The sequence below is a fragment of the Triturus cristatus genome, chromosome 4_1 (genome assembly GCF_964204655.1).
Source record: "Triturus cristatus chromosome 4_1, aTriCri1.1, whole genome shotgun sequence".
Taxonomy (NCBI): domain Eukaryota; kingdom Metazoa; phylum Chordata; class Amphibia; order Caudata; family Salamandridae; genus Triturus; species Triturus cristatus.
In genome coordinates this window covers 1,258,816,206-1,259,104,563 of record NC_140585.1, presented here as the reverse complement: position 1 = coordinate 1,259,104,563, position 288,358 = coordinate 1,258,816,206, and the positions used below count along the sequence as shown (strand labels likewise).

The following is a 288,358-nucleotide window of genomic DNA, read 5'->3' as shown; positions in this document are numbered from 1 at the left end:
TCGTATTCAGTACTTAAAAATGGGTCCGTCCCCAGATTTGGTCAGGAATTAGCACCTGGTTAGTGTGTTTATTATGTGCGCAATACCCTGAACGGCAACCAAGCTTCTCTTTCTTAGAGCTCGGGGGGGGGGTTCAATTACTCCACCTCCTCTCAATGGTTCCTGCTCTTTAAGTGCAGCGGTTCGCCTCAAAATCGTCCTCCTACTCGTTTCCTGTTTACCCGGTTGAGCATATAATTCCACAGGGATCGATACTCAATCTATCTAATATATATGTGCTTCTGCTGTCTCAGTTATTCTAGTCTTTTGGATACCAGTTTATGATGCACGTCAATGACACTCAGCTGGTCATACTATTGGATAGGGACAGTAAGCGCAACAGGTCCTCTTTTAAAGAGTGTCTTTCTGCTACTTCAGTTTGGATGCGTATCAGTGCCCTTAAACTTAACCGATAAAACAGATGTCTTAATTTTTGGCACAAACCCATTGGTTTGGGGCAGATAGTAAGTGGGCTAGTGGGCTTGGCACTCCTCTAGCCCACTGTACAGTGGTAAACAAATCTAGGGGTTACGCTGGATGAAAATTTGTACTCTAAAAGATCAAGTCAATAAATCTCTGTCCATTGGCTTCTTTTACCTAGAACTATTGAAGAAACTTTCTCCTTTCCTGTCCTTGAATGGGAAGATTATCGTGACTCGAGCCCTAATCCTATGAAGGTTAGACTACTGGAACAGCCTTTATTTAGCCAGCACTAAAGGCTATTTACCACAGCTTCAGCTTCTCTATAATGCTTCGGTCATGGGCTCATGAAATGGACATGTGTCAGCATATGGGAAGGAAATTCACTAGTTACTAGTGAAGAAGAGAATCGGGTACAAGGCTCTATGTATGGTCCATTTGGCTTTCGATGGGAAAGGCCTTTTGTACCAAAACAGACATTCCATACGTACATCGCCTTATGTTTACTTTGCTCTTCCTGAGTGACTTGATATTGCCTTTGGTTAGAAGGGCCCGTATGGTAGTTGGGCCTTTGGTTACTTAGCAGCTATGCTCTGGAATACAGTCCCATGCAGCATTTCAGAAATTGACACTTACTTCCCATTTCCATGGACTGGTTAACTTCAGCTCCAGGATGCCCATCCGGGTAACAGCTGCGCCCTGTAAGTTGATATAACATAATATACTGTTGATTGTCAGTGCTGCCTTGACACCCAGTTGTGACTGTCCTATGTAAAGTGTGCCTACAACCGTAGAGATTTGTACTTCTTAACGTATTTGCATTTCACATATTTACAACTGTTACAGTTCATACAGATTTACAATGTTAGGCCCGGAATAGAACTGTGGTCCTAATGTTCCGAAGTTGGCAGCTTAGCCACTGGATCACTTCTCATCCCAAATAAATTTAAAAAATGGACAAACAAGACCCATGAACAACAATCATTGGACAGTAACTGTCACCGTATGGAGAATCATGCTGAACTCTGACAAACAGAGATTGCCCAAGCTCACTGGTGCCCATCACCAGCCAATCACTGCCGTTCTAATGAGAATGCGTCCGCGAAACAAAACACGGACTAGGATCACCATGGGCCATCACTGGCCAGTCACAGCGGCTAAGTGAGGATTGCCCGTGATCATCAGTGACCATGCTTGACCAACAGTAGTCACCATAGGTGGCGCTCTTTCAAACCAGTGAAAACACACCTAACCTTAGTGTGCTCCAAGAAGACAAACCACATAAAGAAACCTTAGAACTAAGCGCCAGATCAGATCTTGAGCCGGCTGCGGGTCTGCTCCTCCTGTGGTGGTTATAGATGGGCGCGCCCCGGTGTAAGGCAGATGGATGAGTGTGCATGTGTGTACTAATGCAATGTTAAACCATTACTCTGTTCTCAGGGCACCTGGGAAGAGGGAGGGGCTAAGAGGGGAAAGCAGGAAGATTTATGGGCATCAGCCTGGCATGTGCAAGGATCATTGAGTTAATTAATAATCCCGCGCAAAGAAGAATGCCTCTCATTAGGAAGCCGCGCAGGTTCCCCTTACACCCAGCTTTAACTGAAGATCTGGAGAGGGTAGGAAACTGCAACTGAAGGGCAAGATGAGCAGGGAAGGCGGGGAGAGGGGCACAGAAACCCGTGGCGGAGAGCCAGAGGGCGGAAGAGGAAGTTAGCGAGGCGATTGGCAGGAATGGTTAGAAATATAAGCGAGGAAAAGAGAGATGTGGGAAATGCGAAGCAGAGGTGCGTGGGCAGGAAGAGAGAGGAAGGACCACCAGAGCTAGGCAAGCGAGGAAAAGGAGAAACGGGGAGGGGGGGGGGGGGGGGGAGCTGCCGACCGTTCACACCAGCTGTGTGTATGACAGGAGCTGCTCAGCCATTGCTATCTGCGCTGGCACTTCAGGCCTTCTGGATAATGAGGCGTGTGAGGAGAGCCCTGCAGGAGTAAAGCTAGGGGTCTCCTGCTGGAGGAGCCAGGGAGAGCTACCTACCGCACGGCACAGGCCATGCGCGCATGCGTGTTTGAAGGCTCGAGGCCTTGTCGGTGCCAGTCAGCTGCAAACAACATAGGCTGGCAAGGCAGGCTCATGATTATCTGCGAGCAGTGATGGCCCAACCCCAGCAAATATTACACATGGATAGCCAAACGAAGAACTCCGGTGTTTGATGGGAAAGCCGCAGCCACTTTAGTTTAAATGGATTATAAGTGTACAGATTTCAAAGTAAAACTCCCAGGAGGGTGAGATAATCCCCCAGGAGTGTATTGCACTATCCTTCCATCTCACAGCCCTTCGCACTACACCCCCTCATCTCTTCAGTGCCCTAGCCTTTCATCGTCGATCTGCCCTCCCTCTCACACTCTTTCCCTTCATTACTTCACAACCACACCTGCCTGTCCTTCTCCACAGCCCCTCGGATCCCCACAGCCCTTCGGATCCCCACAGCCCTTCGGATCCCCACAGCCCTAGGCGCACTCTACACCCCCTTCATATCTCCACATCCACAGTTGCTTCTGTACTGTCTGCTCATCCCTTAACAGACCCAATATATTTTCAAAAACCAAACCTCTCTTCACAGCCCTGACCTCTTCTCACACCCTAGTCCGTCTTCACAGCGCTACCCTCTCTGGGGCATTTTATACATCATTAGCTTTTCACAGCCACAGCACCGCACTGTCGACAGTCCTAAATCTGAATGCTTTCCAACTTTTCTCCAGGGCCTGATGTCATCAATGATTGTTTATTCAAACCCAGAGCTGTATTTTTCGGTTTGTTTTGGAAGAGGCCAGGATTGGATGACCATGGAGTTTGAGTGAGGAACAGTGCTTTAAACCCCTGCTCCAAGCTGAACAATGTGTCTTCAGAACAACAATGGGAGCCCTTCTCCAGCATACAGTAGAATCTTAATTAGCAATGGTTTGAGAAGTTGTGTTTTCTTGTGAGTTGCACTAAGGCCAACCCTAAGTGGATCGTATTGATTCTTAAGTTAAATGGTATCTTTGGAAGTCCCGACTCTGATGCTTAGATTACGTGACCATGACAACGCTTTCGCTGAGTGAGTCTTTTTTTAAACTACCTGTGGAGCCACACCTCCTTAACTGTGCGCCTTTGAGGTAGCTTGGCTTGTAGAACCTTCATACTTACCCAACAACTGTTTCTATCCCAACAATGTCTCCTTCTAGATGATATCTGATACTTCTAAAGGTGGATCATATAGCTTCTTAAATTACTTATATAAATCGGGTCTTCCGCAGGTTGTGCCTTTGCCGTTTCTCCGAGGGCTCCCATGGATTCTTTTTTTTTTTTTAAATTTTTATTGAGCAATAAATCAATTACAAGCATGGGCCTACAACCACCAGGGCCGGCCGCTAGATTCAGAAAGGATCATACAGATGTTAAGGCAGTAGTCGACTCCCGGGGTCCAGCCCCGTACATGACTCCGGATAGTCCTAGGGAAGCAGGATACATAGGTTTAACATAAATAACAAATAAAAACAAAAGGCGAGGCGTAAGGGCAAAAAAAAAATGTGGGTCAGGCTACATCCGGGGGACTCTACTTCTGACCTTCAAATAGCTATTAAGAGGAAGGAGTAATGATAGGTCGGGGGGGGGGGTCACGGGAGAGGAACGTCTATATTCGATTATCCCAAAAGTCGCAAGGAACCATCAAGGGTCAGGGGGACAAGGCAATATCGGTGTCCACTAGGGGGGGAATACAGATACCCCCACGATACGCGTTCCATTGCCCCCAGATTCTACCCCATGCCCCCGGTTTGCCACGAGCCACATACACAGTCTTCTCCCTGAACATGCACCAGTCCATGTTCTCCTTCCATACGGACACGGTGGGAGGCCGCTGGGAACCCCAAAGCTGCGCTATATCTCTCTTGGCAATCATGTTCCCCAGGGCCGCCCACCGAGTCTGAGCCGCGTTATAATCATTGGGCTCCCACACATTCAGGACACAGCGACGCACCTCCGGCAGCAGCACAACCCCGGTGACTTGTCCCATGACCACATGAACCCGGCGCCAGTATTCCGCCACCTCGCGACACTCCCAAAGGATATGGAGAAAGGTGGCTCTGAGTCCACATCCCCGCTTACAGAGCCCGTCTTCAGAAAATCCCATCGAGACCAAACGGGGACCCGTCACATACACCCGGTGGAGAATCTTAAGTTGGACCAGGCGGAGACGGGCTGGAATGGCCACTTCCTTGGGGGACGACAGTGCGGACTGCCAGTCCTCGTCGTCCAGTTCCACCCCATCCCCCGTCCACGCCTCCCGGAGGCGCACCAAGAGGTCAGCCCGATTATTGATAAGTTTTTTATAAATTAATGAAATAGTACTGTCGGGGACATGACCATCGAGTATGCGGTCCTCGAGGGGCGAAGAAGCCGGGATATTGGTCCCCTCCCCAAAAACAGAAAGCAGGGCGTGCCGAATCTGGGCGTAGCGGAAGAACTCCCTTTCCGTAAGTTCGTATTCGCTCTGGAGCGCCGCGAATGTTTTAACAGCACCCTTAATCCATAAGTCTCCCACTCTACTAATACCAATCGTGTCCCAACGTTCAAACCCCTTCGTTGTCCAGAGGCTTCCCAGGCGGTCGGAGGCAAACAGAGGAGTAGCACATGTTAATCGCTCACTCCAGCCCAAGGCTACATTGGCCGCCTTCCAGATCCGTACCGCAATCTTAGTAGGGCCCGTAAGGGTCCGTCCAGCCGAGCTGGAGTAAAGTGCCCTGTTATAGTTTCCGCCGGGAAGCAGGAATTTATCCATCTCATACGCCGGATTCAAGCCAGGCGCATACGTGGCATGGTTAATGGCCGACAGCTGTGAGGCCCAATAATACCTGCGAATGTCGGGAAGCGCGATGCCCCCGTCATACCAGGGGAGAGTAAGCTTTGCCAGAGCGATACGCGCCCGTCCGTCCCACACCAGTCTCCTCTGCAGGCTCTCCACCTCCCGAAAGTAGGACACAGGAATAACATCGAAGGAGTTCTGAAGTGCATAGAGAAATCTGGGAAGGGACATCATTTTAAACAGTGCTGCCCGACCCAGCGGGGACAAGGGCAGCTTACACCACCGAGCCGTGTCCTCCCTCAAACGCCGAAGTGGAAGCAGGAGATTCTGCTCATAGCGAGCCACCGGGTCCATCGAGACGTATATTCCCAGGTATTTAAAGCCGGACAGAGATAATTGGATCGGAAGCCGAGGCGGCAAGAGAGGAGGGTCACCGGAGAGAGGATAGACACAGGATTTAGACCAGTTGATCGTTAGACCCGAATTTCTCCCAAAGGAAGTCAGAACATCAAAGAGAACATTAAGCGACTGCCGCGGCGAGGTGAGATACAGGAGAATATCGTCCGCATACAACGAGACCCGATCCTCGAAGCCCGGGGCCCACCGGATCCCTCTGATCGAGGGCTCCCAGCGGAGCCAAGCAGCGAGCGGCTCCAAGGCAAGAGCAAAGAGCAGGGGGGACAACGGGCACCCCTGCCTCGTACCCCTACCGAGAGCGAAGGGCCGAGAGACCCGCCCATTAACTACCACCTGAGCCATGGGTCCCGTGTAAAGAAGCTTCACCCAGCCAAGAAATCCCTCCCCAAAGCCGAATTTGGTCAAGACAGCCCAGAGAAATGGCCACTCGATGGTGTCAAAGGCCATCGTGGCGTCTAAAGAAACCAGCACGGCTGGTTCGGAGAGGTACTCCGCCCTGGCGAGGGCGCCGTGAAGACGCCGCAAGTTAAGAGCGGTGTTACGGTGAGGGATGAAGCCGCATTGATCAGGATGAATCAAATCGCAGATGACGCTCAACAAACGATTGGCAAGGACTTTCGCCAGGATTTTAGGCTCTGCATTTAGCAGCGAAATAGGCCTGTAGGAGGCACAGCGATCTCGTGGCTTACCGTCCTTGGGGATCATGACTATCGTTGCCAGACGTTGGTCGGCAGGAAGGGAGCCTGCCTCAAGGGACTCCTGAAACATACGACGGAGGAAGGGCGCGAGTTTATCCGGGCGCAACTTATATAATTCAATAGGCAGCCCGTTGGGACCCATCGCCTTGCCCGAACGAAGGGACCGAATCGCTGTTGCAATTTCATCTACAGACAAGGGGGCGTCCAGCTGCTCACGGTCTTCGACAGACAGCCCGGCAAAGCAATATCCCTCAGCAGGAGGCAAGAGTCTTCTTCATCTCTATCAGTCACCGGGGAGTACACGGCCCGGAGGTGGTCAGCGAAACATTCCACAATCTCACCAGGCTCAGTCACACACACTCCATCCGAGACACACAGCTCCGGGACCACACGGTTCACTCTCTCCTTCCTATCCAGCCACGCAATCAACTTTCCCGCCTTGTCCCCGGCATCATACAATCGACCCTGCTGCTCCCTATACAACGTTTTGGCGGCGTCAGTGACAAGAGACCTGTATTCAAACTGTTTCAGGCTGAGGGCATGGAGCCCATCCGGAGTGACACCCGTCTCCAAGGCCGACTCCAGCCCCGAAATGTCAGTCTCCAGCTTCACCACTGCCTCACTCTTGAGCTTCTTAGCCACCACTATCTGGGAGAGGGCGTGTCCGCGGATTACGGTTTTAAAGGCTTCCCACAGGGACATTGCGGACGACACCGATCCCTCGTTTTCAAGGAAGTATTGGTCCATAGCCTTAGCCAGGCTGTCGCGAGTCATAGGGTCTCGCAGGTACCACGGGTTAATGGGAGCAATCCGCCCTGCAGACCGCGTCTCGGTGTCAAAGAGCAGCCACAGCGGGGAATGATCGGAAATACCCCTCGCCAGGTGCCTAACCTCCCGAATCCGACCAGTCTGTGCCGCGGGCATAAGGAAATAGTCTAACCTAGAAAGACTCCCATGCGCCCCAGAGTGAAAGGTGTACTGACATTGGGTCGGATGCATTAATCTCCAGCTATCTACCAGGCCGAAGGTCTCCAGCAGGCCACCAAGCCATGCCTGGGCAGCGGGGAGGGCCCTGGGTGGGTGACGATCCAGGTCACCCGAAACCACCGAATTAAAATCCCCGCCCATAAGCAAAAGACCATCCGGAAGTTCAAGCAGCATTCGACCCAAGTCCGCGAAGGTGGAGTTCTGGAGGCCCGGGGGGACGTAAACTGAGACCAGGGAAAGGGGCTGCCCCTCCCACCTCCCAGTCAGACACACATAGCGCCCTCTGTCATCCGAGATTACCCTAGTGATATCCAACGGAAGTGAGGATCGCAGGAGAATGCCCGCCCCCCTGGAACCAGTTGTGAAACCAGAATGGGCCACGAGGCGGTATCCCCCCCTGTTCATTGCATGACAGACATTGCCCACCAGATGCGTCTCCTGGATAAACACCACATCAGGAGTAAGACGACGCAAATACTGCAGTACTATACCCCGTTTGATACGATCCCCCAACCCATTGACGTTCCATGACATCAGTCTCAACCCGTCCCCCCCCATCCCCTCAAATAGATCAAAGGCCCCCCAGTCAGCAGCACAGTTCCCGTATCTGGACAAAAATCAATACCTCGCCCTGTGAACAAAAAACACACAGCAAAACAACCCCTCCCTCCCCCCAACCCCCCCCAAATCCAACTCCCCCCACCCTGCACCCCTGCGGGCCTGAAAACCCCCCCAACTTGCAGTGTGCCTGTCGCCCTACTAACCCCATTCTACGAAAAGACCCCGGAGGAGGAAAGGGACCCGTCCCCGCCCGCCCCCCACACAGGTCCTAGTGAGACAAAATGAACAAAAGAAGTAAAACCCAGCTGAACAATACAAAATGGCAAAATCAAGGACCAAAAGTCACTCCAAAGGGGACCCGTCACCTTCGGCGCCTGCAGAGGGCCCGGGACGGTCACCTCTGTCCGGCAGCGAGTCCAGCCAGTCACTCACGGCCACAGGAGAGTCAAAAAAGGCAGTCCGATCCTCATGTTCCACTCGGAGTTTTGCAGGGTAGAGCATAGAGTACTTTAGGCCCAGTTCACGGAGACGGCGCTTCACCCCCTGGAATCCCATCCGCTGTTTCTGGACAAGTTGGGTAAAGTCCGGATAAAAGTTAATGGATGAGTTCTCATGACGCACCGGGCCGTGGACCCGTGAGGCCTGCAGAATCGCATCTCGGTCTCTATAGTGGAACAGTTTGGCCACGATAGGCCTCGGGGGGGCCCCCGGCCGTGGCCGACCGCCCGGAACTCGATGTGCCCGCTCCACGGCAAAGAACTTACTTAGGCCTGCAGGGGCCAACTGTTGGAGGATGATTTCCTCAACCAGGAGGTCAACCGGGCGGCTGTCGGAGGACTCCGGTACGCCTATGACACGGATGTTGTTGCGTCGGGCCCGTCCCTCGAAGTCCTCCAGCCGCCGGGCCATCTGGTCGTTGACCGCCTTAATGTCACCAAGCGCGGCCTGCAGGTCCGACACATCCGTACCAAGGGTGGAGGTCCGCACATCGAGAGCCTGGACCCTCTCATTAGTTTTGGAAAGATCTGCCCGAATTAAGGTGACATCGATTGCCACCGTGTCGATTTTACGGGCCAGGGCCTCGTATTGCGTGGCGATGGTTTCCCTGATGCCATCAATGGCGCCCATGATGTCCTGCAGGGAGAGCTCCGGAGAGACGGTCATGCCACCACCGACGGCATCCGGGGGGGGGCCGGTCGCTCCAGGGGACCTTCTGCCCTGAGTGTAGCGGTCCATGTTGTTGGCCTGGACCGGTCCCCCGCGGAGGGAGGCCTTAGTCTTACGCCCCTCGGGGCCCCCCTTGCCCCCCATATGGTCACGGACACCGAAGGGGACCGCCGATCAAGAGTCGTAGGGGCACCGGCACCGCAGACCAGCGCCTCACCAGAGACCACAATATAACGGTGCGGGGGGACCCAAGGCGATGGGCACTCTAGTGGCAGGTGGAGACAAGGCCTCGCGCAGAGGCCAAGGAAACACCCCGCCACATCAATTGCATTCGCAGGCCAGCCCCCTGAAGTCCGAAAGTGAAACCGAAAGTGGTAGAGCGGCCACTGGCACCGCACTGCAGCCGCTGTTGTTCAATTACGACACGGCTCCACGGTTCACCTTCGCCCCGGGCACCTCCGTCGGGTGGGTCCCAAAAGTTCGAACAACGACAACTCAGGATTCCCAGGTCCGATTCGAGTTCAGAAAAGAGATACGTGCTCAGCCGGTCTTCATCTGTCAGATTCCACAAACCACATCAGGATATTCTCAGGATAAATTCCGAGGAGCAGCAAGGGTCCGGGGAGCCCTGTGCTCACGCGACCATCTTGGATGCGCGCTAGGCTCCACCCCCCTCCCATGGATTCTTAACTCAACTGATGGTTTGACTAGCTGAGCCTTCGAGGGGGTTGTACCTTCACTGTTGCTAATTAGGAACTATAAATTCAAAATCTTGGTTGCTAGTCCATGGAAATTGCACTTTCCAGTGGGTTATGCCTCCACTGCTCCTAGAAGGACCAGAGCAGTCTTATCTCAACTGGTGGTTTGGAATGCTGCGTCGTCCAGCAGCCTCCGCCCGATAAATCCTAAGATACTTTCCTAAGTTTCCTGTACTTTGGGAACCAGCATTGCCTATAGTTAACATCAACCTGCTAGTTTTTACAGAACATATGTTCCAGTTGGCTATATCTGTCACACCCATCGAATCCTAGAACCTGACCAATCACTGATAGTATCCAAAACTTACATACTGCCTTTGATTCCATCCACCATCACAGCCTTCTGCGAAGGCTAAGGGAACTTGACAGCCAAGAAACTATCCTAGCCTGGAACTCCTTTTACCAGCACTTTCAGAAACCTGGTGTACCTCAAGGCTTGATCAAACTGGAAATCTTGATGGGCTTAGACATCTCACAACTACACCCCTTTGTCCGGGTATCAATCAACTGATGCTGAGAAACTACCTGAAATATAACTCTTCCATACAGATTCGTACCTGCAGAGAATGGAAAAAGCACCGGATGAGAACCACTTGGTCCCTTAATCTCGACCCAGTAATGGAGGTAAGAGTATGTGATCATGGACTCCGGTCTATCTCTGGTTCCCCAAGTCAAACAAGTCACAAGAACTTCTTTCTCCACCATGTAAACTCTTCACATCAGCATTTACTTAGTGCCGTACAGAAGTTACAGGCCACCGCTATCCTTAGCTTCTCCTGCTTAGACAATTCTTTTAAAACCCTGATCAAGAACCCCTCTGTTCTGATACCAAAAGCGGCAAATAATTTAAAATGCTGCCACAGGACTGTGGCTACACCAGCCTTCACTGTTACGTGGGGTCCACCCAGAAGTTATGAAGGAACAACCATTAGGAGTAGGCACTAAGAGGCAGGTTTAGAATGTGCTCTGTGAAGAAACAGGGGACAAGCATTATATACACAGTCTTAGAAGAGTGTCAGAGGAGCACCCACCATACATCAGTCTTAATATCTGCCTGACGAATCCATCTTGGTGCTTCAGGTGGGTCTCTTAAGGGTAGTCATTATAGAAATCAGCCATAGTAAATGTCTCAGAACTCCACTAAGGAGTGGAGGAAACGTCAAATAGCAATAGATATTAGGCAACAGTATGTTGTTTGGGCAGTCGACTCGAGACCAGAAGTGGCACAGCCTTCTATGACCATACATTGTACATGCTCTGCAGAGTTGTCTCAGGAACTGCAACCATGTGTTTAATGCCTCTCATCATGGGTTCAGTGGTTATTTCTGGTTGGTGGGGCATCTACTTGTGGATAGCTAAGTCTTCACTACCATCCAGATTTTTAGATAGTTTTTGACATTTCTTATGTCCGCCAGAAGAGAGTTCTATAGTTTTGCCACTTGGATGGGTAGGGCGCCTCCATCAACACATTTCTTACTGTAACAAGTAATAGTCGCCTAGGGTGCCCGGTTAGAGTGGAGTGTTCTCTTTTCAGAATATCTTTTGAACTTTACTTGGATGAAGGAATGGGGCCTTAGCCATTGATGACCTTAAGAGGGATGCATAGTGTCCTAAAGGTTAAGCACTTAAGGATGGAAGGCCATTGAAGTTGTAGGGCCAGTGTGCTGTAGTTACATAGATGATCATGTAGCACCCATCTTGCTGCTGCATTCTGGTTTCATGTTAATCATCTTCGTAAGCGTAGTGAGACCTTGTGTTAGAATCTAGTTGCATAGTGAAGATGTGACTGTGTTAGATTTGAAATGTTATTTCCGTGATGTACATGATTAACATGCTCCCTTTGCTGTGCTCAAACCTCTATTCCATGTTAAGTTAGCATTCATGGGGCCATCTTTATTGACGCCATCTTGTTCTGTAACTAAGACTGAGCGTCTGTCTTATATTGCTTGTCTCAGCAGAAAGGCTGTCCTGCGCCTCCAGCTTGTACTTCTCAAGGTTGAAGCGTTATTTATTTATTTATGAAGTTTTATATAGCGCTTTGCTGCACTAATGAATGTACAATCCATTGTTTGATCCCTTTGCCGTTAGATACACTCGTTCCCACATCTCTGCATGGTAGACATCTGCCTAACGGCCTTGGTATCGAGATAGCATGTTCCCAGCCCAGCGGCACGACCCATCTTGTGTGCCTTCTTTGTTCACCATGGCCTGAGCTGGAAAATTCCAGTTTGGGCGGGACTCTAGAGGTGTTGGAATTGTATAATTTGTGTTACTGTGTAGAGCAGGGGTCTCCAACCAGTCGATCGCGAGCTACTGGTAGCTCACCGACAACCTGTGAGTAGCTCACGGCTCAATCATCCATTTTGGTGCTGTTTGATACCCAGCAGTAGAAGTAAATGTGGCCTGTCGTCATTATTTTGTTTAATTTAGGCCTCTTGCAGTCCTTGCCCGCCCTCACCCAAAAAGCTGCTCACAATTGGGTGAATTAAACGTAGCTGGAGCTTGCAGCGAGGTGACGTCAATGCCAAAAGCCCGGCAAGAGCAGTATTAGACTGGCCACTGGGAACCGATCGGTCGCTGCCCCACACTACACTCTAATATGCGCAGTCTGTGGCCAGAGCGACAGCTTTGCCACCGGCCTTGTAAGGCCCAGGAATCCGGTTGGGTTTGTTGTAGCTGCATACCGCATCGCAAGTGGTACAGTGCTTGACAATTTAAGCCGAAGAGCACAGCAACCAGTGTTAGGCCCGAGGCCGGCAGCATAAGTGTCCTGAAGCTGGTTTGTTGTCAACGTGAAAGAGGTACTTTATTTTAACACTGCTTTATTGATTAAAATAGTTGATACATGTACAATGAAGTACTTTATTTATTTGAAAGAAAAACAGGGAAACACTTTATTACATGAAAACGGCATTTCACAAGGATTTGTTTGAAAAAAGAATACCTCTCGCAACTTCATTTTAAATATCTTTACAGCTCAAAGAAACGTAAAATGAAGTTCCTGGCTCCGGTTTTATAAAGTATTAATTTATAGCTCTATAATAAAGATGGGCAAGGCAACACAAATGCTCCGGTCAAATCTTGCATACAATGGGACTTCGTAATCAAAGCACATGCCATTCCATCCTTAGGTTGCGAAGTGCTGGATATCTTCTGGTAAGCCCGATGGCGGAAATAGATATCTTTTTTGTGTTATTTAAGGAGTTTGTCCCTTTAATGACCCCAAGACGTTTCTAAAAAGCAAATCTGGCACACTAGCTGTTTGTCACTAAAAACACAAGGATCTTTTTAGGGGACTGGGGAAAATGGACTACAGTAGGATGTTTGCTGAAGTCCAGGTGGAGAAGTGGCAACTGTGTTACAATGTGCAGCAGCCCAGGCTTCGGACTGCTTTTTAAAGAGCTCTGCAATTCTGGCACTGTGTTCTAATGTGCACCACTGCTGTGGCAGTTGCAACACTATGGGTATTGTGTGTAATGCTCGGGTGGTGACGTTTACAACCTGCACCTGTCTGCTGTTTGCCTAGACCTTCTTCAAGGCAGGTCTGCACTAAGCTTTCTCTCTGGCCCTCCCAAGGGATCTGCTGCTAATCTCCGACTGCCAAAGCTTCATATATCCTCTCATTGAGAGCGGACTTAAACACACCAGTCTCACCCAGATCATACCTTACAATTTTTTCAAAATCCGAGCACCAGGAGCTTTTGAATGGCTTTACTTCACTGTGACAAAATGTCGACGTGGCTCCTGCTTTTTATATCACCAGTGCCAACGTGAACAGTAGCAAATGCATTTGGTCAACTCACCAAACTGACTGCATCAGCTGCCTGAATGACAGGTGTAATGGTTACAGGACAGAACTCATGTTATGGGTCTTGTATGGATGACAAGCAAAGTAGGCCCTGCTGGAATTTAAACCTGTTCCTGCATCTCTCCAGGCACCTCAACGCATTGGGGCATCCTACCAGCCTAGGGCACTCCACATTACACAGCATTGATTGCAACAGGAACATTTAAAACCTGGGATGGGTGTTGTACACATAACAAGTCAATGAAGCGGGGTGTTGGGGGGTCTCTTGGAACAATGCACTACTATCAGCTTGGCCTTCAGTAGCTCATCAGGATTTTCACTAAACTGAAGTAGCTCGCACTACACAAAAGGTTGGACACCCCTGGTGTAGAGGGAGACCAGAACCCTCAGCTGTCATCTAAGGAGACTGGTCAGACTGGGCTCCGCTACAGCGTATTAGCAATAAACTAACTGGTTTGTATTCTCTACTGCCTCATCGACTCTTCAGTAATCTCTACTGCCTCATCGACTCTTCAGTATTCTCTACTGCCTCATCGACTCTTCAGTATTCTCTACTGCCTCATCGACTGTTCAGTATTCTCTACTGCCTCATCGACTCTTCAGTATTCTCTACTGCCTCGTCGACTCTTCATTTTTTGGGAAGGCATAGGTGGTCGTGAGTGACCCGAATGACCCTAATCAGGCCACTTCTTTCAACTTATCTTGTGAGGTGTAGCCTGGAGATTTCTTGGGAATCTTAGGTGTGGGAAACTTTGTTGTAGAGAACGCATGGCGTTAAAGGCATTTCTTGAAACTTGGTGTGTTTGTGGTACCAGGGATAGGCTGAAGTCTGTGATCACACTCCCAGCCTTGGCCATTCCCCAATTTCTGTCCCAAACCTTGGAATTCATGCACTCACAAGTACTGCAAACTCTGCCCTTAGGTTCCAGTCCCATCCCTTGACCACTCTTAGGTCACCAGATTACCCCTTGGCCATCCTGTGTTTGGCATCAACCCTTTCTTAGGTCACACTCACCAACCTGGCCACCAGTGGGTAACCCCACTTCCCATCCTGTGGCCATTATTAGTAATCTGCCTTAGGTTAATGTCCCGTTGCCCACCCCAGACATTCATAGGTGGCCTCTCCTTCACCCAAGTCATCATCCCATTCCCTTACCATCCTTACGTCACCTTCAGCTACTTTTAAGTTATCCTCCTGATCCCTGGCCATCTTTGGGTCACTATTGCATCCTCTGGGCATTCTTAGATTACTCGCCGGTATTGTTAGGTCACCTTCCCTTCACACCCCTTAACCATTTTCGGGTCTCCATCACGTTCCCCATCACGTTCCCCATCACGTTCCCCCACTATCCATCAGTCACACTCCCATCCCTTGCTCGCGCTGGTTATCTGTTAGTCACACTCCCATGAATCGGCCGCCCTTAGGTCTCCTTTCCATCCCTGACCATTCTGCATTTGTAGGCTCCCTTCAGCTGTTCTTGGGTAGCCCGCACATCCCTCAGCCATTCTTGTGGTACTGTTCATCCCAATTGATCAGTGGATCACAGACCTTCCCACAGGTCGCCATCATCACGCGGTGTCTATAGGCACCCTCCCATCCGTTGGCCATTTTTAGACCAAACCTGCCTATCTCAAATCGCCCTATCTGCTCCATCTTGTAGGTCACCTTTGGGTCTCTGCGGGCCACTCCCGTTTATCTGTAGGTCACTTCCCCCCGCTTTTCCTCGGCCAGGGCCCCCACCTGCCTCTTTGCCTCATATGCTCAGCTAAGTGGCCTTACTCCTGTGAATCTGTGGAGTCTTCTCTGGAGCCCCCTTTACTTCCTGCGTAATGAAAAGGCCGAGTTAATGAATTGCCATCAACACTTTACATAAATCAGCCGAACCTGGCCCAGCCGCGAGGCACTGCCGCACTAGCGCAGGAGTCCCGGCGCGCGCCGACGAGGCCGGGTTATTATTATTGTTATTAAAGAGCTGGAGTGCTGACCTCGCACGCACTTCATTTTCTCATAATGCAGTCACCAGTGAGATCAGGAACGGAAGCGTCAACCTCTTCATCACTTGCTTTAACGGCATTGTAATAGCTGGACAGGGGCAGTTTGGGCTCTTCATTGGTCTCTCACCGTTGCACTCATTTTACTGTATCCTGCCGCGTGTGATGGGGTGCCGCGGTGCTGCTTGCAGTTGGAAATCCGTGAGGGCAATGACGTCACGTGGCAAAGAAAACGTGATCTGGAACAGCTTCTCTGTGCAGACCCCCGTTCTGCCCTACGGAGAACCAGAAATACCTTTACTTTGAATGCAAGTTGGTGAGTTTTAAAAGGGTAAATATTCTACAATAAGCACTTCATGATAATTAAAGAGCCGAAAAAACAGTTCTATATCAAGCCCCGGCCTTCGCAATGATTGTAAGGAAGGGGAAAGGAGGGTGTTTAGGTGGTCGTGTGTGAGACCATCGGAGTCTTCCTCAGGAGAGGGAGTATAAACTGATCCTTCTGGGCGCAGGAAGATACCACAAATGAGGGAGGCGGGACTTCAGTACTTTGCCAGTCGGCCATCCTTGTTGTAGAAGGGATGTTGGCTTTGTAGGATGTGTCTGTGAAGGAGTCAAGCTGGTTAAAAAAAATGTTGAGCGTGGGAGTGACGTGCTTGGGGGTGACGTGCTGAGCGTTGGAGTGACGTGCTGACCGTGGGAGTGATGTGCTGTTTGGGCACATTGTATTATGGCACTGGAGAGAAGTCTCTAGTTGTTTCTGTGTTTTCTACATGTGTTTTCTAAACCTAATTAGGAGTGGATGAAGTCGTGATCCACAATGTTGTGCAGTTTTTAGATCTGGCTAGACAACACAGCTCTCTTCTTACCTATTGTTATCAATGCTTTAAAATGTACATAAAGAAGGCTTTGGTCACGCCCTGAGGAGTATTTTGTTTCCCCCTGCTGCCAGTGTATGTTTGGCATATCATTCTGCCTCCTAGCAAACCATTCTTAATGCCACGAGGGCGGGGCTGTGAGAGTCAGTTGATGAAAGGGCACAATTTGGCATTCATTCAGTCTCAGATCCCTGGAATTTTGTGTGCCCACCTGACCGCAATCACTGTGCCTTGCTCAGCTAGGCCCCTTCTCTCTCCCCCTGCATATTTCCCTTATCGAGGCATCCCCTTAACTCTTTCCAGGGCATAGAATTGCACACCTCCACCCATCCGCCACTCCCCTGCCCCTTCCCTTGCCATAGCTTGGATTCTGTTTGCAGCTGCAGCTTCTCCTGCCTTTCAAGGACAGGACACATAGCAGCTAGAAAATGGAAAAGTGGGGATGCTGGTGAGAGCCTGAAACTTCGCCTTGCATGGCACACCGCCTGATTTATCCATGGTGAAGTTCCTAAATTTGCAAAAACAACAATTGATGGACAGAATGCAGAACAATGTCATACATTCACCCCAGTACAGAGATCTGGGCCTAAATCCATCGTTTTTTTGCTCACCATGCCATTCCAATTGAACTCAGCCATATGCAAATCAGTCTTGACCCTGTGCCTCATGGGAACAGTCCAGCCCAAACTGCCAAGCCAGGTCCTCCCTGGACTGGAAACAAGCATCCTAGGACCGGTTTCGGGGTTTCACCCCTCTTCAGCCAGGATAGCTTGATTCCAGTGGGCTAAAGAACGGTGATGGATCAAACCCAGATCTGTTGACTGGGTGTGAGTGTTTGATTGGTTCTGATGCTCCGTCCATCACCACCCCCTTTTGTACCGCTTTGTTCGCCATAAGTTGGCAGGGTATGCTCGGACGTGAGTCCCTTGCTCACTTTGCCACTGGATTCAAGCAAGCCTGGCTGAAGACGGCTGAAATGTCAGAAAACGGTCCTAGGAAGCTTGTTTCCGGTCCAGGGAAGGCATGGCTTGGCAGTTCGGGCTGGACTGTTCCCATGAGGCACAGGGTCAGACTGATTTGCATATGGCCATGTCTGAACTGGGGTGGCAGAGTGGGCTAAAGAACGGTGATGGATTAAACCCAGATCAGTTGACTGGGGGTGAGTGCTTGCAATGTTCAACACTCCGTCCATCATTTCCTTTGGTTTTTGCTTTGTTCGCCATAAGTTGGCAGGGTATGCTCAGACGTGAGTCCCTTGCTCACTTTGCCACTGGATTCAAGCAAGCCTGGCTGAAGACGGCTGAAATGTCAGAAAACGGTCCTAGGAAGCTTGTTTCCGGTCCAGGGAAGGCATGGCTTGGCAGTTCGGGCTGGACTGTTCCCATGAGGCACAGGGTCAGACTGATTTGCATATGGCCATGTCTGAACTGGAGTGGCAGAGTGGGCTAAAGAATGGTGATGGATCAAACCCAGATCTGTTGGCTGGGTGTGAGTGTTTGATTGGTTCTGATGCTCCGTCCATCACCACCCTCTTTTGTACCGCGAAGTTCCTAAATTTGCCAAACTTTGCGTTTGAAGGGGAAAAAATTCTATCCCCGATCCTGAAGGTGTTGCACTTGTCCACGATGTATTTTACATGATGTAGCATCAAGTTATTGAAGAGTTGTCTGATTCAGTTGGTGACTGACTGTGCTGATTGTGGAGGTGTAGATAGTGGCTTTTGCTTTAGTGGTGAGTTTTCTCCTGTCATTTTAGAAAAACTCACACTTCATACACACTCACTCTCCACTTGGACATACCAAACACTGTTCCATACACAGCGCCAACAGCCAAAAGGAATAACCTCAATAATTTCCTACACACCCTGGGTCATGTTACCTACAGCAAACTAAACAATTCCAGACTTCCACACACTGCCCTGTCTTCTGAGGGACACTTAACACTCACAGACGCACATCCACTCTCCTGACACCTTTTATATGTCATGTTATTAAACACTTCATTTTTGTATTTTTGAACAACAATAAGAGGATGGGCAAAAGGGAGATCAAGAAGGAAGGGTGGGAGGAGGGAAAAAGAAAACATCATAGTGAAAAGCTGAGTGCGCTCAGAAATGTTTGGTGCAATTGCGCTGTCCTGCGATGGTGCATGTTGTGGGACGTATCTAAGTAGTCTGGGGTGGGAGGACGTGTTGAGTGCCTACATGGACGATGAGTAACTCTTGCCAGAATCCATAATGTGTATCGGCTGTTCGAGGCAACCCCTGGTGCCCATCCATTTGCCCGGCACCACCTACCGGTCACGTTTCATAAAAGTTCGAAAGGGAAGCCATTTAGAGTTAAATGTGTCCATTCTGTTGTGCAGCAGCACAGTCAGACTTTCAAGTGCATGAATTGTCCTCAACTTTCCCCATTAAATGGACCGGGGGGGTGCAATGGGCTGTTTTCAGAATTGAGCGCATGCTACTCAGACCACCAGCCGGCAGATGAGTGCTAAGTTCCCCTTGGGGATGATGGGGTATAGGTTGTGGTCCCCAGAGTCGTCCAGCAAGAACGGCAAAGGGTTTAGGGACAGTGTGATCCCTAACATGTCTCTAATCTGGACGATTACAGCTTTCCAGGTACCCCGAGTGTATGCTGGACCACCACACGAGGAAGGAGGTACCCCACTCGCCACCGTTTTCCCAGCAAGCCTCTGAGCTTCCAAATCTCTCATGGAGTTACGTGGGCGAGAGGTGCCATCTGGTGAGAAGCTTATATGCATTCTCTATTCCCATTCATAGTTTACCCCAGGTGTTGTCTGGTATTTTTTGGCCTAGGTCCCTCTCTCAATATTGTGCTTAACAATGTTTAGATGAGGTCTAATATTGCGCACTGCTTCCGGAGTAGTTTCTCTGTGAAGATAGGGGGGTTTTGGTCCTGCCTGCGTTGCTTTTTGTTGCCCCCGAGCCAGCCCAGTGCATCAGTGGCATAATTTGGAAATTCCCCGCCCTGTCTAGGTGCCAGCTGTCCGGCATCTCACCTTGGTTGAACATTGCTCCGTCTGTGTAAAGATCACCCAGATTCGGGGGATTCCTCTCTTTCCAGTCCCTGAAGCGGCGGTCCGCAAGGCCTGTTGGGAAGTCTGTGTTGCATATTATAGGTGTAATTGGTGAGGATTACGTAGTGGCACCCTTTTTGGGGGTGATAACATGGTATTGTATTGTAATTAATTGCATTTATATAGCGCTTACTACCTCTGACGAGGCATCAAAGCGCTTTTTCGTCCAGTAGCACACTACTCCGGAACCCATACAGGACTATTGGTGAATTAGTATGGTGAAATATGATAGTAATTTGAGTGGTGGATATGTTAGTCAGCTGTTTGGATTGAGAAGGATAGTGGAGGGATAGAAGAGGGAAAAAGGTTTGCATTTATATAGCTCTTGCTACCCCTGATGAGGTGTTGAAGCACTTTTTCGGTAAGTAGCATGCTACTTCTGACCCCCTAAAGGATTAGTGGTGAATTAGTATAGTGAAATATGAAAGTAATTTGAGTGGTGGATATGTTATCTATTTGGATTGAGACGGATAGTGGAGGGATAGAAGAGGGAAAAAGTTTTGCATTTATATAGCGCTTGCTACCCCTGATGGGGTGTTGAAGCACTTTTTTGGCGAGTAGCATGCTACTCCAGAACCCATAAAGGATTAGTGGTAAATTAGTATAGTGAAATATGAAATTAATTTGAGTGATGGACATGCTCGTCTGTTATTTGGATTGAAAAGGATAGTAGAGGGAAGGATTTATAACTTTTTTTTTGTTTTGGAGATCATAGCAGTAGGAAGAGGCTTGGGATGACTAAAATGGAGGCGGAGGGGGAAAAATTAAAGGGAAGGGTTTAGAAAGGCTTGGTTTGAGAGATCGGATTAGTAAAAGAAGTATGAGATGATGCAAAGAGGGGTAGAGGAGAGAAGAGTCTAGAAAGGGTTATTTTGGGGATCATAGTAGTGGTATGGGGTTTGGGATGAATAAGAGTGTGGAGGTAGATGATATATTGATAGAGATATATGGTGAGAAATAGAGTAGTGCATTGGAAAGAGTAGTAGAAAGAGTTTTGAGATGAGTCAGAGAGTTGAGGTAGAGGATATATTAGGAGCGTTATAGGCTGAGAAATAGGGTAGTTTATTGGATATGCTGAATTAGAAGAACAGTAATGAATATATAGATCCATAAGTACATGGAAGGTATATAGATGCAGAAAGGTAGGTAGTATATATAGATTACAGATGCATTAAATAAACTCCTGCTTTCAAGTATTGTTGTATTTTAAATTTGTTTTACTTATTTATTTTTCTAATTCAATAGTGAAGCAATTCTAGATAAATAGTTATGATAAAAGATCTACTTATTTATGCAGTCACTTATATACATGTTAAAATCATGGAATAATGTAACTACCAGTAATGTGTACATTTGTTAAGCAAAACTTGTGAATATCTATATTTTTAAAAACATATTTATTCTACACGTTTATACAAAGCAAAACACATATATAGGTACATATATATAGTACAAATAAATGCTTATATACAATGGGATAGGCTGTATATTTCTGTTTGCATGTGGTGGTTATGTGGGGAAGAGCCAATTCTTGAGTAGTTTTCAGAAGATAAGATGGTTATCCATGTATCTCATGTTAGGGGTAAAAAGTTCCATAGTTTGGCTGCTTGAACAGAGAAGGATGTGCCACCCATGTTTTTTTTCTATATGCGTTGGGAATTTGAGGCGAGGTGCTAATCTAGAGCAGAGGTTTCTGTTGAATGTGTTTGGTGATTTTATTCCTGATGAAGAGTGGTTCTGTTCTGTGTATCGGTTTATGGAGGTTGCAAAGCATCTTGAACATGGATCTTCTGGCAACTGGTAACCAATGCAGGGCGTTCAATAAAGGGGAGATGTGGTCTTGCCGTTTTATATATAAGTAGTCTGGCAGTGGCACGTTAGACTGGACATGGGATGTGTGCATATTGGGGCTCTGCCATAGATCGAAGAAACATAAGGTAATGTCCAGATACATAGACCTAGGCCTAATAGTGGCTAAGCGATTGCTCACATGTCGCTGGAAAACCCCTGATCCCCCAACGGCGAAGGCCTGGTCTTACTCCCTCCTGTGCTGGGCGCAAGCGGAGAGCGTAACGCTCCACCGTGAGGATGCACTAGGGCTGCGCAAGCAGCCGCTGGCACCAGCATGGGATGAAATCCTGTCCGATTTCCGCATCGCGGAGCAGGGCATGGACTCGACAGTAGCCTTGACTCTGAGCGACGATGACCAAACAGCACCACAGCTGCCGCCGACTTAGACATTTTAGACCGCGCACACAACACGCTTGTCTGCGATAGTCCCCGACGCTTACTATTACGCACCAGTTCTGCAGTCATGAATGTTAGGAATAGCTAGGTGGCATGTCAATGAGTTAACAGTTCAGTTGATTGGGGAGATGCGTATCCACAGTCTGTGTGGCTGTAGTGGATGAAGTGTTTTTATTCAGCATAATGGTATATACATATTGGTGCCAGTGGTGACCTTCCCCTTGTTCTCACCCCTTTCCCCCAAATTCCCCCTTTTTTTTATATCTCCCCTTCTTTTCTTTTCTCGTTCACTGTCATACAAACAGAATGTTGAATCATCGCATGCTGGATTTGTTAAATCATGTAGAAAAATGTCACGCATACATTGTACTGTAAAGATACTATTCGAAGGGAGATGTATGGTATGCACATTGGCTGTCGTGTATGGTTTAAAAGTTAAAATCTCATAATAACAATAAAAACAAATTTAAACAAAAAAATGAGTAGTCTGGCAGTCGAGTTCTGAATCTGTTGTAGTCTTTTCAAGGTCGTTAAAGGTGATCCGTGGTAGAGGTTATTGGCGTAATCAAGTTTGGACAGAACAAGGGAGATGGTAGCCTGGACCTTGTGTGGAAATCCCAAATGGGGGAAGATTCATCACAGAGTTTTTATAGTAACAAAGCTTGATCTTATTAGTTTGTCCACTTGGGCATTCATTGATAGCTGGGAGTCCATGGTCATTTTGAGGTTTCTTCCTTCCTTCAATACTTTAGGTGGTGTTCCCAGATCATCAGGCCATGTGGCGAGCGGGTCATAATGTTTCCAATTGTCACATGTGAGTATTTCGGTTTTGGAAGCATTAAATTTGAGATGACTCCACATCATCCATTGATCCACGGCTCTGAGACAACTGAAAATTGGCGATTTTCCAATGTCTTTGGGGTATTCCAGTTAAAGGAGTATTTGCGTGTCATCTGTATAGTTATAGCACGTGAGCTGAAATTAATTGATCAGTGCTGGTAATGACTTCATGTAGATGTTGGAAACATGGGTAAGATGATAGAGCCTTGAGGGACCCCTGCTTTTGTGAATTACGGTTTGGACGAGAAAGGGGGGGTATGGATGACATTAGCTCTGTTTCGAAGGTAGGATGTGATACAGTCTAGAGCAGTCCCCTCTCTGACGGCTTCGTGGAGTCTTTGTATCAGAGTGTCAAGGTAAACCGTGTCAAAGGAAGCTGAGAGGTCCAAGAGAAGTAGCGCAGCAACCCCGTTGCAGTCAACTGTGTTCTTCAGGTCATCCCAGATTGCGAGGAGTGCAGATTCTCGGCAACTGAAAACCTAGAATCTGCTAGTCACAGTCTCCTTGTCAAACTAAAACCATTGTGTGTAAGCGACAAGTTTCTGTATCACATTTCTTTATTGAAATTTCTATTTGACAGTACACAATACAGTATAGCTTATCCATCCAACGATACCAATACATTTCTTCATGGTTGAGGTAAGTGAAGACGTTTATCATGAAAAACATGTAAAAAACCATACAGCAATGTGAAGTGTGAAACTCATGGCCTACAGGATAGGGGCTCTTGTAGCCAGAGGTAGAGGAAGGCAAGCCTACGTCATCATATGGTAATGATGATAATGAGTAAGAAAGGGGGACGGGGAGGAAAGTAGTGGGAAGGGAGATTATATGACTATCAGTTCCCAATCACGAAGGAAGCGTGTGTTGCACTGGGTCCCAGGCCTGATTTAGGAGAGAAATCTCCCCCAAACCCTTCCAGATTGTGGCATCCTATCACTGAGCATATATGTCAGTCTCTCAAAGGATGCTTCTTTGTGCATATCGGACAACCAAGTCTTCAGGGATGGGATCCTATCAGTCTTCCAGCTGCGCAAATCTCCCACTCCCATTGCAGTGGAGAACCATCTGTTCTCCAAGTGTGAGCGGCCCTCCAGGGATGACGTCTCATGCAGAAGCGCCATTCTGGATGCCAACGGTGTGCGGGCATGAATATCTGGTTGCATCTAATCCATACTTGACACCAGCAGGGGCGTATGGTCGGGCAGTCCTATAGAATGTGTACGATATCACTATCCCGATTCCCTCCTCTCCAGCATTTGGAATCTACAGTGACTTCTGAGCCACACAGTTTTATTGGTGACCAATGCCAGCAATAAAGAACCTTAAAATGGCTATATTTAATTTGGGATTCCTTCGCCCCCTTATTGCAGGTCATAAGTATGTCATCCTGTAGCGACAAGTTTCAATAGTTTTTCATCCTCTGCCCCTTCACCAGAAATCTCTATCTAACAGGCAGCTCTCTCTCTCCAGGGAGTCAAAAAAGCCCTGCAATGTCATCTGTTGCAACTAGAAAGATATGAGGGAATGTTGTTAATGTGCATCTGTCTCAGGCATACTATTGGCGTAATTAACCAACAGCATAACCGTCTCCTCTCGGCTTTATGTTAACCGCTTTACCCCTGTTGTTTTATGTACCATCATCGTTGTTTGGTAAAACGTTTCTGATTGAAATATGATTGATGCTGAATAAATAAATACATGCCCAACTGGGATGTAAAACAATTGAATGCACACTAACACCCCTGTAAATTCAAAGAGACAGCCATTTTAACATACTGACTTCACAATGAATGGAGCAAGGAGACAAGCAATGATTGTGTACTGTTTTCAATGATTCTATGCTTATCAATTTACATGTCGGCTGTGGAAGCTGCAGCCATTTCTACATTACAAATGCCCTTTTAGATGTGCCAGCACACCATACATGCCACTCCCCTTCCAGAATTAGTTTACAATGTGTAGGAGTACACTGTAAATGTTTAATCTCCTGTATTTTATTTTCTCACTACAGGTGCGTTCTAGCATCAGAAAATACCTGTAGTAAAAAAACAAATGTCACAAATCACATGTAATAGTTTATTGCACATGATTAGTAATCTCATCTTGCTCTCATTCTGATCTGATCCTTGTGCCAGCGGAGAGGGGGGGATGCAATCCCTCACTCTGAGATGGAATGTACTGCTTCCTGAGAATGCGTTGAAAGCATGGGCGCAAAAACATCTACCACTTAGGGCCAGATTACCAGTATGGGTGCTATTTTTCGAACCTCGTAAATAGTGATACCACGGGGTTTGTTATTTATCGGGTGTGATAAATAGTACCTATTACGAGTTTCTGCAGAATAACATGCAGAATGTAGTGTTTAATGCACTAAAACCCATGTGAAATGGTACTTACCTTATGGATTTCTCCTGTTAAATGTCGGCAGGTTTCACCTGCTGAAATTTACCAAAGGTTGAGTGTTATTTATCGCTGTCAATAATCAGATGTGTGAAAATAACACTCAACTTGTAATTCTGACCCATGCTTAAACAGAGGTTTACGCATGGGTCGGAATTAACCAACCTACTTGTAATCAGGCCTTTAGTGTTCAGAGATGCATTAACTGGATGTCACCACCATAAATCCTGAGGGAAGGTACCTACTGTCTGCTCTCACAGGGAAGCACAGTAACAGACCCAAACAGAAACTGACCCAAGCACCAGCAAGCCAGCCCATCTCCAAGGAACAGCAGTTTGATTTTAACTCTTGGTATGTGTCCTCAATATCGCTTACAAAAATATCACCCCATTGCAGTTATTAATAGAAAATCTACACACAATTGGACGAGATTTATGTAAAGGATGTTTAGGACAAGATATTTATGACAGGTGATATTTACAGAGCTTTATTCGCATTGTGCTCTGGACAATTTATAATTGTTTGTTGTGGTTTTAAAACTGTAATGTCCTAATGGTCCCATAGCATATAAGACACCTCCAGGCAGTCCAGGCTTTTAGCTTGAAACATGTTGCACTATGGGAATTTCAGTTTGCATTGTTAACAGCACATACTATGGCTAAAATTATACCATCATGCAAACTTCTCATGGCTCGGGCCAGAAGACTGCGGAAAATTTCAAACTTGACATAGGTGCGTAAGGGCTACTGTGAAAGGAGTAGACGACAACCATCTAATACAAGGAATAAAAAACCCCCAACAGTGGAATACAGGGAGATTTCACGACACTTCAGAGCTCTTAGCACTTCTAAAGGCACTTGCTTTATATGTGTCGGAATATCTCCATGACCTGCAATAATCGTATTATGCATGGTTGGATGTATTTTAAGCAGAATAGATGTCCAATGCCTAGAACACCAAATCTCAGGTGAAATTGTGGCTTTTAATTGTGAACAAATGGTCATCATCGATTATCATTTGCTGAAATCAATGCATGGCGAATAAAACAAGGAAAACCTGAATATCTCGTTTCATCTTTTTGAATTGGTTTAAACTTGGACCGAAAGTGGATAAAAAAGTTTTAAATAGAGAAAGAAAAGGTTAAAAATGTTTAATATAAGAGTGAAAGGATTCATAGTGGCCATTGGCCCAGTTAAGGGTCGTGCCCCTTCGGTTTGGTGTTCCAGGCATTGAACATCTATTCTGCTTCTAGTTTTCATGTGCTTTGGGCAGGAGCATACACCAAGGGTTGTTCGCCAGATAATATTGAGTAGAGCATTGTTTAAAAATGGGTAAAACACAGTAAAGTAGGGTGTGCATTCTGTCACATATCCTTTTATTATGGATGTATTTTAAGCCACAAATATATCGACATTGTACAAGTGCATCAGCTTCTGCTTCAAATCGGATTCACAGTAGTCTATTGAGGCCAAGCCCCTGCCCACTACCCTCTCAGCTAGGCTCTCACCAAAGCCATAGTACAGGCAAACCAAGTAACCTGTGTCAACAAAATAGGGGACAGGAGGGTAAGTTTAATGAGGTCCAGTGTACATACCCTAACAACTAGTAATGCAAAAAAGGTACAAAGTTCCTCTAGTCGAAGAAAGAAAAAGGGATTGGACTGTCGTGTGTCAGGGAGGGGGAAACCCTTGTTAGAACTAGGGCTCTCACACACCCAGCAAGCTAGGTGTCATGCTTCATCATTTGAGCCTGCCCCTCGTCAGGTCGGCGCTGCAATTCCTGACGGGCTCCCAATAATGGGGCTCTTTGGCGGGGATCTTTTGTTCCTGCCGAAGGGTGCTGTGGGGGTAAGGGGCCCTAGAGTGTGTAGATGCAGTGAAAATATTTAAAATAGGTACTGTTGGTCCACGGGTGAAATTTATTAAAGTGGTGAACAGCCTAATTAAAACCAATAGAAATTGAGGTGGGTAAAGCCACTAGTGTTTATGTAGCTAGTTATGTATGCCCTACGCTCAAGAAGATCTTCTTGGACCTGACGAGGGGCAGGCTCAAATGATGAAGCATGACACCTAGCTTGCTGGGTGTGTGAGAGCCCTAGTTCTAACAAGGGTTTCCCCCTCCCTCACACACGACAGTCCAATCCCTTTTTCTTTCTTCGACTAGAGGAACTTTGTACCTTTTTTGCAAACCAAGTAACCTGCCACTCAACTGAAGTCACATGAGCTTTTGACGGGTCTACGTGATTGGCCGTTCTTTAGAAAGTAGCCAGCCAATAAATGCCTGGTACTGTTGATCTGCCAGCTCTCTCGCATTCAGCTGGTTTCTGGAATAAAGTTGGTTGATTGTCGCCATCATAGTTCCGCTGCCTGCCAACTGCGAATAGCCCAGGATGCAGCGTAGGTCCAGGGAGGTGAGATCCATACCTGAGTTTCAGGATATCCACCAAAGATACATTTGCATGCCATGTATTAAATGAAATTCTTTTACATTGGCATTGGCTATCCTGAAAAAGTGGCATTGTTTCTGCCTTTTTGGGCCTAAGCTAGACACACCTCATTTTGCCGATCGATACACAAATAACCCCTCTTTCATATTGCATTGTATGTAAATTTAACACTTGAATATTAATTATAAAAATCCTGAAGGGGAGCCTAGACTCAGCTCCTAGGCATCTGCCATGAAAATCAAGGATTGTGGGCAACTTTTTGGTTCAGGATCACACAGTAGGTCAAGGCTCTGAACTGCTACTTGATGGCAAGCAGTGTTGTGCTGGGCCAAAAAATATGCCTGGGCATCAATATAAAAGTGGCCCACATTAAAAAAAATCTAATATATGGGAAATAAACTGTAAAAAAAAAACAACACGGCTCACTTGGTTATAAAACTGGCCCAGAACTGCTAAAAACACGCCAACACACTGATGTGTCACTGCCAGATTACCCTGCAGGCCAGTCCGACCCTGGTGGCAAGCATTCTTCTGTCTGTCAGTGTCAGACCGACGTCGACGAGCAGCCTGGGCTCTCCTCAGAAGAGCGTCGTGTCTTTATTTCAAGGCAGAGCTCAGCCGCGGTGGCTGGGCCCAATGGCCTGTGCTCCTATTTATATCCCACGCGCCGGGGATCACAGCGGCCCTATCACCGGTTGTATAAACAACTGAAGAAAAATTAGAAGGGTCTTGGAGAAGCGCTTCCCGCCAGATCCCCACCTGGAGTGGATAATGTCTTTTATGTTTCATTACAAAAAGGTCTCCTAACCGCCCCTCCCTTCCCACCTCCTACGCATTCCTGCTTCCGCCGAACCTAAATGTGTCTTTGAGTTTTATGAAGCAGAATAAGCTGCTGGAGCCGGGCCTCTGGAGGAAACCTCTTATTAGCTCGGTAATGTATTGGACGGGGAGCATCTGGGTTCTGGCAGCCTGTTGTCAGCAGATACAAGGTGGCTGCTCAGGGCAGGACCACAGCAAAGTGAGGGCCAGCACACACGAGAGCAAGGATATGCTGCATACAATAAGAAAACTATTGTATTTTCCTTTAAAACTAGAGACAAAGGGAGTTCATTCTTGTAGCTAAACAACAGACTGTTTGGTTTAACCCCTTCCCTGCTCATGACGGAACCGTTCCGTCATGAGCCACGGTTGGCGTGTGCTCATGACGGAACGGTTCCGTCATGACAATCCTGTTGGCGGCCGCTCCGCCTCCGCGGCGCTGTTTCCCCGCCTGTGCGAGGGGACAACGCAAATGAGCGGAGTCATGACGGAACCGTTCCGTCATGAGCACAGCTCAACTGTGGCTCATGACGGAGCGGCTCCGTCATGAGCACAGGCCCACCGCGCTGCCCCCCTGCCCCCCCTGCGCTGCAGCGGAATGTCCGCAGCAGCGAAGGGGTTAAAAAGCTGAGCTAAACTCAAGGCTTCCAAACCAGGCCAAAGTCGTGATCCTGGGCACAACATATTTAGGTACACATAACTGGTTGTCCTTAAAGGAAAAATTAGGCTGTACAAACAAGAGGACCAGCCTTCTTAGCTATATACAAAAAATGTCTTTTATGCTTAGTTTAATAGAGTGTAATGTTGTTCAATGTATAATAACATGTTTGACCCTCTATACAATTCATGCCAAAATTATAACTTTCTCTTGGCCCAGGCATTGCAAAGATGTCCTGATATGTCTTCTGATATTATTCTCAATTTGTTTCACAGCTATTAAATGTTTAATACAAATGTTTACTTTGCTATATCAAATTAAAGATGAAATATACATTTGTTTGTCATAGTTGTTACCTGCCATCTGTTGCGTGATCTACATCTGTGGAATGTTGATGGTTCTGTTCTTAATGCCAAGCAAGACTCTGCCCTCTATGTCTCCCATAGGTCTCCATAGACACACCTATCACCCAAATCATCTACTTTTTGGGATACTTCTAAAAACCAGAGTCTCAGCGAGCCGTAGACAGCACAGTGTACATCCCTTACCCGTGGCCTCAGATCTTTTGACCGTGTGTGTGACCATAAAATCTGTCTCTTGGGAAAGAAGCGTACCTGGTTCGAAGCACTCTGCTTTAATCACAAATCTATAACAGAGAATACCTGACCAGCTAATGGAAGCACCTGATGTCCAGGCCAGCCTTATTAAAGCTGCTGATTTTTTCTGAAATATGACATGAGAGCTCTGTGGATGAGGGGCTTGCACTGCAAAGGTCTCCACAATGCAGCTAGCCCCGGCTCTACATCTGCTTCAAACTGGACTAGATGAAATTCTGAAGAAAACCTATGCTGCCTGCTTTTGGGGTCATTACACTTTTTTCCTTCTCTACCCAGATGGTATAGGTACCTGGAAGCGGCAGTCAAGTGCCACTTGATGCTAAACCAAGCAAACAATTATAAAGCCTTTGACTGAAAAGCACCATAGCCGGCCTCTCTAACTTCTTCTGACGTAGACCCTACAGTGCAACTCCCCCAATACAACTCAAACTAACTGTGATCTTTCCTTCTCTCAGGATAAAATCATTGAAAGTACCTGGATATCACCTTCTGGCACTTCGAAGCTCTTTGGATTCTGATCATATATCTAAGGTTGTTGCCCGGCAAAGCAGTGAGTGGGTTCGGCTAACCTCTTCCATATAAACATGAGTCAATAATCATGCACCCTACGGTGGTTCTATACTGCACTGCGTCGCTCAAGCCGGCCTTGTGTCAGACTTCACCTCCGATAAGTATTTGTCCATATAACTCCCACTGTCCCGCACGCTTTCCTTCTTTGTAACTCTGTCAAGGTGTATCGGCTTCACCGGTCGCCCACTGTATCATATGTTTGCTCGTCCGGGGGAGTGGGTGACTTTCACAACATGGCTGTTCTCTATTTCAGTAAGACCAGCGGCAGAACTATGAACTTCATTAGACATTTGGTCTTCTCAAACCTGAGCATTATACAGAGGCGACACAGCATGGGATCCGGTTCTAGCGCCTCTTTGATGATCTGGGCCAGACCATCTCGTACCGCCTTCCAGAAATGCTCAGTCACAAGGCATTGGCACATCATTTGGAAAACAACCTGCATCCTCCACATGGTACCGTGGGGCCCTAGGGATGGCACTTGCAAACGTGTGTAATGCACTTTGGGGTCAAATATGTCAGAAGGAATTAATTAAATTTGGTATATTTTAATCTGGCATTCTGAGACCCATTGCATCGCCTCCAAAGCTGTTGACCAGTGCTATTATTGGTCTTCTGACACCTTCTTCCCACTTTTCTCGAGTAGCACTGAGCACGGGCGATTGCTGACCTAGCATTGTGGCATTTTTCTCCCTACACCATGAATCAGTAGCAGCCGCAACGTGTCTGAGGTATTCGGCTCTGTTTGATCCGGTAATCACAACTATCCCAATGTATGTGCCAATGCATTGTGTGTAAGAAAATGTCCAGGTCCTTTACTCATATGTATCTCGGATAGCTTGTCATTTACGTCGCGTACTCTGAATATATAGGTCACCCAGTGTCAGTGTGTCGGACTCGGTTTCTTATCATGCACTTTGGTAACCATAGGCATAGGAGATTTTGTTCACGTGAAATACAAAAGGAGGGATTGTCTTGATTTTTTTTATATAAAACGTTTCGTTTTTCTGACCAGAAAGAGCAGGACTGTTTTGGCGCCATCAGCATTCACTGTTCAGCCTTTCGCATTTTGGTTCAGACTACTTTCTACTCCATATTTTCAATTCACTTATTTCTACTGCCCACAGACTTTTCTCACGTTGATGTGTGAAAGTTAGTTCCTTTTAAACATTTTTATATCCTTCTCTGAGGCAACCATTCTACCATCTCTCTAATGACGCTCTATGTTTTTACTGATGTTTTGCGCTAAGCTTACCTCTCTTTCAGCCATTTATGTCTGTGTCTATTCCCTAGTTCTCCTTTCTCTCATCTCTCATGTGCTCCCTTCCCATTGTGCGTGCGCTCCCTTCCCATTTTGCAGTTTCGAGACCTTTTCAAGGATGCCTCTGTTCTACAGCTCATTGAAAAGTTTTGTTTAAGCCCTCCATTTCATTCACCCTCACACCATATTGCATACCCCATGTCCTTACAAACTACTTAAACGCCCTTCAGATTGCCTTCCATTGCCTGCCTTTAATTCTAAAAACGTTTTTCCCTGTAACAACATCCTTTCCAACTTGCCACCTCTATGGGTACTTCTTTGCTTTTTGTAAGGAAATATCTTACATGAGCTTGGCCTCTCCAAATTATTCTCTGTTCTTCTCCTCCATAACTTTCCTTGTCATTTTGACAGAATGGCTTACTTTAGTCTTCTTGCATCACATGCATCTTGTTTATATTTAGTACTTTCCTGTTTCACTGGTTGCTCCTATACTTAGTCTCGAAACATTCTATTCCCCGCTCTTTGCTTTTGAGGAGGATACATTCGTAGGATCCATTTTCTTTACAATCTTTTACACACACTCTTAATGTATATTTTCATATAGCATGTGTTCACATAGCCATGCTCATTTCAGAAAGATGAAAGTACATAAAAACATAAAAAATTTCAACATATATGTCTACCAAAGCAGGTGAAGGAAGGACTGATATTTTATTGGTGTTTGCCATTGGCTTGGCAAGTTGGGAGTGTTGATCTTCTTGATGTGTGTTGAAACATGGTACTAGGGTTTTTATAGGCGGGGTTGGTTTTTGAGTGTTGTTGTGTCATGGATTGTGTAGACTGTGGTTGTCATCCATGATGGCTTAGGCAGTATGGGTTGCAAATAGCGTAAACATGAGCAGAGGCCGTGAGAGCAAGGTGTGCTTGGTGTCCCGGTTTATAATTGTCGACTGGGAGGTCTTGCTGTGTTTAGAGATGCTTGCAGTGGATTGACCTTCATAGTATTGGCATCATATTAGGATGTTTATTTGTATCACGATTTATCATGACTTGGAGAACTTGTGTTCTGAGAAGAAGAGACTTAGATAAGGCCCTGGGTGCTAGCTTGTTTGTGCCAACAGCTTGGGCTGTGGTGTGCCTAAGGTTTTGGACAGTCCCTTGTTGACGTATATGACTTATGGTGCTGTGTTTGTTGTATGGGGTTGAGGTATCAAAGTGTCTACTGTGTTAGCAAAATAGCTGCAGTGTTCCTTGGAGAGGTGGTATGCTGACAGGCCCACGGAGCATGTGAAGACAAATTTGAGCTCCCCTAGAATCTAGAATTTAATACCGGACTGCTCCTTTCTAAAGAAAACAAAAGAGCTCTGGCATAACCTTCATACTTTTTAGGCCTTTCCTACTGACAGCTCACAGCTTTTAGTTGTGTTTTTGTGGATGACCTATTGAGGACAATACCAACTCTTTAAGTGCACGTTGGGTCTCAGATGGGAAAGTGCGGGGCCTCTTAGTACCTGAGCAGTGTCCAGGTGAGGTGAGGTCTATTGCCCTACCACAAAGGAATTCACAGTAACCATTGTGAATCGGAGGGTTAATGTCCATGGTTGTTACAGGTTGTACCGTTTCTAACCAGTTTTACTATAATTTGTTTTTGGTGATGGTGGTGGATTCTATATTTCACTATTAGGAGTGCAACTATTATACGAGCAGAGGCCCTGACGAATGCCAAGGGATTAAATACCCGTTAGGCAGAAACATGTTGGCCCTTATGTAGACAGATAATTGTTACTGTCTTCTTTTGCACTGTTCTATTTTTTAATTAGGAAGCGTGTCCAGTCCGTAGAATAAAGTATTTAGAAGGAGGACATTCCATCCTATTTTAAATCATTTTCTTGTTCGTTGCACTATTTCTTCTTACTTTACCATCAAAAGATCAGTCATCATGGACGGTTTGTGTATTTGGTGGACCAAATCCTGATACAACAATAAGGTGCGGAGCTGAGTGTCCCACTGATCAGGGGACCAGCCTCATTTGCACATGGGTTTGGCCAAATGATAGGACTGATCATTGAGTCTAATTTGATGGAAACCCTTTACAATCTCTTGTAAATACCCCCTATGTTTACTGTCTCACTTTGACTCATGCAGGCTTACTCTGTCTCACTTAATTCACTCACTCATTCTACTCTGACCCACTCTGTCTCACTCAGTCCCACTCCTTCTCACTCATTCTGAATTACTCAGTCTTACTGTGCCTCACACACAGTCACACTCAGTTACACTCAGTCATTCTCCCTCCCTCACTCACATTCATTCTCACACATACTCGTCCTTACTGTCACTCATTCTTACTACTCTTTCACTGACTCTCTCTAACTGTAACTCACACACATAGTCACACAGACATGCTCACAGTGCTGGAATGGCCCAGACACCTTCATGAACCTTTGTCAGCAATCAAACAATGTCCCTAGCTGCCTCAGTCTGTTGCTGGACCCGAAGTGGGTCTGCATTTTATTTTTATTATACCAAGATCATCCAGACATCCATTTACCCTTTCACTGATCCATTCATTGTTTTACTCATTCGTCTTTGCGTACATCCTTTCGCTCATCCATCCATATTTTCACTCCACCCATTCATCCTACTCCCTTTGGCTCATCCATCTATCCACCCTTTCAATCAGCCATTCATCCTTACACTCATCCATCCACCCTTCGCCCCACCCATCCATCGCTCCATCCATCCATCTATTCATACATCCCTGCATTTACCCTTTAACTCAGTCATCCATCCTTTCATCCAGACATCTATCTACCCTGCCTTTCACTCATCCATTCTTTTGGCTCATCCATCCATATTTTCACTCACTCCACTAATCCATCCTTTCACTCATTCTTCCATCCATCCATTCTTTGTCTCATCCTCCGTCATTTCACCCTTTCACTCCTCCATCCATTCACCTATCTGTCCATTCATCCATTTGTTTTGTAACTCCTTCCAGGGCCACTGTTCATGCGCCCCAAAAGCAATCGGATCCATGCCAATCTAATTTAGCTCTCCCTCTCATGTGATCTCACTGCCGTAGATTGTGCCTGCAGGTTGAAGAAAATCTCACATGCATGTGCAATAGGACATCTGCAAAGTTCACTAGAGTTTACCCAAGAGATTCAGCACACCGCCTCAGAGCAGTAATTTCTTTTCAGCTGCTGTGTGGTTATTTTCCCAGTCTTTCCTCTTCCCCAAGGGTGGCAGAGCAATGCCCTTTTTGCCTATGAACACCAGTCGCCCCTGATGCATGTGTTTTCTTGCTTTTTCCTTTACTCCCTCAGCTCATCCTTTGCTTCACCCACCCCAGCTTACTGTTTTATTTGATCTCAGTCCCTGCTCTGGTGTTGACTGCCTTCCTCTTCCCCCACCTTCCCCTTTGTTGTTCTTTTAAATAAATAAGATTGTTTTGAGGGCTTGGCAGCTGCAATTTGCTCTGGGGTAACAACTTTCTTAAACAAATGCTCTTTAGTACAATTTATATCTTTGTTTTCGTTTACTGTTCTAAGGTGTGTGTCTAAAAGCCAGGGCCAGACTGGGAACAGAAACAACCCTGGCAAAATACTCGGCCGGCCCCCCTAGGAGGGGAGGAGGGGTGGTCGAGCTGTTTGGTAGGGCCGGTTTCGGCCGATTTTGTTACAGAGGGCTGATTTTGCCGACCCCGGTAACAAAAACGTCCCACAGGGGCCGAAAACCGGCCCCCACCCTGGCGGCCCCCTGGGAAAATGCCCGGTGCCTGCTTCGGCCAGTCCGGCCCTGCTACCAGCAGGGACACAGTGACATTTTGGACTGGCCTAATGCGGCAGTATTCACCCTGGGCCCCCCTCCTAGCTTCCAGTGACCACCACCAACCCACAACCACCACTATAAAGTTGTGTATCTACCATTTCGGATTGATAAATGAGAGCAAAAAATTAAAATGGCTGCGGCATTGTTAAGCATGGATTAACAAGCATGTTGATGCTGAGGCTGCTGTAGCATCTTGATGAATCTACGAGATGTGAGATGATGCATCCGCACAGATGCATCACCACTTTTTTATGTTTGTTAGTGCTGTTCAGTAATAACCATCTGTTTTGTTTTTGCTGGTAGGTCTGCATGGGCCCCAAAAAAAGTTGATACCTATCGGATTTGCCAATGCTTGTTTGAGTAATAGATTCAAACTGGATGTCTGGCCTTTTAAAACAGCACATTAAATATAAGACACAGGATAGCCACAGTGACACGATTCATGTATTGAGACGCATGTGTGTGAGGTGATGGACGCACACACATGGCTTGTCATGTGTTTTTTTCATTTTGCTGATGCTGTTTTGCATCAGCCAATAAGCAACATGAAAGGTCCTGGTCCAATTGATGGGCACTAATCATAAATTACTGGTGAGGCCTAACTCCCAAAAGCACTTACAACTGGGCACCTAAGAAGGAGAGACACTCAAGAACTAATTTCCGCTTGTCTCCCGCTTTTAAAAACAAGCATTTACAATGCAATAGGTCTCACATTTATGAGAGTTTGTTATTGGCATTGTAAATGACAATAACTTAAACTCTTGCAAATGCGTAGCCTATAGCATTGCAAATACTTTTTATTGTAAAAGCGCCCCATGCCGCGCATTCACATTAATGGAGGTCGTACCCCTTTCTTTAGACGAGCCGCGTCTAAAGAAAGGCCCAAGGCCACCATCAAAGTGAAAGCGGCTTGTCTACAGAAAGGGGCGCGGCCTCCATTAACGTGAAAGTGCGGAATGGGGCGCTTCTAAAAAAAAAAAAAAAAAAAGTGATGTGATGTTGGTTTTCTAGGAATAGAATAAAACACGTGTGCACGTTACAACAAGAAAATAAATGGAAGGAAAAAAACCATGCCACCACATTTGGCGCCGCAAATAAAACAAAGGCGTGGCAGCCACTGTAGCGTGCCGTGCTATAAAAAAAATATAAAAAGCATTGGGAGAGATCGTGTCTTGCCTGCAACGGCAGGCCGGTGAAAACTGTTTAATGAAATAGTGCTCAGAGGCTGTAATTAAAGCCTACCGAGTTACAACACTTGTAAGAGGGCCAGTCCTTATGGGAGGTTACAAGATGAAAGAAGGCGGTACTAAGGAGGGACTACTAAGCCTATTGACTAATGAAAAGCCACAGTTTGCAAAGGATAATCACACAAGCCAATGAAAAATATGTGCAGAGAGTGGGCAGAGCTTCAAGTCCATACCTGAATACAGCATGCCTTGCAGAGCAGTGCATGCGCGGCCCAGGTGCGACCTAATAAGTGCAGAACGGAAAGCACGGTTTTTCCATGTCTGCATTTTTAGGTAAAATATTTTTTTAATGAAAACTCTGTTCTGTAAGTATTAACTGGTAGACTTTTGTTTGCAGTTTTATATAGCGCAGACTAGAACCAAAGGTATCAGAGCGCTTTACATGAGCACCAGTTGCATTACAGATGGACACATTATTTATTTAATTTGAGGCAGGGTGGAGATTGCGTGATTTGCCCCGAATCACAGGATTTTTTAGCCTCCCGGCAGACTCGAATCGGTTCCCCAGCTACAAAGTCAGACGCCTTGTTTCTTTACACAGAACACTGGTGTGCTGCATTATGGGCCATCAAGCTCGGGCCATCGTCTGGGTCTGGCCAGTGGTGCTCTTGGCTGTGCACAAGGACGTCTGGCTGCAAGAGGCGGGGGCGGCTCCAGGCCTGTGGATGCAGCATGGCCGCCCAGGGGATGTCATTACCTGGCCCTCCAGCAGGCTCATTAATTAAGGCTGCTGGAACCTATCCGCCGTTATTGCAGCCCGTCCTTCCCCCTCCCTTTCTGCTGCGTAATGAGATTTTCTTTTTTTCCCTTTTTATCTAGCAGCAGCAAGCAGCGGAGAAGCCTGTGCCTTGGAGGAAGAGGGAAAGATAATGGCGGGAAGAAGACGGAGGGTGATTGGGGGAGGGGAGAGTGAAAGAAATCCGTCAAATCGTTTTTGGAGAATGTATTTTATAGTGCTGAATGGGAGTCACCTACAATATACACTAAACTATTTTATTTATCTCAACACTAATTTAGAGCCACATTTTGGAAATGTTCAGTGATGGAGTAATAACGTTACTACTTATAGGCGGCGCTGTATTAACCCAGGACTTAAAATTCATAAACAAATATGTTGTAAAATGTAGGACCACAATTAAGCCCGGGCACTTCCCAAAAAACTGGCCCACATTCCCGGATCGTCACTTTCATGGATCACCATCTGGTTAGTCTCATTGGAACCTGGTTGGTTATGTTTTTGTTGTTGTAGTTTTATGCAGTATGAACTCAGGCCGAAGGCACTGGAGCAGTCTTCATGAACACAAGTTACATTACACAAGATTAAATTTATTTTTTGGTGAGATGTTATTTTAGGGAAGATTCAATGATTTGCCTAGAATCATTGGATGTTGAGCTGGTGCTGGGACTTGAACTCAGTTCCAGTGTTGGCAGCGCTTACCATACACTACATCCATTTTTTTTTCCTCTGGGAAAGCAGGCCTCCCCAAACAAAGCCTGAAAGACACTGGGGCTGAGGTGACAACACCTGGTTCCTTGGGAGGCCAATTCTCTTACCTCCTCCCCAGCCCACTATAGCCTCAGGGTGATGACCTGGGAGGAGAGGGGTCAAGATCAAGAACAGCAAGCAGCTACTGCTTCTCAAATGAGAATTGCCCAGCAGCCCAAAATCACCTGCCGCCCCAGCGAGGCCCCTTCATACTCCCACCCTCCCCACAACCACCATGGCCTAATCGTGATGGTGAAAATCCCTCAAAACCCAAAGCAACACCTTACCCCCCAGGCCCAATTTACAGCATGGCAGGAGAATGCCCATGATACTGGCACCACATTAAAGTGGTCTGGCGGGGACTGGGGAAGAAAGTAATTCTCTTGGACTGGTTTACAGAGGCCGTAAAAAAACGGCCCACTTGTGACCCTGATACACTGGCCTGTTGCCCAATGCCCGCCTTCCCACTCTGACCCTTGTAAAATGTGCAGAACAGCAACTACAAATATGGCAACTACTTTAGTGCATGTTTTATCACCCTTTTCAATTTTTTGTGTGCAGCGTTATGATCAACCTTCTACTGGTGATATTTACGTGTATTAATGATATTTACGCATTTCCTGAAATGAGCCGCAAACGTGCATGTGCGCAGTAATCAGAATGCTTCACAGTTCTACATGTGTAAAGGCTTTAAACGTATTTGTACATTTGTGCTGCTTCAATCACAAGTTGGCATTCATTAAAATTTTATTCAAGCTGCCATCCAGTGCAGAGAAAATACAGGTTTCCTTGCCCAGTCCTGTATTTTTAAAATCCCTAACGATAGGCATTCTAGAATGTTTCTTTGTTTGATAATGTCCGCTGAGGTTCTGAGACCTATTGTGACATCACTCACTGGTTTGCCCCTTTTACATATACACTGTGGAATTTAATTTAATTTAATTGTGGGTTTATATAGCGCTAGAATCGACTCCCGGAGGAGTATCTCCGCGCTTCGACCGCTGGGGAACCCGTCCTGGCTCACCCTGAGAGATGGTCCCTAATGGGTATCTCTAAGGTGCGACCAAGCATCCCCGGCGGTCTGGGGGGGCCGTTGTGAAGATGAGGCAAGCTAATGCCCAGAGTTGCCGAGTGTGGTCCCTGACTGGAGTAGGCACCGGGGCGAGAATTATCGAGCCCGCTGACCCTGGTCCACGACCCTGCCGCGTCGGGAATCGAACCCTGGTCCCAGGCCGTCCTCTGCTTACGGGTCTGCCGCCTCTAACCAGTGAGCCACACCTCTCCGATGAATTGGGTTCATCTTATGGTGAATTGACATATAAATCTGCATTATTCAGACCACACAGGCATCTCAAAGAGGAGCAAAAAATAAGAAATTAAGTCTGTGTTACAAATAACTAAAGGACAAGAGGTTAATGATAAATGAACCCTGAAACAGGATGAACAAACGAAAAAAGTTAATTGCCAACAAAGATACATTTTCGATACATAAGAGTGGCCGATTGCTTCAGCCATTTCATGTCCTGTAAAAGAGCGGATTAGAATCAAACATATGTCAAAAAGAAATCTTTCATTGTATTTTCCTGATGAGGACAGGCGGGTTGGGTGTTCTTGTATGCCCATGGACGACAAGTAGTGATGCTTGAAGTTGGGGAAGCTCAAACATTTACACAGTTGTAGCACTGGTTTAGCAACTGCCACTGTTGGAGCTACATTAACACAATATGTCTAAATTCCATAGTTAGGAAAGTTCCTGTTGCCCTACAGAGTCCACTTTTGCAGTTTTTTTTACTCTCATAAATATTTCTGCAGCTTCACCTTTTGGTGAAACTCATTTACTTTTATTGAAAGTTGATTTTTGGAAATTGATATTTGCAAAGCTGCAAGACGTTGTTGAGCTTTGAAACCTAGCAAAGCCCTAACCCTGCTCCATCCAACTACACACAAATATAAATTGTGAAGAAAAAACTATTTGTTAAATTTTCTGTCATATTCTCGTTCCATCACATCTTTACTCTATTCCCCTTCATTTTATGTCTCCCCATTTCTTCCAGTTCCTACTGTAGCTCTACTTCCTTGTCTTTCTTTCTTTACATCCGTGTCCCTGTGTCACCTCGACATTCTACTGTCATCTGTTTCACTCGTTTTTCTCCCCATTCTGCTAAGTTCTCTATTCCTGTAACTCTCCTTGTCTTTTGTTATGCATAGGTGAGGAGAGTTTTAGCTGTGTACAGAGAGAGCCAGTGCTGTAGATTAGAATTAATGTGTAATGTTGTGAAAGGGCATTGAGGGTGGGAGACGCCATTGAATAACTGGCTGCAGCATGCCGTTTTCTCTACATATTAGCTCCGCTTCCGCCCTTCTTCTAGATTGTCAGTGGTACGCTCATTTTGTATGACCCAAAATGGAATCCATTGAGGAAGCAATATTTAAAAGAACTTTGCTTACCGACAGGCTTTATCATTCTTGTGTACTCTGTGCTCTTGTAAATACAAACCTTTGTCTTATTCTTCTATCTGGTGAGGATTCCAAATTTCAACAACATATTTAAAGAAGTATTGAGCAAAGCAGGATGTAGCAAGATGCTACATGAAGCGAAAGGCCAGCCTTGGATCCGGTGAAATGACCACCCTGCAGGGACCTTGGTCTTTCCCAAATACACACCAGGAACCTTGGTTTTCCTAGAAGTCGGGCCTGTCAGGAATTGTGATCCAGAATCTCAATTTATGGAGATCATTTTCCTTGTAATATATTTACTTGGTTTTCTGCAGCGGTCAAGGCAATCAATCGGCAATTCTCCATTTTTCAGAGAATCCTTGAAAACCCTTATCTTGATCAGCAGGTAGAGTTAAGAAGTGTCCTGGTGATGATGACAAGACTGGGCTGTTACACTAAGAATGTTTGGACCTTCAAAAGGTTCATTATCGGGATATCAAGGGGCGAACCAGTGAAGAATACTCTGTGTGTGCTTTCAAGTAGCTCCTTTATCACTACCCTGGGCACCGGTGCTCACTCCCCCTTCTCCCACAGTAACTGTCACCCCAGATCCATACAGACAACTAGAGGACAAAATGTGAAACAATATATTGTGGAGCCTAAATATCGAGAACCACAATAGTGTGAGGGGAAGTATGTATAGATAAGAATACCTTTACTATTCTTATATATATAAATATATATATATATATATATATATTATCTACTGGCGGTCGCCAGTAGACAGTTATAGTTAGGACCGTGTTTCCATAGGAAATCTCAAAATTCTATTTTGAATAACTTTGGCGCAGGTTGACGAATCCTCGCGAAATTTTCAAAACTAATGGGGCGCTCCGCTCAGCTCCTACCCTGAAAGTCTCGGGGGGATTCGTCAAGCGGGGGCCGAGAAAAAAGGGGGGTCCCAAAACGCGTTTTCCCCATGCATTTTCCCATAGGACCTTTAGTCGAAGGTACAGCCCGAACGGCTGAACAGAATTACTTGAAATTTGGCAGAGAGGTAGTCCTCAGGTCAGGGATGTGCCTTTTGCATATATGGAGTCAATCTGTTCAGTAGTTCCTGAGAAAATTGCATTTAAAAGCACATACATATTTATAGCCGCGCACCCTAACGTGCGCGAGCGTAATTCTGATTGGTGGTTACATGTCAGTCAACGTTCGAATCGGTCGGAATCAGGAAGTGTCGACTGCCATTTTGTTTGTTTTCAGTGCGAGAGTGAAAAAGGAAGGTGGCGAACGTGAAAAGGGGGCAGGGTAGAGAGTTCCTGACCCCCTAGCCTTTGTCAGGGGATCCCTGAAGGACCCCGAAGGCAGAAAAAAACATTTTAATTTTTTTTTTTTTAAATCGCGGGGGTGCGCGCACCGTGCGTGCACGGTGAAAAACAATAAAAAAAACAATAAAAAAAAAATTAATACGTAGTTTATTGTTAAATAAATATATAAAAATAATAATAATACAAACATAACTTAGCATTTAAAAAACCGTACAAATTCACTGAAAAAACCATAGGTTTCACACACGTTATAGTTAGGAATTAGCATTTAAAAAACCTTGCAAATTCACTTAAAAAACCATAGGTTTCACACCTGTTACAGTTAGGTGGATATTTCACTCGTAAAAAACCAATGAAATTCCCCCGTTATAGTTATTTAAGATAACTATAACTCGCGCGACCGCCACTCTATCACAAGGATGATATCATCAGTGATGTCATGAGTGATGCCACTGACCTTGTCATGAGTGATGTAATATGTGACGTCATGAGCAGGATTGCGGGCGCGCGAGTTATAGTTATCTGAAGTAACTATAACGGGGGAATTTCATTGTTTTTTACGAGTGAAATATCCACCTAACTATAACATGTGTGAAACCTATGGTTTTTAAGTGAATATATATCCTGCTCCACTGCACCGGTACACGAGTCACTCTTCGGGCGGGTGCCGAAATGCGGCAGTGCTCCGTATAATATAAACGCTTCACAATTCCCCAAGATAGAAGGAAAGACAGCACTCACAGGACTTAATCACAGCAGTGATTTATTCGAAAGCAACGTTTAAAAGACGAACTCAAGCATCAACCCACTGGGGCTTTATTGTTAGAACATTATCGAGCACATTACAAGATGAACTCACTGGAGAAACACAGTTGCAGCACTACAAGGACCATAGGGCCATGCGGATGGCCCCGCCCACTGGGGCATGTCCTGGAAAGTTTAAATTAGTGCGCAAGGCTGTCTTGTGATGTGCAGGAAATGCCATTGAGAAAGGGGATTGACACCCGAAACTCGTCTGGCTGACAAGACAAGATGCAGTTTGTTTGCTTTTACCTGTGTGCAGCTGTTCATCAATAAATTGCCGATTATCACTGACCTGTGGGCTCTTGTATTGGGGCTACCCTTGGTTTTGGATTTATTGAAGCGGCTGAGCCCAGTCGCAGGAGAGTCCCACCGCAAGTGAGCGGGCCTGTGTTGGCGTCAACCGGCGTCATGTTTTCAACGGGAGGCAGTTTTTCGGGATGATCTGCGTGACAAATGCAACGTTTAAAAGACGAACTCAAGCATCAACCCACTGGGGCTTTATTATTAGAACATTATCGAGCACATTACAAGATGATCTCACTGGAGAAACACAGTTGCAGCACTACAAGGACCATAGGGCCATGCGGATGGCCCCGCCCACTGGGGCATGTCCTGGAAAGTTTAAATTAGTGCGCAAAGCTGTCTTGTGATGTGCAGGAAATGCCATTGAGAAAGGTGATTGACACCCGAAACGCGTCTGGCTGACAAGACAAGATGCAGTTTGTTTGCTTTTACCTGTGTGCAGCTGTTCATCAATTAATTGCCGATTATCACTGACCTGTGGGCTCTTCTATTGGGGCTACCCTTGGTTTGGAGATATATATATATATATATATATATATATATATATATATATATATTATTTATATATACCATGAAGATATATATAATCGTCAAATTAAATATATATGTTTAAGTATAGTAGACATATATATACCATAATAAAGTTACTTCATGATATTTTTGCTCTCAATATTCAGGCAATGATGCTTGGCCCCATATACTCTAGGAAAAAACTCTGGAAAGGTTCTCTAGTGCACTTGCTGCAGGCAAGTCAGACACTATGCACAGTAGCCAGACCCTACTGTAACTTAAAGAGGAATAACTCCACATAACCAGCACGACAAACTCTACACTGGTTCTCAGATCATATTTAAAGTACTCTATAGCACCCGCAAGGCCTACTGGGTCAAAGGAGCAAGATACCTACAACCACCATCACTCCAGTACATGCCTGGAAAAGGACCAAGATATCTACAAACACCATCACCTCAGCGCTTGCCTGGCAAAGGACCAAGATCTCCACAAACTCCATCACCCCAGCACTTGCCTGGCAAAGGACCAAGATACCCACAAACACCATCACCCCAGCACTTGCCTGGCAAAGGACCAAGATACCCACAACCACCATCCCCCCAGAGCATGCCTGGCAAAGGACCAATATATCTACAAACACCATCACCCCAGCGCCTGCCTGGCAAAGGACCAAGATACCCACAAACACCATCACCTCAGCGCTTGCCTGGCAAAGGACCAAGATCTCCACAAACACCATCACCCCAGCACCTGCCTGGCAAAGGACCAAGATACTCAAAAGCACCATCACCCCAGTACATGCCTGGCAAAGGACCAAGATACCCCAAACCACCATCTCCCCAGAACATGCCTAGCAAGATTCTGTGCTCTGCATCTGCACATCTAATAACCCACAGAAAATACTACTGAATGAAACATGGAGGCATGACCCTGGAGTTCAGGGCCCTAAACTGCCACACACTAAGCCCAAGTCTGAGGGAAGAACCCAGCAATGCCCTTTGTAGGAAGGGGTGTGAAAAGTTATCTGTCCTAGCTTGCTTTCAACAGTTTCCTGTATTTGGGAACTGTGTTGGATTAGGCTGTTGATGCTCACAAAAGGCCATGTATAAGTTAGCATTCGCTGCACTATTTTCTTTTTAGACTCCATTTTGTGTGATGTTCAAAACTAATCTTTTTCAGCTCCAAGAAATGTCCTTTGCTAAGTTTTGTTTCTGCAATAAAGAACTGTTAGTGCCAGTCCATAGCTTTCCCACTAGATAAAGGTCCTCTCCCACCTGTCTGGCAGTTTGATCGCAGCCCAGGGTTAAACGGCCTTGGACTGTGCTGAGTTGTGCAAGATGCAAGAGCGAAAACCTTTTTTTTTCGTCTTTCCCTGTCCAGCTACATCTGCTTGGAAATTTGCACTGTGGGCGTGTTCTTAACTAACCATGTAATGTATAGAATGTATCCTTTTGCTGACTTTCTTTCTTCCCTCTGTACCACTCTCTCAAGACTAGGTAGACGAAGCTCTGCTCTGAGCGAATATAATAAATAATTATTGGTGTATATTCTCCACTATCTCTCCGTCTCTTCATTTGGTATGGAAGGCTGAGAGGTGGTCCGAGGTGACCCTAAAAGGGTCATTTCCTTCAACTACAATTAAGAATATTGGGGTGGGGTCTGTGTCACCTCTCCGTGGACATTCAGGGGTGCCAGGAGGTGGGGACAGACCCGATGATCAATCACTCGAAGATTGAAATGTTATGGCAACTGCAACAACGTGACAGGAATCGGTAAGGAGTGGCTGTACATGGCGACGGCGTACGGGGGTAAGGCACGTCTGTATCTGGGAGAAGTAATTTGTTTAAAAAAACAATATATATATTTTTAAAGAATATTGGACTGGAACCCCTGTTACACATGGACTCTAGCTGCCCCACATAGAGACCCTGCTATTCCTAGTAATGTTCTGAAATAACCGAAAGGAGAGACAGAGTGCTGCACTAAGATCCTCAGTAAAATGAACTTGTAACAAACATCACTTCCGTGTAGGGTTGCCAGTGGGGGGGCAGTTGTACCTCATTTTGTTTTTGTAGTCAATTCTATTGTCTGAGACACACAGCTTTCAGATGACAGTCTATTGATTCTCTGGTATTGACAACCATTTAGACGCTGGAGGTTTTACGCTCCATTCTCTTCTTGCAAGAATCTACCTCAGTCCTTATTGCTGTCCTCTGCTTCCTATGTCTGGCTACAGAGCGCTATTGCTCTCTGGCCAGACCTCATGTCAACACACAACACAGAAATGAGATGCCAAAAAGGGCTTTAGAGACTCCCTTCTTCCAGTGACTTGTTTCAGTGAAACCTCTTCAGTCGTTGGCTCGGTGTGTTGCCCATAATGTATTTATGGCAGCCGCAGTATTTGCTAGATGTTTGCATTTTGGACTTTGAATGTATAAATAGTGATAAAGTAGCGCATGTTTGTAGTTTCAGCTGCATTCCTTCTTGCTGTCTACACAACACATATTTGCAACAGTTTCCTTGTACTATGGAAGCAGTGGGGGAGTGGGGTGCTGGAGGCAGCATGAAACCACTGGCAAAAAATGGTTGAGGAACAACACTGGTTGGACCGCCTTTCCAGGGTGGCAAGTGGCACGTCTTCCAAACCAGAAAATTGTTTCTTGTCACAGCACCGGCCTACTGCCCTAAGGTCACAGCACAGCATCTGGAACTCTGTGTCCCAGTAGCTCCGCCCCTTCCTTGGGCCGCCAACAGCTTCCCAACATGGCTATAAGCCCCTTGGCCTCTTCCCGAACTCCTGCAGCACCAAATCTGCAGAGATAAGCACACCCAACCACACACAACCAATCACAGATGGCCAGTTGGGTAGCCACTTACCAGATAGTAATAGACGGGGCGCTATACACCTTACTGTATAATTCTATTTGATGTCATCAGAAAGGCCTAGGAGTGTGTATCGGTACTACAACTACTCTCAGATTTGGTGGCATGAAGCCAGTATCAGTTCCACATTTCATCCACACAGGTGCATACCCTGGCAGCCCACTCACAGCATTAGGGTACAAAATGTGCTTCAAACAGATCCTTGCTTTCAGGAGGCGAGCCTATATCCTTATCTACTCACAGGCCATTCTGAGACACCGCCTGTCAGCTTCGGACGGCCATCAGCAGTGAGCTGCTAGACCCTTCATGCTCAGACCAAGTTTTAGTCTGTGGAATTTCATAGATCAGATGCTGCCCTTTTATTCTGTCCAGCGACAAAAGTGCTTCGAAGGTTGATAACAATAATAACTTGTTTTTATATTGCCCTTCATACCTCATTTCCGTAAGCACGGTAAATCTCAAGTTTTTCTACTACCCAGAGTAATGGTACTCAATTTACCAACCTCAAAAGGAGGGACGGGTGAGCTGTCCTCTGTGAAATTCAAACTACTGACAAATGCTTTTTCCTGCAAACTCAGCAGCGAGTGTTTCACTTACTGATCCAGCATTCCCCTGTTGAGTGTCAGCTGCTGGTTCAGGTGCTGACGGGGCTGATTTTGCCATTGATCCTTAAAGGGTGGATAATTGGAGTACTACTGACAGAGGTTGTGTTACTTCTTATCGTTGCGAGGAGGAAACTGCAAGAATACTACCAGAGCTGTATAAAAGTCACCTTCTATCTACTAGAATCAAAGTCCTATTTTCTTGGTGGCATTTTGGGGTAAACTTGGGGAGCATCTCGTTTGTGACAATCGAATGCTTTCTACTTGAAACCAGTCTTTCGAGAGATGAGTTCTCTTTTTCTTTCAGACGGATTCAGGAACTTGGGTGTTTGTTGTGTTTGCTTGTCGTGGGCAGTTGATTGTCAGAAACACTGTCACCTCCTCCTGTAAATGGTCTACGCTGACAATACAGCACTACTGTGGGATCCTGCCGCTACCTTCTTTTATGTTGTGTCTGCTTTAGGATGTATGTGGCAGGCAACCCTGTTTTAATGTGTTTCAAGGTTGAAACTGGATTTTATGTGTTATTAAAAATATTGCTCAATTGTTTATTCATTGCTGATTATATTTCTTTTTAGTGTCTTCTGCTACTTTTATGTTGAAACAATTTGTAGCTGCTGCTGGTGTCTAGTAGAAATGAGATTTGTAGTGTGTGCCTAAGAAACAGTTAAACATAAACTATGAACCTGAAAGCAATAAAATAAAACAAAACCAAGTACAACAGCACCCTCGAGTCTGATAATACACTATTTATTGTTTATTAATCGAGGCAGTTCATTTTGCTCTGTGTGCTACAAGAAGATTGGTCGTTGTTTTTATTATTATTATTATTGTTGTTAGCAGTAGTACTTGTTATTATTGTTCATAATGTTATTATTGGTTATTAGTTTTAATTATCATAATACCAAGAGTGAAATAATGACAATAGTGTTCATACAAAGCCTGCCTTGATATGAAACCCTAATGTACCCTAGCATATTGCTCAAAATCAGTGTTTATCCAGTTATTTTTCTCAAGGAAAAATAGTGCTTAGCTGCTATTCCCCTTATACTAAGCCCAAGTGTCACATTTGTGCTGTAGGAGAAATATCATCTGTTATTTTCTTTATATTTGTATTTAATATCACTACATAAACACTGAGAAATAAAGGATAAACCATGTTGGTAATTATTCCCAGTAACTACCTTGCTACAAGCAGTATTCTTTTAGCATTTCGCTACACCCCACTGTGCCGTGACACCCTACTGTACCCTGCTTTTGCATTATAAACCCAACATTGCAGGATGAAACCATGCAATTGCTTCACTCCTGCATCCAGATGGTCAAAATTGATTTTTTTTTACTTCTTGGTGGTAATGGCCATCGCTTTTGCTTCTTTTCAATTTAATTTATAATTGCTTTATAAAGCTTTACGGGGCAAGGGTTTCTGCAGCAAAATGGCATGCAACATTTTGCCAACACTTCCACCCACGAGATTGAGGGTAATATTTGCAGTGGTTGTTGGGGCACCAGTCCGACACCCTTCTGACGCCTCTTAGCTCTGCCTTGCCCTACCATCCCCGACATGGTCAGGAATAACTTGCTTGACAGAAAATGCCTAAATTAAATAAAATAAGGAAAAACACAAAACTCTTGCATAAATCTGTAGTGTGTTTGCATGAGGCAATTAATCAGGAAATACCACCCTGTACACATTGGTTTCAGCTACCATAACTGTGACTGACCACAGTGATGTTGGGGTTACGAAAGGTCTAACAAATTGGTGAGATGAAGGAGTGGCCTTTTGGAGATTCATTTTCTTCCTCTCTGTCCGTTCTCAATTACTCAGAATTGACCACATCCCCTTCAAATGTGTGATTAGCAGACCACATCATAACCTTTACCCAGAGGGTACTCATCTGAACATTCAACACGCCCACAGACTGGGCCCTGCGTCTGTTACAACTTCTTCCAGTGTGAGGAAACCGAGAGGGGTCAGCTTGTATTTCCTAGAATATACTGACTTGCTCAGGGTCTTGTCAGCAGTCAGGTCCATTAAACGAATTTCATGGTCAGGTAATTCTTTGTTCTTCTCACAAGATTATGCAAAGGCCACAGCCGATGGGCGTAGAGAGTTCCTGGCTATGAGACTGCACCTCTGTTCTATTGGTGCACACTTTGGCCTCTTTCAGCCATGCCTGTTTAACCCATTAACCGCGGCGTAAATGTTGCCGCGGTGCGGGTAATTTATTGCGCGGTCGGGCCGCGTCAGCCAACGGACATGCACAGCACTACCGAGGTAGTGCTCGTGACGGCCGTTGGCTGATTCGCGCACACGAGGGGTTAAAGTAACTTATAATTATAAGACTACTACTTATGAAGATTCCATCAGACCGAAAAGCTTTCTCAACTCTTGTTATGCAGAAACTATGAACACTTCCTCACCACATAATAAGTAGTTGTTTAGTTACATCTTCTGGTTCAAGACTTGCTAACTACTTCAAGGAATTTTCTCTGTAAAACAATAGCTGATGTTTCTGTTTATTAAGTTCCGCTAAACATTATTTAACCTCTTTTTTCTCCCTACAGGTTACATCTCCTTGTTGTATGATCCACCTGCTTTACCTGTCGTCTGTCTTGCGGCCCTCCCCGTCTTCCCTCATGGAGTACGGACGTGTTATTGTTCCATGTGGCCTCATCCCCTCCCATCCTTCATATGTTTTGGAATATATGTAGGTATGCTACTCTTTTTTTCTCTAGTACTTTCCACACTAACCTCACCTCTTTCTAAATTTTCATTGTTTCCCTCCTCTATTCCCTTTCACTATAATGATCTCCACTAGTTACGTTCGATCTCCCTCTCTTCTCTTTCTTCATATATTAATCTTCTGAGTTACAATGTTATTGTATTTGTACTACATGTTTCACATAATACTTTTTGCATTAATACTGGTTTATTCAAACATTTACTTTGTATTTATATTTTATGGCTTATTTTTTTACTTGGAATGTTAAAGGTTTAAACTCCCCCATCAGGAGACAATGTGTACTATCATACTTATCTAAACTAGATGCTAGCATTGTTCTGTTGCAAGAAACCCACCTTACGATCACTGAATCTTTAAAACTTAAGAAAAATTGGGTTGGCGAAGTTTTCTACTCACCCGGTGTCAGTAAAAGAAACAGAGTCAAAACTTTGTGTCATGAAGCTTTGCATGCTAAGCTTGTTTCGTAAGAAGAGGATGAGGAAGGTAGATGGCTGTTTACTCATTTAATGATCGGGAGGGCTCCAATTTCTTTATTTAATGTTTACGCCCCTACCAATGGTGACGCTCCCTTCTGGTCCCATATTTCCCGATTGATTGCACAGAATCCTTCAGAGAATATATTCTTGCTGGAGATTGTAACCAGATAGTTGATCCTTTCCTCGACTGAAATTCCAGGGTCTCTTTCATACCAAACAAAGCACACAAAGCTTTCATACAAACTATAAAACAACGAAACCTAACAGACACATGGAGACTGAGCAATCCCTCATCGCAGGAATATACCTTCTTTTCTTCACCTCATCAAACCCAATCAAGAATTGATTGCATTTTTATCTCGCACAATGTTTCCCAGTCTTTGCTTTCAGCTGATATAGACCCTATACTCATTTCTGACCACGCCTCGTCTCAATTCAGCCAGATATTTTGCCACAACCTGCATCTCCCAGAAGATGGAGTTTCAGTAACTCCCTGCTTTTAGACCCTAATTTTAATGCTTCCTTTATATCCTTTTTTCATGAATATTTTCAAATTAATAACACCGACAACATTACTTTTCATACAGTTGGGGATGCTTTCAAAGCTCCTGCATGGGATTTTATCATCAGATATACATCTAACAAGTGAAAGAAAGCTCGGTTACTTAATGCGTAACTTCTTTCTGAGATAAAGAGACTGAAGCATTCCTATTATACTTCTAAATCGAGAGATTGCCTTGCAGATCTTATAAAGGCTAAGATTAAATTCCATAAGGGTACTACTGAAAGTTCTTCTTTATATCTACTGAAGACCAGTGTGAAATTCTATGGAGGACAAAACAAATCAGGCAAATTGTTAGCTAATTACCTCAAGACCAAACAGAATAAATTCCAAATTAAATCTGTAATGGATGATAATCAAATACCAAAACACAAAGACTCCGACACTTTACAAGAATTTGTACAATTCTATAAACGGTTGTATACACCAGAGAACACACCCACAGGAACAGGCATTTCCCTTTATCTTTCTACTATTCAAAACCATACAAATCCCTCAACAAATGTAGAACCTTTGGACATTAATATCACACAGGCAGAAATGCTTAGTGCACTCAAAACCCCCAAGACGGATAAAGCCCCAAGCCCTGACGGTTTCACTGTTGAATTTTACTTACATTTTTCCAAATACTCCTCCCACACCTACATACTCTCATTTCCTCTTTCACTGACTAAGGCAATTCCTCAGGAACCTTTTTAGAGGCCCTCATATGTCTTATTCTGAAAGAAGGCAAAGATTTACGCTATTGCAAAAACTACAGACCCATTTCCCTAGTCAATGTAGATTACAAGTTTTTTTCTAAAGCATTAGCCCTCCGAATTGAGTCACATCTCCCTCACTTATTGGGCAAGGAACAAGGGCAAGGGATGCTGTATTGCTGATAATGCATGTTTGTTTTTTGATATTATATCCAAATCGTCAAAATACACAGAACCTCTTGCTGCGATTGCCTTAGACGCAGAAAAGGCTTTTGATAGAGTATATTGACCTTTTATTGTTCAAACACTGTCTTGGTTTGGTTTTGGCTCGAAAATTATTTCTTTGATTTGTGTGCTTTATTCAGACCCTAAAGCTGTGATTTTTTTTAATGGTCTTACAGCTCCTTATCTTACTCTTCATAGAGGAGTACGGCAAGGCTGCTCCTTATCCCCATTCCTCTTTAACCTAGCTTTAGAACCTTTCTTATACAGAACATGACAAAACCAATCTATTACTGGCTTTATTTCAAACACTCAACAAATTAAATTTGCAGCTAATGCAGATGATGTACTTATGTTCCTTTCTCACCCTCACCGCACCCTCCTGGCCTTCTTGAAAGAGGTTTATACCTATACAATGGTTTCTGGCTACAGATTAAACAAAGAGAAATGTGAAATATTACCACTAACTAAATATACTTTTAAGGAGGACTTTTCGACCTCTAACTTTACATGGAATCCACATCATATTAAATATCTTGGCCTGTGGTTTACTTCATCCAATAAATCGTCAATCTCTCAAAATGTTGACAAATGTATACAAAAGCTGACTACCCTTACAACTAAATGGCACCCCCTCTATTTTTCCTGGTGGGGTCGCCTTGACACCATCAACATTATGTTGACTCCTATTGTTCTTTATATTATTTCCAATATCCCAATGCCCATACCAATAAGGTTCTTTCATAAAATTAATTCCATCCTTATATCCTTTTTATGGCTTAACAAAAAATCTAGAATGGCATTACAAAAATTGTCACGCCCAAAATCGGAAGGTGGTGTAAACTTACCTGACTTCCCTAAATATCATAAAGCCTTTCTATTAAGACATCTATCCAAGTTAGTATCTTACTTATCTCTAGATTCTCCTTTATGGATTGATCTTGAGAGATCATTTCTTTCTCCCTTTTCTTTTCAGGAATAACTGTCGTTCACACGCAAACCACGTAAACTTTCCACACCAATTATTAAACATTTATGTAAAGTGTTGACTACTGTTCTCCACACCGCCCCACATGATATTGATACATTTCTCACTTCCGCCATATGGCATAATAAATACATACTATGAAACAATCTTTTTGTTTTGTTAACTTCACAGAAAGGAACCCCTGACGGAGGGCAGTAACGGCCCGAAATGCATTGGGTTAAACTTTTGACATTATTCACGGAGCTTGGGATTTTAACATGCTGTATTAAAAGGCGTTTGGACATTATACGGCACTTGAAAATTGGAATTACCTTGTTCTATAACTTCAATGAATGCATAATAAAATTAAATTATTTGACTAAATTTGGTGGACATTGAATACATTTGGTTTACGAGGATTCTACCACCTCAATCGGCGGGATGCATCCTGGGACGGATATCATTAGTATCAGCAACTTTTATAATAAATACATACGCATAAAAAATAAACTTATTTATTTGAAAACCTGGAGAGATAAGGGTATACTGTGGGTCCATCAACGGTTCGATAAAGATACCTTTCCTACATTCTCAAATGAATGCTCTCTTTCAACTGCCTCCCTCATTTCAACACACATTTTCACTCTTACGTCCCGCAATATTAGAGGCATGCACTCAGTTTAAATCTCTAACTTCTCTATCTCCTTTATCAGATTCTACATTGTATAATCTGCTCCGTATAATATCAAAAGCCTCTTCTATTTATTCTCGCCTTTCACAACCTCCCTTCGAGAGAGACAAAACAAAAACAGAGCTTTCCTGGGAAACTGACCTGGATACACAATGGTCTATTCCACTATGGAATACAATTTGGGTGAAAATCAGATAATTGTCTAGAGCAGCAAATGCTACACAAACTCTTTTCTTCATCTATAATAGACTTATCATAACACTGACTATCTTACTTAAAATGCATGTCCAAATTCCTGATAGTTGTTGATCATGTTCCCTTGCACACGCTGATTTAAAGCACCTACTATTCACATGTCCACATATAATTAACTTCTGGGAACAAGTCTGGACTTAGATTAATACCATATTTCACGTCAAAGTCCCCCTTTCACCTGCCAACATTTTTCTTGGTAGCTTGCTTACGGGCTGGAGTTTGAAGAAAGCTCAAATACAAATCGTTGACTTCTTACTAGCAGCTGCTTATCAACAGAATACGGAAAACTGGAAGGGTGCATCCAAACTCCCATATTTAGCTTGGTGGTACGCTTTTTGTCATAATCATAGACTGGACACAACCTTTGTATTTCCTATGTCTCTTGCCAAGAAACGTTTACAACTATGGTCTCCCATTACGCAAGTTTTAGATGATTGCGCTAAAAAATCTTTTGCTCCCATTCACTTTGTACAAGTTGCTCAGCCTCACTGAATTTTGTATATTGAGATTATCATTATCTGACATATTTTTTCTCTTTCTATTATCGTTTTATGTTTATGCCTTTTAATGCATTAAGTCTTTTTTTTATCTCTTGCCATAACTATTACTTTTTTGATCAGCCCATATGCATTATTTTTTTTTTGTTTTTTTTTTTTTATAAAAGTTTTTATTGAACAGTAAAAAGGATACAAGCATGGGCCTACAACCACCAGGGCCGGCCGCTAGAATCAAAAAGGATCACACAGTGTTAAAGTCATTAACCGGCCTATGGGGCCCAGCCCATTACAGAAGCTCCGGTTACATATAAAGGAATCAGGATACATACATTTAACATAAATAACAACTAAAAAAAAAAAAACCAAAGGCGAGGCGTAGTGACATGAAGTGGGCGTCAGACTACAGCAGGGGGACTTCACATCCGACCACCAGATGGCGGTCAAGGGGAAGGAGGACTAAGAGGTCAGTGGGGGTCCACGGGTGAGCCAGGTCTACACTCGGATATTCCAAATACGCAAGGAACCATCACGGGTCAGGGGGACAAGGCAACCTCGGAAGTGTCCACCAGGGGGGGAGCACAGATATTCCCCCGATACTCATTCCATTGCCCCCAGATTCTGCCCCATGCCCCCGGTTTACCACGAGCCACATACACAGTCTTCTCCCTGAACATGCACCAGTCCATGTTCTCCATCCATACAGACAGGGTGGGAGGCCGCTGGGAACCCCAAAGCTGCGCTATATCTCTCTTGGCAATCATGTTCCCCAGGGCCGCCCACCGAGTCTGGGCCGCGTTATAATCATTGGGCTCCCACACATTCAGAACACAGCGACGCACCTCCGGCAACAGAGCAACCCCGGTGACTCGTCCCATAACCTCATGCACCCGGCGCCAGTATTCCGCCACCTCGCGGCACTCCCATAGGATGTGGAGAAAGGTGGCACTAAGCCCACAACCCCGCTTACAGAGCCCGTCGTCAGAAAATCCCATCGAAACCAAACGGGGACCCGTCACGTAAACCCGGTGGAGAATCTTAAGCTGGACCAGACGGAGACGGGCCGGGATGGCCACCTCCTTAGGGGACGACAGTGCGGATTGCCAGTCCTCGTCGTCCAACTCCACCCCATCTCCCGTCCATGCCTCCCGAAGACGCACCAAGAGGTCAGCCCGATTATTAATCAGTTTTTTATAAATTAGAGAGATAGTACTGTCGGGCACGTGACCATCGAGTACGCGGTCCTCGAGGGGCGAAGAAGCCGGGACCGTGGTCCCTTCCCCAAAGACAGAGAGCAGGGCATGCCGAACCTGGGCATAACGGAAGAACTCCCTTTCAGTAAGCTCGTATTCGCTCTGGAGCGCCGCGAAGGTTTTAACCGCGCCCTTAACCCATAAGTCTCCCACTCTGCTAATACCGATCGTGTCCCAGTGCTCAAAGCCTTTCGTTGTCCAGAGGCTACCCAATCGGTCGGAGGCGAATAAAGGAGTAGCACACGTTAAACGCTCACTCCAGCCCATGGCTACATTAGCTGCCTTCCAGATCCTTACCGCAATCTTAGTAGGGCCCGTAAGGGTCCTTCCAGCCAAGCGGGAGTAAAGCGCCCTATTATAGTTACCGCCGGGAAGCAGAAATTTATCCATCTCATACGCCGGGTTCAAGCCGGGCGCATACGTGGCATGGTTAATGGCCGATAGTTGGGAGGCCCAATAGTACCTTCTAATGTCGGGAAGCGCGATGCCCCCGTCGTACCAGGGGAGAGTGAGCTTTGCCAGAGCGATACGCGCCCGCCCGTCCCACACCAGTCTCCTCTGCAGGCTCTCCACCTCCCGAAAGTAGGTAACCGGAATGACATCGAAGGAGTTCTGAAGTGCATAAAGGAATCTGGGAAGGGACATCATTTTAAACAGAGCTGCGTGACCAAGCGGGGACAAGGGCAGTTTACACCACCGAGCCGTATCCTCCCTCAAACGCCGAAGTGGAAGCAGGAGGTTCTGCTCATAGCGAACCGCCGGGTCCAACGAAACGTACACCCCCAGGTATTTAAAGCCGGACAGAGATAGTTGGATCGGAAGCCGAGGCGGCAAGAGAGGAGGGCCACCAGAGATAGGATACACGCAAGATTTAGACCAGTTAATCATCAGACCCGAATTTCTCCCAAAGGAAGTAAGGACATCAAAGAGAACATTAGGCGACTGCCGCGGCGAGGTGAGATACAAAAGAATGTCATCCGCGTACAACGAGACCCGGTCCTCGAAGCCCGGGGCCCACCGGATCCCTCTGATCGAGGGCTCCCAGCGGAGCCAGGCCGCGAGCGGTTCCAAGGCGAGAGCAAAGAGCAGAGGGGACAACGGGCACCCCTGCCTCGTACCCCTACCGAGAGCGAAAGGCTGAGAGACCCGCCCATTGACGACCACCTGAGCCATTGGTCCAGCGTAAAGAAGCTTCACCCAGCCAAGAAATCCCTCCCCAAAGCCGAATTTGGTCAGGACAGCCCAGAGGAATGGCCACTCGATGGTATCAAAGGCCATCGTGGCATCTAAAGAAACCAGTACGGCTGGTTCGGAGAGGTACTCCGCCCTAGCGAGGGCGCCGTGGAGACGCCGCAGGTTAAGAGCGGTATTACGATGAGGGATGAAGCCGCATTGATCCGGATGAATCAGATCACAGATAACGCTCAGCAAGCGAGTGGCGAGGACTTTAGCCAGTATCTTAGGCTCGGCATTTAATAGAGAAATAGGCCTGTAAGAGGCACAGCGGTCTCGTGGCTTACCATCCTTGGGGATCACGACTATAGTAGCCAGACGCTGGTCGGCGGGAAGGGAACCCGTTTCGAGGGACTCCTGGAACATACGACGGAGGAAAGGCGCGATTTTATCCGGGCGCAATTTATACAACTCAATAGGCAGGCCGTTGGGACCCATAGCCTTGCCAGAGCGAAGGGAGCGGATCGCAGTTGCAATTTCGTCAACAGACAAGGGGGCGTCCAGCTGTTCACGGTCCTCGACGGACAAGCCGGGCAGGGCAATATCCCGCAGCAGAAGGCGAGAGTCTTCCTCATCCCTATCAGTCACCGGGGAGTACACGGCCCGGAGGTGGTCAGCAAAACACTCCACAATCTCACCAGGCTCAGTCACACACGCTCCATCCGAGACCCGAAGCTCCGGGACCACACGATTCACTCTCTCCTTCCTGTCCAGCCAAGCAATCAATTTACCCGCCTTGTCTCCGGCGTCATACAATCTACCCTGCTGCTCCCTATACATAGTCTTGGCAGCATCGGTGACAAGAGACCTGTATTCAAACTGCTTCAAGCTGAGGGCATGGAGCCCATCCGGAGTGACACCCGCCTCCAAGGCCGACTCCAGCCCCGATATGTCAGTCTCCAGCTTCACCACTGCCTCATTCTTGAGCTTCTTAGCCACCACTATCTGGGAGAGGGCTTGTCCGCGGAGCACGGTTTTAAAGGCTTCCCACAGGGACATTGCGGACGACACCGACCCCTCGTTTTCAAGGAAATATTGGTCAATCGACTTGACCAAGCTGTCGCGAATCGTGGGGTCTCGCAGGTACCAAGGGTTAATGGGAGCGATCCGCCCTGCAGATCGCGACCCGGTGTCAAAGAGCAGCCACAGCGGGGAATGATCAGAGATACCCCGCGCCAGGTGCCTTACCTCTCGAATCCGGGCAGTCTGGGCCGCGGGCATAAGAAAATAGTCTAATCTGGAAAGACTCCCATGCGCCCCAGAGTGAAAGGTGTACTGACATTGTGTCGGATGCATTAATCTCCAACTATCTACCAGACCAAAGGTCTCCAAGAGTCCGCCAAGCCATGCCTGGGCAGCGGGGAGGGCCCTGGGCGGGTGACGATCCAGGTCACCCGAAACCACCGAATTGAAGTCCCCGCCCATAAGCAAAAGACTGTCCGGAAGTTCAAGCAGCATTCGACCCAAGTCCGAGAAGGTGGAGTTCTGGAGGCCCGGGGGAACGTAAACTGAGACCAAGGAAAGTGACTGCCCCTCCCATCTCCCAGTCAAAGCCACATAGCGCCCTCTATCATCCGGGACTACCCTGGTGATCTCTAACGGAAGTGAGGATCGCAGGAGAATGCCCACCCCTCTAGAACCAGTGGTGAAACCAGAATGGGCCACGAGGCGGTATCCCCCCCTGTTCATTGCATGACAAACATTACCAACCAGATGCGTCTCCTGTAAGAACACCACATCAGGAGCCAGACGACGCAAATACTGCAGCACAACACCCCGCTTGATACGGTCCCCCAACCCATTGACGTTCCATGACATCAATCTCAACCCGTCCCCCCCCATCCCCTCCAGTAGATCAAAGGTCCCCCAGCCAATAGCGCAGCACCCGAAACTGGACAAAAATCAGTACCTCGCCCTGAAAACAAAAAACACACATCAAAACAACCCCTCCCACCCCCCAACCCCCCCCCAACTCCAACTCCCCCCACCCTGCACCCCTGCGGGCCAAAAAACCACCCCAACTTGCAGTGTGCCTGTCGCCCTACAAACCCCATTCTACGAAAAGACCCCGGAGGAGGAAAGGGACCCGTCCCCACCCGCCCCCCACACAGGTCATAGTGAGACAAAATGAACAAAAGAAGTAAAACCCAGCCGAACAGTGCAAAATGGCAAAGTTAAGGACCAAAAGTCACTCCAAAGGGGACCCGTCACCCTCGGGACCGGCAGAGGGCCCCGGCCGGTCACCCCTGTCCGGCAGCGAGTCCAGCCAGTCACTCACAGTCGCGGGAGAGTCAAAAAAGACAGTCCGTTCCTCGTGTTCCACTCGGAGTTTTGCGGGATAGAGCATAGAGTACTTAAGGCCCAGGTCACGGAGACGACGCTTCACCCCCTGGAAACCCATCCGCTGTTTCTGGACAAGTTGGGTGAAGTCCGGATAAAAGTTAATTGACGAGTTCTCATGACGAACCGGGCCGTGGACCCGTGAGGCCTGCAGAATCGCATCTCGGTCTCTGTAGTAGAAAAGTTTGGCTACAATAGGCCTCGGGGGGGCCCCCGGCCGCGGCCGACCGCCCGGAACTCGATGGGCCCGCTCCACGGCAAAGAACTTACTTAGGCCAGCGGGGGCCAGCTGTTGGAGGATGAGTTCCTCGACCAGGAGGTCAACCGGGCGGTTGTCGGAGGACTCCGGTACGCCTATGACACGGATGTTCCATATGCATTATTGATATTCTTCATTATGTTATTTTTGATGACTAATTGTAAGTGTTGATGTATATCCATTTGTGCTCAATAAACCATCTTTTCAAACGGAATGACTATTTAAATTTTGTTTCTACGTGTTTTTTCTGATTTATACATTTTTAGTCTACTGAAAATCTTTTTTGGTTTATGGTGGTTAAAACACATTTATTTTGTGTTGTCTGATAAATAAAAGAATACCTCAAAGAGTACAGCATTCCTACTTTTTCAGCAGGACACCTCCCAAGTCCAAACTCCACTAAAGGTTGCTGACCACTCCACAAATATTAACAGCAAATATTAACAGCATGTCAGAAGTGTCCTTCAGATCCTTCTTGTTACCTGAAACTGTTTATGAAAACTGTTTTGAAATGTGTCACACCTGTTGCAACCTGTGCTTTTCTCTGCCCACACCTGGTAAGTGCATTCTGTAGGCTTGAAACTCCTAGGGTCTATTCTTAAAGAAAGTTCTAAATCTGCTCTGCACTCATGGATTTACATCTATCTGCGAGAGTAGATTATTTCTTGAATTCACAAGCAGTCTGAGATATATTGAAAGCTCTGGCTCCCTAAGCTGTCCTTGCTGGAATTTCTACGCACAGCCTGCTCACCTCTGTGCTCCGTCACCGTTGCTGCTCCTGCTGTGTCCCCCCCCCCCCTCCCGCCGCCGCGTTAGAGAACTCCGTGGCCGCAGTGTGGAGGGAGGGGGAGAGAGGACTACAACACCCAGGCTCCCCTGCTCCTACATCCCGGAAGCAGCGTCATCTTTCCAGCGGCCGGAGGCGCTTTAAAATCAGCCCCACACCCGGTGGAGCGGGTGCGATTGCTCTGGCTCCCTAAGCTGTCCTTGCTGGCATTTCTACGCACAGCCTGTCCCCCCCCCCCCTCCCGCCGCCGCGTTAGAGAACTCCGTGGCCGCAGTGTGGAGGGAGGGCGAGCGAGGACTACAACACCCAGGCTCCCCTGCTCCTACATCCCGGAAGCAGCGTCATCTTTCCAGCGGCCGGAGGCGCTTTAAAATCAGCCCCACACCCCGCGTCGCGGGCTCGCGCGCGGCCTGCGCCGGGCTAAGCCCGGGCAAAGGGCGGGCCGTCTGTGGCCGTCAGGGGCAGGAAGAGGCTGGGCTGGGCCTATTCCCTGAGATCCGGCACCGTAACGAAAGGTACTTGTAATACATTTCTGTACTGTGACTATCTTATCTCTTTGGTAAGTCCGGGACTGATCACTGTGCATAGCACTGTATGTCATTGACTGTATCATTTGCATTGATCATCTAGAGCTGACCAACTAAACAGACACAATGTCAACACGTATTTCGAAGAGTAGAGCCTCACTGTTGGGCGGTTCAGTGCGAGGCACCTTGGATAATTTTATTACCAGGGCTGCCTCAGTTCTCGAAAAGGAGATTGCCATAGTGGAGAGACGCCTATCGGCTGAACATGTACAAAACAAACGCTCCTCGCTTGGACCTATTCAACTGGCTGTATCTCCGAACCCTACAACACCTGTTCCGTGTGTAATACATGATTCTCCGAATGTTTCTAGAACTTCTTCACCCGCCCGTGACTCTACCCCCTTGACACAATCCCACATTCACTTAATTTCGCCTGCTTCCAAATCTCATTCTAATCCTTCCTCTGATTGTACAACATTGGTCCTATCGCCTTCTAGGGCCACTGTCACAGGCCCCCAAGGGAAGAAGGGTAGAAGGGTTACTACTACAAGCCCTCCTCCCCTGAAAAAAAGAAAGAGGGGAGCGAAGAATTACAATAAAATCAATACACCTGCTAATAATAAGCTTAATCAAGCGGGAAACACCGTTATTGACTGTCTTTCACCTGCTAAACAAATAAAAGGTCCTGACACTCAGTCAGGCCCTGACACTCAGCCACACCCTTGCAACTACGACCCAATAATGAACGAAATTACGGGTCGATTGGAATTATTAGTCAAATCACTCGTCCTCCCATTATTAGAAAGAATAAAGGGCTTGTCCAAACAATTAGAGTCAATAGAGAAGCTGACACTAAAAAACACTGACCAACTGAAAGACCTACTGGCTAATACATTGGTATCCTTAAACAGCTCTACTGATCCCAAACCATCTTCAGTGATTAATGACAGACAACCCAATTTAGAGGCAAATAAAAAATTACCATCTTTAATTAGCCCAATAAACCTGCCATCTAGCGGAAAAAGTAACAACGAACCAGAACAAGGTCAGATTACTGTCAATCCTCAAATTAGTGGACCAGAATATAAATCTCGTAACGTATCTGTTGATATCGCCCCTGGAAAAAATGAGGGTCTTAATTGTAATCACATAGACTTACCCCCAGAAGCGGTCCCTTCCGTCGTAGCTTTGACAGGAGTCCCGGTCCTAGAAACGGGGAAAAAAGAGGGCTATTATGATCTGAAAAACAAGGTGATGTACTGGCTGAGACAGAATAGGCCTTTACCTCCAAATATTAATGGAGACATTTTGAATGTACGCAGACTTGGCTGGGTCGGCTCACGGCCGAAGGAAACTCAAGGCGATGTGATTACTGTCAACTTTAGAGATCACAGGGCAACCAGGCACATAACTAACCGGTTCCAAGGTCAGGATCAAAGTTCTATTAGAACCTATGACCTGACCTATTTTTATCCACAGATAGTTGCCAGAAACTTAATACAGCCTAATACCTATTCATGGCCCCGAACAAGGTCCTCTAATTTTAATATTTTAACATCCAACCGTTTTTCACCCCTTAGAGGGTTGGAGGATGTCGATTGACTTTCCCCACGAGATTCGATCCCGGGCACTCTTTGTGGTCTAACGGAGATACAAGCAAACAGTGATCATGGCCATTCCTCTCTAACTTGCACCGCACCAGTTAATAAGAAGCCATTTTCTTTGATTTTAAATACCGATACTCAATCGATGGATGAATCGCTGGAATCTCTGACATCTACTTTAAATTTTAAAATTACATCTGACCAAGAGTCCAGCAAATTAAAAATTGCGGTTGCATTTTGGAACGTAGCTGGTCTACGCTCCAAATTAGGGAACGACGTTTAGACTAATTTTATTTCAGATTTTAATATTTTGTGTCTACAGGAGACATGGATGACAACAGTGACCCATCTGGATGGTTATAGAACATATTTCTCACCCGCCCAACACTCTAATTCTGGCAGGGCTAAGGGAGGATTAACTATCTATATATCAAATCTGATCAAGATGGAAAAGATAAAGGTCATAAAACTCGACCCCAATTTCCAGCTTCTTAGCCTCACATTAAATGCTAGGGACTCTTTCCTCTTGGTCAATTATTATAATAATCTCTCAGATTTAGACGCAATGGAAAAAATTCATTCCATCTTTTCTTTAATGCTATCTATCATTAAGAAATCAGCCAGAGAGGTGACCATCATATGGGGTGGCGATTTTAACCAGACTATTTGTGGTGTTTCCAATCCTTTTTTATGTGGTTTAAATGACGAGGACGATAATTCCATTCCACATTTCACCCACTCGACTCTTGGTAGCTCACTAAATGAAATAATTTTTAAGCTAGATTTGAGAATTGCGAACAAACTAGCTAATGGAAATACGATGCTGGCCCCCACCTATCATGGGAGGGGATGTGATTCCACTATCGATTTCATTTTGTTTTCAAATGGTTCGATAATGAGGGATACTATTTTTAACATTCACCAGACCGTATTGAGCGACCACTACCCTCTTAGTATTACTTTTTTCTTTCCATTAGGCCCGATACCAAATTCCCTAGCGTTCTTGACCAAAGCAATTTAGAACTAGCTAGACTTAATGGCTACTCTCTCAAGTGGGCTTTAGTTGACCCAATTGAAACTGTTAATACAGTGGTCACTGAAGCATACTTGTCTGTTATGAAATGTCTGGATTTGACTACTTCAGACGCAGACGTTATTATTAACTTTGGCACTGTGATACAGACCGTAAAAAAGCCCTATTGGCAAAAAAGAACTATTACACAAGGAACAGACAGGGATGGTTTAACCACACGTGCACAGTAGCCTATTCTAATCTAAAACTTGCTTTACACAAGAAAGTCAGGGACCACACAGAAATATCTAAACTAAGGAGGGCCTATAATGTTGCCATAAAGGAAAGGAAATTGGAATTAAAAAGACAACTCTGGGACCAACTACATGAGAGCTGTCTTAGTAATAACAGTGCCGCCTTCTGGAAGGTGGTAAAAACACCTTTTTTGATGGATAAGAGTAGTCTTCCAAGTGTAGAGGTCGCAATAGATGAAAGAGAGTGGGTAGAGCATTTTTCAAATTTTTTTATGACTAATCCGTTATCGATCGCACCTAGAGACAATGATTTTTCTCGCCAACAGCCTTCGACTTTCCCCATTGATTTGTCTATTACATGTGACCAGGTCGCACAGGCTTTAAACGCAAGTAAGAGAGGGAAGGCCCCGGGCCCTGATGGTGTCCCAGTAGACTTCTTCAAAATCTACTCCGAGCTCTGGATTCCCCTTTTGACCAGGGCCTTTAATGCGCTGTCTACTATTGGCATTCCGGAATCCTGGAAGCAATCTATACTAGTTCCTATCTTCAAGAAAGGAGATAGGAACTTACCCTCCTGCTACCGCCCGATCTCCCTATTAGATTCCACGGGAAAAATGATGGGCAGGATACTACTTGATCGTTTGCAGGAGTGGGCAGCGGAAAATAACATTCTATCCGACTTACAATATGGGTTCCGTGAAGGTCTGGGGACCATAGACCAAGCCTTGAATTTATCATTATTGATTGATAAATATGTCAACATCAAGGCTGGAGCTCTTTACATGGTTTACGTAGATTTGTCAGCCGCATTAGATTGTGTTAGCCATCCTATTAGATCTAGGGGTGGAACAGACTGTAGTAACTTTCATCAGGGAACTTTATGCTAACGCAACAGCCAGAGTAAGGTTTGGAATCACCGGAGAACTCACTGTGTCGTTTGGGGTGGAGAAGGGCGTGAGGCAAGGCTGTGTCCTGGCTCCATTTCTATTCACCCTCTACACTAATGGTCTGGAGAGGGAGATGTTGAGAGGAGCTCAGGACCTTCCTATGGTAGCAAATCCCCGCGTACCAGCTCTTTTGTACGCCGACGATGCGGTGATATTGGCTCGTACACCCAATGAACTTCAGAGGGCTCTAAGTAGCTACGCACTATTTATGGCCACCTTGGATCTTAAAGTCAACATCGGGAAAACTTTCGTTATGAAGGCTGGCGTTGGCAGGAAAAACAAAACTAGGCCCATTTACTTGAACAAAGAAAGATTATTAACCACTGACAAATATCCCTATCTCGGTGTCATGATCGATGAAAAACTAAGCTGGAAACCGGCAGTTGAAGTGAGAAAACTGCAATTTGCAAGAACCACTACCGCACTTGTAAATTTCTCTAGGAAACTAGGGAGAAAAACACCTGTGGAAATGGTTAAAATCTATAAAGCCAAATGCATCTCAGTGGCCTTATATGGAGCAGGTGTATGGGGACATGCAGCTGTGGGCCCCATTCAGACAGTAGAGAATGGCTTTTTGAAATATCTTCTCGCCTTACCTACTACAGCCGCTAACTATTCCTGCCATCTGGAACTGGGTCTTCCTTACGTGACAGACCTGGCGAGAATCCAGCCTCTGCTACTATGGCACCGAATTTGGTCGTCAGAACAAACAGTCTTCACCCAAAAAATTATTCAAGACTGTAAGGGCCTTGATAATGTCCATAGATCTAGGTGGCTAGTCTATGTCAAAAATTTTCTAACTGATTTAGGGTTGGCAAAATATTACCATAACCCTATCCAGATCCAGGAGTTAACAAGAAAGGTTTTCTATAAACTTTGTTTTAACCATCTTGAAGACCTAAGACTCAACTTAGAGGTTATGAAACAAACAGCTAGGAACAGCCTAACAGTCCAGACGGTCTTTGGGATTCAGCCTTACCTAACCTATACTATAACTTCTTACGAACTGTTTCTTTTAGTTAGGTTTAGACTGAATCTCTTTCATCGCTTGGTGGCCTTTCCGTTGAGGAATAATTGGGCTAAAATATTGCCGCCCTGCCCTTGTGATGAGAGCTGTTCCCAATCTACCATCCACACCATTTTCTTCTGTAAATATTACATGGACCAACGGAGAAATCTACTAATCCCCCTATTAAAACGTCTGGGCTTCCGCACCTGTCGCCCAGGTCTACTTTTCTTATAGTCACTCGAGGGGGAGGGGCTGGTTAACATTGTTTCTAACCTCCTACAGTACATTATGCGACATAGACCGAACTTGGGGTAATTTAATTTAGTTGACTTACTGTTAAACTGATTATAATTGATGCTCCTAACCATGATATCTTCCTTGCACTGCCACTTTAATTATGTAAATTGAAACCACTGTGATCATTCCTGTCTGTGATGAATTTTAAATTGATGGGATTTTATGAGGAATTTTATCATATATTTGTTTTAAATTGTATCTTTTATGGCCTTTTTTGAAAGGTCGAATAAAGACATTTTTGATTTGATTTGATTTGATTTATATTGAAAGCTATGCGAGGCCCATTTCACGTTCCTGTGACAATCATGTAACATTCCCAGCCAGGTCCCATTGCTGCTGTGAGGACTTCTCCATAGTGGAGAACTCCACACGGGGAAATAGGATCCCTTGTGCAAATGCACACATTTTGTTTGTCTTTTTTTCTAGAGAGAAAATATTTTTCCCATGAAGAAACAGCTTTCCCTATACCCCCAGCAAATCGGGGAGTGATCCGTTCTTCTAACCCTGGAAGGGTAGTTATGCCAGCCCTCAACTACATTCGATCCATACCAGGGTAGAAAACGGAAGGAGAGTCATTTTTGAGTGCCAACAATCGGCTATGTTTGTGGGCATTTACAAACTTTCAAAGCTAACCATGTAATGTAATGTAATGTAATGTAAAAAGAATTTATAAAGCGCAGCTAACACCAGACGGTTTCTTGGCGCTGGGGGCAAAGAGAAAGAAAACAAAACAGTCCAGGGGGCTAAGGAGATACTAGTTGTAAGCTATACAGAACAGATGGGTTTTCAAGAGAGACCTGAAATGGATTAAAGGGGAAGCCAGTCTCAGACTTAATGGAAGGGCGTTCCAGAAGGAGGGGGCAAGGAATGAGAACCTTAGTCCTCCATGTTTTTTACGTTTGAAAGTGGGGATTTGAAGTAGAGCCAGGTAAGAAGAACGAAGGTTGCGGGAAGGGACATATGGGTGCAGAAGTGAAGAAATAAACAAGGGTCCTGTACCAACAAGGGACTTAAAAATAACACAGCCCAGTTTAAATTTGCACCGCTCAGTGATAGGGAGCCAGTGGAGAGATTTCAGAAGAGGGCGTACATGCTGATTTTTGGGTTGGTGGTAAATAAGACGTGCTGCCTGGTTCTGGACCAGTTGGAGCCTCTTTAGTTGGTATACAGGTAGACCAACATAGAGAGAGTTGGCGTAATCCAACCTGGAGATAACAAGTGCCAGCAGAACCAGGGTGAGGGCCTCGGTGGTCAGGAAGCGGGCAATCTTACGGATTTTTCTCAGTTGAAAAAAGCTAGAGGACACCACCGCACTGATCTGTGATTTCATTGAGAGATCATCGCGGATGATAATCCCAAGGCTCTTCACTGAGCTGACGGGGTTAGGGGGGGTGCCCAGCCTGGAGGGCCAAAAGGTGGAATTCCAAGGGTTAGCTATACCCCCGACAAGCAGGAGTTCAGTCTTGTCGGGGTTGAGCTTCAAATGGTTCACCCCCATCCAGTCGCTGATGTGACAAAGAGTGGATTGAAAGTTATCGATAGACTGGGTCGTAGAGTTGATGTTGAAAACCAGCTGGATGTCATCTGCGTAATTAAATGCGGTGACGCCACTGCCTTGTAGCGAGCAGATAAGGGGGGTGAGATATAAATTAAAAAGGAGAGGGGATAAGGAAGATCCCTGCGGAACGCCACAGGTTAGCTTAACCATGCCATGAAACGCCCAATTCCCACCTCTGCAGTTGGATTTAAGGGATCAGAAAACTCTGAACTCATGCAGAGGTCTCCCCACACATAAATGGGCTTACACTTGCCAGGAACACCCTATGTGAATTCCTTGCAGGTGTAAGCAAGGTACATTTGATTTTAAACATATATTTACAACCAAATAGCCCTCTGTGAATTATAGCCCTCTAATTGTGAAATATTCAGTGACTGCTAAGGACTTCAGGTGCCTCTGCTCTCAGTCCGGCACCTTGCACTAGTACTCAGATTAGACTGCTAAACCACCCATGAGGACTGCAGAAGCAAGGATATGGAAAATAATGGAGGCTGAACTCTTTTTTTTTTGCTTTCAGAAATCAGCCACTTATTCTCTGTGTGAGGGAAGCTTGCACTTCTTCAACGTAGTAGTATGCGTGTGTACATACGAATGTGCATGTGTGTAACACTTGCAGTGATGCCACCTGCACTCTTATTGTCCTGTGTGCAAAGCTTGCATTGCTGCTGTGTAGGTTTAATATGCGCTGCAGGGGAGGGAAGCTTGCACTGCTGCTGTTGATGCTATATTGTGCTATGCGCTTGAGGATGATTGCATTGCTGCTACATGGGCTGAAAGTGCTGTGTGTGGGGGAACATTGCAGATTGCACTGCCTGCTGCTGACACTGTATCTACTGCGTGTGAGAGAAAGGGATTAGCTGCAGTGCTGCTGCCCATGCCGTACTTGTGCTGTATTTATGCATGCGATGACAGCGTGTATTGATGCTGCCTGAATTGTACATGTGTTTTGTGTGGTGGTGCCTGCAGTGCTGTTGCCTATGCTGGTGCCAGTGCTGTTGCCTAGCAGTGCTGTAATTGAGAGAAGCTTGCGCTGCTGCTGTATGTATGTGCATGGATGAGGATGACTGCACTGCTTCTGCCTGTGCTCTGATGGATTTACATGTAATACAAGCATGCGCTGTCACTACCTATGCGACAAACGAAGCTAAACTTGTTTGCTATGTTTTGGAATCTTCCACCAACGCCCCTTGCTTTGTACCCAGAGTTGTGTGTGTTGATCCTCCACTGCTGTTCTGTGTGCTATTCTTGGTTTTCATTCATCTGAAGGACCCCTATACTACATTCCTTTTATTTGTGCGTGGTAATCTTTCACTGGGATACCTCTGGTTTACTTGTTGGATAAGAGGCAAGGTTTGTCTCATGCCGTCTGTACTCTATTTTGCAGGAATAGAAAACTTGCTGTGATGCTGGCTGTTTGCGCTGCACATTCTCGGTGTGTGAGGGAAGCTTTCGCTGCTATTGAGCGTGCTGTACCTCTTCTGATAGAGGGGGAATGGGAACTTTGGCTGTAAGTGTGCTATACGTCGCTAGAGGTGGGTGAGTCACTGAAAGCTCAAGCCTGGCTCTGGCCGAGGTCCTGTTAGAATGTCGAACCCATGATTAATGCCCCGGTTACTTACCGGTAATCTTCATTACTCCGAGTCCTAGTCTTCCTCGCCACAGTAATACATATGAGCCTTCGGCTCCACACAGAACTCCAAGTAAAATAAAAGAGCAGCGCTCTAGTCTCCCCTCCCTCCTCCAATATGGCCCCCAGTGGCTTCAGCCAATCCCATAAAAGGATACATACCAACCAGCTCGATCTGATAATCAAAGCCGCAGACATGAAGCCACCACCAGGGCCGGGAGGGAAGGGAAACTATACTGTGGCGAGGAAGACTAGGACTCGGAGTAATGAAGATTACCGGTAAGTAACCGGGGCATTACCTCCTCGTCCAGTCTTCCTCGCCACAGTAATACATATGAGCCGATACCAAAGCAATCAGCTTCATGTAAGGAAATAGACCACACCAATAGTGCAGTGAAAAACATAATTTAATACACAGAGGTACAGCAATCAAAAGATAACCTCTCAAGTCACCCCCGCAGTCAGAACAGAAGATGCAAATGAAACAGAACCCCCACCCCCAATCTGGAGGCGGTAATGGGACATGAATGTATAAGGGGAAGACCAAGTAGCAGCCCTGCAAACATCCTCCATCGACACCCCTTTGAAGGAGGCCCAAGACACAGCAACGGATCGGGTGGAACGCCCCTGAACAGGAAGGGAAGGAATCTCAGAAACAGAATCATACGCCAACAAAATGGCCTCCTTAATCCAGCGACTGGTCGTCGAGAGGGAGGGTTTCAGGCCCTGACGTGATAAACCATAATTGACAAATAAGTTGTCCACTTTGCAAAAGGAAGACGTGCGTGACAAATAGATCAATAAGGCACGACGAACATCCAAGAGGTGCAACAGGGATTCCTCATCCGAGGAAGGATCAGGACAAAGACTCGGAAGAACCACCTCAGTAGACCTGTGAAAATAAGAATCCACCTTTGGAATAAACGTAGGATGAGGTCGCAATACCACACGGTCCGACAAAACCAACAAAAATGGGGCAGAACGAAGGAAGGCACCCAACTCACCCATACGTCTGGCAGAAGCAATCGCCACAAGAAACACCACCTTGAGTGTTAAAAACTTCAACCCCACCAACTCCAAAGGCTCGAAGGGAGCCAGCTGCAAGGAACGCAAAACCAAAGGCAGGTCCCAAGGTGGAGGACACATGATAGGACGGGGGCGTTGGAAAGAGAGAGACCTAAAAAGTCTAGCAACCAATGGCGAAACAGAAACCAAGGGGAGGACATGGAATGCCCGAATCGCAGCCCACTGAGCCCGAAGAGTCGAAATGGCCAAGCCCAACACAAAGCCATCATTCAAAAAATCCAAAATGCGAGCTGGGTCCAAAGAAGCCACCGACAGATCGTGACTCAGACACCAAGAAACAAAATTATCCCAGTGCTTCGCATAGGATTTAAGAGTAGAAGGTCTCCTGGATTGCTGAATGACCCCAGCCACAGCCATCGAACAACCATTCCGCATCAACGAATCCCTCTCAAGAGCCAGGCCCGCAGACCCAAGGAACGGAATACAGGCAGAGGAAGAAGAGGACCCATTAGAGGATAAGGAATGAATGGCAAGGCCCACCCCGGATACACAGCCAATTCCAATAGCAGGGGATACCAAGGTCGACGTATCCAACCCGGAGCAATTAGTAGCACAAACGACCCCTCCCTCTTGATCTTCTGCAAGACCGCTGGAATCAGGGGAACAGGGGGAAAGGCATACAACAGACCCTTCGGCCAAGTGAACGACAGGGCATCCACCCTCTAGGCCTCCCGGCAAGGCATAATCGTGCAAAAGCAACGGATCTTGTAATTGCCCTGGGAAGCAAATAGGTCGACAATCGGATAGCCAAACATCCTCCGCAACCTCCTGAACATCACATGCGTCAGGGACAAAGACCCCATGGAAGGAAACACCCGGCTCAGACAATCCGCCACAGTGTTCTCCGCGCCAGGAAGGTAAATGGCAGATAGGGACTCCAGATGAACCTCCGCCCAACAACATATCCGACGGCTGAGGCAACTGAGGGATCGAACCTTGCACCCTCCTTGATGGTTTACATAAGACATCACAACCTGATTGTCCGTACGGATCTGTACATGGTGACCCCGAACAAGATCCGAGAAATCCAACAGACCCAGAAGGACGGCCTTCATCTCCTTGTAGTTGGAGGAACATGACAACACCGACTGAGGCCAAACTCCCTGAGTCGTCGAATCCCCCAGAGTAGCACCCCACCCCAGCAGGCTGGCATCGGTAGTGACCACGCGGGTGGGAACAATCAGAAAGGGGCGGCCCCTGGACAGATGACCTTCGTCCAACCACCAACTCAGGACCACCCGAACGTCTTCCGACATAGGAACCAAAACACCCATATCTAGGGAACAGGGGTCCCAATGCGACAAAACGTGGGACACCACCGGGTACATGTGGAGGCGAGCCCACGGCACCGTCAACAACGACACCGACATCAGACCCTGAACCCTCAACCATAGGCTCACAGGATGAGAATGCCCCAACAACAGGGCACGAACTGCAGACACCAGGGACAGAATCCTGGGAGGGGGCAGGAACACCATCCCCAACTAAGTCCTGAACAGAGCCCCAATGAAAGTCAATTCCTGTGCAGGAACCAGGGAGGACTTCGGTACATTCACTAGGAACCCATGATGCTCCAGGACATGGCACACTCTCTGGACATGCAACTCCGCCTTAGGAAGAGAAGAAGCAGAAATTAAAATGTCGTCCAGATAAGGAAAAACACTAATGCCCTCCCCATGCAAATGTCCAATAAGAGGAGCCAGAACCTTAGTAAAGACCCTGGGAGCAGAGCAGAGTCCAAAGGGCAGTACCTGGAATTGGTAATGGCGACCCAGCACGCAAAACCGGAGAAATCGCTGAGAGTCTGGATGAACAGGGATATGCAGATAAGCATCTCTCAAGTCTATAGATGCAAGGAAATCGCCCTGAGATATCAGAGGAAGGATCAACTGAAGGGAAACCATTTTGAACTTCTGGTGAGGGATGTAAGCATTCAACCACTTTAGGTCCATCACTGGCCGAAGATCCCCAGTGCGCTTCGACACCAGGAATAGTATGGAATACACACCCAACCCCAATTGATCGACGGGAACAGGAATCACCGCACATTTGACCAACAGGGATTCGATGCCGTCCAAAAGCGCCAATCTCCTTACAGGGTCTCTGGGACAAAGAGTGGCCCTGAAACAGTCTGGGGGAGTCCGGATAAATCCAAGACGCAAGCCCTCTGAAACCACCTGTAGCACCCATCGGTCCGACACATTCATTCTCCAAGAATCCAGGAAGAAACTGAGGCGACCCCCAACCGGACCCAAACCAGGAGCGATCCAGTCATGACTTCGGTGCAGGATTGGAGGAGGAAGATGAACCGGAGGACCGGGTTTTACCAAAGGAAGGAGCACCCCGGCCACGCCCCCTTCCGCGAAAGTGCTGACCAGCCCGACCCCTCCTAGAAGGGCCAAAAGCCCGCTGAGAACCAAATGAACGGAAGTGACTCGCCCTCTCAGGAGCCAGGAGTTTACGGTCCTCCGCCGTTTTCTTTACCATGTCATCCAGAGGTGACCCAAAAAGTTTAACCCCAGAAAAAGGAATCTTCATCAGGAGATTTTTCTGCGCAGCATCAGCCTTCCAGGAACGAAGCCACAACTGGCGTCTTGCAGCCACCGAAGACCCAGCCGCAGAAGCCGCCGCTCCCAAAGAGTCAAAGGACACATCCGAAAGCAGCCGAACCTGTTGCTCCATCAAAGCCAGGGTATAAGAAACATCCTCCCCCTGGTCCAACAATTCTGACAGAGACTGAAAATCCTTAAGCAAGGATTGTATAGTGTAAGAAGCATAGGCAGCAGCCCTGGGAGAAAAATTTGCAGCCGCAAAAGTGTGCTTCACTGCACCATCCACTTTACGGTCAACCGGGTCAGCAGGAGAAGAATCTTCTGAAACCACAGTCCCATGAGACGACATGCTGGCCAACAAGGAATCAACCTTTACCGAGGAAGGGAATTTCACAGCAAAATCCTGCAGCGGGTACCGTTTATTCAAAAATCGTGGAAAGGAACCCTTGTCCACATCCTTCCATTAATTCTCCAAGACCCTCAAGACTGAAGAGTGTAGAGGCAAAGAATCAGGTTCAGGACGTTGATATTGTGCGAATAGATCATCCTCCAGAGGAACAACAGAAGCAGGAAATACCAAGTTCTCTCGAATGTGACCCAGCACCTCCTTCAGGTCGGCACCCTGCACAAAACGACCCCTGACATCAACCTCCTCCTCATTCTCAGAATCAGCAGCCGCAGCGCCATCAACCTTAGCCCGCTTTGCAGGAGGAATAGGCACCTGACCCTGCAGTGCAGCAGCCACAGCAGAATTAATCATCTGCTGCAATAATTCCATAGATGGTATCTGTACACCAGAACCAGAAGCCACAACCAAGGGATCAGGAGCAGAATCAGCCACAGAACCACTCTCCATCATAGCCAAACACAAGTGGACGAATGAATAAACACAGGCAAGGACGAAGACAACACGCCTGGCATAAAAGGCCCTGGGGTTGCTAGGTAACCACACAAGCCAGGCCATGCACGCTGAAAAAAACCAACATAAATGACGGAAGAAACAGCCGCGCGCATGCCCATAGACAGTGGAACAGGAATCACCGCACAACAGAGATCGTCACGTGAGGTCGGAGTCAGACCGAACACCGCCCCACCGCAGTCCGAAAAGTAAAGCGCACGGGAGTCTCCCGCCCCCACAGCAAGCTCACGCGGCCCCATCAGCAGGTAAGAATGCGACCGGGAGCCTCCGGCCCCAGAGCAAACGCACCCGGCCGCGCTACGTCCGCTTAGCAGGACGCGCGGTCGGGAAAGTAAACAAACCACCGTCAACAGGCAGGAAGCGGAATCCAGAGACATAGCAGGACTCCCTCTCCAAAAAGTGAGACGACATGCTGACCATAGTACAGACAAACGCCATGAAAGTCCGCTGAAGCAGGACCAGAGGCGCGAAGGCAGAAGAAGGGGGAAAAAAACATATAAATGAAAACCAATATAAACACACTACTTCCCCCAAACTAGATACCCTAGGGCAAAACGGGTCCGCTCAAGCAGGACCACTCACCTGACCATCAGGTAACACAGCACTCGGAGAAGTGCAGAAAAAAAGAACAGATCGAGCTGGTTGGTTTGTATCCTTTTATGGGATTGGCTGAAGCCACTGGGGGCCATATTGGAGGAGGGAGGGGAGACTAGAGCGCTGCTCTTTTATTTTACTTGGAGTTCTGTGTGGAGCCGGAGGCTCATATGTATTACTGTGGCGAGGAAGACTGGACGAGGAGGTAATGTTACATGTGCCTAACTCCCTGCTTGTGCCTGGGTGTTGCATGAGGGCCAGAGGGCAGACTTCAGAACTGGGAAGCCAGGTTCGAGTCTCGGAGTTGCCTCAACATCCAGTGATTCTGGGCAAATCACTTAACCTCCCCATCCCTATAAACAATGAATGGTGGCCTTGTGTAATGTAAGTGTTGCTAAAGAAGAGCTCCAATACCTGCGGGTCAGTTCTCGCTAAATAAAAAGTGCAGAAAATTCACAGAGGTAAAAACAAAGCCTTAGCATAAGGGAAGACAAATAGATAACCATTTACTGGCTGTTTGGTGCAAAGCGAAACCAGAAACCGTTGATAAATTGTGGCTTCTACTGTTAAATTGTGTGATCTTAGGCAAATATTTTCTTTCACCAAACTCTTTTTCCTTTGTTATCGCATATGAAAGCACTTTCAAATATGTGAGTTCAGAATGCCATTTGTACAAAAACTATTGTTTGAAAACTATCACTTCAATATCTACTTCTCAGTGCAGCGTTATGTGCCATATTAATGTCAAAGCTTCTACATATTTAAGAAATGCACTCTTTTGAAGACACTTCATCATCATTTACATGATGTTTTGTACAATTTACATCGCAAAAATGTTAAGGGCTCGAAGATGTGAGCCAGACCCTTGGCTCGGCTCTCCTTGTTAATTTGTTGGCTCGCACACCTCTGTATGTTTCATGTATGATGGATATTTGCAGTGTAGTTGCCTGTACTCTACGTTTCTATTTGCGAGAGTCACTGTGGACAGCTTTTTAATTTTTTTTGCAGATTTATATAGCGCAAACTCGACCCGAAGGTATCAGAGCGCTTTACATGAGACCACTTGTGTTACACAAGGACACATTAATTTTCTTTGGTAGGCACGGGGAGATTAAGTGATTTGCCCGGTATGGGAGCGCTTTACATGAGCACCATGTGTGTTACACAAGGACACTTTGGTAGGCACGGGAGATTAAGTGATTTGCCCAGAATCACAGGATGTTGAGCCAATCCTGAGGCTCGAACCTGGTTCTCCAGCTCGAAAGCCGGCAGCTCTAGCCGTAAGTCTACATTCTCTCCCAGCTTGTGTGCAGCACCTGTTCTGTAGGGAATGGCAGTTGGCTCCTCCTAGTTTGAACCTGTTATCTGCGTGAGAGCATTTGACGCCGCTGCTGCCACTCCTATGTGTGCTGTTCTGGAAGAGTGGGAGGTTTTTTACCGCTGCAGGCTGCTTCTTCTTTACGTCATCTGTGTGCGAGAGAAGCTTGCTCTGCTGCTTGCCTGTGACACACCTGCCCTGTAATTGTGGGAACCTGTTCTGTTTATGACTGAACTGCACGTGTAACAAGTTTCAGGACACGGGCAGTGCTGTGTAAGGCCTGTGGTGCGAGGATAGTTAAAAATTTGCGAACATTTGTGACAAGAATTTTCAATTCTATTAAGGACACGGAGGCGAGGATTATGCTTCTCATTTTCTTTACTGAAAATCTCAGCAGCCAATCAGAGAGAAGAAAAAACATAACAAGTACTACAATACCCATAAACCTAGAGGGTATCACGTCATAACCATAGAGAAGTCCCCTATAAATGCATCACAGGATAATACCACTTCCTCTTTCTTTGTGTGAAAAGTTAAGGCAAAAGATAGTCACAGTCTGGAATGCGAGGAACAGGAAAAGAGTCCATTCAACCAAAGGAGCCAAGGGCCAAATGCAGCAACGAAGTGAAGACAACTTCAAAGGAACAGCATGTTCTGGAAGACGACGAAAATCCTTCTTTTAGGAAGAAAAGGCAGCAGAGCTCACTTGAGGTCAGAACCTGGAAATAGAAATATGAAGCCGTAATACCATAGTCCCAAGAAGGAATATAGCAAAAAAGGGGGGGGGAAAAAACATGAGCATAAATATACATTGCATAATAAAACAGTGCAATCAAACAGTACAGTACTGAGAATGGGTGGGATAATCCTCGCCTCCGTGTCCTTAATAGAATTGAAAATTCTTGTCACAAATGTTCGCAAATTTTTAATTCTATGTCAGGACCGGAGGCTCCGATTATGCTTGTTCAAAGCTGCGCCACCACAACAGATGCAACATTTACAATAGGTTTGTAATAAAAAGTTTTAAATGTAGAATCAGAGGACCAATCAGCTGCATTCATAATGTCCAATAAACTGACTCCCATTGAAAAAGCCTTGGATGCCATGGCACCACGAGCAGAATGAGCTCCAAATTTGGAGACATCGATCCCTGCTTCACTCATGAGCCAACGCACCCATCGTGCCAGTGTGGCTGGAGTCACTGGACGAAAGGGCTTTTGCAGTGCAATCAACAATTGACCCGCTAGATCATGACGAAAACCTGCAGTGCTTACCTCATAGTCTCGAATGCATTGAACTACACACAATTTAGGGTTTTGAGGAAAAGCCGGATAAGTGACAGAAGAGGTGTTACATTTAGTGCGTCTAGAGATCAAAAAGGTAACACCCTCTGGAGAAAATCTGCGACCTGCGAGATCAAGGGCGCGAACATCAGAAACCCTCTTGCATGATACCAGACACAGCAACATAGTTAGCTTGGCAGAAAGCTGTTTACGAGACAAAGCCTGATTTTCAGGCCAGGAATCCAAAAAACGTAAGACAATGGAGACATCCCAAAGTTCAGAATATTTAGGACATGGCGGTTTCACCAATCGAATACCCCTGAGCAATTTACATATTAAAGGATGATCCCCAAGAGGTTTGCCATCAATAGCCCCGTGACCCGCCGAGATGGCTGATCTAAAATTGTTAACGGTACGATAAGCGAGGCCTGAAGCGGCTAAAGACGCAAGAAAATTCACTACCAAGGAGACATCTGCTGTAGCGGGATCCACCTCCCGTTGAGAGCACCAATCACACCATCGTTTCCATGCAGAAGCGTAACGTTTGTGTGTGTTGGGTGACCAAGCCTCATTGATAAATCTGGTAGCGTCTGTTGAAAGACCTGGGACTTGCCAACGACCCCCGAAATTCGCCAGGCCACCAGCCGGAGTTGACCTGATGTTATCAATGGATGAGGGGTTTGAACAGGATCCAACAGGAGGTTCCACCGTTGTGGAAGAAGGACCGGGACCGCACATAGCATGTCCAGAAGGACCGGAAACCACGCTTGAGCCCTCCAAAGAGGAGTGATCAGAATCAATTCCGAACGAAAGCGTTTGGTGCGTGCGAGGACTCTTGGAATCATCACAAAAGGAGGGAACGCGTAACAGAGAGTCGGAGGCCATACTTGCAGAAAAGCATCCGTGGCCAGGGCTTCCGGGTCCGGACGCCAACTGAAGAACTTCGAGATCTGTTTGTTGAGTCTGGAAGCGAACAGGTCTACTTGACAAGGACCCCAAATTGTGTTCAACATGCGGAACACACGAGGGTGAAGCCTCCAATCGCTGAAATCCCGAAGATGTCGGGAGTTCCAGTCGGCTATTCGATTGTTGCACCCCGGAAGGTATTCCGCTATCACAAACAGATTGTTCTGAAGGCAGAAGTGCCAAAAGTCTTTGGCAATCTCCGCCAGAAGACGAGACCGAGTCCCGCCCAACTTGTTGACATAACGGACTGCTGACACATTGTCCATGCGGAGAAGGATGCAGCAATTCGTCTGAGTGGGCGATAAGCATCGAATCGCAAAAGAACCCGCCAGAAGTTCTAAGCAATTGATGTGGAGACTCAACTCTTCCGGAGACCAACGGCCGCCCGTGGACACAGGACCGCACCGGGCTCCCCAACCCGATCGACTGGCATCGGACTCGATCACCACCTCCGGAGAGGTGCCGAATAGGGCACGACCGTTCCATGATTCCATATGTTCCAGCCACCACAACATCTCCCACCTCGCCTCTTTGGAGAGAGGAATCTGATCGGAATACTTGAGGCCGTTCTGGAGATGCCGTATCTTGAGCCTTTGAAGAGCTCGGTAATGAAGGGGACCCGGGAAAATCGCTTGAATAGAAGCAGCTAACAAACCTACGACCCGGGCTACAGACCTCAAGGACACAGTCTGCTTGCTCAAAATCAACCTCAACTCTCTCTTGATGGATCTGATCTTCTGATGCGGTAAGAGGAGTTGACAAGTGAGGGAGTTGACTAGGAAACCTAGAAATTCGAGAGACTGAGACGGAATCAACGCAGACTTCTGCGGGTTGATCAAGAAACCCAGATTCTGCAACAGATCCAAGGACCAAGCAAGATGCTGAGAGACAAGGTGAGGAGACTGACCCAGAATGAGGATGTCGTCCAGATAAATTATGAGCCGAACGCCCCGGGCACGCAGAGCTTCGACTACGGGCCTCAGAAGTTTCGTGAAGCACCAAGGTGCTGACGAGAGGCCGAAAGGAAGGACTTGGTATTCGTACCAGACTCCCTGCCATCGGAACTGCAGAAAACGGCGATGCGGTTTGTAAATGGGAACCGACAGATAGGCATCCTTCAGATCGAGACGGACCATCCAGTCCCCTTCCTGCAGAAGATCGCGCAGAAGATGGATCCCCTCCATCTTGAAGTGTCGATATACAACCCATCCATTGAAGTCCTAGAGATTTAAAACAAGCCGTGATCCACCCCCCTTCTTCTGAACGAGGAAGACGTTGCTGACAAACCCGCGGGGGTGACGAGAAGTCTGCACTATGGCACCTTTTTGAAGAAGAGACTCGATCTCGCTGGAAATGAACAGTCGGTCTTGAAGGGAGAAAAGCATGGGACGAGGGGACTGAGTTTGAGAGGGGGTCTGAAAGAATTCGATCTTGTAACCTAGTACTGTATCCAGGATCCAAGCATCCTGCGAGATTCCTTGCCAATTGGCGAGAAAAAACTGAATGCGGCCCCCCAACCGAACCCCTGAAAAGGGAATCAGGCTCACCTGAAGGCGTGGCATCACGGTGTCCTCCTTGGTTGCCTCCAAAGCGTCCTTTTCTATTGTTGTTGCGGGACCCACGGGTGGGGTAAAAGGAAGCTGAGGAACTGGAATCTTGAAATTTTCCCCGTTGGGAAGAGTATCCTCGTTGGGAGCCTTGCTGATATCCACGGCCGAACGACCGCCCCCGGTGTCGTCCGGCCCGGCCGAAAACCGGGCGAAAAGCCCGTCTCAAGGAGCCCTGTGCCTTATCAAGGCCACTGAAAGTAGCAACAAATTTGGTAAGTTCTTTCAAGAAAGGTTGACCAAATAGAAGGCCCTGCGCCAAGGGGCCGGACTCCGAGTTAGACAACTCCGCCAATTTGGGATCAAGTTTTAAAAGGATGGAACGACGACGTTCAGAGGACATGGCGCAATTGGCGTTGCCCAATAGACATACTGCGCGTTGAGCCCATCCAATGAGGTCATCAGGATTAATAATTTGGCCAGAGGCCTTAGATTTGTAACCCAAATCCAAAATTTTTGTTAAAGGACCGGACAAATCCAGGAGTTTGTCCTGACAAGATCGCCACGCACGATCCAGACCCTTTTTTGGATCCTTAGTATATTTTTTCAGATATGTCAACATAGATGGGTCCACTTCAGGAGTGTCCGCGACTTTGTCTGCCAAATCCGGCCTGGGACATTCTGAGCGCAAACGTGCTCTAACGTCTTTATCAAAGGCTTGACGTAGATGTGACTGCACATATTCTGCCACTTCTGAAGAGGGAATCCACGAAGAGGAATTAGGGTGGATAATGGCAGTGGGATCAAAGGTAAGTAAGGAAGGATGAGAAGGGGCATCGACAAAGCGCTCCTTGCGGAGCTTCTTAGCTGGTGGAGGAGAATCCTCCGGCTCCGACGCCGTATCAGGTGAGGAATTGCCATCATCCCTGAAAGGCGAACTGGAAGGAGTATCCCTGGAAGAGGTGCCATAAGAATGGTCTGCATGAAAGGTCTTGGCCAGTTTAGCAAAATCTGAAGAATGAGGGTTTTTTGAACTTTTACCTCTAGATGATGAACGAGAAGAAGAAGAACCTGAAAACCAGCCTTGCTGTCTGGCAAAATTACATAAGTGCCGTTTGAGGGGTTCAACAGCCCTGACCATAGCCTTATTGACGGAATGCTGGACTCCCACATCAAGAGCGTCAACAAGCTCATGCTCAAACGACCCAGAAGGGTCCTCCTCAAAGTAATCCTCCTCTTCATAATAATCAGACATCTTGGCACAGTAAAGTGACCAGATAAAAACCCACCAGAGGAACAAAGGAGGAGCAAATATGCACTGTACTGGTGAACAAAAAACACACAAGAGTAAAAAACTGTGTGAGAAGACAGTGATATTATAAAGGGGGAGTGGCAAAAACCCCTGGCAAGCCACAGCCACACAACCTCACTTGTGTGGAAAAAAAGGCAAATTCAAATGTGGAGGGAGGGCTTGCCTAATAAGCCACTCTAGGCAAAGCCTATGCCAAGTTTACAGCCCAAAGTAATATAATGTAGTCTCTGAGCGTCAGGAGAGGGTGGCAGTCACAGGTGGGAATTTTGAGCAAATAGCGCTGCTCCCGCGCTCTCTCAACCCGAGAAAACGGCAAAATCGGGAAATAAACATTCAAAATGGCCGCCGCGCATGCGCGGAACGGCCAGAAAGTGAAAGCCAAAAGAGGACTACGCGTCGGAACGACGCGCGTCCTCACCCTCGTCTCCCTCTCCACCAGGAAAAACACACGGGCGCAGAGCGCCCGGTGAAGGAGGCAGACGCGCTCCCAAAAGTAAACACACCGCAGTGAGAGAACAGGCAGACAGCGCGAAGCGGGCTGCAAGACAAAAACGTCCCCAACACGAAGAAAAACAGGAGCTGGCAGTAAGTAAACGCGCAACAGCGCGAGCGCGAACAGAGGATTAACAGCAAGGCGCGTACAGCGCTAAAGCATAACAATAAGCAAATGCAAATACCATGACATTGTTAACCATAAGAGAAAAAGTGATGTACTTAACTGGCTGCGGAGCAGCAAAGAAAGAGGAAGTGGTATTATCCTGTGATGCATTTATAGGGGACTTCTCTATGGTTATGACGTGATACCCTCTAGGTTTATGGGTATTGTAGTACTTGTTATGTTTTTTCTTCTCTCTGATTGGCTGCTGAGATTTTCAGTAAAGAAAATGAGAAGCATAATCGGAGCCTCCGGTCCTGACATAGAATTTCACAGCTGCCGCATGTGATTTGCCTCTTCGCTGTGTGAGCGACGCTTGCACTGCTGCCACGCGCCCTGTGCATGAGCGCACCAGATGATGCACCTCCTTGCGCGTGCTTGGTCAGTGTGTGAGGTGAGGGATACTAAAGACAACTCCCCGCCAATACCCTCTCTATGCACACAGGCATCACATGTGGTATATATTTTAGGTAAACGGAAGGGAACCATTTTAAGCCTGACCCGGGGCTGATGTTCTCTCTTCTCCTTTCGGAGCCCCAGAGCAGTCTTTTTCAGACATTTAACCATAACCACCTTTAAAAGGCTGCAAAGTGAGGGGCGCCATCTGCTCTCACCCTCTCCATCACCCTCGCCTACACCAAGGAAATGCGTCCACGGGCAGTGAGGGGTTGAGAGGCGCGAGGTCAGGTCATCAGCGGGTCATTCCCCGTAGGCTGCCCAGCTTTTATTGCTGCCCAATCAGCCGCCAATGCGAGCAACTCGCGTCTAATTGGCTTCAAGGGGTCACGTGAAGCCTTCTTCCCGCTTCTGCCTGCACGAGACTGATGAAGGCCTGTGGATACCTGTGTAGCATCGCCCGTGTTATGTGCCTGATTATCCGTGCCCCTGTCACCGTAGTCCAGCCCAGCAAGCCTTATCTGCTCCTGCATTTGTTTACCAAGCCTTCCAGTATGCATCGTTAGGCTGCATTATAGTCAAATTAAAAAAGTTATAATAGTGCCCTTTTAGAGATCTCCCATCCATCTGTCCCGCAAAAGGAGAACGCCTCACGCCTGCTTTCGTCTTCACCTGTTAGCAGGAATGTGGGGTGGGATGAGAATTTCTCAGTCTGGGGGAACCCCGAAACAAAAACAAGGAGTGAGAGGGTACCCCACTGAACTGCTGGCTAACCTACATACTTCCAGGGAACGGTAAGGCAGAAGAGGTCAGATGCTTTCTATACATTCTAAAGAGGGCTCTGTGTCTCCAGCACTTCCCACCCTGAGTCGGGCACACTCCAAAAGCTTCAGTAATGCATTTTGAGAGTTCTGCAATCTACATCTGCTCTCTGCAGACCCCCTCTAACCCTCCATTTTATGTTCAGCTTGCATACTGGAAAGCAAATGGATTCCAGTCGGCCAACAGTCAATCCACCACACACATGCTTACATTATCGGACTACATATGTGTCATGTATGCGCACATTCAACATCCATGTACCTCATGGCTGAAGCAAGGGACCCAGTTGCAGGGCACTGTACGACTACCTGAACAGGAGATGCCCACATGCCTTCTTCCTGTCCCATCACTATAATACTTCTGCTGCTACCCCGGTCATTCCTTCACTGTCTGCCAAAAGGATGGTAGTCACATTCAAAAGCGAAATGTACATGGTGTGGCCCCCAGACCTCAGAGCCCCCCCTCACATTCCATGTCCCAGGAGCGCCCTCAGTGCACATGCATGATTATCCTATGTTATAAGGCAAGAATTAAAAACCAACCGAAACTCCTAGGCCAATCCCATAGATCCCAAATTTGTTCCTGTGCTCATATAGTAAGTTGCAGACCTAGACAGATATATCATTGTTTGTGCTGTACAGTCTGTGGGTAATGCTCATTACCTTGGTTAGTTGCATCTGCCTAAAGATGGCCATACATTTGCTTCATAATACATTACGATTGTTTCAATAAATGTATTGTAAACTTCCTTTGTGTCTTTTGTATGTTTACTATCGGCATGCATGAGTCAGTAAGTGAGTAACGAAAGGGGAGGGTCTGTTTTGATGGTTCTCTTGGGGACTAGAGAGTCATCTTCGAGGTTGCCGAAATCACCAGTTACTCTGGGAAGGTTAGGAGTTCAGGTGAGGCACCCTGAGTTAGCCAGGATTGGGCAGACAGGTACTGACACTGTAGAGAGACTCAGTCCCTACTTTCTAACATCCTGTCGCCCTAACACACAGTTTTGCTTTACCAGCAACCGTGCAGCAATGTAATGTGCCATGGAACATGCTTACTGTCTCCCGCCTCATGCCACCAAATGCAGAAAATTAACTAAAATTTCAGACACATTTTGTGCACTTCTGCAAGGCAAAGCCCCTCCCCACCACTCAACAACTTCACTGCGGATCAAGAACGGAAGGTGGTGCACTGCCTGTAAGCAGAGTGCTTGTTAGTCTCTACGATCCTCCTCATCTGAAGTAGATCTACACAATTTAAAAAAATTAAACTTTGCAATCCTTGTTTCGTTAGACTGAATCTATGGAACACCCTTATCATGATTTTGCAGATGAAATTCTGTGAGCATGAATGTGCAGTTTAATTAAGCTTCCATAGTCTCCATACTTTATTATGGGTATGATTCAGAATTTGACGGATCATACTCCATCCATCACGATGGTGGAGGACTTCACATCCGCCATCCTGATGGACTACCATCTGTCATATTTAGAGATACTCACCCGCTCAATGGTCGTCTCTGCATATCAAAAGGAACCACCATCACGCAATTCACATTTTTACCTATGTCACTGAAGCAACCAGTTCTGATCTTCTGATAGGTAGTGCCCTTTCCACAGAACCTCGTGTCCATCAAGTGACCACAAATGTTTTCACTCAGCTCTGTGTCCGAAAGACACGGAATACGTGTTGGGAGCCTCTTTATGATCCTTCATCGAAACTTCTTATGGACTCGTCATCTGACACCTAAAAACATGACCCTTACTTTATCGCCAAGCCAACATCTTACGACTTCCAAATAAGCAGTGGTTTATCCATGAAACCTCAGCCACAATTCTTGATAAAAGTCCTACTCACTCAACTCTCCCTCGTAGAAGCTGAGATCCAACCAATAGGCTGCAGTAATGCTGACAACTGACATGTCACTCCAGCTGAAGTTCTACATCTCTCACAGCCCCACCTAAAGGCATCAGAAATAATGTTACTTTCTTGATAAGGGGTGCCAGGTTCTTCTAGTAATCCACCCCTCTCCTCTGCACTGGCTTTCTACTTTTCGCAGTAACCGAGGTGAGGTATTAAGAATGCCACTAGCCGGCACTAAGACATCGGTGCAGCTGGTTAGGCTTTAAGCGACTGGGGAATAACAGATTCCTCACCTGAGGTCGAAAAGGGTATGAGTAGTCAAGGAAAGTACAATATTAAATAGCAGATGCTTAGTACATGATTATAGTTTAGGGACAAATTACATTTTGAGCGTAAATAGGGCGTAAACTCCTGTTTGTACCGAATTCAGGAATACAAGCCAGGCACAGCGTGGAACGGGTGAATTTATGAAAAAATTGTGAGAGGTTTACAACTGGAGAACCTCAAAGGTAATTTTTGGGGCATAACATATACAAAGATCAGCTGCAACTCAGAACACAGTCCCACGGAGCATCCTTCTTAGATACCGTGGGTAACAGGAGTTACAGATACCGGCGCTCCACACACAGTGTACAAAAAGTGTAGAAACAACGAAAGGCCTCATGCTCAAACAATGAACGCATGTATAGAAGCAGTGCAAGCTTCCTCCAAGTTCAAGATCACCCCGAACGTCTGCAGAAAAGGTTGAAGTAATGAAAGTTTCCTTAACACAGGATTAAGTAAAGAACAGGTAGTGGCAGTGTAAGCTTCCTTCACGTACACCCACACACAGCATGTACTGAAAGGGTAAAAGCAGTGGAAGTTTCCTTCCCGCACAAAGCACAAGAGAAGTATGTGTAGCTACAGTGCAAACTCCCTTCACACAAACACTCTGAGCATGTATCGCTAGAAAGATGTAGTAAAAGCTTCTTTCACACTTAAAGAACAAGTAAAGCAGGGGTAGCAGCCGTGCAAGCTTCGTTCACACCCCCATAAACACACAGACCATGCACTATAAATGTAGAAGCAGTAAAAGCTGAATCCAGGTCTTTAAGAGGGATGAAAAAAACTGGAGGGGGGGACTCTCAAAGGGGAGTGGCCAATGTAATTAAGGGCGTGGCTTAAAACACCTTAGCTAAAAACCTGTGCTTGGCATAGTGTGCCACCCAACTGGTATTTTGCTGTTTCTATCATTGCATCCAGATACAACAAGTAACATTACACATACAAGAAGCCAGGACTATTGGCTTTGCGATGGTTGTTAGTTGCATAACATAAAATTAGCATCAACTATGGCTTTGTTGAATACAGTATTGAAAAAGCTTCCATTCTGAAATGATGAGACTGTAAAAGAACTAAAACGAGTCTCTTTGAAGTTACATCACAGCCAATGAAGGGTGGTACTGTTGCAGAGTTAATATGATTTGTTTCACCCTGAGAGTGATGGCACAAATAAAGAGCCAGATATGGACCTGTCCCGGCACCTGCTTTTTAGAACTGCCTGTGCTGAGCACAGGCAGGACCCAGCCCACTTAAAGTCATGGCGGCATCACATTCAAAGCACAAGTAAAGGTTGGGTAGCTGCAATGCAGGGCTCCTTCGCTCACACAGACCATCAACTCAAAGATTAGAAGCAGTAACAGTTTCTATACAGGCAAAAACCAAGCAAACATTGGGTAGATGCAATGCACGATTATCACGCACACACATGCACCCCCTGCCCCCACCCCCCCCCAGGAATATGCACTGAATTTACTGAATTTGTTAATTTCATGGGTGACTAAAAACAAAGGGATGTGGCACTCTGAAGAATTCTACACATTAGTTTATATATCCTGTAGTGCAATGTGATGCTATGAGGTAGGGAGACCACCCCACTCCCCAATATGTAAACAAAGTCACCTATACAATAGATTCTTACCCTCCAACACACGCTAGTATCACCATACAATAATTACAATAGTATATGAAGTTTCCATAGTTCTTTAATTCTTGCGTTTTTATATTTGATTCATTAGTCCTCAGCCAACACGTGTTTCGTCGCATAAGGGACTAAAACCCGCGACTTCCTCAGGGCTGTTAACTTGTCAAGGGCTGTCTTTATGCCGGTTATACTTCCGTCCCGGCCTGCATATATCCGATCTCTGGATAATGCTCTGGGGGATAAGGATCTATTCTATTGGTGTAATTGCTGAAGCTGTTAAACTTTGCTTCACATTCAAAGAACAAGCAAAGCACAGGTAGAGGCACAGTGCAAGCCCCCCCACCTACCCCGCCATGTACAGAAAGGGTAGAGAGCCTCCTTCACATATACACAGAACAAGATCAACCGCCCACAGCAATCTATGCATAGCAAGTTTGGTGCTGTCTGCTTAGGGTTTTTCACTAGTGAGTAGGAATGGAGAGAGTAGCATTTCCCAACACTCACTATATGATGACCGCCACCTCTGAGGTAAATTCACTGCAGTTCTTTTTCGGTGCCTTTACCCTAAGCAATATATTATTTGTGACGGGAGCAGAAGAAAGAATTAATATTCATACAAGTCAGAAATGCATTTTACAGCATCGTCTGCATCATTTTTATTGCCCAATTACCGTTGACGAAACATAAACAGGTTTATGGGTTAAATGGGTGTTTTTCAGTCGTTCTCCTGCTGTGCCTAAATTCTGCTCTGCCGCGGATGCCGAAGTGGCATCGATTTTGTTTCTGTGTCGGTTTTTATATTATGCAATGTGTATTATGGAATTATGGCGTCTCTCTCCCCCCTGCACGCGCGTGTTTGGCTATTGGTATTCCGAAGGCAGCGGTGGTTTTATAAGCTATAATTCATGCCAATAGCTTCATTCTGCGATTTAAAGGCTTTCAAGCAATGGGAAGCTTGACAGACAGCACTTTGGTCACATTTTCTGTGAGTATCTGAGCGTGACGATGCTTTTGAATATTCAAAACATGGAAACACACTGGCTCATTTAATCAAGCTTTTATTGTTCAAACAACAGCACAACAATGGAGTTTTTAAAAGCCCGGCGTTCTGTGTATTCACCTGCTCGGTCCTAAATGAATAATTCAAGGACCTACAAGTGTAAAAACTGGAACTAACATGTAGAGACGACCAAATTGTACTAATATTATCTTTACTGCTTATTTATACCATGGCAGTGAAAATAAATGTGGCTCAATGACACATTCTTGGGAGCAACTGGTATAATAAACAAACATTCACGCATTTATTACAACACCGCATAGGTCAAATTCACCTTTATTACCACAGTAATAAAAAAACATTGGGCCTTACAAATAGGATCTCTTATTCAAGTCGTCAAAAGATTTTTTCCCGTTGGTCTATGGACCTTTGTAGCCGTGAAGCATTGAAAGGGAGTAGACATCAACAATACATTTCTAACTTGTGAAGCCAATGTGACTCCACAATGAGAACCAGGAATCGCCAGATATGCTTAAAGGGTTTTACTTTCAGTTACTAAGCAATCCAGTATATATGCAAACCGAAAATAAGTTTAAACAAGCATTTACAATGCAATGGTCTCGGCATTGTTAAAGTTAGAGCTATTGGCATTGCTCATGACATTATTTTTGTTTATGTTTTTGTTTTTGAAACATTTTAAAGAAACTGCATTGTTATTTACAATGTCAATAGCTTAATCTGTCTCAAATGCGAGACCTATTGCATTTGCACCCACACAGAGCCACACACACAAAGCCACCCACACACACACAGAACCACCTACACAGCTATTCACATAGAGCAACCCACACACAGACAGAGCCACCCACGCATAGAGCCACCTTAAAAAAAAGCCACACACACACACACAGAGGCACACACACATAGGCACACACATACACACACACAGAGACCTCTGCAGCAAACACATTAACCCACTGAGCCGGGGTGCATAAACCGAGAGGGGGTGCATAAACCGAGAGGGGGTGCATAAACCGAGAGGGGGTGCATACACTCACAGGGGGTGCATAAACCGAGAAGGGGTGCATACACTCACAGGGGGTGCATAAACCGAGAGGGGGTACATAAACCGAGAGGGGGTGCATTCTTGCGTTCTCTCTACTGAGGGAGAAGTCCTGGCTCACGTAACCCATGTCTGCTTCCAGGAGGCACTGCGAACTTCTGGTGCATCGAGTAGAGTGGCCTGAAGGCGAGTGCAGTCTATACCAGGTAGTCACGGAGACAGCTGAAATGGGACCTTTGGGTATTTCCGGGTGGGTAGGAAGGACGCAGTACCCGAGCGTGCGCTTTGCCGAGTAAATTAATTTGAACACTTATGTGCAGAGAGATTAAGCCAGAGCAGGACTCGAGATGTCCTGGCTTGCTAGAGTAAACTCAATACTACCCATCGACCCCTCAAAGGGCTGGTGTCAGGGAGGGGCAGACATTGAAGTATTATTAGAATGCTAAGGCCTTATACAGGCGCAGCAGGGATACAGGTGAAAGAACATTCATTGTGCATTAGGGATGCGGGCCCTGGAATGGCGCGGTAGCTGGGGCACATAATGCCCTTTGACCCCCCCTTGTGATGTCCCTCCCCTGACACGGTGCTGAGGTGCACGGATGGGAAGCGGCTCGTGGGTGTGAAGGGCTGCTGTTGGTACAGCAGAGCACCCCAGCCATGGCGCAGAGGTGGAGAAGCCAGTCTGTGGTGGTACAGCTAGCTAGCACCAACCAGCGTGAGGATTACCTCACAAACCCACCAAAGGGAGCTCCCATGTGAAAGGGAAACAGGGGATCTATGATACTGGAAAAAAACGAACTGCAGGGTTTTTTTTAAAACCTGATGTCCTAGGAATGCCAGTAAATCAGGAAACATTGAGGAGTCAGCTTTGTGGAGGAAGTTTCTGCAGAGTCGGTGTCCTCAAGAGTTTTTTTTCCTCCAGAATCACACACAATCGTTGAAGTGGTATTCAAGGTGGAAGGACGTAAACTGCACACCGATGGATGTATTTACTAAGCATACATCCAAGAACACACTCCTGTACTGTGCTATTGTGCACACTACATCACTTTAAATAATGTTCAATTTGTGAAGCTTTTTTAGATTGAGACACAGCTGCGCACAATACGCGGGGTTTGGTAACAAGGCTTTGATTCTACAGACTAAACAAGTAGCTAACTTAAAGGGGAGCAAATGGTATGATCGAGAAATTCTGCTGCAGCTTCGGAACCAGGCACGTTGACAATTTCGTTTGTCTGATGACGCATAATCTATCAGTTAAGTAGAGCCGGCAGCCCGGAGCTGCTGAAATGCAGGAAGTACTTTTAGAAGAGGAGAGCTCTGGCATGCAGTCAGAAGAGGAACGTGGGACAGGAATGTACCTTTGAGCCGGAAATCAGGCGCTGTGCGGCGGGGAGTGGCTACGGGTCCCGGTGGGAGCACCTGAGGTACTGTGGAGGCCTGAAAGCGCTGAGAACCGACCATCCGTGCTCACCCACCGCGCAAGAACCCGAGTTGGCTCCGGGGATACAAGGTAAGTGCTGAACAGCTACGGGCTCGAGCCGCAGGGTGGGACTTCGAGCAATTAATCAGACTGTGTGGCGTCCGGTGCGGACACCACCGCCTTTCTCCGAGGCTGAGAAGAACTGCCTCGGAGAAACGCAGCGTCCTTTTCGGATTTGGGGGCGTGTTTTGCTGTTGTCTCCTCCCTGAGACTTCTCGCAAAAAACACGCCCCCCGATCCAAAAAGGACGGGGCATAATAGGAGTGACTGGACCTCTTCTCCAGTGGCTGGCCAGCATTTAAGAGGCCAGCCAATGGAGAACAGGAGAGAAGAGGGGCGGGTGCAAGCCCCTCTTCTCAAAGACATTAAATCTCCGGACTTCCGGTCTGCCGACCGGATGGTCCCGAGACCTAAAAAGCAACAGAAAGTAGTCCTCTTAAACATACAATGGGAAAAAGGGATTACAGTGTTTTACATGTTGGTCTATTGTGCTGACGTAATTGACCTAGTTCCTCTCTTGGTGGTCTTCAGGGGAAATTGTGATTACATGACAGGGGAGAATTTGGCCAGTAGATTGATCAGATCGATCAGAAGATTTTGATGGGACATCAGTGCAAACCGTCTCCTGCATAACTACCCATCCCACTGCAGCACAGAGACCTTAGCCATTGTTACGTGCATTTGTAAAGCACAATATCACCTGCAAGGGTTTCGTAGACTACGCCCTCCTGACCACAGACTGAGGTGACCTCTACTGCCTGATTTTGCTGGACCTCTCAGCTCCCTTTTTTTATCAGTCAACCATTCCACTAACCTCCGCACCCAGAAGGCTCAAATGGAATTCACTGCAAATATCCTCCACTGGTTCTCATTCTAAACTTAACACTGACACTAGTTACTTCACATTGCCACTTCCAGGACCAATTAGATCCCCATCACCTGCGGTAACGGTTTGGAACCTCATGGCTCCATACAGTTACCTATCATCCTCATCCTCTACATATAGCTCATTGAGGCTCTACTCATAGATAACAGCTTGAAGATTCACCAATATGTTGACATTAAACAACTTAATCGTAAAGTCCCCTCTGCCTCAGGCATACATACAAGGCCTCAAACATTTCCGGCACATCAGCCAGACCTGAATGTTCCAAGCCTACTTGAAGCTCAACCCAACCAAGACAGAACTCCTTATTTGCCAAGAAAAACAAGCAAGAAATAATACAAACCTGGTTCAATGACATGCACCTTAATGGCTTCAAACTCCCAACTTCCATGCCACAAAAAACCAAGATGACCCAGAAGCAGCTCTATCCTTAAGAAGTGTAACCATTTCTTGCAGAAAACAACTTTAAAAGCCCTTGAACTGTCCCATCTGGATTGTAATAAAGCCCTGCTCCATGACCTCCCAGGCTTCACAGAGGCCTGCCTTAAAGGCATCCTAGACAACACGTCTCATCTAGGTCCTGCAGGAATAAGATCACATCACCCCGATCCTTATGGAACATTAGCAACCCTTGCTGGCCCAAACCATCATCAAAACCAGCCGCATTATTAGAAAGCCAACAAGAGCAGCACCCTCCACTTACCTGGCAGACAAGCACACCATCTCTGTTGGCTCGTGGCACACCCAGCCAAGATACCATCAGATTGGAGACCAAAAACTGTAAAGAATGAAAAAACAGGCAGTAGACCTTCTCTATGCATCAAGGAATTGGAACAACATCTCCGTATCCAGCAGGACTGCCTCAACACTGCTCCAATTTAGGGCACCGTTATAGTGGCATCGCTTTAAAGACACGACAGCACAAAGCAGTAATATTATACGTCTCCTCCCAGAACCCAGGTACCTCTTTAATCACTCGTTGCCTGTATTCCTGCCTTTGACCCTGTGCAACGCTCCACTGCCTAGGTTTGTGCTATTAAAATAGCACAAACATAGACTCATCTTCCTTCACAGAAAATGCACTTCAGAGTACACTACATGCATAGGTGCAACAATGCACACATGTTGCTTAGTCATATATGGCGATTACTGGACTGTTATAAGCAGAGAAGCGATGGTAAATATAATAATCGAATAAAACGTTAGTGCAGTACTTTTTTTTAAAGATTACCACTTCAGATCTGGATAATAATGCTGAAGTTATTTTAATATAGTAATATATCGAATGATTGCACTATTATCAATGCACAACAAATGAAAAAGTTAAAGTGCTCTTTCGCCTTACGGAATGTCAGCTTCTCTACGAGCGAGAATCTGACAGACTACAGATACAACCTGAAACTACTGTCTGAATAAACAAATCTGGTATAGGCAAAGTGACAACCAGACTACTTACAGAGCCGCCCGTGAATTCAGCTTTAAGTCTATGGTCCATTGTTGATCTTTTCACGGATGTCATTTGCCTGTAAATCCAGCACTTCCGGGTCGCATACCAAACAGATCCCATTGCACAACATATTCAGGGAGTCTTGTGAGAGTGGGAGGTACTGGTAATATGCAATAAGGGCAATCATTGGAGCAATTGGCGGCACCTCGGCCAATCCTAGTGCTCCGCAAAGAATTTCAATGTGCTGATTGGTTACGGAGTCTACACGTGCCTCCTGTCCTACCTTTCTTCAGAGGGTAGATACTCGGCAGGATCGTTTTATTTGTGGTTTGGCTGGCGCTCTTGATGGGGAGTCAGCCTCTTTCGGCTTAGTCAAGGTTGCAGGCTGATCCATGGTGGTCTACAGTGGGCGATGCTTGAACTCTGTCACGACTCGAAGTCACCGCGGCAGTCGAAAGGACCTGTTCACAAGGACAGCCGGTCTCTCACATGACCGAGACTCGTGAGCAGTAGTGGTCGGTGACTCGTGCTTCACGCGAATCTTTCGGCAGTTTAATCTCTAATTTATTGAATTATGAGTTAATGGGAGTTACTGTGCATACTAAATTTGCATCGATCGTCGGAATTCTGCATAGTATTTCCCAGTTACGAAAGTACTCCTGTTTGTTGCTGGGCAGGGTTTGAGGGAGGGCGTTGAATACGTAACAGAGGAAAGAGGGAAAAAAGATGCCCCGGGAGCACCTGAGGTACTGTGGAGGCCTGAAAGCGCTGAGAACCGACCATCCGTGCTCACCCACCGTGCAAGAACCCGAGTTGGCTCCGGGGATACAAGGTAAGGGCTGAACAGCTACGGGCTCGAGCCGCAGGGACACCACCGCCTTTCTCCGAGGCTGAGAAGAACTGCCTCGGAGAAACGCAGCGTCCTTTTCGGATTCGGGGGCGTGTTTTGCTGTTGTCTCCTCCCTGAGACTTCTCGCAAAAAACACGCCCCCTGATCCGAAAAGGACGGGGCATAATAGGAGTGACTGGACCTCTTCTCCAGTGGCTGGCCAGCATTTAAGAGGCCAGCCAATGGAGAACAGGAGAGAAGAGGGGCGGGTGCAAGCCCCTCTTCTCAAAGACATTAAATCTCCGGACTTCCGGTCTGCGGACAGGATGGTCCCGAGACCTAAAAAGTACACCAATACAGCAGATAAGCTGAAATACCTCAGTAGCACTGTTCCCAATAAGCCGCGCGCGCACTGAAGTCCCCCCAAGCGCGCAGTGTGCTGAATTTAGCGCGCACACAACGACATCTAATCCTGCAAGACCGTATTCATGTTAATTGCGGCGCCCGTGTGCGCTGCAAGTAACATGAATACTACCTCAAAGGGTCACAATCAGCCCGCAGCTTGCACTGTTAAGAAAGGAAAAACAGTGTCTCCAACACGACGTGTGCTTTAGCACACACTGTGTCGGAGACTCTGCTTTTCTTTTCTTAATTGTGCACAGCTACGGGGCCAATTGTTACCCTTTGTGTTAGTATTCATATTTATTTCGGCGCCCCTGTGAGCTGCAATTAACATGAACGGTGCTTGACCCTGGATAAGGATGCACAGCCCGCCCTAGGCGAACTTCAGCGCTGCCCCTGGATGAATGCCCTCTCCCCGACTGAAGACTGATTGGCTAGTGTTGGGAGCCACACCGGCGGACCCTGGACTCGGACCTAACGCAGGCAGGTAGGGGCCATCTTTACTTGTTCCCAAGCCCCTCCCAGCCAGGGGTCTTTATCCTCGCACCAAGACCCATTTAGCTGATGTAATTGATAATGATGCCCCCAGGCTGGCCACCGGCAGAGTGCCCGCTCTGATGTTTGCGGATGACACTTTGTTGTTATCCAAAACATCATCGGGCATTCAGCGCACCCTGGACGGTTTTGTTGCATTTTGTACTGCTCGAGGATTGGAGATAAACTTGGATAAGACCAAGTTTATGATTTTCAATCCTCCGAAGCAGACCCGTCCAAACCCCACTCTTAACGGCTCTGCACTTGAGAGAGTTAGGACTTTTGTTTACCTTGGGATCAGCCTGACAGAGAATTTTGATTGGGATTCCCAAATTTCGAAATCAACGCTCAGGTTGTCCCAAGTTATGGGAGGGATTAGCAAGGTCCAGCGAACTTCGATCTTTAAACCGGCAGCTCCGGCTATAGAAATACATATCGATTACAAGCCAGAACGGCCTCATTGTATGGAGCTGAACTCTGGGGCCATAAAAACATATCTAAACTCATTAGGGCTGAGCAGGGTTTTATGAGAAGCCTCTTGGTTCTGCCGCTAAGCACATTACTTATTCCTTTGCGATTTGATCTGGGGTTGTAATCAATCGAAGACCTAGCAGCTCTACGGCCCATGCTCTACTGGAAAAGACTCTGGTCAGTGCCTGAATTGGCACCATACAGAGAGGAATTCCTAGAGGTTTGGACTCTCATAAAATATAAGAATATCGCGTGGTTACACCATATTAAGAATCTCAGTATAAGGATTGGCTGGATCGAGTTCTGGGAGTCCCCGGAGGTGTCCTGTTTAGGGATACCTAAATTGGAACTTATAAGTCAGCTGAGGCAGCAGAAATTACTTGCCCTACATGGATCAAGCTCTTTGGGAGACTTTCCAAAGAGTTTCTTTTAGTAAAAGCTGAAACGCGAGCAGAAGCCTTTTTAGACGTAATTTATCCACCCCTCGCGAGGAAGCTTTATATACAGCTAAGACATTGTAGCTTACCACTCAGGGCATTCACCCACAAATGGTCAAAATCAGAAAATTTTGCCTGCCCGGCTTGTAATTATAACTGTGAAGATGTATGCCATGTTATGTTCTTCTACCCTGCCTACCAAATGATAAGGAAACACTGGTTGATCCCTCTATGTAGGAACCTTGGGTTCAGACATTGTATTCAGGCATGTAGGGTTTTAACATATGATACTCATCCCCCTATTGTTTTTGCTGTTTCCCGTTTTTTACTTGGTATGTGGCGAAGAAGGAAAAGTTTTGGGTAAACATTGTCGTCTTTTATTGACCTTGTCCTCTGATAACCATATAGTTTAATTCGTTTTTAATAGTATATTAACTTGCTTTTATTTATTGTTTTAATGATGTGTGCACTCTTGTATGTATTTTTTCTTCTTGCACTTTTATGGTCTTTGACCGAAATAAAGTTATCAAATGGAAATGGTAATACTACTACCCCTGACTAGAGAACCTCGCATTGGCGCAGAACAAATTCAGATAAGTAATACATAAAACCCGGAGGCAAACCTCATGCGTCATCCTAGAGGTGAAGGTATCTAGGCACTATAAGACATCAGATCCCCCACACTGCGGGCAGGGAAATTAGTGATTTTATAGATGACTGTTTTTAGTCGTTTGAAGACTGCGGTTTAAAAATTAGCAAAATAAAAGGGCACCCTGGTGATTTACAGTACATGTAAGCATTATTGCCCTCTGTTCAGGGTATTAATTTCTATCAATTCCCCTCCCACAGCTGATGTCACATAAAAAAGAGGACGGCAAGGTAACAGTAGTTAACGTCAACTGCAAGTGGGCAATATGGCTTTTAGGAGCACATCGCCCCTAATCTCACCCAGCACAGGGCGCTAAGCACGTCCACACTCTATCGGATTCATGTCAGTGACAATAAACCTAGAACGCTGCACTTACCAGTGGTTACTGCCCACATTCGAACCCTCCCGATTGGCTGAGCGAAGACCTGCTTTATATACTGTGGGCCAGAGGCGTGGTTTAGTGTGTGCGCGCGCGCGTGTGTGTGGGGTGGGGTGGGGGGGAGAAGGGAGTTGGGGGGTCCTTTGGCTCCATGTCGGGCAGGCGTGTCTGCGTGGTGCTTCAGTTGGAAGGAACAATGCTGGTAGTTTTGAGGGGTGACTCCTTAAAATGTAATGCTTTTGGGTATCTGCCCCTCTCACACCGCACCAGGCAGGGGAAAACAATGAAGACATGGAAGCTGCATACCCATTATCTTGATATGAGCATGTACTGATGTAAAGTGCTCTGATACCCTCGGGTCTAGCCAGCGCTATATAAAACTCTTAAATAAATAAATACTACCTTAAAGGGTCACAATCAGCCCCGCAGCTTGCACTGTTAAGAAAAGCAAAACAGTGTCTCCAACACGACGTGTGCTTTAGCACACACTGTGTTGGAGACTCTACTTTTCTTTTCTTAATTGTACAGCTACAGGGCCGATTGTGACCCTTTGTGTTATTATTCATGTTAATTTCGGCGCCCCTGTGCACTGCAAATAACCTGAATACTACCTCAAAGGGTCACAATCAGCCCTGCAGCTTGCACTAAAGAAAAGAAAAACAAGCATTTGCAATGTAGTAGGTCTCGCATTGCTGAACGTTTGAGCTATTGGTGTTGCTAATAATAATGCAACGCCAAAAGCTCAAACCTTCAGCAATGCGAGAGCTATTGCATTGCAAATGCTTTTTTTTAAAGGTGGGCGTGGGCAGTGGAAGCACACGGGGAAGGATTGGGGGGGGCAACCGGCAAAGCAACACAGGAGGAGATATGAAAACAACAGGGGCTGGAGGGGAAACAAAAGCAACAGGAGAGGGGCAGAGCGAAGTGATCCTAGTGGGAATAGTAGCTGTCATATACCCTTTTACAGCCAGTCGACAGATCCCTTCGAACCCATGTCCTGTAGTGGCATGTGCTTATTAAGAAAGCACGAGCACGCCACACAAGCTCCACTGCCTGGGTTTAAGTGCCCTGTTATGTTATGTTATGTTAAGCAGTTTTATAGAGCGCAACAGCTGCCTCAGCTAAGAGGCGTCTCGGCGCTAAGCAACAACAGAGCAGTATGCAAAAAACGATCAAGGCCTACGAGGACGGAAACAGGAATGTCTTAATTGCTTTCCTGAAATTGAGATAGTTAGTAAGCTCCCGAATGTGAACCGGCACAGAGTTCCACAGCAGGGCCGCTCTATGACAGAAGGAGCGCCCGCCAGCGCAGGCTTTCCTTACCCAGGGAACCACTACTAAACATTGTCCCATAGAACGAAGTGGTCGTCTGGGAATATAAGGTAGAAGGAGTTCGGACAGAATATAGGGAGATGCCTGCTTCCGAATTTTAAAGGCAAAACAGAGTGCCTTAAACTCAATGCGCCTGGCTACCGGTAGCCAATGAAGGCGACGAAGAGCACTGGTCACTGAGCAGGTTCTACGCAAGCCCAGAAGAGATCTCACGGCCGCATTCTGGACTCTCTGTAGCCTCTGTATTTCAGATTTATTTATTCCTAAATACAGCGAGCAGGCATAATCGATCCTTGACAAAATCAGGGCCTAAATAATGGTCTGCCTGGTTGTAGCATCAAAAAAGGCCAGAATAGGTTTAAGCCCACGTAGCAGACCAAAACAAATGCCTGCCACCCTCTTTGTCTGGATCTGAAAGTTGAGTGAGCTGTCCATCCAAACCCCCAAGTTCTTTACTACCGGCTTGGGGGTAGGTGCTGTGCCCAGACTGGCAGGCCACCACAGGTCACTCCAGTGACCATGGTTCCCCCCCACCAACAACACCTCAGACTTGTTAGAACTCAGTTGTAAACAGTTGGCGGTCATCCACTCGGCGACTGCAGAGAGGTCGCCCTGGAATTTCCTGGCGTCCTGCTCGGGGTCACTAGAGAGGGCCACCACCAGCTGAATGTCGTCAGCATAGGAAACCATGGTCAACCCCCTGCTCCTGGCAACTTCCGCCAGAGGTTGAACATAAAGATTAAAGAGCAGGGGGCTCAAGGACGAGCCCTGTGGGACCCCCTGACCAATAGGAAAGGTACCAGAGGCAAAAGGGGGGGGCGACTACCTGAAACGTCCTGCTAGCCAGGAAGGAAGACAGCCATCTAAGAGCTAACCCAGAGACCCCAGCCTCAGATAGGCGTTTCAGCAGAATGACATGAGATACAGTGTCAAATGCGGCTCTAAGATCCAAAAGGATCAGTGCCGACGTCTGCCCTGCGTCTAAGGCCGCCCACAGGTGTTCAGTAACGGCCAAAAGTGCTGACTCGGTACTATGGCCGGGTCGAAAGCCATTTTGAGACGGGTCAAACCTCCGATGTACCGTAAAAAAATCAGTGAGGAGGGAAGTAATATAGGCCTCAGTGATATTAGTAACCCAAGGTAACAAGGAGATGGGGCGAAAGCTTTCTGGTTTCCGGGTCTAAAGAGGGTTTCTTGAGCAGCAGAAGAACCCTGGCCTTTTTCCAGGCCCTGGGCACAACTGCCTCACTCAAAGACCCATTGATCACCACTTCCAAAGGATGAGCAATAGTGGATAATATTCTTTTGAATTGATCAGGCTTCAGAGGGTCAGCAGGAGAGCCTTATTTAACCTTGGCGCAGAATGTCAATAACAGTTCTCGTGTTATAGGAGGAAAAGTTCCAAGAACCCCGTGGATAGATTTACCAGAGGTCATGGAAAGGCCTGTAGGAACCATAGGAAAGTTTTTATAAATATCCTCGACTTTCTTAATGAAATAATTGGCCAATTCTTCGCACTGCGAGTCAGAAGTAATCCCTGCACCTACAACATCCTTCTGAGTTTTGAGCCCCGTCACTATGGAACAGATCGTCTTAGCTGGGTTAGAGCTAACCCGAATCTGCTCGGCATAGAAGGCGGCACGCTCAACATGGAGAGCCCTATGATAGCGCTTTATAGCCGCGCGATAGAGAGCCTTAGAGGATGGATCAAAATCCCGTTGCCAAACTCTCTACAACTTCTTGCACAGCTTGCGCAGGTCAGCCAGGTTTGCATTGTACCATGGGTTGGGTTTATTAACCCGATTCCTGGACAACCTAGCAGGAATAAAAGCATTCAACGGCTTCAAAATCCAATCAGAAAAGATAGAGTAGGCCTCATTAGGGTCAGCCAGAATGACCGGAGAAGTGGCTGCAAGATGATTTTGAAAGTGTTCCCAGCTCAGTTTATGCCAAGGGCGCTTAACAGACGAAGTGCTGACTAATTTACATGTTGGCAAAATATCATATATCACCATAGTGACTAAATAGTGGTCCGACCCATCTATAGGATCTGGAATAAGGACCTCAGAAGACGGTATGTTAGTGAAAATGGGGTCAAGTAGGTGCCCAGCCGCATGAGTGGGGCCGGGGACCCGTTGCACGAGCTGACAAGCCATGAGGTCAGCCAGAAAAGATAATACAGAAGGGTCAGAATCATTTTCTAGGTGCAGATTGAGGTTGCCTATGACAGAAACATTAGAAGCATTGACTGCTAAAGTGCTAACTATCTCTGGTAGGGCAGCTCGTAACTCTGTGGACGGACCTGGAGGGCGGTTAATCAATAGTCCTGACATCGTATGGTTACAATTAAAGGTTATTTTGAAAGAAGCGCACTCACAATCAGCAACAGTCTGTTTAATAAAAGTGCAAGGAAACATAGTTTTAAAAATAACTGCCATGCCACCTCCTCTCCTAGGTCTATTAAGAGTATACATCGTATAGTCGTCAGGAAGAGCAAGTACCTGCTCGGTCACCGTATCCTCTGAGAGCCAGGTCTCAGTAAGAAACAAAACATCAGGAGACCTGTCCTCCAAGAGGCAGTGAACATCAGTAAAATGTTTAACAAGCGAGCGACAGTTAAGCGAGCAGACCAACACAGAGGAACGGGAAGTGGAGTTGCTAGGTTTACCCAAGGTTAAAGATGAAAAGCCGCAGCACATGCACTCAAACGGGCCTTCTAGACCGACAGGCCGAGGTTGGGAGCACTTTGCTGCATGCTTCCCAATTGCGAACAGCTCGGACTGGGAGTACGCATGCCTAGGTCTAGGCAAACTGGTAGCGTGTCCCGCATCCGGCGACAGACCGACGCGGATGGTCGCAGATGGGCTTGCCTTTGGCGCGCCGCCGACGCACCCGCTGCGCGCATACGCTGCGCGGCTGGGCACCTATGGCGAATTTGAAACAGCCCCCAGGAAGCGGTAGTGAGGAGAGGGGGAGGAGCCGCGTCCCTCTACCGGGATCGGCAACCCGCCGAACCCGGAACTGGAGTGCTGGGCAGAGGAGCAGCGCGATGTATGGGAAGAGTAATGAGTGCTGGTAAGCCTCTTTTCAATGGTGTGCAAATGCGCTGGGAGCAAACAAGCGAATACATAAAATAAAAGAATTTCCGTGGCAGCTACAATTAAAACCCTAACAATAGTTAAACAAGAAAAGTATCCTACGATTCAGTAGCCTGAAACGAAAGTAGAGCCTAGAGGCAACTGTGTCATTTTTTTGCAATGCCATATTGTGCTAACTCTAACCTGAATGTATTGAAACGCTTTACACTGGTACCAGTTACATTAAAGTAAGACATTGTTCATATTTTTTGGGGTAAGAACAGGGATTAGTGACATGCTCTAGAACATATTCTTGTAAGAGCGACAGCTCAAAACTCAGCAAGCAAATCTCAAAAGTGCTGTAAGACAGTCTGGAACCCAACGTTCATTAGGACTTGCACAGCACACAGTCTACCATTAGAAACGTCTAGTACCTTGAAAGCGCTACATGAACAGCTGGCCTATAGAGCTACCTTCCAATATGTTGTGCTAAGAGGGAAAATAGAAAGCACAAACAGTCTCTAGAACATTGTGTTTAAACACGTAGAACTTAGAGAATAAGAATGGTTCTAGGACATATTGTCTAAAGTTGTACAATTACCGCCCGGGAAGCGTCTATTGCAATTCGTAGGAAGAAATGTTCCAGACCCCCAGAGCAGGCCCTGCGATGTGTTGTACCATTAACTAGAACCCAGCGGTTAGACACAGGCGGTGGAACGCATTGGTTGAAGAAAAGAAAGTCTTCGATCGATAGGCAGCTGTGAAAAGTGGTGTTCAAAGGTATAGTGCCACAGTCTAAGAAGAAGGCGCTATGGAGATTCATGCAAAGAGCTGCAGCAGAACCACACGGCACTATCTATAAAGTGCTGTGCAAACTGCTGGAATCCGTAGCGTTGGTGCAAATTCTAAGCCATGTAAGACGCAGAGCAGGAACTTATAACTGTGGTGCAGACTCTAATGTACTTTACAGAGAGGTGAAACTGACATCTCGGGAGCTCAGTCTAGAACTCCATTCAAGCCACGGAACCCAGAGACCTGGAGGAGAATCTAGAACGTGCTGAACAGACAGCAGGATTCACAGCTCCGGCCCAGACACAGACAGAGTCAGCTGGACTCCCATTTGGCACCCGGAGCTGCGAGTCAGACGGGTTCACCCTCAGCATCTGGAGCCCAGAGCCCTGGAGCCATCTTCACAGAAAGGCACTTTCACAAGAACTATGTAGCCTTAGCTAAGGGGCACCCATCACCCAGCCCCGGAGGTTGTTACCGCCAGCACACGCTGCCTGCCCGCACCCGGCTCCCCTGCCTTCCTTCAAGGGGGTTACTGTGGCTTTAGATCACCAGGCGCTACGCTACGGAGGTTTGAGTCTGACCCGGAACGGCAGGATAATGATAATAAAAAAGCATCAAAGTCTAGAAAAAGTTGCGACTGAACTAATATATATAAAAGTGCAGCGTGTGTGCGAGGTGGATGCGCAGGAGTTTAGCAGCTCAGTGGTGAGTGATGTGCTAGTGAAGGAAGCAGAGGACGTCCCCAGTGTGCCTCACATCAGACTTGCGTTGGAAGTTGGGGTGGGGCAGGTGCTGCAGCATCAAAGGGCATAGAAGAGACTACATTTCTTAGGGGACACGGACAGCCTTGGGGAGAGCTGAACCTGGGTCTGGCCTAGCTCTAAGAGCCAGATCACGAGCAGAGCCATAAAAGATGTAACTCGGGTAACAAATGTGAGGAAAATGGTAGACTAGAAAATAGAAAAACATGGATGTTTCATCATATTAAAGTGTTTCAATGTGATTAAACGATTATTTCATGGAACTGAGTGATGTTTATTGAAAGTAATAATTTTTTTAACATGAAACATTCAAGAATACCGCCGTAGCTGTACGATTTTGCCACAAATTATCCAAAACTTGTCAGCTTCGGGTGAGGTCCTGCTATAAATTGAACCACAGCCTGGCCCAATTGCTTTGTACTAGTCATCTTCAAGTGAATCCAGTGATCCCACGCCCAGCAGCACTAATTTCTGGCGACTGTTACATATTTTTCCTCAACAAACTTTCATCCAGAGCCACAGACAGAAAACAATGCACATCTTCTGAGCTAAGCTTTGAGGACCGGCACTTATTGTTTTATAAATTAAGCACTGTTTTCCGCAGTATTTGGCAATTGTTGAAGTTGCCAAATGAAGAGGAACACTGCAGTCTACAGCAAGAAGATTCCATCTTTTCACAAAAATTAACTTTGAGAGGTTGACACAGCTGCACATAACCAGCTTTCGCGGGTGGCACCCGGGGCAACATTCTTTTTTTGGTGCCCTCCTCTCATAGCTCTCTTTTCTACAAGTTCACCCACTGCCACTCTCCAAGAGTGCCCCTCATCTCTCCATAGACCCTCTCTCATATATATTTTATTTATTTTATAGTGCTTCTCTTACCAGTTTAGGATGTCGGATCACTTTACATCACGCATATATTACACAGACATGAAGGCTTATAAGTGTGTAAATCAGAGTACAGGAAATGTTACATAAAACAATGGAGATTACAAGGTGTAGGACTACCATGTCATTCATGCTAGCAGAATGTATGTTTTTAGAGTGTTTTGTCTAGAGAAGCGCAAACTCAGGATTCTCAGTCAGTCATATTCACTTTATTCGGTTAATAAAAACCATATAACTATACTCCAAACATCTCCTACAACAATATTAAAACATATATAAGGTCATATTAGAGTAATCTTAGGTACCAAAAAATTCAGCAAGAAAAAGGTCCTCAGCCTTTTGGTTGTTTAAAAACTCAGGATTTTGAAAGCACACGTCGTATTTGAGACTCTGCATTTTTTTTGTTAATAGAACGCAGCTGCAGGGCTGATTGTGTGCCTTTCGAAAGTATTCATGTGCAGCGCCTTGTACATGCATAACTGCTGCAGCGAATAGCATAAATACTTTAAAAAAGGCTCACAATCTGCCCCGCAGCCATGCTCCTATTAACAGTGATGACACTTGACTTGTGTGAATGGCCCTCTTCCACACTACATGTTTTCCTGGATGTCACACATTTCACAAACTATCTCTGACGGGATATCCACACATTACTCCGTAGCTTGCACATCAAATTATAAATATGTTATGTAATTGTGTATATATGCAATCTTGTATAGGCTCCTAACATTTCCCCACCCTATGAACAGTGCTCGAGTTGAGGATCTTTAGTAAAATCGTATTACGGTACCACCATTGGAGTCATGTGCTTTTCTGAACCCGAAGTGTACTTGCCTGTGTAACCAATTAATGTCTTGGCATGTGTATCTAAATTGAAAACCTGCTTTAAGACCATTCATGTGGTGCTGCATGTGTGGAAATGCACTGTCTTTTCACTTTTTTAAGCAAACGTTTGGAATGATATTTGGTGCTGCACCCCCACGCGTGGTCTGGGACCTGTCGCACATAGTCTTGGTTGTAGCACACAGAGACCTTACACTGCCGCACACAGAGGAAAAAAATTTGAGGGAACATTGCTCAGTAGGTCGAGTCGCTATAAGATGAGATACAGAATTGTGATAGCCACAACAATCAAGAAAAAGATGAAAGCAAACAGGTATTCCATAAAGAAACTTCCCTTCTGTCTTCTAAACATAAGTCAAATATAGGATCATCTACCAATGGACTTCATATGGGGAGCATAGGAGGTGCCCGCATAATCAGACTTCAGCAGAAGACTTGGAAAAGGAAATAGATGTTTACCATAAGTTTCACACTTGCAACAATAAGGCAAGCAGAGAGGACTGACCTCGCTAAGTCTAAACGGAAACACGTCTTCTAACTGTGAGAACACAATTTCAAAGTCACAGGAGATTCAGAAATGTCCTTATCTCCTTTCACACCACCTGGAACCAACCAAATTGTTACTTGAGTGCATCTCCAACATCCCTTCAGTTTCACATCACACCAATACTTGGTCTGTAGTTCTCAACCTTCATGATCTCTCCATCCTGGTACATGATGAACAGAAGGCCTCTTCCGACTTAGTTATCCACGTTCGCTTGCCAAGTTCATCCCTCCAGGCCACACTATCGTCAGTCTAATACAAATAATAACCCTTTCTGTAACTAACAAAAATAATGATAATCTTTCTCTGCAAAGAATGAAACAACATGCTAGCAAACAAAATGCATTTCGTTTGAGGCTTGTAGTCAGGCTAAGTTAAGTTGGCAGTTAATATGACTCCGAGTACATGATTATACATATGCAAGTAAACATTGAAATATATGTGTAAAACGTAAATAAATAGTACATGTTTCAACTGAACAGTAGTGCACACGTATAAATCTCTAGTCTCTACAATGATTACATTTCATTAATACATTTAAATACTTAACACACATTAATGAAGTTAGGCACACAGTGAATATGTCAAACACAGGTATATAACTGTGACGTGTAAGGGTAAATTGCGCTGCTCAGTACAGCAACATTGACATGAGAAAAACACTTTCTTTCTTGCTTCACACATTACATATAACCATTATTTAACGCAGGGAAACAACTCCCCAGAGTGATTTCACCATAATGGCCAAAGTGGCTAAGTACATATGAAAAATTATCATGACATAAACCATATATATAGACGCACGTAATTATCTATCTATCTATCTATCTATCTATCTATCTATCTATCTATCTATCTATCTATCTATCTATCTATCTATCTATCTATCTATCTATCTATCTATCTATCTATCTTTCTTTTTGTCCGTCGGTCCGTCCGTCTGTCCATCCGTCTGTCTATCTATATATTACAAAACGTAGGCAGCACTCCCACATGTGATTAATGCAAGTTTTTAGTCAAAGTTGTGCAGCAAAAGGTTCAACAATGCAACACGAGTTTTGATTATGTATTCAATTAGTTCAATATAATCTATGTTTTTATGTAGTCTTTTGTTCATTGCTGTACCGGGTGTCTTGGGAATGTGGTTCATTATGCATGTGTGTGTTTGCATACAGCTTTTCATACAGCCTTGGCTCACCAGAGGCAACTGATTCCAGATTGAAACACAATTGATGCAGATTGCGATTGACTTTATTGTTTCTGAATATAATCAGTGAACAGCGTACTCTGATGGCCTTGTAATTATTTAGAATTATGCACACATATTGCTTTTTATAAATTATTGTTTGAGAAACGTTGATTGAGGTCATAAACCAACTCCTTAGATTGGACTATTTAGTCAATATGAGCTACATTTACTAGGTTATACTTTAGTGGAAAAAAATGAGAGATTACACAAATACATGTATATAATGAACTACAGATAATATATTAGACTTTTTAAAAAGTTCCGTATACCCACTACAATGTTTATATCACGAACCTAGTAAAGTGAAGTATTTTTCAAATCGCCTATGATTTTTTAACCACTTGAACAATATGCACCAAATTTGGCATGCACAAGCCCATCATTTGGTACCCCATATCATGATGTCACTAACATTGGTGCATATTGGTCAAGGTTGTGTTATTAAACCTATAAAGGGTCACAAAAGAGGACTTCCCTTATATTGACATTGCAATCTTAACCACATATGCATGACTGTGCCTCTATTAAATATATATTAGATGGACTGGACTAGCCAAAGAACTAAATGTATATTGCCACTACGTTTCAAGTGATAGAATCCCGTTGTGGTTGACTATCATCCATCAGCCCCTAACTACAAGATCATAATGCCAAAAACATTTCCCTTATTATCCACCTGTGAAAAATTACAAAATGTTTTTTCAAAATTGCCAGTCATTGCTTATTTCAGAGCTTCCAATTTACAAGCTCGTTTTGTAAGAGCTGAACTCAGGCAAACTGTAACAAATACAGGGTTTCATTGCTGTGATTCTAAAAGGCATGAATGCCTTTTACAAACATCATCAGTAACAAGTTCTGTTATAAGAAGAACCTATGGGGTTAGACAGCATCTTAAATGTCGCTCAATATGCATTATTTATGTGATTCAGTGCCAACACCAAAGCTGTGAAAAACAATATGTAGGCCAATTAGTGAATGACCTCCATACACGATTCAGGAATCACAAATCAGCAACAACTAGTAAGAAACCCGACAACGCTCATTTAACCTTGTGGACCATGTGCTATCAGATTTGAAGGATTTCCCCTCTGAAACATACCTTAAAAGACTCCAAAGAAAATGTCTGGATGTATCATTTAAAATAATTGTTTAAAATTGACTGAACATCACAGTAAACACCACCTGATTACTGCATCTCTCAAGACATCTCAGGGCTGCATTAATTCCACATTCCAAATGGAATACTCACTCATGATGCTTTTCGAAAATCCAGCAGTGAGCAAACAATCGTGTACTACCTGAGGAAGGCGGAAGGCGGAAGGCGGAAGCCGAAACATTGTATGGAAATATATTTTTTGTTCTTTGATGAGTCCATCTGTTTTTAGTTGCTTCTTTCTTTGATAATAAATTTCTTAGTGACTCATTGCATCCTTTTGGATCAGATTTTTGCCCTGGCTGGCTGTTGTGATTTTTGTGATCCTTCATCATCATATATATATATATATATATATGTAAAAATGTAATTATGGTCAAATGTGAATTGATCTATTTCAATTTATTATTAAATTAAAATTGCGAAAATATCACTACAACAAAAAGCCAGGCAATTGAGCTGCTAGAGACAACCTCCAGAGGGATGTAACAAATCTCCAAGTATCTGATATAAAGTTGATGATGGAACTGGACATGTTTGAAAGAGAGATTTCAGGAACATGTGAAGCGATATCCAAACAAGAAATAATTGACAATTATGGGTTGGATGTGTATGACAGCACACCAACACCCTTTAAACCAATTAACTCTTCTAGGGACTCAATTGACATTTTTTTAAGCTTATAGTGCAAGACTTGAAGAATTTGCAGAGCACTGTCAATCAAACAAACAAAGGCACTGCGAACAATCATGAGGTCAAATACTTTCAGTTGATGGACAAATTGAAGACCGGATGTAGTCATCCGACAGTCTGACAATGGAGGAAACATTGTCCTTTGGCCCCTATCCATGTACAAAACAGAAGCATTAAGGCAACTCAATGACACTGACTGTGTTTGCAAAAACAAGTAAATCTGATTTTGTTGATGCTCCGAGTAGCATATCATGTTTAATTATCGGAAATGGCGGGGGGGGGGTTGATAACTCAGGAAGAATATCAGTTTTTGAGAGCTGATGCCCCCACAATACGCATACTGTATCTCATATCTAAGATCAATAAGAAGGCCTCTAGGCAGGCTAATAATATCAGCTATTGGGAGCCTATTTGAAAATTCCTCCAGGTATACTGATTTTTCTTACAGGAATATATCCCAAATCTATCCTCATACATTCAGGACACTAGGGATTTTTTAATTAGGATATATGATGTGGCCTGGGAAGGGAGCTATGTACTCATTACTAAGGACATGACATCTATCTACACAAGAATATCCCATCAGGATGGCTTCAGAGCTGAAGAATACTTTTTGGGTGCCATACATGCATCCTTATACAAATGCACACAAATATTCCTGTTGATGGTACAGTGGTGCCTTCACAATAACTTCTTCCTGTATGGTTAAGAGGTTTACAGGCAGGTCAGGGGAACAGTGATGGGCCCCTGCTTCACCCCCAGCTATGCAAATCTCCATATGTCTGGTGGGAGGAGTAGATGTTCACACAGCAATTTGCGTTCAAATGGTCTGAGAAGGTAGTCCTTTGGACACGTTTTATTGACAATTTATTTGTCATATGGAGGGAGACAGAGGTTTCCGCAAAACTCTTCACTGAGAAGTTAAACAATAACAACTTAAATCTACACTTCACTACTTCCGTGAGCAAACAGGAAGAACATTTCTTAGACCTGACTGTGTTTGTCAATCAGGGCAGAATCCACACAAAAACATACAAGACACCCACAGCTGACAACACTACACTACATGCTCTGAACACCGACCCCACAAACTAAAATACAGTATTCCCTATGCTGAAAATCTGCATGTGCTTCAGAATTGTAGTGATCAGCAACAGCTGGTGGTGGTGCAGGATGAGCTAGCTAGCAGAATCCTAGCAAGAAGACACAGCCAGGATGTAGGTCAGTCAACCAGAAACAGGGCCAAGAAAGGAATCATGAGACATTCTTGTTTACCAAGAAAGTCTACCAGAAACAAAGTGAACAAGACTTAAGGATGAACATGGCACTGTGTAGAACATCCAAATGTCAGGGAGATACATACTAGGCACTGGCACCTCATTAAGAGTGATCCGACTATTCGACACACGATGCACAACAAGCCCCTAATGACCTTTAGATGGGCAAGGTCCATGTGTCAGGAAGTTGTTGTGAGCAGTCCAGAGATGCCAGCATCTGAAGGCTTGCTAACTGGTAGCCGGCCAGGAAGGTAAAAAACTTAGATTTCCTAATGGACAATAAGCTTGTCTTTGGGGATCAAGTGAATGCCACTATCTCTGCCTTCTTCTACACACTAAAGACAGTGAAGAAAATCTTCCCTTATATTCCACCAGCCTTGCAAAGAACAGTTGTGACAGCTCTAGTTTTGTCAAAATTAGATTACAGCAACAGGCTATATCTTAATTGCAATTGCAGTATGTAAACAAGCTCCAGTCCCTTCAAAATGCAGTTGCAAAGCTGCTGCTGGAAATTCGTACGTTTATTTCAGCAAAACCTGCCTTACGGAAGTTTCATTGGCTACCAATTAAACAAAGAGTTAGCTTTAAAGCTTTGTGCATCACATACAAGGCATTGCATGATGCAGGTCTGAAATTTCTCAAAGACCGCTTTAAGTGGTATTACCCAGACAGGATTTTACGATCTAGGGCCACCAAGAACATTGTCATCCCTAAATACAAACTCTCCTCTTGGGGTGGAAGGTGTTTTGTGGTAGGTGCCTCAAAACTTTGGAACACCCCGCCCCTGCATATTAAGTTCAAGCCAGATCTTCTGTCTTTTAGATAGTATCCTAAAACTTGGCTTTTTAATAATTAGTTTTGCTTCGTATCTCTGTATCAATGGTAGTGCCTAGAATCCTCCGGGTAATTGTGAGCTTTAGATATTTATTTAACATAACAAGGTGTCACAAGTGTAAAGCCTGTCATTATGGTGTCAATACAACAGGAGCTGTGTCATCTTTGTCGAACATCTCCTTTAAGATTCGCAAACCCTTTCATTGCAAAAGTGAGTTTGTTGTGTACGTACTAAGATGTACATGCCCCAAAATATATGTGGGGAGCACATGAGATTCCTCCAACATGTTAGGGCTATAAAAAGCAAAGGCCACAGTTACCCTGCGGCACAACTGTTTGAAGATGTGCACAAGAGCAATGGTACAGACCTCAGTTGACTCAGTGCCCAACAACATCAGGGCATGCAATAGTGACTAAGAAAGCTTGAATCCCGGTATATACTCAACCTGAATAGTAATATACCTATAAAGGGTTGAACACTGAAGATTAGCTAGAAGTGCATCTCTAAAAGTCTAGCTCTCTAATCTCTCCAGATATAACAAGACCAGGATACCATGTTAAATCATGTTGTTGTATTTTGTTTTTTCTTTGGTTTAATTTATGTTTAGTGGTGAAGAAACACAAGTGGAAGGACAAGGTTCTCTACTAGATGGTGTCTCGTGGGGCACAATCATGTCGCATTTGAAGATGATTATGTACAGTCATGCCAATTAATCATGCAAGTTGAGGTTCAGTTAATATAATCAATTTCCATAAGCACAAGGGATATATTGTTTCCACATAGGACATAGGATGGCTTATTCAATATTTCACATACATAATTTTGAATCTATATCAAATGAAATGATATATGACTTTTAAGGCTTAACAAGGTGGGGGACTGAACGTATTAACCCACTGGGTCTGAGATACAAATGACCTTCCCAGGACATAAAGTGCCATTAGAGCAATCTGGTATAACTCACTTGGGCTCCATACCAAATCACAAAACTGACCAAAACTTACAATAACGCCGAAAAAACTGTTGTGAAAATTGTTTTCATTATTGGTGTCTTGAATGTGAGCAGCTCACATGAATAGAGTATGCACTCACGCACTTTATTGAATATTGGTAATATTGACAGTTTGAATTGAGGTTAAGCCATTAGAGCCAATGTGATTTTCTGATTTATTTGGTATAGTAGTGCATATTAGCATGGATTAATTAACTTGAATTTGCTGCAATTCATAAAAATTAGAGGACTACTAATTTTATATCTACTTTTTGATTCCTAGTTTCTACTCTTAAATTGGGATTGAACATATTGTGCAATGAGCTGGCAGACATTAATTATTATGGCACGGAGATGGATTTCCAATGTGTTATTTCATTAAAAGTGTTTCTTCTATGTTTTCTTGAAAATCAGTTCTCTTTTGAAAACACATCATTGTATAAATGTTGTTCACAAGATGGCGTCCTGTGTGTGAGAAAAAACTTGGGGTTCCCCGGGGCTGAAATTAGCCGAGGAAGGGGGTGCTGCACGGCCCCTTCCCATAAAAGTATTTTTTTAAAAAGGTCGGGCCCCAGGGGAGGGCTTAAGTTTGGTACAGGTCTTCTGTGGAGCAAATGCTGCAGGCCCTAAGTATCTGGCTGTAGGGTATACTCCATTTGAGAGCTTTTGGGTGCCCGCTGTTTCCATGTAAAATAGAGTTACACGAGGTCTCCTTACGGAATATGGAGGTCTTAATTGAATCGTCTTGGACCTTCAGTTTAACATTTAGAAAATCCATTTCGTTAGCACTCCAATTTGCTCTTAATCTGATATCAAATGTATTTCTGTTCAAGACGTCAATGTATTCTCGTAAGACTGCTTCATCTCCGTCCCACAATAAAACAAGCACTGGCATAGCCAATAGGTCTCGCCTTTGGGACCTTATAAGTGTTTAGCCATGCAACAGTTGCATAACTAAATACTTATAAGGTCCCAAAAGTGAGACCTATTGGCTATGCAATGCGGCCGTGCTGCCGCGAAAGTGAAAGTAATTGCGGTAAAGCGCGGCGCGCGCGCCCATGCACTGTAGCTCTAGGCTGGCCTGGTAGCACTTTTTGGAGCCCTCTCAATAAGTCTCGCCAGACGAGCGCATGCGCTGGGTCAGGCGAGACCTAAAAAGGTCGTAGATGAAAAGTACCCATGATACAATGCTATTTATGTAATGCACGTTGGTGTCAGCCCATGCCACCTCATTCTTCTACCACCCCATATACAGGTTGGCATACATGGGGGCAAATGACGCCACCATAGCCATACCCTGTTTTTGAACATAGATTTTTTTTCTCAAATAAAAATGTGTTGTGGGTGAGGCAGAATGTTAACATGTAATGAGCATGGTGGCATGTTGTGCATATGCCAAAGAAAGTGCTCTCTAAAATACTGGCAGACCGCTGTACCATATCAGTGTATAATGGATGTGTATAATGAACTAACATCCATTGTTACCATGTTGTAGGTCTTAAGCCATGGGGTGTTGTTGATCTTGCATAGAAAGTAATTGGTGTCTTGAATATAAGAGGAATGACTGGTCATATATTGACACAAGAAGAGATCCAAAAATCTGGATGTGGTTTCAAGAAGCAAGCCCACCATACTCACTTTGGGTATTGCCTGTGGATTCTGTTGGTCTTTATGTATTTTTGGGAGAAAGTAGATCACCGGGTTCCTCGGCTGATATACTTTGAGTTATATATATTCTTCAGGTGATAAAAGCCCCTGATCCAGCCAGCTTTTTAACATTCATTGTTATGGAGTCTGAAATTCATTGGTTGGGTTCGTTTTTAACTCCTCATAATGATCTTTAACCCTCATTTGTTTGCCTCTTTGAGGTATTGGCTCCTATCCATGATGATGATATTGTCGCCCTTATCTGAAGGCTTAGTAATGATGGAATTATTTGCTTTAAGCGCATTCAGCTTGTGCCACTCATTTGCTGTAAAACATATTACGGCTCCTGTGTATGGAAGTTTTTCTGAATTCATTGATATCATCCACTGCTCGTTCATAAAATACATCAATGAGATTACCACTTGGAGTAAATTTGCTATGTCACTTTTGAAAGCATGTCATTTGTATATATATTGTTCACAAGATGGCATCCTCTGTGTGAGAAAGGCCGGTAACACGGCCAAACGTGTTACTGAGTGGTCACATTTCAATAAATATACTTTATGCATTTATATATGAATTCTACATAATTGGGCTAGGGCATGAATAACGTAAATTTTGAGTACACTTTAAACAGATTTGAGTCTAATTTTCCTATCTGCACAATATCAACAGTCTTCACACGTAGAGTGCACTTGAACCCCTCAATAGCACTATAATATCATAATGCCTAGTTGTTATATCTCCATTTGTATAGGTGCATCAATCTGTCACCTCAAGAAACAACAGTAACTAAAGTGCATATGTATGCCAAACCTTCTTTGAATCAGAGTTATGGGATGCACACCATGTAGGTCAAAGTTCATCCATGTTCGTCCTCGATAGTTTCAAGTTTGCGTGCTAACTAGGTGACTGCCTTGCCGGCACATGATACTAAAACAAAAGATATATCGGGCGTGAGTTACACCCCTGACCCAATTGCACAGCTTTAAGGTAGAAAAACCACTCTCTACATTTATTTTACCCCGTTTTTTTTGGCCATATACTCAAAGTTTATTTCCAATTTGTAGTCGTTTCTCATCCAATTCCATCCATACATGCGAGAAGTGTCACGCTATTTCCAAAGGTTTCCCATGTACTGATGTGCCCATCCAGACGTCTTGTCAAAAACACGAATAAATGTGTGATTCGTCCATTGCAGTGTTTATTAAAACTCAATGCATTTCGGGCTTCTTGAGCCCTTCTTCAGGGGTAACTGCAAAAACTGATTAACACCTCCGTCCCCATTGTCCGTTTCAAAGAAGTGTCTTCTTTGAGCCAGATGTCTGCAAGCAGCTCTTGGAATGCTGAGCTTCTCAGGGTTTCTGGTGCATTTCAGTCAGTGTGATCATTGGTGGACTCCCCTCTGCTTGTTATTCAATAAAGAGAAGCTTTGATCAGACATTTCAGGGAATCAAACCCCGGTCAAAAATGGCCCCGGTTCCAGATCCAGACACACTCTTCCTGTCTCCCAATTCAATACAATTCACCTCGCCTTTCCCATTTACCTATAGTGAATGAAATGGCACTCTAACCAGTTGATAATGCTTTTTACTGCCAACTGGCACACAAGACCCAGCTTTCAAAGATCGTTGTTGCTTCTCATTGTGACTGGGAGTTAGCCTACACCTTAGTCAATGCATAGTTTTGTCATAATATTTCCAAAAGGCATAGTATCTCCACCCCCTCCTCTTGCAGGCAGTCGAGCCTGCCATCCCTCAGCCACGCCACTAATTCTCATCCAGGATTTAAGGGCTATAAAACACGCACCATGGCTATAAAAATTGCTCAGCTGGGAGGGAACAGAACATGTAATTAGAATGTATCAGACAGGAATAGTTTGCTGTCTGTGATGGGCTCCTTCTCCATCAGCAAATGGAATTCCCGCCTCTGCGGTGACCAAAGATCTGCTTGTCGAGCAGGACCTATTAAGGCATATACATGCATCCACAAACACAAGTAAACTCAAGGTGGCCAAGCCAGCAACCATAGAAACTCAGAATTAGAGTGCATGGATTCAGAATTTGTCAACAAAAGAAGAGCACATGAAGAATTTGTTCAGTCCTATTTACAGATCATAGTACAAAGCTATCGCATTTCCTCTTCTGCTTTGTTCCATCTTCAAAACACTATGCGTTCCAAATTAGGTCTTTCAATGTAGGTCACCAGAAAATCCACTAACAGTGACATTTTTATTGGCACTGTCAATTGTGTGACTTTCATCTGCATAAGATTGAAATTGTATGGAGAACTGTGTACATTTCATGAAATTTGGGAAGTTGGTTTTACTATGAAGAAACGGTCTGCAAAATAAATTTTGCTTGAGAAAATATATGCAAACTGACTTTTGCTGACTCATTTTTCAGCAAATGGGGTATAATGTATTTCTTTAATCTATTTTTCTTAATGAACCTTGCGAATTTACCAATTTCCATCGAAAGGAAGCATTTTGCTAGAGAAGATAGTGGTAAAATTTAATTAAAAAACAGTTTCCATTATCTCTTTATAGATTTCATTTTTGGCCCGCCTATGTTTGCTAAATGTTAATTTGGAGGCATATACTCAAACATATTTGCACAGAGTTAAAAAAACAAATTGTGGTCCTGACGAATAGCTCTTTCTTGAAGGCCTTCAGTCCTGCCTTTTTAGTTGCTTATGAACATATGAACATTGGCCAGTCATGCTGAAGTCCTGCCTTTCTTGTCAAATGATCAGGTTGCATAAATTACTTACATTTTTTGAAATATTCTCTTCTAGCCATGTGATATTGAGACTGGAAAGTGGATGTCTGTGGCTGAACACAAAGGCCACTTCTTGTCTTCCACTCCAGGGCAGCAGAGGAAGGGACAATTTTTTCTAGAACCCTCAAGATTGTCAAAATTGTGGATTCAGAAAGTCAAGAAATGACAAAGAAAGACAGGTAGTACCTTACAGCAGTCCCAGGTGGGAGAAGAAGGTGTTACAAGACTGGAACAACAGGAAGGCAGGAACAACCTGCAACAAAATTCAGCGGGGATCAAGTTTTGGCAAAGCCAATCGGTCTCGCTCTTGAGGCCTACTGGCTTTGCCAAAGGTTTTTATTGATGCTTTTCACCATGGGTACTCGCAAACATTTTCCAAAGGGCCAAAAAAGTATGGTCTGTGGTGCATCCAAGGGCTGCATTGATGCTAGCAGGGAGGGGGTGAGGACTGTGAGCGGTGGGGTTATTTTGAGGGTTTTATTCCATAATGCCCTATAAAGTATGCCCACAGTCTCTATAAGAGACACAGATACTGTGCGTGCTATGCTGTACCTAAGTCACTTTCCATCTACCACACCCGAGGGTAAGCCTTCTCTGCTTGCTATTGTTAGCTTTTGCAAGTCCCATGTGCAAAGGAAGTAACTTGATTTGGTTATTAAACTGGAATGAAATAGAATCTTAGGCCTCAACATCTTCTCATTCCTTTAGTCTCTTATCTGTGAGCATTCGGAAGGCATAGAAACATGCTCAGTTAAGGTACCAACAGCCCTAAAAAAAACTTCTTTGTTGAGGCTTGCACCATAAGTGTTGTGGGTAAAAATAGCGTATTGCGTGCTTCTTCTATTTGTCATTTGTAATGTCCATGCATGCACTTCCTTTATTGCTTTTGATTGCACGTCTAAGTTAGATTCTTGTAAAAAGTCCTAAGAATGAGTCCCTGCACAGTTGTTGATGATTCCTTCGATCGTTTGTTAGAATGTTGTGGGATACAGATTATTTTTCAGGGTTTGTGTGTTAACACTCAGTACTGAAATAAAACCTGAAACATTTGAGCCAGATACTTTAGCAAATGCTATTTACAGTACAGTATGCTGCTTCCGTCAAGACCTGGGTAGAAACAGGATAGTTGATAAGAAGTGTACCAACAAGGGCTCATGCATTTCGCAATTGTCCTGCACCGGTGGTTCTGGAAAGATTTTTAAAGTTGGGGTGCTGCCTTTAATGTTACATCACTGAAGTCATAGAGATTGTGAAAAATCCATGTGTCACACAAAACAACAAGTTTCACAAATGTATTCAGCAGGAAAGTGGTGAGGATGGCTGATGGTACATCTTTATAGCACACTTTCCCAAATAAATTACTAACGCAGGGTGTGGTACCATACTGCCATTTACAGACAGCACAGTCATTTAAAAAAAAACAATTTTTCCATTGAAATGACCACAAAATTTCTACAGACTTACAGTTTTACATTGAAAAGTATGCACTGTACAAACGATAATCTGTAGAAATTGGGATCCACAAGTGTATTGATTTGTTTTGATTGTATAAGAATCTTTGTTTCCACTACACTTCAGGCTTTTAAAACAACGCTTTATTGCACTTTTCTAACTGCTGATGCATTCTGATATATTTGTACAGTTCATTTACAGGCATTCAAATGTTGTTCTCTGCTAGAAAACAGTGACATCCTACTGTCGTTCCTTTCTCACTCTTAGTACCAAGCAAGATTGTCACACAAATCCTCTTACTTTAAAGTCAGAGAAAGAAAAGTCAATACCAAGTTCCCTTTAAAAATAATAACAGAACTTTGTCAGAAGACAGAGCCTGACATGTGATAAGATAAAAAACAAAATTTAGAGTCTTCTTTATTGCTCATTTAACTTGCCACCAACCTAGTTCCAGTGCCTGTGGCATGGGTATGGAATTGAGGAAGAGGATCATTATGCTATTGGAAAAGAGCACTGACCAAAATAAACAAGCTTGTAGGCAGAAGATTGTTCCACACAGGCAAGTGTACTTGCTGAATTGGTAGTGCCTGAAATAAGTAGAATCAGTCACATAAAAAGATAGGAGGCAGGGAATCTTTTATAAAGAAATACAGCACATTTCCTGCTTCCTGATCTAGCATGCAAGGGAGACAGATGAAATACATGCATTCTCATGGAGAGCCTTCTGAGAAAGAAAAAGTTTTCGGAAAGCGAGCAGTCATGAAAGAATAAAAGGAGCTAGTCAGAGAGGTGGTAAACAGGCTATGCCCCACGGGAGGGACAAAGACATGCTGGATGGATTATGGACTAAAACAAAACAAACCAACAAATAGAAAGCATGCAATTGTGAGTTACAAAAAACAAAGCCAATGTTAAGCAATGGGTGGCATGCATTCCTAGGTAAGATTTTAGTATGTCCTCAATATATCATTGCAACCCGAAAGATGCATTGCCTGCAAGGCTTCAACCTAAATATGGACAAAAATATTAATGGTCAGTTAAAGTCATGAAAAATGGTATGAATGCATTGCGATGCACTGAACAGCCAATCTATCATATTTTTATACACCTCAGGATCACAGGACAGGGTAGAAGGGTCTTTACTACTTTTTAACATGATACATGGCATACAGCATGATGGAACGCTATAGTCTCCTCTACCATCGCGCTTTACAAATCTTTATTATTATTATTATTATTTACCATAAAATACGCTGCCGTTTGTAGCTTGGAAGAACACTGTAAAACAGTTCTCAGGAATGCTAAGCTCCTTTTCTGTTCCATCTTGTAAAGAGATGCCACAACTGCCACGAGTGTCCCACAAGACTAGTAAGAACACCATCAAACTTCTCTAGTGCTAAACAGTAGTGTGAGTAGTGGTTATGCTAACCCGGTGAAAAACGTTGTAACTGGTACGCAATCAGGGTGTTACCCTGTCTGGAGAAGGCGGGGGAGCAAAGAGAATTGAACGGTAGGGCCAGTGGCATATTAAGGGGCGGGCTGTGCAGCCCCGGTGGCATGAGTTTTGGGGGCGAGAGCCTCCCCTCCTCTTACCTGCGGCCGTGCTGGGTGGCAAACGCTGGATTTATTCACCAGCAACTCCCCTCCCTCCACCCCCCCCCGCTCTTACGGCCGCCACAAGGCAGCGAAGCCTGGAACCGCCATGGGCGGGAGAAGGCCTAGCCACGCCACTGGGTAGGGCCAGACTGTGGTGTCAACAAATAGGAGAGATGCTGTTTGATACATTGGTACTGACAACGGTTTGAATACTGCTCATGGTTGCACCATCCCCATATACATGGCCCATGCTTTCTTGCACAATAGCATTCCCACCAGTAGCTGATGTGAACCTTGGCTTCTATGGGAATTCACAAGGGCATATTATCAAGCCCATTATCGCCGCTTTAGCGGCAGTTTTCTGCCGCTAAAGCGGTGATAATGTTATCGCCGTTCCTTGATAATATGGCCCTTGGTCTTTTTAGACCATACTACTTACGTTTTGTAACAATATAAGCAATGGACATTAAAATGGGTCCCTTCCGGGCACTGTAGTCTTGTCCTTAACTTTTCAGGCAAAAGCACTCACTGATTTTTTAATAGTGAGTGTAAAAGGGTTAAGGAAACCATGTTGTTCCTGCGTACATTTCACATGCTTTACTTAATCTTGCATTCCCTATGCATGTTTGCTTTTTCCAGGATGTTGTTACTTTTCTTTTAGGCAGCATAATACTCTTGTTTAGAGCGTAATTTGAATTGAGTCGCATCCAGGTGTTTATAGCGGGGCACAATTGGGTGGTGACTGAAGGCAGAGCAAGTTTCTAACAGTGGGTCAGTATGGTGTTTAGTGTGGGAGAGGATGTGGCAATATGGTCGGAGCTGCCCAATTTGGGACTGGGGAACCAGGTTCAGCCTTCATGACCAGGACACCAGACCACTCTCCTGAGGGAGCACATTCCCATGCTAGACCTTAGAAGGCCTTGCAAGACTTTAAAAGCCCTGGTGTCTTAGCACCAGCAGGTGGACCCTAGCTGTGGCAAGTGTGGGTTAACCTTGAAGTGTTTTCCACCACAATCCATACTGAAGTTCACCTCCAGTCTTGCGGGCAGGTCTATGAAGCAGCACACCCTAGAGCGACAGCGACTCTGTCACTGCTGTCAAAGGAACCTTAAGAAGGGCCGGTTCTAGGGCAGTGCGACCGGTGTAACCACGCCGGGTGCTGACTTTGGGTGGGGGCGTCATGTTTGCAGCTTGCTGCCTCCTTCCTGGTCTCCAGCAATTTTCAGCAACAAAAAAAATGGCATGATAACTCCGTTGATTATTGTTCTTCCTAAAGAGAGATCAGAGTTTTGTCTAGTGGAAGTTTTGACTCATGGAAAGGTAACACAGAGGGTTAATAGGCTTGCTGCAAAGAACATGTACCATGCAGATCAAAAAAGTGCACATAATGTAAATAGGTCAGTGTGTTACTGCTTTTGTCAGAGAGATCCTTTTGTTACTTTTGCAGTTTATAAGTTAAAATCCTAACATAGAACATGAACTATTAACTGTCATTAAAGAGCTGCATGCAAACTGCAAGGTATAAATTAGAGCGTTATGGTTTTATCCCCAGTTTTTGATTATCCTAATGTTGCAAAAGGTGATCATTTGGATAGAAATCAATTCTGATTTTTAAAGAGAACCCCCAACCATGGTATTACGTCTTAAATTCTGAGTTTGTGTTTCTCCAGATCAATCACTATTAAACTATACTGCCTACTTGTATGGTTATCATGTGACTCCTACATCTTGTGGTCTTTAATCTTATGTAACATTTCCTATACGGTGAATTACATATGCATAATTGATTGTCTCTTTCTAATATGTGTGATGAAGAGTGCTCTGACACCCTACACTGGTATGAGTGAGTGGCACTGTAAATGAAATTGAATGCATCTGAGAGATAGTGTGGTTATGGAGACTAGAGGGGCACTGTTAAAGGGTGGTAGTGAGGGAATCCATGGTGGAGATGGTCATTGGGGGACACCAACAAATATTGTTGCACAGGGAGCCACCAGGGCTAAAGCCGGCCCTGCCCTTATGGCCAGTCCGCCTCATCCATTGGTACCTCCATTGGCCTTGTTTCAGCAGTAGTAGCTGCATCTCACCAGAGATCAGCAATGTAGGATTTGTACACACACCAGACTAAGTTCGCAAACTTCACAGTCTCTCTGCTTTATGTGCAAGCACTTTTAACATGTGCTGCCTGCTTTGAGGCCCCTGGAATTATGCAGCAAAGGAGGAAAAATGATGCTGCAGTGTTGACTAAATTATGCAGCAACAAAAAAGGTTGCAGTGTAATGCAGTATATTTTCTGATGCTTTATTTTTTTGGGACATTTTTACACATGCTAACAGTCTGTGGAAAGATTTTGCCTTATTACCAGTGTAGCGTACTAATGCAGCAGTGAGAAAGGTGATCAGTCAACCTTTACAATAGTGTTAGCTAGGCCCCACACCCCGGCTCCATACATAACAGAAGTAATGCATTTTGCTTTGTATATTTGTAGTAGCTCCCCCGGGGTTTCCTTCCTAATTTCTTTGAAAAAGTTGTGAGGGCGGTAGATGACCGAATGAACAAAAATTGTTTTATAGAAATGGTTTGAGCCCATGAGTCTTTGTGATTAAATTGTACTCTGAGATATGAGAAACTCTTAGTTGAAACTAGCTTCTGACCATCCACAAATATATCTTTTGGTCTCATGGTTCCTTGACCGCATCCCATTACGAAAGTCTTGCATATATTGGTACTAAGACCAAGGTCCTTCATAAAAACTGAGAAACAGTCAAGGACCCTTTGGAGACCAATTTGGGTTCTTGCCATTAAAACTGCTCATCTGCATAAAGAAGAACCGGAATTGATCGACCAGTAACTTAAAGGGAAATCTTGTGCACTACTTGCTAATGCTTCGCCCAATCCATTGATATACAAGTTAAAAAGGAATGGGGCCAGCACGCAACCCTGCCTGACCCTCCTCCTTACGGCGAAGGCAGCCGTGCGCTCACCCCCTACGCCAAAACGCACACTGGCTGATGCACCGTTAAAAAGGTTTCTTAAAAAGACAATAATGTGTAGGTCAACCCTCAAGGACCTCCCATACTCTATCGTGCCTAACTGACTCAAAAGCCGCAGCTAGGTCCATGAAGACCAGGAACAGTCTACCCTTTTTCGCCCCTGTGTATTTCCCTATTAGCATGGCCAAATGTAGACACTGCTTCGTTGTGCCCAACCCCTCACGTAAACCATATTGTAAATCTGATAAAACTTGAGTTTCTTTTGCCCAGTCTTGCAGACGCTCCAGAATCACACGTCCCATCACTTTAACCATAGAGTCAAGCAAGGAGATTGGCCTGTAACAACCCAGGTTTTGACGGTCCCCTTTTTTAACAAGCATTGGCATAGCCAATAGGTCTCGCCTTTGGGACATTATAAGTGTTTAGCCATGCAACAGTTGCATAACTAAACACTTATAAGTTCCCTAAAGCGAGACCTATTGGCTATGCAAAGCGGCCGTGAAAGTGATCGCTATCGCGATCAAACATCAAAGCTTGTTTTAACTGCTGCAATCTATTGAAGCCTCACGGAGAACATCAAAGCGGCAGCGAAAGTAATCGCGGTAAAATGCGACGCCCGTGCACATGCACTGTAGCTCTAGGCTGGCCTGGGAGCACTTTTTGGAGCCCTCACAAAATGTCTCGCCAGACCAGCGCATGCGCTGGGTCAGGCGAGACCTAAAAATGGGGTCAATTATTGACTTCCCCCAGGTCTTAGGAAGTCGAGTTTGGCAACTGGCATTAATAACCTGCGTTATAATCGTCCCTCATAGAATGGTATTAGATTTTAACAGGTCCACAGGAACGCCATCTGGACCAGGGGCTTTACCAGCCTGGCTTAGTGCTAGTGCTCTATTTACTTCCTGTAGAGTGAATTTGAGATCACCATTAACATGATTGCTCACTGTGCTAACACCGGTTGAGGGAGAGGAATTATCTGGACCATTGTATACCTGTGAGAAGTGCCTGATCCAGTCCTCTTCCGAGATAGCAATTTCGATCAATGGGCCATCTCTAGAAGTTAAAAACGGTGCCCTCCAAAATGCGGCACTGTCTTTCAACATTGCTGCAGAGTGATGGGATTCCCATGCTTCATCTCTCATGACGCTCTTTCTTTCCTTAATAGCCTGCCTATATTCCAGTCTTGCCATCCTGACATTATTCAAAATTCTAGGCTGCCTATGTAATTCAAGCTTCAAGTTGGAATACGCTTGTGTGCACCTTGTATTGAACCAGCCCGTATCCTTAGATTTATTACGATGTTGGGCTGACAATAATTTCCTGAGCTCATTGGATATTTCAATAGAAGATGCTACAATCCTATCATGAGAAGCCAGTTCACTCAGGCAAGTATCGATGGCAGATTTACAGTTAGTCACTAAACGTTTTGTCATTGCCAAAGGGTCCACCATCGACCATTTTATGGTATAGCCGTTAGTTTTATCAAGTTCAATTTCACCTATACCCTGTGCGGTATTCTTGCTTCTATTCGGTAGGTTTAGTGGCAAGCTAACCATTAAACATAAGACTAGTTGTAGGTAAATTGTTACTTGTTGTATCATATATCTGGATGCATTGACAGAAACAACAAAATACAGGTCGGGCGGCACAGTGTGCTAAGCACAGATTTTTAGTTTATGTGTTTTTAAGCCACGCCCTTAATTACATTGGCCAAGCCCACCTGTGAGACTCCCAGTTTTTTCATCCCACTTAGAGCCCTGACAGGAGTGTTTAACCAGAAAACACTCTTCCTGTGGAAATCTGAATTTGTAAGAGTTTCTTTCGGCGGCGCTTTTGCTTAAAGTTTCTGGAATTCGCATTCTAGTGGCTTGCCCTGGTTTGCCTGTAGTGACATCCGTGTTTGATCTGGGTGACTGAACAGCACTCGCCTCACTTCAGACGAGGGAATCCAAGTTCTGACCACTTTGCAGGAAAGATTTATGGGTCTGGGTCCAGGGCTCCATTTTAATGAAGTCAGAAAGTAGGTTAATAGCCTGGCGGTAGCTGATGAATGGATAGTGCTCATGTTACAGTGCAAAACTCGGCGGAGGGAGGGGGGGGGGGGGGGGGGGGGGTGGGAGCAGCAACATGGCCGAGTAGTCATATCAACCGAGGAAAGACAACAGTGAGCACAGAGGCAGGCACTCAGGGCAGAGGGGATAAAGAGCGGCACAGAAGAAAGGAAAAACAGAGCGAACTCAGAGATGAAGAGAGAACTGGGAAGAGGGAGATGGGGAAAAGCACTGAGTGCCGTAAGGAATGGGGAAAAAACACCAAGAGGAAAAAAAACTCTAATAGACAAAAGATACTACTTAATAAACCAAATTTTGCAAATTGCACACCTACTGGTTCACCAACAGTTCAACATGTTTCAATTCGACTAGAACCCAATTTAAGGTTGATCCTGAAGCCTCCTGTATCTTGAGTAAGGGTGAGGCATGCAGCCATTTGCAATCCTTGGCCTTTGACTGTGAATGCAGAGACGGTGGCCTGCAAGGGACAGCAGACTAGGACCCTTACTTTCTGATTCCTAACTTGCAAACGTTTTTAAAGCAGTTCGCACACTTTACAGGGAAAGGTGCTACTTTAAAAAGTTTTTTGTTTGGGGAGCACATATTGGTTTAATATATTGCAAATCACTTTCATACCCTGTGATGTTCTGAATTGCATAGTTTGCATGCACAGAATTCTTTCATACATCAAGCACATAGTCTATAAAATAAACAAGAGAAAACACATCAAATCCAGTATGTTAAAAAGCAAGAGAGAGAAGAGGAGGTATAGATTGTTACTTTAAGTACATAACTGTATAGGCGTGTCCGAGGCAATTTCAAGAAGGAAGGGATTTACAAAATAAAAAAAGGAATATATTTTGTTCAGTTTTAGGACTGATGCAAAGGGTGAGAACACAGATATGGTAGTTAGGACTAATGGCTTGTCCTCTTCTGGTGGTCGGCATGGTCAATGCGACAAGAGAACTTGCACTGGTCTGAATGTAAAAGGACCACATCAATTGATACAATGTTTGTTTTGGAGACCGGGGCCAACTTTTCTGCAGTTGAGCAAACACATATAATAATTGTTTCCCACACCTCCAACTGGCCTCCCACCAGTTCCATAACTTGAAAACTGCTACACTACCAGGGCAGTGACATCATACTGCAACGAGCTGCCACCAGCACCCCCTTTAGGGTCAAAAATTCAAATATACTTTTATTCCATTACTATATGCCTGTGCTTCAGGCTCAGAGGTGCTTGTTCCTAGAGCTGAGGAGAACTGTGAGGCCCCTGCAGATCTGCTACCTGCTGCTGTTTCAGGCCATGCTAGAAGTCATATAAGGGGACAGGACACACTTTTTAATGGACTTTGCTGCTGTCTGTGATTGGCTGGAGCCAAACAGGAAGCAACTGGCAACAGTTTCAAAGGGGCCCTAAACCCTGTAGGAAGCCTATGAGCCATGGAGGGAAACAGACCTCCCCCAAGCAAAATGTTGGCAGGCCAGGCTGCAGTAGGAGCAGTGGCCACAGCACTGAGAGCCACCAGAGCACCATTGGCGCTGCCGGCACCTCGTTTTATACTTGGCACCTAAACCGGCCTTCATGACTGTTTATTCATAGTGGCCATTAGGTTGTTTGAAATATTGTTGCCATATGGGGTTTGGATTCTTTGAGAAATAATTGCACAATAGGGAACAGCGCTGTGCAAGGGAAAGTGGAGGGTCATTGGTTATTTCTATGCTGAGCCGCGTCCCACTCTTGGCATCCTGCATTACTGTCCTACGCGTTGGGTTACCTGGCATAATGCAATCAGGGGGGGCTGCCGCACAGCATAAAACAGCATGAGCTTCAGGTGAGCATGGGGGCTGCAGTCCAGGGGAACAACATACTAGTACCCTGCTATTTGATCCAGCACTGTTGGGATTTTGGTGTTCCGCAATTCATAATTGAACGAGGTGTTGGGGTGCTGCATATATGTCAATGGACTCTATTCAAAAGACTCCCGACTTTTTAAGCCCAAAATGACTTTATTTTAGCTGTCACCCGCTTGAAATTGCCTCTGCTTCAATAGAAATCAATGGGGAAAATACACCCCAATTGTTTTTCAAAATTTCCCACTTTTGTGTTCTAAATGTTGGCATGAACGGTACAGGGACCTCGCGGAGAGAATTGGAGAATGTTAATGCTCAGTATGCCACAAAGGGGAAGAAAAAAGGGCACGAACACAAGGCCACAGTGAAACTGGGAAAATGCAAAAAATGGGCCTTCAATGCCATGCCTTCCCATACCATATTTAAAATGATAAAGTGGAATGTTTTCAGCACCATGACAACCTCCAAATGGCAAAACCTCAGCGTGAGGAGCAAGGGGGTGGGCACATTGCCTTGCTTCGGAAGACACATCTTTCCAAACCTGAAATCCCTAAATTGCAAACTAGATGGAAAGGAGAACTGTCTGCAACAGGACAAATCCTCATTTGCTCCAGAAGTACTAGTATGGGTCAGGCAAGGAACCCCTTTTGAAATTGGGAAAGAAATAATTGACAAAGAGGCGAAGTGTATGATAATTCTGGGTTTACTAAATGCTGATTTGTGTCCGCTCTAATGTCCTGCCACCTGGCCCTCTACATGAGGTAATGTGATATGTGAAAAGTGATTGGTCCTCAGAAGTGGATTGAGGGGAAACCCACAAATGGATAGGTCACACCCACCATTGGGAGCCAAACTAGCACTACAAGTACATCTGTCCTGAGGAACTGGAGCTTACTTGACGAATTGACTGCCCAAAAACCTTCTTTTTCATTACACATATTTAAATACCCCAATAGACACATTCCTAATGTGTACTGGAACACTGCATGGGGAGTTATCAACTGGAAACCTCTGCAAAATAAGTTCAGACCGTGATCCCCCTACTATGTCCATAGACTGGGGCAGATAAACCACTCCTATGTTTTTGAAGATAAGAAATACTTCGAAAAGCCCACTAAATCTTCACACATGTTTAAAGCAAAAATGTAGCTAGCGGCAAAAATAATTTAAGTGTGAATTCACAATTTTAGTGGACAAGCACTTTTCCGGCTGGGCCACCAGCGCATATAATGCTAAATTCACTTCTATTTGATCTTTTACATATTTTCTATAATGCAGCAAGTGGAGGATAGAACAAGTGGTCTAAACTTAAACACAACATTTTTTCAACATATTTCTATTGGCATTTAGGTCAAACAGCACCCAAAGGTGAACAGTGATCATAAAATATAACAATAGCAGACAGAGCATCACAAGAAAACAACGACTGTTAAGTATAAGCAATGAATCAACAATTAGTCAGTAATGACCTATATTTTAGTTGCACACATATCTCAACAGTGATCACATTACAAGGTTGACCATAACATGTTAGGATATAAGAGTATGTAATATACAGGCCGTCAAGAGGGAGTCAAACCCTCTAAAATATCATGTCTTCCAGTGAGAAGAGGAAATAAAAATGTTGGACAAAATATTAAACAAAAACTAAACAAATAGGAGGAGTGGAGGATCACATGCGATCATCACTGACTCGGACTGATGAGGCCCCTCCATTGCAAAAATGATTTGGCGTGGTCCACAGGAAGGGGAAGTAGTGAGACAGTGGCCAATCTAGAACACGGGAAGGCAGTGTCTCCAGTGGTCCCAGCCTCCATGCATATCAGTGTGTGTCCTCGACCCTAACTGCAGTCCTCAGGGTACCATGTCTGTCCTCATCAGGCAGGCTCTCCCAGCATTCTAACCCTTCTACAAAAGCACCCTCTGGATGTTTCCAGGTGGCTAAGATCTCAGTCCATAGCTCTGCTATTGGATGCCTCCAGACTCCCTGGGCCTCCTCCCAAACCAATGCCCTCTCCTCTTGTCGTGCCCATTGTGTGGCATCTTTCACCCATATTCCCACCTCCGGTCCCGCTCTGGATTTCCATGCAATCACAATTTGCCGTTTGGCCAACACCAAGGCAAGATCCAGGAACTGGGTACCAGCCTTTCATCTTAGGGGCCTATGAAACAGACCCAACAAACAGACTTCCAAAGACGGCACGAGGTAGCGGCTCAACGTGGCCTCCAGTCCATCTAGAAGGGGCAAGGTCCCAGAGTGGGAGAAGTCCAGGGCAACTCCAAGTCATGTGAACGAAATCTGCATCTCAGTGATTGCATCTGGGGCAGCCATGCTGATCTCTGCCATAAACAACTTGAGGTCTGTGTGGAATCATATACATCACGTGGGCATAGTTAAATTGCATGAATTGCAGCCTCGTGCTCCTCAAAACTCTTTTAGGGTAAGCTTGAATTTTGCTCCACTCAGAGTCTGCGACCTCACATTCGAGTGTCACCTCCCACCTCTGTTGCATTGCCAATAAAGGTTTCTGGGTCATCTCGGACAGCTCTCTATAGAACCATGTTACTAAGTGTCTAGTAGTGCCCAGTGAGAACAAAAGCTGTAGTACTGTGTGGGTTTTGGATTCCCCCCACCCACAGATCCTCAAAGGAGTGAAATATTGCTTTGTATTGGAGGAAATGTCCCGGGGGCAAGGCAAAACTGTCCACCTATTCCTCAAATGGATGTAAGATGACTTTTGATAGCAGTCACTTGTTGTCAATAACCCAGTGTCCGTCCAAGCCGACAGCTGACCGGCTATAAAAAAGGACAAAGGATCACCATGGGGGAGACCCACCAGTGGTAAAGCAGGAGCAGAAAGTGGTACATCCTCTGTCTTTGTTACACAGATTTTCCAACAATGGCGAGCCACTGACAGCAACACTCCAGGGCGCGGGATCCCAGCCTTTGGACAAAGTAGCCAAGTCAGCTAGGCACCCATGCGGGCGGGTGACCCCACCAGACCCAATTCCTCCTGGTGTGCCCCGTCGAGCCAGTGAATGATCCACTGGAGTTGTTAGGCCAAGAAGCACAGTTCAAATTTTGGGGCTCCAAAGCCTCCCTCATCCACCGGACTCCAGAGGGTAGCCAGAGACACCCTCTGATGACCGCCATCCCAACTAAAGTCTGTCAAGAGAGAGTTCAATTGTTGAAACCAAGCGAGCGGGATCAGGATACACACCAATGAGCAGGTACCCAGCTCTTTTCCTCTGAGAAGACCTTAGGAAAAATATACAATGTGGTACAGTAGAAAGGTGACTTCACTAAAGTACAGTTTCTGGCTTGTCTATGTCAACCTCAAAACGATGCGCCACTTGAGTAGTTAGGCTACAATGGGCAACGCAAGATGTTGGAGTAGAAGACAGCAGTACATTTCAAGTGTGTGTTAATGTGAAATGATGCAAAGGTATTGGTAGTACTTGAAGCAAGTATAAAAACAATGTTGTAACACCAACATGGAACTTGGAGATCAGGTCTCATGGTTAATTGAGGTACACCCCCCTTAGTCTTGTTATGAGCTGATGCCATGATTATTAAATCAAACTGTGACCTGCCTCCCTCGATCTGGGAACTCATAACCTTTAACATGGGATGCATGGGTATCCGGATATTTCATTCTGATGCTGACTTGCTGAGGGTGAATGTCTGCAGGGATCTGTGATTCTTCAGAAAATCAGTGCCATTTTGGCACACATTGCCTGTAGTGATGCTTGACGGGGTTGCAAGTCCAAAACGGTCATGTTTCCCCACTTGCTTTTCTTTTTCTGCAATCTTATCAATAATGGTGTCACACTACCTGTTCTGAGAGGTAGACTCCTTTCTTTTGGCACTGATATGGAATAAGGGGAGACCAAGGGGGATATTTACAACAAGATGTCAGAGCACGTTGTTACTCCAATATTGGTAATGCCGCGCTCCGACATTTTTTAAACGCAGGGATGTGCCATATTTAGAAAAAATACGGCGCACCCCTGCATTTCCCATAGCGCTGGTGCTAAAAAAAGCTGCCTAGTGCCAGTGCAGGCCCCCTTGTATCATGTTGCAAGAGTTTATGTGCTGCAGGGACGATTGTTTATGTGCAGGAAGGAGCACCTTCCTATGCATAAACAATCTTTAAAGGCGATTTGCTGAGAAAGAGCAAAAAACAAGAAGAAATTAATAATTTCTCCTCGTATCGCCATCCTAAGACCAGGTTTTACCTGGCCTTAGTTTTTGGCACTGCCCCATCTTTGTAAATATGGGGCAGCATCAAAAAGCAATGGGTGTTACGGCAGAACGCCTAATGCAACACCCATTGCACGCCCCTTTTACGCTAAGTGAAGCATGGAAAGGGGCTTTCTTTACAAGGCGGCGTTAAGCGACGTTAAGTAGCTTAACGCCACCTTGTAAATAAGGAGAAGGGGATATTACCACCAGAACGTCACTAAAACTGACGTTCTGGTGGCGATATACCCTTGTACATATGTCCCCAAGTTTGTTACAGCAGAAACTGTTCAAAATACTCTGTGCTGTTTGCTATTCACAAAATTTAACACAGAATCACCTACTCCCAAATTGATTACTCTCACCAGTTATTGCTTAACGAGGTTCCTCAAACTATGTTGGGGAGACAGAGCATACACCCCAGATATACCCCAGGCCTGCAGAATAGATGAGAAATCCCAACACACCTATTGATGTGTCCTTATGGGACACTCGGGGGAGATTTACAAAAAAGTTATGCTTTATGCGACAGGGAGGGAGTAGGCGAGTGCCATATCTTCAAAGATATGGCTATCTCCTCCCCTTTCCCTTGAGCCGGCGCTGATTACAGCTGCTGTGCGCCATGCACACACCTTCGCGCCGCAGCGCTGGGGTGTGCATGAGTCCAGCATAGGTTTTGTACAGGAAGGGTAACCTTCCTGTACAAAATACTATGCTCGAAACAAGGGAAAGCTTTTCCCAATGAGTGCTGCACAGTGCAACACGCATGGAAAGTCGGAAAAGGAAGGAGAAATGAAAGCATTTCTCCGTCCTTGCGTCTGGTTTAAAAAGGCTCCGTTTCCTCACGCTAAACCCAATCTACTGTTTTTAGTAAATTGCGATTAGTGTGAGAAACCTTGGGTCATTGCATGAGAACGCCCATGCTCCACCCTTGGTACGCCCCCATGGCGCAAAGTACCGCGAAACAGCACAATGCGCTGCTTCGCATTACTTTTATGTTATTTCCAGCGCTAAACAGGTTTAGCGCTGGAAAGTAAATTACAAAAAAAATATTTTGCGTAGTTTTCCGTCACGTTTGTGACACAAACACGGCGCAAAAGCTTAGTAAATCTCCCCCTTAGTCTTTGGTGAGGGTGGGCAACCTCTACTCAGATGGCACCATGAACCCGTTTGATAACGTACAAAATGATGATGGGATAACCCCAGGCCTAATCCTGAAACACAGCACAATGACGAATGCGGTCAGAAATGTATGGATCAACAGCAGCATTGTACCACCCAGGAAAGTCTGACTCCAGAACCTCTTGGCACAGATTAATATCTCGCGTGTACAGCCAGCTGAGAGATATCTTGGGGAGGCTCCGGCTAGGGTATGTACCCGAAGGGAGAACAGCATGGACAGGGAATTTGATGATGAGGACTCAGAAAGGGTTCTAGCCCAGGCAGCTCGGGTCTCTAGAAATAGTCAATTCAAGTTGATTTGCTTCATTTTAACTATCTTCATCGTACCTATCTGATCTGAGTTAGAATGTGCATATGTGGGATCCCTTCGGGTAACTGCCACAGAATCCGTACCCCAGAAGCCCCCTTTCCTATACTGTGTGGGAGTGCCTGGAACTGCCCAGATCCTGGGAGGAGCTGGTGACACAGAATTGAGAAAAACTGGATGGACGTTTAGCAGTTTCTTCCAACGTGTGTGTGTATGGTGACTATTTCTACATTCGGGAACCAACAAACACAAAAACAAATGTGTCATGGTCAAAATATAGAATTCTTATGGTCTGGAAATCTCTAAGTACAGCTTAGATGATGAGGTGGAGATCTGGTGTAAATAAGAGGGCTAAAGTGGAGGGAGCGGCATTATGTGCCATGGCACCGAGGATGACTAAACGCACAACGCTGGAGGCCAGGGATACTATTCACAACAAATGTATGGGAGACTGCAAGAGTAGGCCACCTTGCACCACTCTGCATCTGTGGCTCTGTAACCAGGGGTCCCTGGCACATACAAGTCGAATCACAAGGCCTGCACCCCGACCAGACATAGTTGGAGTAGGCATCCTCTGCCCAAAAGGCTCGATTTACAGACTGGAAAGGGCCCGCCAATACCACGTTTCTGTGAAGCTGTGGCAGTGAAACTCCGGAATAACACATATATGATTGAAGTGTCCTAATATTGCACTCATGCCCAAGTAGAAAACGAGAGGAGAAATGTCCCCACAAGTGATATGTCTTAAGAAGGGTTTACCTGGAAAGCGTTAATTACATATGTAGAATAATATAACATCTTTTTTTTTAAAGAACAGGCAATTGTACATGTAAATAGCAGAAAGACAACTTTCATATAATCCACTAAGAGCTTGACTGGATTGTTTGTGTTGTTTGTAGTCTTAGGCGCAAAAGAAATACCAGGTAGGACGAGGGCAGGAGATAGAGAGAACACTTTGAAGAATATTAAAAGAGGAGAGAAAACGAGACAAAAGCGAAGTAGGAGAGTGTGCACTCCCTAGCCTTTCTTCACCAGATCCCCTACGGTGTCCCAACCTTTCTCGCCCTCGCCATTCTATTAACTCTTATCTTCTTCTCTCACCTCACTCTGTTGATTCTCGCTACATGTCTTCAGCTTAACACCTCTTATCTACACCTCTAACATATGTCCCTCCCACCTTTCTCTTCGCATTCCATCCCTTCTGTTACTTCCTCCACATCTCTTCCTCCTCTCCCTCAAATCGTTTTAGCCTTATTTCTCCTCATACGATTTTACCACACACTTCCCTCCCCTATCACCTCTCTTTATTGCCCTACCTACTCTCATTCATTCTGCCACCTCTCACCTCTGCCCCATCTCCTCTGGCGCCTCCAACCTACCCATGTTCTCCAGCCATCCTCCCTCCTCGTGCCCTCTTGCTCTCCTCTTTCACACTCCCACTCATCTGTGTTTTCCTGCTATGGTCACTGTATCACCAATATCTACCATGTAACTCTACTCCCCAGAAGAATTCATCTCTCTCCACTCAACAATAGTCCTCACTCCCACCACTCACACACCTGACCATGCTCAAGATACCAGAAATTCCCTCAAAACATTTACCACAAACCAGCAGACTACAGATCAACATTGAGGATAAGAACGCTCAGTAGTGGATCTAGGTCTTCTCTCTCTCTCTCCCCCCCCTCCCTCCCCTTTCCTCCCAAATCACCCACTCATGCCTATGTTTCAAATGTCTTAAAATTGCTTATTTTACAAAATATTGAATTATACGTACCCCTCACAATCTGCACTCGTTTCTCTTCCTACTGCTCATAAAGACCCCTCCAGCCTTGCTTCCAGGCACGGCCTGTACAGGTAAGAGCAGTAGGGCGGGGGAAGTTGACATGCGACAGGATATGAAAAATAAATAAATAAATAAAACCGCTTGCCGTATCGCCCCAAGTGGTGTCTATCTTCAGTCCGGACTGCATCTTTTGCCATTCACAACAAGCCATAGATGGAGCCTTCACCACCGACTACAGGGCTCTCTGTTACCCTCGACCGAGCCGCCATCCCATCAGATGTAGTGCTGGCTTTCCCAGAGTCAACCCCTCTCCTCAGAGCAATGAGAGGTACCTATCACGGCTCAAAATGTGGAGGTGGCGATAACGGGGCTAGTGGCTGGTAAATCTCCCAAGACCGACGTTCTTCTGGCTGAATTTTACAAAACATTTGTGTGCTCTCTGGCTCCATAATTAACTAAGTTATATGAGATGACGAAGGAGGCCAGACCCTCCCGGTCAAGCATAGTGAGCCTTCACTAGTTTCTCTACAAAAATCCAGGAAGGACCCCATAGCTAAAATAAACATGGATTACAAAATCCTTAGCAAGACCCTGAGCAACCGCGCCTAGTACATGTGGACCAAAACGGGTTTGTCCAAGGCAGGAATACCTCCCTGAAGAGCTGGCCTTTTTACCACATCATGTAGGCTGTCCAGGGTAGTTGGCCATGTGCCTCTGCCATTAATGTTAGATGAGCAAAAACAATTTGACACCCTAAATTGAGATTACCTGTTTTGCATGCTGCCAAAATTTGGCTTTGGTGCAGATACTGTTAGATTAATCCATATACTTTTAATAGATGAAGCAGTCCGCATTCGCTATGGGGGACATTTCTCTGAATATCCAAGAGCGTATCCCATCCAGGATCGGGTCTCCCCAACAGCACTGCTTGTCTGGTACCTTGTTTGTAAATCATTGTTTTGAATCTTGTGACATGATATCTTATGACATTGAAGAGTAATCATTCGCCTCCACTTGTAATTATTGTAATCACGTGTTTTGTTTAATTCTGGGGCCCAATTTACATTCTTCAACTTGGTATATACATCCATGCCCCATATCCCCCACGCATTTTGAACCCCAATTGGTCCTTTGTCAGGAGTTGTCCCATTAAACAGAAAAATAAAGAAATGTACTCCTGCGAGTCATGGCGTTTACCCATTACAATCCATTTTTAAATTTGATGAATGCATTCTATAATATCACAAATTCTTTTTAACATTGATAAAGTGTGATTTACTTATAAAAGAATTTTCAACAAAGCCAAACTGTTTTATGATGTTTTCCGGTATCTGAACGTTTGAAACACTTTCTGAATATCAGGCCTTTAGCATTCACTGGAAAAAAGATTCACCCAAAGTCTTAAAACTGCCTAGGAATCGGAAACCAATTTCCCTGTGGTTCAATTAGAAACACAGCAAGCTGGTAGGTTTATGAGAATTTTTAAATTGTCACATCTTCAAGCCCGTTAATTGAAATCCGACACTGAGGTGTGCGGTAAGTGAACAACTCCACGCGTCCTTTTCAATTATTTGAACACACACGCGATAAGGGAACGGCTCCACGCGCCCCCTGAAATAATCTAAACACGTGCACAACCTTCAACGAGACCTGCGCGCGAGCACCTCAACGTGTTAAACAAAACGCGATAAGACATAGAAAAATATCTCAACCTTTTACTTTTATGATCCCAAATCCATTCTTTTAATAAATCTTAAACCCTGTGATTTTATACGTTTAGAACACCTAATACCTAAAATATAACTGAATGACAAAAAAATCTACACTTACCAAACCGCTTCTGAAAATTAGAAGCTAAACACAACACTTACATCAAACAATAGTTACAACTTAACACTCTAATCATCAATTATTGAAATCAAATAGATATATAAAGATTGTACTTATCTGTCCAGGAGCAGCATTTAAAAGAGGATGACGATTCAGTGCAGGAGGCATTTATTGGTATTGAAGATGTTCCAGTTCTGGATTGTTTGCAATAGAAGTTCTGTAAAGGAGCTGCTCAGGAGTGGCAAATACAAGAATGTATGCATAATGTTAGCCTCCGGTCTTGTAATGACATTTTTAAGTTGTATGGTGTGTGATCATCGAATGTTTTCTGATGTAATGGTGAGGCACTCGGTATTGTTGTAGATTACACAGCGCTATTAGACTTTTTAAAAGTTACACAGCGTGTAATGAACTCTATGAGAATGTAATGGTGAGACACTCACCGTTATCCCAAATGTTGCCACGCTGCTAATCAGCATTCCATGATCTGTGCTAACCATCTGCCCTAGTGTGGTAAACCTACTCTATCTAAATGTAATGGTGAGGCACTCATAGTGGGGCACAATATCGACACGCTCCTCCTCAGCATTCTGTGATCTTTGTAAAAATCTGCACTTGATAGCCATCATTAATAAACGTAGGAGTAATAGAAATGGGTCTTATAACCTGAAGTAAAGCCTACCTTACAATTCATGAATAAGATTGAAATTGTTACTATCCTTATTTTCGACCATGCCCCCGTTATTCTAGACATGGACTATCCCTCTTCTTCTCCCACATCTCGGCAGTGGCGCTTTAATAACTCCCTTCTTTTGGACTCTCAATTCTCTGAACAGTTCATCTTATTTGCTCAAGAGTTTTTTCTTCATAACCTTTCCTCCGTCTCTCAATTTCATCTTGTCTGGGATGCCTTCAAAGCATCTGCCAGGGGCTTCATTATAGATTTTGTATCCCAGAAAAATAAGAAAGCCCTCTCACACTCAACATTGTTTCTAAAACAAATCCAAACCTTAGAACATAAGTACTTCACTATCAATTGCCCTGACACACTACCCCTTCTCATTAAAGCAAAAATGCAATATAATAAGCTATCTTGGGACTCTGCTCAAATATTCTGTAATATTCTTCTCAAATTTAATGCAACAATGTATGGTGGATGTAACAAAGCAGGAAGATCCCTAGCAAATTATCTTAAAATTAAAAAACAAAAATTTAAAATTGTAGCCGTTTAAGGATAACTCTGGGACTCTTCATCTTTCAGATGCCAAGCTACTCAAATGCTTCACTGATTATTATTCCTCTCTTTACACTCCCGAAACCCATCCTTCTCCAGATCTCATTGATTCCTTTTTTCAAAATATTCCCAAACCCCCGATAGTTCTCTTGATCTTTTATCTCTGAATGTCTCTATTTCTGAGCGAGAACTTGTAAAGGCCATTGCTCTCCTGCCCAAAGATAAAACACCGGGACCAGACGGTTTTACTGTTCGATTCTTTATGCATTTCAAAGCTTTCCTGGTTCCCCACCTCATGTCACTGATTAATTATTTTCTGTCAGCCGGTGCTTCGCAGGGTTCCTTCACTCAAGCGATGCTTTAATTAATACCCAAGAAAGACAAGGATCCCTCACTGTGCAAGAATTATAGGCCCATTTCCTTAATAAACACTGATTATAAAATGTATGCTAAACTCCTCGCCCTTCGAATCAATAAAGTTATTCCCAATCTGATCAATATATACCAATCCGGCTTTAAGGGACGTTCTATCACAGATAACTCACGTACTTTTCTTAACATCATACACTTAGCCTCGAAGCTTGACTCTCCTGTGGCTGCTATCACCTTGGATGCTGAAAAAGCATTTGACAGGGTTAACTGGGATTGTACATTTGGTGCTTTAAGATGGCATGGTTTCAGTCCCCCTATTATTACATTTATTCAACTTTTATATTCTGCTCCCACTACCTCCGTCTGGGTAAATGGCTGTCACTCTCGATACTTTCCTCTTCTCAGGGGGGACTAGACAGGGCTGTCCTCTTTCCCTCCTTCTTTTCATTCTTGCCCTTGAAGCCTTCCTAGAAACTATTAGATGTTCACCACATTACACGGGGTTCAATTTCACAATCTTGATATCAAATTTAGTGCATATGCAGACGATATTCTGTTATTCATTTCTAATCCATCCGTTTCCTTGCCGGCCTTCTTTTCCCTCTTACATGATTACTCCAATGTTTTCGGTTATAAACTGAACATTGACAAATCTGAAATCCTCCCTTTAAACACATTTTGTCTCCCCTCTATGTTCCTTGATTCCAGTTTTGATTGGAATTCTTCACATATTAAATGTCTTGGTGTCCTTTACTCCAACAATATCAAAGAGACTATTACAATTAATCATGCTGATATTCTTAGGAAACTCTCTGCTCTCATTGATGGTTGGTCTCCTCTTTTCCTTCCTTGGTGGGGTAGACTAGCCACATTTAAGATGATGCTTCTCCCAATCATTAATTTTTATCTTTCCATGCTCCCTGTTTCTCTCCCTAATACTTTTTTTGTACCATTAATAGTTCCTTGGCCAAGTTTCTATGGAATAATCGTAAACCCAGGATTTCACTGGCTCATCTTCAACTTTCTAAGGGAATGGGTGGGGTTAATCTTCCCAAACTCAGACGATATAATTCGGCATTCACCCTGAAACAAATTTGGACTTTTTTGTCTGATTCCACTGTTCTGCCATGTACAGAATGGAGTTCCTTAGAACAGGCCCAATACTCTCCTTTTTCCTTTCTTTCAGCTACCCGTATTACTTTGCCCCCGAAACGTCATTCCTCTCCTACTTTCAATCATTCCAGGGCTCTCACTATCTCCTTGTGCGGCTTTAATCTTCCTTCGGCTGATCGCTCCCTATGCATCTCGATCTGGTATAATAAACATTTTAAGATCAATAATCGCGCTTTATTTTGGAAGGAATGGATTGATAAAGGCATTATCACCCCTCAACATTTGATGAAGGATGGGTCCTTTATGCAATTTTCTGAACTCCAAACCTTCTATGGTATCTCCTCTCTACACGCTTCTCACTATCTCCTACTTAAAGATGCTCTTACTTGTTTCGACTTTCAGGAAAGCCCTATTGTTACACCTGATCAACCTTCCCCTCTTTGTATTGATTTTTCCACCCAATTTAAAGCTGCCACCATTTATAAGATACTATCTCATCCCCCTACCATTAGAACCAAATCCAGTTTGGAACCCTTATGGGGAAAAAGAATTAGCCCTTGACCTCCCTCTTCATACCTGGGATTCCCTCTGGTCAAAAATTCATACCATTTCTTGTTCTGCCAGCACCACACAGAACCTATAATATTTTTACAACAGATTATTTTTTACTCCTAGTGACCTCTACAGATTTAAATTATTGGATTTTCCCAAATGTTGGTCATGTCCCAATGAAAATGGGGATTTTCTTCACATGTTTTTTCATTGTCCTTTTGTTAAATCCTTTAGGTCACGTATCTCTTTGAAATTAAATGATATTTTATCGTCTAATGTCCCCTTTCATATTACACATGTTTTTCTGGGTAGCTTTTCCCCTGCCTGGGAAACTCACAGTAATGCTGGTAATTTTATTAACTTACTTTTAGCCATCTCGCTTCAGATCATTACCACTAATTGGAAGGACACCTCAAAAATTTCGTACCAAGCCTGGTGGAATTTGTTATGTCACCACCACAGATTAGACTGAGTTTATGCTACCTCTACTGCTTTGTTGATTAAAAGAGATGTATTATGCTTGCCACTAACTACATTTCTCTCCAGAGTGCAGAACTGATTCCGCTTCACGTATACTAAAATGTTTTCACCACGTCCCTAATCTTTTTGAAAATTTATTTTGTCTGCATTACTTCAGGACTCTTCTTTTCTTTTCTCCTCTATCTCTTCCTCCTCTCTTCTTTTTCTTTCTTCTTCTCTCTTTCCCCCTTTTTCTTTTCTCTTTTCCTTAAAACCTTTTAAAAATGCATTTACTCTTAGTACAGTTTTTATTGATGAGGATATTGTTTTTCATATCATGCTTTGTTTTTACTCTTATCCTCTCGCTTCATGACTTTGTTTTGATGTTTTACATTGTTTACTATCTCAATAAAGCATTCTAAACTTAAAAATAAATAAATAATAACCTGAAGTAAAATCGACGCCATGTTGAGAAGGCTACTAGAAAAAGAAGCTAGGATAATCTGATGTAACAACTGATGAAGCCTACAGTAATGTCTAATTAATTGACCAAAATGGCTGAGTTACAATATTAAACAAGCACTGGCAATGCCAATAGGTCTCGCATTTGCGAGAGTTAGAGCTAGTGGCATTGTAAACGACAATGTCTTTTACCTATTAACTTGTGGAATTGGGTAGAGGGTATTGTGTGGTGTGAAGTCGAATGGTGTAGTGGAATCATGTGGCATGGAGTATAGATAGGGGTTGGAGCTGCACAGAATAGATAGACAGGAGGACAGAGATTGATAGGCAGTTTGTGCATGAAGTGCTGAATGAACTCTAGACAGAGGAGAAGAAAGAGCGTGTGAGAAAAAGGGGAGAGCAGGCGACAGGCACATAAAGAGGAAGCGCCTGTGTATGCAGAATACACCCCAAGAAGAGGAGGGGAGTGTGGGATTGAGAGATGGAAACCTTAAAAAGGCACAGAAAATAAACTGTGCTCGAAGACCTGAAGTCTACAACACAAAAGAGGGGGGAAGAGAGTGTGAGAGAGAGGGGTGAGAGAGAGTGCGAGAGAGAGAGAGGGACTGGTTGCTGTTCCCAAAGAAACCTTATTAACCTCAAAGTAAGGCAGGTTTTTAGAGAGGCAATGAGCACCCACCGGCTGACGGTGTGGCACGGAGGATGGGCACCGGAATGAGAGAGGCGTGTGAGCCGACAGAGCAAGGAAAGAGATTGGCTGTGCACATCTTCCAGTTTCGGAGTATAAATGAGAGCAGCACTGAGACAAGTTGGAGGGGCACCCAGAGAGGGGGGTGAGGAGTGTACGAGTGTACAGCGCGATGAGATATAGGAAGGCCGCATATGTGAACAGGCAGTACAAAGAGGAGACAGGGAGTGTGAGGGGAGGGATGAGGGGGGACAGTGGGAGTGTGAGATGGGAGGGGGCAAAGGGAGTGTGAGGGAGAGATGTGATGAGCAGTGGGGGCATGGGGGAGAGATGACAGGGTCAGTGGGGTGCGAGGGACAGATGAGAGGTGGCAGTGAGCATGTGAGGGAAAGGTGACAGGGTTGGTAGGAGTGTGAGGGAGAGATGAGCAGAGCTAACCAGACACATTACACCACCTATATTAAACATAGATACACGCACTTTTGGGGGAAAGATCCAAAAATCTTTATTGACAAGATGAAACAACATGATATAGTTATTTTCTCTTTGGAACTGATATTACCGCATTGTTTACAGTGGGTGTCTGGCTGCACTGAGCTCATGATACACTATTTACAGAGTGTGTTTTGTATATGGGGTGAGCACGTGATACCAATTGTGCAGGATTATGCCAATAAACTTTCCATAGGCTTACAGTCTGCTAAATCTAATGGTAGCAGCAATATGCCGTATCATCTAAGATACTAACACTCCTATTGAAAATACAAGTCATATAGACCACAACATGTGAATGGCAAATCTGAAGAGTCTGTTTTGCGAAGGCACATTATGACCATCCCCCAAACGGGAAGTGCTTACAGCATCTTCCACTGTTAAAACCTTTACCCAGATGAACACAGAAACACAAGAAGTCTCAGAAAAAGAGCAGTTTATAATTACATCTGTACAAGCTAATTGCCAACTAAAGGAAAAAAAATAATAATTACTGAATGCTAACTATCATTCTTTGTGTCAATCGCTGAAACCAAATACGGGTATGCATAGGCTTGCCCACTGATCTGACCGATGGGGAGCTGCAATAAAATACCAAAATGGCGTTTTAAGGATGTGTCCCTTGCACAACTCATGAGACTGTAAATTCAAATGAATGCCTTAAGGGCTCAAGCAGAAAGGGGGCGTCGTATTTCAAGGCTACCATAACAAGACAGCAGTGAAGAATTTCCCTGGAACCTTCCAAACCAAACATATTGTAGCGCTTCCCATGGCCCACAGTGCCATTGCAACACAGAAATACAGAGCATGAGGACGGCAAAAGGAAGGGTTTGTGGTGGCACTAAACTCATTTAAACCCCAGGCCACCTCCAGCAATTGGAAAAAAAAATGAATAAATAAAGTACATCAAACCACAGCTTAGCAATCATAGCAAAGACTAACTCTTCTACTGATTCGAGCACGTTCCAAAAAGGTATGGTGCTTTTGGGTCAAAAGATTACAAACAACATTAGTGCAAATCAGTCCATACCAAACAGTTGGAAATATAACCGAGGTCTTGTTTGTTTTAATTCACGTTTATTTGGACCATAGGTCCTCAAACAATACATATATTTGATAAAATACATCTAAAAATACACATGATAACTACACTAAAACACATTTTATAACGTATACAATTATAAAACCCTCCATTGCCTAAATTAGGATAAATATTTTGCTAAAACTCATTAAAAAAGGCTACAAAGCAGTTCCTTCACTGTTTGCATAAATTTCCCAATAGCAACGGCAATATCTAAATGGATCATTTCAGTCACCAAAGTTACAGCCTGGGCCCTAGTTTTAATCTCATATTTCTTAAATATCGGTCTTAAAAACATAATTCGAATATCAAGAAACTTCTGACAATCTATTAAAATATGTAACAGGTCACATGAAAGGCCCAAAGTGCAAGTGCATCTTCCCATCTTATCAATCATTGAGCTTTTTACCACCTTATTTACATAACACGGGTTCACCCCAATTCTTACCCTAAGAACCTCTCTTCGTATTTGACTATCGGGTAACCTGTCAACATAGGGAAAGCTTTGTTCATTTTTCCATGCCGCAGTCATAAAATGCACTGAGGGTTTATTCTCAAGGTAGTTTTGGTCCTGTACCTGAGATATTTCCTTCCCCAACATCCTAATCGAAATATAGCCGAGGTCTTCTCTTCCCAATACGGGGAAGTGACAAAAACACAACCTAAAGATGGTAATGAGAATGTGTAGAAAGGTTCTGAACTTCCTAATGCCAAGCAAACAGAAGCAAAACAATTGTGAACAAAGAGAATGGTCCGATTTAGGAAGGATGGAGGGAACGTGGTTGGTAGGTGTGAATCTGACCATTTTTCTGATTCAGTACATTCCAAATGCACCAAGCTTGCTGAGTTTACATAACTAACGTGGCCCTCCTCGGGCTGGTTCATTTAGAAGAAATACACACTTCCCACGCCAGATTGCAGAACACAGGATTCAAAAACATAATGTATATTTGGTAACATAGCAAGAATAGCAGACCAAAAAATTCTATTACATCAAACCACACTTTAAAATCAGAGTACAGTCTGCTAAGAGCACACACATTCGCCTTGTTAAATGCTGATTCAGCTGATTGTTTTTGCCCAAGTCTAAAAATAAAATGAATCCTCCTGTGACCATGTGACACCAATAAAAGTCTGCGGGTCGCTAGAACCATTGCAATGCATTTAGGTCTGTAGCCTTCTGTTCTTGTAGTAACACTGCTAATACACAGATTATATACTGATATGCTTATAGTAGTGTGCATTTACATATGGAAATGAAAAATAAACATTTTGTTTCTAACAAAAATGCATCCCTTTAAGTTTCATGCTATTTGTAGAGTCTTCTATCCATAGCAGGCAAACTGTATAGGTAACTGTCACTGGCTCACCACCGCATTGCAGGTCAAGAGGTGAGGGTGCCCACAAAGACATACCTGGCAAGGCCTGTCTGGGGCACCTCATGTGTCATAGATTTAGTTGGACCTTTATTGGGCTAAGTTGACAGCTTACAAAGACCACATCGGGCCCTATATTTGGTGGTCGCTTAGAGAATTATGTGGCCCAAAAGTAGGGCCCACAACATGTTAGCACCTATAACTGACAACTAAGAGCAAGCATATTTTTTCAAAGTTAAAAACGAATTGGAAACATACCAAAATACAAAAATTCATCTGGAAAAATACAGTGTGCAGTAAATTGCGTGGAATCAGCCATGAATGTTATCCTGGTGCAGTCCTGGATTGCCTGCCTTAACTGACCCTCAGATGTACTTTGAATTTACAAAAATCTATTTTAGCATTATATGTCTGTGCTATTGTTGGAAAATCTGAAGCTCCTCCCCCTCTCCCAATCTTACTGACCGAGCAAATACCCCTGCTCTTATGACTTAATGGAGTTTTTTGATAGCCAACAGGTCTCGTCTTTGGGACCTTATAAGTGCTTAGCCATGCAGCACATTATCGTGGGTGCTACAAGATGAACTGTTAAGAGTCTGCGTTATTGTGTAGTAGGTGGCAGTGTATACCTCACACATTGCTGGGCATTCCCACTTCATGCTGGTCAATAGACGTTGACTTGCCTGCTTACAGGTGTGTTAGTACACCCCCTACAAAGTTGTGTCTATTCAGAAAGTTTCCGAATTGAAAAAAGGAGTGGAGGCAGCTGTAATGCCAACATGCAAAACTCACAAGGAGTTAGTTCTCTGCAACGAATGCAGAACCCACTAAACTATCTCTTCTCCAACAAACACAATAAAAAATATTTTCGCATTTAAAAGAAAAGTACAAAAGGAAAATGTTTCCTAGAGATGCATCTGATAAAAACAACATATAAAATATCATCTGAGGTCTTCGAAACCACGTCTTTTGATAAAAGCTCAACTGAAAAGACAAACAACCCTAAAAAAAAAATGACAAATTAGAGTTCCTGAAAAAACGGAATTAGAAAAGTGCCCCAAATAAAAAACAAGAACAGACTGGAAACAGGGCGTGACTGGGAACCGAAACCAGCCCTGGCAAAGATCTCGGCTGGTCCCGGGGCAGGGGTTTTTGGGGGGGATGGTGCTAGCTGCAAAACCGGCCCCCCGGTAACAAAACGGCCACCCAGGGGTTAAAACCGTCCCCCACCCTGGCGGCCCATCGGGAAAACGCCCAGTGCCCGCTACGGCCAGCCTGGCCCTGACTGGAGTCATTAATGAAATGCACATTTAAATATAAAGATATAAAGAAATGCACGTTCAAAAAAAAGGGGAAAGCATGTAAAATAGACAGTAGTATTAAAAGATTAAACAGTGATTAGACAAAAATACATTTGTGTAATAAGCTTGAAACTCACAACAGCAGAGTGCAGACATTTTAAAAGAATTATAAAAATCGTGAAAAGGATATTATTTTGATTGCAGAATTCTCAAGGCTTGGGGACGACGCAATGCGACAGCTTCCTTCATTTGGAATTATTTTACACGAATGCTTAGGAGGCAACAATACATCCGCCCCCAATAGAGCACTTATCCCAGCAAAAACTGTTAGAACCCCTTAGCTAACAGCGTCTTAAGCACACAACTACTTAAACCAATACTTGAACATCATCCTCACCAGCACTACACCCGAGACCCAACAGAGCTCAGAGCCCTCAATAGAGCAAAAAACAACATGAACAGTTCCTACAATATACTCAAACATTTCTCTGAATGTTTCCCATCAGTCACTAACCAAGTCCACAAACACGATCCCAGACACTACTAAGACTGCAAGCAGTGCCTCAATTTAATTCCAACATCCCCACAACAGTGGCCAAATACTTCCCACAGTGCCAACCAAGCCACTCAAATACCACACTACGTGCTTTAATAGGATTTTAAAATGTATCCCCAACACCTAAACATGTTCTTACTAATGCCGCACCAGGGACACAATATCACTGCAACAGCGTCTAAGAGATCAAACACACCCTGTGCTTACTATACTGACACCACCCAAACAACGGCTGCACATTGGCAGGAAAATCCAGCAGCACCTTGAACATCTCCCCAGAAGCGACAAACCAGCTTAAAGCTCTCACCCAAACACCAGCAGAATACAGATACCACCAGTTGCCCAACAACTCGCTCAAGAGTACCCACGCAACATCAACAACCCCATCCTTGATGAAGAACCCAGCACCGTAAACACACTGCACGGCAGCAGAACACTAGCTCAAAACTTTCCACAATACCACCTCCCACAAGACACAGCTGAATAAAGGTGGTACAAGTGTAATATCAGACCTATTTATTCGCTCTGATATTGACATGAACTCATGAAACAACCTCCAAATATCCTACACAAAAACCAGGATGGCAACAAGAGTGAAGGAAGCAAATGTAAGGCTGGAGATATTGTAGGCAGTGTGAAAACCCATCCATGACACGAGCAGGAGCAGTGGTCGCTATCGGTCTTCAAACGCCATGTGTGCGTTTGCCTTTGCGAGAGCTCGCAGAGGAATTTTTCACCCAGTCTCCATGTTACAAAACCAAAGAAAGAGCTGCTTAGCGAACAGGTTTGCGCACTTCCACCAAAATGCCAAGAATATGAGTTACTTTGTACGGACAAAGAAGAAAACTATAAAACTGCAGACATTACGTTAATGCATGGCCTTGAAAGAGGGCATTTGCTCCTATTAGGAAGAATGGGCGTGGGGTTGCCAGAAACTGCCTTTTCTTATTACTAGTGAGTTTACAAAAGGGCACTCATGTTACTTCACCCACGCCTCTTAAGTAAACACTACCACCCAAAAATCTTCCCCCCATATAGGTGATGGGCCGCATTGCGATTTCCAAAATGGTATTTGATGTAAATGAAGTTGTCACAAACAAGCTGGAGCTTTCCTTTACTTCAGGTAAGCTTATTCGAGAGGAACAGATGAAGCATACACCACTCCAGCTGACTGAACACCAACTGCCTAGCTTAGAACACCGCTTGCCACCCGCACGTAATTAGAACCCCACAGATGTTCTACATAAAGAACCCCAGCAAAGCATAGAGAAAAGACTAGAACATGTGATAACTATTTACAACACATCTTCTTCCCTAAACATTGAACAGTTAAACTACCATACAGATGTTACACATACAAAAAGCATGAGCATAAATAATAAATCAAATACATCAACATAAATAATCATTCAGATAGACAGGAGGTCTGCGGGACCTAACATCTCTAATCACAACAGATTGTTGAGCAGATGGTTGAGAATCATGACTATGAGAAACCCCCACCTGTGAGTTATCAGCCATGGTAGCATCTCCACCACCCTTCTCCCTACAATGAATTACCTCTGAAGAAACCGAAGACTCAGAAGTAGCCAACAAGTACCCACTACTGGGTAGACCACGTTCCACTAACCTACTAGAGCCACTAGATGATGTTGACCTACAATAAAGTGCTACCCTGCGAAGATTCCACTTTTCACCATTATCCAGTACAACATAAAGTGGAAAAACTTCCTTGACAACATATGGCCCTCTAAATTTTGTAAGACCCCTTATTACTCTCCCAGGTTTCACCTTAACCAAATCACCAACAGAGATTGTTTTAGAGATACACCCCTTCAACTCAGAAACCGTGCCTTCAACAATATAATTTTTAATCCAAGAGGGAGTAAGCTTAGTACCTGGACGTCTTCCACGCATGAGCTCAAATGGAGATTTGCCATCCTCCTTATGAACCGTGGTTCGATAGGCCCACACCATATCTTTAACCATTTCATCAGCAAAACCACCTGAGGCACACGCCATTTGAATAATCCCTTTCACAACTCTGTTAGCCCTCTCACACACACCATTAGCCTGTGGATTATAGAGCGAAGTACGATGATGAGTCACTCCACACCCAGATAAAAACACCCGCATTTTCTGCGAGGTAAGCTGAGTTCCATTATCCGTGATCAACACTGAAGGATAACCTTCATTAAGAAATATATTCCTAAGAAATTGTATAGTACAGTCCGTGGTAATATCCTTAACAAATTCCACAGCAAGCCATTTGGAATACACATCAACAATAACAAAGCGTTGAGTGCACGGTAATTCATCCATAGGACCAATAAAATCCAAACATACACTATGCCATGGTAAATCCGGCGTGGTGATGTGGCTCCCTGAACTGGAGCCCACTCTGAGTCTCTTTTCACAATCCCTACAAGCTGAGCAATGTTCTACACAAGACGCTACCTGCGCATCCATGCCTGGCCACCAAAAATCTGCCTTTAATCTACGCTGTGTAAGTGTTTGCCCTAGATGGCCTTCATGAGCCAATAATAACAGCTTGCATCTTAAACTGAAAGGTGGAATATACTTGTCCCCTCTCATTAAAATACTGTCGCCACAAGTCGACAATTCATCCAATACTTTGAGAAATGGCCGTACAGAAGGCTGAACACAACTTTCTCTTCTGGATCCTAATTTTACTAACTCCATCACTTTGACGAGAACTACATCATTTCTCATTGCAGTAAGCCATTCATCTTTAGTAAAACTACCCCCACTCAACGTTACTACATCATGAATGACAGCTACATCCCCATCCACATGCACATCAGAAAACTCATTCTCAGAGCCCTCTACTTTGACTGAGAGCCTTGAAAGGCAATCAGCTTGTATGTTACGCCAACCTTGAATATATACAATATCATACTGATACTCTTGTAATTTTGAGGCCAGCCTTGCCAATCTTGGTGAACCCTTCCCGGCACCTCCTGGTGACAAAACTTTTACTAAGGGTTTGTGGTCAGTTTTGAGCTGAAATTTTGTACCCCACAAATATGTTCTAAAGTACTGTACTCCCCAAGCAGCAGCTAACGCCTCCTTCTCAATTACTGAGTAGTTCAGTTCAGAAGCAGACAACGTACGTGACGCAAAAGCAATGGTTTTCTCCCCTTCATGACATTTCTGTAACAAAACTGCCCCTAAGCCTGTAGCACTGGCATCCACCATCAATATAGACATGCGCTTGATATCAAAGGGAGTTAACACTCTGGCCTCACTCAATTCCTTTTTTATCATGTCAAAACACTCTTGGTGCTCAACATTCCAACAAAATTTTACTCCTTTTTTTAACAAAGACCTCAACACCAACGTCTTGTCCGAGAAATTCTTCACAAATCTAGCATAAAATTCAATAAGTCCCATGAATGACCTAAGTTGTTCTTTTTCAGTGGGAGGTGGAGCTAGATTAATGGCTTCTAAAAGATTCCTCTTTGGTTTAACACCTTGAGCTGAAATCTCGTAGCCCAAATACTCTATGTGTTGAACCAAGAAACAACATTTCTCTTTGCGTAACGTCAAACCAGCATCATCTATTCTTTGTAATACATTTCTGAGCACTGAATTATGTTCTGAAACAGTGTCCCCAAACACCAATATGTCATCTTGAAAAAACACTGCTTTCTTTATGCCAGTAAAAATCTCTGTGACTAACCGTTGGAACACACTGGCAGCTGATATTAACCCAAACGGAAGTCTGGTGAACTGAAATGTGCCCTCAGTGGTTATAAACGCTGTTAATTCTTTAGATTCATCGTGAAGTCTAATCTGATGATAAGCGCTCTTCAAATCTAGTTTTGTGAAGAACTTTGCCCCTTGTAGAGTAGACACTAACTCCCCTATATTAGGAAGAGGAAACGTGTCTGCTACCACATGCTTATTTAAGGACCTTAAGTCCACACAGAACCTAATTTTGCCATCCGCCTTCTGCGTGATAACCACCGGAGACACCCATGCAGATGCCTCCACAGGTTCAATGACACCCCCTTGCAACATTTCTTCAATTACTTTTCTAACTTCGTCTTTGACTGATATGGGTACTCTTCTTGCTTTATGCTGTACTGGAATTGTGCCCTTCTTAATCACAATCTTGTGAACATACCCCTTTAGTTCACCCAACTGCTCTCTAAAAACGTTCTTCGCACCATCAAGTATGTCACTAACAGTGTTATCATCTATAACCATTACCTGGTTGGGTGCTCTCGGATTCACTATGATGTGCAGATCATATTGATGAATCCATCCAAGAATTGGTGGACCATCTACAGCAACATATACTTTTCCTTTGATCGACCTGTTCTCAAAATGTATGTCTGCATCAAAATACCCCAACAAGTCTATTCTCTCACCCTGGTAGCCCGTTGGAGAAATATCACTTTCCTTCAATTTCGTTTCACCCCACTTGTCTTTGAATATATCCTGGGGAATAATTGTGTGTCTCGAACCAGTGTCGACCATCAAGGTTACCGGGCACCCATTAACTGTAAATTCAGCTTTAGGTCTTCTTTCCCTCTTCTCATTGTCAATACTACTAACATCATCACTCACACTCAAAATTTTATCTTTCTCACGTCTTATTTCAATAGGTTTATCCTCAATGACAGCTACATTAACGCTGCCTTTACTTCTGCACATCCTAGAGAAATGACCCAATCTTCCACACTTGAGACATTCCTTATTATTCGCAAAACAGAATTTTGCTTCTGAGCTGTGACTCATACTACCACATCTTGAGCAACATCTACTATTGGAATATTTCACTAAACTATTCTTTTTTAAAGGATTTTTCCCTTTAAACCTGACTACCCCAATAGCCTCTTCACTTTCTAACTCACACTCACTCTTAAGCTTTTCTGACACCACCGAAATCTGCTGTGAACTATATTTATCTAGTTCCTTCATACATTTCTCCGACTCTTCCACAACTTTCGCCAAATCAATAGCTAATTTCAAGGACGGATTCTTGGCCGCCCACAACCTCTCCTGAATTTTCCTATTGTTGCACTGTACTATGAGCTGATCACGTATCAACTCATCACTCATTGCCCCAAAATTACATTTCACAGAGAGTTCTCTGAGTCGTGCTACAAAGTCATCAATAGATTCCTCTGTACGTTGTTTGTGAGTGTAGAACTTGTATCTGTTCATGACAAGGTTTTCTTCCTTGCCAAACCTCACTTCTAGTCTGGTTATCGCCTCCTTATATTCATTTGGAATGGGTTGTCCACTTGCTTGTAAAGCTTGAGGAAGATATTGAAATTCACGTTGTCCCTCTTTTCCTAAGGCACTTAATAGTAACGCCTTTTTCCTCTTGGCAGAAAACTCTTGTCCATCTAGGGCATCTAGGTAGTTGTCAAACATGCGTATCCAGTCCTCCCAAGAAATTGACGGAGTGCCTGGTTCACTGAGGAATTGAGGAGGTAGTGTGACGGTGACCTGTTGATTGGACTGTTGCGCCATGGTACACCTAACTCACTGGAGCAAGATAAATTCCCTCTGAACCTTAATCCCAAATAAAAAAATAAATAAATAGTACAACTCCTTTTCCAATGAAACTGTTCAAAAACCAGATTTTCCTTTTTTTTTTTTTATTCACTGCTACTTGTTATTCTATTGATGATAGTTTCACCCAAGAAGCGTGCGAAAACTACTCCATTGGCATTAATTCGTAAATGCCGTCATTGCAGACTAGTCTCGTTGAATTTTGCTTCACTTTCGTTTCCCAATCCAAAATGGCGCTTTCTGGCGTGTGACGTCACGCCGTCACGGCTGCGCAGCACGTTGATGTGCGAGCATACAGGAACAGACGCTGAGTCAGGATTGTTGCTTAGCAACACGCGAACTCAACGCGCGCTGAGGAGCGAGCGCACTGCTGCCTAGCAACTCCTTCCCCGAAAATGCCGATAAACTCGCTTAACTCACAGTTCACTGCCCTGAGTCCTTTTATGCTCCGCCAGCCCTTACGCCGTTTCCAGGATTAGAGACCTTGTGAAGTCGTCATTGGTGTCTCCGCACCGCGTGAATTCTTGTGGAGGGTGTCGCTTTAAGGATCTGTTCGGTAGGAAGCTCTCGTCCAGTCAGCTACGATCGTCGCCAAAATGATGTAAATGAAGTTGTCACAAACAAGCTGGAGCTTTCCTTTACTTCAGGTAAGTTTATTCGAGAGGAACAGATGAAGCGTACACCACTCCAGCTGACTGAACACCAACTGCCTAGCTTAGAACACCGCTTGCCACCCGCACGTAATTAGAACCCCACAGATGTTCTACATAAAGAACCCCAGCAAAGCATAGAGAAAAGACTAGAACATGTGATAACTATTTACAACAGTATTGCTACCCACCTCCTCTATTACTTCGCAAACATTCCCATTGTTCTTCCTCAGAAGTTTTTCCAGGACTTACAAAGGCTCTCGGGGACCTGGAATGGCACAACTCTTGTAGACGGGTGGCCCACTCTAAACTGCAACTAACGCAAAACCAAGGAGGTCTTGGGGCCATGAGCTTTGAATATGATTATATGACAGCCCAATTAGAATGGCTCTCTCACTAAGTGGCGGATCGCTTTGTTGAAGAAACATGCACAACCGTGGCTTCGCTCATTAAGGCTGAACTACTGCTCCTCACTGCCCCAGGGATTTGGCATACACAGGGGTTTCCCCAACGTCTCAGAGTTGCACTTACCTGCCTTGCCAGGACGTTGAGGATCACTAAAACTTGTCTCCCTATGCACCCACAATACCCCTGCTCAGTCTCTGGCCCCGCGAGGCCACGTTACTAGGCAGGAGCTGCATGTCTGGGACCAGGCTCGGCTCTTCGCCTAAGAGGACCCTCTCCTTTCCCACCTTGATGGAGCAATACGGCCTTCAAGTGGGTCACTTTTTCCTATATGCCTCCTTAAAGGGGAGCTCTAAAGGATACTCGGGCTCATACAAGCCTTGCACACACTAGGTGAAGGTTGTAAACGGGTACTTTGGATCATCAGTGACCTATCGATCAAACACAAAACTCACTGCAGCTCTTGTAGGACACTTGGGAAGCAGATTTTGGCAGACTTCTCAACGATAAGCAGTGGACAAAAGCATTGGCATACCCGAGGATGGTCTCATGGAATGCCCCTCTAAAATGAATTCAGTTTTGTATACTAAATAGGGCCTATTTATCCTCTCAGCTAGAATTTTCCTTCGACCCCAGATTGTGCACCAGATGCAGCTACTCAGTGGCAGGTTTGAAACGCATGCAGTGGGATTGCTCCAGGCTCTGCCCTTTTTAGGAGGCAGTGCTGTTGAAATTTGAGGAGGTCGCAGGCATATGGGGGACAGGCTCCTGGATGGTAGGGGCTCTAGGCATCTACAAACAGTCCCATAGACAAAAAACGGCAGTACGCTTCTTTGATCTCGCCCTCATATTGGCCAAAACCATAACCATGAAGTGGGAACTCCCACTACCCCTGTCCATCGAAACCTGAATTCATGGCCTGTTTCGAAGGGAAAAAGTCGAGGCTACAGACCTACAAAGAGAGGAGGGCAGAAACGTATGCAGCCGCCTCAGTATCCCCGATTGGGAGACATTGCTCTCTACCACCCAGACCGTACCATCCAGCCTCTCACTCCTCCGATGGTAATACTAGCTCATCCTACCATGGCGTCATCAGCCCAGACAATGACTCAGGATCATCCATGCGTAACATGGATCACCCCTAACAATTGCCAGATTCATTTTCAATGGCTTCACCCCCCCACAGCACCTGGATACCACCCGGGGTGATTAGCGCGCCCTACAAATACTGATTGATTGATTGCTGGCCACCTATAAGCAATACACCTGGGCCTCGCTCCCTTTACCCCCCTCTCCACCAGTATCATCCCGCATACCAGTTCTAATAATAATTCTGTACTGTTCGAGCACCCCAAGGTCAATATAGATAGATCACCGGTATCCTCCAAGGACAAAACACCTTCTTAACTTTGATCCCCCTGGCCCACATTGCTCCACTGCCTAACACCTTGGAATGGTCCTTAATGGGCAGGTAGCTAAAAATTACCCAAAGGTAAATTTGCTATTCGACTTTATGAAATTGGGACCTAGCAGAACTTGGATTGATATGCTGTGCCCTCATATGGTTTACGTATTGCAAAATCCAATGCAAAAAAATATTTGAAAATAACAGTAAAGAAGAACTAACATAGTCAATGTGAATGACAACCACCAAGATAATGGAGAAAAAGAGGCACAGCCGTAAATCAATCATGGAGATTGTAGTAGGCTGTTTCATAACCTACAGACTAGAAGAAGGGAAATGAAGGCTTCTGAAAGAGAAACACAGATAAACTACTATTATTGGAATCTAGAAAACCAGTGAAGAGGAAACTTAGGTGACAACATTCGAGATTTTAAGAATGACCAAACCTATAGCACACAACTCCAGTGGAATGGTTAGAACCCTGACAAAAATGTCTTTCTCTTAATCAGAAGCACTGCATTCCCCCCTACTCGTATGCAATATCTACATACCATTTTATGCCTTTCCTCTACTGGCCTTCAACCCTTGCCTGAGCATTCTCTACTTCATCGCCGTTGACGCTGCTACCTTTCAGCACTGCCGACTCTCCACTGCTCGTTTAATTTAGTTCTTATTCAACCCTTAATGGTGAGAGTCTGTCCCAGCCAGGTATTGGGGATAACCTCTTAATACAATCAGCACCATCAATTCTGAACCAGGAGCAACAATACATTTTATCTTTCCAGACTACCTTGCAACGGCCCACAACAAACAAAATCCTCATCTTCTGATGATTGTCGTCGGAGATAGGCGTGATTCCCACATATTTAGGCATGATGAAAATGGTTTCGTTATATGTCTCCTACACCGGAGACAGGCTTCAGAAAATGACCCAAGGCATCTTTTGTTGGATTCCAAAATGGTGCTGAGTCACTATTATGTATGAACCCGAATTTTATGTTATCAAACCAACCTGTATCAACGCATTTCTCGATGAGTTTTCTAGATACTCTACAGATGAAAGAAACCCTCAGCATCCAAGAACGCCAAATTTCTGTTTTTCAATCTTCAAAGAGAAAAGGATATATTTCTCTCTTATGTGTCCACTTTTCTTTCTGTAATTTCTCCTCCATGTTGGTGTCTAAAACTAAATGCATACACAAGTAATTGTGAATTGGCTACTGTCAGTAGAACATGACTGGCAGGAGTCTGAAATGATACCTCTTTGAGACTGTACACTGATACTTTTTAGGTCTCGCCTGACCCAGCGCATGCGCTGGTCTGACGAGACTTATTGAGAGGGCTCCAAAAAGTGCTACCAGGCCAGCCTAGAGCTACAGTGCATGTGCGCGGGCACGCGTGCCGCGCTTTACCGCGATTACTTTCACTTTTGCGGCCGCTCGGCCGCTTTGATGTTTGATCGCGATCACTTTCGCCTGCCGCAGGGCCGCTTGGTATAGCCAATAGGTCTTGCTTTTGGGACCTTATAAGTATTTAGTTATGCAACTGTTGCATGACTAAATACTTATAAGGTACCAAAGGCGAGACCTATTGGCTATGCCAATGCTTGTTCTGTTTCTTGTCTGCCATGGTCATGTTGGATCCTTGTTAGGGGAAGGCATTGTTGAGCAAAGCTGTCAGCAGGTGGGCTCCTCTCTTGTAGACATGGTCACTGTGGCACCATCTCCTGCCCACAATGGTAGATTAAAAACATGTTTTGTGAATGTCCCGCTTTGCTACTGCCCCAATTACCACTGGAGCAGGGGTTGGCTAGATGGGTGAGGAGGTAGTGTGAACACTGCAGTCCTGTTGTTCTTAACCTGCGGGACTAACAGCTCCAGTGCCCACCTGCTGACCCTTTTTTCTGGTGCGAACTTCTCGCTGCATGTCCCATCACTGGAGCACTATGGAGGGGGTGGGGGTGAATTTGGACAAGCAGAAACGTCTGGAAGTACGCTAAGGGCCGCATTTACGAGGTTAGGGCCCAGGGCAGCGCAGCAAGGAATCTTGCGGTGCTGCTCTGTGTGAGAAGTTGGCCTGGCATATGCTGGTCACTAGTTATAGTGGCCACCTTGCACCAGTCCAATCCGACTCTTATGGTAGATAGGTTTAAGACAACCTTTTAAAGAAAGCTATCCTAGTGGTAGCTGTGCAGAGCAGCCTTCAGGCTATGTCTCTGAGGAATGTAAAGCAGCTTGTTTTACCTTATAATCTATTGAATTACCAAATGAAAAGGACACCACACAGGTATATATATCAAATATATATGTATTTATTTCTAGATACACTCTACTAATCTCTTTATGAGATTAGAAACCAGGTACACATTCAAATGTCAACAGTTCTCAATAAATTAAGGACAAATATGGCTGGAGCCCTAGGGGCGTACCAGACCATATACTAAGAAAATGGTTTAACAAAGTCGACTTGCAAAATGACAAAGCCTAGGGCCTTGGGAATCGCTGGGGCTTCACTACTGCAGTGTTAGCAGGTAAGTAACAAGCCCACGGGAGACGCGTGCAGTGTCTAAACACGGCCGCGAGTTTCCTATAGGTTACAATGGAGCGGTTTGGATTTTAAAGTTTTAGGGCACTTCGAAGAAGTCAACAAGCAAGCCACTTACAGGGTAAGTATTTCAAGGGCCAACCCACACTTGGGCACCGGGGTGCACGAGTTACCTCACCCAGGGAAGCCGGGTGCATAGGTGTGTTTTGGTGTCGGGTCGCGATGCTGTTTTCAATGGAGACCAATGAAGACTTGCTGCTTGAGACGACTGAAGAGGTGTCCGCTGGAATCCGAAGGTGGATTGAAGATGAAGAGGACCTGAAAATTGAGGGGACATTGTTCAAAGTCACTTGCCAGTGACCGGTGGCCAGCAGGATGGATGACCACAGATGTCATGTCGTCGATGGTGATTTGTCTCTTCGCTCACGAGGTCAGGAGGGATCGACGATAACCAGCAGCTGGATTCGGAGTGTCCCACGACGTCTGCAGCTGATTACGGTGGCGGCAACCGGATTGGAGCCAACAAGCCTTGGCAACTGCAAGTCTTGCGTGGACTGAAGATAGTCGATGGTGCAGACCAGCAAGGTCTGATGGACTTACCCAGTGAGGGTAAGTGAGGGCATGTCCGGAGCAACCAGGAAAGCCCTTGAAGTCAGTTAGAAAGTCTTCGGGTGAGTCACTAGCCAATGGGCAAGTAACCGCGAAGACGTCTTCACAGGAAAAGTTTCACAGGAGCCCACGGTCACTCAGGATGGGGTAGGCCGCTGATTTTCGGAACAAGACCTGCTAGGGACTTGGACTACAGATGGTCCAAAGCACAAGTTCGTAGAACCTTGTTTAGGGTTTGCATTCGAAATCAGTGCACGGTTCCCTGGTATTGCTGTTCCTCATCACTCGTGGGGTCCAGATGCCACAGCTTCTCTGGGGACTCAAAATGGCCGTCGAGAGGTCAGGAAATCTGCTTCAGGGGATGCAGGGACTTCGGACTCCGGCGGGAGCGGTGAAGTATGCAACCGTTGTTTGAAGTTATAGGTGCCTGCCAAGCAGGGAAGTCACTCCTTGACTCCAAGGGAGATTCTTCAGTCTTCTAGAGATAGTGGAATGTCAAAGGGCCAGGATTATTCTTTGTAGAGCGTCGTCCAGGGTAATCTGAATTGCGTTGGCAATGCTTGCTATCTTATAGTGAAGATATGGGAGGGACTAGCTCTATGACCACTCCTCTAGGAGGGTCAGGGTAGTGGGTGGTTACACCCACTTCCCTTTGTCCAGTTTCACGCCAGAGCAGGGGCAGGTAGCCCCTGAACCGGTTTGAGCTGGCATATGCACAGAGGAGCGTACTGCTCCCCCAGTGCAGGACTTCAAAGCACTCTAGGAGTGCACCCACCCAGCTCCAATACACTAAATCCTGTCTGGGAGGTGGTGACACCTCCCTGTGACAGGATACCTTTTGTTGGGCTTCCTCCACTGCGAGTTTCGGTCAGCAGCAGGAGGGCAGCCCAGTGTCTGTGCTGGTGGCATCCATTTTGTGATGCCAGGGCTCTAGAAGATTTCTACCGTTTAGTACAGTGGGTACATGTCATCCCCTCTAGAAGGGTGGAATCATACTCCCACACCAGTTACTGGTGTGGGGGTATGATTCCAAGTTGTTTGACACCAAACACGACATGTTTTGATGCAGTCATTCCAAAGTTAGCATTTACCGCGAGGTTATAATGCACTTAAGAGTATATGGTTTAACCGCATCCACAAACACAGCAGAGAATAGACTCTGCCAGCTGCAGAGGGGTCCTGCTCATGCAGAAGCACCCCCTCACATAGTAAACCAAGCACCCTGCCCTCAGGATTGTTAGGGCCTGCCATAGGGGTGGCTGATAGGTTTATATGTGTGTGTATGGTGAGATATAGGAACCTATACCTCAGTGAGGAGTGCTAACATTACCTCACAAAGGCTGCAGTAGCAGGCCTGTGGTGTCAGATTGTGAATGCTTCCCAGGGGTGGCATAATACATGCTGCAGCCCCTGGTAGGCCTGTGAAGTACGAATGCCCTAGGTACCTAAGGTACCATATGCTAGGGGCTCATAAGGTACCACAGTATCCAATCACTAGTGCATCTAATATGCACACCAAGTTGTTTAGAGAGATCAGTGAGACTGGGGCCCTGATTAGCAGGGACCCAGCCAGACTATAGCCAGAAACCAGTGTATACATCAGAAAAAAAGTGGGGGCAACATAAGTGCAGATCCTACTCTCCTACACTCTGCATCAAAAGAAAAGGGCAGGAATGTGCGGTATCTCTGAGATACTGCGCGTTCCTGTCCTTTTCCCCTGCGTTGGCGCACAATGGGTTGCCATGGCCCAACACAGGCACCCTTGGCCATGGTGCAAGCGTGTCTACGTTGTAGGGGGTGATTTGTTTTTGTGCAGGCAGGGACGTTCCTGCACAAAAACAATCACAAGAGGTGTTTTCCTCTTTCTATGTGTGCTGCAGCACACAAAGAGGAAACAAGCATTGGCATAGCCAATAGGTCTCGCCTTTGGGACCTTATAAGTGTTTAGCCATGCAACAGTTGCATAACTAAATACTTATAAGGTCCCAAAAGCGAGACCTATTGGCTATGCAAAGCGGCCGTGTGGCCGTGAAAGTGATCGCGATCACGATCAAACATCAAAGCGGCCGTGCGGCCGCGAAAGTGAAAGTAATCGCGGTAAAGCGCGGCGCGCGCGTCCGCGCACATGCACTGTAGCTCTAGGCTGGCCTGGTAGCCCTTTTTGGAGCCCTCTCAATAAGTCTCACCAGACCAGCGCATGCGCTGGGTCAGCCGAGACCTAAAAACAAGGAGAAATAAGGATATTTCTCTTCCTTGCGCCTCCCTAACGCCCTGTGTTAGAATCTGACGCATTCCCAGGTTTACGATTCCTCGTAAATCTGGGAATGCTTCAAATTCCATGTGTGTTTAATGCCGAACACCTACAGTAACACCTATGGAATCCCCCTCTCACCCAGTGTTCTGTGTGAAAAGGGCACATATTTACAAGCAATAAAAAGCCACGCAAAATGGCTTTGCGTGGCCTTGCAAATATACTGCGCCACATTGCACCACCGGAGCGTCAGAAATTGCCGCTTCGGTGTCCAGTGGCACAAAAGTGCCGCTAGGGGCCTCGTAAATGAGGCCCTTAGTGTTTAACCAAGCCAAGTTTGTCGCACTTACATACAGCCATTGCCCCCTGCATGAAAGTCTCACTGGACATCCCAAGGAACAGTGGAGGAGTGTCTTGCTGGCTGTCTCACCGAAGCACAAAGTCCTTGAGCCGAGAAGGAACCCCAGCCACGGTCGGTAGTAGGAGTAGCTGCAGGGCGGTGACGTGGGGAGGGGGAGGGGCAGGGTGGGGGGTAGTAAGCGATGGATTACGGAGGTTTACAGGTAAGTTAACATATAAATTAGTAAACCGAATTTCGTTGCGTGCACTGCATCCCCAAATGCAATGCAGTGCACGCAACGAAATTCGTTTTATTAATTTATATGTTAATTTACCTGTAAACCTCCGTAATCCAGCTACTCCCACTACCGACCGCGGCTGGCTGGAACCCTGTGGTTAAGGCCTGGACTGAAGAGGCCTCGCTTATCTCCCTGATGGTCACGGACAAAGCCGCGCACATGCGTCCTACCCTCAAGGTTTTAGGCCGGGAACAGTTGTCTTTACTTAGGTTCATGAACTCTTGCCTATTCAGCAGGTGCATGCTGGGAAAACGAATGACACAAAGGCCGTCATGGCTGACAATGTGAAAGGCGGCGGAGGAAGAAGGGTAAAGAGCCGCGGACGCTGCCTCTGGACCACCTCAACTCCCGGGATGGTTGCCTTGGTAACCAGCCTGGGAGATCCCTGAGAAAGGCAGCTTGACTTTCCAGCAGTCTGGCTGGGGAAGATCAAGTTTGAAGCATCGTGATTAATAACATTAAAAGAAGGTGGTGGTCTCTGCTCAGACACTTAGCTGCTGAAGTCAGCACCATTCACAGATGGGTTGGCAAAGCTAAGATGGCATGCAGGTTAAAAGACTGCGCTGAATAACAATATTAAGCGTTCGTATTGCATACAGTATAAACTACACATAACTTTTAATAATAGGTTTTAATAAATCTATGTAACAATAATTGCTTGATCGGTCTTAGAAGGATGAAATGCTGAGGTCAACCTGTGACCCACAGCTTAGCCACAGGTCTCGAGGGAGTAATAAACTAATCTATCTGATCAATATGTAAAACTTCAAGAAACAGAAAAGAAAGACATTGAAGATTGTAGGCTAAAATATTGTACCTGAGCAATAGTCAACTAGTAATGCCAAGATGTTGGTGCGCAACTCATAAAAAACAAGCATTTGCAGTGCAATCGGTCTCGCCTTTGGGACCTTATATGTATTTAGCTATGCAGCACATTAGCCTGGGTGCTGAAACATCTACTGTTCTTTAACATGGAGCAAAAGTAAGCACCATGCTGGGTGACACGCCAGGTATGGGAACACATGGAGAGAAATGTTGCTTTTCAGCGGGAAGCTCAGTTTTTTTAAATATAAAAGCAGGGCCTTCGGTGTTCATATCACTGAAAATACAAGATTTGGAAAAAATATTATTGTCTACGGGTGCTCATGGAAGACAATGTCTATGGACTGGAATCTAGAGAATGCTAAAGTGATTCTGGTATTGTACTGACCTTTGCTAGTCGTTTTCTATCAAGCAAGTTCAATAGACCCAGTCCCCAAAAAAATAAACAAGAGTGAGTGCTACGGGCAATAATGCAAGCAAGAAAGTGGGGTCTTATGCCACAGTTTGCAAAAAAAAAATTAAAAATGATAAATCCTTCAGACCACTGTGTCCAGGTGCTACTGTACCTGCGGCGCTATTGCAAGCTACACCCCTAAATACCCCACTCTAGAAAGGTTTGGTGTGGAGAAGCGTTGAGAAGGGAGAAATGAATGGAACTTGTGAGAAGAAGAAAAAGCAGGGAGAGAAAGCATGGGAACAGATGGAGTGCTGAATATAAAATAAAAGACTTATTGGCTATGCCAATGCTTAAGTGTTTTGCTAGAGCTCTTGGCCAGACAACCCGGAAACGGGTGGGGCGGCGGGGGTAAAGCCAAAACGGAAAACGGGTGGGGGCAAGAGTAAAGACAAATCAGAATATGGGTGTGGGTGGGAGTAAAGACAGCACGGCCAACAACAGGGGGGCGGGAGTAAAGAACACCCAGACAACGGGAGGGGGTGGGAGTAAAGACAACACAGAAAACAAGTGGGGGGTGGGAGTAAAGACAACACAGAAAACAGATGGGGGGGTGAGAACAACACAGAAAACGGGTGGGGAGTAAAGACAACACAGAAAACAGGTGGGGGTGGGAGTACAGACACGGGTGGGGGGTGGGAGTACAGATAACACAGAAAACGGGTGGGGGGTGGGAGTACAGACAGCACAGAAAATGGTTGGGGGGTAGGAGTACAGACAACACAGAAAACGGGTGGGGGGGTGGGAGTACAGACAGGACAGAAAGCGGGTGTGGGGTGGGAGTAAAGACAACAAAGAAAGCGGGTAGGGGTGGGAGTAAAGACAACACAGAAAGCGGGTGGGGGTGGAAGTAAAGACAACACAGAAAGCGGCTGGGGACAAAAGAAAACACGAAAAATGGGTGGGGACTAAAGACAACACGGACAACAGGAGGGGGGGCAGAAGTAAAGACAACCCGGACAACAAGTGGGGGGCAGTACTAAAGACAACACAGACAACGTTGTATGGAAAAAAAGACAACTGTCTAGCAGGGATTGCAGAGGAGAGTGATGTGAAGGGGGGAATAGAAGTGACAGACACTCCAAAGACCACTACCCCTTCCACAGACCTCAGTAATGTTGAATTTGCAATCTTATTTTTTCCGAATTCAAGTATGTTAAATCCATGTCCTTGGTCACATAGACCATGCCTTTTTGGAAAGATTCACAGTTATGAATCTTTGGGCATGGCCCTTTCAGAGAGGCCATCACCTTTTTTTACCACACTTAAAGCACCGACTGCATTCAGCGGCATGTTTCTAGAAGGCACTGTTGTGGTTATTTTGTTTTCTTGATTACAGTCTCCTCCTGACCGTGATAGCATGGTAATTCAAAATATGAATATTGTTGCAGGATGTAGTGTCATTTTGCAACAAATATAAATGAAAATAATGGTGTAAAAAGGCCAAATGTACCTATTTTTTAAAAAAAAATTCTTTAAGGGACAACCCTCACCTGAATCCCACTTTAAGGAAGGCAGGCTTGCTCGCTTCACTCATTTTCTGCACTTCACCTTTGGGCACTGTACATGCAGGCAGCAGGTGGTGAGAACTTTGGAAGTGTGAGGAGCCAGCATACCAGTGCGACAATACCAGTTGGGGCAGGCTCATAAATCAATTTTGAGCACCAGCATTTATATCTATAGATTTACAAAAGCATGTGATAATGGTGCTTCAGCGACTGACTCTCATGGGTACAGTTAATAACATGAAGGAAAGCCAGAAAAAGAGCCAGTGACATCAACATCTGACCTCCTGCGGTGTGGCGGGAGAGGCAGTGACATCCAGCTCTAGAGAGTGGACAAGATTTTGTTGGAGCACGGGACTGCTCACATCTGCTGCTTAATCGGCGGCCGCACACAATTTTAGCAGAGGCAGCAAGAGTGCTTAGAGAGAAGTGTTAGAAGCAGCTGCTTCTAACGTCAGAAACTTCAAGTCTGATAACCTGTCTCTAGCCTTATGATGTATAAAACGTTATCTAGGATCACCTTAACTTTCCATGAACTGCAAAGTCGACTCCGGGTGTATAATACTGGCCCCGAACTGCACCGCCTGAAAGTACGCAATCGATACATAATATGGTGGCAAAGTGATAGCATTTATACCCTGAAACACTGGCACCGATCACTGCCATTCCTTCCTTCCGGCGTCACTGGCAGGGAGCATACCCCAAGCTGAGCACGGGGAGAGTTCCCTTAGGATCTGTTCTTTATTTGCAGGTTGCATACAAATTCTTCATACAATAACATTCATGACGCACTGCACCATTAATATAGAATAAGAAACGCTTTGCAATATCACACTACTATTCAAAACAAGATGAAGGGAAAAACAATGAACACATCACGTTCCAACCTTTACAAAGTTACACGCACATCGTCTGTGCCTTTCTATATGGATTTATAATTTCGACTGGCATTCAGTTACAACAAATACTGGTTATACAAGGCATAGACAACGGGTGGGGGACGAGGGTAAACAAAGCCCATACAACGGGAGGGGGTAAACAAGGCACAGACAACGGGTGGGGAGGGCGGGGGTAAACAAGGCACAGACAACGGGTGGGGAGGGCGGGGGTAAACAAGGCACAGACAACGGGTGCGGGGAGGGGGTAAACAAGGCACAGACAACGGGAGGGGGTAAAGAAGGCACAGACAACGGGTGGGGGGAAGGGGGTAAAGAAGGCACAGACAACGGGTGGGGGGAAGGGGGTAAAGAAGGCACAGACAATGGGAGGGGGTAAACAAGGCACAGACAATGGGTGGGGGGGAGGGGGTAAACAAGGCACAGACTACGGGTTGGGGGGTGGGGGTACACAAGGCACAGACTACGGGTGGGGGGGTGGGGGTACACAGGGCACAGACTACGGGTGGGGGGGTGGGGGTACACAAGGCACAGACTAGGGGTGGGGGGGTGGGGGTACACAAGGCACAGACTACGGGTGGGGGGGTGGGGGTACACAAGGCACAAACAACGAGTGGGGGGGCGGGGGTAAACAAGGCACAGACAAACATGAGCAAGAACAGACGTTTTTTTGCCAAAGGAATGACAAGATGAGGGGAAAAACAATGAACACATCACGTTCCAACCTTTACAAAGTTACACGCACATCGTCTGTGCCTTTATATATGGATTTATAATTTCGACTGGCATTCAGTTGCAACAAATACTGTTTATACAAGGCACAGACAACGGGTGGGGGGAGGGGGTAAACAAGGCACAGACAACGAGTGGGGGGGCGGGGGTAAACAAGGCACAGACAAACATGAGCAAGAACAGACTTTTTTTTCCAAAGGAATGACAAGATGAGGGGAAAAACAATGAACACATCACGTTCCAACCTTTACAAAGTTACACGCACATCGTCTGTGCCTTTATATATGGATTTATAATTTCGACTGGCATTCAGTTACAACAAATACTGGTTATACAAGGCACAGACAACGGGTGGGGGACGAGGGTAAACAAAGCCCATACAACGGGAGGGGGTAAACAAGGCACAGACAACGGGTGGGGGGGCGGGGGTAAACAAGGCACAGACAACGGGTGCGGGGAGGGGGTAAACAAGGCACAGACAACGGGAGGGGGTAAACAAGGCACAGACAACGGGTGGGGGAAGGGGGTAAAGAAGGCACAGACAACGGGTGGGGGAGGGGGTAAACAAGGCACAGACAACGGGTGGGGGGGCGGGGGTACACAAGGCACAGACTACAGGTGGGGGGGTGGGGGTACTCAAGGCACAGACAACGGGTGGGGGTAAACAAGGCACAAACAACGAGTGGGGGGGGCGGGGGTAAACAAGGCACAGACAAACATGAGCAAGAACAGACGTATTTTTGCCAAAGGAATGACTGACATTCAGTCAAACATTTTAGATGACAACTCGGAAGTTTGTATTACCAATTATAAATGAAAACGATTCAAGTACTTAAACACAGCTTCACAGAGATGCACTCTGTAATAAAGTCCGAGTGACTTTTAGGGGTTGAATACACTCTGGAACAATGAGCAGTGCCAGCGCTGACGAAATGCATTGCTTTTTCATTTCGTTGCTGTAAACAAGGGTGTGAGGAGTTAAGATTCCCTCAGAATCCAACCCAGACAAGTTCTGACGAGGGCTCTTCCCAACATGGCGGCCGTTGTTTGTGACAATTCCCGCCGCTGTCCCGGGCGGGCTGAGTGTAGGGACTGGGGTGCAGAGCTGGGTTGTCCCCTGGCGTATCTGAACCCCGTCTGGGGAGTTAAGTCCCACAAGAAACGGGACAGCGCTGATGGGAAAGGTGCAGGGACGTGAAGCCTGGTGGCTACCATGGTGTGCGCATCCGATGTCTAACTACAGATAAGGCTCTGGGACACACCCCCTAATGTCCCTGATCCACTCTAGCCCCTGACCCTATCCCTGGGGAATGCCCGCCACCCCCGACCCGTACTCACAAGGGCCCCACGGTGCTCCTATTTAGGCAGGGACGCTGCATGGCCCAGATTCCCCTTTCTGTACCCCCTCTCCGGGGCTCCCTATTCGAGCATTCGCGGGCCCTCGGGACCCTCAGCCACGGACCTCGGGACCCGCTCTGCCCATCTCGGATCGCCCCTTGAATGTTCCCAGCAAAGCCTTCCACTACGGGCGACTCCTCGGCGCAACTCCGACTACGTCATCAACCTGCACGGTCCAAAAAGTGCCAAAGCATGAGCACCCCAAAACGGGCTTGGGAAGAGCAGGAGTCACTGAAAGAGTCGGGCAAAGTAATTCGGTATTTGCCCCAATAAAGCGTGCTTCAGAGGGTCACCTACTTCTCAGAGATTAACTTTGAAGCGTGTACCAGGCTATGTTAATGCACGCAAAAAGCCAAAGATTATGTACCAAAACACGCCATCCGTTATGGACAGGCCCGTGACAAATACTGGAGAACCATAGTCTGTTAAAGCATTTAATACCAACCTGTGGCATTTCAAAAACAGATAAAGTATTAGATAAAATCTCTTGAAGCACCAGTAACGGACAACCATCGTAGCAAGAGACATGAACAAGCGCAGCCTTCGCTAGCCGAGACCTAATAAACACGAGAACGTCCCTGTAAATTTATTTTTTTTTAAATCACGCACACCAGTGTAAAAGGGACAGGGCTTAAAAAAGAGAAAGAAGCAAAAAAACACGAATCCGAATCCGAAAAGACGGGGCTTGAATTGACAGACAAAGCTCTTCTCCAATGGCTGACCAGCCTTTAAGAGGCCAGCCAATGGAGAAGAGGGGCGGGTTCAAGCCCCACTACTAGAAAACATAAAATCTCGACAGCGAGACTGCGCAAGCGCAGCCTTCGCTAGCCGAGACCTAAAAAGGAACAGGAGTGAAGTAAAGAAGGAAGATGAGGTTAAATTTTGCCACCCGCTGATCTCTGAACCACTCAGGTACACGAGCACTGCGATAAAATTGCAGGTACCTGCTGCGTATGCGTTGATCTGGTGTGAAGGTTTGTTAATAGACATTTGGTAAAGTGGTTAAAGGCACTTTGTCCTGCTTCAAATTGTAAAATTAGGATTTTAGCAAAACAAAAAAGCAGTGTTGGACGTTGCTCAAGTCACCAATGGCCTGGCCATTGTTTTCCTGTTGTTATTTGACAAATATCTACAGCAGTTGACAGTGTCACTGCTTTTCAAAGGTTTCATGCCCATGACAGCCTCTGGATGATTGGGACTCTTGTGATTATAATCTTCATTTGCGAACACACAGTGCTCCGCTACTCCTCTGGGTAGGTTCCTATTATGTAGGTCAAAATATGCAGAAAACAAACAATCGCCTGCAACCAAACAGTGACGAATGCAATGACATGGGTGGCAACACACACATGTACACTCCCACCAAAACTCCACAAATAGAACTTCTTTCATACACCTCATGTTAAACAGAGGTTCAATATACTTGCCATTCACCATGCTCCCAACAACACTTCGCAGACTGATACCCCAAGCACTAAAATTAAATTAAACACATTAGACAGAACCCCTAGGAGACCTAAAACATGGCCCAGATATACTATATCGTTGGCGATCATAATTGTGCTCGCCCCCAAGAAACAACATACACAAACATCTCATTTTCCAGCCAATGAACATGTCTATTGACAGAGAAGATGCCTAAACAAGTGTCAAATGATTTGATGGACCACAGGAGGCCAGCCGATGCATGCGCACCTCCCGCTTGACCCACTTCCAGAGCAAGAGAGGCGCCGCAGCTAGCTGTCCACCCCTGTCTCCACTGTGAACATATGCATTCTCTCGTAGGGTGCTCGGCGCCTGCCTGAAACACCTCCCTCGAGCCAAAACATCCGTAAGCCCATTGTCCCGGGTGGACCACCAGTATCCCGTCATCAATCGCTTGTACGAGAGGGGTGATGGACCAATTAATCGGGATTATTTCTGGTGGCGCGATGGAGCTCATCTTTATGCAACTAGTCCAGTTGCTATCTTGGACACCCCCCCCCAAAAGTTGCCTACCTTAAGAGGCACTGGCAAAATTTGTGCGCCCAACACTTCATTAAAGATGCTGTTGCTGAAGTCTTTGACACTTTCTAGTGTGCAAAAACTGGAACCAAGCTTGCTTTTCAAACTGTAATTTTCATGCCCAAATTAACCCATTGTAACAGATTTTACTCTGGAAAACTTGTCTTAAATCGACATGTGCTTTCAGATGGAGATGGGGCAGTTTTCAGCGAGGGGCTGAACTTTCTGAGTGATCCTCCTGACCACAGCTGAGAGGGAGCTTGTGTTGTCCCCTGTACCCCCAAACAAGCATCAGGCCTCGCACCCTATTTCAAGGGTAGCGAGTGGTCCTCTCTGGATAAATCTAGATGTGTGACGTTCGCCCGTTATCTCTCTGATGTCAGAGCTGCTGTCCGCTTCCCAGCCCTTTCACTGCCTGCATAGAGCAGACATTTGTGTAGGAAGGGAGCCTCTCTCACATACTAGGACCTGGTAAAGGAAAGCAGGACCAGTCTGTGGCTTGGCTGCATTTACATTCCTCACTGTCCATCCTGGATGCTGGAAAAGCTGAGTGGTTACTACAGACATCACGATCCCTGAACATTTACTAATCCACTGCACAATTTGTAAGGAAGACCAGAGACGTGTACCTAACTAATAAATGTTCCCATCTTGAAAAGTATGCTAAACATAAACCTTCCTGGCCTTGGAAACGTGTTTGGACTGAGGTGTTTTTGCTGCAATTGGATCTGTGTTTATGAGGCTTTGATTTAGTCAGCACCTTATTGCTGTGCACAGTGGCGGCTGGCACGGATCGGGGGGGCTGGGCGGAGGGCAGGGGGTGGGGGAAAGGGGGTAAAGAAAATTAAAGCTTACCTCTTCTCTGTGTCTCTCCTCATTGTCCCTCGTCGTCGTCCCTCCACTCCGGCTGGAACAGGAAGCACCCAGGCTCTCCTAAGCCAATCACAATGCTTCAATACAGCATTGTGATTGGTCTGAGCACCGTGGTTGTTCGGTGCTCAGCCAGAGAACGGGAGCCTTGGCATGTTCTTTGCAGCCTGGGTGGAGAACATGCAAAATGCTCATGACTATTTGGCCGGCCCGAGACGACCGGCCAAACATTCATGCGCACTTTACAGAGTGCCCACCACTCCTACCCTGCTCTGAGAGCAGCCCGCCCGCCAAGCTGCAGCAGCAGGAACAAATAAAATGATAATAACAAGTTATTATCATTTTATTTTTCCTTTATTTCCACTGCTGAAAGCAGTGGGGTGACTCTCCTCTGCCTTAGCAGAGGAGCCGCCACTGGCAGTGCAGAAACTCTAGAATGACACAGAGTGGATCGGCCAAGCATGTATCGGAGACAACAAATCTGACTGTGTTCTCTCCCTACTTTATAGGTGGTTTAGTTATGTGCTCCACAAAAGTCACGCTCAAAAAAGCGAAGTCAGTTTTAATAGATTTTTGGATGCATGCGTCATTTTATAGGCGTGCACGTGTCAGCAAACATGTAAGGTACTACAAACAGGTGCCATTTTTTAGGTCTCGCCTGGCGAAAGCAGCGCGAAGCGCTGCTGTCGCCAGCGAGATCTATTGTTGCTGACTTGCCTCGGAAGAGGGACAGGAGATGGGCACGCGCAGGCTTTTGGCGGATTGGAGCCTGTGTACGCGCTTCAGGCACGCGGCGTGCACATCTCCTGTCCCTCTTCCCTCGCAAGCCAGCATGCAGTTTCACTTTCGCTTGTGTTTTTTTTTTTTATAAAATCGACATATGGAGAATCCCCCACTCACCCGGTCTGCGGGGGGAATCCTTCTGAACGGCGGCTTCCGGAGCACTCCAGCTCCACTACTGCCAGCACGACGCGGGGCTCTCTCCTTAGGCATGGGAGCCCCATACTGCTATCTTCCGCTCTTCACCCGGGCCCCCTCCTGGGACCCGGGACTTCAGCTCCCACACTTCCTCTCTGGCGGACAGGCGCTGTCTGCACCAGCTGCACGCGAAAGTGACAGGTACTGCGCATGCGCGGGCAGCCCTCGCCCTCCCAGGTCTCCTCCCCAGCCCGGAGCTGCTTTCTGTTTTGCTTGTTATCCATTGAGCTCGACTGCATGACCAGTGGGGAGATAAACCAATGCTTATTTGAGCTACAACTAAAACCGTCCAACCTGTACCAGCCAATGACAGCACCTGCTCATCAATGACAAATGTAACACAATGTTTCTCTAATCAATTAATGCGCTTTTGTCATCCTAGCCAGCCTTTCCAATCCCTGCACTCTACACACAACCCTTCCTGTAATAGCTGAGCCCCTCCTTTCACCTCTCCTCCATCCCAGATATAAGCAGGGAGGGTAGGCCGAACCTACAAAGGAACACAACGCGCTCACTGGGTATCTCGCGCACTCAGTGATACGACTGTAAATAGGGCGGCTTTGATGAATTCTCCCAAATGTTGCTACTTTATGAATCGAAAAGCATCTGCCTCCTGCTCATCGGATGGATTTACTGAATATTCTAAGGCTGAGAATCCTCCAAGCTCGCCCACAAGTGTGCATTAGTCATCACTTGTTTTACATTAGCATTGTATTGGAATCAATGAAGAGGAGAAAAGTGGTTGAAAAGAAGAAGTAACGTTTCCTCCCACGGATACACGTCACTCCCTGGGAGAGGGCATCATGCCGACGGATGTGCACGCAAGCAGTCGGAACACGGTGCATCGCACAGCTTAACTGTCATGAAAGGAATGTTCATACGGGTTGGTAAACTGGCGAGTGGGCGGCACCTTTTGCATATGGTTATGTACTAAATTGATAATTTACGTGACGACTCTTCAAGCAATTGCCGCAGACTTGTCTTATAAATAGGTTTCTAACAGCGCCTAGTTTTCTATCTTACGGGTAAAGTGGATTTGTTTTGCAATGTATTTCATAAAGAGCACACCAGACATGGACATCCGAGTGCTGAAGGGAAGGCCAAGAACTATAGAGAAACAAGCCTTTGCAATGCAATAGGTCTCGCATTTGCGAAATTTTAAGCTATTGGCATTGTAAATGACAATGCCTTTTATTTATCTGTTTTCAAAACCAACACATAGATAAAAGGTTTGTCATTTACAATGCCAGTAGCTCAGTCTCGCAAATGCGAGACCTATTGCATTGCAAATGCTTGTTCTTTTTATTCACCATCCAACATGGTTCGGTAAATAAAATAAAAATATGTAGTGCAGAAGCATTCTTTTCCTTAAAAGCAGGTGGGGAAGCAACATGGGAGCAGGCATGAAGAGGGAGCAAGGGTGGGAAATGGGTGGGTGAAGGGCAGATGCAACACTGGGGCATGGGAGGGGTAAGCACACAGGGAGACAGATAGGAAGATAGCAACATGGAGATGAGTTGGGGAGAAGCACATGGCAATTGAGAGCAACACATGGGTGGGTGAGGAGGGAAGTACGCAAGAGTGTCAGATGAAAAACACATGCATGGTTAAAGAGTACTTAAGCAGAAAGAAAAAAGTAGTCCATAAAAGTGAACAGTGAAAGACACAAGTAAAGAGGCAATGCTCCAGAGGACAAGACTTACTAGCTGGGACAAGAAAAGCCATTGAATAAGAAACAGGCAAATGAGAGTGACAGTAAAGCTAACCAATGGTAAGCAATGGGCGGACTATAAGTCCCTCTATGTTCTTCTAAGCCCCCAATATGTTTTTCACAACCAGGCAGCTAACACTGTCTGGTATGGTTGACCTAATTACATGTTCTTCAACCTGATTCTCCAATAAGCTCTGGCCCCGAAACATGCCCAATATTATTTATTTACATATAAACATTTGCAACTGAGACCGCACAGGAAAACCCATGGGGCATATTTACTAGGAGCTAGCGCCGCTGCAGTGCCGTTTGTTTTACGCAGCGGCAGCACAGTCAGTGCTCCACACTACTCCATATTTACAAACTGACGCATGGGGCCCAATGCGTCAGTTTGTAGAGGACTGCATCACTTTATACCTGCACCAGGTATAATATATGCAGTGTAGGTGTTCTCACTTAAAAAAACATATAGAACTGACAGTAAAATTTACAGGTTTTCACTGTCACTCTACGGCTTGATTGCGTAAAAATCCCTACGCCTTCTCATGATGTAAGGATTGACACAGGGCTATTAACATGGAACTCACCGCTGTGTTCTGACTCATTGCTGGAATTGCATCAGTTTTACAACCAACTCCAGCAATGCGTAACTTTAACGCCAAAAGAATTCAGAATTTCTGACTGATCTGTGAACCCTTGCGCCATGGAGCATTGTATTGTATATAGTGTGCGTCCATGGCGTCATTAGGGCATTTGCGACTGGCGCAAGAAATCTGACGCATCGATGCCGATGCGTCATTCTTGTAAATATGTCCCCAAGTTTGGCCACGGTCACATACTGCATCGGCGATGAGGGGAAGTGGAAAGGTGTGCTATGCATGTAATGTGTATTATTCTTGATAACTGGAACTTTAAGTGCATGGTTGCATGCAGAGCACGTCATGTCATCACTTCTTGACAGAGCGGTACAAAAGGGGGTGGTGATGGACAGAGCATCAGAACCAATCAAACACTCACACCCAGTCAACAGATCTGGGTTTGATCCATCACCATTCTTTAGCCCACTATGCCATCCCAGTTCAGACATGGCCATATGCAAATCAGTCTGACCCTGTGCCTCATGGGAACAGCCCAGCCCGAACTGCCAAGCCATGCCTTCCCTGGACCGGAAACAAGCTTCCTAGGACCGGTTTCTGGAATTTCAGCCGTCTTCAGCCAGGCTTGCTTGAATCCAGTGGCAAAGTGAGCAAGGGACTCACGAATGAGCATACCCTGCTAACTTATGGTGAATAAAGCAGTACAAAAGGGGGTGGTGATGGACAGAGCATCAGAACCAATCAAACACTCACACCCAGTCAACAGATCTGGGTTTGATCCATCACCGTTCTTTAGCCCACTATGCCACCCCAGTTCAGACATGGCCATATGCAAATCAGTCTGACCCTGTGCCTCATGGGAACAGTCCAGCCCGAACTGCCAAGCCATGCCTTCCCTGGACCGGAAACAAGCTTCCTAGGACCGGTTTCTGGCATTTCTTGACAGAGCAGGGGCACAACAGGAGACTTCAGGAAAATGAGGCGTGCCACTTAGACTTCTTACAGATACAAATGCCTAGGTTTGAGATGAACAGCCCACACTATGCATTTGCATAGCTTTTTTCCATTTAGTTATTACACTCATTTAAATTCAATACATGTTACGCTGCTCTCCCTTGGTATAGCAGCCACAAGAGGACAGTCCAACATACATTTAATAAAATTTTCTCTGATTACCTAAATGTATCATTATGTGCTATTGATCTGAATGTAACATGTGTGGTAGTTTTAATTTCAGGTCACATATAGGTATCACAGGAAGGCTAAATGTGGCTTTGAGACTAGTGCTGCTGTCTACGGAAGTAGGGTGCCCTGTGCAAATCCCAGCCTCAGCTCAACGTTGTACTATGCCTAAAGAAATAATCTAATATTTTCTGGTGCTCCTGGCGAGCGATTTAATGTCACTGTATAAAACTGTAATTGTATTTATATGGTGATTACTACCCCTGAAGAGCAGTCAAATCCTCCTCTGCCCATAAGCACATTTCTCATACTGGTATTTTCAAAGCCTGACACCTTTAGCTCCCCTGATTTATGTAGTTCGCCATAATCGTGTTGTCTGTTCTGATCTGCACCACCTGATGTCTTATTGATGGGGCAAAACCAAGCAGAGCAAGTTGTACCTCTTTGAGCTCCGTCCAGTTGTGCTGACCACTGGTCCTGAACTGAATTCTGCTCTAGGACAGCTTCTCAGCCTACCAGGCTCTTGCAGTCACTCGGGTTGGGCATATTCTGAAAGGGGATCCCTTCTACAAATTTTCCTCCTATACCTCATCTCCTGACAAACATGGGAATCCCTGGGGGCTTCATGATTGTAATTTTCTGACCATGTACCCAACATGATAGCAGATGATTTATTAGAGGGTAGGAGAGAATCATGTATGTTGTTGCCATGTGCCTCTGAACCCTCAACCATTCTCTAGGAGGAGGCAATTGATTTGACAATAGTTTTGTCAGGTCCAATCTTTCTCTTTGAATTCTGATCAAGGGATAAAAATCTTTCCTTCCTTGGTGTTAAATTGTCCTCCAAAGAACATCAGGTTCTGCGAAGGCTCTAGATGAGACTTTTCGTGATTCAAAAGCAAACATTGGTGCTTTTTCACTTTGCATAATGTCTTCCTTTGCCTTAGAAAGAGAAGAGGCACAAATGAGGCAATCATCGAGTTATCGGAACAGTTGAATGCCTTTATCATGGATGAACCTTCACTTTAGTGAAGACCTGTGAGAGGAGTGCAAGTCAAAAGGTAGTGCCTGAAATTAGTAATGACTGACCCACGCAAAATCACAGGTAACTTTGAGAGTATGAATGTACTAGTACATGAAGCGAAGTGTCCTAGAGATACTTAGATGCCAAAACATCGCCCACATTCACAAAAGGAACAATCAATTACAGAGATAGGATGTTTTATTTTATGTGTGGGACACAAGTGTTGACAGACTTGCCATCCAAGAACAGTCTGTATTCTCCTGTCTATTTTCTGACTAAAACCAAAATGGAATACCTTCCTTGTCCTTTTTGATGAAAGGGAACTTGTCCTATGGCTTTTTTGGCTAGTAGTTTTTGTGTTCCACTCTGTAAAGCCCCTGTCTTTTCTGTGTTGGCTGGAAGGGAGTAACACAGAAGTATTTGGGTGGAAGAGAATTTAAATATATTCTATACCCTTCTCGGAGCACCTGGAGGACCCATTTGTATCAACTTGTACACTCTCATTCCTTCAGATAATACTTCAGTTTTCCTCACGCTGGAAGATCCTGACGTACCCCATAATAATCCAGATATTGGGGATGCCTGACTCAATCTCCCTTTCCGGGTTGCTTGGGCTGATATTTGCTGATAGGAGGGACCTCTGGCCCTCCCTCAAAAGGGCTGACTTCCTCCTCTGAACTGAAAGGATGTCAAACATCTGTGCGGAAACCTAAATATCTTCCTTGAGGGGCCTGCTTTACTAGGGCTAAGAATTTCTTATTGTTAACAAATTATTTCCTCTCAAACTGGCGGACTGATCCCAAACAATTTTCACCAAGAAAAAGGAATTTTCATCAATACATTTTTCTGAGAGGCATCTGCCTTTCACTGTCTCATTTATTTGTAGCTGGGGGTTCCAATGATGAACCTACCAAGGATGAAGCAGCCCTAAGGGTGTGATAGGAAATGTCTGAGAAGAACCTCACTTGCTGCTCTGTAATTACTTCTGTCGTCTGATCCAAAATTTCAGCTAGGGTTTGAAAATCTTTCATGAGGAATTGAAAAGTATAACATGCATAAGTCGCTGCTCTTACAGCAAAATTTGAGACTTGGTAAACTCTCTTCAGAGACAGATTTAGTATCTTATCAAAAAGATCCGATAGTGGGGCATCCTTTGAAATAATGGCACCCTGAGTAGCCAACCATGACATTAGTGAGTACCCTTTTACCATGGAAGGGTATTCATCAGAAAGCCCATGAACTGGGGGCCTCATTTATGAAAACTGTTGCATCGCTGCGATAAAACAGCAATGCAACAGTTTTCACTGTGCCCTCCTTGCGACACGATGGATGCACCGTATTTAATGCACAACACTCCATGTTGCAAGGAATGACAGATACGCCAGGAATCCTGAAGTATCTGTCGGCACAAAAGTCATGCATTGCTGGAGTTGTGTCGCAAGCATGACGCAACGCCAGCAATGCATGCGGTAGGCCTTTCCCTATGGTACTGTGTCACCCATACGCCTGCCATGAGGCGACATTTCTACGACCTTGTTTTGTCGGAATGCCCACCCTGCATACATTACACCTGATGCAGGCATAATGTGGCACAGGGCTTTACAAGGTGATGCCGCAGCAGCTGGAAGTTCCACTGGACATCCAGAGGCAGCGATTCATATTTGCTCCTCTCACTCCCGGGCTGCTAGCCCTGAATAAGAATGTGGAAACCTTTTTCACTTTCCTCTCTCCCGGAAGTCCTTTTCTAGGACTTCTGACCCAGAGGAGGGGAAACAGACGGGTCTGATCAGGTCACACAGTAAACCTGCAGCTGTCTTGAATAGCAGAGGGAATATTCCCACTGGAACACAGGACCCTTCATTGCTCCATTCCTTTAAATCGTCAAATTTTCATTTTGTGAAGTCGACAATCTTCTTTTTTTAAAGACTGCAAAGTTGCAGTCATCAGGTTTCACAACTTTGCGTTGACCTAGTCTTGGTGGGACCCTTGCTCGCTGTGCTTACAGGCTCAGGGTTCTCCTTATCTGAGATTTTCTCATGCAATGGGGATATCGCCAATAAGTCAGGTCTGACAGATTCTTTTGCGACAGGGTTAGGCAAATTTGCACATAATCAGTACCCTTATGTAATGACACTAACTAGCTAAAAGAACAAGGCACATATCACTCTAAGATAATGTCAGACTCGGGGAGCTGTTTGCACAAGCTTTTCATCACATATTTTCTTCTCTGCACTATAGTCTTCCATCCATCGCTTCACTTTTGCTGGTGTAGTCGTTTACCCAGATTGAACTCTTAAAGGGGCATTTACACCTTTGTGATAGTCTAGGGCAGATGCAAATGTTGTTGCCTTCAGTTAGGACCAAGGTATTTTACCACCAGGTTTAAATTGGTGGTAAGTGGACATGTTAAATAAAAAAAACTAAAGTCTTAATGTGCACAAAGTTGATATGAAAACCTAAGCCCATATTACACCACCCAATGCAGATTGGCTCAGTGAGTTGAACACTCTATGTGCTGCCACATGTGATCTGTAATTACGAGTTTATTTATTTATGCAGGTTTATATGGCACAGGCATTACTGGACGGTGTTAGAGCACTTCACAATAGAAGTGGCATATTACAGAAGAATATTAAAGGTCACCAGCATTACATACTAGGTATGAAAACAGACACAAAGCTTTACAACGTAACATACAATAAAAAGGCAGAAGGCAAAGTAGTAAAATAAAGATCAGCGCGAAGTCTAAGTCTGAATTGACCTGGTAGCATGGTCCAATAGGTTGATGCGGTGAGCTATTATGTTGAGCAGTAGTGAGTAGGAAGAGTCCAATTAGTGAATGGTGCTGAAGAGCTATTAGTCGATCTATCTTTTTAAAGAGACGGGCTTTGAGTTGGGATTTGAAGAAAGGCAGTGAGGTAATGGTACGTAGACCCCCAGCAGAGTTCCACACTGTGGTGGCACTCACGGATAAGGATTGAGCCACATATGTGCCTTTTAGAAGCAGAAGGTTCTAGAAGCAATGTTTCTGCTCTATCTGACCATCTCCCCCACCATCTTGCTTTAGCTTGGACGCCAGGTGTTGTAGAGTGGCGGTGTGGTGCCTTGTGAGTGATGCAGGCCGTTTTATATACGGCTGTAGCTTCAATGGGATGTTTGAATACCTGCATGGGCTAACTCAGTCTTACATCCTTCTGTGGCAGCAAAATGGACACTGGTAAATGCGGTAGTTGCAGGAAACGCCGGATATGTGCAGCGCTTCTAATGTATGAAGCATCCGTTGAACGCGAGTTATTACTGTTTTCACCTCATGACTGATAACCTGACTGATCTGAATGCTATTTCCCTCAGGGTATTCTCAGCCCCCGCCCCCCACCAAAAAAAAAAAACTTGCAGAGATTTAAATGACGCCATCAGCAACAGTGTGCGCGGTTCCTTCCTTGAGAAGAGCCACGCGCCGCGTTGGTCCTCTGTAGACCGGGCTACTGTTTGAGAGCGGGTGGCGTGGCGGGCCGTGGGTGGGTGGGGCCTGGGGGGGTCTCTCCAGGTTTCTTGCAAGGCCTCCGTCGTTTCCTGGGTGCAGCTGGGCCTGCTGCGGCAAGTAACAGGTTAAGTTTTGAGTAAAAGCCATCTCGGCCTTTGAGTCCAGAACAAACCTTCCCACCGTAAGAATGATAAAGCGAGGCTGCAAACGGGCCGACAGGGGCAATTTCTCTTGCTGGCGCTGCGCTTCCACATAAAGGCCAGCCGAGACAATCCTGCTACAGCCGTGCCGGCTAAATTGGACGGCATTTCTGTGCATCCCCGTGAACAAACACTCTTTATAAATACATACAGAGTGACCCTGGCGATGGCTAGGCGCTGATAAGGCAGAGGCTGCTGTAAGTACCCCTTGAGGTGCACTGTCTGAGCTGTGGTTGCGTCCCAGCGCGCGCGCAGAAAGAGCGGCTGCTGCAGGTGAGAGTAGGCGCGCAACGGAAGGGGCTGCGCGCCGGTCCCATTGCTGGCGCGTGGCACGTCCGAGGACGCTGCAGGTCAGGAATGACGTAAGCCAGGAAGGCTCGCTTCCTGGTACTCATCAGTACCAGGGTGGGGGTGCAACTGCCTTCCTCAATTTGTGACAATGAATTGTAAATTGGGCAACACGTGGCTCGTTATTTCGATATGTTGACTTAAAAATAATAATAATAAACCTGATACAACAATAATAATAATAAACCCAAGTTAAATAAAAATAAATTAAAGCAAGTTTAGCAGCTTCTATTGCCATTGAATATTTTACAACCCCATCACTTTTATTTGCCAGAGTAAACTAGTTTGTGTAAAGAGATGTACTTCTTTTATTCTGTATATTCATCATATGTTTTAGATTTGGTCTTCAGTTTAACTTTAGGGTTTTCTCTTTGCTATGAGCCTCTGAAATCTATTCTTGCCATTAAGAAATCACCAGGCAGAACAGCATTAAACATTACGTATATGTATGATATAAGTGTCTCACTAAAAGTTCTTGTAGGATTCATGACATCACACCTCAAAAGTGAAGAAAATGTTTGGGATTTTTCTGCACTTTATGTGTGTTCCTGAAATATCTGTTGTTTTAAGAAAATGGTTGGTTTTGCAACATAAATGTACACAAATGAGCAAAACATGTTTAAAACTTAGAAGGCAGCAATATTTCAGCCATGAGTGAATTACATTTATGTATGAACGATTTTTCTTGCTAAAGACAAAAACCATTTCGTAGTCCACAAATTGGAGAAATTAATACTATCTGGGCAAAAGCTGTTACCCATTGATGCCTGTTTAATAGCCGAGTACAGCAATCAACAACTGAAAGGTGCCCAGTCATCTTTTGTAAAGTGTCTATCTCTAGTTTGATTTGTGTATACAACATTTATGGAATCGTTTGAACCATTTGAGCTACAAACATATTTTAGTTTAAAATCTGGATATTATGCAGCAGACACTGAAATTTGTGGCAAGTGTGGCTAATATATTATTGTACGGAACACACTGCAGATACAGAATTGCATAATTCCAATGGCCTTAAGTATATCCTATTAACTTTATAAACATAATTAAGAATATGTGTGATGTACATTTCTAAGAAGTTATAATTTTCGCTTGGAAGTGGCAAAGCAAAAACCACTGCAACCTGCCCAATGTTGCAAAGTTTTTCATGGCTCTTCCTGAAGAGTGCAGAGCATAAACCCCACATCTTCCCTCAACCTCATAACTTTTTAGATGTTCTGACCAAATTTGAGCATTGTGATGATGTTTTGGGCTAGAGACCGCCTTTTCAGTGCGTGTGGTATGGGTATGGTGTGCAGGGTGAACACTGAGAGGGTGGCAAAGATAAGTTTGGCTAGAGGAGTAACATTTTACATGGGACAGCTGGACAGGAGACTGTTCCAATGAAAGCGTTTGAATAGGTCATTGGATTTGGTAAAGTCCTTAGCCGCATGGAATGAGATGAGATGGTGGATTATCAATATGTTTAGGACATGGAAGTGGGTTTCTATTGTAGCTGATGTGACGAGGTAGATTGTTTTATTTGGGGGGGTCAAAGAACGACGTGATTACTTAGGAATCCCGGGGAGTTAAGTACATGAAGAAGGGCTGGGTTGCAGGAGTGATGGATGATGGTTAGAGTTGTGGCAGGCATCAGCTTGAAGGAGTATGACAGAGTAATGTAGTCCAGAATGTCTGGTAGCTGGTTAGAAAAGGTTGCAAAGGAGGAGAATAGCAGAATGATATCACTGGAAGAGTGAGAAGATAAGCTTAGCGATGAAATTAAGTTGTCACAAGAACAGGTCATGTAAACCAAAATAGAAATGGGCAAAGACAGATCCTTGGGGAAAGTGTGGTGCTGAGCGGCCTGCACATTAGAAGGCAGTCAAGATTAGAAGCATTCAAAGTGAAAAGCCATACCGCTTCACATGTTCAATGCTTTTTTTTTTAACTTTGCCTACTAGACTCAGAACAAAGCTGGTGAATTTTCAAAAAGTGCTGGTTGCGCCACTGAGGACTCCTAGTAGCCCATCACTCGCCTTTTCTTTATTGACCGATGTGCAGTTCACCATTCCCCGCCCTCAGGAATTCCTGCTGTGCAGGGTGGGACTACAAGTGGGTTGGCACTGCTGCAGCATTACTAAGGGTAGCCCTGCCTGATAGCAACAAAGTCTCGGAAGAAATTCTCTTGCATTCGTGTGTGGCTCAGCAGTGTGCACTAATCTGTGCAATTTTTTTCATATCTAAGTGAAGTAAAACATGCCCCCACTCCCTTTCTTTTCATATAACTTCGCCAACGCAGTGCTTTCCGGAAAGGCAATACACAAATGTGGGCCACTTTTTTTGGTGTGCCCGGGCCCATTTTTGATCCCAATCCAACCCTGGTGGCGGGGACAGGAGCAGTGTGGAGCTGTAGGTCAGGACTGAAGTGCATTGGCAGTGCAGCGTGTGCGGGTCGGTGAAGTTGTGCGGCCCAGTATCGGTGTGCTGGGGCTGCGCATGTGCAGGTCCGAGGTCTTGACCTGGTTTTGTTGCTGCACGTTACTGCCTGAGCCGTCTGCGGGATCACAGGTCTGGTGTAGAAGGTGTTGCTGCAGTAGGGTGACCAGATTCTCAAAACAAAAAACGGGGACAGGTCATAGACATAGAAGTAGGACTACGGTTTGCAGTAACCCTGGACATAAAAGGACTATTTGACAGCTGTCATAGACATAGAAAAGGGACTACAATGACAGCTCCCTCCACAGACGGAGATGAAGCATTACAGACAACAAATCCGCGGTCTTTTATTGGCACCGCTCTCCTTTACACAGCAGCATTAGCACTTTTTATGACATTTACACTTTTAAGGACTATAGCATATATTTGCCAAAAATCAGTAAAACATCACAGGCTAGTAAACGCCAGATTTACTAGCTTTATCAATGCTCGTTTCTATAGCTGTGCATCAGCACCACGTGAAGTACAACTCACCAATGTTGCTTAGTTGCTCATGACAGAAAAGCATGGGAGGTAAACTGCTGAATGCTGAATTGCCAAAGGGCAGCCATGGACCAATGTACAAAAAAAAACTTCTCTCCGGGTATTACTGCCTTAGGGTCTTAAGGGTGGCAAAGGTTGGCCGACCACACTGTTCTCCCACATTTGCGTGGTCACTGCTGAGATGTCATGTTACCTTACTGGGGTATGTATAGTGCACTCTAGCCATTGGTATCATCTCATAGTGCAATAGTGTGAAGACCTGAGCAAAAAGCTCGAGCAGCGCTGCTCGCCTCTCCCACAGGTGTTAACCCTGCTCCTTTAAGTCCTTTCCAGCTAAACAGTTTGCCGTGATCTGAAAGGTCAGTCAAAAGGTCAAGTCATAGCTTTGATATGGAGAACACAGAGCATGCATCAATTGGTTATGAATAAAACATGCAATGAGCAATGCATTAATCCTTGCACGGTATGCATAAGGGCTACTGAAAAGTTTGTATGACTATGAATACAAGCTACAGGATGAAGAAATATTGTTTTATCCAAAGTAGAAACTTTGGCTGGCACGATGACGTAGGTGGCGCTGCGTGTAAAATGTCTCTCTTCAAATGATTTCCCTTCTTGCTACAGCGCTCACCTCAGGGACGACACATGCCGTAAACAGTGCAAAGAGAGCATGCGCGCGCATGCTCAACCGGAACAATGAAAAACAGGGACATTTCTGTGTTTTACAGGGACACTGTTTGAAAACTGGGACATTTGAGTCACTTGGAGAAAAGTGTCGGGACACGGGGACACTTCTCCAAAAACGGGGACCGTCCTGGGAAAACAGGGACGTCTGGTCACCCTATGCTGCAGGTGCAGGTGGAGGTGATCTGGCAGAGCTGCCCAGTGGGCCTCAATGGTGGAGTAGCAAGTGGTTGTGCAAGTCAAGATTGTGGTGCTTTGAGCGAACAGGGCGTGTCCGGTAATGCTGCTTCTCGGAAATATGGCGCACTAGCAGAGCTGTGCATGTGTCCAGGGCTCGAGTCGGGGTACCACGCGGGTGGACGGCGTCCCCCCACTTATTTTACCAGGTTTTTCCGGGTGGACGCCGCCCCCCCTGCCCAAAAGCTGGACAGCATTGTGTGAGCAGAGAGCCCGGGTGGGAGGGAAGTTTCCCGTAAATTACCAAAGATATGCTAATATTTGCAATTGGAGACTTTAAGAGGCACCGGTGGTGTGTGCAGGCTGGAGTGATTGGGAGGCGGAGCGAGCAGGCGTTGGCGGTTAACGCTTGGAATGTGTGTCCTTCTGTATCTTGTGCACTTTTGAGCACTTCGTTGTGCAACTGGGGCACCCCCTCGGGGGAGTGGGGGGGGAGGGGGGGTTGCAAAGGACATCGAGGAACAGACCAGGGGTAGCAGTGCTGTGAAATGCCCCGTCATCTAAAGGCATATGAATACTCATGAGATTCCTGTTGTGACGTCACTTCCGGTGACAGCGTCCCCCCATTTCTTTTCATGAGATTCCTGTTGTGACGTCACTTCCGGTGACAGCGTCCCCCCACTTCTTTTTTTAGGACTTGTGCCCTGCATGTGTCCCTCGCACTGACTGGCAGGTGATGCTACAGGGCGGGGTCAGAGCCCCTGACAGGCAGGTGTGGCTACACATCAGAATTGAAGAGCTGCTCGTGTGGCGTCAGGTTCGGGGTACGGATTGAAGTGCACTCTCAGAGCTCAGGCCACCCGAGTAGCAGAATGCGCCATACGTCAGAATCACTCGAGTTCTGTGCTCCTGTGTTTTCATCACCCGCCCCGGCCCCCGGGGCCTGGTTTTGAATCATGAATGTAGTGAAACCTTCACATCTCTAATCCTTGATTCCTCATCTGGAAAGGAGACAGCGGGCATATTTCCAGCACCGGAAGAGGGAAACTCCTCTTGATTTAAGCCCCGCCTGACAGTTTTATGGTTCCACCCTCGAGTGCGCCGAGACAGCCTGGGTAACTTTTCTGCATCATTTGAGCGGATCCGGATAAGCTGCCACTGAATCCCTGGTCCCAGAGGCAGCCCGCTGAGAGCCTGTACATCATGCCTAGTGTACGTTCTTCTAAATAATGTGCACGCGGCGAGCTCGCGCCTGGCGGTGCCCGTCTGCTTCGAGTCATCTCCATCGTGGCGCTGTTAAATTGCTTCCAATGAATATTGCACACAGCTCCGTCACCACTGGTGGCAGGAGAAGAATACAGGCGTGAAACTAACTACACAAGAGGGCGAGGGCCACTGCTGAACTTTCAGACATGTGGGGAATAAATATACCTTTTGCAGTGTGCACTAGGGAGCGAACCCAGACCTCGTGCCCTCAAGGTGGCACTCCCCAGGGCACTTTTTAAGACAATTTATAATTACCAAAAAAATACACGAATTTTGTCCCCAAATATCAGATTATTTTAAGTAAGTAAACACACTATGCCCACAAATATAGTTCTTAATTTTTAGTCAGGACACATTTGTTAGTAATAGCCAACGTATATCATCCACGTGCACACAGTGTTCTGTGATAAAAGGCTTCATATGGCCGGTAAACCCAATTACGTTTCAGTTTACGCTGCCTTCCTGTTTCCAGGCCTCCTGTTATTTACCAGCCTTTGACATCACCTTCTTGCTTACTAAAATATGTTCAGTTAATGTGATACGTGTTTCCCTATCGCCACCAGGTGTCAGTTAATGTCGTCTTGTCCTCAAGTACCCCACCGTGTTCCCACCAATGCCATCCGGGGTTCAGGTGTCCCACATCATATGTTAGTTATTGCACCAAATGATAGGTGCCACCATCACCTACCAGCAGTCAATGACACTCTATGCCCAGGCATACCCTTTGAATGTCAGTGAATGGCATCTTGTACCCATATGTTCCCATCAGAGGTTAGTCATTGCAATTGTTTGCAAGGTATTTCCATCCTATGTCAATAAACGCCATCATAGGCCCAGGTATTCTCCCTCATGCACCATTTACCACCATCACGAGCCCTGGTAATCCCATCACATGCCAGTCAACATGATGTAATTGTTAGTGTACCCATTATATGTCACCACGTGTTCTAGTGCCCTCATGAAATGCTATTGAATACTAGCTTGTCTCCAGATATTCCTATTTTAAGCTGGAGTATGGGTTCATATATCAACATCATATATCAATTATTGCCCTTAAGAGTTTAATAAACGTCCATCACGTGTCATTGGTTGCCATAATATGCTGAAGTAACACTCATCATAGGCCAGTCTGCCCAGGTATTTGGATCCCATGTCAGTGAAAGTTATCTCATGCCTAGTTATCCTCCTCCATACTACACTTGTGTGTGGACAAGTTTTCCCCCATGATAACTCAGCGGACGCCAGCATGCGCTCGATATGCGTATCATCTTCAGTGAATACCCAGTGGCGTAACGCAAAATGATGACGCCCCCCTGCGGAATGTGATGAGGGGCCCCTGAGTTTCCCATATCTTACAAATATTATTTGATCTTGGGCTTAATGGGGCCCCCCACACCACAGGTGTTATGCTCACGCAAATGCCATCACATGTACCGGTATCCACACATACACAGGCCATTGCAACAATGCAATAGCTAGCTCATACAGATTAGCTTGACGCCCAGTCAAAAACTTTCTCTCTCCTTACTTGCCTCATTTGTGGGGTCTGCTGATCAATGCCAGATCATCATCCAACCTACCATTCTTTCCAGATTGGATTATTGCAACTCTCTGTATCTGGGCGCAAATACTTCTGGAATACAACGACTGCAGAGTGTTCAAAACGCTGCAGCTCGCACTCTTTTTCCACTCCCTTAACTCTGTTCAGTGTCAAAACTCATGACCAAATTACACTGGCTTCCAGTGGACAAGAGAATCCACTTCAAGACATTGTGTATCACCCACAAAATCCTTACCTCCCAAGCGCCCCCTAATCTGTCCAACCTACTATTGCCGTATGTTCCACGCTGTAAGTTGCATTCTTTGGACCTTCACCTGGCTTGCCCGAGTCAGAAGAGCAAGAGCTGGAGGGCGCTCGTTCCGGGCAATGACGTCGGCCCTTTGGAACACCCTCCCGGTGTCCATCAGGAACATTCAGAACCACAGGGCCTTTAGAAAGGTCGTAAAAACTTGGCTCTTTCTGGTTTAACCCCCAGCCCCCCTTTCTCTTCTGCAGTCTGTCTCTTGTACTAGCTCTGGGATGTCCCGTTGCTGTGGCAGCCATGCGCTTTACAAATCAAGTAACATAACATAACATAACATAACTGCTCTTTGGCCTCTTAGCCATGGTTTGGGTGATCCACATGTGGGGATAGACTGGCCTGTGCAAACCTATTTCCTGACCCCACTAAGACCAAAAATGCACCATACTGTATGAAATACTGGTGAGCACTGAACTGGCAGCAAGTGAGCAGTTGACCAGCTTAATTCTTAAGAGGCGTTGTCTATAAAACAAATACCAGAGGAGGCCACCAGTCAGCAAAAAGTCACACCAGTGAGTTTATTTTGGTCTTACCTCAGTGTTGTCTGCCTTTAGTGCACGAGGGCTTAAGAGGCATTTGAAAATTCCTGCAAGGCTGCCATGAGCCTATTTGAAGTCATAGCGTGTGCATCTCTGGAACATTCAGAGCTTTGTTGTGACATGCATGCATTGTCACATGCATGAAGGTAGTGACGTCTTACTGGAGAACTAGCATGTTGAACTGCAGGAAGCTTGTCTGCAGACCCATCATTATGACGTAGCGTGCCTTTCACTCAAGCCATGTTTCATGAGTCTGTGACCCTTAGCAACTCATGGGTGTGCCTGGGAACGCACAGTGGGCCTCTCTGAGCGACATGCATTATGCATTACAACTACTAATGGGCATTTAATCTTGAGGTCAACGCCAATTAGGAATTGGCATTAACAGCAGTATTTTAATGGAGTAACGTTAATCTGAGAAGCCAATCTACACCCTGGTTAGGAGAAGATTTCGGCACATTCTTTATTGGTATCACCAGCCTTATCTGGATTTGGGAGAGGGGTTTCTTGATGCTGTGATCGAAGATTTGATGATCTGCACTATGACTCTCTTCCAGGTCAGAGGTGAACTCACATCCCGGATCTGTGAATTTTGGTAGTGGACTCAGGTGAGAGGTCGCTTACCAGGAACTGTGACTGAGCTGGAAATTGTGCTGTATTCATCTTTGTACTTGTTTTTACCATGCCTGTTTATACCTTAGTACTCCTCTCAATGGCTGCTGTGTTTTGATGTGTGCATAGCATAAACATCTTCTAAAAGTATTTTGTTTATTGAGGTCATGTTTTGCTACATAAGTTTCCCTATGTATGGGAATGAGTTAGTGTGAGAAAGTGCCCTTTTTCTGCATGGTTGCTGCCACTTTTTGCTGAATTGCTGATGTGCTTTGACTGAGTGTGCCCTGGGCTCCTGCCAATCAGGTACCCATGGCCTATGTTCTTTCCCTAAAACTGCATTGAAAACAAAACCCAATTGGCATCTCTGGCCACAGGTCAGCCCCTGGTCAATGGTACTACAGGTACCCAGAGCACTGTAACCAGTGAAGACCTCTAAGGGCTGCAGAACTTATTGTGCCACCCTTAGAGGCCCTGTACCTTTACACACACACACTGCCTTTGCAGGCTGCATGTCTTGGTGCAGAAGAAAGTGAAGAGTCGACATGGCACACATCCCTGTGTGCCATGCCTACAACCCACTGCTCTGGCACAGATCAGTCACCCCTCTAGCTGGGTGCCCTATACCAGTGGTGAGGGTACAGGTGCATGGGCCCTGTACCCCTACAGTGTTTAAGTCCATTCTTAGACATTGGAAGTGCAGTGCTGCCATTAAGAGTTTATGGTGCAGGGAGTTGGTGCTTACGAAGTCCACAGCACCATAATGGCTACACTGAAAACTGAGAAGTTTGGTATCAAACTTCTCAGCACATTAAACCCACACTGATGCCAGTGTGGGATTTAATGAAAAATGCACACAGAGGGCATCTTAGAGATTCCCCCTGGAAAATGACCTACCACTAGTGTCCAGGCTGAGTGGCTGCTTTCAGCTGCCACCACCAGACATGTTTCTGTACCCCTGGATCGAGAGCCTGCTGCTCTCGGGGGCCTGAAACAATGCACATTCTGGGACGAGGTGCCAAGCCTCCTCCCCCAGGATGGGCAGGGTCCACGAAGGGGAAGCTTCAAACGCTTGCCGCCTTTGTGAGCTTCCCCAGGCCACTTCTTGCTTTCAGCAACTGGTCCCCACTGTTTCTGACCCCTACTTTGGGCGGGAGAACCGGCGGAAAAAACAAGTGAGGAAGAGAGGTGTGCCCACCTCTGCCAACTCCAAGTAAGGCATATGCCCCTTACCACTGGAGGATGGCATAATAGGAGGTGTACCCTCCCCAAGGAAGGGACCCATTGGTCCCAATCTTTATGTACCTGTAATGCCCCTAAATCTAGTATTTAGGAGGCACCCCGAACCTTGCTTCCTCAGACAAGAAACCAGAAGAATAAAAGAAGAAGAAGGACCAAACAGCTGTGCTGAAACTAACAAGAGGAGGGCGCCTACTGACTTGGCCCCAGCTCTACCGACCTGTCCCCACCTCGAACCTGTAGAAGCGAAACCCCGGTGTGTCCTGCAGCCAGCAACCTCAAGAACCCAGAGGACCTGCCCCGCCTTCGAAAGAAAGGACTCTATTTCCTGTGAACACTGGATTTGTTCACCAACAGACTCCAGCTCTGGCAGGATCCGCGAGTCTACACCACTCTGCACCCGACGCCCACGGCCTGAGCTTGAATGGCCCAACCCCAAGAGGAGGTCTCCCCGGCGATCCTGATCTGAGATCCGGTGACCCCTGACCTGCCTCATGCCTCAAGCTGACGCCTGCAGCCTCAACCCGGAAGTTCACCCCAACCGCGACCAGGAGCTGGTAAGAAGATCCAACCCTAAAAGGCACCCCTGCATCCAACGCCCCATGGCCTTGGGTGGCCCAACCGACGGTGCCTAACCAACCCCCAGCATCCCAACTTACCTCTCCAAGTGGTGGTCTCACCCAGCAGACCTTTGTCCTCGAGCCTGCAGTGTGTTTGCAAACCGTAAACTCCCCATTGAAAGCTACAGGGCTCCAGACGCCAAAACAGCACTCTGCACCCGGCTGCCCCAGTGTGGTATCCAGCTGTACTGCACTGTGTAAGAAAAGTAATCTGTAAAGTAATCTACTTCACATTCTACTAAAAAGCCTATACAAAGTATATGTACTGTATATCAAAACCATTGCATTACCAGTACCTCAACTGTAATCAAATCAAAGTGCACCTACAATTGTAATTCAAACTGTTTACAAACTGCATTACTACTGTAAAGTATGTATTGCTTACCTGTGCCAGGCTTGCTTGGTTTTAGAAAATAAAATAACCAAAAGAATATTTTTATACAAAACCAATTGGTCTGAAGTTCACCTGTTGTTATGCAGGAGGGGGAGGAGTGTGTAGATTCACATTGTTGTGTTAAATGGGTGTATAGTCACATTGTTGTGTGAAGTGTGACTACCCTTCCCAGGTCCTGTTTGTGAGGCAGGAGGAGGAGGAGTGGGTGTTTAAGTTACATTGTTGTGAAGTGTGATTTTAAGCCTTACGCTACCCGTCCTAGTGTTGTGTTATGAATGAAACAGGCTGGTCCTGTGTGTGTGTGGGGAACGGGTAGTTGTTCCAGTTTTTGTGTTACTTGCACCTTTTCATTTGTCCTTTTGATTTGTGGGACTTGTTGATTGTTTAAGTTGTATATTCTATTGTTTCCTTAACCCCTTCAGTGCCCGCCCCTTTCCCCGCCCAGTGCCGGCCGTTGCATTAGCGGGCGGGGTCTATGACGAGCTGGACTCGTCATGGGCACAGCGCCACCGCGGCCCATGACGAGTCCAGCTCGTCATGGGCACTGAAGGGGTTAAGAGGGGAAGATTTGTTGTGACTTGCTTTGGTTGCTATGCGTCCTCCCCAGAGCTCCATGCCCTTGCTGCTCAGCCAGAGTGTGAGGTGATCTGAAATGTCGAGTGTTGGTGGGATAGAATGTGAGTTGGTTATGGGCTGAGCAGCAGGATGCTGCTCCTGGTGGGGCTTAACCATCATCTTACTTACTAGGAACTATGATCCAATAAACCTTCTATAATATACTCTACGGCCTCCAGATATTGATTATTACACCATTTATCCCAGGTTTCACCCTCTCTGGTCACATGATGGCCTGAAGGGGCTTTCTGTAAGGCTTAATCAATGCTGAGTGAAAGCAATGACCTAGGCAATATCTGCTTGTGCTTGTAGTAAGGACATTTAGCACCCCTGTCACTGAAAAAAAGTGCAGTTTCGGGTGTTTTGAAAAGCGAGTAAATATTTATGGTGACTGGATCATTTTCAGGGCATGAATAACATTTGATAGTATGGCGTGTGAATGCCCTCAGATGCATTCAAATACACCATGATTTTTCCAATAAATGTTTTGAAATTATTTTGCTTTATAAAGAGATTCATGCATTGTTGTAATGACTAGGAGTGGAAGAAGCTGCACATTAATTCTGAATTATGCTTTGTTGGTTGTCTGCATGAAAAGTGTGTGCAATATATTTCTGTGCATACAAAAGTCATGCAAACATACCTGCTCAATGTATTGGGCAGTTCTCTGCTTGACGGCTGTACTTGAATGAATGAATGAATTGAATAATTTATTCAACTGAAAGTACAACCACAAAAGTATACATATATACACATAAAATATGTAAAAATACAGAGAGGCAAGATACGTCCACAGTTGACAATCATTAAAAGGTTATAAACACATGATAAAATCTAGATTAATCACAATTTAAATAAAGTGCATAGTGCCCCGTGATCACACAGCAGCATGAAGAAATCGGCTTACAACTATACAAGTCACTTTGTATGCTGAAGTAAATGATAGGCTGGAATACAATGCCTTTAAAGGGACCACAAATCCTTTAGTATACAGTTCAGCTGGTACCCTATGGGAAAACAGAGTAGATACTTTACCGTAAGCGCTCTAAACTGAAATCGAAGAGAGGAGTCCCAGTTCCTTCTTGGTTTCAACACGTAACTGTCTGGATTAACCCCAATGTTTATCATCAAGTAATTTGCAATATTTGTTTTCTGGGACTCACCCCAAACCTGCTTTTCATGCAATTGGGCTAACACCTGTTTTTATCAATAGCAATACATGATGCTGTGTAGGAAAATGCGCAATAAAGTCCGAACCCATCAAATGAATCTTTCACATACGCTAAGCAAGGAATTGAAAAGCCCTCATCACATGCCAGACAGTCAGTAATTATAGCTCTTGTTAAAAATGCTTCCTCGGTTTGCCACATAGAAAGCCACAATAAAGGGAGTCTAGTCCGAATAAATTTACTCAAATAAGTCAAGCCCAAATCACTGACAGATTAATTGTGAGTAGTTTATGGGAACAGCCAAAATTCTACTACAGAAGGTATTTTCCTCCCTCTGTATGGCCGTGCAGTCAGCGATTCCCCAAACACCCGCCTCATAGGAAGCAGTCGGGGCACATTGTACGACATAAATTTGTAGTAACAGGGCCAATGACCAAACACTACAGCATGGGTACTCACAAACATTTTCCCGGCGGGCCACAAAGTTTGGTCTTTGGTGTGACTGATGGCCGCACTGATGCCAGCGGGGCGGGAGGTTGAAAATTGCGTATAGGGGAAGCGAAGCATGTATATCTAATGGCTGAACTCAACTGCGCAATATGAAACCAGAAAACCTAGGCTGAATCCTGGCTTCTCCACTTGACCAATTTGTGTGACCCTGGGCAATTGTTTTTATTTCTATATCCCTCCTTTGTTTTCATTATCACATATAACAGGATCTCGAAAATACAGAACTTCAGGAAGTGTGCTGTACAAAACCATCTCCTGTGCTTGAATGTTATCACTGATGGCATTGTTGTCAGTGTTGGCGGAGGGGGGTAGGAAGCATGAACTTTTCTAAATTCATGTTTGAAAACCATCACTTTCCAAAAATACTTCTGTATGCATCGCTATAATTTGATTTACTAAGGTGAAATGGTTCTACAGGTCACTGAAATACACTTTATGAAAAGACTATTGTATTAATACATGTTTGCTGTCTTTAAAAATGAAGGTGTTCCTTAAGCGAAGAGCCTAGATACTGCAATTAACCTTAAATAAGTGCTTCCTGTATTTAAATATTAGTGCTGAGTAGAGTAAACAGTAGCCCAGTGCTACTGCTGCTCAGGGGACTGCATGTTAAGGTCAGGAGGGCCGCATACAGCCCCCGGTCAGTACTTTGAGTATCACTGCACTAGAGGGATGCGGAAGACTAAGAAGCAAACCAGTTGGCCTGTACAATTTTGCCCTGCTTTGTGAAATATGCAAGACCCAAGAACCTGTTGAGCTAAAAGTGACACCTAGAGAAGAAAAGGTTTTTGTACTTACTAAGATGTTTGAGCCGACTAGGATTTTGGGAACCTGGGATCTTTTTGGGCCACATGTCATTATAAATGACTTTAAAAAGTTAGTTGATAAATCAAGCTTGGCCATAAAATTCACAAAAATGTGAACTAACATATGCAGGGCCTTTGGTGTAAGGGAGGGCCATTAAAACTGTGCTATCCGCATACAACAGTACTAGAAGCGGGGTACCACTTATCTTTGGAATGTCCGGGGTGCTGGATGCCAAGGGGATGCTAAGATCATTAATATTTAAAATGAATAGTAATGGGGCGAGTACGCACCCTTGACGCACCTCCCGCTTAATCCAAATGACATCTGACAGTTCACCTCTTTGACTGTGCCGTTCCCTTGCTGTGGTGTTTGTGTGAATCAAGGCCAGTATAATCGAGGCCAGTCAAGTGCCATCTCATCAACAAGTTGCCATAACCTGTGTCGATTAACGCAGTCAAAGGCTTTATTTGACCTGGGCCCGCAGCCTAAAATGCGCATGAGATAGTCATTCAGTGTATTGTGACTGCGGCACACTTTCCTCTCAAATCAGGCTTTTGTTAAAAAAAAGTTAGGGAAAAGTGTAAAAGTAAAAAAAAAAAAAACCACACGAAATACACTAAATCCAAAAATGTGGATTTGTGTAAGATTATATTAGAGAAACAAAATGCCCTGGTTGTATAATAACACTCATTATTCAATTTAACTAGTGCCAAGCAATAACAATGCTGGATTATATTTTTGTCATAAAGTATACATTTTTATTTTAATATCAATAAACCATTTTTTTTCATGCAATAGAAATTCAGAACAGCGCGCAAAGCACTTTTGTAATAAAGAAAGACAGAGACAATTTAAAATTGGAACATGCAAAACAGAGACAACATTTATCAATTCCCAGGCCCAAATGAATTTGCAATTAGGTTAAATACGGAAAAATCTATTCACTACAAAATGCATTTGCACCACACTGCAGATTCAATGTTTCTTTAAAGAAAAACAATTTAGCCAGCTTGCACAGTTGGCCAATTCATTGTGCTTAACTGTTATTTGGTGATTGGATGCAGGCCATGCTGTTAGCAGCCTCTGCCGCTGCAGCAGTTTTTACAGTGTAGATTTGCGTAGAGGTGAGTCAGGGATATTGTTGTGTCTTGGTTCTAGATTGTTGGGGCACTATGCTGGGAGGGTTGAAATGTTATATATTTTGAAACAGTCGGCAGTTGTGGCTTCTGCTGTGCTGGTCGCATTGCAACGACTCAAATAAATCTGTGTGAAATTACCTTATGGAAGTGAGGCCCATCCTTTTAGTGGCGAAGAGCTAGTCCTTAGAACCTGTTTGTATTCAGAGTCCCTTTGACCAGCGATTTGCGGTGACCGGAAGACTTGCCCTCAGTAGCAACAAAATCTGAGTCCCTTTGGGCTACATGCTAAGCTGGCGACTGTGTCAGGATTCGGGTCATCTCATTGGTGCAGAGTGAAAGCATGTCTGATAACTGTGTCTTACAGGGCGCCATCTCAGGGGCAACGGTGAGTGGTCCTGTTTTGAGGGTTTTCTTCGGTGATGTTAGCATGTTTCTAGGGCCAGCATCTTGATAGTAGCTGATGCCACATGTGACCGGTCTAGTTTTCGACTATCCTCGGTGACAGCACGTTTTTACGGCCGCTATTTTAGTAGTAGCCTTGTCCACCTTCTCAGGAACATAGGGGAGCAGTCCTATTGTGGTATTCAGCGGTGACGTCACTACACATTTTGAGTGTTGAGCGACATGCTCCTGTTTGCGCATAATTATAGGTTTTTAGCCTCATACCTATCTTTTGAGCGTTCTATGTTTTCAGTGGTGATTAGCATAATTGTGTGCATCTACCCAACTAGGGGGACTTCCTACAAGCACCTTGTGTTCAAAGTGACTTGCACACCTGGTCTCAATTCAGTGAGTCTCTGTGTGCACGGTGATTCACACACCTGTACTGAACGGATGGTCCTCACTTCGAATTGGCAACTTCACAAAGATGTATTTGAATCCTTACAGTGCGACAGGCAGAGCGGAAGGACATCCACAACTGACTATTTAAAAAACTATAACATTCCAACATTTCCAGCACAATACCCCAACAATCTGGGACCAACACCCAACACATCCCCTTCACATGATCCCCAAAACAATATTTAAGCCCTTAGCATACACATGCACACACCTCCACAAACAAACCGATTATAACTGTGACAATGCCAAGCAAATGCATAGAGAAGAATTGAATAATGACTCCCTCACATACATAATCCCTCAGACTCTTAGGAGGGTTCCTTTCAGCTGTGGAACTCAAACATCTCCTCTCCATGTGTTCTCCATAATATTCTTCGTCAAAGGTACTCATGCTCTTTGGTACCAGTGCATGTTTTTGAACCAAGTTTCTCCACTATTTCCCACCCTGTAACTTCACCAAAGGTTATTTGACTTGCATCACTCTTTTGGGAACAGGAAACTTAGAATGCCCCTTGGCAACAAACCTTGATATTTTGTTCCTGACCCCAATTCCCACAATAACTTTCAACAAAACAAATATTATGTTTCTCCTCCATACCCGCATATTTCGTTTGTGCAACTTCCTGTTTACACTTGACCAGTGCCATTTTATCCCCCAAACCACATTTCTCACCCATACATGATCAAATCAATTTAGTGGAAGGCACATGTCCTTTCAGGAAACTAAATGAACACACATGTGTGAAAGCATTCGGAGTAGTACGAATGGCCCACAATAAATCATTCAATTCTTTCCTCCAATTCAAACTGGAAATTTGGAAACAGACAGTTGCACATTATCCTTGATCACACGGTTGCATCTCTCCACCAGTACATTTCTACAGGGATGGTACACTGATGTGGTCACATGCTTGATACCCCAATGTGCCACAAATTTACCAAAATCATGGGTGGTAAATTGTACTCCATTATCAGTCACCAATTCATCAGGAGCACCCTCCCTCAACACAGTTTTTGAAGAAATTCAATTATCTCAGTTGCACCAGCATTTCTCGCAAAACCAATTTCCAGCCACCTAGAATAGTAATCCACTGTGCCTATGCTGAACCTTCAACTCTCTGTCAAAACATTCATAGGACCAATACCATCCAAGCCCAACTTCATCCAAGGTTTCTCTGGAACAGCAACCACTTCAGCAGGGCTAGGAATAGTGATTTGTCACTTACCACACAAGCCACAGAATCTGTCACATAATTTTCAACATCCTTATCCAAACCCGGTGTTGGAAGGTGGTTTATTAGTAGGTGTGTACCTACAGCTTTTAACAACACCACAATCACAGATAAGGTCCAGTCAAGTCTCAATAAATTAATCCTTGCTAAACCCTTGGTAGCTTGGCTCATGAGTGGTCAGGCTTAACTTAGGAGACAGGTGTGTAAAGCATTTAAAAGCACCAATACATTACATAAGTAGGACAACACACAATAAAACCCCAACACCAATTATTTAAAATAGGAAATACTTTTATGATTAAAATGACACCAAAACGACAAAAATCCAATATAGAGAACCTGAGACATGAATTTCTAAAGATTAAAAGTAAAATTAGCGCTTAGAAGCAAATAGAGCACAAATGGTTAAAAAAAGGTCATGCTGGACAGTCAAAAAATCAGGCTGCCCGTGATGTAAAGCTTTACACTTACTTCTAAAAGTTTCTGTATGCAGGAAAGTGGTCCATAGCACCAGCCAAGGGCTCAGAAGCTCTGATTTGCCTCTTGGGGTCTGGAAATATAACTCCCACAATGCACCTGGTCAATCCAAGTAAAATCCAGGTGAATCGTGCCAGCTGGGGTTGTCCTTGTTGTTGATGTTGCAGGTAGCCCTTCCAGGAATTTTCTACCTGTTGCTGATCATGGAGTCCACTCTTTATCCTTTAAGACAGGGAAAGTCATTTTGTTGTGAATCCTTGTGAGTGCAGCAGGTGCAATCCTTATGACTGTAGTCCTCACTTGTGCAGTCCAAGGATCCAGCAGGGTAGTCCTTCTTCTCCAGATGTTTCTTTTGGGTCTTTGAGGGTCCACAGTACAAGCCAAGGGCCCAGAAGCTCTCATTTGCCTCTTGGAGGTTCGGAACTACAATTCCCGAAATGCAGCTGGTCAAATCGTTTAACGTCCAGGTGAAGCTGGTCAGCTGGGCTTGTCTTGACGGAGTTGATGCATGTGACTTGTTGAAGTTCTTTTGTACCTGTTCCTTTCAGGGAATCCACTCTTTAATCCTTTTGAAGCCAGGCAAATTCCTCTTTTGTGAAGCTAAAAGTGTGCAGCAGCTGCAGTCCTTATGAGTGTAATCCTCTTGTGGTGCAGACCAGGGGTTTAGCAGGGCAGTCCCTTTTCTCTTGGCATTTCCAGGCAGGGATCTGAGTTACTGGGCAGCTTTCATATATGTATTCCAATTTCTGAGTTGGCAAGAGGGTTGGCACCCCTGTTCAATGGAGTGGACGGTGCCACCCTCTGTAATGACAACTTCATTAGAAGTGTGGCATACTTTTGTCCCAGATAGCATTTCTCAACAAACATCAACATGGAGAAAATCTCTCCTGGAGGTTCAGGTCTGGCTAACCCAACCCACAGGTGTGGCTAACATTTCTCTCCACTCCCCTTGCAGCCCTTCGCCTAATCTAATTACAGGGGCTCTCACCTGGCTGGGTGTGCAGGAAGTGGGGGTGTGCCTGGTTCCAGTCCTTACTGTCTTTCTACCTTTGAAGACCATTTTGGCTACCCAGACCCCTTCCTGTCCTGGCATCTGCAGCTGCAGATCTTCTGCCACCAGATGCCTCTCTTGCCTTAGCCCAGGCCACTTCACACCTCATTAGAGCAGCTTGGCTCCGCCTGTCAAAGGCTGACCAATCAGAAGAGGCTGCTACAGGGCTGAGTTTAGGTAACTTTAGAAAAGCAGATCTAAAACTATTTTCCTGCAATAGTTATAATAAATCCTACATTGGCTAGTTGTTGAACATATTGTAACTATTATTTTTATACTTTTAATGTTTATTTTAGCTCACTCCTGTCAAAAGTTAGGCTTTATTAAAGTGTAATAAAGCCTTCCCATGTTAGCCTACTCAGCTAATGTACTACAATGGGGGAAAATAAAAGTGGCTGTTTTTCCCTCATCAGGGCATATAAAACATATGTTATAATGTCCCTGCTTATAACTACAATGCACACTACCCTTGGGGCAACTAGGGTAGACATTAGGGGTGACGTATATGTAAAAATAAGGTAGTTTAAGACTTTGGAAGTACTTTTAATTCCAAAGTCGAATTTGGACATCATTTTATTTAAATAGCAGCCTGCAAAGCAGGGCTCCCTTTAAAATGACAGCAGGCACCACAACAGCTGCACATTTAAGTGCATTAACTCCACTGGTCCTTTAAATCTACATGCCTTACCATATACTAAGGACTTGCAGGTAGGTTGTCAGTACCAATTGTAATTACACCTAATTACCATATAACTTTTACACAGAGTACTGGCCTGGGTCGGGTAAGCAGAGCCCAGGGCTCAGGCAGTCAGAATACCAGCATCTAGTAGTCCAAATGGGGGCCAAAGCGGGGACAACTGCAAAAAGTCCTATTTTCTCATACCCGGCCACCAAAAACTATCTCTGAATCTCCTTTTTCATTGCTCGCACACCAATGTGACCATCATGCCCACATTTAAAATCCTTTTACGTAACACATAAGTAGCCACCAACAAATCAGACCTTGTCAGAATGCCATCTACCTCATTCAACTAATCAAATACAAGTTTTTAAGTAGTCAACTGAAGATTCTTGCTTTCATCAGACTATCCTTTGCTGACAAGCCTCATAAGCTCTTGTAACACTGCATCACCTGACACAGCCGACTTCCATTCTGTTTCTGTGACCCTACACTTCCCTAAGTCACCTGTGAAACCAATCATACAATATTCCTTATCCTGCACCGCTTGCTCCTGTCTTGCTGTATCCAACGGGAACCTAGCCAAGCAATCCACCAAAACATTCTCCGTACCAGGAATATCATCCAGTTGATATTGAACTATATGCAGGTTAGATATCTTCAACCTACAAGCTACAGCCGGGACCTTGTATGGGGGTATTGTGACCTTTGGCAAACCTTCCTACTAGTACCCCATTCCTGCCATTGCGGTTGCATTTAGGCCACAGGCCCATTACCCATAAAGCAGCCCTTAGACCACTGCTCTACTGGAGATGGCTATGGGTTTCAGCGGACCTTACACTGTATCAGGCTAGTTTGGAGAAGCTGCTCAGGCAGCCTGGAGCTTCTAGGATTCCCTGGTTGGTGCACATTAAGACTTTTTTGGCAAAACTGGGATGCAAACATTTGTGGATCAACCCAGGAGCCATTTCCGGTGTGCCCAAGGCAGCACTCAAAGGGATTTACTGAAGTTACATGGATGGAGAATTGAGCAGGAACAGGAGTTCTGGTACCTTGACACTAGCTTTTCTGGAATTCAATGATTCTTAACTTATGGAGAAATACATGGATTCCATCAAACCCCCTTTGGCAAAAATGTTGTACATTAAATTTCGATTTGGGACCCTACCGTTGCCCCCCACTTTATTGCTAAATAGGGGCAACATGATACTAACCAAGACCTGTCCTGCCCTCAGATCAAGGAATGTATTAATCGCATATTGTTCTTCTGCAAGCGCTATTATAATCACTGGAAAAAGTGGATACTACTGCTCTCTCAGAGCATGTGGATTGGAAATTGTAGGGTTGTCTCCAGTATCCTCAGATCAAATACATCACCCTTAATTGTGTTTGCTCTGTCTCGCTATTTAGTGGGAGTATGGAGAATCAGACAGGGTAGTGTATGGACCTTGATACTTCATTTCACTGCCCATTGCTGCTGCTAGCAATGTGACCTAGACAAAAGCTCCAGTTATACCTTCAAACCTAATGGCCCTCCCTAATGAGGTGCTAATTTTTCATTGAATGCAGAAGTATAAGGCATACAGCAATAGCTTGTTTTATGTAATCCTAAGAAAAGCAATGTCTACTGATTAAGCACTGTTCAAAATTGCCTTACGATAGCTTTTACCTTTTTTATTGTATTGGTTTTATCATTTTTAAAGTTTCTTTTATGTCAATTGTATTTATGTAAACTTTTATGACGGCATTTCCAGAATAAAGAAGAAGATTTTGAAATACCTGCATTCTCTACTGCCATTTGACAATCCTAGGTGTAGCTTTTCCTCCCCCTTAGTAGTAAACAAACTGATCAAAAGCTTGTGATCCATACAGTTTTTAAACTCCATATCCCTCAAATAGTTCCTGAAGAGATCTACATCCCACCAACACGCCATTGCCTCTCGTTCAATGACAGAATACGTACCCTCAGCACCTATCAGGGTACAGGAAGCAAATGCAACCATTTCATCCTTTCCACCACGTGTTTGGAGCAGCAATGCCCCTGAACCATTCTGGCTGGCATCAGTAACTACCACACAAGGATTGTGCGTATCAAACAGCTTTAGCAGAATACAGTTGGCACTCTCCATCTTTATTAGGTAAAATTCCTCCTTAACTTCCTTGGACCACATACGTTTGACGTTCTTTTTAAGCAACTCACACAAATTATGAGTTTTCTCTGCACACTTTCGAAAAAACCAAGAATAAAACTCCAACATCCCAAAAAATGATGTTAACTGATCCGTATCCACAGGAGCTGGAAACCCTGCAATAGCTTCCACCAAACGTTTCTTGGGCTCCACTACCTTAGCAGACAACTTATATCCCAAATAGCTCACATGGTCCACTGTAAATTTACATTTGCTTGCTTCCAAGGTCACAACTCTCTTTCAAAATGCATAATACTCAAACCAAAAATCTATCATAAGCATCTGCATCTTTTCCAAACACCAGAAATCTTGAAAACATTTAACATATGGAACATCCTTGACTAAAGACTACATGACATGTTGAAATATAGAAGACGCTGAAGCCAATACAAACGGCACGCGTCTAAACTGTCCGCCCCTTCTGGAGTAACAAAAGACATCAAATGATGTATTTCGCTATACAAAACTATCTAGTGGTATGCTGACATCATGTCCAAGGTAGATAAAACCTTAGCACGCTTCAAAGAGGTAAGCATTTCACAAATGTTTGGCAAAGGATACCTGTCGACCCATATTTTCTTATTAAGATCCCTCAGATCGATGCACATCATCAGAGACTCAATCGTTTTCCTTACCAATATTACCGGGGATAACCATTCGGAGCTTGCAATGGATTTGTCAATCCCCAGTTTACACAAACTCTTCATTTCTTTCTTCAGCTCCCCACTCATTGATATGGGTACACAATGTACTTTAAGCACCACTGGATGTACATCTGACTGCAAAATTATTTGATGAGTTGAATTTGAATTTACCCAGTTTTTCTAGAAACACCTATAAACAATCTGGTGACTCGTGTGTGGCTCGATTTTCTTAAAACCTTTTCTGGGCTGTTTTATCCTCTCAACTTGACGACAGGTCTCTCCTAGAAGACTGCAGGTGTAGGTTACAGGTGTGCACAATTATTTTAGTTTTTCTACTCACAGGAGTGAATGAAAAAAACAGTTCTCTCTCTTTCGAACACTACATTCTCATAACTAATTTGTAGTAAATAGCATATGTCTCACTATTATGTTTTCATATTATAGGGTCTGGGATTCACGTTCCCCTAAATTGCACCCATTTTTGGTCTCGCCTGAGCCAGTGCATATGTACTGCTCTGCGAGACTTTAAGTAAGGGCTTTTAAACTCTAAACACACGCTTGTGCATGTGCTCCCCCCCCTATTGGCCTTTGCATGCGTCTTTCTAAGAAAGACAGCACGCAATTTGCCCAAGGCGGGTGCATGTCCCACCTTCTGTCTACTGTGGCCTGGGGTGCTTGGGAGCGAGCAGTAGCGCCATCAGTTTCCAATTATTGCAATTGAAAACAGATGGCGGTCAGCCTGGTCGTGCACCTGCTCGCGAGCGAGCGCGCAAATAGCACCGGTCATGGGCTTCTGAACAGAGCTGGGCACTGGCACTCATTACAAATTAAGCAATGCTAATACTCAAAATAAATATATTTTACCTTGAGGTGTTGACGGATCAATCAGTGGTCACACTGTCAGCTTTTAGATTCTTCTTTTCCCTTTGAGGTGAAATGTATCACTTTCTCTGTCTTCCGCTTCTCTTGTTTTATCTTTGCTTCTCCATCCCGCCCCTCTCCGTATTCCAGGTCTATTGTTGTCCAGCTGAGCCCTCCCGTGCTGGTGTTATGTGGTAGGTGCGCGCAGTCTCCATATCGTCAGATCCACTTAACAAGTGCGGAGTGAAGGAGGGATGTCCTACCCCGTGATCCAGTAGAAAATAGCAGAGAAGTGCACGTGCCTTTTCTCCTGCTGCAATGCCCTGTGCACCAGTACAATGGAGTACAACTATGCAAATGAACGCGCCCCTTCACCCACTGCAATGCCCCGTGACGCGCCCCTTCACCCACTGCTATGTCCATGTACCTTTAGATATATCACAAGTGCACGTGCCTCTTCGATCACTGTAATGCTCCTGCACCAGTAGAATATAGCAGAAGTACACGCGCCTCTTCGCCCACTGTAATGCCTTGTTTACCATTAGATATATCACAAGTGCACGCGCCTCTTCGATCACTGTAATGCCCCTGCACCAGTGGGATAAAACACAAGTGCACGAGCCCCTTCGTCCGCTGCAATGCTCAGTGCACCAGTAGGATATAACACAAGTGCACGCGCCCCTTCGTCTGCTGCAATGCTCAGTGCACCAGCAGAATATAACACAAGTGCACGCGCCCCTTTTTCACCCACTGCAATGATTCATGGACCAGTAGATATAACAAAAGCGCACGCGCCCTTCGCCCACTGCAATGACTTGTGCACCAGTAGATATAGTACAAGCGCACGCGCCCCTTCGCCCACTGCAATGCTCAGCACAACAGTAGAATGTATCACAAGTGCGTGCGCCCATTTGCTTACTGTAATGTCCCGTGCACCAGTAGATATAGTACAAGTGCACGTGCCCCTTCACAAATTACAGTGCCCACTGCACCAGAAGTAGTAATATCACAAGTCTAATTGGCCCATTGCAGTGCCCACTGCACCGGTAGATTTACACTCGTGCACGCTCCCCTTCTTACACTGCAATGCCTTGTGCACCAGTATATATGAAACAAGTACACGTGGCGCGCGCCCATTCACTTCAGTGCCACTGCAACCTCCCATGCACCTGTAGATATAATATAAGTGCACGCGCCACTTCACCCACTGCAGCGCCCCGTGCACCAATAGATATTGCGCAAGTGCACGCGCCCCTTCACCCACTGCAATGTTCTTGTGCACCGGTAGAATAAAGCACAAATGCATCCACCTCAGGATTGACCCACTGCAGTAGATACAACACAAGTGTGCGCACCCGTTCGTCCACTGCAGCACCCCTTGCACCAGTAGACTATAGTAGGCTATGGCACAAGTCCACGTGCCCCTTCACCCACTGCAGCCTCCCGTGCACCAGTGGATATAACACAAGTGAACGCACCCCTTCTCCCACTGCAGTGCGCTCATTCCCTGGCCCGCTTCTCAAGGCTCCTTGTTAGGCGCCAGTTAATCTTATGCAGTTAGCGCTGGAGAATGTGCGGGGGCCACAACGCAAGGGGAAGGCATTACTGCCTGTTGCCAAGTCAGGGCGTGGAGTAGAAGTAACTGATGGAGAGGAGGGGGGGGGGCACCATACCCGGGAAATCTCAGGCTGTCGTTCCGTCGTCGCATAAAGTTTGAGTCAAACCATTGGGTTTTAAGACAGTGAACTAACAAGGGTGCCTTCAGACAAGCAAGAAGCAATGTCCTCTTACAGTCGCGGATTGGAAGCAAAAGGAAGCCATACTTGGGGTGAGGTGGGTCTCTCAAGCTCCTGTACCCGGTGCAACTGCACCTGCTGCTCTATCAACAGCTCCACACTGCATTCAGTTCAGGAAATATTTTCTCAATGCCACCAACATTTCCTCACAATAGCTAAAATCATATTGTTTTCTGATTAAAAACTTTGCTGCTTTCTAAATTATTTTAAATGTGCCACATACATAAATACACTCCACATACCACTCAGTACCACATAATCACACTCTACTCAATGCAACATAAATACACTCCACATAATACCACTCAGTGCCACATAATTATATGCTACATAATTACACTGCACTCAATGCAACATACACTCCAAATAATTCCACTCAGTTCCACATAAATACACGCCACATAATTACACTCTACTGAATACAACCTACACTCCACATAATACCACTCAGTGCCACATAATTACATGACACATAATTACACTCTACTCAATGCAACATAAATACACTCCACATAATACCACTCAGTACCACATAATCACACGTCACAATTACACTCTATTCAATGAAACATAAATACACTCCACATAATACCACTCAGTGCCACATAATTACACGCCTCATAATTACCCTCTATTCAATGTAACGTAAATACACTCCACATAATACCACTGTGCCACATAATTACACGCCACATAATTACACTCTACTCAATGCAATATAAATACACTGCACAAAATACCACTCAGTGCGACATAGTTACACGCCACATAATTACACTTTACTCAATGCAACATAAATACACTCCACATACCACTCAGTACCACATAATTACACGCCACATAATTATACTCTACTCAATGCAACATAAATACACTACACATAAATGCACTCTATGCCACATACCACCAATCAACATAAATGCACTCCACACCATGACACAATTTCACTAAGCATATTTTCACTCAACACCACAGTTCCAGGCCACACAATTGAACTCCACACATTTCCAATACACACCACATAATTACACACCAAACAACATATTTTTACTCCACAATCCACAACATACCTCCAATCCACACCATATTGTGGCACCACCTGAGCACCAAACATCACTCACCACCACCATTTTGATTCAGCGCACCACCTAAGCATCACCTACGCATCACCTAAACATCACCGAAGCATCACGCCAGTCTGCCCTCGGAATCTGGCATCTGTTGATTCTCCCCTGGTGTCCATCCGCTGCTCGTGTTCTAATTAAATTACTGTTTTCCAACCTCCGCTCCCTCATAACAAAAAATTAAAACAAACAAGCATGAGAACAGGCAGGAAGAAGTTGCCAGCAGTGCAAGTACAAAAAACTAGAAGACATTTTTTATGTTAAAATCTTTTTTTAATCAGGTTGTTCAGTTGTATATAATGTCGTCTTGGTTTGTATAAAGGTAACAAAAATGCTTAACACTTTCTATTATAACTTTTCAACATGATGCACAGCAGCCACAATGCTCTACAACATAGCCAAAAGTTCTAGCTAAACACATAAGATCCCAAAGGCTAAACCTATTGGCTATGCCAATGCTTGTTCTACTAGTAGTGTTACAATTATCATTTACTATTTGTGAAAATGGAAATGTCCTCCTTAAAATGGCACCATGGGGTTCAGGGCTATAGATGAACTGAAGGAAAGGAGATCAAACATATAAAAAAGGCAGGACAGCTCAGCACAAAAAGGAAAATGTTAGTGCTTTCTACAAAGAAAAGTGATTCTGTATGGACCAAAATGATAAAGACTGGTCCTTCCAGGCACTGTGTCCTGAGTGAGGCGAAAACGGACACCTTGACTTCAAGTGGGTAAAACAGAGAATATGTAGAAGTAAGTGTGAACTGTAGCACAAGACTCTGCAAAATAGTTAAAGGTGCTAGGTACGCAATATTGAAGTCTGTTCTGACCACCAGAAAGGTTAAGGAACTTACTCTCTCAGTCCAGTGCCTTATTCGATTGAACCCAACCAATGTGTGGTACACTGCACAGAATATTACAATATGCTATACTAACACTGAATATGAAGTTAATATACTATAGAGAATGATGGTCTTGTTCCCTTAAGATGGATGCCCTGCATTTTGACACTCTTAGATTCGTTTTTCACTGGTATACAGTACTCTGCTCGACCTTCATCAGTACTTGCTTGAAGCCCTTGTTACAAGGGGCATACATGTGGATTAAGTTAAACTAAAATGCTAGGAAAGATCAGATGAGGTGAAATACAGATGAGGGACAACTTGATAACTTTGCAAACTATGCAAGGAGCAAAAATCAAAAACATTATGAAAATTAGAACATGCAACCATTTTTGTGTACCTTTACTTTTTATACATTTAATTACCAACTAGCTTTGAAACACCACTAAAGATGTTGCTGCTTCAGTGGGGAGTGGAAGCTTGAGAGCGGGAACGGGTATAGGATGCTGATTTGAAGACGTTGGCGAATGGCTCTAGGGTCTCAAGGAAGATTTTGATAAATGAAGAAGTCTTTACATCCTCCTTATTTTTCTTAAAACTCCCAATGTCTGATATGTAACGGAAACATCACTGAAATGATACAAATGTTGAAAATGGGCAAAATTGAACTTTTTGCTAAATCAGATTGACAACTCAAGAGCAGTGCTTAATTTGCAAAATAAATAGATAAATAAATAAAAAAATAATAATAAGTGCAAGTGCCCAAATGTATTCTTATTTGACTTATGTGTTGCCGAATCTCAGTGTACTGAAAACCGAGGCCACCTAGTCTTGATTCTACCGCATGCTGTTTTCTTCCATCACCATAGATACCTTGTCCCTTCATCTCACTTTGCCACTTATCACAGCTTTGCAATCTTCCAATATTTCTTTTCATTCTTCTGTCTCCCTTTCCTTTCTCTCAATCTCTGGGTAAAAGTTTGAAGATGCAAAATAAAGCCTGGTCCTCAAAAATGAGGACCACTGCCCTCCACCTGCAACAGCCAGAAGAAACCAAGAACTACATCAGAGACTTTGAGCTTTATGCTTTTAAAAACTTGCAGAATCTCTGCCAGAGGTCAATATTCCCATCCATCCTTTGTTTGCTCAGTTTGCTACTACATACGTGGGCCTACCATGTGCAAATCACCCCTGGTCCTGCTTCCATAGGAGCAGTCCACCAAGATCTGACAGGCCTCGGCCCCTGTAAACTAGAACACAAGCAACCAAAGAGCCTAAACTTGGTTACTTACAGATTCAAATGGTCCCAAGCTTCACACCAGCGATTACGTCATTGCCCATCATATCTGTTCAAACTACGCCTTCGATGAACCCCTTTGCTGTTTCCGGCACCAACACTACTGCTGGTGTTCGATGCTCAACCCATATGCTTCATTAAGAAATTGTTGACTGGCTTTAGTTCTGACCCTCTCTTTCTTCCGATCTCACCAAGATAAAAAATTGGGCAAACTTCACAGTTGTCACCACTCTTCAGTAATGAGGGATCTTTTCAGTGGTTCATGCCTAAGAGTGGTGGAGGGTGTTTTTTTCCACCCTGAAATGTTTAGAACATATCTTATTTGACATCTTACAAGGAAAGCTGATGCAATGGTCCTGGTTAGGTAGTGAATGCAGCTACTGACAGATCCAGTGGAATTATGCTATTCTGCAGCTGCAAAATCAAAGGGGATGATGGACGGAGTGTTGAACAATGCAAGCACTCACCCCCAGTCAACTGATCTGGGTTTAATACATCATCGTTCTTTAGCTCACGCCGCCACCCCAGTTCAGACATGGCCATATGCAAATCAGTCTGACCCTGTGCCTCATGGGAACAGTCCAGCCCGAACTGCCAAGCCATGTCTTCCCTGGACCGTAAACAAGCATCCTGGGACCGGTTTCTGGCTAATCAGCCGTCATCAGCCAGGCTAGCTTGAATCCAGTGGCAAAGTGAGCAAGGGACCCACATCTGGGCATACCCTGCCAACTTAGGGCGAACAAAGCAAAACCAAAGGGGATGATGGACGGAGTGTTGAACATTGCAAGCACTCACCCCCAGTCAACTGATCTGGGGTTAATCCATCATCATTCTTTAGCTCACTCCGCCACCCCAGTTCAGACATGGCCATATGCAAATCAGTCTGACCCTGTGCCTCATGGGAACAGTCCAGCCCGAACTGCCAAGCCATGTCTTCCCTGGACCGGAAACAAGCATCCTGGGACCGGTTTCTGGCTAATCAGCCGTCATCAGCCAGGCTAGCTTGAATCCAGTGGCAAAGTGAGCAAGGGACCCACGTCTGGGCATACCCTGCCAACTTAGGGCGAACAGAGCAAAACTTGTTGCTGTGCAGTGGAAGGCCGTTTGCAAATGTTGACTGGTCACCTTTCATTGCTTAATGATGTATTTGGGTGTCATACTGGTACTAATGAGTTAAAATCTTTGCCCAGATAATGTTAATATTTGTAAAAAGCATTGGCAAAGCCAATAGATCTCACTTTTGTGACCTAATAACTTGCCCAATCGTTATTAAGCACGCTGCTCAGCATCTGCAATTGTAGAGGCATGAATGTGTGGTGCACGTGCCTACCAAATGACTCGGGCACTTTTTTAGTTTCTTTTTAGTTTACCTTCTGATTTGGATAAGTAAGTAAAAATAAAATAAAACACGTAGACACGTTTGTTCTTTTAAAGAGGGTGGGGGCGGAAGCAACATGGGTGAGATTGGTGGAAATGGGAAAGAAACACAGAGTGACAGTCGCGGCCGGCATTAATTGCGGGTGGGGTGGCGTGGGTCGCGCAGAGAGGGTTGCGCGGGAAGGGGTTTAATTTAATAATTTTAAAAAAATACCTACCTGTCCGCAGGCCGGGTCCGCCGTTTTATCGGCGCCTGCTCCTGCTCTCTGGACTCCTTCTCCGGCAGGAACAGGAAGCAGACAGCCTCCCTCCCCCCCCCTAAGCCAATCACAACGCTGCAATGGCTATTACCATTTTATGTTTCTGCTTCTCGCACTGTGAGAAAGCAGTAGGGCGACGCTCCTCTGCCCTAGTGGAGGAGCCGCCCCTGAGTTCTCGGGTGACCGGCGAAGCAGCACAGGATAGAGTGAAGGGGAAGCACCAAAGCAACATGGGAGAGGGAAAGCAAGAAAAAATTAGTCCTTGAAAAGCAAACATTGAAAGCAGTGATATCAGCCAGTAAAGAGGGAAGACAAGACTCTCAAGCTGGGACACAAATAGGAAGCAGGCAAATAAGAGTGACAGGAAAGCCAACCAATGATAAGGAATGTGCCTGCTCTAAGCCCTTCTGTGTTCTTGCTAAACCACAATATGCCTCGCAACAGACAGTGCTTGCGCTAACTAGCAGACTTAACCTAAAAATGAAAAAATAATGGATTAATACTATCACAAAATGTACAACATCATTTGCCTTTTCTTGCAGCATAATTTGGTCCTACCAAGATGCATAATTCCAGTAGCCCTGGCTTCTGGATACAAAAGGATAGGTGTGCTCCATCACTTGTCTGCAGGGTTGGACAGGGATTAAAAATCGCCCCAGGCAAGCTAAAAAAAGTGGCCCACATTTGCACATTGTGATTCCCAAAACACTGCTTCTGTGAAATTTTATTTAAAAAAGGGGGGGGGGGGTAATAAAAATGCACAGATTTGTTTACACTGGTGAAATACACCTGAAAACAAGTGAGGCCACTTCTGCTCAGGCCCCCTCCCGCCGCTCAATATGCATATATTAATGGGCCGGCCCAGCGAGAGAAAGGGAGTGACACCTCTGCCCATTGATAAAAGGGAGGCAATGGACGCCCATCTGCCTCCAGAAAGACCACTGAGGCACCCACTGGGCCGTTGGTAGTATCCGAACAATGCAGAAACCACCCAAATCACCCCCCAGACTGCTCAAATAAGCAGGCCACATCTGGAACTGGACACCGTCCCCTCGGGCATTGCCCGAGTGCCTGCGTTACCAATACGACCATGCTTGTGTGATTCAAAAGCTTGCGAACAGTTACAGTCTCAATGTAAAAATGGCAACAAGGCCAATGGGGAGGAGGTGGACAGAGACTGGGGTGCATCCGAGGTGTATGAAGTTACGAAGTTCCTTACTTCTGTTTTGTGATTTATTTATTTTTTAAACCTTGCCAGCTCCGTGACCCGGCAGTGGAAGGGATTGGGGAGGATTCCAATAGCCACATCCAGGGAGGTTTTGGATGCTAACTAAGTTCCTGCTCAGGAACAGTCTCTCCCCTCCTAGACAAGGAAATCAGGGTTGCACTGTCCTAAAGGGTAATCAGGCTGTTTATTTTTATTTATTTATTTTATTTTAAAAGTTTTATATAGCGCTAGCTTGACCCGTAGGTATCAGAGCGCTTTACATACATACTGTAAAGAAAAACAGACGGAAATTGCATTACATAGTAGGCAGGTAGTAAGGAAGCAGAACCGGGGATAGGAAAAAAAAATACAGCATGGAAGATAAGGTGGTTAACACAGTCCGGTCACCAACTATCCTTGAATGTCAAGCGAGAGGAGTAAACTCGGATATTGAAGTCTAGGTGAGTTGACGTTAGTCAGGGCTGTACCTGATAGGCTGGTCTGACAGATCAGTGAGCGGGCAGTTTTTTTTCAGTAGTTTGTGGGTCATTATTTATTACTATTGATTTTCCTGACAGTACGACAAACATTGTCTACAACATACACAAATGCATGCAGACTCCCATACGTTGAAAAATTACCACTACAGCATATCTTTTAAAAGTTCAAAACTGGCCACTGTGGGACACTATTTAGCTATCTGGTTCGCTAATGGGGCAACTTTTATTTTAGTGGCAGTGCATATATTTTTTTTTAACCCCAGTCCACCCATGAAGGAGAGTGAGTGGGTGAATCATTTTAAAAGTACAAAAATGTATTTTAAGATTTGCAAATTCATTTTGCTCTTCATAAAAAGCTATTTGCCTGTGTAAGTTAAACTAACACGTGACAATAACGTAATTGTAATACAATACAATTACAATTTGCCAGTGTATGTTAAACTTAGAGTTAAAATACCTTTTAAAGTCAGGCCTTTGTGATTTGGCACGCTCCTCCCTTGCACCTACTTATAGCTGCAGCAGGGCCGGACTGGCCATACCGGGCACCGGGAAATCCCCCGGTGTGCCGCATGGGTGGGGCCCGGTTTTTATTACAGGGCCGTTTATGCTGCAAAATCGGTCCTGTAACGAAATCGGACGAAAACCGGCCCTGACAAAGAGCTGGGCGGCACCCCAAGCGGGGGGGGGGGGATGAGGAACGGGTGCTGGCCGAGCACTTTGCCAGGGCCGGTTTTGGTTCCCAGTCCAGCCCTGAGCTGCAGTCTCCCCCTTCTCCTTCGTATTTCTGAATGCAAAATTGGTTTACAAAATTAAATGAATCCTTAGCTCCCGCACACAGAAACAAAATGGTGATTTTTGGCACAACCAACATCCCCATTATTAATAATAGCTGCAACGCATGCCCTCTGCGTGAACCGTTGTTGTGTGTTCTTAAAAAAATACATCTCATTCCCATCCATGCAGCATCAACAGTTCTTTTTTATGAATAACAATTGTAATAACTTGTTTTTATATAGTGCTTAATACCGCAGCTTTGCGATTTCTAGGCACTGAAAAATACAGGTGTCACTTTAACCAAATGTGATGCCACTGGGACACCTCAGGCTATGCCACTGTTTTGTTTCATCTGCCGTCCTGTAGGTAATCTCCATTTATTGCGCACCCTGTGCAGATTTTCTGTTGGAGATGCTGACCAGATAAATACAAATACAGCTGACAGTCGGAAAAGGCCGGGCTGCAGAGATGAATCTGGCCTGCGCGCGCGAGCTTCTTCCAGCCGCTGACAAACATCTAATTCCGGTAATTGACATTGCTCGTGACAGTGGCGCATCGCAGCGGACGTTTTTATTGGAGCAGCGACACTTCAAGCATGAGAGGCTGCACTATATATATATATATATATATATATATATATATATCAGTGAGGGGCCAAGTTGAAACAAGGTGTTTTTTGGGGAGTTGAGGTGAGGATGTAGCCTTACGGTTAGAGCGGTCGACCTCAAAGCTGGGGAACCGGGTTCGAGTCTCGGCAGGGACGCTCAACATCCTGTGATTCTGGGCAAATCACTTAATCATCCCGTGCCTAACAAAAAAGAATGTGTCCATCTGTAACGAAACTGGTGCTCATGTAAAGCCCTTTGATCCCCGATGTCTCGGGTCTAGTTGGCGGTATATAAAACTAAAAAAAAAATATGTATATATATTTTTAAAAAACGATACTAGCCAACAACATATTTTGCTTTGCTGTGCACGTCTTTACGATTTTAAAAAACAGGTAGCATCTGCCCAGAATGACACTATATTTTGGTCATGTGTGAAGGCTCGATTCAAAGGTCAGTACCATAGTGTTGAAATTCTGTTGTGCTAACAGGTAACAATGTGACCTGCAGCAGGCAGGCTTCGTTTAATGATGCCAGACTGATACATTAACCGGAAGCCCCTGCTTAGCACAGAGACGGGGTTTGTACGGTTGGCCTGAGATGTCAAGTTAACAAATTGCTTTGTGTGCGGAGTAGTGAAGCATCTAGACTTTATTTAGATGCCCATGAAGGACACTTCCTCCCAGCCTCACTGCATCTCATGACCTCATTCCTGCGCCTACCACTTAGAATATTGAAAACTTTAAAAATGTGACCTGATGTTAGAAGCTTTTGAAAATGCATATAGGTGTGTCTTTGACTTATGGTGAAGGAGCTCTTCACTTTGGGCCCTGCTGCTGGACTGTTGCCCGATTTGATTGTGACTCAACCCAAAACGTACAGTACTGAAGCTTCCCTCGATGGAAGCCCCTCGTCCACATCATCTGCTGTTCAGGAACAGGCCGCTCGCGTGATGTATGAAAAGGTATCCACTGTGACCATAGATTGGCAAGAGGTGGTCACGACAGGGCCTTTTCAAAGGCTGACATCGCTGCTGCCTGGTGCATCCACCTTAAATGGTTTTGATGGTCCAAGAACAGCTGAGGAACGCCCAACACCAGGAAAGCTGGTTGCTGAGATCTCTAGCAGTAGCTTCAGGCTGGGGTAAGGTCGGGGCAGGGGTAAAAGGAACTGACATGCTGCTGTGTATTGTGCAAAATATTTACCCCATGGTGGCCCGACTCAGCAAGTAGGTGAATCCCCGCCATCGTGTGTACGCAGCATGCTCAACTAGGAGGCGCCAATCCCAGCGGTGCTAATTTCTGGAAAAAAAGGCGGTCCAAGATTTTCTTAGAAGCCCTCAAGAGCCAGCCGCCCATGTTGCCTAATACCAGAGTTGTCAAGTACCGAAGCTCGATCCTATCTCATGTCTCTTTCTTCCACCATCCCACAATCCCTGCCTCTTTACCTCTCAGTTGCATGTTCTTTTCCTACCCTGCTCTCTGCCTTTCTAGCTCTTCTCGTATCTTTCTCCTCCTCCTTCTTTCTTTATGTTCTGCCTTCCACATTGTTGCTCTAAGTTAAACCACAATTCCCGTCTGGAAAAGGAGTGCTGGGGTCCAACACTTCCAACCACCATCACGACATACACATTGAATGACGAAGAGTAAAGACCTCCTCTGTCACCCACGGCCATGGGACACGGACACATTCCATTGATTCTCATATATTGTATGCATGACACTTTTTGGTGTATGAAACACTACATTTTCTTCTTCCTGTTGTATTGATTTATCATATACACATGTAATCAAGGTATTTGTACTATTTTTAGTTTTTTCTTTTTTTAATTTCTTTTTGTTATCAATGTCATTGCCCACATCTGATATTGTTTAACTGGTGTCTCTTTTTTTCTGTTTTTTATTAAAGTATTTGATTGTTGATCACTGTATGGTTGATTTTGAAAAAAACATTTATATTGAGACACAAACACGGACACATTGTGTTGTTCCTTGTAACTAAGTGGGAGTGTCTCCTACTTTGCTGGCAGAGGACAACAGGCTTGTGAAGCTACAGATTACACGTATGAATGCATTGTGTTACTTGTAAATGAGTACAGCAGATGGCCGCAAATATTTACAACGCACATAGGCAACAAATTATACTGTTGCTCTGTCTTGTGAGGCAGAAGAATTTACTTAGGACAGAACTGCAAATCTTGCAGGGGTGGGAGTAAGAGCTTTGTGCCCATGTGTCTGACCTACAATAAATTACCACTCCCGCCCTCCACCCACAGCGATGGTTGAATTATTGAAATGAATTGAATTAAAGGAATTGAAATTAATTGAATTCGGTAACTGAATTGTGTGGGCAAGTGCTTTTAGCTTCCTCTGCCAAAGTTAAGCTTTCTTAGTTTAAGGACAGCGCAAATTGCAGGGTTTTGCACATGCTGCAGCCATTCAACATGAAATTTGGGGTGTCCTCTCAAAACTTCATTTGCATACTCATTTTCGGTAATAATTAGTGTACCTACTATTATTACCTCATGGTGGATAGAAATGGAGGGATTTATGTCAGCTTCCATAAGTTAAAAAATTGAAGGTACCATGGTCCTGGTATCTGATGTAAAGCTGCGTTTGTTGTCCCAGGTTACGCCTAGATTTTTAGTTTTCCTGAAAAACGCTTTCATTGACACCTCTTACCTGGGGAACTTGAGGAATGGTATCCACTGAGTGGGTTCTGAGTCGGATGGCAGAAGCAGGCGCCAGCCTTGACTCCAGCCATTTTGTGAGTACCGAAGAGGAGATGTGACCAAACTTGCCAGAGCCACCAGCTTTGGAACTGTGTAGCCAAGTTGAACTCCCAAGTTTGGGTTCAATGTCCCACTATTCTGTACAAAATCAATTAGAGAGGCAGTGGATCAGGGAGGAAAAGCGGCACTGATCCTGCTTGACCTGTCGGCCGCGTTCGACACGGTCCACCATTCTTTACTCCTGAACCGTTTAAAATCATGTGGTATTGGGGGTAAAGCCTGGGACCTCATTAAATCCTTTCTGGCGGTTAGGAGACAAGTGGTTACCTTAGGGGAATTCCAGTCTAAGCCTTTCTCCACACCTTGCGGTGTCCCTCAGGGGTCTTCACTTAGCCCCACCCTTTTTAACGTTTATGTAAGCACGTTGGCACCTGTTATCAGCGCCTATGGATTCGGGATCACGTCATACGCAGACAACACCCAAATTGTGGTCTCTCTGACTCCCGGAGGGGAGACTGACACAGAAGAGCGTCTGCGTGAATGTATGTTAGCAGTTGGGAATTGGATGGCTGAGAACTGCCTCAAATTAAACTCAGACAAAACTGAGGTCCTTCTCTTTGGTAACATCTCTAATTTTTGGACACCAGCCTGCTGGCCAGACTCTTTGGGCAAGCTCCCAATTCCGGTTGCTAAAGCAAAAAACCTCGGCGTTATCCTGGATGATAGACTGACTTTGGATTACCACATTAAGGAGGTTACATCCAAAACCATGTACACCATTAGGATGCTGAGCAAAGTGCTACCCCTGCTACCCCAAGACAGCAGGCATATCGTGGTCAGGGGTTTAGTACTCGCCAGACTGGACTACTGTAATGGACTATTTCTCAATGCTCAATGCAGAGCATTGAGTAAACTTCAGATTCTTCAGAATGCCGCAGTCCGTCTTCTCATGGGCAACTCCAGATTTGCCTCCGCTTCCCAGGGAAGAAAAACACTGCACTGGCTCCCGGTCAAGAGCCGAATCCGGTTTAAGGCCCTGACCTTGACCTTCAAGGCTCTGCATGGGCTAGGTCCAGATTTTCTTAAAAACAGACTACACTGGTATGTGCCAGGGAGATGTCTTCGTTCAAAATCCGCCAACCTGGCACATGTCCCACGCGTTAGGAAGGCGCGCTGGGGAGGCAGGAGTTTCATCTATGGGGCTGCCAAAGTCTGGAATGAACTTCCGCTGTACCTCAGGGCTACGACTGATCTTCTACTATTCAGAAGGGAACTAAAGACCTGGCTGTTCCGGAATGAATAGACTCACGTTTCCGCATTGAAGCTCCCTTCCTAACCCCTCTCAGTTTTCATGTCAGCGCCAGGACACCTCCGGGTATTTGTCGCGCTATACAAAACTCAATAACATAACATAACATAACTTACTCACCTCTGACAAAAAAAATATTCTGAAATGTAATCTGGTTCGCACGTAAAGCACTCTAATGTCCTGGAACCAAGTTCATGCTATATAAAACTGCTAAATAAATAAATACGAGGTTCATACAGGCTGCCTCTTGGTTCAGTCCTCATCTCGGAGCTGTAAAGGCATTCTGATGGCCATCGACACCACAAACAAATCAGTGTGTCTTCTACATAAGGACCGAAAGACAGATGTTGGTGTCTTAAAATGTGAATGAATGGTTAGTTAAGATATTAAATAAAGGGGGAGACAATTGTCACCCCTGAGAAATAGTGTACTCGATTATGGCATTGGAGAATTGGAATGCTACAAGCTTAACACTGATTTCTTCACAAATAAATAACTGAACCCATGATTGATCCGAGTCCACATGAACCATGTATCGTGTTTGGCTTAGTGATCGTCCAAAGTCCACGGCACCAAACATGGCAAACAGATGCAAGCAAATGAGCACGGAGAGCTTGACTTATTCTAAAGCAGCCAAGATGTCGTCAACCAGTAAATTGAACAGTGTTTCCGGTCCGTGTTGGGCGACTAACTAGTAGATTATTTCAGGCACCTTTGGGGATGGATGGCCATGGAGAACTCAGAATCTTCCAAAGACGTGGAAGTCCTGATATGGGACAAAAGATCTGAACATTTTCTGGATCAAGAGATGCCTTTTTGATAAGGGGGAGGGACATATTTATTTTTTAGCCAATGAGGGACATATCCTTGCATCAGAGACTGCTTGATAAATTCAACTTGTTTATCAATATGGCAGTGAAGCTTTAATATGAAATATGTTAATTTTCATTCCGACCACTGATGCCCCCTCAATATCTCCGCAATCACAACCTGATACTACAGCTGGCACGAGGAGGAGGACAGCTCAAGGTAAGTCCTCATAACCAAACATATGCTCTCCCCTATGTCATAAACTCTAGTCAGTGGAAGGATGGACAAAAGTTAAATCAGGGTGACCGCTTGCCCAGACCACTCCTCCGACTCCAGAGTCAGCCACTTGTTGAACCCAGACGTGGGTACGAAGTCTAGCAGAGATTAATACTGCACTCTATCACCACTGGAGAGTCTAGCAGTACTTTTTGGTTGAAATTCCATCACACCCAGGGTTCAAGGATTCTGTCAAAGACCGGACCGGAAGTAGTACCATTAGTAGTGTGGATTCAGGCAATATTAAGATATGTTTGTTATAGTGGTGTAAGAGAAGAGCACAACTCTCGTGACAGGCTATAAAGTGTTACATGTTTATTGCAAAACAGCTGATATGTCATCAAAAATAATGTGAGGCATTAGCTGTTTCAACAGACCAAAGCTTCCATACTGAATCAGTAGGAGCATGTCATGCTAAAATCCATACATTTTTTTTGTCATAATTATACAGCTTTTCTCAATACAAGTGAATGGAAGTAGGAACCAAGCACTGGGAATTCAACCAACTGATATCAGAGGGGCAACTAGAGCCAAATTTCAGGGGGGGACTAAGAAACAATTCGGGGAGGGCTAATTCTTCCAGCAATAAGCAGAGTGGAGATGCAGGGGCTCTAAGAAGGGGTGAATAAAACAACAAAGTAGCTGCAATAAGATGGACGCCAGACCAGCCAGCCCCTACAGCAGCTCAAAAACTGTCTGTGTGTGCTGTCTCAGCCTCGGCTGACACACACAACGGGGGGGGGGGGGGTGGGGGGGCTGAAGCCCTTTGAGCCCTATGGGCAGTGCGTGCCTGACTGATATTCACTAATGAGCACGAGCCAGGATCTTGTGAGAAAGAATGTGATAAGACCGTGGTTTTAGGTAAGTCTTCAAGCCTTGCCTTGGTCATTGATGTACAAGGCTTTTTTCATAAAACAAAATCACATATTTCCAAAAGCCTGGAATATTTTCACCTTCCCTTCCCCGTCAACAATCCACCAAAAGAATGTGAATTGCACAAGGTCTCTAAAGGTCAAAGCAATACAGACATGAAGAATGAACTAGACTCCAGTATACAGCCACAAAGGGGGCCATGTGCACCATGTTTACAAGAATGTGGTGCAGCCTTGCGTTTCCCCCTGCGATGGCGCTAAGTTTAGTAACTTAGCGCCAACGCAGGCACGCTTGCACCAGAGTGCAAGGGAGTCTGCGTGCAGGGGAGGATTGTTTATGTGTAGGAAGGAGTCCCTTCCTGCACATAAACAATCCTAAAATGCCATTCGGTCACTTTCATGTGTGCTGATTCATGCAGCAAACATGAAAGTGACAAAATGGCATTTTTTAAAAGGTTTGTTTATGTACAGGAAGGGACACCTTCCTGTACATAAACAAACCATGCCATTTTTCTTTTTCCTTGTGTGCTGCACAAGGCAGCAAACATGCAAAAAGCAAAAACGAGGAGAAATAATGCATTTTTTGCATAATGCATTTTGCATTTTTTAATGAATGGGTGTTGCGGTGGAACGCCCACCGCAACACCCACTGCCTACCCCTTTCACGCTGACCATAGCGTGAAAGGGGGCAAGGGGGCCCTATGTACAAGGCAGCGTTAAGCCACTGGACGTGGCTTAATGCTGCCTTGTACATAAGACGCAGCCCCTATCGCCACCACTACGTCACTATAGGTGACGTTGTGGTGCCGATAGGGGCTTGTACATATGCCCCAAGGAATCTTCCTGCTGTTCATGAAACAACAAACCCCCCCTTTCTTTTATTAGTTCTTTGGCACCTAAGCCTGGAGCCCAACAAAAAGTACCAAGGACAGGCACAGGTGCATTTAGTGCCACTGTACTCTTCATTTCAGTGCCCCCTATCTGCACCTGTCGAGTTTGGTCTATAAACATTTTGTCGCCAGATGTATGCATTGCCCAAGATATTTCTGTATGGATGATGTAAGGTGCAATATTGACATTTTTGCTGGAAAAAATGAAACATAGAAATTCTTGAATCCCTTTGTACCACTGGTGATTACTTAGGGGGGGGGGGGCATTCAATTCCTCCATTTTTAGCTTGCCTGTGCTTGCTATTAATTATTTTGGACACATTGAGTTCCTCTGTATAGAACTGCGAGATGGCTCAGTGAGTCAACACTCACTGCTCACTTCTACTGTTATTTTATGTCAGCTTTCTAATCCCTGCGTGGTGAAAGGGCGGGGGCTGAATTTGCCGTTCTTGTGAGGTCAATAAATGTGTGCTTTTAAACTGGCTCATTGTAACACCTGTTATGTGGATAGCTTAGAAGCAACAGAAGTGTGGCATGAGATTCGATAAAAAGCAAACTTGTAGTATTGTGTTACACCCCTGGGTGTATATATTTTCTGTTAGTGTTTTTGACAATGTGCTTACCTCTGCAACTGTCGCATCAAGTTTATACATTTTTAACGAATGTAGGCCATGTTTCCCTATGGCTTATCTATGGTCACCCATCGTTTACATTAATTTTTTATAAGATACTTAACCATGGTTTGTTTCTAAATGTATGAATTTCAAAATATTTCCTTTAAGAGATCCAAAAAGGCAGCGCAGGTGATTTTTGTGTGATATAATAGACATTTTACCCTAAAATGTAGCTTAAATAGAGATCTGGCCACTGCTGGTCTGAGGTTTGTGCTCTAGGGCGAGCTTGCTCTCATGGCCAGGACTCCAGCTGGTCTCTGCGTTTTCCCTGTGTGCTTGTTCAGCTGTGGAGCTTCGTAGCTGTTCTGAGTGGAGCCAGCTGCCTCTAAAAGCCGCTCACGGGCTTGCAAATATCTGTTTATGGCTCACTTTATTACCAAGTGTGGAGTTTTACAGCCTTTCTTCGCCAAAAGGCCATAAACACATGAGAAGGTTTGAAACCAGGTGCCGGAAATAGAATGAGGGTCTATTGCACAGCCTTAGTGGTGGTGATTTGTGTTTTATTTTCTTTAGCGAAAGTATTATTCCTTGGTTTAAGCCTGTTAAAGTCCTTAAAGTCCAGGAGGTCAATGAGATTACAAAAGAGTAATGCTGTGAGCTACTAAGAACTGCGAGGCAGTCAGGTGGCATGAATGCGCTATGCAAGTGCTGATCACATTTACAATAAACGCAGATTGGAGGGTCTGAAAATACTGTAGAGTGACATCGGAAGGCCTATGTCGAGCCCATGGACTCTTTGACATGAGACAGGCCTAAGCAACTTTATTGCATATATTTCATCTAAATTAAAAACAAGTATTAATTAGCAAAGCCAGTCGGTCTTTGGCTGAGAGAACCTGGCACAGACCTACTGGCTTTGCCAATGCTTTTTCTGAACGGAAGTCTGTAGTGCGTACCCCATTGATTTTTTTTTTGTTGTTTATTTTTTTTTGCAGATTTATATAGCGTAAACTCGACCGAAGGTATTGGAGCGCGATTTACATGAGCACCGGTTATGTTACACAAGGACACATTATTATTTTTTTTGGTAGGCACAGGGAGATTAAGTGATTTGCCCAGAATCACAGGATGTAGACGCGACCCCGAAGCTCGAACCTTGGTTTCCAGCACCAAAGTCAGCAGCTCTAGCTGTCAGACCACATCCTCTCCCCCTGGTTGAGTGGCTCCTCTATACCTCTTATATGCCGGGGAGTAAAATTTGTAAAAGTTAACATGAAAGCATTAGGGCAATCAATTTAGGGCAACACAGTGGATGGTAGCTGTTCCTAATAAAAGAGCGAACTCTGCAACCTATTCTAGTTGAGATGCCGTGTGTCCAAAAAATGTATAAATCGGTGAGATCAAAATAAAAGTGGGGGAATTCCTCCTTTTAGAATTAGTTCCCTTGCGGGTGTTGTGCTTCATCATCGGGCGTTGCTCCTCGTGGGGGTGGCGCTGCAGTCCCCCACGGGCCCCGCGAGAGGGCTCTTTGTCAGAGATCTTTTTAGGAGGTGCCACAGTTGTGCATGCGGGTGTGTGGGCCTTGTAAAAAAGTGTGTGTGTGAGGATATAATTACCTAACCGGTGCCCCAAATCAATTTTATTCAAGGGTCCGGAAGGTAAATTAAAATAATGGGAACTGGAGCTATCCTAAAAAGCAAATATGTAGGGGGATAAGTATGCTCCCGCTGCTCTCCGTGAAAGTCGTGTGAAGGTGCAGTGGGGTCAACATGTTTCGCACATATAGCAGGTCCCTAGTGGATCCTCAGTGCGCTTCGTCATGACCGTGAACAAGGTGATATAAAAACGTGGGAGTCAGGGAAAGACACCCTGTACTTCCATCATACCTATTAAGGTGAACATGCGTCTAAGTGCTAGGAGATACGTGTTATCCGTATTCTCGTAAATCCCAACCTGCTGGAGACATAAAAAAGAATAAAGACACAGTACAAAACATAAAGAGACATTCAATATTATCATTCAAGTGTGGATTCACATATCGTGATGATGGATCTCAACCGCATGAAACTCTCCAGCATGCTCAATGTAACATGCCGCAGTGTTGGTCGTTAGGCACTTCTATGTGTGGCGGGGGCTGCAGGCTGGGATTACTGCCCTCCGTACACGCTACAGCATCGGCGTGGGCCGGACTCTCGCCCCCCCCCCTTCCCCGGTGACTGCTTTGTTTGGGACCACCGCGGCAGCGCCCATGTCGCAGGCTCGCGGCTGCTGCCTGAGATTCTGTGTGGCGTCTGCTTACACCCTTCTACAAGAACGACTTGGGGCACGGACACACGATGGGACGCCCCAAGGGAGAGATCGCAGATCCCAACAGCGCCAAAACCCAGACCGTGGATGAAAGCGATGCCCCTACACAAATGACTAACATTATCCAACCAACTAACCTGGAGACTGCACTTGATAAATTAGACTTGATACTGAAGGAAGTGCAGGACTCGAGAAAGGCTAAAGAACAACAAATAGGATCCCTTACATCCGGATTCACTCTCCTAAAGACTGACCACGCCAAGCTCGCCACCACAGTTAAGGACAACAAACTGGTACTGGCAGAAATACTGCTGCAACACAAAGCACACGGCGAACAACTTGAGCAACTCCAACGGCAGGTAGCGGGACTCCAGGACAGGGTGGACGATGCGGAGGGGAGAGCCAGACGCAATAATATCCATGTAATTGGCCTGCCGGAACAATGCGAGGGGCAGAACGCAACTGCGTTTATGGAACAATGGTTCAGATACCATGTGGCCCCAGAGGGCCTCTCAGATTTCTTCTGTGTAGAACGGGCGCACATAATTCCTACCGGCAGACCAACGGCAGGAGCCCAACCCCGCCCTCTGATAGTGAAAATATTGAATTTTAGGGACCGGGACGTACAGCTGCTGAAAGTCAGGGAGCTGTCTCAAATTCAGTACGAAAACCAGAGTGTATGCTCTACCCGGATTACACTGTCCTGGTGCAAAGAAAGCGCTCCCAATACCAGGCAGCAAAGACCAAACTCAGAGCACTGGACATTAAATACGCCCTGCTATTCCCGGCCAGACTCAAAGTGATTCATGACCAAAAAACGCAGTTCTTCGACACCCCGGAGGAGGCTGAGGAATGGCTTGAGATCATGTTCCCCCATTGGGGTCCGGACCCTCCTCACAAAGTGTATCTAGTGCCTCAAAGCCCAAGCGAAGCCGGCGAGTGCGACGCCGAGTGACAAACACTGCATCCCAGGCCAGAAACCCTCCACCGGACCTGGCTCGGAGGAGCGAGCGGAGGCGCTGGTGGCGGATAGCAAGTTCCGGGAAGGCACTCACCACATATCCTCAGACTCCTCTGAAGAACACTCCATACATTCAGACTCTAAAAACAGCATAGCGTTGTTTAGTGGTATTTCGCCTCAAAATGCAGAGGGATTCCTAGGTTAGAAACAGGGGTATAGTGAGAAGTAACATCCACTGTACGAGAAACACTGCATCTGAATTACCTTTGCAGGCACATGAGTACACCCCTTCCTGTAAACCCGATCTCAACACCCACTACTCAAGTCGTCCGGGCAGCGTAGAGCTCGCGCTGTCTGTACCTCCATGGCTAGATTGCTAGAGCCGCTCTCCCCCATGGTGAAAGCATCAGCTGCAATGTTAATAGATAACACTGTTGTTATTATGGTTTGGACCAGCACTGTTTTTCTCCTGGACTAAGTATTTTTTGTTAGAGTTTTAATGTTTGTTCAGCCTGGCCCAACCCTCCCTACTGCTCCACCTACCGTTGTCCCCCTCTCGCTGGACATGCGCAGGACACTGCTGACCACGCATACACATGAGGGATAGCTACAAAATAGTAACCTGGAACGTGAGGGGACTAGGGTCCATATATAAACAGCACAGAATCCATGCCCAACTAAACAGACGGCATGCACATATAGTCTGTCTGCAGGAATCCCACCTCACTGCTGCTGAGACAGTCAAACTGCGCTAGAAATGGAGAGGTCATATCTTCTCCACGTCCTACTCCGCCTTCGCACAAGGCACCTCCATATGGATACGGAGTGGGGTTCCCTTTAAGTCACTGGAACAGCGGGTAGACCCACTGGGGAGGTACATACTGGTGAGGGGTACCCTACATGGCACACAAATAGTAACAGGGAGTATATACGCCCCTAACTACGAACAGGATAAATTCCTCCAGAGCCTTAACACAGTACTCGCTCCCTGGGCAGCATACCCATGGATATTTGGCGGGGATTACAATGCAGTGGTAGATGTAGACATAGACAGATCACATCCCCCCCTCCAAGGCGCTGTCGCACTTAAGCAGGCTGACGCACTACGCAAATGGGTGGAGGGATGGTCCCTGGGGGACGCCTGGTGGCTGAAGTAACCAAGCAGCAGGGAATACTCCTTCTTCTCCCACCCACACCAGTTGCACACTAGAATAGACAGGATCTTGTGTTCCCTCACTACCACTACCCAAGTGACACATGCAACGTATCTGGGAAAAACCTTCTCAGTCCAAAACCCGTTAGAGGTTACCCTCGCTTGGGGCAGAATCCCCACTCCAGTCCCCACCTGGAAATTATGGCCCCAGATGCTCGAAGACCCGGTCTTTCGCAGTACACTGTCTGCGGGGATCACAAACTACTTTGCTGAGAATGCTGGCACCGCCTCCTCGCCGCAGGTGGAGTGGGATGCATTAAAGACGGTGATCAGAGGAATAGCAATTGGCACCACGGCTGGGGTTAGAAAAGAAATACACAAGAACGTAACAGAGCTTGAAAACTCATTGAACAAACTAGAACAGGAAGCGGTAGCAGACCCTGCCAAGGGCGCGGTGCTACAGGAAGCCCGTATCAAACACGCAGAGCTATTATCAACGCTCAGACAGGTTGATCACACTGCCTACACGCGCACAAAACATGCCGAAGCCGACAAAGCTGGCCCGCTTCTAGTGCATAGACTCAGAGACGACCCCCCGCAGACCCCAATACATGAGGTGACCACGCTGAGTGGGACCATTGTTGACACACAACAAGACATTAACACCGCCTTTTGCGAATATTACCAAACCCTATACCAACCACCCCTGCCGATGATAGAAGATTCTCTCCATGCATTCCTAACTGACATCCCATTCCCCAAACTTACACAAGCAGTGCAAAAAGACCTCTCTGACCCAATCGCGAAGGCGGAAATCAAAGAAGCCATTCACGACCTCCTGCGCAATAAGGCCCAGGGCCTAGATGGCCTTCCTGTCGAGTTCTTCGCCACTTATGCAGACACCCTGGTCCCGCACCTAGAGTGACTATATAACGCAATAGAGTCAGGCAAGCTACCCTACACCACGATGCAGGCATTAGTGGTGTCCCTCCCCTAGCCGGGCTACTCGTCATTAGACATCTCGGGATATAGACCCTTATCCCAGCTCACACCCGAATATAAAATGCTGAGTAAGGTCCTTGCACATCGTTTACTCCCGTATTTACATAAACTCATCCACCCAGACCAATGCGGGTTCGTGCCGGCGAGGTGTACCTCGCTAAACATTAGGAGGATGTACCACATCATGGAAGCAACTCCCTCAGACACCCACATGGCCGGTTGCATCACGTTAGACAAACATCAGACGTTCGATACTCTTAGATGGGATTACATGGTCCAGGTACTGGGAAGGTTTGGCATAACCCTGACTATCTGAAATGGGTCCAGTTTTTGTACTCAACCCCCACTGCAAGGGCCCGCACAGGCAAGCACATCTCATGGGAGTACCCCGTGGCAGGGGCACCCGACAGGAATGCCCGCTGTCCCCTCTACTATTTGTTATAGCACTAGAACTGCTGGCTCCTGGCTTAGCGGCAGAACAGAGGGGGATCCAGCTGGGCACTGCAACACATGTGCTATCTGCATATGCAGACGACATAATATTATATATAAATGACCTGACTGCTGACCTCACACCGATACCAATGATCTTTACTCATTTTGCATCACTTTCAGGGCTCACCATAACATCAATTGTTGTTTTTGCATTTCTCACCATAAATGAGACCAAGTCGCAGGCCTTCTTTTTTTCACCTGGAGAGGAGCCCGGAGGCGATACAGTTCGGACCATATAATCTGGCGGTTGCCCCCTATACCTTCTAATACCTGGGCATACAAATTTACAGAACCGCGCCAGACCTTATTGAGGGAACCTGAACAAGGCTATCCGAGCGCTCAGATCTCAGGTCGCGTTCTAGACGTCCCAACCACTCTCAGTGATGGGTAGAGTGTCGATTTCGAAAATGGTGTTTCTGCCCCGATTACTATATTAATTCGCAAATTTACCAGTAGTGATTCCAACATCTATACTTACTTCCCTGAACAAGATACTGACTGACCTGATCTGGGGAAACGGCCGCTGTAGAGTGAGCCTGGCTAAACTGCAGCTGGATACAGACAAGGGCGGGTCCCGGACCTTCGCGCCTTTTGCTACGCGAGCCAACTGCAATGGCTATCATTCTGGTTGGCAGGGCGTAACTTACATGAAATTGGCTACACAACCCATAAGCTCGACCGAGGGGAACTGCATACACTCCTGCTCCAGCGAGCCAGAATGCCCGTATCTGCCCCGACACTCTTACGTACTGGAAAAAATCCCTACACTACACACGTAGTTGCCCCCATACTCTGACAACACGCCGCTAGTGGGGATCCCCACCCCTACTGGCCTGCTCACGAAACGGAGGATACTGGCTTAGGCTGAGGGCGGGGTGGCCACGGTTGGTGCATTGTTCGTTGACGGCACCCTTATGGACCAAGATAACTTCACCAGGCAGCACAGGATCACAGACAGGCTATACCTCACACATGCTACGGTTTTACAATATGTTAAAAACATTGGGCTCCTGGCAGGGAAGCACCCGGTCAACATGAACTGGTACACATGACATATCTCATGGGAAATGGCCGACATCTCACTAAATGGCTATACAAAAGCATTAGAACTCATACGGGTGTTACCCTGCTAGACTTGCGCACTAGATGGTCTAGGGACCTGGACAAGGAACTGACAGACAAAGAATGGGACTCTATTTTAGAATATCCCTGGAAAATCCCACGGAACGCCAAATTTGAATGTATTCAACACATGGTCATACACAAAGCTTACCTCACACCACACCGCCTGCAGAGTATGTTTCCACTCACACAACATAACTGCCCTAGATGGAAGGCAGATGAGGCAGACTTGCTCCATATGCTATGGCAGTGCCAGGAGCTTGTGGGGTATTGGACAGAGGTGGTGAGGTTTACTGCTGCAGCAACAGGCGCCACTGTGCCACGCACGGCAGGCAGTTGCTTGTTGGGCCTTACCCGGGGTGATAAGGCATTGAAGGTACAGCTTCGTTTCACGGACCTAGCCCTGCTCCTGGCTAAACGCGCCATCACCATGCGGTGGAAGTCAGCCAAACCCCGCCGTTACATGGCTGGCATGGGGAGGTAGTGAGATGGGGCAGCGCGGAAAGTGCGTCCATTCGGCAAGAGGAAGCCCGTGGGTTGCACAAAAACGTAATCTCTATGGAATGGGATGCCGTCCTGGAAGCCTTCAAGTCAAGTGCGGCGACACCAGTTCCAGTAGCGCGAGAACAATAGGTGTACTCCCCCCCCATGCTGAGATTTGCCACACTTCACCCCCTCCATTGCCCCCTCCCTGCCCCCTCACAGCAACCATAATGCAACCACGCCTGTGTACCTGTGAGATCAAAACATAGAGTCATAGCATATGCAAATGCAGAAACCGAGAGAGGGACGGCTACATACTAGAGATACAGCAATTAAACGTAGTGAAGCGTTAGGGCCAGTACAGTTAAGGGAGGGGAGGGAGGGGGGTGGGAAGCTTTGAGGTAAGCTCTACTGTACTTTCGTCTCTCAGCACAAGCATAATGGTGTTCAGTAGCCCACTCGAGACTTTATAAGTCCAACTTAGACTGCTCGCAATGAATAGCACGACTGTAATCAATGTAAAATGCTTGATACATTGTCTGTGAAACCGAAGTGACACACGTGTACTTGGCGGTCTGTAGGGGCCTGATGAATACTAATTATATGCTTGAATCTCGATTTTGTATGATGCTAAATTTGGGAAAATTAATAAAATATGTTTTTCAAAAAAGGTAGAGTTAAAAGAGCTATTAGAACAAAAGAACAAAGACAACGCACTTTAAAACCCGGGACAACGAGAAAGAAGATACTCGAATTTAAACGTAATAATAATAATAATAATAATAATAATAAAGAGCTTGTAAAGCGCATGGTTACACTAACTAGTGTGTCCCCGCGCTGCGGCCAATGCTGCTAAGGGAGTGCCAAAGAAAGATACTGGGCAAAAGTCAGATACACGGCTCTATATCTGGTAGAGCCATGTCTTCAATTTTTTCCTGAATTTTTTTCAGATTGTTCCATCCGGAAATCCTGTGGAAGAGCGTTGCATTGTTTAGCGGCAAGGTAGCGGAAAGAGCGACCCCCCCATTCTCATTCTTTTGATTATTGGGACTTGAACCTGTCCCGAGCCACAGGACCGTAAGGTCCTGGTGGGAGCGTAGGGGAGCAGTAGGTTGTGTAGGTAAGTCAGACCCGTCCCCATCAGGATCCGTTGGCTGATGCATAGGGCCTTGAAGAGGATTCTTTCTTTAAGTGGGAGCCAGTGTAAAGAAGCTCAGGCATTTTTGGACGAGTCTCTTCTTGGGAGCATCAGGACTAGGCGGGCGGCTGCGTTTTGAATACATTGCAATCTTTGAATGCTCTGGCTACAGGCGCCTATATAGAGCGCATTACCGTAGTCCAAACGCGAGGTGACAAATGCGTGGACTAAAGTTTTTCGGGCCGCTATCGGGAGCACATCTAGAGTCTTATGAAGGCCTTTCATTATTCCAAAGCACTTCCCAGCCACAGTCCTGGTGTGGTGGTCAAAAGAGAGCTTGGAGTCTAGCCACATCCCCAGGTTCTTTACCTGTTCACTAGGAGTGGGGGTGGCACCCAGGGTCTGTGGCTACCACTTTGATGACCATATCGAGGGAGCTTTGCCCACAATTAGGACCTCTGTCTTGCTGCCGTTCAACTTTTAACAGTTGTTGGACATCCGGACCACCAGCTCTTGTAGGCATGTGGAGAAATTAGTGGCTGCTTTTTCCTGAGATTGGGATAGAGATACTACAAGTTGCATTTCATCCGCATAGGACACGACACTAATGCCGTATTTTTCAATGATGTTAGGTAGAGGGGCCATATACAGGTTGAAAAGCGTGGGGCTCAATATAGAGCCCTGGGGGACCCCCTGATCTAACCTGATGTTCTTGAGATACTTGAAAGGTCCTGTCCTGTATGAAGGATCTTAGCCATTTCAGAGCCAGATTGGTTAGTCCTCCCTCCTTAAGGCGCTGAAGGAGTATGGGATGGACAACGGTGTCGAAAGCGGCGCTTAGGTCCAGCAGAATCAGCGCTACCATCTGTCCTTCATCCACCTGTCTACAAATGGTTTCTGTGGACAGAAGCAGCGCCGATTCTGTGGAATATGTAGCCCGGAAGCCCGATTGCGTGGGGTGGAGTAGACTAGTCCGGTTCATGTGTGTTGTTAGTTGAGCGTTAACTATTTTTTCTGCAATTTTGGCGAAAAAAGGTAGGAGTGAGATTGGTCGTAAATTCTCCATCTGGCTGGCGTTAACCCCTGCCTTTTTTTTGATGGGTATAACCACTGCCTCCTTCCACCTTTGAGGTACCACCCCTGACTCAAAAGAGAGTCTGAGGAGGTACCTCTGCATAATAGCACTTTAAACACTAGCTCTTGCACATTGAATAACGGGATCGCATAAAGCCCTGGGAAAAAGTGTTATGCATGAGTAGCAAGTTTTTCAAATTTAGGACACACAAGAACTGCATTAATGTAATTGTTATACTCATTTTTAATTCGGAGTTATATGTTCTTTTTAAAAGATTTGTCAGAAACATAGGTTTATGATCAAATGTTATGAAATGTAATGAATGAATGATTGTGTAATGGTATTTATTGACCAAAAACATAAAATAAATAAAATACAAAAAAATAAGTTGTGCATTTGTACGCGCATGCTGTAGTCACAATATAGTTTTCATTAAAGCTGTAGAAAACGCATTCCAAGATGGCCACCGCGCATGAGTAGACACGGGCACACATGCAGCCTTTATGGAATGCTTTTTATTTTGGTTTAAGAAAAAACATTCCAGGTTGGCCGCCATGTGTATGCAGTGCAGATACAGCAGCTGGTAGTGGGGAGAGCAAGGAGGCCGTGAATTATAGCCAGGGCCGAACTGGCCTTAGTGGGCACCAGGCGTTTTCCCGGTGGGCCGTCAGGGTGGAGGACGGTTTTGGACCCTGGCGGGGGGGGGTCCAAAACCGTTGTTTTGTTTTATTGCTATATCGGCCCCCTGTAATGAGCTGTTTGCCAGGGCTTGTTTCGGTTCCCAGTCTGGCTGTGATTATAGCGGACACTGGGAAGACTAACATTTAAACAAAGAGTGCGGTTGGGTGGGGAAGAAAAAAGCATAAAGAGCAAGGAACGATATAGGAAGGGAGGGAATATAGTCCCTCATATGTTGCAATACAAGGTGCTGACGTGAGCAGGGAAAGGGTAAAACTCATGCAATCAAAACAAGGTGATAAGCAACTGACAAACCCAAGAATGGAGAGAAAAACAGAAAGCAGGGAACTGAGATAGACAAGAAAGCTATCCATAATGACCAAGAGGTGAAACCAAAACCCACTCTAAGTCTATATCAAACACAAAGGTATGCTGCAGTGCATAATTCGGTATTGTCGCATTACGCTAGTTATGCAAAATTGCCGAAATTAGGCTATTATGCTACTCGTATAATTACATGCTGATTGCAGGAAAAATAAGACTGAGTACTTAGGAACAACGTGAATGACCAGAACACAAGCAGCTGATGTTTGTGGCGCCAGCATTTTGGGGCTCTTTTTTTTTTGTACCACGAAAAGCCTTTTCACATTCAAGATGGATGCAAATATGCATTTCACGCTAATATGTAGTGGTAAATGCCAGTTTTGGATTTTATGTAGTTTTCCCTAAATTTTGCATAACTAAGCAAGTGTAAATTACACGAATTTCGCACATCCCTAATCGAAAGCTGTTTGTAGGCAAGACCTAATAATATTGATTTTTATGTCTTGCTAAAAGTATTTAGGTCATTTTTTTCTAGATGAATTTGCAATGACAAGTTTTTATGCCGCTATTCTTTCTGCACTAAATATACTGTTAGTGCTATCCAGTAGGCTACTTTGTTCTCCATCTAGCCTATAACCATCAATTCATTTGGGATATCCTATCCTGATTATTCTCAGAAATCTTGAAAAGGCTGGAGAAGTGGTGCGTTAAGTCTGGCGTCACCAAATTCATGCCATTTTTTAAATCCATGACAACTTAATAAATACGGCAACATAAAAAAATACAGCTGGATAAAACCCTGTAAAACCTGGTAATGCTGGAGAAACTTCAATTATCCGCGAGAAAAGCCAACCGCACAAAAAAAATCCTGCTGGGTTTTTGTCCTACTGGAGAATTTCTGGTAAGGTGGCAATGTGTAAAACTTGGTCTTAGAAATGATAATTCAGACACCCTAGGATGAGGCTGGCAGATCACAAAATGTCATCTCTAATCAACTTTGATTGTTCAGAGCAATCACAAATGTTGACGCACACGCACAATATCAATTCACAATATGATATCATGGTAAAACAATAATCAGTTGGGCTTCTGTTCTTCTCTTTATTCTCAGAAAATCTTCCACTCCCAACGCGTTTCGTCGCTACAGGAATTGACCCAAACGACTTCCTCAGGGCTTAAACTTCAGTTCAGATCGATTGCCTCACATCAATCATCATATTCATATTCTTTCTCAAACTCTATCACGGCTCGTAATATTCCAAAAACATATGCTGATATAAAATCTCCACTATATATGAATATGTAGACCAGCACCTCTGACTTCCACAGAATCAAGTTTCACTGTTTAGTGGTGTAGTATTTTAGGCTATAGATTTCTCGGCAACCATCCAGTGATGCTCCTCATTAGCGGCGTACAGCTAAAAAGTGCCACACGAGAAACGGAGTTAATCCCTCCAAAAGTCCCTGAAGTACGGGGACCTCTCTATACTCCCGTCACCCGGCTACAGGTACGCGCAGGTGATTATTCAGAGCAGTAGGTTAGAAAACTTCTTGTTGTTTGGCTCAAACAAAACTATGCTTGGTCTGTGCTGGTGTGAGAGCCTGTGCTGGAGGTCACCTCACTGCAAAGCCAGCTCAAGGACAGAAGGCCTTTCTATGAGTAGGTGTGAGCACAGAGTGCCTCGCGTCTTCCGCTGGGAGCTACCACATTGCCAGCTCTACTGGGTATCAAATAGCCCCAGGAAACTGATTGGTTTCTCCTCCATGTTGTGAAATAGCTGCAAGCTCCTGTACCACCTTAGCATAATTGTTGCCATTTAGAAATAATTGTTTCACTGAAGTTATAGTCAGGGACTCTGGAGTTATGCAGCACTAGAGGACCACAATTATGTGGCAGGATTGGTTATATTATGTGGCAAGAAAATGCTGATTATTCGCTGTGCGGCACATTAGTTGGTGCTTTTATAGCACTATTTTGGCGTTGTTGCACAATATTCTATGCTATTCGAGTGTGATTGTCATCTATTTTAATGCCTTATACTAGCAATCAGCAGCTGAAAGGTGACAAACTAATCCTTTCAAAGTGTTTGTCATGGGATTGCACTCCGTCTACTCAGAGTTTAATAACTTCTGATCTTTTGGAGCTAGAAACAAATTCCGTTTTTAGACAAATCTGGAAATGATGTATCGGATGTTGGATTATGTAGTGAGCTGAGCAAATACACAGTGGGTGAGTGGACCCTTCAGTTAACACCGCAGGCATCTCCGGAGAATGGGTTTAAAATTTCTATTGTGGCTGAAGTGAGGTGTTAATCCGTTTATGTTAGTATGTGGCATACATTGTTCGGAGTTGATCATAATGATAAATAATTAAGCTCAAGTGGGCTTAACCTTGTCTCTTACCATGTAAAAACGTAGTAAAAAATGTACAGGCTCCATCAAATCTGTAAGTAAATACCTCTTTTTGTATGGTCACCCCCAGGTTTTCCAATTGATGCTCCTGGCTTTTTGACTCTGAGGGTGCACTGAGGCCTGCTAACCAGATCTCAGTGCCAGTGCCCTGTCCCTAAAGTGTATGTCAAACTGGCTCTACCCAATTGGAAATGGTTAACTTACCTGTAAGTACCTAGTATATGGTACTCTGGTACCTAGGGCATATAAGTTAGAGGGGTACCACAGGTCTTCCAGCACTGGTTTAGCCTCCCTATAGGTCCCTCAACTGAAACGAGTCCCCCAGTTTGTCACTGCAGACTGGTAGAGCAGTCCTATACTGCTAGCCCGACTTTCCAATTGAGAGCATTGGCAAAGCTGCTACTTGCCCTGCACATTTGTATAAGTCACCCCTGTCGCAGGCCTAGCGAGTCCTAATGCAGGGTGCAACATATGACACAGGCAGGACATGTATTTTTATCTGCCCTGACAGCAAACATTCAAAATCACCATTTTTACTGTGGAAAGACTTGGTCGCCCAATTGACGAGTACAGGATTACATGCTGACCCGTCATCTGTGCTAACTCCTGATTAGTGCCACCAAAGTGGACACGCCAATGTATAAAGCAGCTCATTACATTCAGCCCAACTTATATCTCAAGTCGAAATCAATCTGACTTGTTACAGTGTGCAGCTTTTACAAAGCTGCCACTTTGTTGCCTTTAAAACTCCTGGGCCTTTCCGGGCACCCATGAAGTCTGCTCCATGAGACAGCTTCCTGCCGTCCTGGAGAGACATGCCAGCAACTCTCAGGAGGGAGAACAAGGAGGTATTGCAGGCCAGGGAGGTGTCACCTCCCTCCTGCAGGAAGCCACTTTGGCGTTGGCCCCAAAAGGCAGGCTTCAAAGGTGAAGCTGCCTCTGAAAGGCAGATGTGAAACACCAGGGGGAGTTGCCTCATTGTTGAGGTACACAGGCAGGCACAAGAAACTGTTGCCAAACCAGTTTCCTCAGGAGCATGTAGCCCTGAGGTAGCCACACCCCGTGGGTGAGCTAGTGAGGTCTGAACACCGAGCGAGGTGAATCACCATCTTGGGAATGGGCAGAATGGTGCATCCTGGGATAGCCAGATGCCACACTCTGCAGGAAGTAGTCACCAGGTGGGAGGGAACCTGGTTACCCATTTGCTATCAACCGCATCCTGCCCTGAGGCCAATTTCAGAGCATAAAGAGGGCACCCCTGGCACCCAGACCTCAGAGGTCGACTGACTTAAAAGAAGGACCAAGGAAGGACTGCCCTGCTGCGATGAGAAACCAGCAAAAGGAGGTTGCACCTGGTGACTAGTGAAAAGAGGGACTGTGCTTGCACATGCTGCTAAAGGACAAGCTGTCTCCAGAGCACATTCAAGCCAAGAGAACTCTAAGGGCCTCCTGTTTGCAGCACAGGGACAAAACAGCTGAAGAATTCTGATGGGGCAGGTGGTAGCCCAAGTTCTTCAAACCGCTACCACCACTGCTGTACAGGACCAAGGCCCAATGCACAGAGTTGCACTTGAGTTCGCTGAATCTGGGAGTGCTGTCGGAGAGCTGCTGGGGCCCTCAGAAGATAAGTTATTGGCCCAGAAAGGATTTGCCTATGACTGTAACACTGGGCGACTGGTAGTGCAGTGGCAACTGGACCTCTGCAAGACCGGATTGGACTTTGTGGGACGTCTACCATCCACCCAGGACCCCTCACCATCTTCGTGGACCAAGGGATCCCTGCAGGAAGACCCTCCCATCAACCGCATCGCAGTCATAGCATCCTTGGAGCATCTTCATCCTTTGCATCAGTATCACTCCTTAGGAATCTATTACATCGCGAATAAAGAGCCTGGAACTGCTAGTGACCTGCTTCTTCTGTGAAGGTAACTATTCTTGAGGACATCGCTGGTCCTCCTGACTAGTCCCCTGCCGGAGTTGGTCGCCCCAAGTACTTCTAAACAACCGCATTGACACCTAAGTTTTCTTTGAAAACGTTTCTAAGTGTCCAATTCATTGATTTTGCCAAGGCTTGTTCGCAGCTGAGTGATATTGCTTTGATTTATTAATGCTTGTAAAATCAATATCTCGAACCCTCCAGTGGATCTTTTTCACTCTAGTGTCTAAATTCTTATAAAAATTGTCCATTTTTATAAATTGGTGTCAGATTTCTTCAGTGTCGTGTCGATTTCTTCTTCAATTGTTTTGGTGCTGTTTAAATGCTTTTTGCTTGTTCCTCTGTGTAAGCCTTGCTTCTCAGTGCCACAGCTATCCAGGGTTGAGCTGAGGGTTTTACAGATAAATTCTACATAACCCATGGGGGTTGGTAAATGTATTACTCAATGAGGTTGTACGACCACACCATATACTATATACCATTTCCTCACAAAATCAAAAAATGTGAATGTGATAGAATTTTAAATTGCTGTAGTAGACATGGTAAAGAGACATAGTGCAAGAGAAAGCTGACTTGCTGAACTCTTTTGTAGCATACATTCTTAGCTATAAGTGACTTATAAAATGCGCTCTAATCTGTATAAGCTTCGAGAATAAGGAGCACGCCCCTCAATACAGGCTTTTAATCCATTTGTGTCGGTATGTAGCATATACTACTTGGAGTTGATCATAAACAGAACTTAGCCCGAGTGGGCCTAATCATATCTTTTAGTGTGTATCATGGTGTAAAAACCTTCAATGAAATGTACAGGTGCCTAGTATATAACACGTGTTTTAAAACAAAACCACAACTTTTCTATTGGTTAATGATGTCGGTCTTGGGATATGTTTCCATGACTTATCTTGAAATACCTCCACACACTGGAAGTAAATAGATAATAAGAAAAGTAAAAATTGCATCATAAAAGTAAAGTAGTACAATAGCAAAGCTATATGCAGTTATTATAGGTGTACAATTAGCACTGCTTCCTAGTTGAGGTGTGAAGATTCAACCCAATGAAGTACTTCGATTCCAACCTCCTCACTTCCAACCTCCTCCGGGCTTTGAGGGCACACAATCCCCTGTCAACAATGCCCAGTCCTGCCACCTGTCGGCATGGGTTTCAAGGAAGTGTGTCGCTGTACTGTTATTCATATCACCCTTCCTTATGCCCCTTATGTTTGGGTTTGAGTAAACTCTTTTTTATAACTGGGAAAATGGTACTCCCTACATATTTCTTCAGACAGGGTCATTTTACTACATACACTGTGAACACTATTTCGCAGAGTAACCTATTTTTTTTTTTCTCATGATTTTGCTGCCATCTGTGGTAATTTCAACCTTATAAATGCCATTTTTCTCCAAAGGTAAGAAACTCTTCACCAGTTTAACTCTTAAGGATTGATATCTTCTGAAGGTGATCGCGGGTATGGGTCCAAAGACAGGTTTAATGTTCTCTGCACGATTCATCACTTTCCAGGGTTTGAATAGGATCTTCCCGACACCTCTACTTTGGGTATTATTTGTTAAAAATCTGATTACATTACTATATCGATGCCTGTGTGTGTCAATATATATGTGATGGAGTCAGCAATAGAGACTCTGTAATTATGGTTCAACCGCAATTTCAACACCACACATTTTTAGGTCTCGCCTGAGCCAGCGCTTATAGCGCTGCTCTGGCGAGAGTTTTAGTAAGCGGGCTTTGGAAGGGCTAACCTAGTGGCTTTTTTCAGGCCTCCAGCTTGCGTTCGCGATGTCGTGCACGCGCACAGCTGCTATCCTGGTTTCTAGCATTCCTCGCATGGCCGGCTTTCCTCCCCCTCTCACCCGCTCCTCCCCCTCCCTTACTGCACGGAAGAGTTTTGTGAGATGCTAAGGAGGGAACAGAAAACAGGCGCCACTGGGCCCGAAGCCACACAGAGCCATCCGGCTTGATTAATGGCTTGGCATTTTTAATAATAGTGAGTAAACTACAAGAAAAGAATCTGTAGAAATATATGTTTTAAATAGTGCTTATGTCCCGAGATAACCTGATCATTAATATTCACTTAAATTATCGATTGGTGAATGATTGTTCTAGAGTAGATTTACTTCATTTGTTATGGTTACAAAATGTGGAACTACTATTGTAGTCCTGTACATTTTAGAACACTTGCTTTCAGAGCCCGATTTTGCCTCCTGTTGCTATTGATAAGGTGAAAACTTTATAACTTCAAAATGGCCGCTGAACTTCCCCCAGGCTTCCGTCATTTTGTCCTTTTTCTGTTTCTATGCGGATTAAATAAATGTGCCATCTTGGAATTGGGAGTTGTAGATTTAAATTCTTTCCAGTGATAGGGAACGTATGATGCACACACATTTCAGTGAATTGTGACCTGCCAACAGAAAAAATATAGTTTGTGTCATTTTTTGTATTTTTCTTTTTATAATATGGCAGGGTTAAATTGCTTACCAATCTCTCTGCTTATTTAGTGCAATGGATGTCATCGATAGGATCAGTTCAACCTTTCTATTCTGTTTTGAATGTGTTCAACTGCAAAGGTACTTAATGGGCATGTGTATGCCATAATAATGAATGGCTGGATAAATAAGCTATGTCTCGTTCCAGCTGCATACTACCATATGACCTAACATCACAAAAAGGGAAGCGGGACTTGTCTCGAAAATAAACATATGGACTGCAGGTAGTTGAGAGGTGCAAATTTCAACAAAGTTCCAAATCCGTGCTTATTTCCTCTGTGCAACTCAGACGTGTGGGTTTATTGTCCAATAGAAACCACATGGAAGTAGGTTTTAAAATGAATTGATAGTTTGATTGGTTGCTATGCAATTAACATTTCAGTACTGCTCGTTTATCATTATATGAAAACTGTGTTTTCTTTGTCTAAAACATTATAAAAGACGTGCTATTTTCAGACAGCATACAGAACCTTCCATGATGCAAGTTCTCTTCCTGGACCAGAGAAGCTAGAGGAATGTTGCATTTGGAAGCAGATAGAATGGCACATTAAACTGCAGCTGGATTAAAATAATTTTCTGCAAACCAAATGAAAACATGAACGCGCAATGCTCATGCACACAGATAAGCTTGCACTCTTTTAAAAGCTGCACCCTACTGTGGACTACTCATATTAACTAAAGAAAATCAAAATGAGGTATAACTTTTTAATAAACAGTCTTTGGCATAGCCAATAGGTCTCGCCTTTTGGACCTTATAAGTGTTTAGCCATGCAACAGTTAATGTTGTTGCAGTAAGGATATTGTGCTGCATAACTAAATATATATATGGTCCCAAAGGTGAGACTTATTGGCTATGCCAATGCTTGTTGTTTTTATGATTATAACTTAAGTACTTGATGAAGCTGCATCAGATTTTGCACACCTTTATCAAAATGGACTGTGGTTTGGCTTTTCGACTTCTTGGCTGATTCATGCTGGGGGGAAAAAAAGGTTAGTGTGGGGAAATAAAAATAAAATGGATTTCCCTTTCAAGTTCTCATAGGAAATTTTGCTTTCTACTACAGCGAAACCACCAAACAGATTCACAAACTTGGCAGGAAAATTGATTTTACATGGAAAATGTGTGTTTTTTTAATTTGATGTAAATCTGTTTATTCGTTTGGAAATATTACTGTTTTAAATATGTTTTGGGTGGCCATTGAAGAGTTAACATTTAGAGTTATCTTAGCCTTTTAACGTTGCAAACAGGAAGCTCACAAGTTCTGTCAATCACATTAGATTTTTTAAGAAATGTGATTGGCTGCTGAAGGGCTCCATCTTTTTCCTGCTATCTTATAATTTGGAAATTTGAAAAATCTTTAATTTCACACTGGAGGGAAAATCACACAGAAAAGGTGAGACCGAATGACCAGTTCGAGGGAAAAAAACACTTTAAAGGATCTCGAAAGAACGGGAAAAAATGGACAAAACATTAGCAGAACACAATTAGTGAACACTAAACTTTCAAATTCGCAAAAATTCTCAAACATGCCCCACTATTTTACCATCAGAATTGGGTTCCGTTTTCCTGAACCAGCGATTTTTGTTTACTTTTTGAGTTTCAGGTAGGACATAGGCTATGTACAGCAGCAATACATAGGGAGTTGGCTGTTGCCATGCAGGTGGAAGATTGGATACAGTTTAGTTAGAAAAATGACGTTCATTGCAAAAATCACAGTTAAAGATTAGTTGAGAGATCAGAAAGCAAAAAAAAAAAAAACTGAAATGAAAAGAAGATTTGTAAAGCGCGGTAGCTACCCTGAGGAGTCCTAGCGCTGCAGACAAACGCGGGCAAGGATGTTGCAAGGTCTATTAGGGGTTATTAGAAAGCAAAGTTTTTAGGAGTTTACGGAAGGGAAGTAGGTCGGGCTCTTCCCGCAGGTGAAGGGAAAGAGTGTTCCATAGTTTAGCTGAGTTGTAGGAAAAGGAGCGGCCACCACACCTTGCTCTCTTGATTATGGGGACTAGGGCGAGGAAAGAAGACGTCGATAGGAGCTTTCTATTAGGTAGGTAGGGATTGATCAGCGATTGGCTAATGGCTGGGCCAGTTTTCCAGAGGGCCCTGTGGGCAATGCACAGGGCCTTGAATTGAATTATTTCCATGACCGGGAGCCAGTGTAGGCTCTTTAATCCTGAGTTGGTTGAATGCCGACGGGGGATCTGAAGGAGTGTGCGAGCTGCACAGTTTTGGATAATCTGAAGTGTGCGAGTTGTGGATTGAGGGGCCCCTAGATAAAGGGCATAGCCATCGTCCAGACGTGACAGAATAAGGCCCCGGACCATGATCTGTCTTGCCTGAAATGGGAGAAGGGGAAGGATTTTTCATAGCATTCTGAGTAATCCATAGCACTGAGCTGAGAGCTTTGCTGCTTGGTGGTTAAAATTAAGGGAGTGATCCAGCCAGATGCCCAGGCTTTTGATTGTGTTTTTGGGGGCTGGGGCGGAGCCGAGGCAGGTAGGCCACAGTAGATTCGCATTGAAGGAGGCGCTCTTTCCTAAGAGCATGAGCTCGGTTTTGTCTCATGCACTCACCGTAACTGATGCCCCCGCCATGTCTTATGTTAAGAAACATATTTATTTTTCAGGTTTCCTATGGAAACGTATATGCTGTGCTGGGTGGGGACACCATATATAATGCTTGTTCTGTGCAGCCTACCTTAACTGGGAATTCCAGTAGTTTTCGTTTTTTTGTTTGCTGATTCATAACTAATTTTTAACTTAGTTTTTATTCCAGTGAACAGATAGATAAGCTTGATACGGTGTAATATGAATGCGCTAAGTTTCATATTGTTGATTATGGAGGGGGCGTGATGCTCAGATGGAGTGCGCCATAATGCCTTTCCGCTCTCTAAAATGGGAAAACATAGCATGGTTCACTCGGCAGCTATGCAGTTATGGTTTACGTCATGATGTTTTTCATGTGCAGTACTTCTAAACAAAGATGGTTAACCATAACCAGAGCACAAAAGGCTACATTTATTCAGGGATGCATTCACGCTAACTAGGCCTTGCGGGTTGTTTTTTTCTATTCATTAATTCTAGAATGGATCTATGAGGCAAAAAGCAGTGTTTTTTTAAGTCTGCTAAGCTCTACTTAGATAATAACCAGGGCTTTAAGTGAGATGGAAAAACTGGGGGGATCTCAAATGGGCATGGCCAATCTAATTAAGGGCGTGGCTTAAAAACACATAAGCTAAAAATCTGTACTTAGCATAGTGTGCCGTCTGACTTGCATTTTGCTGTTTCTGTCATTGCCTCCAGCTATGGATATACAACAAGTAACATTACACATTCAACAAGTCAGGACTATTGGCTTTGTCAATGGTTGTTAGCTGCATAAGATAAATAAGCAGCAACTATGGCTTGTATATAATATTTAAAAAGCTTCCACTTAAAGCCCTGGTGACACCACGACAATGATGCTGCTCCTGAGTTAAAAAAATGAGAAGGGAAATCCGGGGAGAAAATGACTCTTTAAAGGATTTCCCTTCCCCTACAACGCTCACCTGGCATGACGTCATCGTAACTTCTCCACTAGTGAGAAGTGAGCAGTGTGAGCACGCGCACATCGTTATGCCTGCTGTCACTGCAGTCCGGAAAAAAACAGACCGCCTGTGCCAGGGCTCAAAGCAGAGCCCGATAGAGACCCGTTTCGATGCCCCCTTTAAAAAACTGCCAGTGCTCAGCACCGGCAGGACCCGGCCCACTTGAAGCCCTGATAATAATAGCACCTTTGCACTGTAGTAATAAACGAGCGACCTAAGTTTATTACTAGCCGGGCTCCAAATAGCAAATGTAACAGGGCAACATTTATTTTGACTAGCATGGTACAAATATATGATTTATAACTGGAACAACTGGAACAGTATAAAGTGTTGATAACGGAACATAGCCATATATTTACTTTTGGAAGTGAATTAATGTCCGTTTCTATAGCGACGCAGTAGTTGCATCGCTGATGTCAAGCGCAGCAAGTAACTCGTGGAATATTATAGCGCATTCAAAAAGCATTACACACGTATTTATTTATTTTTAAAGCACTTGACGTCTTAAAATGCCTTTGGATTGCTGAGATATCGGAGCAGGGCGCACAGATCTCTACAGAGATGCATTTATCAACTTAGGTATCTAACTCCTTTGCACGTTCTCCCACAGTCTGTGGTATTGTTTCTGTCTTTTTGCACTTTAAAAGCGCATGGGAGCGACGACGAGTCGTTGAAGCGCGTTACAATCAACCTGTGCTCTGCAGTTCTTGGGGCCTACACCAGGGGATGGGTCCTGTCGGATGCCAAGCACAGAGGCAGGCTTGGTCCTGCTGGCTTACCTCGTAATATTTGCTCTCAGAAATAAAGCTCTGTGCGGCCTGGTTCTGTAGCCTGCAGTTAAGGAGGCCGCCGAGATCCCTTTCTCACCTTATCTCTCCTCACAACACCACGCGGCGGCTTTGACTTTTATGCTGTGTATTTATGGGGCAGAGTTATGACCGCCGTTTTATGAATGGAGCCGCAGAGCGCGCGCCTCACCCAGGCGTGCTCCGTTCAGTGCCGACTGGAGGCAAAGGAGGCCGCTGTGCGCCAGCAGCTCTTCTCAGCTCCGGAGCATTTATGCTGTAGGAGGTGGGGGAGGGGCGCTCAGGGATGAGTGCTGAGACGTTTCAAGGCATGGGCAAGGTGGGCATTGGCACAGGCCCCCTCTACCTACCGAGCCCGCCCCTGGGAAAATGAACGTCCTCTCTAATTTACACCTCTTTAGTCTATTTATCTTAACGACCTACCTTTACGTCTGATTTCTACGTCTGACTCCTTTCTCCATGCTGTGTCTGTTTTTGAGGGCTCGGGCAAGACATATTTCAACTGTTTTCGTGTCACCCTGTTAAAGTTTAACATGTCATTTACAGTTCTTTGGCATCATGCAAGCTTGCATAGTTTGGGTTGGGTATTAACATTTTAATATGTTCCACAGTGGGGCCCCAAAAAAATGTTTTTCCGGCCCCAACATCCTTAAGATGGCACTGATGAGGTGCTCTGGTGGAGATAGTTGTGGGCTCCCCGCACTTCCTGATGTTCAAATGATGTAGAGGGTGAGGCTTGGGTACATTGTCAGGCCTCGATTTAGTCTCAGTCCCAGAATAGAGTAGGGGAGGTCAGGTGAAAAATCAACGATGTGCAGCCAGTCAGCGTTAAGGCGTGTTAGGAGAAATTTGTGGGTGGACCTAGTAGGGGTGGGCGGAACTCGCACATTTACCCCAAAACTCAGCAAGACTGCAGAGTTCCATGAGTGGCGGAGTTGTGACAGGTCACGCTGCTCGTGCTGATTTTTAACGCAGGGAGCTTGTCCCTCGCTGTAAAAGCAGTGTGAACGGCACCACGCGGCACGCCAGAGGGCGCTGCTTCCTTTTGCCACTTGAGTAGATTTCCTACTTGAGCGGCAGCTTCCTTACTGTGATCTGCAGCTTTCTCAAAGTGAGCGGAAGCGACCTGCCACGACCGTCCGTGTTGAGAAATCTCACCGGAAGGCGGTCTAGCGATTGATTTTCTCGCTCGCTCGCACTCACCAACTTACTGCTGGCAAGCAGCAAGTGAGAAAAAACTCAGCTACGGGACGGTTGGCAGAGTCTTTCCAATACTCCGCGCTTCAAGCGAAGGGCGGATTGGGCAAAACTCCACCAGAGTAGCAGAGTTTACACCGCCCACCGCTAGTGGAAAGACTGGTGTAATGTGGAGTAGGATTGAGGTCCATTGGCAGAGCTGACTCTGGGTCACAGCATGCTGACAGCAGTTAGTGCGGTGGGTCAGAGTTGAGATACGTTGGTTAGTCGTGGGGTTGGTCTCAATAGAGACCAAGCAGGAGATGATGCAGCGCAGGGCTTTGAAGGTCACGTGCTTGGAATGGGAGAGGTGCAATAACCGAGCGTTTGTGGTCCCTATACAGCACGGGTACTCATAGTATGGCCCGCGGGCACGCCAGCAGACCGACAAGCCTTCCTTGGTGGCCCGCGGACCTAGAACGGCGGGGCCGGCATCAGCCACGCCAAAGGTATGGCGGTCGTGCCGGCCCCCTCCAGAACGGGAGGCGGGCCTGTCGCGCACAGTAGTGATGCGACAAGTGCGCCTCCTCCCGATAGGTCCTGGCCCGGAGGTGTGACCCGGAAGTGATTAGAATCACTTCCAGGTCGCGCGAAAGGGCAACGTCCAGCCAGTAGCCCTGGCCGGGCCATCAAGGGGTATAAAGGGCTGGGGAGCACTGGAGTCTGTCTCTTCGCTCCGTGCTCCCCAGCTTGCCCCCAAGCCTCGCTAGGAGGCTTAAACTTTCGTTTTTCCTAGAGAATATATTGGCATGGTTGTGTGGCCTTAGGCTCAGGGGATGACCTTCTAGTGAGCACATGGAGGGGCTAGATAGTCGGTCAACTATGCTAGCCTGTGGCGGTAAGGTCATGATTGGTGAGCAGTAAATTTAAAGTCCTTATTGGGCGGCGCCATTCTTGAATGGGGTCGCCCAAGTGGGAGGGATAAGTGGTCTCTCCTAGAACTCCAGGGGCAGTTGGGTGCGGGGGAGGAGGGAGTCACGCTTTCTCTAGGCTGGTTGGCCATCCCGCACGTGCACAACGGCGCCAGTAAATGGCACACAGCTACAAGGGCCCCTTTATATAGATCAGGTACAGAGCGTACGGGGGTAACCGGTGGGGGAAGTACCCTCACGGTGAACGGGCCCTCTGCGCATGCGCACTCTGGCTGGAGGGCGTGGTTAAAATTGATAAGGATCTGACACCAGTTAGTGACCTTGCCGTAGGCTCTATTGAAGTACGCAGAAAATAGATAAATGTATTGATTATTAAAGATATGTTAGATATGGATAGGAAACCTTTGTATTAGAGTTATGTTAAGGTTAGCCATCTAACTTATCAATTGTAATCAATGTAAGGTATATTTTCAGCTGTATTATGTAAATATTGTAATTAAGATAAATGTTTAATAATCTTTTGTTTAATAAATATGGCCGGGGGTGTTACGCCCCCCGCATCCAAAACTTCTCTCCTGTCCCTTGCTGGGTCTTGAGTGGGGAGGAGGGGGTGTAGGTAGTACCTGGCTATATTGCAGACATAGTACCTGTGGTTTTTTTTAAACAGTGTCAGCAAACACTGCCGGTTGCAGCAGTGCAGACTCCAAGAGACTCTGCTCTATGGGGGCCGGGCGATTCTAGCTCTAGTCAGAGTGGAGATGCAGGGGCGCTAAGAAGAGGTTAAATAAAATAAAGTCTCGTTAGCAGTAAATGGTCTTTTAAAGACCTGTGAAGTACTCGGGTGCGGATGTGTGTGCGCCCGGGAAGCTGTCTCAGCCCGGGCTGACACACACGTGGGGTGAGGTGACAGAGGGTGAAAGTGGATGGCAAACTGCAAAGGAAATCGGGGGCTGCTGTATAATGAAGGGGTAAATTGCTAACTTGGTATTAAGTGTGCCAGAAAGTAACATGGAATAATCATATCATTGCCAAAACCAACTAGGTGATGCTGCATGTGGCCCTGCATTTCACTGGGATTTTCTATTAAAAAGAGTCATGCAAGCTATGTCAGTGTGTCATGTTAAAAACAAGCATTGGCATAGCCAATAGGTCTCGCTTTTGGGACCTTATAAGTGTTTAGCCATGCAACAGTTGCATAACTAAATACTTATAAGGTCCCAAAAGCGAGACCTATTGGCTATGCAAAGCGGCCGTGGGGCCGCGAAAGTGAAAGTGATCACGATCAAACATCAAAGCGGCCGTGCGGCCGCGAAAGTGAAAGTAATTGCGGTAAAGCGCGGCGCGTGCGCCCGGGCACATGCACTGTAGCTCTAGGCTGGCCTGGTAGCACTTTTTGGAGCCCTCTCAATAAGTCTCGCCAGACCAGCGCATGCGCTGGGTCAGGCGAGACCTAATGATGGGGAGGATAGAGCAAAAAAATAGAAAAGAGACAATACATTGAGAAACGCAGTCACAGGAAGGAAAATAAGGTAAAGAGAAAGAGGGACACAGATAAAGAGAAAAGAGACAGCAGAAGAGAGAAAGAGAAACAGAATGAGAGAGAGAGAGAGAGAGAGAAAAGTTTGTTTTCCAGTTACAGCCCATCAACAAAACAAGTAACACGATCACAGACATAGCAATCGCCAGTTGGAACATGAAGATAATGGTGTGTAGAATTTGAAAGCGAGCACAAACATAAGCCCTGTGTTTTAGTACAATTAATTATATGCGCTTTGATCCAAGCTGTGAAATTACAGGGCGACAGAGGACAGCAGGGTGTGAGAGCTGGGTGAGGCGACAGAGGACAGCAGGGAGTGACAGCCGGGTGAGGTGATGGAGGGCAGCAGGGAGTGAGAGCCAGGTGAGGTGACGGAGGGCAGCAGGGAATGAGAGCCGGGTGAGGTGACGGAGGGCAGCATGGAGTGAGAGCCGGGTGAGGTGACGGAGGGCAGCAGGGAATGAGAGCCGGATGAGGTGACGGAGGGCAGCAGGGAGTGAGAGCCGGATGAGGTGTGCGTTAAGAGCCTGTGATGTGATGTTTACCGAGGCACAAAGACACATAGAGACAGAAACAGACAGAGACAGATAGAAATAGAGATAGAGACAGAGATAGACAGAGACAGACAGAGACAGACTGACATATAGAGACAGGGACAGATAGAGGAGGAGACAGATAGAGGCAGAGACAGATAGAGATGGGGCAGAGAGAGATAGATAGAGGCAGAGACAGGGACAGACTGACAGAGGTAGAGACAGATAGAGGCAGAGACAGATAGAGGCAGAGACAGATAGAGGCAGAGACACATAGAGGTAGAGACAGAGAGACAAACAGCGATAGAGACAGAGAGATAGAGAGAGAAAGAGATAGAGGCGGACAGATAGAGGCAGAGACAGACGGAGACAGGCAGAGATAGAGACGGACAGACAGAGGCAGAGACATGGACAGGGGCTGACAGATAGAGGCAGAGACAGAGAAGGAGACAGAGGGAGGGAGACAGATAGAGGGAGACAGAGAGGGAGAAAGAGATAGAGGCAGGGACAGAGAGATGCATAGACAGACAGAGATAAAGACAGAGACATGGACGGGGCAGACAGATGGAGGCAGAGACAGAGAGACGGAGAGGGAGAGAGGGAGGGAGACAGATAGAGGGAGACAGAGGTAGGAGGGCGACAGACAGAGGGAGACAGACAGAGGGAGACAGAGGGAGAGAGAGGGAGGGAGACAGAGAGAGGGAGACAGAGAGAGAGAGAGAGACAGACAGAGTGAGGGAGACAGAGAGAGAGAGAATGGGAGAGAGGGAGGGAGAGAGAGGTAGAGAGAGAGCGGGGAAGGGAGACAGAGAGAGAGAGATGTGTGTATGCCGGGTCTGGTGGCTCAGTGGACAAAGGCGTCCGCTGCAGGGGCCTGTGTTCAACCTCATGGTCACATTATTTTTCCCTCTAGCCCCGTCCCCTCCCCCACTGGCCCGGCCCCCACCGGTGCGGCCCTCGGGCACAAACCACACTATAAATTTGGCTCCTGAGAGAAAGTTTGTGAGTACCCATGCTATACAGCAATGGCATAGGGTCCTGCATACCTGTGGTGAGATGCATTGCCTGAGCTACTTGCGGGTAGCAGTCCTGCAATGGCACAGTGACGACAAGCCCCGAGCGAAATGCATTGGTAGTTTTGTTTGAGAGCTGGCAGCAAACTCACATTGAGCATTGGCAGAGAGAGCTCTTTGTTGTTCCGCAGGCTGGATTAACAGAGGGTCACCCACGCCAGGAAGTGCATTCTCACTGTTTTCCAATTTTGCAACTTTAGGGACACGGCAAACCAGGGTTAAATGGTTAGCATTGTCATAATAGTGTGCGTGCCTGGGTGCGTGTATGCAAGTGTGCCATGAATAGCCAGCCCTGTGGGTTCTCATAAATATAGTAATACGTCTATATGAGGGCCAGTGTGCTCTGGGACCTCTGCAGTGTGCTTTAATATATTACAGTGAGTACTTTCAAAATGTGTTAGCACAGAATGCTCACAGAGTGTATGTGGCAGTGACCGAGAGATCGCTTGTAAATCTCATCCCCGGAAAGTGCAAGCTGTCTGGTTGAGAAAGACCTCTTTAGAACTTACATGTGGGCTCACAGCACAGCCCTCGCTCACAATGTATTTACTTTATTGTCCTTCTCATTTGCTTGCTCCTTATTCAATGGTTTGCAATCCTCTTCTTGTTTGTCCCTCCCCAGGAGCATGCCATGTTTTGCCAATCTTTTGATTGTCTGTCCTGTATCCTTTCACTTCTCACTTTAAGGGAACACCTTTTTAGGCCTCGCCTGAGCCAGCGCTTTAGCGCTGCTCTGGCAAGAGCTTTAGTAAAGGGGGGATTTGGAAGTGCAAACTAGTGCTTTTCAGGCCTCCAAATAAAGTGCATGTGCTCCGGGCGCGCGCACCATTTGTCAGTCTGACGATTCACTTTCGCGGCCGCTTTGATGTTCTCAGTGAGCCTGGCCTCCTCCTTGGGGGTGCCCAGGAGTAGACGCCTCACATGGAAAGCCAGGATGGGTTCCACAGCGGTATTCGTACAAGCGCCTTGAGACCCTTGCGGGTGAGTAGTGCGCTATACAAGTATCAATTTACATTTACATTTGAGCCACGCGGCCACTGAGAACATCAAAGCGGCCGCGAAAGTGCTCACCATTTGCCACCCCCTCCCTTAGTAACAAACCAAACAAACTCCTGGCCAACTTCCTCAGAGCGTGACAGGCAAAAAGCTTCATACTAGTTTCAATTGTCTCCTGTTGCAGTGGTTTGTAAATGGTTGCTTCTTATTCATTTACAGGCTTTGTAAGTCCCTGCTTAGTAACGCATTGTTTAACTCAGTTTATCGAAAGAGCACTGGTGGGACGCCAGCTTTTGTAATAACGGGCACTTTTAATTTATTTAGAGCGCTATGCACGCTTTTACTTTTACAATGGGGCCACACAATGCACCCTTTAAGATTAATACCATGGGAACACATGATTGTACACTCAGCACACAAACATAATTTTTTTTTTAACTTAAATTACGTACAGACCTACGAAAATGCACCCTTTTAGATTAATAGCACTGACCCACATTCAACAATCGCTCTAGCCCCCTCCCTCGCCCGTCATGCTGTAAACACTCAAACTATCAGCTCCTGTTCCAAAAGTGCCACGCCTTCTTTTACTGCTCGCCAACCACAATTTCCACAGCTTTTATATTTGTACTCTGAGTTTCCTGTGTTGAAGGATATGAAAACCATCAATTGATTGTGTCCGACGTTCGTTCTGAGATTGAGTTGGTTTATTGGAGAGCAGAGATTAACATGTGCAATAGTTAATCGGCGAGCTGTATAAATTAGTGTCAAACTACGTTGCGTCCAAGAGCTTTATAGAGTCATGAAGCTGAGCGTCGGCATGCGCCCAGGTGGTGGGTAACTAGTCCTTAATAACTTACAAATAAGATAATAAACAGCAAAATATTCTCTTTACTTTTATCATACTCGTCACTCTGGATCAATATTCATGCATATTCAAATTATCTTTCGCAAACGTCATGATCGTTCCTCAAGTACAGAATTATGCAATAGGTCTCACATTTATGCGAGTTTATGCTACTGACATTGTAAATGACAATGCCTTTTATTTGTTTTAAAAACCAAAACATAAATAAAAGGCATTGTAATTTTACAATGCCAATTGCTCAAACTCTTATAAATGCGAGACCTATTGCATTGCAAATGCTTGTTACTTTTTAGCTAAGCACTCTATGAGAGTGCATGTGTTTTCCAGCTCTACCCTCTCGTGTGCTTCTCACCCCACCAAATACCCTCCTGATACCCCATGTTTCTCTCTCCCTTGTTTGCTTCTACGTTGTCCCAGTGTTGCTCTTTCCCTCCTGCTCTGCTCTCTCGTGCTTCTGCCTCCACCAAACTACCCCGGCATGCACTCTGTGTTGTTCTGCCATCACGCGCTTCTCCTCCGGCCCCTGTGGTGCTCTCTACCAGTGTGTTGCTTTTCTCCATCTCCCCCCACAGTTAACAGTGTGCATGTGTGATGGTCCCCACTGTTGACGGTGTGTGTGGGTGGGGTGTGCGTGTGCGTGCGTGCACGCGCGAGATAGGCAACCTCAAAGCTGACTGGAACTGTTGAGGAAGTGACGCTTTTATAAGTGCTACAGATGCAGTGGCATTGAGCCCAGGTGTGTGAAGGGGCCACTGGCCCAGTTATGACTATCTTTAAGCACCAAACATGGGGGAAAGTGGGCATGTTTCTTGCTGCGTTAGGCGCCAGGGGCACCTTGCTATGCCCCTGACAGGATGCCTCAAATGTATATATTCTGTTGGAAAGTGTCAGGCAGCCTTTTCAGGTACAGTTATGGTAGACAGTAAAGACGGCCTCCGCCGGGAGAGCAGAGTGAGATACAGCGGCCGATTATCTGCGTGTGAGCGAATGAGAGACTGACGCCAGTGGGAGCGCTAGAGAGGTGTGTGTGTGAGGTTCATAATACCTGTGCTTGGAGATTTCTGTTAGAGTGAGGGAGAGTGACAGCCTGCCCGGGTCGGAAGCTGCCCGTGTTTGTGAGAGCCAGAGACAGGCTGCCTAGTCAGCACGAAGCCAGGGCACAGAAAGCTGCACAAGTGACAACGCCATCTTTCTATTCGCGCCAATTCCCAGATGTTTCTCGACACTTTACAGGATCAGCGATTTTGTACAAAATAAACACCCCGGGAAGCGAAGCGCTGAGCTCAGCAGTTCTGTGAAGGAGAATGGCTTCTCCGAGCTCCGGCGGTGCCCTGGTTAGCATTCCAGGGGCGCAGGACGGGAAGGACAGACAGCAGGGCAGGCGGGCTGCAGACCCGAGTCACCCGGGTCGAACTGCTCGACGGGACTGGGGCAGGAACATTCGAGAACCCCTGGGATTAGAAAACTCGACGGCTGCAGGAACTGGAAGGCGAGGAGGACTCTGGGATTGGAAGACTTGAAAGCCACCGGGGTCTGATGGTTTGGTAACTCAAGGGTTGTATGGATCCCGGACTGTGGCGTTGGAAGGTTCGAGAGCCACACGGACCAGGTTATTTGAGAGCCTCTGGGATTCAAAGGCTACAGAGCCTGAGAAAGTGGACGGCTGGGCACCTGTGGGAATGCAAGAAAACTGCCTGCAGACTGGAGATCCCAGTGGTTAGAAGGCTGTAAGATGTGAGGGCCCAGAGGGCCGAGGGATTGGAGGACTGAGGACACTGCACTAGGGCTTGAAGGGCTGAAAGACTGTGTACTTGAAGGCCCGGAAGGTTCTCAAGTTTGCAGGATTGGAATGTACCGGCATGGCCAGGGTTGTAAGTCTGGGTTGAGGACTTGTGGGGTTGTAATGCTCTCTGGCCTGCAATGCTTGGCTGCCCTCTGAACTTCAGCATTGGAAGCTGCATGGCCTGTGCAGTTGAAGGCTTTGTGGTCTGTGTGTCTGGAAGGCTGGAGGGCCTGTAGGATTGGAAGGCTCAGTGGCCTATGGATTCCAGGGCATTGTGGCTTGTAGGATTAGAAACCATTATGGCCTCTGAGATTGGAAGTTTCCATGTCTGCCACATTGGAAGACTCTGTGACTGCAGGACTAGAAGACACCAGAGATTGTGGTATTGGAAGATTTGGTTCACAGAAGATTGGGTAGCCAATCTGCTTGCAGGATTGGAAGATTCCAGAGTTGAAAATGTTCCAGGGACTGCAGCATGATTGACAGTTGGAAGAGCAGACTGAGAACTCTGAAGTATCTGCAACTTTAACACAGCGGCAACACTCCAGAATCTGCAATCAGTTGTGGGTTGTTACTCATAACCTGTAATTGCTCGAAAGACGTCCTGCAGAGTACTTGACTGAGATTACATGACTCCTCGTAGGCATCCTGTGAACCCATTGCTTTGTGGGCATTGTAGAGTGAGCCAGATCGTTGCTTTGGACTCTGACCTCTTATTCAGTGTCTGAAGTGATTTGTGGGGGTTGCTGTAGACAGCAGATCAGCTTTACCACCAGTGTGGAGATTTGGAAGTCATTCTTGTGCCTTCATTTGTACCAGATACCAATGTCAAAAATTAATTCCTGCAACATCACTGAACGAGGATTCATTGTGAAATTCCTGCCTGGGGAATTCGCTGGCGATCTCAGTAAATCTCGTCTTGTTGGAGCTGTCTGTGGGACTGCTGTCATTTCATGTCTTTTGCCATGAGGCACTTCCTTACTTAGCTTTAAATCTTCCTCGCTTTGCCCCTCTGAAGCCTCTGATGTGCCAAGATGTGTGTTTAATATACTGAACCTGCAGAGAATACATTTTAATAACAATTATGCTCCATTCCGCCCAACCACTTTCTTCCTAGCGGTGGTAAATGTTATACTACTCGCATACTTGTGTTATTTGCATACTGATCTGTATTTCTGGTTATTACCATGCTTGCTTTAGGATCTCTGACTACAAGTATACTGCTACTAAAGCCGTGTATCTGCTCCTGTGGTGGTGTAGCCTATTTTGGTGTACGCCTGGTTTCAGTGCATTGTGATGGGAGTTTCCAGGATTACTCCAGCTCACAGACCTACTCAGCTGTAAGAGAGTGGGGTGGTGTTTTTGTTCTGTTGGATTGGGGGCTTCAGGGTCTGCGATTTTGAAGGCTCACTTGATTGTGGGATTGGAGTGCTCCATGGTGTGAGGAATGGAAGGCCTCCAGGTCCTTTGGGATTCAACGACACCAGGTTGAGTGGGGTTGGTGGGGTCAAAGGCCTGTGGGATTTGCTTGAAGAAGGATGTGAGTGACTGAAGGACTCCTAAGCCTTTTGGGATTCAAATGTTCCAGGGTGTGTGGGATGGAAGGGCTTCAGGGCCTGTGGGATGGAAGGGCTTCAGGGCCTTTGGGATGGAAGGGCTTCAGGGCCTGTGGGATGGAAGGGCTTCAGGGCCTTTGGGATGGAAGGGCTTCAGGGCCTGCAGTCACTGGGATCAGTGGCCTATAGATTTGGAGGATCCTTGTATGCAACACTGTAAGGCTCCTGGGTACGAACACTCATGTGATCTGTTCATTTGAAGCTTCCAGGGTCCGCAGAAATGGAAGGCTCCATCCAGATCGGTGTAATAGGAGGAATCTGGTGGGGTTAGGTATGGAGGGCCTTGTGGCTTCATGATTGCAAGGCTGGACATTAGAAGGCTTCATTGTCAATGGTTTTGGGCATGTGGAGTTAAAGGCCTTTTGTGACTGGAAAACTGGAGAGCCTCTGAATTTGAAGGCTCAACAGTTTGTGAGATTGGCAGACTCGTGTTCCTGTGTCATGGGACGGCGCCGGGATTTGTAGAATTAGAGACCTCGAGACTTGAGATTGAAAGACCCCAGGTCCTGTGTGAAGGGAAGGCCCTAGGGCCTACGGGATTGAAGTATTTGAGGCCCAATTGGATTGGAAGGTAGGATTCGCAATTTCAGTACCAGTTTTGTCCACATTTCAGCACAGGGAGTGACTGCTGTAGTACTTGAAGAGACTGTGGTATTGATAGGACTGGACGGTTCTGGTGCACACAGGAGTACACATCTCACACCCAGATCCTAATGATCCTGGGGTCTGTAGGTTTGGAACACCCCCAGGCCTCTGTGACCAGATGTTCTGAGCCAGCAGGATCCTAAGGCCAGTGACACCTAAAGCAAACGTAATAAATTCCAAAGGATATCGAAAATCATTGACCTTAAAAGGGCATCTAAATGTATTTCAACTATCTCTGACATTCCATGAGAAGATTTGGACAAAAGCGTATTTTTAAAATTAAAAAAAAAGGATTTTTTTTTACAAGTGGGAATAGGTTGTAATTTAAAACTAGATCACAATACTTTACATTCATAAAGTACGGGTCTTAAAAAATTAATGCTTAAAAAATTCTGCCTAATTTCCATAAGTAGTGCATGCACAATTAAATATTTCTGGAAGTAACATTCTATCTTATTTACTTGGAGAATTTCTTAGTCTTAAATTTCATCACATGGCATCAAATCAATCAATAATACACATTTATTTCGGGTTAAAATCAAAACATCAAAGGATTAATAGTAAATAAAACCATTTAAGATACACTTTAATTAAAAAAAATAATTAATCATGTATGTTTGAATTAATTTTGATGGTCACATTTAAAAAACAATCCACAGCATGAAAAAAGGGACTATAACACCTGTAAGGATATAAAAGACACTCTATAGTTTGTCAATTTCCAACATTGTAAAATAGAGCAGATATGTAGAAATTATAGACTATAACATGGGCACAAGCTCAATACTTCTACCCGACCCCACCGATTCCCGATGGCCTCGTTCATAACAGGTTTTTCTGATGTAGCTTAGCCATGTTGTCTTGTATCTTGTGTCCAGGTACAAACAATTTAAATTATCTGTAGGCCGGCCACAATCAGTCCAACGTGAGATCCTAAAAAAGATTGGGGCAGCGTTGATCCTAACTTCCAAGTAACCTAGTCCCAGTTCCTTGAGGCAAATTTAGTTACAGGATCTTTGAGGTATACACCCAGGAAATGCCTGCAAATAGTCCATAGACCTGGAAATGTCTGTGGTGGCCCAAACACGTGCTCCATACATGTCAGCAGAGACCCGTGTACCACTTTACATGACTTTCATAGCATGGAGTGGCTTGTTCCCTTTGTGGCCATCAAATTTAAAGATTTTCCCCTACTAACTGTATTAATTGAGGCTTGTAGACTATAAAAGATTAGATCATCTGTTACTCTTTCCGAGGGGTACCCCTAGATTAGAAAAACAAATTGTTTTCTTTAAAACATGAACTTTGATGGTGTCCTATAAGATTTGTGGCCCGCGGGTAAAATAAAAGTTTTAGATAGGTCTGTGTCTAAGTTAAGTATGTTCATTAAGAACAGCTATCTGTCAAGCAGATTGTTAAAACCATTAGCTGCCCATTACCAAAGGAACACACAATCCACATATAGCAGAGCTGTAATGGATTTAGAGCCCAGCCTGGGAGTATACCAACCCCACCACCCTAGACATACCTTGAACTGATCTGTATAGGTGAAAAGGAGGTGAACCAGGACACAATCCTGCCGAATTGTACTGATTAAGTCAAAACTCTCAGAAGACTTGCCCACTGAATCATATCTTACTTTGGCACAGAAATGGCTATGCTTCTGCTTTAAAAAATTAACAACCGTGAGTCTACCCCATAAAAAAGCGAATGGTCCAAAGATTCATCCTATTTACTTAATCAAAAGCTGAATGTAGGTCAATAGAGTCCAGATTCAAGGTACCCCAGTAGCGGGCACATATTTTCAAGAAAGCAGATGTAAATTAAGGCAATTAAAGCGCTGCTCCATTGAGTACAAACCAGCTCTAAATTCATGCTGTACTTTAGTCAAAATTCGATTAGATGTTGCTCAATCTCAGATTCGGGTCGCCACCGTATTTTGCCTAGAGTTAATATGGGGTATTTTTTCTGTAGCATTTGGGGTCTCCTCTAACAGCCCTTCTTAAAAAACTCGAATGATGGCATCACGATGTTGAAAACATTTGTATGTGTTTGTGTATAAATATATATATATATATATATATATACATATATTATATATATATAGTTAATAAATGTTAGGATGTTAGGAGAGATATCTGGATTGTGGATAGTTAATGCATTGAGTCTTAAACCATTTTCTAAATTGGAGCAGTGTTGGGGTGGCACTGTTAGATACAGGGATATTGTTCCATATTCTGGGTGAATACATGGAAAAGGCCTTCTGCCTTTCCTTTCTGTTTTAACACTTGTTAATGTTATGCGGCTGGGATAGTCAACTATGTTGAAGGCAGCTGAGAGGCCTGGCAATATCAGGAGCATAAGTCATCCTCATCAGTCTTCAGGAGGACATTGTCTATGATGCGTAAGGCAGCGGTCTCCGTATTGCTGAAGCCAGACTGGTAGTCACGCAGGAGATACATCTCATATGTGGGGTCTTGGAATATACTTTATTTAAAACAATCTTGCCAATGATGGCTCACAACCACAGTTCTCACTCTGTACACACCTGATTGATCTGTAGTGCTGCAATCCTGATACGGATTTGTGTGCTGCCTGCCGTACCTGCCTAAATGATGCCATTCTAAATGGCAATGCTAAGTGACAGGTATGTAGAACCCATTTGGTCCTCGAGGAATGACAGACAGAGGTCTCAACTTAAATGTTTAAAAAAAAAACTTTTCAATTTAGCAAGGCCAAAATCAATTAGTCAATACATGAGAGTGCAAAGGTCAATTAAAGTACAGAATCAATTAAGAACTCAGTAAAGTTCAAGTCATCAATTGAAAAGTGAAAAAATATGGGAGAGCAATTCAGTATGGATTTGACTCCTAAGGTGAGTGGGAAAGGGTCTCCGATCACATTAAAAAAACACACTCTTTTATAGGTTTCTGAACAAAGGATTTCATAAATTTACTATGATTATGCATGGTTCACATAGTCTAAAACAATCAAACCAAAGCAAAGAGAAACATTTACAAAGCAGTACATTCAACAAAATATGCATAATTCTACAACATAGAGTTTCTCACAAACACCACCTGTATGGGGAACAAAAATGGTTACATCGTGTGCGACTTTCCCTGGAACAGCCAGGTTCAACCTTGAATTAATATAATTTTGTTCAGAACAGCTTGTGAAGGTCGCTGACCTTTCCTGTGGAGCACACTCAAATATTTACTCTAGGGAAGTCTATTCAAGTGGTATGATCAAATGTCACAGGCAAAATGAAGTCTGAGACGTAAATTCTCTAAGTTAGCCAAAGTTCAAGTTTTCACAAATGCAAAACATTACATTTCAGGAAACCAGATAAATGGTAGGTGAGCGATGGGCTGGTAGTTGGCGAAGTTATCAAGGTCTAGTGTAGGTTTCTTTAGGAGTGCCTGGGTCTGGACTGTCTTGAGAGCTTATGAGAAGATTCCTTGAGCGAGGGAAACTTTGACGATAGTGAGTAGAGGGTGAGAGACCATCCCTAGAGAGAGCTTTGATGAAGGAACAGAGTAAGACGTCATATTTTTTAAGAATTGCATTTTAAGGAGTTGAGTGTGTTGGTGAGCTCTGTGAGACATAGGAATGTGAAGGTTGCCCATTGCAAGATTCTACGGGATGGGACAGGTGAAAGAGATGAAGCAGGCTTAGTGTTTGTGCTTTATCGGACCCTCTGTACTTTTTCACGGAAGAACAGATTAATTGCATCACACGTTTCTCTGGTGTGAAGAGTAAGTGGGCCTGGCATTGGGTGGATGCATTGCTTTACTGTCTTGAAAAGGGATCTGCTTCTGTTGTGGGTTTCAATGCTGGGGTTAGTATAGTACTTTACTTTGGCTGAAGTGATGAGCTGTCTGCATGTTGTGCGGAGGAACTTCAGTATCATGAAGTCATCTTCAGGATGGGACTGGCCTATAGGCATTAAAGCTATATCCGGGACAGATCTGGGATCCAACCACACAGGGAAATATGTTGAATTTGTCCTGGTGTCATTTTCCAACAGCAAAACAGAATTAATCAGCGCCCACACGTCTGCATTATGTTTGGTGCATCAACCTGCAGGCAGCGAAGGGCCTTTCTTATTTTCCCTTCGATCTGGGCACAAACAACGGCTTGATTTAAAGGGACATCAGCCCTTCTTTTTTTGAAGTACCATCCTGGCTACAAGCCATCTTGATGCCAATTCAATGGAAGTAAATAAAGGCACATAACTTATCACTTCACAAGCACTTCAGCGAAATTATAATTTAGTCAAGTTTTTTTACTTTGTTCAACTACCTCTGTGTAAGAAAAGTGCATGCTCTGTGAGAATGCAAGATTTATCTGTGTGTATGAGAAAGTACACTAATAATGATTCAAATTTCACCCTCTAATTTTTTTTTCTGTTCTTTTCTAGCACTATTGAGTGAAAGGTAGGGTGTCAAAGCATGGGCGTCCGCAGGGGGGGGGGGGGCAAGGAGGGGCGCTTGCCCCCCCCCCCCCCCCGGAGTGCTCCTCCTTGCCCCCCTTGCGGCCATCCATGCTTTTACAGACGCCTTTTGTCCGTAATTACGGGCCCTGCAGGGAGCAGAGCTGTTCCCTGCCAGAGGCCTCAACTCCCTGATCGGGCGCCTCGCACTCCTCCTCGCAGCCCCTCCCGCCCATTGTCATGCTGTCTGTGGCTGATTATCACAAACAGAATGACAATGGCCAGTTTGAGCTGCGCGCCACAAGCACGAGTGGTTAGGTCTGGACACAAAGACCTCCTTTTAACCAGTGCTTAATTTGCAAAAGCAGAAGTGCCGGTGCCGAAAATGTTTCCAAGGAGGCCATAGCCCACTTCTATCTCTGGTGTGCCCCACCTTCAACACTAGCACTGCCTCAGTCTATCTTCTAACCTTGCTCTGATGTTTGTCCCATAGGTCTTTTCTCTAAGAGTCTATCCTCTCACCTCTCTAATCATTTTCTATCGTCTTTGTCACACCTGGTGTGTTACCTACTTCCCTGTATTTCTGATTTGCCCTCTATTCCTTATGCATTCTACCCATGCCCGTTTTCATCTTCCTTTTTATCCATATTCTGCTTTCTCTCCCCTCGATCTTGGCTCTTTACTTTCACTCTTCTAGCAGTGATTAGCTGTATCTCCGTTTTATCCATTCTCTGCTCTTTTTTTCTCTCTGTCATGTCCTGTCCTCTACATCCTTTCAATCTATCTTCTCCCTTCTATCACTGTCTGCTGCGCACCATGTCTGCCTTCTCTTTCTCTCTGTATCTGATTTGCTCTCCTCCTTTTCTTCTACTCTGCTGTGTTTTATCCCTCTCTTCTCCTTGTTTCTTTCCCCTCTTTGCTCTCTCTCATCTTTACTAGTGCTCTCAGCCCTGTCTCTAGCCTGTACATGTCCCTGCTATTTTGTCATTCCTAAAGAAGGGCAAGGTGACATGTATTTTAATTCTTTATCTAAACCGACACGACACGAGTGCAAAAAAAAGAAATGCACACCAAAATAAAATGCTTTTTTGCACATATCGATCAGTGCATTGCGGAACAGGCGGCTGCTCCAGCACAGCAGGTTAGGTCAGTGCTAGTGCCTCCTGCAATTAGTAGGTCCAGGGGTGACAACGGCATCGGCATCCAATGCTGAGCTTGCTGTGACCCTGACTGCTACAGCACAAGCATTGTCCCCGACCGTAATGCTGCCAATGCCGGTGTGTATGGCTGTGGCGCCTGCTGGACTCATGCGCTGAACAATTAGCATGCTGGGGGGCAGCGCACAAACAGGTGACTCCATGGCGCACAAAAGTTGTGCTCGGCCACAGCCGTATTGAGCACATTGCGGATAGCAGCAATGTAGGGCTGCCATCTATACCACTCTGGTCACGAAGCAATTTGAAAATGCACACTTAATTTAGTTTATTCTTCCTCGTGACCTCACTCCCAAGTTCCAAATGAGCTCTCGGAGCTTCCTTGCCTGAAATCCGTCATGAGCTAGCCCCCACCTACAATTAGCCAATGGGAGGCTCAGGCAATGGCAGGGTGCAACAGACTCGGGGAATCGAACGCAAGCCATTTTTTGACGATGACTTCTTGAATTCGTGACAGGTGTGATGACATCATCACTAACGTGGTGATACACAATCATGCCTGCCTGAACCGGTGTATGCCTGCCTGTGAACACATACCAGCCAGTCACCATGGCAAGGTATGTTATACTTTATATTTTGGAATGGAATAATTAATATTGAGACGACTACCTGCAGGTTCAGAAATCATAGCCCCGGCCCTGTGAAATAAGTTCCGGTGCTGAGCACCGGAAAGCACCGGCTCAAATTAAGCACTGTTTTTAACACAGTGTAGCTTGAGAGCAAGAGGTCTTCTGAATGAAGTTCTGGGGGGGTCGATGCATTATTCTCCCAAGTCAAAAATTGAGGTTGCGCCATAGCCCAGATTTCAGATCCCACCAAAACGTACACAGACTCGTGTCAATAACATATCTATCTGCCAGTATGCACCTTATCATGTCTGGCAGGCCATGCTGACCCTGTGTTTCACTGCCTCCTATCCCCCTGCACCCCACTCCCCACTGCCTCATATCCCCCTGTACCCCACTCCCCGCGCTCAGGGCCGGCTCTAGGGCGGTGCGACCGGTGCCACCGCCCCGGGTGCTGACTTTGTGTAGGGGGCGCTAATATGATTTTAAAAGCACCTGCTTCTTTCCTGGACTCCTAGAAATTTTCAGCCACCAATAAAAATGTCTAAATGACTGCAGTGATTAATGCACTTCTTAGAGAGGGAGAGATCGAAGTTTTGTGTAATGGAAGTTTCTCCTCATCCTAAGGTAGCGCAGAGGGTTACTATGCTTGCTGCAAAGAACGTGCAGCTCACAAAGTGCGTATAATGTAATGTAAATAGGTCAGTGGGTTACACTTTTGTCAGAGAGACCATATTGTTGATAACTCTTTATGAGTTAAAATCCTAATGTGGAACAGTGAGCAAGTAACTGTTATGAAAGATGCATGCAAACTGTAGGGTATGGGCTAGAGCGTTATGATTTCCCCCCAGCTTTTCATTATCCTAATGTGGCAAAATGGGTTATTTGGGTAGAAATCAATTCTTATTAATAAAGGGAACCCCCCATCCATGGTGCTAGGTTTTAAATTCTAGGTTTCTGATTCTCCTGGCCAAGCCCTCTTAAACTATCCTGCCTACCTGTACGGATGACCTGTGACTCCTACACCTTCTTGTCCTCTCTCTTATGTAACATTTCCTATGCACTGTTTACACACTTATGATTGTTTGTCTCTATGTGATCTGTGTAATGTAAAGTGTTCTGACACCTTACACGGATAGGAGCGGCGCTATAAAATGAATTAAATGCACCTGAGACTGAATGGTTACGGAGGCTTGAGGGGCGCTGTGAAAGGATGGTTATGAAGAACCTGTAGTGGAGGTGGTCATTGGGGGTGCCAAAAAGCATTGTCGCACTGGGCGCCACGAGCGCTTAAGCCGGCCCTGCCCGCGCTTACTGCCTTATATCCCTCTGTACCCCACACCTCGCGCTAACTGCCACAACATATCCCTCTGTACCTCACACCTTGCGCTAACTGCCACAACATATCCCTCTGTACCCCGCACCTTGTGCGCTCTGCCACAACATATCCCTCTGTACCCCGCACCTTGTGCACACTGCCACAACATATCCCTCTGTACCCCGCACATCACGCTCACTGCCACATATGCCTCTGTATCCCACTCCTCACACTCACTGCCTGATCGCTCATTTTACCCTGCCATTCATCTTCTACGTGTTCTCTTCCCTTCCACTCGTTCTACCTCTGTTCACCCCCTTACTTCTTTTAGTGCCTTACATCTTTCTCAATATCTCTACTTCTTTTCCTCTTCAGTAACATCTGTGGCACATCTCTGCACTTCCATTATATCAACGCACCCCTCTACCTCACCTGTCTACCTCAGTCTTTATTATTCCCTCTTCCTCAGCTGTCTCTACATGTCTATGACACACCTCTCCCTCTCTCTACCTGGCCCCCTCACGTTCTACGACTGCGTTTTTCTCCCCTCTCCAGCTTTGATTTACCTGTCGCTGCTCCTGAATCTTTTTCTTCTACACCTCACTTCTTTGTCTACCCTTCACCCCTCGCTACCCTTCTGTTTGCCTTACTACGGTCTTTACCCGACCTACCTTTCAGTGCCTCTTCCCATTTCGCCTCACTCCCTCACAGCGCTCTCCTAGCATGCATCTGTTTCTCCCCTCACCACCATGCCTGTCTCTACCCCTCCTTATCTTTCTAACCAGCCTAACTTTCTACCTTCCTGTTATTCCTGGTAGCGAACCTTTCATTTCACCCCTCCGGTTGTATTACCTATGCATTCAAATTGAGTAGGTCATTGCTGTGCTCCCAACCAGACATCGAGACCCAGTCCCCTAGCCTCTCAACATGCCCAGATATAACAACAAGCATTGGCATAGCCAATTGGTCTCGCCTTTGGGACCTGCTGCAGAACTAAATACTTATACTGCCGGCATCATACTTACCCAGCGCCAAGACGCCTCGGCAAAAGTGAGCTATATAAGTTCTTCAGTCAGTGAGTCAGTCATAAGGTCCCAAAGGCGAGACCTATTGGCTATGCCAATGCTTGTTTTTCTCAGGTTGGCCTGAACATTACCTGATCCTGATTGTCTGCCATTTTAGCCCCGCCCCCATTGATTAACATTAGCCACGCCCCTTCATTTGCCAGGTTCGCCCCCCCCTGGAAAAATTTCTGCGGACGCCCATGTGTCAAAGCACTTTACATCATACACAGAGACACAGTAAATCATACAAGTGTGTAAATCAATGTGCAGGAAATGTTACTTAAGACATTGAGGGGTATAAGGTGTAGGCGTCACCTATTGTCCACACTTGTAAATGTTATATGTTACGAGTGAACAGTCAGGAGAAACACAAAGTCATGGCATAAAACAAAATATAGTGATTGGGGTTTTCTGTACTAACAAGACTTTATTCCCAGGGAAGCCCTTCTGTGTAACCTTAGCATAAGTAAAGATTGAAACAATAAGGATCTAATCCGATGACATATAGTTTGCATGCAGTTCCTTGACTAATGGTAAATAGTGCTATATTAGAAGGATTGCAACATGAACTGGAAGTAACAAAATGATATCAGTGTCAAACACTAGTCCACTTACCTATCTGCAAAAATTACATATCTGTGATCCGCATGTTATACAGTTTGCTTTGCAGCTGGCACATTAACAAGTATCTAATTTATGGATTACAACTGTGACTGGAAAAAAAACCAGAACTTTCCCAGAACTGCATTAACCGCCAGAGTTATTTTACAGCTATTTTAATCCGCCCACAATTGCTGGGCACACAGCGATCTTTACAGCAGGTGTCATATGATCATGAAAAATTCCAAATATAACTCTAGAATCAGATCTGACCTCAGCGTAATAATACAAACATGCGGTCAATAGTACTAAAACTGCCTCTCAGCAAAAGTAGGAGGATGAGGACTAGCAGGCCAAAGATTGTATTTATCATTATTTAAATTCCATTTGGCCAATAATCTCATTCAATGATTTGCATCCCACAAATATTGATCCAATGTTGTGTGGCCCCTCCAACTATAATTATGGAAGGGCGCTTACTACAACATTTTTGTCCTCCAGACATTAAACTGGTCACTATTTTATTTTAGCATTTGTATGGTGCTTACTACCCCCTATGAGGTATGCTGAAGCGCTCACTTAAGCAGATACCAAGCTGCAGCCTGTAGGGTGTGTGGTTGAGAAGGTGGTGTTTTTGTTTCTTGTCTATTAGGGAAGGGTTTTCATGTCATGCATGAACATCACTGAAGTGTGGTTATTGTCTTATTGGATGCAGCACTTGGCTGTGTGATGGGTGAGGGCACGCTAGAAAAAGACAAACAAATTATAACTATTATAAGGACTAGGCAGCTGAGTCATGGGGGCAAAGGGATACTGTATGTTCGTACAGCAAAAATACCAGGCCAGACAGAGATGCTGGGAATGAGTAAAAGGATAACAGAAGGGCAAGCGCGGCGATTGGTAACTGCAGTTATAAACATGCAGCATTTTTTTTCTCTTTAAAAATAATTTATGTATTTATTTATTAAAAACAGGGATACCGCCTACTGCTGAATTAATACACCCAATGAAGGACGAAAGCAGTGGAAGAGCAATCAAGGTTGGCAACCTAAGCAGAAACTATACTGACTTTAAAACGCCTCGGCCAATGGAAGCCAACATGTAAAGCACAGGGCTCATGTCCCAGCCCCTCTCAATCTCTTGAAGGCTCACGAAGATTGACAAGTGCCAGTCATGCAAGCCCTTGTTGGTTGATAAAACGAGCTAAGTATTGAACAATAAGTTGGACCTCAGTTAAGCGATACGCCATCACATTTATGCGAGAAATGGCTGTGACTTGTGATTCTGCTGCTGACTTAAAAACGACCAGAGAGATGGGTGACTTCAAAAGGTGTGCAAGACCAAACACCTCTAAAGAATCCTTAAGTGCATGTGCTCACAGATGAAAGGTGCCATCATGCTTCACAATCTTGAGCCACATATGGTTTTCATGACTGTAAGACTAGACTCCTATCAGAGCCTGGACGGTTTTAGGGGTCTAGTGACTGGGATTTGAAGGTTCTGGTGCTGGTGAAATTGAACTGGTATGAAAACTGCACAATCAGAAGGCTACGGAGCATGCATGATTGGAAGGCAAGGGTCACTGTATGATTGATAGGTAGGGGGGCCTGCACGATTGGATGGCTAGCACGCCTACATATTTGAAAGACTCTTGAGTCTGCACAATTGGAAGAAATTGGACCATAATACTATGGTAAAAGAGTGAATGTGTTTTTATTATTACAGCTGCATAATGTGTCATTAGGACACATTTAATTTCACTGCCATGGCATGCATAGATTCATAGATAGATGGGCAGACAGAGAGATAGAAAGAGATAGCAAGATAGATAGATAGATAGATAGATAGATAGATAGATAGCTAGATAGATAGATAGATAGATAGATAGATAGATAGATAGATAGATAGATAGATAGATAGATAGATAGATAGATAGATAGATAGATAGATAGATAGATAGTCAAAGAGAAACAAAGTCGAGGAATAATGGGAGCGGAAGCTGGGCTGTGGACGGTTAATGCCATGGACGTCATTTAGAGGTCGCCAGGGTCACTGTTGGGCCCCTGGCACTGTCCTTGTCACCCTTGAGCTTGAGCTCCAAAGGGCAGCACTTGGAACAGCAGGACATTTATGTCTGAACATAAAAACAGCTTTGTCATTTCCAGGCTGCTGTAGCTTGATACAAGTAGCAGTTGCAAGTACAACTATTTCAATTTGCCCCATCAGGTAAGGTTTACTTAAAGTGTTGCCAAGCAACACACCCTTCAAGACCTCTCATGCCCAACACTCCACCTGACAGGATCATCAGGAACATACTTCTCCTGCAGGCTCCAGGAGGACTGGGCAGCATTGAGAAGGAGCCAACAGGGACGCTGCTAGTAGGCTCTGCCTGTTTTCATGTGGTGCTGGACCCCAGGCCCTTTGGGAATGTACGCTATACTATTATCCACTGTTGGTATAATAAAAAAGGAAGCACAGTTAGCTGGAATGGGCCTTTTGGTGGCAGCTAATGTAAGTGAAAAACGATTTTAAAGTATGATATGTGCGTGCTTGTGGGTTAGAGTATGTCTATGTGAGAGTGAGCATGCACATGTGTGAGCAAGTGTGAAGATATGCGTAAGCATGTGTGTGTTAGTCAGGGACAGGTAGTGAGTGAGAAGTTGTGAGACTGGGAGTCAGTATGTTTAGTGAGTCATAATTAGGACTCCCGGTTTTCAATTTTATTTGATTTTTACAGATTATTACATACAGAAAACTATTTTCCTGTCTGTATTTATTTTTAAATAAAGAAAAATAGGGAAAATAGGTCTTCTTTCATGATCGACAGTAGAAAAAATCATCCAGAGCCAGGTCAGTAGGTGTACAGATTGAGAGGTAGGGGAGATGAAAAAAGACAATAGATTTCCTAATTAAGATTAATTAAGTGCAGATCTACAGTTGTTTGTTTTACTCTACAATGCAAGTGTTGTCAGATAACGCTATTTCACAGTATACTGCTGAAACCTTTTGCTAGTAACACTTCTCAGTCAAATGTGGAAAAATACCCATTGCAACTTAATTTATACAGAAAACAAAATAAAAATGGATTGATACAGACGGCAATGTTAAAAAAAATAATTACCAATTACTGGGGGCATGGCTTGGACGCCGACTCGGATGGCCGCTTGACTGCGGAGCTCCGCCGCACCGAGACGAGCCTAATTGCTTCTCGGTGGCTTTTCGGCTCCGTTCCCAACTTCAATGGCAGTCTTCAGCATCGGAATGTGTGGTGAGCCGAGTGAGGCCTGAGGGAACATTTTCTAAGCAGGAAATGCCTCCTTTTCACTGCATTTTCTAGACGCCTCAGCGCGTCCGCCATTTTGTCTCCGTGATAGCGCATTCGTGAGACAACGCGCTCGAAGGAATGCTTCTGCCACGGCTCCCTGTTTGTGCGCTGAGTCTTCCCCGCCTGTTTGGATGGTCCTGAGAGGCATATTACGGTAATATTCTCGCTATTATGGGCACATATAAAATAGTCTTTGCAGCTTTCAAATTCTTGTGGCTCTGATGGATTTTCACTGAGGCGACGCACTATTTACTACCAGATATCTGTCATGTGGATTTGAATTCATATTTGATATTATTCAGTGCTGCTTTTCCTTCATTTTCAAGTGACTTATTTTACTCTTCCCAGTGCCGCCAAACTCATGTGCTTTTGGGAGACAGGCGATGTAGTTCCTGACACTTTCTACTCTGAGGACTTGTGTTCCTAGGCTGGAAATCTGTAGGAATCTGACTGAAGTCCGATGAGAATCTCCTGGCACTACTCCTATTTTTGTATTATACTGGTAGTACTGCGCAGTTGAGACGGAGGCGAAGCTTCTGTGTCTTGAGTCATTTAACTAAACACACGTCCTTGTCATCAACCCAGTTGTCCAACTGGCTCCCTTCCTCCATTTCACCAGGACGGATTTCTTTTTTTTTTCTAAATACTGACGCTGGTTTCTGCGCTACCTTCCTGATTTTTCTGAAGGTTTTTGACTTCTAATGACTCTCCCCTCAGTGTTCATCGGTTGGCAATTCTCTGCAAAACTTGTGCTACTTTCCTGTGCTGCACCTCTATACGTCAGTCACTTCGGACCAGTCTGATTCAGTATTAATTCACCAGCCTGGATGAACTCATTCATACTTATATTTATTTTGTCCCTCCTGCGCATCATCTTTTCCTCCACTGTGGTTCCTGCATGCTTGACCTGTCTACTCTTAGTGGGGTATCTCATGCTTTAGCCACGAATTTGCCTGCGCTTGTGCTGTATATCACCTTCAACTACTATATAGTTTGTCTGCTCAAGCTTCTATGGGCAAGCTACGTAACCCGAAGTTTGTTTTTGTGCCCTCAAAAGGTTCTTCCTCAACGCCATCTTCGTCCTCCTCAACAACTGACGCTTCTTCTATCATTGACCAAATGGCGTCGTCAGTCCCTAATCGCTCCTCCTCATCTCAGCCATCTTCCAGTAAGTCTTCTCCTCCTATCACGTCGTCCAAACGTCTGAAACAAAACTCTCCTCCTTTGGATAATTCATCACCTTCCATCTCCATGGAACTTCTCTTGGAAGAGATACGTGCCTTGCGGCCGTTTGTTGAGGAGACTAATAATAAAATGCAGCGTTTTGAACAAAAATGGTCAGACATGGAAAGCAGAGTCTCTTCTGTGGAACAAAAGTCTTCAGAAATCCAAGTTAATTCTCAACGTATCTCCTCCCTGGAAAAGTCAGTTTGTGCCCTCCAGCAACACACTGAGGATTTGGAAAATAGAAATAGGAGGAATAACCTTCGCATTTATGGCTTGCCTGAGTCTTTGGAGGGTGATGACCCCGTCTTGTTTTTCTCTTCCTTCCTCCTGAAACTTTTGGACTTGCCTGCTACCACTTCTCTCACTATCCAAAGAGCTCATAGACTTGGTCCTCGTTCATCAACTTCTACTAAGCCTCGAGGTGTCATTATTCTCTTTCTGAAATTCACAGACTTACTTCTAGTCCTCTCTGCGGCTCGATCCAAACGTCAAGTTTCTTGGTTGGGCCAGAGGGTTTTTCTCTCCCAGGATGTTTCTACGGCTACTGCAGCAAGAAGGAAAGAGTTTTTGAACCTTCGTGCCCCTTTGCGCTCTCTTGGTGCCAGATATGGCCTATTTCATCCCTGTACCTTCAAAGTCACTCATCAAAATCAGACTTGGACTTTTCAAGATCCTGCTGAACTTAAGAATTGTATTCATATTCAGTCTACCGCTGGCATGGATACTTCTACTTCTGCTAGTGGCTGATTGTCTAACTCTACTTTTTTCTTGCAGGATTTCTCTACTAATGTTTTTTTTTTTTTGCAGGTTTTCTCTACTAATGGTTTTTCTTGCAGGTTTTCCCTACTAATGGTTTTTCATTGTTTATGTTTATTATATTGCTAAATTGCTTTTTGGCTAACTTTTTATAGTTCCTATTATAAAGGTTCTCAGTACCTGTTGCTACTTTTGCTGCTTTATTTTCCTTTATATCCTATCTTATAGCCCGTTCTTATTATTATCTCTCATTTGCTTGATGGTTTGTTGTGTTACTTATATGCGTTTCTTGTATTTATTTTTCTCGTTTAGATGATTGATGTGTTCCCCTGTCTCTGTACATGGTTCATCCTTGCATATCTCGTCCTGGTGCGGTCTGGTCTCCTGGCTCCGGGTGGTCATTCTAGTTTTGTCTCTCCACTACCCCGTTATCCTCTTCATGTCCCCTTCAGGTATGTTGGTTTCAGTCATCCTTTTTGGATTTGTACTGTCTTTTTTTGTACTTCTGTCTTCTTACCCTTCCTCTCCTTTCCTTTTGATTTCTTTCCATTTATTGCTTTCCTTTTCTCTCCTTCTTTCTTTCGCTGTTTTATCATTTTCCCTTTGTATTGGCTATGTTTTTACTGGCTATGTTTTAGTTTTAACTTCTATTCTTTTTCACTTTTTTTCATTATCTTTCCTTCTATCTGTTGCTGTAGGTATTGTTCTTGTTCAAGTTCCCCAGTGTGTTAATTCAGAGTAATCTCCTGGAATGTAAAAGGTTTTAACAATCCCATTAAACGTCAGAGGATTCTTTCTCATCTTGCTTCATATAACCCTGACATAGTTCTCCTACAAGAGACTCACCTCTCCGAGGCTGAGTCTCTCAAACTAAAACGTGGTTGGGTGGGTACCGTTTTATTTTCTCCTTCTACCAATAAGAAGAATGGTGTTGTTATTTTGTGTCATAAAAAATTAAAATGTACAGTTTTGCTACAAGAAACGGATTCTGATGGTAGGTGGATATTAGCTAAGCTGCCAATCAATTCTGTTTTTCTGACTGTGTTTAATGTTTATGGCCCTACACAACCTGACTTGCTTTTTTGGCCCTCAATTACAAGCAAATATATTCAACATAAAGATGACCTTTTCATTCTAGGTGGTGATTGTAACCAGATTATGGATCCTTTTCTTGACCGAAAGTCAGCGGTCCGGTTTTTACCTCACAAACAATTTCTAGATACCATTTCTCACGCATGTCTCACCGACTCTTGGAGGCTCTTACATCCTGACACTCTTGACTTCTCTTTTTTTTCTCCTCCTCACTCATCTTTTTCTCGTCTTGACTATATTTTTCTTTCTTTCTCCTTGTCACAAACTCTCCTTTCTTCTTCTATTGAACCTATACTTATTTCGGATCATGCTCCTATTGTTACGGATCTTGATTTCCTTCCTCCGCATCCCAAGCCCTCGCGTTGGCGATTTAACAACTCTCTTCTTGATGACCCTTTCTTCTCCTCTTCTTTTCGTTCCTTTGCCGTTGACTTCTTCTTGCTAAACGATACTTCTGATATCTCCCCCCATCTTCTCTGGGACTCTTTTAAGGCTACAGCTCAAGGGTTTGTTATTGATTTTGTCTCCAAGAAGAAGAAACGGTTTCTTCAGAAGCAAAAATCAATTATTGCCCGTATTAAATCTTTAGAGCATAAGTTTTATTCTTCCCCTAATAATTCCGTCCCTCCAGATCTTATTCGTGCAAAGATTGAATTCAATAAGTCTACTACGGATAACGCTTCGTCGATGCTTCTTCGGGGTAGTGCTCGTTACTATGGCGGTCGCAACAGGGCAGGGAAGCTTTTAGCTAATTATCTTAAATCACGCAAGGAACGCTCTTTCATTGATTCTATTTATTCCCCGGACAACACGTTATTGCACAAGGCTCAGGACATTCTTGACCAGTTTCAGTTATTTTATCGTAATCTCTACACACCTGAAGCTTCTCCTTCTCCCTCTCTTATCCAAGCTTATTTCGACAATCTTCCTAAACCTTCGTTGCCTCATCTCAGTTTCCCTGACCTGGAAGTTGATCTTTCTTTACATGAGCTTTCTGAAGCTTTGAATACTCTTACCAAAGGTAAAACTCCAGGTCCTGATGGTTTCTCTGTTGAATTCTATTCTCACTTCTCTGATCTTTTACTTCCCAAACTTCTTTCTCTCTTTCAATCGTTTTATCTGTCGGGTAAGGCAGAAGGCACATTTCAAGAAGCTACCATATGTCTTATTCCCAAGGATGGTCGTGACCCCAAATTCTGCAAGAACTATCGTCCGATTTATTTAGTAAATGTGGACTATAAGTTGTTTGCCAAAGTGTTGGCTCTTCGCTTAGACCCTCTAATGCCTCATCTCATTGGTAAAGAGCAATGTGGTTTTGTTAAAGGTCTCCTTACCTCTGATAATTCTCGCCTCTTTCTTAATGTTTTAAATAAGGTTCCTTCTCTTTCTATTCCCTTAGCGGCTATTTCCGTTGACGCAGAGAAAGCTTTTGATCGGGTCGATTGGTCCTTCCTATTTGCATCATTGTGTTGGAATGGTTTTGGTCCTAATTTCATTTCTCTCATTTCTTTATTGTACTCTTCCCCTAAAGCATCGGTTTTGGTCAATGGCCAAGTTTCCTCATATTTTCCTTTTCAGCGAGGCGTTCGTCAGGGTTGCCCCTTATCTCCTTTACTCTTTGTCCTCGCGCTTGATCCCTTTTTGTCTTCTATCCGTAACAATACCTCCATTTCAGGTTTTCCTTATGGTAATGATCAGTTGAAACTTTCTGCGTATGCAGATGATATTCTTCTATTCATTTCTGCTCCAGAAACTTCTATTCCCTCTCTGCTATCTGAGTTTGATTCTTTCTCACAGGTTTCGGGATATAAAATCAACTCAGATAAAACTGAAATACTTCCTCTTACAACATTTTGCACTCCTCATGCCTTTTCCTCCACTGGGTTTGCGTGGAATAGCTCCAAAATTAAATATCTAGGAGTATGGTTTTCCAACTCTATTCCCTCCTCAATCACCCTAAACATGTCTGCGGTTTTATCTCGTATTGACCGATTGTTTTCCTCCTGGAATCCCCTTTTTCTCTCTTAGTGGGGGCGATTGGATTCAATTAAGATGATGATAGCGCCCATTTTAATTTATATTCTGTCCATGTTACCTATTCACATCCCTGCAATTTATTTTAAGCGCATTGACTCTTGCTTGTCAAAATTTCTTTGGAACAAAAAGAAATCTAGAATCTCTCTATCACAGCTCCGCAAACCCAAGTCCAATGGCGGTGTCAACTTTCCAGACTTTCGTCTTTACCACAAATCTTTTTCTCTCCGGCAGGCGTCCAGATGGCTTGCGACAGTTCCTTCTCCTCTTGCTCCTCTTTGGCTTCACATCGAACAATCGTTGTTGTTACCTTTCTCTTTTGGAGAACTCATACGCTTTTCCGCCAGAGCTCCGCATATGTCATTCCCTTTATTTAGGTATACCTTTTCTTTATTAAAGCCTATTTTCACTTGTACGCCTATTACTCGGGAATCTTTTCTAACCTCAACGGTTTGGTATAACTCACTCATCCTTATAAATAATAGGCCCATATTCTGGAACTCTTGGAGATCTAAGGGCATCATATGGGTACACCAGTTTTTTGATGGAGTATCTCCTTGTTCCTTTCCCCATTTTCAAAGGACCTTTCGCTGTCCTCGCTCCTTTTTGCACAAGTTTGTTGCTCTGACTTCACTGATCCTGGACATCTTTTATTCCCTTCCCTCCTCCCCTCCCTCTGAGTCCCAAGATCCTCTTCTCAAAATCCTTTCATCCCCTCCCAAAGCCTCTCTCATTTATAAATTCTTTTTGTCCCCTAATCCAGATCGCCTTAAATCTAAAACGGAGCTCTCTTGGGAGGCGGACTTGGGTTGTATTTGGTCCGTTGCCCTATGGGATAAGCTTTGGTCCAGGTCTTTGAAAATTTCTCGTTCTGCTTCCCTCACTCAATCCTTGTTTTACCTGTATCACAGGTTATATTTCTCTCCACTCTCTCTGGCTCGTTTTTCTTCTTCTTCTTCTTCTTCTTCGGAATCTTATTGTTGGACATGCTCTGCCCCTAATGCTAACCTTTTTCATCTTTTATTCTTATGTCCTTCTGTTTCTCAATTCTGGAATAATGTCTGGCTATACGTTTCTCGTATTTTCTCACTCTCGCCTCAGTACTCGATCTCTACCCTTTTTCTTGGTAGTTTATCTGACTCTTTAGATCTCCCTTTACGCTCTCACGGTCTTTTTGACCTTATGCTTGCTCTCGCCTTTCAACACATTTCCTCTAATTGGAAATCCCTCACAAAGCCCTCCATACGTCATTGGTGGAATTCTCTATGTCACTTTCATAGGCTTGATATTGCTTTTGCATCTTCCTGTAACTCTACACATAATAGGGATATCTTCTGGTTACCTCTTACTTCATATCTCGATCGAATGGTTCGGAAGAGTGTATCTCATATTGCTTCGGAAAATTTTGAACCACCTTGAAGTTTTTGCCTCCTTCTTTTTCCTTTTATTATATCCACAGTATACAATTTATGGATTGTTACAGTTGTTACTCTAAATTGTATTTGATTACTATTTTACTTACAGCACTTACTTTTCAGATGTATCTTTATATCTTCATAATATGTTCCTAGCATCTTCCCTTTTTCTCCCCCCCTTTTTTATTTCTTTATCCTTCCTTTCTTTCCCTTTTTCCCGTTCTTCTTCCTTAAAATTGTATAAAATGCTTTTGTTTGTTTCTATATGATATTAGCTTGTAACTCTTATTTGATTACTATTTGCTTATTTCTTGCGCTTCTGCTGATATCTTTGTAATGACATTTTCTTGAATAAAGCCTTCCAAAAAAATAAATAAATAATAATAATAATTACCATAAAACCGGGAGCCCTAGTCATAATTAGTGAAAATGAATGACTTCAAGTGAGTGAGATTGCATAAGAATGAGTGCAAGGCAGTGGTAGAGAGTGGGAGTAATCATGAGTGTGAGTGATAATGTGGTGTTATGCATGCAAGTCTGTTGTTGGTCGTAGTTCACTGAAGGTAATTCTTGTCTCATAGAGACACCTGTGGTAACATTCTGATGCTGGCACACTTGGGGCAATTCTTAGCATGGCAGACATACATGACAAAATACTGGCACACTAGAAGTTATTCTTGGCATAATGGGCCCCCATGTTCAAATACTGGTAGTGGTATACTACCAATAATTTTGGGCATGTGGGACACCTGTGGAAAAATACTGGTACTAACGCATTGGAGGTAATTCTTGGCATACAGGCAGACAACCTGACATTGAGGAGAAGGGCAACCATGACATAATGATGGCCCTTACATACTGAGGTAATGTTGGAATTAAGGGTCACTTGAGGTAAATGGATGGCATAAATGGAAAAAAGTCTGGCACTGACATATTGGAGGCACCCATGACAAAATGCTAGCCCTGGCACAGTGGAGCACATTTTTTACATACAGTAGTATCCAGCACATATTTTCAAAAAAATGCAGTCAAATCGTAGGGAGCGTCAGGTTACTTTGACTTGGCACAACATGAAAGGACTTGAAAATGTAATGAGTGCCCTTTCAGAGGATTTCTAAAAGCTTTATGTGACGATTGTGCTGTAAAGTACACTGTCTGACCACATTCTGTAAAACAAAATTCTCAGCGGAGAAACCCCCAGGAGACGCCTGCTTTTTTGCTTTGCTCAATCACTACAATCGTGGGTAAGACTTATGTTCCAGAACTTTCAAAGACCAAGTTAGCACCATTATATAGATGGTATCTAAAATACACCTTTGTCTATTTTGTGTTGTTATGTTAATCATACAGTTATTATGAACTTCGCCAAAGTAAATTATTGCGATGATCATGGTGAAGGAAATGTCAAATGACTGCCTGGAAAAAAATCAGAGTCAAGCGTTACTTCCTGTGATGTCACTAATGTCAAAGGGTATGTGATGTCTCTTCAGCTACCCCTGGCATTTTGGTGAATGGCCACCCATGGTTAAAGCATTCTGATATTTTGTTCTTTAAAGAGAGAAGTAGCTAGTTAACATTGTTCAAATCTCAGCTTTTTAGTACAAAGCCATGACTGTATTTTACAGGGTAACAGGCAAAGGTTGGCAGCATTCCTACCAGTCCTGCGGTTTCCTCCAAACAGATATCAACTCATCCTTGGCAACTACAATGAAATCTCATTTGAATGGAGGAATGACAAGAATGGGTACAAACGCCACTAATGTCTGAGTGGTGGCCTGGGCAACAAAGCCATGCGGCAGTAACAATAGAATGTGTTCAAGAGACACTCTATCTCTTTCCTACATTGCCCCGCGCAGATACATTTGGGACACCTACATCCCACCATTCTACAAGGAAAATCGCGTCCTTAGTAGTTAAGCAGAAGAAGCAATACTGTGCCCTGTCTGAGGAGACCTGAGTAGCAATATATCTCTATTTATGTCACTGAAGGAGACAGAGTGCATTAAACATGCCTTTAAAATTGCCAATTGTGAGACAAACTCAACAAATTAGTCTTCGATATCTATTGTTCTTTGAGCGTTTACTTTGGCAACACTAGTATGACTTGCTGTGGAAGCTGTACTATTGATTTAGCAACGCTGGTCTGGTAGGCTCAGGCTGGCAAAAGGTGTTCATACACCCAGGTGAAACAAATGTAAAGACGAAGTCTGTTGACTCGCACATCCGTACTCTTGGGAGCCCATCGCCAGTGCTGCTGAATGCTGGATTTGCTGAATATTCAATTTGATTCAATTTTTTTAAATTGTTATTACCGCACCTTTCCCTTTCTTTCTTTCTAACTCTCTTTTGTGGATTCATTTTCATTTCTGCTCTCTCTTTGTCACTATTTCCATCTATTTCTCTTCTGTCTTCTCTTTCTTCTTTCTCCATCTCAGTGAAGGTCAAGGTCTGATGATGAAGAATAAGACCTCCCCATCCAAATGAATGCCATTGCCCACCACCTGTAACCACCAGCACAAATTAAGCACCGAGCACACTCCATCACAATTTCAGCCAAAGGTAGAGAGAGAAATGCATGCATTTCATGATCAGACATTTTTTATTTTTCATATTAACCAATACAGAATACATTGAGCAAACTAGAGTAGCCCAGACTCCCACCTACAAGTGAGTCATACAAATTGCAGAAGTGTGGTACACAAATGCTAATTGCATAACCTAACATGCCACCTAGTTTGAAAAACTGTGCAAACTTGCATTTCCTTTGACAGCTCTTGACAAATATATCTGCAAAACACGTTCCCATCTCGACGTAAATCCAGGTGGTACCAGCCGCGGTGCGTCCATTGGGGCGTAGGGGCGTAGCCCCACTAGCCACATCGCCCCCTAAATTCGTGCAAGTGAAGCAAATGAAGCAATTTCACAACTCCGCAGTCTCGCGCTGCTGGGACACGCACGCGGCAATCCACTGAAGGGGGAGGAGTGGGGCGGGGCTGCGGCAGCACTCAACACAGTTTGAGTGACAGACTGTCACTGATAGCGGCGAGTGCGCATGTTTGGGTTTGAGCTGTGACCAGCCCGTACATGCGCACTGTGAGCCACTACCATACTCAGTAAGCGAGGGAGGGGGGGGGGGGGAACCCGAGAGGCCGTCGCAGCTCCCCAGTCTATTAGGGGCGGGCCGTATTCGTGCCCTAGCCAATCCTGGCGCTGCTAATGCAGCGTCCGGATTGGCTGCGACTGTGAGTGAGACACTTGCCGCGCAGTCTGAAGTTGTTCCTGCTCCTGACCGGCCCAGACCTGTTTCCTGCAATCCTAGTCCGGACCGGCCGAGGAACTGGAGACAGACAGGCGCGGGATCAGGTAAGTTTTTTGTTTTTTATGTTACCCCCCCCTCTCCGAGAATTGCGAGCCGCGATTGATCAGTCCCCTAAAAAACAGACACTTCTGAAACCTAATACGATTCCAAATGCATGACACTTTGCCTTGTTAACCTCTCTGCCAAGCTCTATACCAATACAGTGACAACTGAAAACTCGGAGGCTTAGATCTCACTAATGATGTCATGTATCTGCCAGCAACGTTAATGACGTATTACTAGGAACTGAGAGCGGTCACTGCCTGGTGCATGAGATTCCAGGAATTGGCTGCAACCAATTTGCGAAATAAAAGCTAACACATGTCTGTCCGTGGCGTGTTTTCAAGGCATTTAAACACGGTGTTATCCTTGTCTCCACACGACGCATATAAACAGTGTATTTCACATACTGGCCTTATAGTCATAACTTCATATCAACTCCAGGATCTCGTGTCGACGTTCGGACTGTTAGCAGCGGCTTTGGCTTTTTGTTGTGTCTTCCCTGTGCCTGTGTTTCCACAGCGACAGAGAGTAAAATGTGGTGCAAGAGTGAAGGCAGCGTTGAATGCTAGCGTCCACAAGATTGCTGAAGGTCACAGTTTGGAAATGGAAACCTGAACGGTTTGGTGGACTTTCCAATTTCTTAATATGTTTGTATGCTCCGTTCGAAATATTTACATATATATTAATATTGGAGCTACTCCTCGGTTTCTAGGCCCTGCCAGTGGTGACAAAGGGAGTTAGACATTCAGCAGTTGATCCAGTCACACAGTGTTGATGGAGGTCAGAAGCCAGGCTTAGATCACCATTCTCCAGTGTCCACATTAAAAATGTATCCACTAAATACTGATCTGCCGTTTGTACTCCACAATATACACAGGCCCTGCGTTTTCTTTTTTTTTGCTACTTGCTGGGGTACCTGTGCCAACTTTCACAAGAAAATAATATTTTGTGCAGAAAGTTAATGCAAGTGCAGTGAGAAAATTGCTATTGAGCACTACACCCCCACGTTACCAAAGCAAAGCGGGGGGAGGGTTGAGGGGGGCACAGGGCAGGAGTAGCGCAAACACGCATAGGTCTTCATGAAAAGCTATGTGTACTAAATAAGCATGACCTACGGGTGAAATTATTTTCCCAAATCCACCCCGGTGCAAGCAAGGGAAAAGCGGAATATCGTGTGACCTTTTTCTGTAAATATTTCATTTTTTACGCAGCTTAACCTTGGGTGGTGTTCCTCTCTTTGAGATTAGAACTGAAGAGTGTAACTCAAGTGTCAGTCTCATGCAAGCCACCGCTGGCTATTCATTTGCGCCATAGGGAAATGCTTAGGTTGTGAATGTGTAATAGTCACTCACACCTGCCTTCGAAATTATAAACAGGTGGCAGTTGAGAGCTCTCGTAGCAGATGCAATAAGTTGTATTTAGGATCAAATGTGAATGCAACACAGCACGTGCATCTTTGTTAATGAGACATCCAATTACAAACTAGAACACCAGCATCCTACCCAACAGTAAAAGAGGATGTGGCGCTATGTCTAGAGCTGCCAGCGATGGAGGTGGGAAACAGGGTTCATTCGAGTCTCGGCGTCGGGTCAGCATTCTGTGATTCTGGCCAACTCACTTTATCTAATTTCTGGTTGCTTGCAGTGTATATGTAGTGGGAGCATGGGATTGTGGTACTGCTATCGACTATCTGTATTTTGAACATGTTTTGAACTCTTCCCTTCATGATCGCCAAAATACTCACCCTTTCTGTATACTTACTAACCACCCGGTCTAAGCTCACTATCCAGTTAGTATAAAAACAACAGTTCTTAAAATTCTTAGATAGACTTGAAGATATTTATTGTATTTTCAATGTGAATTGTCATCTGTAGTTCCTCCAATTTTGAATCCCGTGCATCCCCCCCCCTCCCCTCCCATGATAACTCCTTCGGCATTTGGTGGAGAGTTTTTGAAGAAATTAAAGAAATTAATGTTGGAGTTGGCATTTAACTAATGAAAGTCCCTCTTTCTGGGATGAGGCCATAAGCAATTGACCCTCCATTTTGCTGCAGGACAGCTCTGCCGCTATTCAGAGGTTACAATTTGTGGAACTTTGCTTACAGAGTTTATAACTATGTGCTTATTAGGGAGAAAAGGCAGCCTTGACTTTTTGAAAGTATGCTGTTAGATGGGATGTTTACCCTTATACTTCCCCTTTAAGATAGCATTTTCTTTAACACCAATCGCTACAGAAATTTCTCCTCGAAAGCAGACTGTTGCAGTTTTCCCAGTAGCACGTGTGGTTTTAAAAAAATGCTGAAAATGAGCTTTAAGTGTAGGCATAAGTTTATGCGAGGAAATTAATGTTAAGATTTTATTTATTTGAAAATCGTAGCCTCGAGATGCATTTATTCTGTGCACTCGAATATGGGGTTAGAGGCGGTGCCATCAACCACCCTAGTGCGAGTTGCAAAGTGTATGGACCCAAATTAAACCATTTCCAGCTCAACCCCAGAAGTGTTTGGCTCTACAGAAGCCACTGTCTCTGCTGGTCGATTTTGCCCTGCCGGGCCTTAATTGATGTCACAGATTTCTGCTTTACAATACTTGTTGACCGAACCGCTGCGTGTCGACCACTGAGAGGTTATTTGAGATTTAGCAGAAAGCTCACAGCCTGTATTTTTGCTAATCTAACGTTTGGCAGGAAGAGAACAGACACTAATCAAATTAAAACTTGGAATGAGATTTTCAGCACCAGTGTCGAGGCAATTAAATTATTAACATCCCAGGGCATCCTCACACATTCAGTGTGATGACAGTAAATTGTTTTCTGCCCAGAACTGTTTGCTCAGATACTGCATATGTATGTAACATTAACAAATGCTGGTTTTGTTTTATGTTGAAGCACCATGCCAACTAACGTTTCATTGCTTGACACTTAACACAAATATTCAGAGGGTTCTGGGAGCAGAGATGGGACTCCATTGGAAATCTTCCTTCACAGAGGAGTACCGTGTGCTTTTGGTAATCATAAAGACAGTAAAATCAGGCAGTAAGATGGTTTTCCGGCAGCACGACCATGTCGTTCAGACTAGAAATAAATAATGTAAGTTTGAAGGCTACACTAATATATGCTGCCATTTATAGGCTGCCGCCATTATCTGCCATGTTGCGATTATGCCACAAAAGCAAGCAAGACCTGTTTTTATAATGTATACATTTGAAGCAGCAACGAAGGGCCTTGTAAAGTACAGTCCCAAATCAAAAGCCCCTTCTGTCTGACGGCCCTGTGTAAAATGCATGCTGTCTCTTTAAATAAGTGTCCCCTTTACAATTATGTTTTTCTATTAGATGTTATCTCTGATTTGAGGCTGGCGCTTCCCTAACGCTAGCTAAGGTATCCATTTTAGGGTGCAGCAAAAAGCAACAAACGTTACACAAAATTGCCATTTTCTAAAGCAGGGGTCCAGGAGAGCCGGATCCATCATCACAGATTCAAAATATCTAATTAGTATGTAAATGAGTAGCATTTAGATTAATTCTACCGACATTTATTTTATCCTGAAAATCTGGCGTGGATTTGGCCCTCCTGGAACTATGTTGGACACATCTACTCTTAGAGCTGAGATTTCCATGAGTCTTATAGTCTGAATTCAGCACCTGAGCATAATAGGACAGAATGTATGAAGCTCTGTGGTAATACTGAATAAGCAGCTACCTATGTTATGCCATCTATTAATGTAATAACTACACTTTCACAATTGCTTTATTAACCTTCCTGCTTTCTCAAATTTGCTTGAAAATGCACGATTTTTCTTCTTTTTTTTCAAAATTTTCTTGGGGGGGGTTACCCCCCCCCATACCCCCCTTTTGGGGTTCGGGCTCGCTCGCTGCGCTGGCTGGCTATGGTGCTGTATGCTAATTCGTTTGTGCCCCACCACTTTAAAATCTCACCCACCGCCCCTGGGTGGTACTGGGTGGAGACATCCTCCTTCAGAGGACAACTTACTTCCTACGGCAGTAAGGGACTTAAAATTACCACAAGCCCTGCACAAATATAGTTAATTTCTCCTTGTTTGCATTTTTCTAGTGGTTCCAAGCTCATGCCTTGACTTGAGAGATTGCTGACAGTTAAGGTATGCTTGCTGATCTGCAGGTTTCTATAATTTCAGGACAGAATCGCAGAAGTTAAACTGGAAAACAGTTGAAGTGAAGTGTAGGAAAGTGCCCCTTTTTAGGTTTCGCCTGCACAGCGCTTGTGCTGTGCTTGAGAAATCTATTGTTTTTAATATAAACCTAAAAGGGACTTACATCCTGCCTCCTCTCTTTTCTGGCTTCTCATTTGTTCCTCTGCCTGCCACTTACCTTTCCTCTATTTCTATTGGCTGTAGCATATTTTCCTGCATTTGCCAATGGTGGCTTCTCATCTGCTTCTCTTTTCAGTTTCTAGCAGTCGAAATACTGTTAACACCCACTTTAGTGGAACTATATTTTCATGAAGATTTGCATTATACTAATGTAGCATATTTATATAACAATTTATCACCTGGAGAGATTAAATGATTTGCATAGATCACAGGATATTGCGCGGCTCCCCTGAGACTTGAACCGGGCTCCCCAACATGCTAGTCAGCAGCTCCGGCCGCTGTGCTACATCCTCTCAAATCCCATGTTATCTATCAGTTAGCTCTTTCCTTCTCATAGACAATGATTGCAGAAAACAGCTCTTTATTCATTACATAGGCAAAACCAATGCATTACCAATGCTTGTTGACATGGTCACCCCCACTTTTTGCCTGGTATTTGATGTGTTATTTTGAATGCAAGTGCACTGGGTTCCAGATAACCAGGTCCCCCATGCCAAACCCCTTGCCCAAAACTGTGCCGTTGTACCCCAATTGGCAAAGCCTTTAGCACCCTCTGTAAGTCTGTAGTAAATTGTACCCCTGGTACCTAGGGCCTGAGGTACTAAAAAGGTACCCTAAGTGTTGCAGCACATATTGTGCCACCCTAAGGGACCCCTCACCAAGAACCCACAGACTGCTACTGCAGGCTGTGTGTCTTGGTGCAGACAAAAGTGAAAACAAAACATGGCACAAACCCATGTGATGTGTCACCCTACAGCAAGCCTTACAGCCTGATGGGAGGGTGCACTATACTACATGTGTGGGCATAACTGAATGAGCAGATATGCCCCTGTGCTGGCTAGTCCAATTACTGCCAATGCAAGTGACCAGGGAAGACATTTTAAGAGCATGTGCTGGACACTGGTGAAAGTGAGTCCCCCAGCTACATGATAGCTTCACTCAATACAGAGATGTTTGGTATGAAACATCGCATATTAGTAAGCCCACTGTCAAGCATGCTCCTCGCCCGAATGTGTGTGCAGACGGGGCGGATCATACCAAGCATAAAGGTGGCTGGCACGGGTGGAAGAGCGCTTCACATTCTAGTAGACGTGCGTGTGTCTTCCGCCCTGCCCTTTACTCACCTTCTGCTTCATGGATCACCACGTCGTGGTCGGCGTCTCCATCGCGATGCAGTACGGCGGCTATCCTTTCTACACAGACCTGGAATCTGTTCATTGTAATTCTTGCAGTCATGAATGGAACCCTCTGAGACCTGCAGAAAGTGAAATCAAGGACATTTAAATAATCGGCTTCTTCTACTCAGGTGGTAAAACGCTCTGCGCTATCATCAATGCTATTGTTTACATATCCGAGAGTTAATCCACGGAACTTGGAGAGCCTATTTTCTGTGTTAACTCCTGTTGCAGCTGTTTCGTTTTTCTGTTGATATAATGTATAATACAAACAAGGAATTTGTATTCCCGAAATTTAAGAAACAAATACATATTTAATAAACCCCTACATATTTTTGTGTGATTTCTGTTTTTTTTTTGGGGGGGGGTTGAAGAAACTATTTCAAGTGGGAATCTGTTCCTCTTTTCCTATTTTTGGTTATACAGTTTTGGGCTTCCACTGACTTCCTGATTTATTGATGTTAGGTCAGTTCATAGATGCTTCCCACTTCTGTTATATGTCTACTCTGACTACTATCCTCTCCCAATTTTCCTTCTTTCATCATATAGATTGGAATCTGATCCTGTATCTGCCATTACTGTATCTTAATTAGAAGAGGGGAATTACACAGGTAGTTACTGCAGCAGCTGTGCATACATTTAGAATAAGAGTATGTGTTAATAGATTGAATCTGTAGATATAAACTAACACTCATTTTCTTTTCTTTACATGCAGGATTCTCAAAACAAGAGTCTGAATCTTACCATTCATTCCTGAGTGCGCCGTGGAACATTTGTGTTTTCTCTTTCCTACCAGCCTACTAACTACTAGTGTGCTAGCTGACTGGTCTTAGCCAGCCTGCCACCAGAGATGAGTTTCTGACCTGAGGGCCTTTGATCTCAGGAGGTCAGAAACAAAGCCTGCTCAAGCAGAGGGTCTTTATACTTCCTCCCACATGGTGACCTGCGCATTAGCATTCCAATGCAGTGACCTTGAAAGAGCCCACCTCCTTTTGTATGCAAATATGGCTTCTCTCACAGGCACCTGGGCAATGGGGAAAAATTAGTAGTCAGCTAGGCTTGTTCACCTTGAGTCTAGTACCACCCCTATGGTGGGCTACCTGAAGTAAACACGTCTTTTCAGAGTTTGCCATCTTTGTGATAGCAGACTTAGGAAATCTGGGACATGGTCATGCCCACTTCCCACAGGAAGTGGTAATATAAGGGGCATAGTGACCCCAAGGGCAAGGAGCTCATCAGCTACTCTCTCACACTCCCCTAACACCACCCCTACATTCATTATTTAAGGGAGCCCCTGACACCAGAAAATCAGATCCTGCTGACCTGAAAGAAGAATACGACACAAAGAGTCGCAAGAAGAGAAGCCCCAGCAACTGACTTGGTGCCAACCCTGCTGGCCTGCCTGCTAACTTCAACAATTGTGCCAAAAAATGGCTTCATCTGCAGCTGCTGTATCTCCAAAGCTTGGGAGAACTGCCAGCACTTCACCCAGGAACACCAGAGGAACAGCAGAGCTGCATCCCTGCATCCTGCAGGTACCAAAGACTGAGCTGTGTGACTCCAAGACCATGAAAACCCAACACTGGAACGCACCACTGAAGCCAAGCTGCCTAGCCCGAGTTGAAGTGGGCCAACGGTGCCAACGTGGTCCCCAGACCATCCAGACTCGAGGCCCACCTTGGGTTTCCTTGTTGTGGATTTCTTGCCGCCTGTAGCCTCTCTTTTCCAGGCTCCCCAACCGCAACTGCTTACGGTGACAAAAAGGCCTGAGCCCCCCTGTTGGTTCAGTCCGACTGGCCTCCCAGTTAAACCTGCAGCCTCTTTTCCCAAAGACAAATCTCTATAGACTAGCATTGGGCAGCCGACGCTGTATTGCATGACTGCACCCGGCCAGCCTAGTTTTGCTGGAAGTGACCTGCTGCTGCTGCCTTGGACCTTGCCCCATACTCCCCTTAAGTCCAGGAGTTTGTTCTCGTAAATCGCAGTACTTTACCTGTATGCCGTACTTGTTTTTCCTTGCATACGATAACATTGCAGCTACATAAAATTGAGCTGTCAACTTTTGAAAATGTAAAGTATTTCTCTTGCAAAACATACTTACTTGATTGGATTGGTTCAGGTGCCTAAATGTATATAAAGATATGTGTTTCTTTTATAAATTGGTGTGGATTTGACTATTGAGTCATGTGCATCTTTTATTGGTTGTGTGTGTATTTGCTAGATGTCTAACAATCCTCTCGGATAAGCCTAATGTTGTTCGACCACACTGTCTCTTAGAAGAGCACTCTGGGATTGCTAGAGCAAGCCCCTGTTCACTCATAAGGGAATACCAGGACTCTTTGCACAGTATCCATCTTTTTGGCATACCATATAAAGAGTGAGAAAGTAGCACTCAAACATTTCTCAAATTGCAATGCAATGAATGTTATTTACTGCATCAAATGCCCATGAGAGCAACTTTATATTGGCAAGACGGAAAGAAAGATTGAGATCAGGATATCTGAATATAAAAACATGATTCATAACACCAAATTCAATCTGGTGGTACATTGGTTGGAATTTCAACACAATATTTCACAAGTATGGTTCTTTTTTTAATTTCAACATATTTTATTGATTTTTACACATATAGTCAACAACACTTTGTCGTTACAGGGTGGCAGCCCAAACTGGCTGTGTTTGTTGAGGATACAGTTACACAGTATATCTGTTTAGCTGTCCTCCTATCCACTGTCCCGCTAAGAGAATAAGAATGAGTGAAAAGGGAAAGGATAGAGAATAAGGGAGAGAAAAGAAGACATAGTATTCAAGAAGTTTACTTCCTTCGTGTTTGCGTTCTGTTCTTGTGGGGGTGTTGTTTAAGGCCATTTGGGCCCTTTTTCTAGTTCTGCTCACGGGGGCTCGTAGGGGGCCAGGAACTCGTCCAAGGAAGCCCACATTCCCCTGGAGGTTTGTCTCTATGGTAAGTTCCGCAGGGCAGTGCTGTCGGCGCCTCTGAGATACGTCACCCAGTTGAGCCAACCCTTGAAAGGTGCCTTGGCTGTATCTTTCCATTTTGTGAGTACTATTTTCACTGCCGCTGTCAGTAAGAGATCTAATATGTCTCTGTCGTGTTGTGAGTCTAGCTCTGCTGTCATGAACGCGGTGGTAGGGGTAGAGAAATCTGGCTTTAGTGTGCACCCCAACGCTTTATTTATGAAGGTGAATATTTTCTCCCAGAATCTTTTAACTTTGGGACAATAATAGATAAGGTGTGCTAGGTCCCCCTTTTCTTTGGCACAGTTCCAGCACAAGTCATTTTCCCTGAGGCCCAGTGCCACCAGGCGAGCCGGAGTCCAGTAAGTCTTGTGTAGTAGCCAGAATTTTGTCTGTGCTAATACTGGGGAGATTTTGTTTTTTTAAGGGGGAGGCCCAGAGGAGATTGAGTTCTCTCTCGCTGAGTGTGGTGTTGAGTTGTTTTTCCCAGTATGTGGCTGCTTTGTCATTAATTTTGGTGGAGCTGGGACGTAGTAGCTTGTAGAGATGTGATACCTGATGGCCTATTCTATTGAGATTCGTCATGTATTTAATGATTGATGGGTTGTGCTTTGCTAATTTCGCTTTTGTCAGGGCTGTTCTGATTTTTAGGAAGTTGTACAGTTCTATGTTTGGTAGTTTATGCTTCCTTTTTAACATGGTGAAGGTGGTGGAGCTTCCCCCCTCTTCCAGCTGCGCTGGGTAGGAGATTCCTAGCCTCTTCCAGCTGCGCTGGATAGGAGATTCCTAGCCTCTTCCATGTGTCTATGGAGAGAGGTTTCCCCCTGTACTTAACCTTGGTGTTTGCCCACAGCGATTCCCACATTGAGTTTTTTACACTGTACTCCATTTTTTGATCTATTTTAAGCAGGGCATTTTTGGTATTTTTAAGTATTGGATTGGAAGCATGTATGTGTTTATTGGCTGTGAGGAGTACTATTGGCTCTAGGTTATTTAGGATGGCTCTCTCAATTGCAAGCCAAACCGGCGTGTATTCCTGGTTAGGCAGAAGCCAGTAGGCCCCCTGTTTTGCTAGAAATGCAGTTTGGAAGGTTTTGAAGTCTGCAACATTTAGGCCTCCCAGTTTTTTGTCTAGTCTTAGTTTTTTCAGGCTTATTCTCGCTTTTTTGTCCTGCCATAAAAATGTATTAATCATCTTATCTATCTTGCGGTGGAAGTCGTCGGTGAATAGAAGAGGGAGCATACCCAGCATATAGTTGATCATCGGGGTGATCATCATCTTAACTGTTTCTATCCTCCCCCACCATGTTATAAATTTGGGGGACCAGGACTCTAACAGTGTCCTTGTCTTCTCTAACAGTAGCTTTTCATTTTGGTCAAGTGTGGTTCTGAGGTCTTTGCCGAAGTGTACCCCTAGGTATTTGATGAAACCCGTTTGCCATGCTAGGCCCGAGTTCCCCAATATCTCTCTAGTGGTGTGGATGTTAAGTGGTTTGCACTCCGACTTATCCTTGTTGAGCTTGTATCCTGAGTGTTTTGAATATGTTCCTATGGTTTCCATGACAGCCGTGATGGAGGTCCTGGGTCGGTCTGTCACTATGAGGATGTCGTCCGCGTACGCGGCTAGTTTGACTGTGACCTCGTTGATGGTGATCCCCTCACCTCCTCATTGGCCCTGACATCCCTGATCAGGGGTTCCAAGGCCAGCAGGAACAACGAGGGGGACAAGGGACATCCTTGTCTTGTCCCGAGTTGTAGGGCGAAGGGGTCAGAGCAGCCCCATTAACTTGTATGTACGCATGCATTGTTCTTGGAAGTCCCACGATACCCTGTCAAACGCTTTCTCGGCATCTAGTGTGATAGCCACCACAGGTTCGTCTATTTTGGAGGCGCGTTCCTGTATGTGGCATAAGAGTCTGGTGTTATCATGTGACATGCGGGTCTTTAGGAACCCTACCTGCGAGTTGTTTATTAGTCTTGGGAGCACAGTGTTTAGTCTTGAGGCCAGGATTTTGGCGTATACTTTGCAGTCTACATTGATTAGTGATATGGGCCTGTAGTTTTGGGGTAGTTGTGCGTCTTTGCCTTCCTTCGGGATAACTAATATGTTCGCCTCTGACATGGATTGGGAAACTACACCCTCCCCCGCGCAGTGGTTGAACACTTTTTTCATGGTTGGCTGCAGGTGCGTTAGGAACGTTTTGTAGAACGTGGCCGTGTACCCATCTGGGCCTGGTGCTTTGTTATCTTTGAGAGACGTGACCACCATCTCTATTTCTGCAGAGCTTATTTCCCTTCCTAGCGTCTATGCTTCTTCATTCGTTATCTTTGCGAGGTCTAGTCTGTCTAGGTATCTTGCACAATCTTCTTGGTCTAAGGACTGGTCTTTTTTGTAGAGTTCTTGAGAGAACTCTTGGAATGTTCTTAGGATTTCTTTATGTCTTGTGTGTGTGTTGTTTTGTGAGTCGGTGATTGATGAGATGGTGTACTGTCTTTGTTTGTGTTTAGGTAGGAGGCTAGGAGCTTCCCTGCTTTATTGGCCTCGCAGAGGTTGATGGCCTTATATTTGTTCACCCACAGCCCGGCCCTCTCACTCAAGATTTTGTTGTATTCGTATTTTTTCCTAGTGAGTTCAGTTAGGGTGCTACTGTTCTTTGTGTCTGTGATGTGGTTTGTCTCAAACCTTTTGATGTCTTTTTCAAGTCGGTACAGCTGTTGGTTAGCATTTTTGTTCATTTTGGCCTTGATTTCTATTATTGTGCCCCTTACTGTGGCTTTAAGTGCGTCCCATATGATCTTGGGATCAGTGTTCTGTGTGTCGTTATGCCACAGGTATTCTTTTATGGCATCTTCTATTTTGGTTTTGTTGTCCTGGTCTGCCAGGACATCGCTATTAAACCTCCATCTACATGGGATGTCTTCGTTATGGCGCCCGCACAGCTGTAGTCTGATGCACAAGAGGTCTGAGAGTGTTCGAGTCGCAATGTCAGTGTGTTCTATTAGATGAGTGTGTGTGCCTGTGATTAATATGCAGTCTATCCTGCTGTATGAGTTGTGCGGGTTGGAGTAGAAGGTGTAGTCTCTAGTAAAGTTACACCAAGGGAAGGTGTAGATTTGAGCAAAACGTTACTACAGAAAGAAATTTTCTGGATCAAGAAATGTAATACCATGGCATCAGGGGGTCTTAATGATAAATTAGACATGAGTTGCTTCCTTTAAGAGGATCTGCCAACATTGTGTTATGTTTCAAACAGGAAAAATGTTGTGGAAGTACACAGTGGTTGTAATCCTTAAACTATCTTGATGTATGTGATCACATGAACACATAGAATCACTCACGAGAATATTATGAATATTGCACATTCACATGGAGAATTATGTTTTGTAAAATTCAGTTGCTGCATACACAGGATAATTGTTTACCGATATGCACATGTTTTTATTGAGTGGAGTATTCAAAACCACTGCTATAGAGGTGCGTACATTGAGATGTAATTACCATGAATTGTGTACTTAAACGTAGAGAAGGAGCACAGGCTAAGGAATGGTTTCTAATTAGTTGAATTTAAGAAGGCAATCCCGTACAGATTGCACTGTAAGAAGTTATCAACAATAGTGAATGGCAAATAAGATTTTGGCAATAGCATAGCTTCGAGTGGTGGGAAGAGTGATGCCGTTTGAGTCGTTTGAAATCGGGTAGTTTGGTAGAAGTGGAATCTTAAAATGGCCCCTAAATGTGGGTAGTTTTGAAGACTTTCTGATGGCCTGTTTTTGATGTTGATACTTGGATTATGTTGTGGCTACATGCTTTTTTGAAAGGCACTGACGCGAAAGAGAAGTAAGGGCAGAGGCGCCATTGACCAACAGTTGGGAAAGATTCAGAACGCCGGGAAGATACGGGCAGGTACTCTGTAGTTGAATAAGTGCTGTACGCTAACACGTGTACCCGTGAGGGGGGTGTGTGTTGAAGTATTGGTTTATATTTCAGGGCTAGAAGACCCTGTGGATAAACAAACTGGACTTGTGTTTGTCGAATAGAAGGCGTGGGAGGCAGTTGTACAGCTACATGAAGGTACGATGTTGAAGTAGGAGCATGGGCGTGATTGTTCTACATGGCAGGATTGTGACGAGCTGGTTTCTTTAGTTACAATCTGTGTGGGTTCGTTCCTTGATTCGAAAAGTGCTGGAATTGTTTTCTACTCGTGAATACATTTGACTGTAATGTTGCATGTATCACAAACGCTGGTGTATGTGGGGAATCACAGTGGTGATAGTGGTGTCATGCTGTATTCTTGTGGTAGTTGTGATAATCGTAATTTGGGTCACACAACAACATGGACTACCGGCAATGTGAATAACATTAATGTGGAGTAAGAGGGTGCAGGAACACTGTTGATATACGGACATCATTGACATAATTGAGTGCTTCTCTCCTAATGCTAAAGGCTTTGGTGATATAATTATGTTGACTATGCAGTTTACTTTTTCGTTGTAGAGGCCCCTGAGGAAGGGATCACTTGTTCCGAAATGCACAGGTCGGCATATGAACATCACGGAACCTTTTGAAGAATCATTGCATGGATATTTTTGATGTTATTTCATGTTATGTATTGTTATAATTTGCTGTAACAAAAGCAACTAGCACATGTTTGAATATTGAATTTTGAGTTAGGGATGAAGTTGATACTAAACCAAATGAAAAACTTTGTTATGGAAAAATGTATGTAATTTGTGTTTTGTAGTAGTGTTTAAATTTAAAACAATAGACGGTCAATGACCCTTGCAGTGCTCACATGCATTCACATACATGTCGACTTGATTCACGTGATTTATGACACCTGGGAGACTGGCAGCTCCCGGGCCCTGTGGAGCACTATAAAGCTGAAAAAATCGTTTTTAGCTTGTACTGAACCATACCCAAACCACGGAACGCGCCACCCATCTTAATCATTTTCATACTATATAAAGAGCCATGTTCCTACACGAAGGCACTTGCTTAAATAATGTAGGTCACAAGAACGTCAACTTTATGTTGAGATCTTTTGAGAAGTGTCTGTCAAATACTCCTGGGAATGAAGGTAGCAGCTACGCTGTCAAGCTGTCGGAGCGTCTTTGGGCTGTAGGGCTGAGACAGCGAGCGGGATTTCAGATACAATACTGCAAGATAATTGCCTTGTATGCATGCATGGTTCTTAATTTACTAAAAATAACTGATTTAGCTTAAAGTTATTCTTAGGAGTTCTCCACCAGCCCTGCAACATGCTAGGCTGCTGAATACCAAGAAAGCCTTGCCTTGATTCCATCACTGACCTCTTTCTTTCACCTCCCCAACCTACCTGTCTTTTTATGTCACTTGCGCAGGTTCTTTTTCGTTCCAGCTGCCTCCCTTAGTTCTACTGTATTTCTTGTACTTCTCTATTCTCCTTTTTCTGCCTTCTCTCTCTCATCCTCTGGCTGAAAGTGTGATGAAGTAAAATAAGTTCCAATACCAACAAGCATTGGCATAGCCAATAGGTCTCGCCTTTGGGACCTTATAAGTGTTTAGCCATGCAACAGTTGATGATGTTGCACCAAGGATATTGTGCTGCATAACTAAATACTTGTATGTTCTGAAAGGCGAGACGTATTGGCTATGGCAATATTTTTATAGCATAACTATGTTTCTAAACACTACTACAAAGTAATGAATTGTGTGCTACTGAAATATCTTGTTCTAGCGTTTTTGCTTAAAAGGCAAACGTGGAACAGCTTTACAATTAGTTTTAATGCTAAAGTAGCCTGAAGGCTAAAAATACAAAATGTACCTTCTGAGCAATGTGCAGTAATATTTTTTTAGCATACATAAAACACCCAATTAGAGCTTGGTAGTTTAGATTTTATTTTTGAGCTATTGGCATTGCTAATATGTGTTGTTGTTTTGGCACCTTATAAGTGTGTAAGCAAAGATATTTGCAATGGTTTGTCCAGGAATAACTGACAAATGTTGTTAGTTTGCATTTTATTGCAAGAATTTTTAGTTAACATTTTTAGTACTTTAAAGTAAGTTGAGTGGATTTTTTTTATTTATGATGTACATTTATACATGTTTTATAAATATATTCATTCTGTTGCTATATCTTTTTAATATTTTTGTAATAATGCCCTTGCAAAATATTACTTCACATGTCTGCGGTAAATATGGCATAAGTGCATCGGATAAGTCTTCCACATCTGTATTGATCATAAACCAGTCTATTAGAAGTTCATTGCTAATATCCATAGATTGATATGTTTCAGTATTGTGCACTTGTGTTGTTATTGTAGATGGCCCCAGAAATCTGTGTGCACACAGCAGTCACAGGTTCAACTTTCCTATAACTTGAGAAGAGAGGCAGCATGTGCTAGGAGAGAACCCCTGTTTTAATGTGAATTGATAATGTGCACCGGTAACGTTATAAAAATAAATGTAAACAAATAAAGCCAGGGTAGACACGGGGAGATTAAGTGATTGTTATTGGCAGTGATCAACAAGCCTCAAACTTGGTTATGTGGAGACGGTTAACAAGGGAGGGCGAAGGTGAGACAGGTAGGGAAGAGAGAGTAAACAAAGATAAAGAAGCGGGCGCGGCCACGCTAATTAAGAACAGAAGGCCCCAGAAATCTGTGCACACGCAGCAGCCACAGGTTCAAATGAAAGCAGGGCTAACTCTAAGTTTCATGCTTCCTATAACTTGAGAAGAGAGGCAGCATGTGCTAGGAGAGAGTGCTTGTTTATATGGTGTGTGTAGAGAGCAGCCCGTTTTAATGTATTATGCTAAAATACATGCTAGCAGATACTTTTGACAAAATACGATTATTTTTAGTGCAGCTGCAAGATATGTAGCACAGTTATTGGCAGAGATCATCAAGCCACAAAAACAGATGGCCCAAGAAATCTGTGCGCACACAGCAGCCACAGGTCGAAATTAAAGCAGGGCTGATTCTAAGTTTCATCCTTCCTATAACTTGAGAAGAGAGGCAGCATGTGCTAGAAGAGAGTTCTTGTTTATATGGTGTGTGTAAAGAGCAGCCCTTGATTTAATGTGAATTGATAATGTGCACTGGTAACGTTATAAAAATAAATGTAAACAAATAAAACCAGGGTAGGCACGGGGAGATTAACTGATTGTTATTGGCAGTGATCAACAAGCCTCAAACTTGGTTAGGTGGAGACGGTTAACAAGGGAGGGCTAGGGTGAGACAGGCTGGGGAGAGAGAGTAAACAAAGATTAGGAAGCGGGCGCGGCCACGCTAATTACGAACAGATGGCCCCAGAAATCTGTGCACACGCAGCAGCCACAGGTTCAAATGAAAGCAGGGCTGACTCTAAATGTCATCCTTCTTATAACTTGAGAAGAGAGGCAGCATGTGCTAGGAGAGAGCACTTGTTTTTATGGGGTGTGTAGAGAGCAGCCCCTGTTTTAATATATTATACAAAAATACATGCTAGCAGATACTTTTGACAAAATACGATTATTTTTAGTGCAGCTGCTAGATATGTAGCACAGTTATTGGCAGAGATCAACAAGCCACAAACTTGTTTAAGAGAAGACGGTTAACAAGGGAGGGCAAGGGTGAGATAGGAATGGGGAGAGAGAGTAAACAAATATAAAAAAGCGGGCGCGGCCACGCGAATTAAAAACATATGGCACCAGAAATCTGTGCGCACACAGCAGCCACAGGTTCAAATTAAAGCAGGGCTGACTCTAAGTTTCATCCTTCTTATAACTTGAGAAGAGAGGCAGCATGTGCTAGAAGAGAGCGCTTGTTTATATGGTGTGTGTAGAGAGCAGCCCCTTTTTTAATGTATTATACAAAAATACATGCTAACAGATACTTTTAACAAAGAACGATTTTTTTAAGTACAGTAATTGACAGTGATCAAAAAGCCACAAAGTTGTTTAAAAGGAAACGGTTGACAAGGGAGGGCGAGGGTGAGGCAGGCAGTGGAAGGGAGAGTAAAGAAATATAAACAAGCATGCACGGCCACGTTAATTACAAACAGATGACCCCTGCGCGCCACTGCTCGCTCCCCCAACGTGGATGCCACCACAAGCACGAGTGCTTGAAAAGTGCAGACCGATTTCTAAAGGTCATCTCCTAGAGCAGCGCATGTCCGCTGCACTAGGCTCGACCAAAAAATGACTTCCGATCCCTACCACGGCACCAACTGGCAGCTAGTGGCAGGCTTAGAGGCACTGGACACTGGCGAAATGTCAAGGTAAGACTTTCACGTGGTCCTACTGGGCATGAGACACTAAGTCACGGTGCCCCAACTTTACAGCTCATAGCCGAAGAGTGAAGTCACAGGCCGAGTCAATGTGTACTTTTGCCAACAGGTTTGTGTGTGACTGTGCAGTGTACATGTACCTGCTGGGGTGATGTTCAACCACCTTGGTGCCCATTATAATTCGTGAGTGGACCTCATCAAGGACAGGCTTGTCAACCAGTGATATTTTTGTTGAGACACAGGATCGTGTCTGCCATTTGTGGTTCCATCATACAAGAGTCTCAGGCTTCAGATATAAGGTACTGCTTTGTGCTCATATTTCTAAAGGTCATTTATGTGTATCCTTTATAACTACTTATGTTTTGAGAGTGAATTATTTTGACTGTGAGAAGATATTTGTTCTCTTAAAAAACTGGCCATCCAGAATAGTGTTCCAAAGCCTAGTTTTCAGGCATTCGCTTATGGCATTTACTT

At 45.1% G+C, this 288,358-nt stretch overlaps 1 long non-coding RNA gene across 1 annotated transcript; it reads left to right on the top strand.

Moving 5' to 3' along the window:
* Positions 1–49,555: 49,555 nt before the first annotated feature.
* LOC146856544 (uncharacterized) lies at positions 49,556–278,772 on the top strand. The gene is made up of 3 exons (XR_014980965.1): positions 49,556–49,676; positions 263,547–263,686; positions 277,376–278,772. It is a non-coding gene; the product is annotated as an uncharacterized LOC146856544 (long non-coding RNA).
* Positions 278,773–288,358: the final 9,586 nt, after the last annotated feature.